At 46.0% G+C, this 231,712-nt stretch overlaps 4 protein-coding genes across 9 annotated transcripts; 3 read left to right on the top strand and 1 right to left on the bottom strand.

Annotated features, from left to right (window-relative positions):
• Positions 1-7,205: 7,205 nt before the first annotated feature.
• MBNL3 (muscleblind like splicing regulator 3) lies at positions 7,206-98,570 on the top strand. 6 transcript variants are annotated; one of them, XM_058814198.1, is made up of 9 exons: positions 39,479-40,262; positions 65,779-65,943; positions 74,178-74,378; positions 75,787-76,023; positions 83,460-83,610; positions 85,850-85,885; positions 87,967-88,061; positions 89,430-89,503; positions 91,346-98,570. In XM_058814198.1, exons 1-8 carry the CDS (start codon positions 40,089-40,091, stop codon positions 89,484-89,486), a joined length of 1,116 nt encoding a protein of 371 aa, XP_058670181.1. In that variant the 5' UTR covers positions 39,479-40,088; the 3' UTR covers positions 89,487-89,503; positions 91,346-98,570. The 6 variants fall into 6 exon arrangements, 4 of the variants coding, with proteins under 4 accessions (XP_058670180.1, XP_058670178.1, XP_058670181.1 ...); XM_058814197.1 differs by lacking the exons at positions 39,479-40,262; positions 85,850-85,885 and adding an exon at positions 7,206-7,272; XM_058814195.1 differs by lacking the exons at positions 39,479-40,262; positions 85,850-85,885 and adding an exon at positions 8,597-8,705.
• A 13,561-nt stretch (positions 98,571-112,131) lies between these two features.
• RAP2C (RAP2C, member of RAS oncogene family) lies at positions 112,132-121,667 on the top strand. Its single transcript, XM_058813915.1, has 3 exons — positions 112,132-112,404; positions 114,128-114,447; positions 119,191-121,667. Exons 1-2 carry the CDS (start codon positions 112,132-112,134, stop codon positions 114,404-114,406), a joined length of 552 nt encoding a protein of 183 aa, XP_058669898.1. The 3' UTR covers positions 114,407-114,447; positions 119,191-121,667.
• Positions 121,668-131,100: 9,433 nt separating this feature from the next.
• Positions 131,101-141,392, top strand: FRMD7 (FERM domain containing 7). The gene is made up of 12 exons (XM_058814301.1): positions 131,101-131,157; positions 134,967-135,071; positions 135,364-135,406; positions 136,626-136,704; positions 137,343-137,440; positions 137,565-137,679; positions 137,862-138,009; positions 139,281-139,376; positions 139,633-139,796; positions 140,013-140,081; positions 140,178-140,253; positions 140,358-141,392. Exons 1-12 carry the CDS (start codon positions 131,101-131,103, stop codon positions 141,390-141,392), a joined length of 2,085 nt encoding a protein of 694 aa, XP_058670284.1.
• A 3,917-nt stretch (positions 141,393-145,309) lies between these two features.
• Positions 145,310-174,879, bottom strand: STK26 (serine/threonine kinase 26). Its single transcript, XM_058813973.1, has 12 exons — positions 174,649-174,879; positions 174,422-174,543; positions 159,568-159,798; positions 153,632-153,688; positions 151,864-151,972; positions 151,616-151,773; positions 149,983-150,168; positions 149,196-149,344; positions 148,444-148,537; positions 147,899-147,961; positions 147,672-147,808; positions 145,310-147,245 (listed from the first exon to the last, which is right to left on the bottom strand). The coding sequence occupies exons 2-12, from the start codon at positions 174,461-174,463 to the stop codon at positions 147,221-147,223; spliced, it is 1,251 nt and encodes a 416-aa protein (XP_058669956.1). The 5' UTR covers positions 174,464-174,543; positions 174,649-174,879; the 3' UTR covers positions 145,310-147,220.
• Positions 174,880-231,712: the final 56,833 nt, after the last annotated feature.

The following is a 231,712-nucleotide window of genomic DNA, read 5'->3' as shown; positions in this document are numbered from 1 at the left end:
TTGTCGCTGATCCAAGTCAATTGATTGAAAGCCTGGGTGCCTGATGGCTGGGGTCTCGTTTCTGCATGCACCTGATGCTCGCAGCCACCCACAGCCCATTGCCTCCTTTGTGAGCCTTGTTCCCCTCCTGTGTTTCTGCCTTTGACGTTACCTTCTTTCTCTTGCAAGTTCAAAGAACAAAGCTGTCCTCCCCACGCGCTCAGGCACTCCTTCTTTTCCTAACTGAGCTCTGCAGTGCAGAGTTATTAATAAAAAATCACAACGTCATGTACAGCCCGCACCATCACATCTGTCAATGTCACCACCACGCAAGATTGTGTGTTTTTTCCACCTTTTAATGTTTCTTTGCTGCAGAGGTTGTTTAAAAGGAGGAGGAAAGCTGAGAATTCCCTCCCTACCTGCCAGAAGAAGTGAGTGATGATTTCAGTTAGGGGTGTGGCAGTTTGATGTCATCGTTTGTGGTTATTAAAAACTGTTATTTGAGAATATTCAGCTGCTAAAAAATAAAAGAATTCTAATACTCTACAATGATTTATCTTATCAAAGGTGTCAAAATGATCCTGGTTTGTCAACCTCTTATGTAAAATGTCAATTTCTAAGAGGTGCTCATGGCCTCTGTCTCTGCCTACTCCTTGGTAGCACATTTAAGGTTAATACTCAGCAGTGGCCATTAAAATCAGCTTCTGCTTGAGTGAGGTTAGGTTTTGAAGACTTATTTTCAGCATTTTCCATAGTCAGTAGAATCCATACAGAAGTGCAGGAATACAACGTCCCAGCAAATGCTGGGTTTCACTGCCATGAGGGTGAGTGATGTGTGAAGCAACTTGGGACCCAAGGCCCCTCTGTCCTGACACATTGAGGAATTCAGGGCAAAACCTTCTGAAGAAAACGCTGCAGCAAACAAACACAACACGGCAGAAGGCAGATTTTATGGTGGGGATCTTTCTGTGTTTTCCCTTTGCAGCACAGGGGGACCTCTAATGAGTAACCACACTCCCCATAGCAGTGTTTGGCTCACTCCATTGATCGTCTTGTAGCAAGAAAAGGAATTAATTTGTGGCTCTCCTAGTACCTCAGAGGATTCACAATGTGGAGCAGGGGAAGGTGTCACAACATCAGCCTGAAGCACCAAGTTCCTCCAGCATGGGCTGCAGAGACCATGGGTCTCGTGGCCCCACAAGGGGATCTGCAGGTGGCTGTGAGGGTGGCCCAGAGAGCCACTGAGCCTTCATCACCCCTTGGCACAAACACTTCTGGCGCAGTGCTGTTTTCTGTCTGCATGGCACTGCCACTGGGGTGCAGCTCTGCAATCTTTCTGCTCAGCACTGGGATTCCTTCCTGTTCCACTCCCCTGGGCAGCTGTGGGTACAGCAGTGGGGCTGTGGCAGAGCACAGGCAGGGCTCTTGCCATTGATGGCTCCTGGGGAGGTGGCACAGGACCTAAATGGGTTTGTTGAGAGCAAGCCAAAGCTGGAATTAGAGTGTGGCTGTTGTGTCCATGGGGAGAGTGAGAGCAGGCCCAGACCAATTCAGTGTGCAGGCAAACAGCTGCCAGGAGGGCTTGGTGGAGCCAAGGGGTGATGGAGAGAGGGCTGCTCTAGGACTGGAAAACCCATCAAGTCCTCCTTGTTCTCTGGTACATGAGGCTGCCTGGGAGTCTCATAATTTGCAGGTTTAAAATCTTGTGGACTTCAGGGAAGAAGGTGGAAACTGCTGTGGGCTAGGCAGGAGGTAGATCTCTTTGAGCTGTAAAAATCCCTGACTGCCTTGTGCCAGCTCGTGTGAGTGGCCATTTACTTCCCAGCTGGAGAGCTGCACAGTGAGGGAGGGGGCAGGAAATCCCACTCTGTGCTAGAATTGTTTTGGTGTAGAGTATCAGGGATATTTCTTCCTCTGTTGTTACAACTACCTCACGCCACGTGTCACTTTCTGCTGTTTTATTTTGCAATAAGAGCAAAATGTCACTTGCTTTTGCAACCTGTACGTGCCATGGGGCATAACATGAGAAGAACATTGAATATCCCTATTCCTTCTGCTGTTCCTTCTGCTATCCATGGGCTGTTCACAAAACCACATTAATATCCCTTCCCTCCAGACACCTGCCAGAGACATGAACTTCTCCTGCTTTGTAATTCCTGCCCAGGAGGTTTGGGACACAGATGAGAAGCCATAGGAGGCCCCAGTCTGGTCCTCTCTGGCTTCTTCCCCTTCCCTGGGGCAGTCCCCAGCAGAGAAGCTCGGGATATTCCTGTTTCTCCTCTCTGGGTCAGCTGGGCCTCTGACTGCTCACAGAGCTGAGTGCACAACCCAGCTGAGTACCCAGCACTGGATGCAGCCCCTCTGCATCCACCAGCTGAGCCACCTGCCCAAATGTTGCCTCTTAGTGCAAATTCCAGCCCAAGTTTCCCAAGCATGGATGCAGCCAGGCTGCCTGGAATGGATGCTGAGAGCAGATCTCACACTGGGCCAGTGTGCAAAGCACCACAAACCTGCCCTGTGCCGAATACGGGATGTGGCATGAGTCAAAGTGAGGGACACCAGGAAATAATAGACTTCACATGAAGGAGAGCAATAATTAGCAGCTGTAAATCACCTTTCATCTCCAGATCACAGAGGCGTCTCAAGCACTAATTAGCACAACCTTGCAGCATCCCTGCCCCATAACTAGCACGGGGCAATGGTTATTCCTCTGCTGGCACGCAGCCACGTGTCCTTGCAGGCACCAGCAAGAGGGAACTGGCTTGCAAGGTTGGTCCTGTTCCACTTCTCACAGCCGGGCTGGAGGTTCCTGGGCACCTGTGCCAAGGCTCTGCTGTGTGCCCCAAGCCAGGGCAGGTTTGGTGTCTGCTTCCACAGCAGGTAAGTGAAGATGGGCCAGGGGGAGCAGAGCACGCTTGGGATCCAACCCATTTCTGCTTTGGGTTCTATCTGATATTTTCTGTGTGGAAATCCCTGCTTAACTCAAAGAAAACAAGTGAGCAAGGTAAGCTCCTCCAGGAGCAAAAGTCCCCCTTAACAGCATTTTAAATAAGTATGGCAGGGAAGTTTACAATCTCCTAAAGTTTTCATAAATACACGTGTGTATATATTTAAATACGAATATTTACAAAATATTTAAAAAAAAATCTAGAGTTCTTTAACCTTGGTAGTTATCTCTGTAATGTTGGGAAGACACACCCAAAACACTTGTTAACTCGGGCATGAAGCAGAGAAGACAGGTTTGTAAGGATCTGTATGTAGAGTTGTTCATATTTTTTGGGAAGTACACAGAAGCCTGGCCAGCCCCAGCCTCAATCTCCTGCTTCTCTGAGTGGAGTCATCTTTTGTGGGTAAAATGAAATATGCTTTTCTTGGAAGAATTTAAATGTGAGAAAGCGGCACACTCAGGAAATTTCCCAGTTTGCTGTAGGTGAACCAGACCCGTCTTCCTTCCCCCTGGGCTGGTTACCTACAGCACACCAGCAGCACCCCAGTGCCTGAAGGATACAGCATGAGCCTCTGGGTTGCAAAACTTGTCTATTTTGAGTTTGCAGTGAGCAAAATGAAGCAGAAGTTACTGGGCTTCATGTGGGAATTGAAATGTAAGACTGTGAAATATGGGAGAGGGGAATCAGACTGGTTAGTCTCTCTCTGCATTTGAAATGCCTATGAATATTGTTGAAATAGTGCGTGTGATCGTTTTGCATGGCTGAAAATAGCTCTGCAAGGTGCCGGGTGGCAGTGCAAGCCAGCCCTTGGCATCACACAGCTCCCAGCAGCGCTTCATTGTCACACCAGGAGCTTTGCTGTACAAAGAAAGCACAACTGGAGTCTGCTGCATTGTCCATGCTACAAGGAGGTAAATTAAAGGCTAGAGAGATTTTAATTTGCTCCAGGACATAAAGAACGTTGGGGCAGAAGTGAGACCTGCGAGCCCTAGCTGAGAGTCCCTTGCCCTGACTTCTGAAAGATGTGGGATCCATTTCCTTCGTTAAAAATAACCTTGTTTATAACCTCTCTTTCATGATTCAGCTTTTCTGCAGTCATCAACTGATCGCCATCAAAGCAGGGCAGCATCAGATTTCAGGAGGAAGATGCAGTAGGCTGTTGCAGCTGAGGCGTGCTCCCTGCAAAGGGCAGTTTGATGGAGGAAATGAGGGATGCCTTGTCAAAGGGCTGCTCTTTTTGGAGAGGAGCTCTGCTCTCTGAAATCGCTGTGCCAAATCTGCCTGGAGCTCCTGCTGTGCAAATACCCACCCATGGCTTCTGCCCTGCCAGAAACACCAGTGCCTCATCACCATGAACTGGCCCCGTGCATGCCCAAAGCTACAGACAAACGTGGTTTTCCTGGTTCCTCTCCTCCTTCTTGCCTGTAGGTCAGAGCATCAGACATGCGCTGCTCTGCATGCGGCGACCTGCGGCCCTACCAGTGGCACAGCTACCAGTTCCACATTTAAAGCAAGACTCATTGCCAAGAAAAATCTCCTAGAAAGTCCCACACCCCCACTTTTTTATTCCTTGCACTCTGGTGTGACGTGTCTCTCAGGCAGCACAGCTCCCCAGGCTTCTAATGACCATGTTGTGAGGGTTTGCTAACTGCTGCATTATGTTGCCTGCAAAAATCAGGCTACACAGCTGCAGTCCTCATCCTGTTCAGCAGACTGGGAAGCAGAAGCACGGAATGGAAAGGACCATCCCTTTCCAAAACCTTCTGGTGGTTTTTGGCTAGCTCTGGATTAAGTTGCCATGCTCAGATGGGTCAGCGACTGCTGGCCCAAGTGGCGTGCCCATGGACACCCAAATAATCAGTAGCAAACACCCAAGCAGAAGCCAAACTCTTAAGACACATTGCTGTGGTACAAATTTGTGCTCATCCTTAATTTTTTTAGGAGCTAATCCTTTGTCCTTGAAGGAAGAGGAATTTTCTATAAATGTGGTATTTTTTTACACCTCATTGTGTGTTTAATGTTTAACAGTGGGATCATTATGGTTTTATTAGTGGCGTGTAACGCTTTGTCATCTTCAACTGACTTTGCAAACATTAACTAATTGATCTCAACTATGAATCAGTGGTGGTAACTAGGAAGGGAGGTGAAGTGGTCTGCTGGTGCTCGCTGGGGAAGTGGTTGTCAGAGCAGGGCACAGAAAGCAGGGCTCACGTTTTGCTGCTCAGACCACGAACACGACAGCTTTATTAGTGTTATTTCCATTAGTGCTGCTGTCAGGGAGGGCTACTCTGTGTGCAATAAACAACCCTCAGCTGCTTCTCTCTGCCTCTGGTTGAGTTCATGCTCGACAAAATGTCACCAACCCCCAAAAAATGCTGAATTAAGGAAAACACAACAAAAAAAGTGACTGACTTTGTTTTCCTCGGTGATCCAGTGGTTGCCGGGTGTTTTCCGCTCACCCTAACAAAATGCATAATTCAATTATCTATATTTGTGGGAATTAGATGCTAAAGTCAGAAAGGAGCAGGGCTGCTTGCAGCCAGAGCTTGAGAGGTTTTTAAGGGCCACATCGGCAGAGACTGGCTGGAAGCATCCTGAAGCCGGCTGCCGGGAAATTAGCTCCTCGTTTGCAGTATGCAGAACATGTACGGCGGCTTCATGATTTACTCGCTCATCTGCTTCACATTGCGCCTACTCTCCCTCGCGACTGTCCTGGTGTACGCAATCTTGTGTTGCAAAACAGGAGTGAAAATGAGCACTGCAGCGTGGAGGAGCCGCGCCGCTGCCCAGGTGAGGGTGGCCGAGCCCGGCAGGGACACGGCCCCTCGGGGGGATGGAGTGACAGCAGCTTCGGCGATGGGAGGCTGTGGTGGTGGCTTTGGGGGCAAATGAGATGTGTTTGGGGGATGTGGTGATTGCCTGGGGACAGCGGGGATATGGCCCCTCAGTGAGGGGGTGCAGTGATGGATTTGGACATAAGGATGGGGAGGTGCTGGTGGCTTTGGGGACAGCAGGAACAGAGAGGGAAGGTGTAGTAGTGGCCTTGGGAACAGCAGGGATATGGTGGGGACATGAAAGAGTGACTTTAGGGACAGAGGGTACAGAGTGGGAAGGCATGATGGTGACTTTGGGTACAGTGGGGACACCGTGGGGGCATATGATGCTGGCTTTGGGGACAGAGAAGGCGGAGCAGGATGGTGTAATGGTGGCTTTGGCAATAGAGGGGACACAGTGGGGGGTATGTGATGGTGACTTTGGGACAGCAGGGACACAATGGGGGGGATGATGGCTTTGTGAACCGTGGGGATGCAGCCCCTCAGCGGGTGGATGTGATGGTGACTTTGGGGACAGTGGGGACACACAAGAAGGTGTGATGGTGGCTTTGGGGGCAGAGAGGACACAGCAGGGATATGTGAAGGTGGTTTGGGGACAGTAGGGATTCAGCCCCTCACCAGGGGGCTGTGACAGTGGCTTTGGGGACTGAGGGTACACAGTGGGAAGGTATCATGGTGGCTTTGTGGACAGCGGGACTATAGCTCCTTAGAGGGTGGATGTGATGTTTCTGGGGACAGTGGGGACACAACAAGAAGGTGTGATGGCAGTTTTGAAGACAGCAGAGACACAGTGGGGACATGTGATAGTGACTTTGGGAACAGTGTGGATACAGTGGGAATGTATGATGATGGCTTTGGGGACAGAGGGGACACGGCAGGAATATATGATGACAATGTGGGGACAGTAGGGATGCAGCCTCTCAGTGAGGAGGGTGTCACAGTGGTTTTGGGGACAGCGGAGCCCCAGCAAGGAGGTGTGATGGTGGCTTCAGGGATGCAGGGGACATGCCAGGGAGGTGTGATGGTGGCCTTGGGGACGGCGTGGACGCGCCAGGGAGCTGTGATGACAGCTGGGGGTGGAGGAGACACGGGCGGGAGGTATGGCGGTGCCTTGGGGACAGTGGCGGTGCAGCCGCTCAGCAGGTGGCGGCGGCTTTGGGGACAGGTGGGCTCGGTGCGGGAGCGCGGTGGCTCCGTGCACAGCGGCCGGGCAGAGGTGCGGGTGCCGGGGGGTGGCGGGGCAGATGCGCGGACACCGCGGCGGGAGCGGCGGCCCCGGGCGCGTCCCGCGGGTCCCGGCGGGGCGGGGGTCGCGGGGCGGTTGCCATGGCAGCAGCCGGGCGGCGCGCGCGGCCGGCGGGGCGCGGCGCGGCGCGGCCCCGGAGCGTACCATGTGCGCCCGGCGGCGGGAGGCGGCGGCGGAGGGGCCACGACGGCGGCGGCTGCTGCTGCTGCCCTGCTGCTATAGCTCCGCCGCGGCGGGCCCGGCGACCAGGAGCCGCTGCGTCAATGTAACGGCGGGCACGGGGGCCGGAGGGGACGGGGAGGACGAGGGGGGACGCTGGGTGGCATTTCCACGCCGCGCGTGGCCGCGGGGAGAGGGGGGTGAGGGGGGCGGAGGGCGGGCGGGAGGCGTTAAAATGGCGGCGCGCAGGCGGCCCCCGCGCTAAACCGGCCCCCGTGGCTTGCCCCGCGCCGCCGCGCGTGGCACGGAGCGGCCGCCGCTGCCTGCGAGCGCCGCCGCCGCTGCGAGGTAAGGCCAGGGCGGCCGCGGGGCGCTCGGTGCCCCCCCGAGCCGTGTGTGCCCGGGGACGGGGGGCGCGCTCCGGGGAGGGGGCGCGGCGGCGGCTGGTTCTGGTCCCGGTCCCGCGGGCGGCTGTCCCGGGAGCAGCGCAGGCGGGCTGGCCGCGGGTGCTGGCGCGGCTCCGCATCGCTCCTTTGTCTGGCGGCGGCGGCGGGCCCGGGCTCCGCTCCGCTCCGGCGGGCGGCTGCGGAGGGCGGCTGGCGCGGTACGAGCGTGGCGGGGGCGGCGTTCTGTTCTTTAATAGGAAAAAAAAATTCACAAAGCCCACACCAGAACTAATTTTTGCAGCCGAAAGTGTTGCAGGCGCTGCCGTACCCCCGGACTCCTGGCAGCGTGGCAAAGCCCTGCTCGGAGTAGCGGGAAGCGGAGTTTTAGTTCTGGAAAAGCAGCCCAAACTCTCCGGAGGGCTCCGGCCGCCGCAGCGGCGAGAGAGAGGCCGGAGGGGAGGGGGGATTTTTTTTCTTTCCTTTTTTTTTTTTTTTTTTTTTTTTTTTTTTTTTTTTTTTTTTGACTCTTATGAAGACATGCGCATTTGTTCATTCTTGCCACCGCACTGGAATCTGCCTAGAAACAAAGAACACAGCCTGGCGAAGTTGATGCTGGCTCCCGAAGTGTCTGGCTTTTTTTTTTTTTTCCCCTTTCTTTTTCTTTTCTTTCATTTACTTGTGCCATCGGTAAAAGCCTCGAGATGTTTCCTTCAATTATTCCCATGTGCCTGCTGATGGAAACACACACCCTCCCCGCCTCTCCCCTTGGCCCCCCTCGCCCCTAGCAGGCCAGGTTACGCATTTTGAAAAGTGCAGCCATGATAGACAGAGCAAGTTCTCTCTCCCATTTTGCCCCGGCCCCGCGGTGTGACAGCTCGCAGGAGGTGTGCCTTCTCACCGGGAGCCACCCCCTTGCTGAATCATCGCCCAGCCATGGCCGGACAGCTCGTCCGCCCGGGCAGCGGAGCGTTCCCCGGCCGAGCATGAGGCGCTGGCGGAGCTGACGCGAGGCGCAGACCTGTTAACATTCGGCTCAGGCGCGGGCGAGCGAGGCACAAACCTTCCTGTTTCGTGGCAGCGGGAGCCGCGGATGCAGCTTTGAGCTCAAAGGCAAGACGTGCGCTGCTGTAAGGAATGTCCACTGCCTTTTGAGGTAGTGAAAGTCCGGCTGCCTGGTCCTGCAGCTTTTGCCTCTGAGAACTCCCCTCTTGCTTAGATAGGCTTCGTGTGCGATCAGCAGCGGGCTCGGGGAGTGATGTGCGAATTTGTGGTGTTGTGGCTCGTAGCTGTAATCCCGTATTGCGTTTGCATAGAGAAGTGTATGAACAGTAGTGTCGTGTCTGTGCTGTTTGCCTAAAACTTGTTTATTCTGCACTGATGGAAGTCATTGCCTTTGTTGCTGCAAGGAAATAATGACTTAATCTTTATGGGGCTTGGGGTGCGAGTGTGTTAGATGCTGAGGTGTTGCGAGGTATCCCTGCCTCCATTCAAAGGTTGCCAAAAAGTAAGAGAGTAAGAGGTGGGATGAGCAATTTTCAGCTGGGGTGTATCAGGCAAGACTAAATTGCAGCAGTTGTTGGACATGTAACATGATCCTGTAATTAGAGTGAGGTTATAGTCTATACCATGTTGAAACTCGGGTGTCTGTGCTGGATCAGTCTGAATTAAGCTAGTTATTCTGGGATTATACAGAAGCAGAAGTAATGCAGTTAAAGTTTCCACAGAGCAGCTTCCATGGGGTTGCAGAGATGTTTTCCCCCTATGGGTCCTCCTTGTGGGCGTTTTGCTCTTAAGGTAATTGTGGAGGCTGCAATGGTGCTGCTTTCTAGGTTGGAGAAAGGCCTTACATGGCACAGTTCTGCTCCTTGGAGCTTAATTTACTAAGGAGCATCCAAATCATGCATCTCGGTCTTGGGAGGGAGGAAAATCCTGAATGGGGGACTTGGGGGTTCAGCTTTGTGCAGAAGTGAAGGACTTAAAGGACTCTGTAATTTGGTCTTAAAACTTCCCTGCCCCCATTACTCTCCATACCCCAAGAAAGACGAGTGGTAGCAAGTCTGGTGGAGAGCCTGCAGACTGTGGTGTTTTCAGTGCTCCTGCCAGTGGGGCAGGATCTTCCTGGGGTGGCTTCAGGCTGCTCTGGTTTGCTGTGGGGTTGTTCTGGTGTGGAGCTGCACAGGCAGACCTGGGGGCTGTGCAGGGTACAGTGTGTGGGCACCAGCTCTGCTCACGGGTGCTGATTTCCCCTGGTATGTGTGTGTGTGTATATATAGACATGGCACATATTTAAACGAAGTCATTTTAAAGTAGAGATGGCCCAGAAAAGTTTTGAGAACTATTTCAGTGTTTTGAGTATTTCTTTTTCAAAGACAATGGACTGTGCTGAAGCTTCAGGTAATATGGGATGTGGTGACAGCAGGAGGAGCAGTCTACTTTGGGCTCACTTGGCCTTCCTAAGAGCAGCTGAATTTTATGTGTGCACCTGGTTCAGCTTGTTTACAGCTGTGTGGCTGCTGCAGATCTGGTGCTGCCTTATGGGCCTTTTGGGAAGTGTTGGCAGGGGCCCAAAGCAGACCTGGTGGTCAGCAAGGAAATTAGCTCCACAGTGCTGTAAATTGTCCTGCTCAGCCTCCTGCAGCATGTGGCCAGGTCAGCAGAACTCAGGGTGCCACATCCTTTCCACTGCTGTGAGGGAGTGAGGGACCCACATGGGGGAAGAGGGAGTGGATCTAAATCTGCCATTCCTCCCTCCAGTGCTGGACCATGTGCTGCAGGAAGGTTACTCACAGTAGGGGTGCTGGGCAGTTGTCCCTCTGAGATGTTGAATCCACACAGAGGATTTTATAGTGGTTTTTGTGCCCAATTCCACATCAATGGGGGCCTTCTCTGCCCTCTTATTCTGTGTTAGGGAATGACTGGCATAAGCCTTACACGTTATTCTTAGAATTTTACAGACCTAGAAATTTTCTCCTGGGCTTGTCCCATCTTGGCAAGAGGAATATGTGGAGCTTAGAATTTTGCACTTATGATGCCATCACATGTGAAGTTTTGAGGGGCTGTTCTGCTGTTCTGTTTAAGGGAATCTCAAAGGGCAACTCCAAAACTTGTGACTGCAGAGAGAGAGGATGGCTTTCTTGCTTTTTGCAGCATAGCTTGCAAATCAATTTTGAAGCTGGTGCTGTTGTACAAGTGGTCCTGCTTCTGGCCTTTTCCTCCAGCCTCTTTTGTCTGTGTAATTAAAGAATAGTCTTGCAGAATAGCAAGGAAAAAAGGATGCTCATTTTAGCCATCACTCAGCTTCTCCATGTGGCCACAGAAATGGTTGTGTTGGCACAAGGACTTGGGGGGCCCAGGCAGGACAGGAGGAGGCTGGGCCATGGCAGAACTGCATTGCTAATGTCTGGATTTTCCTAAAGGCACAAGTGAAACCACGGCTGGCCTGGTCACCAGTGCCTGCAGCTCAGTCAGCAGCCTGAAAGCAAATAAAAATTCTCTTTGTGGCTAATGCAGGCACACGTGAAGATGATGAATCTACAGCTGGGATTTGGTGACTGGTGCCCACAGCAGGACACCCCTCCTGTGCTGGGGGTTACAGCTTGGCTTTGTTGGTGGAGTGAACCATTGCATGACTCAGATGTGTTGGGAAAGAGTATGGAGCATTCATAGGAGCAAGCTTTTTGGACCATGACCATACTAGAAGTCACATGTGGAGACTGAGTATAAAAACATGAGGCTGCTCACTGAAGGGGAGGCTGAGCACTGCAAAGCACAGTTTGGTTAGATCTCAATATTCAAAGGTAGTCATAGGAGTGGTGGCTCTCTTGGTGGGCTTTGAGAACAGTGCAGACATCCAACCAAAGAACTGCCACGTCAGACAGACATGGCATCTTGCATTTCCATTGCCCAGCTCCAGCCTCCTAGCAGCCATCAGGAAAATGTGAGAAAAATCTTCTGCAAAATGCTAGAAAATCTTGGTTGGGGAGCGACTGCAGCCTGGAAGCAGGGATGTCTTTATTGAACAGTGTGTGTGTTTGCTCTTAAAATCCCTTAAAAGCTCTGAAGCTCAAGCTTGCTTGATTTTCTGTGTTTGCCATATGTAATATTTCAGTGAGAAGTTTCAATTCAGTGTGGCTGAGTTGATGCAGGAGTTCCTTTTTAGGTGGTAGGGATCCACTTACCCATGTGTAATGTACTGGTTTGCTTTTTAGACTGGTTTTTGGAGCGGGGGGGACTGTGAGCTTCTTTTTAGTTCCAGACCTCTGGGCAGTGCATACATCCATCTCTAGGGCAGTGCTCAGGTTCTAATTTGTCATATGATTTAGGCAGACTGGTCTCTTTGCTGAAATTTAGTCTTTAAGCTGGAGCATTTAGAATAACACATTTTGTAATTCTCTATTCACCTCTAATACAACACCACGGGTTTCCCAGGCTTTCCATCTGTGTCTGCTGCTGAAATGGGATTCCTTATTGTGCCCCCTAAGTATAGAAATTGTATAAATGGATCCTTTTAGTTTGTTTTCTCCAGATTTCCATGTGTGCAAAGTGCTGCCCCTGGATAGATGATTTACCTGAATTTGTGCTTGTGATGCTTTTGCAGTTCTTCACCTCTTCCCTGCTAAGCTGTGCAGTGCATGTTGTTCTTTTAAAAGGTGTGCATCCTCCCCTTTTTCCGTGCCATCTTCCAGGAAGGATTGTCTACCCAGAGCGATGTTATCGTCTCCCATTTTAAATGGTGTCAGCAGATATTTGTTTTTTCCCTTCTCTCATTTTGATGCTAAGTACTCACCATGGGAATGAGTCGTCTTGTATTATTCACATGGAGCAAATCTGTGGCTTGGCCTGAAAATTATAAGGCCCTGCTGAGTGAGGGTGAGGGCTTTGGGAGCCCAAGTAGAGGTGCCAGGATCTGTTTGCTTAGGGTTTTTTTTTTGTAAAAGCACGTAGGCCGATAGCAAGCTGAAAAAGCAGTGGCCTTCTGAGCCGGTTATTTTATGTCTGAGGGCTTCTGAATGCATAAAATCAGAGAGAATGTGTCTGTGTAATCCGATCTGCTCTTGAAAGCCTTGTGGAGGGCTGCATGCTGCAGACATAAGCTGTGTCAATAAGAACTCTATTCATCCTCGGAAAACAGCCTCGTGATCAGGTTTGATTGGCAGGCTTCCTAAGGGAGGGCCTTTTCTTGAGAAAGAGCTCTGATTTTTTGGCGGTACTTCTGACTGCCTTTTCGGACTCCCACTTATTGTTCTTTCCTCGGCATGATGAACTTGGATATTTTTGCTGGGGCAGAGGGAGGAGGATTTCATGTAGCACTGTAACAGGAGTGTGGGGTGAGTTTCCTTCCTTGCAGTGCAGTTCCTCTGCCAAAGCTGTATTTATGAGCATGAAGGTGAGGGATTTAAAAGAATACGAGGCAGGACTGGAGGTCACTGTGTGTAGGAGAGTGTGCCATACCCTTGTGCGTGCTCAGGGTACTGTCTTGCAGAACAGTGGCACAAAGCACCCATCCTTGTAAAAGTCTTGGATGGTAATGCACAAAATGTGTGGTTGTGCATGCTTATGTGTGTTTTTTCCCCCTTGGTTCTGCCGATGTCTGTGTTATGCAGAAATGTTGTTGGATAAAATTCTGCTTTTGGTCATGCTGTCATAAATCTGCCGTGAAGGCAGTGTTGTACTAATGGCTGTAATTTGCTGGTTGCTATTAAATATATATATATATATATTTTAAAAATCACGCAAGGCAAAAATCTAATTCTGCTTTATGAAGTATTCTACACCTGGCATGTAATCTTTTAAAATCTTGTAGGAAAAATCTTCTTGAGCTGATAAAAATTATACTTATGAGATTTGCTGAAAGCAGAATTTTAGTCAGAATACCAGGTTCTGAGCTGCTGTTCAGTGTGTAGTATTTGTGTAAATGGCATTTTCTGCTGCATTATGTATGTGATATTCAGTGTTTGCTCTGCTGAGGTCTTAAAGCCATTCTCTTTAGCACTGAGTTACTGGCTTTAACCAAAGAGATAATGGACTTTCAGTTTTGCATGTTTCTATTTTTTTTCCAAGTCCTTTGGTCTATGTGTCACTTTTTTTAAAGCTTCATGTCCTTTGTCAAGTGATGATTTGAAAATTAGCTCATCTGTATGTCTTTCTGGGTTATTCCTGTAGCTGCAAATGAAAGCTTTAAAATATAATTAGAATGTAATATGCACGAGCTCAAAAAAAAAAAAAAAAGAAATAATGCAAAGCTATTATTTAAGAGAAATGCAATTATGTTTTGAGCCAATTGAGGCTTGACTTAATTTCTCAGGGTTTGTTGGTGATGATGTAGTAAAACCAAAATTAACTCTTGAAATATGCCTGTCCTGAGTCAGGAATTTGTCAGGAAAATGGAGAGCCACTGAAAGAAGAGGAATCTCCTTGCAGAGGAGCCTGTTCCTGTGCAGTTTGCAAATGGATGCAGCATTTGGGGTGATTCCTGCAGTTCCATTTTCCTGGCTCTTGCCAGCTGAATCCCCTTCGGTAATGGCCTGATCTTGCCTACAACAGCTTTAGTAACAAACTGTTTGAGGGGGGATTGGCCCCTGAGCAAACAGTGTGCAGCTCTTGGCAGCCATGGGCAGGGCGAGGGTGGGCAGGAAGCACTGGCTGCTGCTCCTCTCAGTGTGGGGAGGCCACAGCTGGGTGATTTGTTTTTACTTCCTGTTCCCAATCTGTTTGGGTCAAAAGAAGCGGTGTTTTTCCATATTAAGATGTTTGGCTTCGTTCTGCTAGGCAGCAATAAATTTTACACCGTGCACAACGTGTTTCTTATATTTCAGAGGCACTTCATTGCTGCCTTTGACTTTTAATTTGGATGGTGGAACCTTTATTAGTGCTTGCTTTGTTGCACGACCTGCTTTTCAAGGAAAACAGAAAGCTTTTTCTTTTGTCTCCTTTCCCTCTGTTTTGGAAAGAGCCTTTGAAATATCTCACAGGTCTGTAGCTGAGCAGAGGGAGGGAGCTGGCAGGTCTGTCTGCCATGCCTGGTTCCTCAGCAGGCTTGCAGGGAGGTGGGTGCACCTCAGCCTGCTTCTCTGCTCCTGGAGTTAATTGGGATGTGCTTGGATTTAATTCATTAGTGCTCCTGAAGCGTTTGGTAATGTTTTGGTGGAAGGTTCTGGGGCTGTATGGTGGTGAGGTGTGGTTGTGCAATGCAGGTCTGTGATGCTGGGAGGAGCCTGTGTGGGTTGATGGACCAGTTGTTAAAGTGGTCCTAAAGGCTGGAATGGTGAGCTGTAAAACATCCCCGTGTCACTGATGGGAAATCCTGCCTGGTAAAGGACAAGCTCTGAGCCATGGCTGACTGCTGGGAGCTGTTCTTCAGAGCACCAGGTTAGTCCACAGCATGCAAAATGTCACCACAGGCCATAGGGTGCAAAACTGATGGAGAAGAAAGAATCAGGCTCTTTAGGCTCTTCCCTGGTTGGGCAGCAGAGTTGTTTGGGTTTCTCTCACCAAAATCTGGTTAAAACTCTTAATCAATGCTGGTCACTCTTCCTAAGTTGCTCAGTTGTAGGATCTCCTACTCTGGAGCAGCAAGTCAGGATGGATAAATCTTTTTATGGCCATACGAGGTGTCAGTGGGCTCCTTTATAGTCTGAACATTTTTATATAAATAGTAATAAGCAGTTCTGGCCCAGGGGGGCTTGTATTGCATTCAGATACTTTTCAGTGAAGTTATTTTTGAAATACAAAAAAGAAACAGTAGCACAGAAATGAAACAGTAGCAGGGTTACAGTGGTTTATCCTCCTTTCTCTTAAGCCTCCAGATGCTGGAGTTGTATCTGACTGAGGAAGTCAGAGTGCAGAGGTGTTTTGTGAAACCTCCGTGCCCTCAGACTGCCCAGGTTTTGGCACTGCCATCTCCACCATGTGTTTGCACTTGAATCCTGGATCCTCAAACATACACCGCCATTCCGTGTACTCTGCTTGTTCCAAGTCCATCACTGATGAATTTGCCTTGACTAATTACTCAGTGAAGCACTTGGTGTGACAGCCCCAGTGCCCTTCGTTAAGCAGAGCCTCGGTAACGAGCTCAGGCTGGCGCTGTCCCAAGTGCCCAGGCGTGGTCTGGCTAATGAAGCAGCACCTTTCACAAGGTGCCTGAGGAAGCTGCACTTCAGGTCATGTAAATAAGGAAACCAGAGTGGGCTGCTCTCCTGCAGGATGATCAGGGAGCCCCTTCCCTCCTGCATCTCCTCAGTGAGGTGACACCTCCCCTGCTGCCTCTGGGTGCAACCAGCCTCTCCCCCCTGCTCACAAGTGCAGGCCGGTTATCCCCACTCCTCCCCATGCCTGCCCTGCACGCTCCCTTGGACCGTCTGCCCAGGGCACCTCTCTTGGGTGGCTCTCTCATGGGATTGACCACCTTCATAATGATTCTCAGGGACATTTCAGGCAGAGCAGTGGGTTGAGTAGCTGTGATCCACATTTCTTCTGAGACTGTGGAGATGAATATGGCATGTAGGGCGGAATCTGCATGAGGTTTTATGAACCTTGCTGAAGGGGAAGACCTGCTGGGTTGGGGACTTTCCAGCTCTGGTGACTGTGTTGTAATATGACTCATTCAGTAGCTGATGCTCAGGTACCAAGGTTGGAATGAGGGTGCTGTTGCCAAATACCAAATTCATTCTGTGCCCTGTGTTAGATGGAAGGTTGTCCTTCTGACAAGACCTTGAGATCTATTAATAAGGTACAGGGAAGCTTCTCATGTGTTTAATAACAGATTTATTTATTTTCTGTGCAGTGCCACCCACTTGTTTTTCTGAAGATATTGGATTTCTAAATTCAGCCCAGGTGCAGAGACTGTCGTAGGTGCCCCTGGCTGGGTGGTGACACCATTTTGCATGCCAGCTTACATGATAAAGCTTTCCCCTAGGTCTTGGAACATCTTGTGGGGAATGTGTGGATTTGGGACCAGAGGGGGAAACCTCTTGACAATGGGACATGGCCAAGGCTTGAGCTCCCAGTGCTCTTGGCTTCATGGGTGCCACGAGGAGCTAAGCCTGCTCCTTCACACACTTCAGATGCTTTTTGGCACTGAAAGGTGTGTTCTTTCCTCACTGCTGCTCTCCTCTTTCCTCTGCTTTGCCATGCATGCTTTCATGGCTGAGGGAGAGGGCAGGAATGATACCTGGCCAATGCAGCCTGTGCTTGGGTCAGCTGGAAAAGGTGGTGAAAGCAGAGCTGGAGGATGCCCAGTGCTGCAGGACAGCATCTGCATGGGTGAGGTGAGTCAGTCTCTAGCAGCCTTTTGCAAGGTGCTGGGTTTTTTGGTTCAGTAAAACACTCTAATAATTATGTACTGATTTAATTAAAAAATGCTTAGAGCATCTATTGCATAAGGCCATGAGCTAAGGCAGGTGCCTTTTAGCAGCAGTAATTCCCTTTTTGAAACCAAAGGACTGGACAGTAGAGTTGGACTGATCCCATGCAGTGGCAGTTCACCATACACAACATTTCAGACAACTGCCCACTGATTCTGGTTTGTATTGGCTTGATTTCCCAATGTAGGGACCAGGAGAGCAAGTGGGGAATGCCACAATCCAGCCAAACGTGCCAGATTTGGGACTGACTGGCAGTGATTTGCAGGTTTTTACATGAGGTTTCCTTTCTCTCAGGAAAATTCAAACACTTGTGAGACGCGTTTTTAGCGCAGTCATTCGTGGTGTTCAGCAGCAAACACGTGACTGGTGGCTGGCTTGTCTGATGGCTTTCTCTTGAGCATCCTCAGATACTTCTGTCAGTGTCATGATGACTGGGGAGAGAGGGATTTTAGAGTTGAACTGGAACTTAAATTTCAAAAGGAGTTTTTTCTCATGAAAATAAATCTGTTTGCCTTTGCTGCTCTTATTGTGCTTCATCTTCAGTTTGCTGGTGCTGGCTGTAAAACCATTAAATTCTTAGTGGGGTGGTGCAGAGCAGTGTCTTCAGTTTGAATCTGAACATTAGTGAGGAGCAACTGGAATTTAAAGTCAAGTTTTGGTGACCAGCAACAGACACTTTTTTGTTGGTCCCATGTGCCTGTGACACGTGCTGGTGTTGGGGCATGTTCCACACTGGTGAGTGCCAGCTCCCTCTCCCTGGCACAGCCCAGGGCTGAGCACCACTTGTTCTGTCTGCAGGAGTGACACTGCTACAGCACAAGTGAGACTTTCCCCTTGCCTGTTGATAGGCAAAGAACCCATTAGGATTGCAGAAACATCTTCAGAGATTTATGCAGCAATTGTAAGCATCCTATCCTATTTTTTTTAGGTTGAAGTAATGCTACAAATACTGCTTTTTATAAAACTCCTAATACAACAAAACTGTCAAGGGGGAGAAGTCCACTGTGGTGATTATTGTCCAAATATAATAACTTTGTGATAGGCAGAATGTGAGTCTGACTACAAATGGGAGTGATTCTGGGAGGAAGGTAAAAAACCTTAATATTCTGAATGATAGAAGAATGAATTTAAATTCATTTAATGTCAGTAATCTTTGTATTATTAACCATAATCTGCTTCTGAGAAGCATACAGACATGGCTTCTTTTTTTTCCCCAGCTCTCTGTAGAACTGCATTAATAAGAACAGAGTGTTTCTCCTGACCTCTGCCTTTATACTTTGAGCTCCCAAGGGCACACATTTTTCTCCTGTATTTTTGGACAGCATCTGCAGGTAGTGAAAGCTGCCACAAATAAACAGCAAATCTGAGATTGTGTTACCATAGTCCCAGATCATTTAGCAAGGGGTTAATCCTGCAAGATGCTTACAGGAGAGTGAAACAAGGGCTGCAATCTGGTGTCCTTTCGTGGGTGGTTTTAGGATGGTCTTGAACCTGTGTGTTGCCAAAGAGGTTCTCAGGAGGGAACTGAAAGAATGAGAGGGTGCAGGCTGCTGTAGTTTTGAATACACAACTTTCTGGATGGTTACAAGAGAGGGGGTGCAAATGCAATGGTATTGATGAATTGGATGCAGTATTGTTAGCTGGATTGTGGAGGTGAGGAGGCAAGACTGGCTTTAGGATTGTTGTTTGGAGCTTTCAGTGTGGGGAAGGAGTGCTGTAGCACATCAGGCATCTTTGGGTGGGAGGTTATCATGATCAGCCTCGTGCATTCCCCTCCTCTGAGGGAGAGAGCTGCTGCACGCGAGCTCAGCTCTCTGTAGGAATGTGATGTTGCTCATCCTGGAGATCCAGGCAACCAAAACCAGAGAGAGAGAGAGAATTAAAACGTGAGATCTGCTTGCTTATGACCTGAATCCCCTAATCACAGCCCCATGTAAGTGAAGGTCTTAGGCTGGGTTGAGTAGAGGGCATCTCCACCCAAGGAAATGTACATCCACTCTCTACATCACAGAATTGGAGCTTACTCCTGATGCAATGCAGTTAAAGAACCTTAAACCTTGCCTTAAACCAGACCTGCTGTTTGTGACTTTGCCTCCCCTGTGGCAGGCACATAGTGAGGGCATGGTGAAGAGAGGTGTGTGCTACCTGAGCTCCCTGTCCTCAGGACACCTACCCTGGGTGCGAGGAAATGGATCCTGGTGAGTCCATGCCTTTGGAACTGGTCCTTCAGTTCATGGCCTGGATTAAAGCCTTAATTGTATATAAGTGTTGTGATGCTACTTACTGGGGAGTGCCATTGAGGCAGTTCATGCAACAGGGTGGCCACTTTCACTGACCCTGTAATTTCCTTTTGGCTGTGGCTTTTTCTCCTAGGGTATCCCACTAATGCCAAGCCCATGGTAATCCCATGGTGTTCAGTTTATTCCATGTTGTAACACTGCAGCCAGTGATGTAAGACTTGCTGGGGTTTTTTTCATGTATGTAGCTAAACTGAAAAATCAATTTAAAAATATAGGAAAGGAATTTCTTCCATTTTAAACGGCATCAGCAAAGAAAAATAAAAGAAAAAAGAATTGTCAGCACATTTTTGGCATAGAGGTGAAGAGAAGATCGTATTTTTATGGAAAGATACACAATTTGTTTATTTATTAGATGAGAGGTAGAGATGTTTCAGCTGAGAGATGGAGGAAAAAAGAAAAGGAAAAACAAGGAGGGAGGAAATCTAATACTCTTTGCCTTTTGTAAAGAAATGCTTCAGTTTTTTCTTTTGAAGCAGTCTGGAAATTCAGGTTAGTCACTGTAAAGCTGAATAAATAATTTGTCTGAAAAGCACTGCCTAGCTTGCACACATAGCAGGTAGAAAAATTAAAATATCTCATGAAAGGACTTGAAAAGCACCTTTGGCTCAAATCTGTGGTACTGTAAACTGAGGGAGAACTCTGATTTTTCTGTTACCTGAGGATCTGGCTTTTGGTTTTAATCTCTTCTTCTCTCCCTCCCCTCCTCCTCCCACAATATGAAAGGTGTGTTTGTATGGAGGATTTCTTGCAGTCAAGGACTGTTTCAGAGTTCAGACAATTTGATCCAAAGGCTCTTCCGAGCCTTGATGGAGTTTTGCTTTTACAGCTCCTGTGAATTAGGAGAGTATTGGTTCAGCACCGTGTCAGCTACAGATAATTGGGGTTTCGAGCATCGCCCACAAACACTTAACAAAGCACTGTGCAGATGTTTTTGAGACCTAACAAAAACTTGCCTTGTTGCCTGAAGGTGGAATCCACAGCTAGCTGCCTTCTTGGAATAAGCAGATAACAAATTAGCTACTAATACCTTATTTGTGGTTTGATATTCCCACTGCTGCTACTGATATTATGTGAGGGTTTTGGGTCGCCAGGTGGAGTGCAGGAGCTGGATCCCACTCAGTGCTGATACCCTGTTTGTGCGGTGTGTTTGGGCAAGACAGGACGAGCTGTTGTCCATCCATCTCTAGCCTGTGCCTCCTGCATGTTGGCCACATGGGGTGGGGACAGCAGGGACCAGGTGTCCCCACCTGCTCTTGGACTATAGCACTGCAGCAGGTCACTGAGCTGTGCCTGTAAGGTGCTGTGGTACCTGGCTGAAGTCCTTTGTGTTCAGCTGGTGTCCTGAGTTCTGTTTCTGACAAAGGATGAATAAGTGCTCAAGGCCAGGTTGGACAGGGCTTTGAGCAACCTGTTTTAGTGGAAGGTATTCCTGCCCATGACAGAGGCATTGGGAAGAAATGATTTTTTTTCATTATAACCTTTAGATGAAGCTGGATATACCAAACTTGGCAATGGTTTCAGTGTGAGGCCAGAGCTGCTTCTGAGGAAACTTTGGGGACCATTGATTTAAGGTTCATGTCCCATTGGGTGAGCTCTAGGGTAAGGATTCAGCTTTGAGAAAGTACTGTGTGTTTTGTTTTTGTAAGAAACAAAAACAACACAGAAAGTACTGTGTTGCTTTTTGGCTTTTGAACATGTGTGGTTTTAAGAACAATCAGTTCTGAGGGAGCCTCCTGTCAATAATGGTATTTGTGTAGGGTGATCAAAAGAGTCTCTGCAGGCTGAAGGGGAGAGAGCACAGACAGGCCCACGTTGGAGTCACTATGTGTTCCCTGTGCCCTTAAGGTGTAGGATTAAGTTTGCAGAAAAGGAACGAGGTCAGGTTTAGACCAAGAAGTAGACTCTGGAGCCCAGCCAGGAGTGTAAGGTTTTTTCCCTGTAACAGCATCCTAGATGTGGCAGTTGTGTTGACTTAGCCGAAATGAGGCTGACATCTGTAGGTCAGGGCTGATTAAAAGGGAAGGAGGGTGGAGAATAGCTCTGCAGAGTAAAGAGGATTTAAAGATAACAGTGGAGGGAGATGTGTGGCCCTTATTTGCAGAATTTGGGTTGGCCGTGGGAATCTGGCTGTGCCTGGGAGCAGGGACCTCCTGGTCCCTGAGTTCTCTGTGGCTGCTGCTCCAGTTCATGGGAGTCTTCTGACTGAGTCTGACTTTTTGGATACAAGTTTGACTTAAGCTTTCCTCTTCTGCTGTTCAAGGGAAGCCTCCCACACAAACCTTTGGCTTGGTGTAAAACCCTGCTGTGATGACAACACCCAGCCCTCACTTTGTTGTGTTGGAGGGTTAAGTGTCTGGGTCTCCTGCTTGGTGCAGATGAAAGGTGCTCTATTGCTGAGCTGTGCTGTATGCTGGAGCATTATGTGCTGGAAGCTGCTTCAGAAAATGTTTCTGTGCTCCTTTTGACCTCCATTGTGTCTTCCTGCCCAAATTCAGTTGTGCAGGTAGCTGAGGATGTTGGAGGCTGTCTCTTTTTTGAGAGAGGAGGAAAGAGGAAGGTGATGGCACTTCAGACGCACTAACCCCATACTTTGGTAGAACATATTGCATATTTTGTACAATATTGCATATTGCATATATTGTGCCCAAAATTCTGCTTCATGATCATTAGCTGCTGCTTACACATTAAGGATGTTGCTCTCACAAGTGCTCTGACACGAGGGATCTCTGTCCTTTGGGATGGGTGAGGTGACACAGCAAAAGTAGTATGAAGGAACATGCCACCTTCAGGGTCAGGAATGTGATTTATCTCTACTTCTTGCCCAGAGACCTTCAGGGGCTGGTCTGCTGTTCTCAATTTTTTCCACAATGATTCCTTTCAGAAAAAATGGCTGACTTGATTAGATGAACACTTCTGTGGTATAAATCAGAAAGGAAGAGGGTGCTTAGCTTCTTTCTGTAGCAGGATTTTAGTTTCCAAATGCAAAAACTTTCTTAGCATGGTAAAAATAGAGAATTACTTTATGGGGAAAGTACTTGCTTCCCTCCTGGCTCTGCTGGGCAGCCTTCAGCTGGGAGGAAGTGGGGAAATTACCCTCAGCTCCCTTGGACCACAACCAGTCCTAGTGGTTTTCCAGTGAAGTAACTAGAGTTACACCAGAGCTGTGCTTTAGTTCTTCAAAGTTAAGGGATAAATGACTCCCTTGAAAATGAAAACTGAATTTTAAATCCTGTCAGGCATGATGTCCCCTCCCTGTAGGACCTGCAAGCCATGTGGCACTGCACCATGAAGCACAGGCCATGTTGGATGGTGAGATTCATCATGTTGGGGTGCTCAGTCCAGCTAAGCAGCATGGGTAGCATGATCACCACTCACATCAGTCAGTTAGTAACTTTTATATTTGGAGAAATAACTGCATAAGCAGTAGTGGCCTCACTTAGAATTCTGGGCCTCTCTGTTGGGGTATAGGCACCTATTTGGTAATTTTGTAGAAAATAAATTATCTTGGCCTTTATTCTGGTCCCTAAATTCATTTTCAACTGTGACAAGAGCCAGGATTTAAGCCTGGGTTTCCCCAAGTAAAATGCAGTTAATTAGCCCACTCCATCATGCAGCCTTCTCAGTTAACAAAGGCAGTACACTCAGCCAGACAGCTCTTGCTCACAAGTGATGCTCACCTTTTGTGTGGCAGAGTGTGCTTGCTCAGAGCCTGGAGTCCTTGTTTGCATCCCTTTTCAGCAGTGCTTCTTAACCCCTCTGTGCAGCCCCATTGTAGTGCTGCCTGTCTCCAGTTGAGAGCCTGCTGGCACCAGGATGTGTTGAAGTTTGAAGGATGGTTTGTGTTACTGGTACTGGCTATGGGGCTTTACCGAGGTCAGAGACTGCTGCAGGGTAAAGGGGAAGAGGGTTTCTACCCCAAGGAGCTTGTAGCCCTCAGGGTGATGTGACATTAGTGTTATTAGCTGTAAATTGGGAATGGGGTTCAAACAAAATTGAGGGGCAAAGTGAGACAGTTAAACCAGCTTGGTTTCTGAGTTGGAAGAAGGATGTATGATCCATTGTCTGGGGTCCTGGCTTGCTGTTCTCACCAGAGCAGATCTCCTCACACTGATAAGCTGGAGCTCAGCACCAAATGCTGCTGTGGTGGATCAGGTGAGGGGAAATAAACCAGCAAGGTTGCTGGGGGACTCTGCTGCACTGCTTCTGGCAATCAGGGGATGTGTTAGAAATTTCTGTTTGTCATCTCCCCACTGATTTGGGTTCAGAGGCAGGGGTGAGGCAGGGTGCTTCCTGAGCACTGCAGGTTGTGCCAAGTTTTCTTAAATGGCCACTGACCTAAGGAAGATCACTTAATTCTGTTCTTCTGCAAAGGAGTTGCTTGGGCTAAATGTTAAGAACTTTGAGTTTTCAGTATCATGATATTGTACAGATAGTTTCAAAATACTATTTTTCTTCCTTGTGTGAATATCTAAATTTGACTGTTGTACCTGCAGTGTTACAGAATTTAGTAAACTGGGGAGAGGGACGGTCCTTAGTTTAGGTGTAACTATTGGCTGTAGTCTGTAAAAATGTGTCTGCAATTTAAAAAACATAGGGAATTATTTTCAGATCCTGTAATCTATTTAAATGCAGGCTCTTCAGTATTTGGCTGCTTCCTGAAGACTGCACTCACTGATATTGTAATCCAGAGCCTGTGTGTGCAGGCAGTGCCATGTGGTTGAATGCAATCCTTGCACAAAAAATCATCTGTATGTAGATACTAGAATGTGAACAGTGATGTCTGTGTGAGTGGATAGCAGGTCACGACCCCCTGAAAATAGAAACATATTGATGTTGTAAGCAAAAGCTGTGGAGCATGTTTTCCTTGAAAATTGTTATTCAATGTTGTTCTTGCTGTCTTTTGAATTAAACATACTGTAAGAGTTGGTTTGCTGGAATTTTGACTGTTCTGGAGCACTGGGTATTGGGTAGTTATTATTAACAGCCAGGGAAGGTAGCATGACCTACTGAACAGACAGCAAGATGCACAGACACTAGCAGCAGGGAAATCTAAGACAACGCATGGAAAAATATGTACAAGGTAAAAGTTGCGCAGGCAGCCCTTATGCAGCAAATAAAGCAAGGTCTCACTGACCTTGGCAGCTGTACAGGGCAGTCTTTGCATAAGAATGACTTGTGCTTAATATGCTAGAGAAATTATTCAGGGACAAATATTCCTGTTTTCTGCAGCACTGGGGACAATGTCATCTTCCATCTCCAGTCGCAACACAAACACAAATACATTGCAGATGGGGTACAAGGAGGACCTGGCCCTCCTCAGGCACAGCCAGTTCTGCTTCCCATGGCCTAGAGAAAGATATTTGGTGCTGTCCTCCTGGCAAAGCTGGATCCAGTGCCTTAGAGCAGCCACCTCTGAGACTGGCAGTGGCTGGACAGAAAGGCAGCATGATGGGTGTCTCCTTAATTAGTCTGTGCAGTTTGTGTCTGCTAATAAGAAATCTGCTGGATTTGGAGATCAGAGGGGCACTTTGCTCTTGCTGTTGTGCTGTGTGGAGGCAAACAGGGGGGCTAGACCTGCAGGCTGGTTAAATGCCAGGAGATCCTGAGCCAGGCAGGCATTTCCCATTTCCTGTGGCCCAGGGCTCACAGGCAGCTCTTGGACAGGCCAAGCCTGGCTTACCCACTGTTTGGAGTGAGCAGGAATTACAGTGGAGCCTGTACTTGGTGGGTCCCTGCTTCAGAGCTCTCCAGCCAAGGTGGGAGTGGGACAGGTGGATGTTGGAGCTGGCTGGAGTCTCTGCATCCCTACATCCAGTCCTTGTGCCACCACCATGGCCAAGTCTGTACCTGCACATCTCCAGTGGTGTTGCTTATTAAACTTGCTACTTACTCATTACTGCTGTTTCTCATGACTTTTCCCTTTTTCTTCCTCTTCCACTGGATGGATCAGCCCTGTAAATGTCCATGTTTAAGAGCAAAGCTGTCTTGAGTGTTTGGCAGAGCAGGGTCTCCAAGGTCTCTCTATCAGGAGAGGGTCAGGGATGGTGTTTGTTGATATCGATCATGGGAAATGTAATTAGTGCAGGTATAAAGTGTTAAATGTTAAATTAAAATGTGAGATTTAAAGGCAGTCAATAGATCAATTCTGAGGCTGGGATGAAATGCTCAGACTTTCAAACAATAATCAGATTTCCGATAAAATCTCGCTGTGTGTAATTAGAGGGGTTGAAATACTAAATCAGGTGTTAAGGGAGTGATATTTAGATTATGTTGAAAGAACAAAGATCCAGACAAAAAGAGCCCTCCTGTCTGCAGGCAGAGCTCAGGCTGGGCAGAAATAGTGTGGAGCTTGGGGGATGTGCTGATCTAGCAATTAAAACTGCCAAGAGAGGAGAATGATGGGAAAACTGCACAAATCTAGAATGCTGAACGTGTGCCTGGATGGAAACAAGACCATTTGGACCTCATAGTTCTCTTGTAGTCTGATAACATTTCTAAGACCTTGGTCCATCCACATGCACAGATGTTGACATCTGATGTGGTCTTGGTGAGCCTTCCAGAGGAGTGAGGACAGCATGTTAAAACCAACCCCAGCAGGAAGTACTGCCATAAAAAACACTTCCCAAGAGTTAAAAATACTAATTACCAACTGCCACCACATTTCAGTGGTATTCCAGCTGGTCAATAAGAGCAAAGGCATGCCGTTGATATTGTGTTAAGGGTAACAACTTAAGGAGAGGAGCAAATTTAGGCTTAGTGTCCTAGGGCACATGGCATTTCCAGGACATTTCTTTGAAATTTTTATTTTGCTCTGCAACCACAAAAAAGAAAGCAGAAAAGAGTCCAGAGTAACCAACTCCCTAGTTTAACTGGCTTATGAGTAATGATACCAAATAAGTTCTGCTTTAGCAGCAGCATCAGGCTTTGCTCTTCCAGTCATCTTAATTTCCTGATGCTGCAAGCTGTGCAGGAGCTGTGCAGGAAACATCCATTCCCTGAATATGTATCTTTGCTTTCCTCCCTAAAGGGATAATTCAGAATATGGGACAGACATAGTATTTACTGTGGGCACTGCACCTGTCAAGGTAACATTACTATGGAATGGAGGGTAAAAACCACTTCTCTGCTAGATAAAATGGATAAACTGGCTCATTAGCTCTGGGCACTTCCTTGCTAACCTTATCCTCTACCTGTGATGTGATTGTTTGTGAAGCTGTAGCTGTAAGGCTCTCCAGAGCATGTTTTAAGAGTATCTTCTCATTTTGTTTTATAATCCTGGTGCAGCCTCTGCTGTGCAGTTCCAGAGGTTGAGATGCTGGGCATGGATGTGATGTAACCCCACCCAGCTGGTCGTCGGTGCCTTGGAAATGCTTTGTGGTTGTTATTGCTTAACTGCAAGCCCTGCCTTAGCCATGGGTTGAGCCAGGCTCCTGCTCACCTTGCTCCTTGCAGAGCAGAGGCTGAAGAGCAAATAGGGTGGTTTCAGCAGTGGAGAACTCTTTTGAGCTTTTAAATAAAGGTCTCTAAAATTTCCACCGTGGTGAGGCTGGGCTGAGGTAACCTGATCTTTGGAAAAGTGCCTTTGTGCTGTAGTTTACAGAAGGGCTTCTTGATTCACAAAGACTGAATGCGGGTTAGTTAAACTGTAGCCATTGTATTCAAGGTCACTGTTAATTTTTTTAATTGCAAGCTTTCTCCCAAGTCTGGGGTCGGAAATGAGACTTGCTGTGTCAAGCTCCCAGAAAGGGTTGGAAATTGTGGCATTTCATCCTGCAATTACTCTGTTTCACTCTGCCCCTTCCCTTTATCTAACAGGAAAATAAAGCTCTGTACATAGATTTTAAGTTCATTGCTGCTACTAGAAGCCCCAAAAAGCATGTGTCTCTGGGAAGAGCCTGATGCTCAGTCTCTGGCATATCATAAAATATCATAAAGCCAGCCAGGGGAAGGGCAGGGACATCACAAGGGCATCCCTGTGGCTCGGGACTTACAGGAGGTCTTTCCCTTCACATGAGTCATGGTGGAGCTCTGGAGGTCCTTGCCAAAAGGGAGCCAGTGGCATGCTTGAGGAGTCCTCAGAAGGAGTGGGAGCACCAGGGTGGAGATTGTGCATGGCTGCTGTGCTGTTACTCCTGGGCATCTGTGGGGGCTGCTGGATGGTTTTCCCCAGCTGTAGCCCAGCTGGAAGGAGAATCATTCCTCCACACTCCTGCTGCTCCTGCCTTCTTTGCCCATGCCTGCCTGTGGACAGGAGCAGAGGAAGGACCCACAGACAGCACACCACTCTGAAACATGATGTTTGAGGGCTTGCATGATGGAGGGAAGTCCAGCCTCTCATGACTCCCTATCGAGGAGCATTTTCTTGTCCTTCCTGAACCATTCCTGGGCTTCTGATTCCAGTCTTCTGGATTGTTTCCACCTATGTATTCAGCACATGCACAAGTAGGAAGCCTGCAACACCTGACAGCACAGGAAAGGTGAAAGAGTGCTTTATGCCTGATCCTGGTCCACATTCCCCCTAAAGAGTTTTCCCTTACTCCTTTCCTAGACAGAATATCAGGAGGCAGAACAGAGATTCTAGTCTCTGGTCTTCTCAGATGCCTCACTGTTCCCTAAATAATACTCCCCTGGGTAAATGCTGTCCTTGCACGTTTTTAAGGTGAGGCTCCTCGCAGTCTCATTTCCAGCAGGCAGAGTTGGCTGCTCCTGCACTTGAGCTCTGGTGATCCTGGCAGAGCAGCGTCTGCATGGTGCGTGTGGCGAGTCCCAGTTCTGTTTTTTGTGACCTGGATGCATGGAACAGCTTGTTCTCTGCTGTCTGTTAACCCTTGCAAAGACACTTCCTCTTGTGCTCCTTCCTTCTGCATTGGCAGTGCTCAGCAGGGTCAGCTCTGCACTTCGGGTTTGAGGGCAGAGCCTGCGAGGGAGTTAATTGCTGAGTGATGATGGCTCTCTCCAGCTGAAGGTCTGCTCCCATGAGCTATTTAAGCCTCTGTTTCTTGTATCTCTGTGCCAATCAGATTAGCTGATGCCAGGAAACAGACCACAGCCTGCTTGCTCTTGAATGCACCCTTTTTCCTCCTTACCTGTTTATCCCAGTCAAGCCCCTTTCCGCTCTGCCTCGGTTCTTTAATTTAGCTTTGTTCCTTCCTTTTCATTTTCACAGCCTTACTCTGGCCCATCTTGTCTCCCTGAGGCTGCCTCTCTGGGTTTTGACATCCAGCCTTAACTACAGTCAGTCCTGTTTCCTGTCATAGTCATGACTGCTCTCTTTGCAGAGCCTTGTGCCCCCCTGCTCTTCTGCATTGAGCTTTTCTTGCACTTGATTCCCTCTGTGTTTACCCTGTTGTAGCTTGGATTTCCTTGGATTTCCTTTAAATTGCAGTAGAGAGATCCACAGCTCAGTGGGGCTGCTGAAGGGGCTCATTTTCCCAGGGAATCAGGTTGGGGAGGGGAGTGTGGCTGAGAACTGCCCCTCAGTCATTTCCCAGGGCTGCTGCCACCCCTCTGTCTGTGCACCCCCAGGCACCACTCTGCTCTTCTCCCAGCTGGACCCCTCCACTCAGTCACTCATTTTGGCAAGGGATTTGTTGTTGAAAAAAAAAAAGCTCTAAACCCCCTCAGGCTCACAGGACCAAGCGTTCCAGCCTGGCCCTCTGTGCCAAAACAGGCCCATCCCCTGCCTCTTGTGAGGCCCCACCTTTATCCTTCTTCTAAAAATAAAACGCAATGACATTCCTTCCTAGTTACTCTGTTCTCTTATTCTGACCTCATTAGACTTTCCCAATAGAAAATTTCATTGAACTCCTCTATTAGTGGTGAAAACAAACAAGACCATTGGACTTCCTCTGGAAAAAATGCATCTATATAACAGGGACTTGCAGGGAGCCAAATTTCCACTGCTGAGTTTGTGCTGTACACATATGTTCCCTCGTATGCGTTTAGTAAACAAAGTTGTCTTCGCACTAAGAAGAATTTAAAACAATTTATCCTTTATATCTGATTTTCCCCCCCTTGTTGGAAGAAGATTGCTTCTGTAATATTATAAGGAGCAAAGTACTGTTAGCTGGGGTTACAAGAAAAGCCTCTTTTTTCCAGACCCTCTGAGCTAAATGTATTTTGAGGCTTATGTATGTGCGTGGACATGGGAATGATAGCCAGGTGATGGATTGCTAAGCCACATCATAAATTCAGTTTGTTGGACATCTCTGATTACCTCCTCTGCACTCTGCCCATAATCATTCTCCTTCAAACATCCTTCTAATGTTCTTAACAGCAGCCAATTAAAGCAAAGACTTCACTTGCCATCTATCCCATCTTCCCTCTGCCATCACCCAAGCTCCTTCTCTTGGGTGAGGGGACAGGAGTACATTAATGGATAGTGGTTCAGTGTGTGTGCTCAAGGTTTAATGGAATATAACCCTACTTGGGATTTTTTTGCCAACTTTAAAATTCAGGTTGGACAGGCACCCATCCAGGCAGGGGTGGGTTCTTGTGTGTTTGCATGTGGCTGGGAGCTGCAGACTGCTGGCAGGAAGAGTGGGGCACATGGAAGACACTGTTCATCTGTACATCTGCCCACCTTCTTGGGCTCCTGGTTTTGATTCAGAGGTTTCATGCTGATTCAGATGCTTTCTAAAGAAAAGCATGCCCACAGGCATTAAGGGGGAAATTGAAAATAATTCAGGTCACTAAGACTTCCAGGGGGAGAGGAGTTACAGGTTGTGGTGTTACAGATGCAAGAGGGTAATGAGATAATTGAAGATCTGAGGATTTCAGTTGGTGTCAATGACTCAGGCATGTAAGGGAAAACAGAGGATATTCAGTCCCTGAAAAGTTGATTCATCCACCTGGCAGTGAGATGAAGAGTAATGAATAACAGATTTTGGGGTGCATGGAAGGAGGAGAGGCCAACACACTAACTCTGAATGGCTTGGGAAGTGCCTCAAGGGTGATTTTGACTTCCTCTTGCCTTTTTTAGGGCTTAACTGTGCTGGCTTCTCTCTGCATGCACCCCTAAGCCCTGTTTCCCACTGGGGCACTGGACAGAGAATAGAGTGAGTGGTGCTTGGTGCCAAAGTATGGTGCCAGAACTAGCCCTTAGACCTTGAGGTACCTTTTGGTTTGGCTGCTGCCCTGTAAGTATGACAGCAGTGCCTCCCTTGCATTCTGGGAGGGTGTTTGCTGCTGCGCAAGCAGGATTGGAATTGTTTGACGTGCCTTTCATCCTGTTGCAGCCTGCTGGATTAATGGGGCAGATCTCTGTGCATGTGCATGCTTTCTGCTCTCTCTCCTCTATCCTGCTTCATTCTGTAATGGCTGTGGGGTCTGAAACAGATCTGTTCATCTGCTGCTTGTGCAGCCTTTACCGCAGCAGTTTCTTTATGCCTGATTGCAGTTCCTGTGTTTTATCTGCCAGACATCACTGAGAGATGAGGAAGTAACAACCCCCCTTTGCAGAGGGATTAAGTGACTTGTCACTTGTGGCACCTCTGGCTGCAGCAGAGTTTGAGCCCCTGTTTCCAGGGTCCCAGTAGAGCATCTTTCCTGTCCAAATGATGACTACCTGTGCAATGATAATGCCTTTGGGGTTCGGGACTAGGCTGGTCTGGATTTTTACTGGTATATGGAAGTGGAAAATATACTCTCAGTTGCCACTATGTCTGGTTTTCCTGCTTTCCTACATGTTCTAACTTCTTTATTTTAATTCTGAAAGAAAATATTGTAAATACATTGGATGCTTTTGTTACCAGCCTTTCAGTCTCCTTCTGTCATTGCATATTTGATTTGCAGCCTGAGGATGCTGTTAGAGTTCTGAGTTGAGAAATAAGTCAAGGCTTTACTTCCTCAAGTCCTGAATTGTTTGAGAAATGTTTTGAGTACCTTTGTGCTCATGTATTCCTTTCCACGTAGCCCCTAAATGATAGGTGTTTTCCCTATTGTGCATGAGTCTCATTTTTAACACATCATGTAACTCAGATGGACTCGAATGTAGGAGCACAAAGACTTTGGAGCCCTGCCCTGTGAGAAGGGGAAAATTACTGTCTGGCCCAGAGCAGTGGCTTTGTGATGACTGCATTGTGTTCTGGTGTGCTGTGTTTGTACCAAACTGGTTCACTGCCAACTTACTTATGGCTTATCCAAGTGCTCAGTACAAAGAATGTTAAAAGAAAAACTTTTTTTGTTTTCTCTGAATTCTTCCAGCTGAGAAAGAATTCAAACCACAGTCCAAATGCTGTCTCCTCTTTCTGCAGGCCTGTGGTGACCAGGTAGGGCAGTTAACACTGAAGTGCCTTCAGCTGTAGTGTTTGTAGGAGCATATATGTACTTATAGAAGATATGATATGGAACCTGCAGGGAGTGTGCCTTTTTCTTGGAGAAAAACTGTCTCTTTGAGCAGAAGGCTCTGTGATTGAGAAGTCTGGAGTGGGAATTTTCCAAGCACAAGTATGTGGGCATGGGCAGAGGTACCTATGAAGCACCAGACCTGGGTTGGTCTCCTCTGTGTATAGAACACATCTCCTGAAAGTCCCAGGCTGCCTCTGCAGCACAGTAAATGGCTGGGCTGGGCTCCTGTTTCTGTTTTTCTCCTGCTTGACAGAGTATATTGCCTGTCTTGAGGGCTAGGATCATGCTTGGAGCTTAGGAGATACCTGTAGGTCGTTCCTGTCAGCAGAATCCTGGGAAGGGCAGTTGGGTAAAAGCATTCCCTCCCCTCAGCTGTCCCAAACACACGCAGACACTCACCTGATTGGCAAGGACCTTGGGGGTTTCTTGAACACTGAGTAGGATAATCAGATAGATTGTGGGATACATCTGCTTGATCCTATTTCTTACGATTACGTGGTGGGGAACAAGCCTTAATGAGCCTTGGCCTTTCCTGTCTCCTCTGCAAATTTGTTTGACTCAATTGAGCTCTCTTTGTATGAGACAGCTCTCTTTGTGCTTGGATATGGAAGCATCCACCTCTGAAGCTGGCTGTGCTTTGAGACAGGGTTTGGATTAGCTGACCTCCAGAGATCCCTGCCAACAATTTTTTTTTCCCTTTTCTTTTGTGTTTGCAGCTGGTGTAATTGTGGTCCTAACCCCTCCCAAGCGGTGCTGGCACTGGAGAGGATTTTAGCACTGTCTCACAGCAAGTGCAGTAGCTGCTTCTGCACTGCAGAGGAAATGCTCCTTTCGGGTCAGCCACCCGCTGTAGGGCGGGTCCCTGGCCCTCTGCACTGGGAAGTTCCCTCATGTAGGAGGCCAGAAGGGATTTGCCAGGCAGGTCCTAATAAAAGGGAGCATCCTTCTCCATATGTCTCTTACTGGTGATGGCTTTAGTCAAGCAAAACTCCCACTAGGCTGCCTGTGATCAGCAGAGCATCCCCCAGATCCCACAGGGGGGATGTCAGTGGATCACTATCAATGCTAGTAGAGAGCTGGAGTATGAAAGGGGTCTTGACCTCTCACTGGCTCCAAATAAGCTGATGGCAGAAAATCAAAAGCCCAAAAGAACAGAATTGTGCACGTGTGGTTATTCTAACAACAAATCTATTTAGTGAAAGAGGGGGAAGTTCCCTTTGAAGCACCGCAGTGCATGCTGCCCTGGAACACCCTATGGAAAGGTATTTGTTCTGCCAAGGCACGTGTGTGGGTCCAGCACAGCAGCTTCTGTGACTTTGTTCAAAGACAAACAAATAAACAAAAAAGCTCCTTAAACTACAATGTTTTTGTAGTGCGTTTTTGGCTTAGAAATCCCCAGCAGATAGTGAGAAATAACTCCCAGCCATTTGCCTGTGGAAGCATTTTGGAACTAATCCTGTAGGAGTGAAGGGGAGAGGAGTTCCCTGAACTTTGGTGGACAAGAACAGTTGAGGGTTCAGGAAGAAGGAAAACAGACCAAAGATTTCAGGTGGCTGAGAGAATAGGAGCACCATAGCGCACATTGAAGAATGGTAGATTTCAAAAACAAAGGAATTTTTTCCATACTTCCTTAAACTCAGCATTAATTTTTCCTGTGATTGTTTGCTTCAGGGTGTAAGTGTGGAGAATTGCATGTACACAAGGGAGGATAAAGTTCCCTGCATTTGTACATTCTTTTTCTCTGCAATGAAGGGCTTCCTTCCCTCATGCCACTTTATTTTGCATATTTTCCTTTCCTCCCCTCTTTGTTTTTTTCAGTTGCCCACCTCAGCATGTAAGAGAATGCTGAGGTTGTGTCAGGACAGCTCAGAGCAGTGGGAAGCACCCAGAGGCCAGTGATGCATGATCCATTTTCCCAAGGCCACTGCTGCCCTAAGCCAGCAGAATGAGTGTGAGGGAAGAAGGACAAGTGTTAGTGGTTCCTTCAGCACAGGTTTGTGTGGTACCTGCATGCCCAAACATCCACCCTGTCACTTCTGTAGTGAGTTTATGTCCTGAAAATGAGGCTTTTCCATTACAGCAGCATTGGGGGTTGTTTTGCTTGTGTGGGTTTATTATTTCTGTCTGGGTTCTGCCATCCTGTTCTGAACAGACGGCGCTTGGAGCTGAGTTGACTTTTTGGCACACGTTGTGACCCCTGGTGATTCACGGCCCCCAACATCTGTGATTAGACCTTGAACAGAAACTTTTCATGCATGCCCATGGTAGAGGAAACTTGCTCTTTTTCTGAGTAACTGGTAGAAGAACAAAAGGAGGTTTATTTTCTTTTAGCTGTAAAGGTCTACCTTAAATTAAGTAAACTGCTCCCTGAGGGAGAAAGTGTCCAGGTACAGAATGTTCACAAAGGAAATATTCAAAGTGTCTGCTGTGTCCCCGAAGTGTTTGTTTTAAAGTATGCGGGCCAGAGCAAAAAATAGAAGATTATTTTCTAATTTGAAAGCAAAAATACCTCTTGCAGGTGACAGAAAATAAATTGACCTTCTTTTGGTCCTGACACTGCAGCCCATTAAGGGCACAAGCGCTGAGGAGCCCTGAGAAGCTGCCATTGCTGGGATGGCTCCGGTGCCAGCGCTCAGCCCCGCTGTGTGCAAACTGTCACTGTTCCACCTGCAGAGGAGTCGTGTCTGTGGGAATCTGAGCACTGCTGTGCTTTATGTGAGGTAGGGAAAGAGCACTGCCATTGGTGCTTCAGCAAAGGAGGATCCATGCCTGGACTTTATGGGGGTTATTTTTGTGGTTTCTTTGGCTGTCATGAAGCTGCACTTCTGCATCAGTCCCAAGTAAAGCCTTGTGATCCAATGGTGATAGCACCTACCTTGTCATGGGCTTTTCTGAGGCCCAAAATGAACCTCTCTGATGTCAGCCAACTCAGCTAATGTCACTGTGTTCCTGGCTTGGTAGACCCTAGATGAAGATTTTTAAACTTTTTTGTTTCACCTCCTCACTAACTTGGAAATGTGCACTATCTTAACTCATGCATCACTGCCAATAAATGTAACACTAGAACAGTTTTCAGTAAAACCTTGCCTTTGACTATAACTTTTTGGTTCCTTTGATAAGCAAGGATATAGTTTCATGTGTTTTTTACTACTTGCTATGAAAGTGGAAGAGAAAGCAAGGCTGTTGAATGGGTGGTGGTATTCTCCACAGAGTTTTCTTTCTCTTTCAGAACAAAACAGTTCAGTGTGCTATTTTCATTCCTCCCATTTCTCTTTGCCTTGCAGTGTTTCCAAAAACACTGTGTTTATTTGGAGGATTGTTTGATAATGGAAACATCTCACTGCTGTTTGGGTGAGGAGTTCCTGTTCTGGCTTATCAAGGATGTGGTGGTAGGCACACCAAGTTACAGAATCATCTCAAAGGTGCAAGGACTGATGAGTGAGTGTGGCATTTGTACTGCCAGCTGAATTTAGTGCTTTGAGGAAAACCCATAGACTAAAGTATTTTTTGGGCTCTGACAGTATCTAGACACTCAGTGAACATTAATAGTAATATTTAGTTTTAGTGGAATTGGCATAAAATTGGACATCTTGATTTTACCAGCACAATTTCTCTATTGCTGTGCCCCGAGGGCATCCATCCATCCATCCATCCATCCATGATGGGTCTGAATTTTCATTTACCATAACTTGCAAAACCAGGTAAAGCACACTGCAGCCTGGCAGTGTAGGGCTGAGCTTGGACTCAGGAGAGCCAGTCCTCAGTTCCATGGTCACCTGCTGTGGTTTGAGTGGAAGAGGAGCATGGACAGCATTGCATATGACAAAAAATGGGCACGGCTGGAACTTACCTTGGAAAAACTCCAGTGTGTCTGCAGTATCCCTGTTCCTCTTCAGGCTGAGGGAATAGCTGCTGTTCTTACTGGACTATGAGTTAAGGCAACAGCATTTCTGTTTCCCAACTGAGCAGTTGTGACCCAGAAATCCTTGAAAAACAGTAAATGAGGAACCCACCTTGGCACTTCTACTGAGTCATTTTTTCTTAAAAAAAAAAAGGAGAAAAAAGAATAAAAAAATCTCTTTTAAATAGCATCATTTACACTTGGGAGCTGCTCGAATCCGTCCTGTCACATAAATTACCATTTCTGAACTCGGCTGTCAGGAAGTGTCCTCACAAGTTGACATCCATGGGGGCTGTCAGTGGAAGGGGATCAGTTTCGTGGCAAGCAGGAGGAATTCAAGCGTCAAGTGCAATACGCTCGTCCTCGTGTTACCTCGAGCAGTCAGGGCATCCTAGTCCCGCCAGAGGCAAGCCCTGCTGTGACCTTTGCTCCTCAGACTGCCCTTGTTCCCCTGCACTTTGGTGTGTGTAAGGCTGGGGCTGACATCTGGAGCAAGCCCCATCCTCCTGCAGCTCAGGCAATTAGAGCCTGACCCAGCAAGTGGCCCTGGAGCAGAGACTTCAGGGATATTGTAGTTTCTTTACAGGGATAAAGGCCACAGGCTTTTCTCTCAGCTCTGCTGCTTTCTCCAGCTTTGATGCGGTTGAAATGAGATTGGCTCATCTGGTAGTGGAGGAGCTGAGCCCTGCCAGACAGATCTGGCTTGCTGGGAAGGGTTCAAAAGGCAGCACCTACCCTTTGTTGTATTTCCTGCACACTAACAAAGCCCCTGATTTCTGGAGCTACTTTTTAATCCTTGTAGGTTGTATGTTGGTTTTGGCATGCATGCTTTTTTTAAAATTCCTTTTATTTGAAATGTACAGGAGAACAAAGGGAATAAAATGCCAGCCACCCCACATCCTCCATCCCCAAAAAAGTGTAATACAAGGGAATTGTAAGGGTGCATTCTGGTGAGAACAGTTGTTTGCTGCCAGGAGTTGGAACCTGGAGAGCTGGAGCTGTGTGCTGTCTGTGGCAGGTTCCTGGTGAGGTGTGCTGTCCTTGGGCTGTGCGTGGGAGCCTCGCTGCAGCAGAGTGCAGCGCTTGCTGTGATGTCAGCCCTGCATGCATGCGTTTGCAGCCTTCCCCGTGACCACACGGAGAGGGATTTGCAGCAATCCAAACACTGACAGAACTGTATTTGTTGACTTGCAGAAAAGCCTAACTCGTGCTCCTCTGGGCTGTGGTCATGTAAGCCGAAGCACGATGGCTGCTGCCTGTGCTTGCTGCCCTCCCAGTCCTGACAAACCTGTGAAGCAGATTCATTTGTTTAGGCCTTGATTCAGCAAAGCACTTAAGTACATGCTTCAGATTTTCTTTCCAGAAAGACTGTTGGCGTGCTTAGAGTTAAGCATGTGCTTAACTGCTCTCCTGAGTGCCCAGCAAACAAGTGATGGGGCAGTGTGTGTGCTGCTGCAGCGCTCTGCCAGGTGCTTTGCAGGCTGCAGAATTGCGGTATGAAAAATACATTCATTAATTTGGATCCTTCCAGTACAGGAGCTCTAGTGCCAGGGCCTGAGATGAGTCAATCCTTCTGCAGGGAGGTGGGGTTGTTTCCACGGCACAGAAAATTTCTTGTCTTTTGAATGTTGCACAGATGAGTGTGCCCTTCTGCAGGGTGTGGTGCAGGGGCAATTTCCATCAGTTGATTTGTTTCTTCCTCCAGGAGTTGTAAGGAAAAATATCCACCATGTTACATGTGTCTGAATGTTTTGATATTTGTAGTTTAATGTTTTGTAGAATTCATTTGATTTAGCTTTCATTAACGTGATGCCCTTCATTTTGAGGACTGAGCAGTTTAGTGCAGCCATGTACCTGTGTGTGATCCTGAGCTGCATGGCTTGAGAGCAAGATCAACATTTGGTTTGTTACACTGGGATTTCCTGAGGTTCAGGGGCTGGGAAGGGCAAATGTTACTACACTGAAATGTTACTACACTGTTTGGACATCTTGGTGTTTGGTGTAACTGTGTGTTAAGTCAGACCCATCATATTCTATCCCCAGCATTAAGAGACCCTCACTTCAATTGGGAGTCTGAAGCTGTGGAATAGGCACTTAATCCACAAGATGGTTGTATTTCAGTCTTCTCAGAACAACTTCTGAGAGCGCATTCTTTCTAATCCCCACCCATATCTGACCTGTTCTAGCTCGTTCTTAAGAGCTGCACCCAGCTAGTCCTTAGCTCCCTGCAGAAGGTTTCTGCCCATCTTTTCCTCTCTTTTGCTTTCTGAGCTCATATGAACAGGGAGCCCACATATCAGTGAATGGGATTCCTGTGTAAATTTGCCCTGTTTGCAAAATTGGAATTGATTTAGAGCAGCTCTTCTTTACAAAACCCAAAAGACACGAGCATGGTTAGGTGTGCCTTTTTTCCTTCTCTTTGAAGTTTAAAACACACTTAACAAATATGATGTTTGCAGTGTCTGTTCCCCACCTGATGTGCAAAAATGCAAAGGTCCCTCCAGAAGCATGGGTCAAACCAAGCTTCGTGATGATGCCTCAAGCTGGATTGCAGGGATCTGGGCAGGTTTTGTTATCAACTTGAGTCTAATTAAGCCTAGAAAGTACTTGCAGTGTAGGTTTAACGAGTGTTGTTTTTTCTAAATTGAAATTATTCGATCTGTGAATCAAACAGCCTCTGTGCCCCACCCCCTGCTGCCGATGACAGCCTCTTCCCACACTTCTTCCTTGGTAGCATTGTTTCCATTGTTTCCAGCTCCAGTAGGTTTCAGTTACTGATCAGTGTAATTGCAATAACACACCAATAATGAAAGAGGAATTTAAGCTTCCTTTTTTTGTACTTGAAGGCTCTTCTCCTACGAAAGCTCGAAATCTTAATAGCAGTCACACAGGCAACATCCCGCGCCTGTCAAATGTTGCAAAAGTGGACGCTCGTACTTTAGGAAGATAAAGGGCTGGATTTTGGGAACTTGGAAACAGCCCAATCCTATCAGGCGGCAATGGTACAGCTAATATTAGAATGAGGGACTCTAGAGACAGCTTAACATTTTGGTGGATGCCAAGGAAGCCTTCAACTGGAATGCATTGAAAGTTGTTTGTTGTATAACACGAGTTGCTGGAGTCAGAGTAATTCCGAGTTGCCTTTGGTCTGGTGGAAAACTACAGCTGTGAGCAATGAGTTAATTTTTTCCGTGTGTGTGTGTGTGTGGCTTAGGTTTCCCCGTCGGGTTTGCTCTTAGTTTTGTAGCTCTGAATCCATGGAGGAGCGGCTGCGAGCCAGCCGTTTGTCTCCAGAGCCATCGCAGGAGCAGCCCCGCGCTGGGCATGGTTTGATGGAACACCTCGGAAGGGCTGAGCAGGAGCCCGGCATGTAACACAGCCACCGGCTGCTCTTCCTGCCTCAACGTTTCCTACAAAAAAGGGGTGGGCTAGTTAATGTTAATTTAAAAATAATATTGTAGAGCAGAGTATTCCCCGGTATTCCGGGAGGGCTTGTGGGGCACAGCCCCCGCCGCTGTGGAGTCGGGGCTGGCCCTGAGGGTCCCGAGGCTGCGGCGCTCACCGTGGCGCTATGAAACGGGCTCTGCTATTGGTCGGCTGCCCGCGAGTGCTGCTGTAACGGCGAGCGCCATTGGCCGGCGCCGCCTCCCATGCGCCGCGCGGCGCGGGCAGTGCCCCCGTGCCCGCAATGGCCGCCGGCGCCGCCCCGCGCCCGCCCGCCCGCCCGAGCGGGGCTGCAGGCTCCTGGCTGATTCTATTTCTCTTTTTCCTGCAGGTTGCTGAAAAGTGCCTTTCCTGAAGCCACCGCTGCTTGGATTTCTGTCTAGGGCTGCCTCTCTCTGCCCCTCGCCCCCCTCTCTGTTTAATTCGGCGTTGCTTGCAGTCCGTGCCCTGACGGCGGCGGCTCCTCCAGCCTTGCCCTTTTTTTTTTTTTTTTTTTTTTTTTTTTTTTTTGCTCCCCATTTACACGCAGTTTGCTCAGCCATTTTATTTTTTTTCCTTCCCCCGACTATGTAGCAAATATTTAAAAGAAAAGAAAGAGGGAAAAAAAAAATCAGACATCCTTTTGCCTGTTTTGATGCTCGTGAACCATAATTTTTAGAAGCAAGAAATAGAAGGAAAAAAAAAATACAAACTCGAAGTTTTCTCCCCAAGGACCGAGACCATTCCACAAACTGAAGTGCTGCCAGCAGCATATGCTTTTTGCAAGAATAATTGAAACCATTAACTGGAGAGCACAGAATTCTTTTGAAAGTCTGCCAGTTATTTGCAAGTAACTTTGGCAGTGGCACAAAATATAACACTTGTATTTTAACTTCTACAATTGCACTTTTAGGAGCTGGCCTCTAATTTGATTTTCAGTTGTTCTGATAAGATTTCTATTTTATGATTGGCTTTATGTTTAATTCTTGTTTAAAGAAACACGATTTGACTTAAATGAAAACCTAAGTGCTGATGAATAGGAGTTTTACCAAAGCAACAAGTTAGTTATTTCTTCACGTTTAACTTGAATTCACTTTTTTACCCTTTTTTTAAAAAAAAAAAGAAGAAAAAAGAAGATCAGCAGTAAACATTTACCCTGAGGAAGGGTGCGATTGCTTGCATTTTAATTTTTGTTTTTTAATATGGCTGTAAACGTGTCCCTGGTTCGTGATACAAAATGGCTGACGTTAGAAGTGTGTCGAGAGTTTCAGAGAGGGACTTGTTCTCGGTCTGATGCAGAGTGCAAGTTCGCCCATCCGTCACGGAGTTGCCATGTGGAAAATGGTCGAGTTATTGCCTGCTTTGACTCCCTAAAGGTGAGGACTGGAACGCGTGCATTGCCTAAGCTGCCTTGTTTTTCTTTCCCTTCCCAGTGGCTCAGGCAGGGGTGTGGGATGTGCAGAAGCGCTTTTTGCTGCTCTGTGTCTGCAGGGAGGATGCTGCTCCTGAAATCTAGGCTGAGTCTGACTTGGGGTGCCATTGCCTGGAGTGCCAGGTATTGCAGGGAGAGAGGATTTTATCCAGGTCTTTTTGAGTGATAGCTCGGGTCTGATATAGCTGTCCCTGAAACAGAACACAGGTTGTGGGCAGCAAATGAAATAAGACGAGTAGAGAGAACTGAAATCCAGTTTTAAATGTCCGGATCACGTCAGCTGTGCATTTTGTGCAGGGATCTGAAATGTGTTTTTAATGAGCAAAAATGAAAGCAGCATTTTAAGATAATGAATCAGCTTTACATGTATTTCCTGGAGACAGAGTTGCAAATGCACTTTAAGGTTATCCTGTAGATGAGGACCAGCCAAAATATTTGGACAACAACATTTCCAGAAATGGTCATTGGGGAAGTGCTTTCGGCTTTGGATACACAAACTCAGTGGCTCTGCCAGGCCTGTTGGAGCTATGGCTGAGCCTTGAGGTTGGTGCTTAATCCTTGCAGAGTCAAATTTGGAGGCAGTAAATAGCTCTTGGTGGCTTGTCCCTGCTGGAGTTCCAGGGATGACTTTCAGAAATACCAAAGAGCTGGACTGTGAGTCAGGGAGGAGTGGAGGAGCTCACAGGAGGGGGATGTGGGCATCTCTTTCTGGCCTCACTTTACCATGGTTCTTGGGAAGGGAAGATCCACTTTTTTTCTTTTTTCCAAATGTATGACTCCTCAAAAGTATTTTTTACTCTGAGACCATATGGATAACTGATAGCAGATGAGAATTCTTGACATTGTGTTTAATGTTTTGACCAAAGTAATCAACCTGTTAAAATTTCTAGAAAGAGTCTGGAAAATTTTATAATCTTATAAGTTTTCTCTTGAACTTCAACTATTGCTTGAAAAGATTTGTGTTTATTTTTATGAGCATAATGAGTAACAGAACTGGTAGAGTTATATATGTAGAGGTTCAGACCAGGACTGGATCTGGACTAACACTGGTTTACCCATTTTGTTCCTGTTAGTGGCTTCTTCATGTTTTCATTTCTGTTCTCTTTTTCCAAGAAGCTCAAGTTTTCTGTTTGCATTCAGTTTTCTCTTTTTAATCTGATTATGTGAAATGACTCTTTACTTATACAGTGACTTTCAAATGTTCATTTACATTGCTGGTTTGCTGACAGTGAGAGACAAATATTTTTTTATTGAAAGGGGGAACAAATCTTGTTCTTTATGCCATTGAAACTTTTGAATTGTAGCCAGTGGCAGTGCAGATACTTTTAATGAAGAGATTATTATGTTCATATTTTATAGTGTATATTTGTGAATGGAAAGGAGGGCTGTGGAGGGTAGTTTTGTGCCCCTTGCTGGTGTTTGCAGCATCCTGGGGAGGTGCCCCTGTGCAGCCACTCAGCTTGGCTGGGCTCTGAGCTGTGCTGTCACCCCATGTGTGACACGTCCCCATGGGTGCTGTTGGCAGTGCAGTTCCTCAGCACACCCAGCTGTGCCAGCCCCTCTCTGCATAGCAGGACCGAGCCCATGGGCAGCTGGGTTCAAATCCCACCCACTGGAATGAGCAAACACTTCTCCCACTTCAGCAGTGGGGATGGGATGGGGAACCCCATGTTGAGAAAACAACAAGGACAAAAAACCCAGGGGAAGGAGTAGGGTGTGATCTCCTACAGCTCAGAGTGTTTCCTGTGTAACTGGCTGGTAAATGACGTTCTGGTTGCTGTTTCCTCATGACACAGTAGCAATGCCCAGTATGTGCTGGTTAAGTGGCCTGAATTTTCCAGAGAACAGGTTTTTTGGACTTAGGAAAGCCTCGTGGAGGGCTGACAGCTCTGTCTTTGGGAAGTACTTGAGGAGAGGTCTGACTGTGCAGAGCACTTTGGCCAGAGGTGATGGGGCAGGCAATACAGTGGGTCTTGGAGCACTTCCTTCAGCCCCATGGACCCAGCAGCTCCCAGGACAGAGCCCTGTTTCCCTGTGCCACGGAGGGCTGTGGTCAGAGTTTCCCTGTGCCACGGAGGGCTGTGGTCAGAGTTTCCCTGTGCCATGGAGGGCTGTGGTCCCCATGCTGCAGCCTGGGTGTGGGCATGTCTAAGGCCATGCATTCCCAGTGGAAATAACCCCCCTGGGGACCAAACCCTCGAACAATGGTCATTCTGTTCCTGGGCCAGAGCTGGGCTTGCAAAGCACTGTTTGCAGTGGTCTTGAGGAGCTCATGGCTATGAGTGTGGCCGCCCATACAGGTCACCAGAGAGGTGATACATTCTCAGACCCTGTAAAAGGCCTTTTGTGCCCATCCTGAGGATGTTTTTGTGCCCAACAGCTGTGGAACACCGACCCTCTCTCCCGTGGAGGGCTCAATGGCTGCTTAGTGCTCTCGTCTTTTCACACCCTGCATTAGCAGAACATCTGCGTTGCTTTATGGCAGGCAGGATATAGGATGCTTGTGGCTAATAAGTTTTCCCGTTGTCTTGCAGCCGCCCAGGGCTTTGTTCAGACGTTGCTTATCTGCATCCATTGTGTGCTGCTGTTGCTTGTTTTTTTTCTCTCACAGACCTCTTAAGCTTGAACAATGCCTTCATACAGGAACTTCTGATAACCCAGCAAACAATGGTTTCACCTCACTGGTCAGGTCATGTGCAGCATCCAGAGCTTACTGAATTGCCCTTTTCCCTCTTTTTTCTTAATCTCCTATAGCAGTTCCATGCCTGATGCAGTGGAAAAAGCAGTGATGCTTCCAGAAGCAGTCAGAGTGCCTCAGTGCCGGTTGTTTCACGGGTAACTAACTGTGTGCTACCTGTAATCTTGTGAAGAACACGCAGGACTCATTGAATGAATGGGGGCCCTCACTGATGCTCAGGTGGGGGTCACCAGAACATGCTCTGCAGGAACGTTGTGTGTTGTGCAATGCTTTGGTTGTGAAATACCTGGTCTTGATTAGGTTGAGAGTGCTAGGCTGGGTCTTGCTGTCCTGAGCTGTGTTTCTTCGAAGGGGGAGTTTGCACATTTGTAGGCAGCAGAAGGAACCTTTCTCAAGCAGATTGATACAAAACTTAAAAATAGTTCCTTGCAAGAAGCTGCTATTTGAATCAGATGCCAAGAGAGCTCTCACTCTACTCATGCACCCCTCCTTGTTATTCTGGAAGCAGTGTTCTCTGAATTAATTTGTGCGAATGGCAGGAGAGTCTGCACTGCTTGATTGCAGGGCAATCCAGAGGCCCAAGAGCTGGCTCTGCTGGGCCACCCTGCTTCCAGAAGGGACCACGGGGGCTGCTGGTCAGTGCCCAGTGCTCTCTGGTACCTCCTAGGCAGGTCCTGTGGCACCTCAGAGATGTTGTGAGCAAAGGAGAGGAATGTCATGTCATCCCTGTGAACTGGGGTGGCCTCTGGGTTCCTTCATTGCCTCTCTCCAGGCTCAGTGTGCACTGGCCATGCAGAGGCAGTGCTTTTTGTAAGGACTGGGACCTGCTTTGCTGGCTCATGGCAATTCCTACAAAGGTTTGTTTTGTCACTTTGGTGGGCTGCTCATCAAGTCATTAACTTTGCTATTCAGGCTGGATCGGGAGGGCTGGATATGAGCTTGTCTGACTCTTAGTTCCTGGCCAGCAAGTCATTGGCTGTGTTTTCAGTTTCTGGTGTTATCAGGAAGGAAAAAAAAGCATCATCTTTGGTCACTAATGGAGCAGAGAGCTGAGAGATGGGGCATTAGGAGATGGTGACCTGTTATATAAAAATGTGTAGGTAATGCACATCAGGTGTTCACAGAGGCTTTGATTTATACTGCTCACAGTTTGGGTATTGCACTGAGGACTTGAGGTTTAAAAAAATTTACAAATGTAGCTTTGTGAGGTGTGGGCTGGTGCTTTTTGCTGTTTAGGGGTTTTTGAATTTTCTTTTTGAATGTTAATGTGAATTGAAGCTTCAGGGAGCATTTTGAGATGGAAAACAGTGGGGTGAAAAATTTGAGTAATATGAATTTTGACTTTGGGAGGTGTAATGTGAAAAACACTGTTAAACTATTGCATGTTTCAAAGCAGTACTCTATAAAAAAAAGTGAAAAGTTTTCTCTGAACAGGCACAAAAAGAAGTTAAAAGTAATTTTGTCTAAATTGTCTATTTTCTAAAAGAAGTGTTATTCTCTCATAATAGTATTCAAAATCCCAAGGCAATCTGAAAAGTTCACACTGCTTGGGCAATGGATGTACTACATGATCTTGAAACTGATGTACCTGAGGCTGTTCCTCACAGTTTTCATGCTAATTTGTACCTGTTTTTTTGCTGACTTGACTAGAATTATTTCTGACTTACTGGTTGGCAATCAAATCTATTTTTTTTTAATTTAAATAAACTCCAAATTAAGAAACAACTAAAAACACCCACTAAACTTAGCATATGGTTACACTTCTAGAGAGGAAGAAGAAAGCAAACAAAGCCATAGTGATAATTTTGGAGACATTCCGACTCCATGTCTCAGCTCAGTGTAATGGAGATGTAAATATTCCACAAGAACAGTGTTGAGCCAAGTCACCTGTGTGACAAACATCCACTTTTCCTTGGTCATTAAGTCACTTACCTGTGTGGCAACAGCAGATTTGCAGCAGCAGTCTGGATGCTGATGTGTCTTATGGCATGCCATCAGTAGTTTTTAAAACTACTGTTTAAATCAAACAACTTAAAGTGGGGGAAAATGTATTTAGACTCAATTTTATGTATAAAAACTGTTAACACTATTTCTCTGTATTTTTCTGTTAATTTCTATATTTTTCTTTGTATTTCTCTCTGAAGTAAATTGGTATTTCAAGGAAAATAGGAGAGCTTGTGGGAGAAAATAATTTAGGCCTGATCCCTTCTCATTTGTAGGTTACAACAAGCTCCACGTTTTCACAGTTGAATTTAACTGGCACACTTGCTGTCTGTACTCTCTCCAGTGTCTTCAGAGGTTTTTGGCACATCTCTGGCATGGAGAGCACTGATGGAGAAGCTCACCTGGCTCTACCTGTGCTGAGCATCTCCCAGGCCTGCCCCACTGTCTGCACTGCAGATTCTCTCTGTGGGGTTAAGGCTGCTTGCCTGAAGATGATGTGTGACCTCCCTAGGTGTGTTCAGCTTTCCAGGGAAAGGATACACCTTCTTTCTTTAATCTGCCTAGCTGATCTTTCTGTGGGACAGATCTGTGCACAGCATGTATGGTTTGTTTAGTGTTATCCATTGCCTCCTCTGGTGGGTTTTGCAGTCATGGTTTAGAAGGTTGCTGCTCTGAGCTGTCCCCTTGCTTCTCTGTTGCAGCAGTGGTTGCTGCCACTGTGGCAGGGTTAGGAGGAGGACAGAGAGCCTTAGGCACTGAATACAAAATCCAGCAGCTGGAATTCCCATGGTCCTGCTCTCTGCAGAGCTGCTGGGTGATGAGCTCCTGTAACTGGAGCAGGCTGGTGTTACCTCTGACTGTGCTGCAAGGACAGCAATAGACAGGGAGGTCTTATTCATTGCCAGCCATTTGCAAAGGTGTAAGGCAGAGTCCTTGACAGGAATTCTTGTCTGTGCTCTAAAGCAAGGAGGTGATCTTTGAGGTGTGTTAAGGAGAGTGAAGATGTTGGCCATGTCCTTGTGCCTGCCAGGTCTTTCTGTGTCTGAGCAGCCTCAGCAGGGAACACTGCCTTGGCCTTTACATTTACAAGGACATGTGCTTTGTGAAACTTGGTGTTATCTATGGTAACATGGCAAGAAAGGTGAGATACCTGTAGGTTTCCTGGTGCACAGTCTAGTTCTGGTGCTACCCTGGGGCGATGCTCTCTTTCAGCTCATTGCTCATATTCCTGCAGAGGGTGGATATTTGGTGATTGTATATTTGCTGTGCAGTAGGTGGACAGCACCATCTGTGCCCCAGACCTCCTGACCCCACATTTCTCCTGGGGGCTTGCCCACACAGGAGCAGATGCCTTTGCTGTTGGCTGTGTGTGAGTGCCAGTCTCGTGTGGTGTTTCTGGGACAGGTTCAAGAGGCTGGCAGAGGTGTAGGCACAGGCTGGTAAGTTGGGAATCTCTCCCAGTGCAAGAGGCAGGGACAGGAACACCGTCCTTGTCCATCTTCTTGCAGCTGATTAATTGATTACAGCTTTTCCTTGTGCCTCAGACTGATGTGCTTTTCCCCTTGTACATGTTGGAAAGCAGAGCTGTGCCCACAAACTGGTCCTCAGACCACAATTTGGAGGCCAGCCTCTTCATGGAGATGGGCCAAGCAAATTCAGCAGTGGGGTTTTGCTGCCAGCCTCTCCTCTCCTCACCAGCCAGCCCTGGCAGTGCAGGGCCCCTGCTCCTGCCTGCAGCTCATGTTGCCTTGCTCTTCTCCCTGTGGTGTGAGCAAACCACCATCCTCAAAGGGTAAAGCCAGCAGCATTTACATTATTAATATTAGCCAAGAGTAACCTTGGCTTTCTGGTTGGGAAGATGATGGTAAAGTGCTGACTGCTGCTCACACTTGCCTAAAAAAGCAGGAGAGGAATTCTTTTGGGATGTTGACTCTAAACCATTCTGAGCTTCTGTGTGTGCTTAAGCAGATACATTTTGAAACCTTTTATGGGCATATTGCAATGTTCCACTGGCCCTGGCATGCCACCTCCTGCTCCTGAGGCTTGCTTTCCTGTTTGAAGGGCAAAGCCCTCCAGACCAAGATTCTGGTTCTGCAAAGTACTTAAGCCCGATTTTAAGTGCTGTAGAGTTCCTGTGGGCAGCAAAGAGCTCCTTGTGCTGGAGTGAGCTGTGGCATTGAGTTTTGAGCATGGGAAGTGGTCACCTCAGCCAGTCCATAAAGGGGGAGAGCTGTTTGCTCTGCCACCTTTGGCTTTTGGGAGTTTCTCTGCATGCACACCTTGAGTTTGCAGTCTTGGCAAGCCTGCTGGGATCTGCAAGCACAAGCTCCATTTCTGTGACCCAGCACAACTGCAGGGGGATGCTCTGTGAGCCCCAGGGGCTTCCTCTGCACAGGGAGGAGGGAGATGAGGTGCTGGGCCCAGATAGCAAATGGCTGGCTCTGCCTGCTGTGAGTCAGAAGTTGGCCAAGGGAGCACAAAAAGGGTGTGTGTGTGTGTACAGTGAGCTCTGGCACCTCAAATGGTGCCATGTTGCAAAATGTGGCACTGCCAAATTCTTCTAGGGAAGAAGTTCAAACATTACATCTTCCAGCCCTGATGTGTAGCAGTAGCTAACACTGGGATTGAAATAGGAGCACCAAACCTACAGGTCTCTGTGCCTGGACAGTCTGGGGCAAAGAGGATGCTTGGCTGTGAAACCACCTAGGGACTTCTCCTGCTCCTGATTGCATTAGGCCAGCAAAGTGAGCTGGAGAGAAGGTGGTGAAAGATGCCTTCAAGGGGAGTGACTGAACGAGCATGTGGAGTTGGCGGATTTCCTCGGTGGCATAGCATCAGTTTGATGTAATCCCTTAGCTGACAATAGCTTTCTGCCACTTGGTTCACCCTTCTGAAGGAGGGTGCAGTAACATGCTTTTATGTAATTGAGCTGTTTAGAAGCTTTAAAACAAATATAAACAAGATGTGCCAGGCTTTTTGGAGAGCCCATCGCCTGACATCTCCCACAGAGCATTTCAATAAGTGGTTAGATTTCCAAGTGAGGAGCTGAGCTCTTTGAAATTCTGCCCCTACAAATACTGTTTTGCTGGTATTAAAATAAATGCTTTGAAGACCTTGGGTGATTGTTGCCCCATACAGGCACAGTTTTACTTCTGGCTTATTAATACTGTTTTATTGCTGTTCATAAAACAGCAGGGACCCAGGCACTGACCCCCTTCCTCACCCCTTGCAGTCCTCGTGCCATGTCTGATGACAGTCTTTTGATTAGGGGAAAGACCAAGGATTTGGAAAACCACCTTTCAGAGCCTTGTGATGATGCAAACTGCTTCAAAGTGTTGTAATGTCGGTCTCTGTGCCTAATTGCACTTTTTGACCTCACATGAGCAGTACAAAAAAAATTTCTTTGAAGGCTGAATGTAGCTGAGCTGCTGTAATAGCAAGACTCTGGGTGTTTTAGACAGGTGTCCTAACTGAGTAAGCATTTCAAACCCTGGCTCCTTCCAAAGGAATAGCTATCAAACATGCTTAGTTCTGTAATCTTGCCTGCCTGTTAGGAAAGCCCCCTGTTCTGTAATGGCAGTGAAAATATTCAGCTTAACCATAGCTAATGTGTTAGGATAGTAAAATCTTTCTGCTGTCCACACAGCAGAAAGTACATGGCACAACAGTAATGCTGATCTCTTGGGAGCCCTGGCTTTTGCATCTGGCTCTCTGAACGTCTGGTTAGTGTTTGGCCTGGGTTTAGGATTGTAGTGACATGGTTACTTGATGTCTCCACTGTCAGAGGAGCTGGATGCTGGAGTCAGGGATTATTAAGCACTAACTCTGTGTTTTTACCTCCTCTGTCTGAAGCCAGCTCGTGGGAATGGCTCGGGGCTGTTCTCTGCGTGCTTCAGCTCCAAGCTGCAAAGCTGAGACCTGGAGGTGCCTTTCTGCAACGTTTAGCTTAAAGCTGTGAGGAAGAAACATATTCCTGAGAGAGCACAATTGGCTTGCTGGGACATGAGCATACTCAAATCAAGCAATTCCCCAAGTTTGTAGTGAAATGTTACGGCAGATGGCCTGCTTACAATGCGGGATATTATTAGAACCATGATCAGTGCTAATAAGGTCATTGGCGGTGGGGGAGGAGGTCAGTGTCTGACCTTGTTTGGAAGGTGGCAGCCTGTGCTCTGGGAAGTTTTCCTCTTGCAGCAGTGGAATGTGAATGTTTAAAACAAGCTACTTTGTTTATTAGTATGGCTGCGCAGTGGAGAGAGAGAGAGACCCACCACCCAGTCCGGCATAACTGCTGCAGGGGTGCTGCTGGCCCCCACCCCTTCTGAGGTATGTGCACAGAGCACCATTAAAAAGTGAGGCAAATTCTACTGAATTCTGGGAATGGGAACCAGGAGCAGTTTAGCTACTGCTCCAGAATGGGTGTGGTACCACAATGCATGCCCCGGTGACTGCTGAATGGTCTGTGTGTTTTATCTTGCCTCTGACTCTGCATTAACACAGCACTAACTTTCAGCTATTCTCCTACATTGGTGTCAGAAAAAGACCCAAAACAACCACTATAGATAAGTGTGTTGGAATCCAGTTTAGTTGCATGCGTGATGTCCACATCTCTGCCCAGCAGTACCCACACCAGGTTCTGATGGGGATTTATTCCAATAGCCTGAAACATGGTGGTGCTTTAACTCTTTCTCATCACTTCTCCTTTGCCTTAGGAACTCTGGGTGCATAGTGAGAGGAGACCCCTCTCAAACAGAGGGGCATTTGGGAAAGTCTGGAGTATCTGGGGGTTCAGAGGTGGCCAGGGCAGCACCAACACAGTGGAACTGCAGCCCGTGTGCCTGAGACCGTGGCTGTCATGATTCTGCTTCCCTAAGTCCCTGTTATCCACAGGGGCACGGCTGGTGCTGGGAACAGTCACACGGAGATTAGGTCCTTAAAGAGCCCTGCTTCAGCTGAGCATGGTTTGAATACAAAACCTCAGTGTGTAATCCCAATGGTATTGGCTGATCCCACTGGTCTGTGTTTCTTCCTCTTGCCGTCCATTCCTAAAGGATCAGAGCATGGGTAAGGCTTGCAGCCATTATGTGCTCTTGATCCCAACTGGTTGGTTTGTGCAGTGTTGTGCTGTGTGCAGTGCTTGGGCTCTGCTCCCAGAGTCCCTTCCACGTGATGCTGCAGATAGCAAACCCAGGATGAGTTGCCAGGAGAAAGCTAGAGCCTCATGGGGTTGGACATTTCAGCCCATGCTGTAGCACTTTAGTGCTCAGGGTTGGGGGGTTGAAAGCCAGACTTAGAAATGAGCCTTTAAGGAGGGCTTGGAAGATCATCCAGGCATGGCAGAGATAACGGTGTTTTAGATCAGCTGTATAAAGGAAAGCTCTTTCCTCCCTGTGAGGGAATTTTGTTTCATAAACCAGTGGACTTTCAAGACAGTTGTTTTTGGAGGAAATGTTGCCCCTTCCCAAACATTGTAGAGATGCTCCTGCTTATGCAGAAACCTCCCCAAATCTTGCTCTGATGGTCCAAGACTTGCAGCCTTATTCTAATGCCCTGCTTCTTCTTTCTGCTCTGTTTCCTCCTCCCCTCTGAGTTTATTTGTCCCAATGCCCTATGCAGCTCCCCTGTCCTCTTTGTCCCTGTTGTAGTGTCTGCAGGGATTGTACAAGGCAGCCTGAGAAGTCTCTTGCTCTCCTCTCCTGTTGCTTCAGCAGTCATTTTTATTTCTCAGTGCATCTGGTGCCCTTGCAGATGAAGATGTAATCATGGTTTCCTCCCTGCAGACTTTGACTCCCTGCTGTTTCAGTCCTGTTGCCTGTAAAACCTCAGCGATGTGCTGCAGGGTGGGAGCTGGAGCAAGGCAGGCAGGCTGAGTGACTCTGGTGCTGGAAGCTGGAAAGCCATCAGGGCTGATAAAAGCAAGGCAGGGATGTGTGAAACCTCTGAGCTGCGAGGGACGACTTCAAGGGAAGGAGGTGGGGGTGACTCTGGGGAGGAGCAGTGCAGCTCCCAAGCCACTTTCCCATAGGACTGGGGAGCTTGGGGATGTGGCAGGGACCTGGCCACCCATCACTGCCAGCTCTGTCAGCATCTCCTGGCTGGCATGTCACGGCAGGGCGTGGGTTTCCCCGCACAGCCCACGTCACTCCTGTCACCAGAGCCCACTCAAACTGCTCTGCACCATCCTCGGGAGAGCTGGGAGAGGAGAGGGGGAAATCCCTTGGGGGCTGGGAGACAAATGGACAGGTCACTTTTTGCTGGTAGTGCAGAGGTGGGATAAAGCAGGCTGCTGGGAGGAAGGAGCTTGGGAGGCATCAAAGGCATCACGGCTGCAGCAGCCCAGGACAGAGCAGCTGGAATGCAGTCTGGGTGTTGCTGAGGCTTCCCCTGGCTGCCTGGGGTTTTTCCACCAAGTCTGGTGTATTTAGACTGAAAACTCTTCAGGCTGGGACTGTCTCATTTTGTGTTTGGGTAGTAATTGGAGCAGGACCCTGAGCTGTAGCATTGATGAGTATTTGTATTCCCACAGCCAGAAATCCCCTGCTGCGGCCTTGTGCGATAAAGCATAGATTGAATTAAGAGGATTTTCATTGTTGTTTTGTGTTTCTCTGCATGGGTTTTTGAAGAGTCCACAGTAATATAAAATCTTTAGAAGTCTTTAGTTGGAATAGAGCTCACATTAGGTAGGCCAAAAACACTACTCAAAATTGGTTTTTTAAGCCTGTTTTGATCATTGGAGAATGATTTTAAGCATCCTTTCAGTCCTTAGCCCAATCAGGGGAGAAGTGTTAGCACTTTTCTTACTTTGTGGCCTGTATCAGAGGCACTTGAAGAGAAGTTTGTTCAGGGATTTCTGCCGGGGCCCTATCTGAAGTCCATCTATCTTTGTTTAAAGCAGTTTGAGCATTTTTTCAGCAGTGTTGGAGTGTTCCCTTACGTAGGCACTGGTCCTGCTGCATTCCAGACTTGCTAATGACCCTGGAGCTTCTTTGCAGCTACTCCTCTCACGTGGGGGAGACTGCAGATGTCCTCAAGAAAGGTCACTCTTCCTTGCAGAAAAAATCCCTCCAATCCCTCCCAGCCCCATCTATATGGGCCCATCCCACCTAAAAACAAATGAACATTTGCATTGCAGCTGACTCATCCTGACTGTGCCCGGTGAGGGCAGTGAAAGGTCTTTTTCTTGCTGCCCTTTTAGGAAGGGATTGTGCTGCATCTGAAGATATCTCTTGTCAGTAGCAAAAGCAAAATACATGAGATCAGGTGTCTGCTGCCTAAGGAAGTCGTGTTGTTTAAGATTGCTTTCTAATAGAAAACAGCCTTCAAAAGGTAAGCCTTGCGCACCTCCTCATCTATGGAAGGTTGAGCATCTCAGGCAGTCTGTACTTCACTTGGTGAGCAGGACAAGGATAAGCAGCTCAGGGCAGGAGTTTGAAAAGCAGAGCAGCAGTACAGGAAGGACAGAAAAACCCCATGGTAATTTGATCAGTTTGCTTTTGTGCCTCAAGTCTGAATAAGCAAGCACGTCCACATGGATATGCTTTAGTTGCTTCTGCCTCCCCCAGCTTTTCTCTTGTGCTCGCAAACCTAAGTGAGTGAATCTGGTGGTTATTACAAACATGAACTCCAAAGCACCAGGCAAATGGAAGGAAAGCCCTGATCAGTTCCATTCTTGTTGGTCAGCTGGGACAGATGGATGGACAGACACACATGTATGCCCACGCAGGGCACATTCCTTTCTTAGCTGTTCTGACTCTTACCCCAGTGCTGCAGAGGAGAATTTAGGTCAGACCAAAAGTTGCATCCCACAGGAGTAAATGGATACATCCACCTAACTAGGCATACAACCTTTTCAGTGTCCTGTCCTGCAGCTCTTGTTACGCAGAAGGGAACAGATCCCAGTGGCTACATGGAATTAACCTCTCAGCAGCTGAAATCATGGTTGCTGCAAAATGCATTATCAGTTAATACCCGTTCCTGGCATCACATGGAGAAAGCAGACCACTCTTGCTGGATTTTGGGGTCTTTGCACTGTATGTCAGTGTAGAGACCTACAGACCCCAAATTTTGGCCATCCAGGTCAGCATGGAATGCAGGGTGAGCAGAAAGCCCCCTTAAGCAGTGTGGTTTGCAGCATCTGTGTTGGCTTACTGTTCCTGGGAGGGCTTTGTTAGTTTGTAACATGGATCTGCTTTGGCTGACTGAGTTTGGGAGTGTGAATCTGCACAGACCTCACGAGACTGCAGAACAGACTGTGGGAGCCAGGATCTGAGAGCAGTGTTGTAATTAGAACAGGTAGAAGTTTTGCTCTGGCCAAGGTTGTTGTAATAAATCCATTGTATATTAGCAGGTTTTCAGATGTTGGCACAGAACTGGGCATCATCCTCATTAAAGCTGGCTGCTGGTGTGGCACTTGTTACTGGTGCATGGGAACTGCACCTAAATATGTCTCACTAATTGCAGTTTTATCCCAGAATTGTCATTGCCAAACTTTCCTTTTGCCCACAGAGATGTCAATGTATTATCTTTGGCATTGTGAGCCCATCATGTTTGCCTCTGTGGAAAAAGGTCTGTCCTGTTGCCACCACAGCTTGCTATGCTTCTCCATGGGCTGAGCTCCTAGCAAACATTTACAATGCCTTAACCTCCCTTTCACTAGAGATGGTAGCAAATACTGGTCACATATCTGCTTTCTAGTGCCAGGTGCTTTTTAAAGAGCACTTCTGAAGGTGTTTTTTAAGAGAAAAATCCCCTCTGTGACTTAAATGTGCATATGTTACTGGCTGTAATAAACAAATCACTAAATAGATCAGTCTGCAAAAGCTGACTGAGATGGAATACTTGCCTAGGGCAAGGCAGGCTTTCTTTTTATTTTTGCTTGTTTTTTTCCTTTTTTATCTTTATTCCTTTCTCTTGAAGCCTTGCTGCCTCCTGGATGGAGGGTTGTGATTCAATGTCACTTGGCCTGAATGTCCTCTTTGGAAGCCAAGGTCCATGTGAGTGAGATGTGTGGTCCTTGCCTGCTGTGCCTAGCAGGCTGCAGGACCTCTCTTAAAGGTACTTTTTGTATCTGCACCTTTATTCCTTTGACCAACAGCAAGTTCATTATACTGTGGGCATGAAATCTGAGGCCTGGCATGGATCAGAAAGCTTTGGGGTCCTTGCTTGGAGCTGTGTGGAGTTGGTGGCACACAGTCAGCCCTTTTCTGTGGCTTGGTAGCTTCTCTGCAAAGCCAGAGCAGAGGGGAAAGGTGCTGCTGGGCACAAATATGCCTGGCACATGTAGCTGAAACAGGAGCATGAGGACAAAGCTTGGTTATTGGTGAACTGAACCATAGCCTGAGAAAGCAGCTGGTGGCATCAGGGTGAGGAGCAGGGCAAGCTGGCTTTGCTCTGTGCCATGGGGCAAATGCTAGCCAAGAGCAGAAAGGTGTCCTGTGCCTTGGAACATCAGACCCCTGGCTCTGGCAGGTATCAGAGCAAATCCTGTGGTGGCAGCTGAGGCCATCACCCTCCTGTGCTGCTGCATCTGCTCTTGCCCTGCAGTCACCTCCTTGGTTGGCTTAAGCTGTTGCACGGAGGGACTCTCATGTCATGTTCTGACATATCTTGGTTTTTCCACCTGAAGTGTGGAAAGCCAGAGTGGCAGAGCCCAGCCACATCCTTTCCTGCTCAGGGAATGGTTGTATTCTGCCAAATTCTTAGAAAAACCCAACCAAACCTAGCCACCTCCATATCTTTTTATTTGCAATTTCATTTTGCTTTCTGAAACAGTGAGAATGAGGTTTTCTGAGCATGACTTTGCCCTCTGCAGGACAGGAGGGAGGGTTTGGGTCAGACATTTAGTTATCAATCTCTGCTCTTCCCTATTTGCCTTTTCCCTTGTGTAAACTTGAGCCATGAGGCTGCCAGAGGTGGTCACATGTCCAGTATTTGTATTCATGAACACAGTACTTTAACATTTATTCTCCTGGGCTTTGATGTACTTTACCTGGTTCTGTCTACGTGTGGTTTGCCTGCTGCAACTGTAATATTCAACAGACACTGTAGGTAGAGGAAGGTCAGAAGCATCAACTTTCCATATGACCTTGACAGATTCAGCTGGTGAAAGTTACAGAATTGGATTATGGGATTTACAATGAAAAGATGGTTTAAGGGACAAGAGAAACTGCACTTGCTGTTTTCAAATGCTGGCCTGGTGTAATAGCAATCAGGAGGGACACACCTGGGGATGGAAGGTAGAAGACATATGTGAAGTTTAATTTAGCTTGTTTTTCTTTGGGGTTTTGTGGTGTTTTTCTTTTTTAATACAGTACTTGTGCAGTATTGTTCCAGAGAGCTGGCGTGGGCTTTTTTTTGTAATTTATTATAGAAGAAAAATCAATGACTTGCCAGTGTTTCTATCTTCCAGGTAGAATTGATTTTTTTTTATTTTTTTTTTTTTTTACTTAGGAATAGTCCCACATTGAAACCCACAGGAATATTAACTTTGGTGGATGTCACCTCCTCCACATCCTCCTCTGTACCTGCAGTGATCCCAGGGCTAAACATGCTCCTAAGCATGCTCTCTTTACTGGACACTAAATGCCTTCTTTTGTAATTGTTATCTCTCATTTCCTTCAGCAGTTCTGTGACCAGGCAGGTCTGTAAAGTATTACTTGTCTTGGAGAGAGCCTGTTCTTGATACTGTATTTAAAAAGCCTATTTTATTGTGCTTTTAACATTCCTGAACATGGGAGAGTAGTGGAATAATACTTGGAAGACATTAAAAATGCTCAGTTCAGAACTCTAAATGATGATAATTCTACTCTGTTTAAACCTAATTTCAAATATGTGGTGGTAACAGACTGATATGTTTCACAAATGTAGCATAATCAAAATATATTGGTGGATACAAAAGAAAAGAGCTTGATCAAGTCTTTATTCCTGTCTTTTGTGACGTGAGATTGCTGTTATAATCTCTCAGATAAACATTTTTTTTCTGCTCTGTGGCTCTACAGCTCAAAAAACATACTTTGACAGTGCCATACTATTTTAATATATATTTCTTGGGCTTGGTAAACACTGTCCATTGCTTGGAGCAAGCTAAATGTTCCACAAACCAAAAACATTAAAATCAATACACTTTTTTCATTGAGCATAACAGAGCATGCCATTGGCCTCAAAGAAGAGAGCTTGGCAGGGGAACAGAGCTGGAAAGAGTTGTCAAGATGTAAAAATATAATGAAGGAGCTACAGGGCTTTTCCCCAACAAAATAACTGCTCTGAGTTTTTAAGAACCTTCAAGTATAACAAACAGCTTGGAATGAAAATCCTGCGTGAGAGCAGGAGGACAGCCATGACCTCTTTGTGCTGTCCTGGGGAAACTCAGTGGAACATTGCTGTATTCAGCAATGTGCAAAACTTCACTCACAGCAGCTCTCAGCTTCCCTAATTGCCAGGTGAATAAGGATTTGGGAATTTAGGCTAGTGCCTGTGGCTGCTTAGAATCTACTGGAATGCAGTAGTTGCATGTCCCCCCTGTTCCTAATTAAAATATATTTTTAAATGTCAGGGTGATAGTACTTGAGCTCTGTGGTAACAAGGCATCGTTTCTTTCTGGAGCTGGGCTTGCTTGCCGAGGTCAGTGGTTTGAAGTGATTGGCAATGGCTGTGAGTGGCTGTCACCAGTTAAGGTGCTACCAGAAAGGGAGATGAGGACATAGAAATGCTGCTTTCTGCTTTTTTTTTTGTCTCCTGCTCTGGTTTGAGCTGTGTAACAAAAACAAGCTTGACAAGCATTTTGAGGCTGCAGATTTTAAAGCGAGTCCCAGATAAGCGTGTTTGAGTTCCTGCAGAGCACATCTGATCTTGCAGACCCCCCTGCCCAAGTGCTTTGCACTTTTATACAGACTGTTTGAAAGGACTGGCATGTGCAGTAGGGCTTGGCCACGCTGTGCATCTGTTTGTTCCCAGCATTTGCACCTGATCACTCTCTTACCCTGGTGTGAGGGAGCACTGTGATGTGCTCAGGGTACATTTTTAATACCTGGTGAAATTGTTCAGCTCCTGAACTGTTTGTGCCATTGGTGGGAAGTGTGTCCCCTGCTCGGGCAAAGTGCTGCTGTCCCTTATGTGCCTTCAGGTGGTGACCTGTCCAACTCTGCAGTAAGTAGATGACTGCAGCCTGTCAGCTTGGCCACGTGCCACAGGGTTGATCATCGTGTGTTGGTGGCAAGAGGCAGCTTTCCAGTCCTGTGATGGGAGAGAGCCTTCAAGCACAGTACATCCCCTTGAGCCAGTGGCACACAACACAGCTCCTACAGCTTGGTTTGTGTCTGTGGTAGAGGTTGGCTTTCACAGACAAAGGCTGGATTGACAAAGAGATGGAAGTGTTACAGGTCTTTAGCAGTGTTTGTTCAGCAGTCTCCTCAGCTGCCTGTTGGCAGCTTTATTTCTGGACTTGAATACCTTTTGTAGAAATGATGCTGGATTTTTTTACCTTGTGTGTCCTTCTTTCCATCTTCCCTGCAAAGCAAAAATATCCCAGCAGAACAGTCACAGGGGGAGGCTGAAGAGCAGCATCAGTGTCTTAGAGCCAGGGATTGTTGTGTTTGCTTTTCATTCCTTGTGCATTTTTCTAACTCCCTGGACACAGAGCTAGAGCCTACCTGGACTGTGAAGTGATTGTGTTTCACTGAACTGTTCTTTTAAAGTTGCAGAGGGATATAATGTTTTAGGTTTTTTAAGCTCAAGCATTGATTGGCTTCCCAAGGCTCTGCCCCATGGCTGTAGGGAGAGGAAAACTGGGTAGACTGGGACTGTGCAAAGTGCACCAGCCTCCCTTCAGTGGGGTGAACACAGAATGCCTGCTTGGTGTGCTCTGAGGGTTTTCAAGCTGCCTTGCACTTGCATGTGCCACTGAGCTTTGCTTTGAGCTCTCAGTTCAGAAGGACCCAAACCTCTTGTTGTAGCTGCCAAATGTCACCTGCTTTCATTTGGAATCATGCAAAACATCAAGGTTCATTCATTTCAGTCAAGATCAAGTCCAGGCTTGCTCAGAAAGGGCTTGACCTAACATCCATTGAAGCCACAAAATTCAGTTGCTGTTTTAGTGACAAGCTCTGGGGCTGCCTTGAGAGTGCTGGGAGCATTGGTAGCCCTGGGAGCTTGTGATAACTATTCTGGTTTTGCCACTGAAGCTGTGTGGAAAGGCAGGTCTGACTCTTGTCCTCTGTACCCTGACAAAAGACATGTCCCTGTTCACCTCAGCAGCCCTGGGTCAGAGCTGACATGCTGCTGCTGCAGCTCAGAGCATCGTTCAGAACAGCACAAAATCTGCAAACCATTCTCCAGTGGCTGCAGGGGAGCTGAGCTGGGCCAAAATAACACCTGGGCAGTTTTTAGCATTTTTCTTCTATTTTTCTTTTTTCCCTGCGCAGGCTTGGAGTCGTGGCTCTTTATACTCAGAGGTGGGAATTTCAAAGTTAGGTAAAACTCGCCCTAGAGATATTGTAAAACTGTGGTTTGTGCTTTTTATGGGCTGTTGAATTCTATTTCCAGCAAATTCTGTATTCATGAACTGTACTCTTTCTTGGCTAGAACATGAATCTCACAGGGTCTGTATCATCCATAGCTGGAAACCACCAGATTAACCTTAACTCTAGCATTTTTATTCACACACATTGAAATTGAAACTTCTGTATGGTAGGAAGTCTTTGTTGCTTCCCTTGCCTTGGAGGCTGATTGCCATCTGGTAATGCTAACTAGAAGATAAATTTTGCTTTTTCTTTCCAGCTATGATCTGTTCACAGCAGGATCTTCACCATAACAGCAGTCTCTGGGCTCTCTGTAAATGGGTGTTACACCTGCATTTGAAAAATGTCAGCAGCCAGCTGTGCTGTATTTTTTATTGCTGTTACAAGTAACTTTGGACCACCAGCTCCTTTGTACCCAGTACTGTCTAAGCAGGGCTGCTGGTGTAGGAGGGATGCAGAGCACAGACTATCCAGAATCCCAACATCTGTCCCAAAAGGAGCAGAAAAAGCAGTAGAACTGGAAAGCCTTTGTGATGGGTTATTTCAGAGAGGGAGAATGAAGTGCTGGTGTTGTGTTTAGGAGTCTTTGATGCAGCACAAATCCACTTCCAAACAAGACAGGGAACAAAGACAGGATAAATTTTTATGTGGCTATCCACAACAGCTTGGAAAACTGAGTTCAGTGGTAGTCTGGAAGGATGTGCTTGGCAGGACTGTTCAGTTTTGTTTTGTTCTGATGGCTTGAATGATGGACTAGAGAGAGTATGCTTGTTAAATTGGTAGAGTGCTTTGAGCTGGGAGGAACTGCAGACACTCTTTAGAGAACCAGGTGTGGAGTTGCAGATAGTCTTGACAGGTTGGAAAAGTAATCCATAAAAAGGTGAGTGAGTTCAATAAAAGCAGTATGAAATACAGAGTTGGTGTGAATCAGCTGCCTCATACAGGGAGCAGCATAGCTGGGTCTGGAGTAGTTCTGGGAAAGGCTTGTTGAGAGTGAATCAAAGAGTGTTACATTGTTAGTAGGAAAGAAAATGCCATGCAGGGATGTAAAAGCAGCAGTGTCACCTGCAGGACTTGTGAAAAAAAATCTGTGTACCTGCATAGCACTGGTCAGGGGTTAGGTGGAGCACAGTGCAGGTGCCCACAGCAGCAGGGACTGGGGGAGTAGCCTCAGGAAAAGCTTGGAGACTGTGCAGGGAGAGTTGGAAGAGGATAGTTTGCATAGTCTGGAGCTGAGAGTAAGGAAGGGGGGGTAGATGTGACAACAGCCTTTAAGTATGGGCCCTTCCTCAGGGAGGAAAGGAATAATTCCTATTCTGGCCTAAACCAGAAGCTTTAAGTTTCTGTTGCAAGTGGAGCAAAACTGCAGTTGGAAATCAGCTGTGAGGAGACTGATGTGTTGGAGTCCTGTGTCTGGGAAATACACAGGTAATGGGAACAAAGCAAATAGGTGTTCTGTATGGGCAATTGGGAGATGTATCACTTCACTATATCCTTTGAGACCTGGATTTTAGGATGTTTGTAGGGGGGTCTGACAGCCTTCCATGAGAACATATTCAAGGAGTGCTTTCTACATAATTTCACTTTTAAACTGCTCTGTGAAAGTGAGCTGCTCCAGTACTGCTAGGAGGAAAGCATTGCTCTTCAGCAGAAGTTACCTGCTGTATTGGGCCAGGGTCAGTGTTCAAGGGAGGTTGTGAGGTTGCAGTTCTCAGTGACTCAGTTGGCAGCATAATTTCTGAAATTCCATTAGCCTGTAGAAAGGACTTGCAGATAAAGGTGTGTTCAGGGCTGGCTTTGAACTGCCGTGAGTGACAGCTGGGCTGCATGAACATCCATCTGAGACATAACACTCACTAATGATCAGACTGACTTGTCAGCTCCAGCCTCCTTTGTTTTCCAGTTGAAAACATGTTATTTCCATGCTATTTGATGTTTGCCAGTGGAAGGTGTTTGATCCAGCAGTGAGATGGACAGCTGTGGAAAGAGGAGCGTGGTACAGCATTGGAGGTGGCAGGATGAGCCACTCAATCCAGCCAGCATTCCACTTGCTCAGCCCTGGAGCAGATTGCTTAGGGACAAACTGCAGTGAGCAGTTGAGTAGAGGTGGTGCACTGGTGGTTTGCTGTCCTGGAAGGGTAACTTCAAAACTGAAAGTCCTTATAGGATGGGTGGAGGACTTAGAGCTTGGGCACCAGGTACCAACTCTGCCTTCCAGGACCTCTCCTTTCTTACAGAGCAGCTGGCAGTAGGGGTAGACCTAAAGCAGCACGTGCTGCTCAGTAGATGTTCTTAGTTGTGCTGCATGGACATGGGGATGCAACCCTGAGCTCCCCACTTTTTGCCTCCCACTGTTACAGGACAATTCATGCTCCATGGCATGAATTTGCAGCCTGCCCTGCAAATGTGGAGCAGACACCCAGACACCCTGGTGGTTGGGGTTGTATTGTGTATGAGAAAGCCATGCAAGGCTGTGGCAGGGGCAAGGATCCATGGCCAGGAGAGCCTCTGTGTGCATGTGGTGAGTGGGATGGAAAGCAGGGAGCATTTCATGCCTCAGCACTGGAGCGACAGGCACTGAGTAAGCAGGGCCAGCACATCTCTGAATGTGCCTCCCCACTGAGTTCCTCTTGGGGAGGTGGAAATCTGCTGCTTCATGCGGAGAGAAGTTATGTAGACAAGCTGTGTTTTGGTGCCTGGTTTTGTGCAAAACATGGAAATCCTTTCCTGCCTGGTCTCTTTTCATTCTTTTTGCTGTCAGTCATTGCACATGTCATCAGTATCTGTGGAAAAGACTGCACAGTCAGGGCACCAACCTACTGCAGCCTCCAGTGTGTGAAAAGCCGCATTAGCTTGAAGATTTTCACATGAGAACTGTTCGTGATTGATGGGATGTAGTGTGCAGTCATTAAAACCAGAAATGTGTGTCTGGAACCCCTCACTGGTGTCCAGGATTAAAGAGACCGTAACAAACTGCATTACTGGTGCACATGTGAGCAAGCCTTGGGGCTTGTGCTGGGAGCCTTGTTTCTGCAGCACAGAACTGCAGCACAGTTCCACTCACTTCAGCAGCCAGGGAGGAGAGAATTTGTGCAACATGCTTAGGGAAGGTTCATCCACCCTGGTGCAGTACCCAGAATGCTCTTACTTGCATCCCGCTGAGCTAGGATGCAGATGACAAGGTGCAAACTCCACACAACCAGGTATAATGGAGGTTTTTTACTGGGTTTCAGTGTGCTGCCTTCAGTGCTGCACTCCAAACAGCTGGCTTTGTTGCAGTGCAAGCTGCTGTCACGTTAGCTGGTGTCAGATGCCAGCCATTTACAGTATACGCCATCACAGCATGACTTAAGTTGGCAACACAGAGTCAATCACATGCCAGCAGCCTACTCTAAGGGTGGGGGAGTGTGTGGGAAGAAATGGGGAGAAGATACTCTTATAAAATCCTTTAATGATTTATTTTTAATATCCATTTTTCAAGCCTTGGAAAAGTGCAGTCCATATGCTTTTCCCTCCTGGTTGTAGTTGGCAAAGAAGCAGATGAACATGGTCCTTCAGACTCCTTCCATTTTGTGAGGAGCCAGAAAACAGAGCTATATTTAGCGTGTTGCCAAGGCCAGCAGCAGTCTGTTACTGGGTGGTGATTCCCTGGCTGCAGCCCTGTGTGCCACCCAGGACAGGGTGGGAATGTGCCTGTCCTGGACTCAATACTGAGCCTAAATTGACAGCAGCAAATTTCAAATTTCCAGTTGCAGGAAGATGTGCACTGGTGCCAGCAGGCTCTGTGTGCTGCTTGCCAGCACAGATCAGTTTTTGAGCACCAGCCCCCTGCCAACATGTGCAGTGGCCACTCCAGGTGCTGTAATGGTGCTTTTTGGTGCAACACTCAGCTTGGAGAATGCCTCAGTTGGTCTTCTGTGCACAGCTCTGGAACTGTCCTGTACCCTGTGCTGAGCTTTTGATCTGCTGGAGCCACAGCTAATCCCTGCAGGAAAGCTGTGCCTTCTAGCATAAATATGCTCTAAAATTGGAGGCCTAACTCCTTGTTGTATTTTCTCATGTTGTATTCCTAGGCCACTCAGGTATAAAATGGAGTTGTCCTTATTTATCCCCAGCCCAGTATCCACAGCAGATTTGCTACCAGTTCCCTGTTGCTTTCCCTGCTGTGTTGCAGCTGGTACTGAGGAGTTAAAAATGGCATCTCCTCTGTTCTGGCAGTTTTTGTAGAGCTGAAATTGGTCTTGAAGACTGTGTGTGTTTCTGGGAAGTACCAAGGACTGGGTGTTGTGATGGAAGGGTAGAAGAAGGGCTCACCCCTACCAGTGTTGGAGTTCAGGGGGTACTGGTGGTGCCCATCACTACTGAGCAAGCATCTTGAAAGTTCTTACAGAGCAAGATGTCTAAACTGGGAACATTTTGTGTCACTTTGTCACACCACCACTTCCTAAAATTCATTGTCTGAGAGATGAAGAACTTACTGTGGTGCTGTAGAGGGGAGCTCAACTCAGTGTGGCTTCCAGTATGGCCCAGTGAAACACAGTGGTTGGTGATGCCCAGGATCAAAATATTGGTGAGGAGGAGTTAGACCAAAGGCATGGGTTTGAATCTGAGTGTAGCAGTGATTTATTTAGTCTGAGCCCTCAAAGGCGTGACTGACAGCATTTCACAGCCTTTGCTCTGCAGCAGCACCTGCACAGCTCTGTTTCTTACAAATGCATGTCCTTGAAACCAGTAGCACGGTGTGGGCACTGGTTTCAGCTTACAGACTCGGTCTGCAAGACCAACGCCTTGTGCTGTATGGTGGTTTTTTATTGGTAGTAAAAATACTCTGTTTGTAGAACCCCCTGTTGGAATTAAGCAAACTGCTTTGAGGGAAAAAAAATAGAACAAAGCTTCACACCAAGCTGGGGTTGCTGGTATCAATGATATTCATAATTTCAGTTGAAATAGCAGAGTCCTTCTCAAGTTGAAGTCAACTGTGTAGGTATTGTTTACACAAAATAGTAGTTCTTTTTTTCTTCTTCTCCATTCCTGCAGTGTAGAAACATCTACACAGATTTATTCCAAATTTGGTAGAAATAAGTGTTTCCCCAACCCAAAGCACTTGTGCCAAGTTACAGTCAGGAGGAGTTTCTGAGGCTGGAGCTGCTGCCTGGCCATGGGCAGCCTGTGGTTCCATGGGGTCTGCTCCTGGTCAGCAGCAGCCCTGCAGGACATGTGCAGGTGGGACACTCAGAAATGCTCTGGGACTGAACCCTGGGCTCCTGCTGGGTCCCAGGTGATGTCTGTAGAGAGGGCTGGTCCAGTGCAGCATGAGAAGGATAACCCAAACCTGCCCGGTGTTCTCCTTGCAGGTTAGTGGAGTTATTTCCTTTGTAGTGGAGCTGGGTGTCTGAGCACCAGCCAGCTGCAGCGGAGCCATTTTACCCTGCTTCACACAGATGTGAGAAAGTGTCTGGTGATGAAGATTCGTGTCCTCAGGGCCTGTGAGCAATTAACTCACTGCTGGGGATCTGGGGCTGTTGGATTGCTGAGAAGCCAAAACAATAGCATTAAAAAGCCTCTTTCCTTTTGAGTTGGGTTGTGGGAGCCACTGGGCTCTTTTAGGAGCAGGGCAGAGTTTCATTCCAGGAAGCCAGGCTGCTAAAGTTTGGAAGTAGTTCTTTTTCCTGTCCCTCTGGCTTTAGCCCATCACTTCTTGCATTTAATTATTTGCCCTTTGTTTAACTCTGATCTCCCTGGAGCAGATAAGAGAGGAGCCTGTTCCCATGGCACATGTCAAACAGCCTCTTTTAAGCTGCAGTCAAGCTCTGCAGCCATCTCTCCGGTTAAGCTGTTACCCCACCAGGAAGGGAGGTGGAGTAAAGCTTGGAAGTTTCAGGCTGCTCTACAGCAGCCTGGCATGCTGGGGAGCCTGGCTGGGGATTCAAACCCAGCCCCTCAGTGGCTTATGGTGTTGGCTTTTTGCAGTGGTACTTGCATTGTCTGGTGATTTCACCTGAATGTTTGCAAAAGCCTTAAAGAATCCCCAGGGGAGAATCCTGGATGCATCAGGAGCTGATCCCAGGAGTTTCCACCTGAGCCTTGGGTGAGTGGTGTGTAACAGCTGTGTCCTTGTGGACCTGGTTATGGGGTTACAGCTCTGCTGACAGGGGCAGGTATATGGGGTCATCTGATGTGCCCCTTTTGGGAAGCAAATTTAATTACACTGAGACTGAGAACTCTGTGTCCAGCCCTTGATGACTGTGCCTGGGATAGGCTGGGTAATGGATGGTCTTGTGCCTTTGCTGGCTACAGGAGCTGTTATTAATTATCTGTCATGGAACAGCTCTGTGGCCTCTAGGTCTGGCCTTATTATAATAAGCTTTGAATAGCTCAAAGGAATTTGTTCCTCAAAAAAGTCACAATTTTTGCATAAAGTTAGATTAAGTATTTCATGTTTTCTGTATGCCTCTTGTTTCTTGAGGAAGAAATTCAAAAAGAAAGGAGAGGAGAGAGAAAACCTTATTTTTCAAGAACTGTTTTGTCTTAATGACAACATTTGTTACTAACTTTCTTATTTAGTGATATTTATCTTATGTCTACTTGCAAACACTATTAAATTAAGAGAGTTTATACATGTTTTTGAAGTGATGATCTCAGTTGATTTGCAGGGATAACATCAGTGATCTCTTGACTTTTAGGAGCCACATGTTTATTGCAGGAGGGAATGAGTCAGTGATGCAACACACTTCACTTTTGACAAATGAAAGTGTGAAGGGGGAAAATCATTCAGCATTTTGGGGTACCCGCCTGTTGTGGATCAGAGGTGCTGCCTTGCAGAGCTGTCCTCTTAAAGTTTTATCCAATGCAGCTGGGGAAGTGGTAGAGACAGTTTTGTTTCTTCTGTGTGGTTGTCAGGGCCAATTAAGTGGTCTGGTGTTGGGAAGGAGGGGAAAAGCAACCCACGCAAGGAAACAGGGAATTTTTGTTGTTGTTTCTGGAACTGTTGCCACTAGTTTCTGAAAGTCTTGGTGTTTGTGTTAGATTATTTGAGATTTTTTCTTACAACAATCATTTTAACATCAGGAAGCCTGACTTTTTGGTTTAGCTTGATAGTACTCAGTTAATGTTACTGCAGGAGAAGTCATGTTGCTCTTCTCTTCACCTACTATAGAAAAATCACAAAAGAGGCACAGTAGCTACCAAGCCGCCTCCGCCTCGATGATTGTGTTGTTCCAGTAACCCAAACAATCCTTAATTAAATTTCTCTGGCTGCCCTGGGTGTTACATTCACTGAAATGCTGTTCCATTATGTTTTTTAGGGCCGGTGTACCCGAGAGAACTGCAAATATCTCCACCCTCCCCCACATTTAAAAACACAACTTGAAATAAATGGACGCAACAACCTGATCCAGCAGAAGACGGCCGCAGCCATGTTTGCTCAGCAGATGCAGTTCATGCTCCCGGGCGCACAGCTACAGCCAATTGTGAGTCACAGCCCTGCTCCCTGTCCCTGCAGCAACTGGGAGTTACAGCCCTGCTCCCTGTCCCTGCAGCCAATTGTGAGTCACAGCCCTGCTCCCTGTCCCTGCAGCAACTGGGAGTTACAGCCCTGCTCCCTGTCCCTGCAGCCAATTGGGAGTCACAGCCCTGCTCCCTGTCCCTGCAGCAACTGGGAGTCACAGCCCTGCTCCCTGTCCCTGCAGCAACTGGGAGTTACAGCCCTGCTCCCTGTCCCTGCAGCAACTGGGAGTCACAGCCCTGCTCCCTGTCCCTGCAGCAACTGGGAGTTACAGCCCTGCTCCCTGTCCCTGCAGCAACTGGGAGTTACAGCCCTGCTCCCTGTCCCTGCAGCCAATTGTGAGTTATGGCCCTGCTCCCTGTCCCTGCAGCCAATTGGGAGTTACAGCCCTGGCCCATCAGGCTCACACTGCTCCCTGTCCCTCCCTGTTTGTTCACAGAGGTCCCAGCCCTGTGCCTGAGCTCAGGCCATTGTCTGTGCTGCACAGAACTGGGCAGGATCTTCCAGAGGGGTGTCTGATGCTACTTTTGCATCTCCTTGAAAGCTGTGTCTCTCTTTTCCTCTGATAACTGAGGAGTTGTGAGATTCAGGGCTTCAGGTGGAAGGGTCTTGCCACAGGTGCTTCTTTGACCAGCTGATTGATGTACATCCCAGGAGTTCTGAGTGGCTCAATTCCAGTGGATCCTGTTTTGGATTGTTGTTTTGGACGATGCTGACTCCCTTGGACTAGCTGTGTGGCACTGTTGGACTAAAACTAGGGAAGATGAATCCTACCTAGCCTTTAATCCTGTTTAATGTCTGGGAGTGGGACCATTTCACTGCAGTTGTCCCAGCAGAGAGTTGTACTAATGTCACAGCCCTGTCACTCGTTTCTCACAGTAATGCTGATTTAGAGTTAGAGCAGGAAGGATTTGCTTCTTTTCAGGTAGGAAGGGGAGCCTGTGGGAGATGGATGTTTGCAGAGCAGGTAGTTCAGAGAAGCCTTCACTGCCTGTCCCTGCTGTTGCCTGTCAGTTAAAACAGGTTTCAGGCTGGAGAGCCCTGTTACGCCAGGGAGAGAATGGCTTGTGTCTGCTGGTTGGTGTATCTGGGAGGGGATGACACTTGTCAGCTGAGTTTTAGTCTGTCACAATGTCTATTTTAAGAGCTGTCAGAGGTCTTGAAGTAGCTCTTCAATGCTGATGTGAATAAGCTGCACTGAGAGTTAATTAGGAGTTCTCAGTTTGAAGCTGGGACTGAGTGTCTTTCCTGGGGCAGTGTACACTGCTGTAGCTGGGTGAGGCTCCCTGTGCTATGCCACATGGAAGGACTGGCCAGATCCTTTGGGCAAGCTCTTCTAGCCTGAAGGGGTCAAGTCTGTGAACCAGCCTGAACTTGGCCTCCTGGTGTCCCACCTATAGTGCCTGGCCTCTCTGCCCATGTTGGACACAGCATCTGTCACCCCAGCTGAAAAGCTCAGGTGTTTCTGGTTTATTGTCACCAGAGAACAGTGAAGGATTCCTCCCCATTAGGGGCTGTTGTGATGTTTGATGTAAGAACTTGTGATGGAGGTTTCCCTGGTTCAGCAGGGAAAGCTGGTCAGTGTCCCTTCATGATGGTGGTCTGCCACCCAGCTGGGCTATTTCCTTAGTCTGGCATATTCCTCCTGTGTTTTGGGGGGGTTTTCCATGCTTACCATCGCTCTGATCATCTTGTGTGTCTGCTAGTAGCTTTATCCTGCCCTATAAGCTAATAAAATGCTGTTTATTCTTCCCATTTTGAAGATGGAAAGTTGATACAGAAGAGAAAATTTGCCACGGAGAGGGTCTTTACTTGTGCTGTACCTTAGACTCTTATCTGCTGCAGTCTTGCACTTCTTTTTTGTGGAGCTTTGAAAGTATGTCCAAATCAGAAGGAATCCTGAATTCCCTCAAAATAGTGACATTGGTTTCCAAACCCTGTACCAAAAGCAAACCCTTCCTCTTCTGTGAGGAATTCACAGTGGATGTTCTCTGGCTGGCTATTCAAAGCATCTTTGGGATTTCCTTTTTGGAAAGTTCCCATCTTCCCACTTTGCAATCTTGCAGGTCCAGTATGCTCCTGAATTTTACGCCTGCCTTTTAAATTGCCTCTGAGACTGAATATGTTGGTTTGTCTAGTTGGTGCTCTCATTTCAGAAGTAACCTTATCTGATGAGAAAGGCCCCTGGTTTCTAAATTGTGCCATGAGGGAGACATGGGCAAAGAAGAAAAATAAAAATTTGTTCTGCAGTGACTGCTCCCTTCATGCTTTCCCACACTTTACTCAGACTAAACAAGCTCTTGATCTGATTCCTGCTGCCCAACTTGCTCCACACCAATTTCAGGACAGACAAGACATTGCTCTTTCAACTGCCTTTGATTTCCCGAAGATGCTGTCAGTGGGAGCTGGCTTTGAGAATTTTTTTCTCTCTAAATTAGAAGGGTGGGGCCTCCTTCTGGGTACACATGAAATTCGCCAAAGCAGAAGGTATTGTATGTGATGCAGCAGCAGAACAAATCCCATGTGATCAGAAAGCTGATCAACAGGATGCCTGCTTAATTGGGATGCTTGCCAGAGATGAGATTTGAAACAGCACACTTAATAGCTCCAAACAGCAGCTGAATGCTTAGACATTTTAAAGTGCAGTTTCACCAGAAAAGCTACTGAGTTAAAAAAAAGAAAACACCACCAAAAAAACCCCACCAAATCTAAACCAAACCAGTGCTTGAGAGAGCAGTTTTTTTCACCAGGCTTCCTGAAATGGTGTCTGTCTGTGAGCTGGGCTCTGGCTTTGATAGGAAGAGCTGCTTTGGTCAATGTTGTTTATGTCTGGTTTCTCAGATATGGTCACTTTGTGTCCTGTGTGTGCCAGTGCTGCACCTTCTGCCTAGTGCCCACCCTCTCCATCCTGCTTTATCCCTTTGCAGCTGTGTGGGGCAGACTTTTGGAGCTGACCATGGAGGTGCTTCAGCCCAGGGTCCTGGTGACATGGTGGAGCAGGGCACTGGTTTGCCTGAACAAACTGTTGATGGAGCATGGCAGTGGTGACACACCTGCCACCACTCCTGCCCTGCAGCTGCATCTGCTGCTGCCTAGGGAAGCTGTTTCCTCTCTTTGTTTTCCAGCTCTTTGTCTTTTCTTCATGCCAAGGTCTTTGTAGACAGGACTATCTTGATAGTTCTGAGTCACCCAGGCCCCTGAAGACAGCCCAGACTTTAACCCAGCCCTTGGTCCCCTCCTGGGGCAGCAGGATCGTGCTGCCACTCCTTGGTGCTGTTGGAGTGGTTAAAGCAGAGAGTGAGCAACTTGCTTGGCCAGTGATGCTTGGAGCAAGTGCTGGAGCTGATTTCAACAGATGCTTTGCACAGGCATTTTTTCCATGCAGCAAAAACCTGATTTATATCTCAACTCTAGTCAAAGATAGGCTAGGAATGAATAAATGCAGGTATCCTGGCCTACCCAGGAGCTGGTATCTGCCAAGAGACAGTGCTGTGGGGTGTTAACACCTGTCTTTTACACTACAACAGCCCACAAATGAGATACTCTTTGAGCTAGGAGTGTGTCTTTGCAGTCTGGTTGGGGAAGTGAGCATCTGTGGTGGTAGATAGCTGGATGCTTTGGCCCATTGGATTCACTCCAGCATGCTCAGCCTTCATGTTGGAGGGTTGTTTTGCAGCCAGCCAGCCCCATGAAGTTACACTGGGGGGAAGGCAGATTTTTGGGTTTTCTGACAGCATCAAGTATGTTTTTAATATCAAGGTTTTCAGTCATGTCAGTACGAGATCTTCAGTTTCTAACACCAGACTGTAAGCTGCCATTGTTTTTTGTGTGCTTTCCATATATAGCTGCTTAGCAGTGACCTGTCTCCCCTCCTTCAGGCTATCAACACCTCTGTATTTACAGTGGGCCTCTCATTTTCAGGCTTTCCCTTTTTTAGGGTCTGAGGTAACTCAGAATCAACACTTCCTGGCTGAGACAGTGCTTGTGTTTGACAAAACACCAACCGCTCTTCTGCCTTCCTCTTCACACCCACTCTGTGTTTCTTCTCTAGCTTTAGCACAATTTCTGCTAGCCAAATCGAATGCAACTCCTAGATTGTTAACAAAATCAGCTGTTCCAGGTTCTGCTGTCACCAGTGGTGACAAATGCCCCTCCCTGGGACGGTTCCTTCTCTCTGCTCACACCTTCAACCCAACAGCTTCCATGCTTGAGGTCTGTGAGAAGCTCAGAGCTGTCCAAGTCCTTGGCGACCCTCACCCTGAGATGTGTTCTCACAACAGCCATTTCAGCTTTTTAAAATAATTACTATTCTTACAAGCATTTTAATACTCAGTAAACCAGTCTTGTGAGCTGCTACCAGCCTGAACCCTTTGCTGCTGCGCTGTAACCTGTTTCCCTCTGCACAGGAGTTACTGGTAGTGTCTCTGTGCTATGATTTGTAAAAGCTAATTTGCAAGGAATTAGCAAACCTGTCTCTGTATTTCCTGAATTAGCAAGAGCTTGAAGGAGGGCAGCAGGAGTAAGTTCTGATACTTTCTATCCCTCTGTTTTGCCCTAGAGCATATCAGCAATTAAATTGACAGTATGATTTTTTAGTGTACAGCCATAACATTGCTCTGTCAGGTCCCCTGTCCCTCCCTTCCTCTTCCTCCCAGTTTTATATCAGGACGATGATGCCATTTGATCTGGGATATCCCTTGGGTCAGTTGGGGTCAGCTGTCCTCTGTCCCCTCCTGACTCCTTGTGTTGCCCCCCATGGTCGCCTCACTGGTTGGGTGGGATGAGAGGCAGAAAAACCTTTGGCCCTGTGTAAGCATTGCTCAGAAACAGCAAAAGCATCCCTGAATTATCTACACTGTTTCCAGTACAAATCCAAAGCACAGCCCTATACCAGCTACTGTGGAGAAAATTAACTGTATCCCAGCCAAAAGCTGTCACAGGAGGTGGACAGGAGGCACGTTGAGGAGGGCAGTGCTGTTTGGAGTGAAAATTACATTTGGGTTCTGGCCGCAAGGAGGAAATTTGCTCACATTCCCTGAGGACATGGGGGACCTGCACAGACTTAGAGGGAAGCATTGGCTGGCAGCATCCCTATTACTGGTGCTGATGCATGAGCCAGACTGGATTTCCCAATCCAAGACAGGCAGCCGGGTCTGGCAGTGAGCACAGCCCATCTTTTCCCCTCATCAGCCACAATAAATACAGAGCTCCCTGGTGCCAGCTCACAAAGGCACAGTTCTCAGAGTGCTTCACACACTCCAGACTTAAAACCCCAGCTCTTGTAGGTTGAATCTGTTGAGTGAGGTCTGCTTGTTCCCTGGCTGTGCACCCGCTTGGCTGCGAGTGCAGCCCCAGCCTGCGGGCAGGGTGTGGAGCGCAACTGGCACTTCCCATCGGGGAGCAGGCACTCAGTGCAGGCAGGCAGAAGAAGCCTTGGGGAGGCAGCAGCAGATGTCAAGGCACAGAAAGGGGTGAACAAACAGCAGCAGCAATAAAAACTCCTCCTGCTCCTACGAGCATCCCTAGGTGGGTCTCCAGGACCGCAAGTGGATCGTGCTACTCAGTGATCAAGAGATCACTGATGTTATCCCTGCAAATCAGTTGTTCCTCGTGCACATCTTTCCTCCACTCACTTCAGCTTGGGTTTGGATCCATTAGCCCTTGCTGATTGCTCCCAGTGAGAAGAGGGACTGCTTTTGAGGGAGTTGGGGATTGTGTTTTGGTGAGCAGGTCCTGCTTCCACCTTTGTAGCAGCTTTGGTGAAGAGGCTGGTATACCATCTCTTAGTGAATGTTTCAGGTGAATTCACTCAGTGTGAGGTGTTGCAAACCCCCAGCATTCCCAGTCTGCACAAATCCTTCCTTCAGCAATGGGAGGAACCTCTTCCCTTTGTCTCAGAAACCAGCAAGGTCCACACTTAGCTGTGTTTGAACCCAGCCAAGCAGGAGAAGCTTGCTTTAAAGGATATCCTGGCATTTTGGAGCAGTGTTTGTGCCACACCTGGTCAGTCAGGATACTTCTGCTGTATTAGGTGCTGAAAAACATAGGGTAGGTTTGCCCACACATTTGTGCAAGCCACATGTACTGCAAGGTTTGGGTTACTATGGGTACATAAAACAAATGCTGACAACATGTCAGGCCCCACTATAACCTGTGCAGACTGGCCAGGCAGGAGAAGCTCCTTAAAACAGAATTTATGGTGCAAATAGTGATGGAAGTTCAGCAGATACCACTGTAATTTCTGGTACTTGCATAAAAGAAAACAGCCTAATGGATGCTGCTTCCTCACTAAAGTGTTCAGGGAGTCACAGATTTGAAAATCCTAAAGAGCCTTTTTAGCAGCAAAAGATGCAAAATATCTGGGAGCCACCAGAGAATTGAAAGAGACAAGAAAATTATTTAATAAAAGGCTGTGGATTGGAGGATCTCTGGCTTTAGTGGTTGAAGTCTCCCAACAGCTGAAGCAGTGCTTGACTAAGGCTCACAAGAAGGAAAATTGGAATTCCCTTCCAGAAAAAGAATTATTTGGTTCTGCTACACCTAAAGCATCCAGCACCATTGATGAGGAAGCTGTGTCTCCTCAGTGAGGAGGAGAAAATGGGATATATTCTGTCAATGATTCCCATGGGCTGGGGAGCTGCTGGCTGTCACTGACCTTAGGGAGGGACATTGTTGGGCTGAAGCTGGGTTAGGACAGTTGGCTGGTGTTACTGTGGGTAAACTTCTTCCACATTGCAACAAGCAAAGTATGGAAGTACCAAGGTGAAGGTGCTGTTGAGGAACACACTGTCCATATGTGGCTTCTTTTAGAAGTTCACAGGACTAAAAGTACCAAAATAAAAGAAAGGAGGGAATGATGTGTGTGGCCATAAAACTACCCCAGGCAATTGTGTAAGCACACTTGTATTTATTGCCAAATAGAGGCTGTAGCTTCCAAGGATGGTGTCATAGACACCTGCCAATATGAGCAGCTTTAACTGGAACCCAGAGTTCACAGTGGAGCAGGTGACAGGAGGGAAAATAAAAATGGTCCAGTTTTCAGGCTGCATTCCCTGGGGGGTTATCAAACCCCTGCTACAGGAGCAGGAGTGCTGCCATGCATGCTGCCATCTTCAGTGAGGTCAGGTGGAGATTTTCATCAAGCTGGAATTGGTTTCATTCCCAATAATACTTTGGATGTGGTGCTTTAAAACCTCCCTGGCTACAGGGGCTAGTCCCAGACTTTAAATTGAGCATCTGCTTAGGAGCTTTGTGCTCACCTGCCTGCCAGCACAGCAGCTCCTTTTCCACATGAGCACTGCTGGATCAGCTCAGGTCAGGGAAGAGCTTCTGGCCCTCAGCACTGAAGCTCTGCTGCACTCAGAGGACCTGCCTAACAGAGTGGAGGGTACTGAAGTGGTTGAGATCTTCATGGCCTGTTCTGTCCCAAAGAGAACATGGCTCCTTGTAGCGCAGGTAGGGTTTTGGACCTCACACTAGTCCACCTGAGCCCTCTCATCTATTGTGACATAATCATGTTGTGGTATTAATGAGTTTGGTGTCCTCTTGGTGCTGTTCACATGGAACACAGGCTTCTCCAAAATGGCTTTTGCCTGGACTCTGTTGGCACTCTAAAACCAACCCCAGATGTGCAGCATGGCAGATCAACTGAGTGTACTGCAGCAGAGCTCCTTACCTGACTGAATGGTGCCCATTGAGGCCCACTGGCCATGCCAACATGGAGCTCAGGGCAGGCTGATGGTGGTGCAGCAGTGCAGCTAATGGGGTTACCTGCTAATGGGGTTACCTGCTTCCAGGTCCTGAAGCTGCAGTGTACCTTGGAGTCTCTCTACAGCATTGCGGTGTAGGCATAAGGAAACTGAGATGTGTATTTGGGAATGAGAAGTCTGTTTAATTTGGGCCTGCCCTAATTGCTGGCATGAAATCCTTAATTGTGTCATTAAACTATAAAGATCATCAATATGCTTTGATCTGACAAATAAAGATGCCTTGTATTCAGGATGAGTCACAAATCTGTGAGTCAGGAGAAGCGAATGGATGGCAAATAAATGGCAATAAATGAATAGATTGGAGAGCACAGCATTTTGATGTGACTAATCAAATTGTCTAAAAGGATTGAAGTGTGATGCAAGGCTTTGATGGGAAATCCAAGACGGAGCTTTTTAACTAATACTTTGTTTTTCTTCTTTCTGTACACAGACAACGTTTCCTGTGACTCCATCGCTTGCAACAAGCCCCACAATGGCTTTTAGTCCCTACCTGAGTCATGTTTCTCCTGGGATGGGCTTAGTTCCTGCAGAGCTTTTACCAAATACTCCTGTCCTGGTTTCTGGAAATCCTACTGTTACAGTACCGGGAGGCTCTGCTGGGCAGAAACTGATGCGTACGGATAAACTGGAGGTATTTGGACATCTGATACAATACTGCTGACAGGCATGAACAGGACATGTGCTCCCAGCTGTTGCTCTCTGCTAAAATGACCTGATGCAGCACAGTACAGAGTTGAACTTGCAGCTTTGCTAGCACAGGGCTGCTGCTCTCTGCCAGAGCAGACGCTTTTGCGGGGCCTTTTCCTAAATCCATCCCAAATGGAAATCTGGGAAAACTCACTCCTCTGGTATCCGTGGGTTTTAGAGCAGGGTTAGGATTGTTTTTTGTATGTGATCTGCCATGCTTAAAAAAACCCCAAAAAGCCAACTAGATGGTCTGCTCTTAAATTCTGTTGGGTGGAAGATGTTTTGGAGATAATAGATGGGCTTATTGAGCTTTTACAGAAAACTTTAAGCATTACACTGGTGGGAGTGGAGAGTGTGTGGTGCTGGGAAGACATCTCTCCCTCCCCAGTTGGCTGGACATGCTGGGACTTAACAGTGGAGGAGTTGTAAATGTCTTTCAAAGCCTAAGCAGAGACTCTGCAGGAGATAAGGGCTGAGGACCTGAATTCAGAGGCCCCTGCAGGTGTAAATTATAACACAGGAAGATAGCAGAGAAGGGTGTAATTTCAAAACACATTGTTTTGTGTTATGTACTTTATCTTGCCCTGCTGATGTCTCACCTTTCCCCACACTCAGTCTGATTGCACATTGGTACGTGAGCTACGCCCCTTGCTGTATTATTCAACAACTTCTCTCAGACAAGAAACCTTGCAGTTTTTTTGTGAAACATTTTTGTCTGTCTCTGATGCTTCAGTGGTCATAACTTAGGAGGATCTGCGAGATCCTAGTACAACTAGTAATTTTGGCAGCACCTTCAAACACATTGCTGTGTAACCAAATGTGCTGTCACGTAATGCCAGGGTCGGGGATTTATTGTGAAGGGCAGGGAGGCTGTTTATGTGAAAGAGGCACTAAGAAAAAGTACTTGTTGCAAATAGCAGTAGCATGTAACATTTAAAATTAAATGTCTTGCCTAAGAGTAGGCTCCATAACAAATACATAATCCAGGTGAGACACAAATGGCAGAGTTATTAACATTTAAGCTTTAGAGGCAGGGGAGGAATACTGAGCTGCAAAAGTTTTGTCCAAATGGCATTGATTTTCTGGGGTCACTTTCCATTCTGCACAAATTCTGTACTTCACTTGCATTTGGTAATTGGCCTTATTAATGTTGTGGTTCTTTTCACCTCCTGAAGCAGTTGTGAGTAGAATCACTTGCCCCTGTGTGTGTTGATATATGTGCTACCCCAGATGAGCATGGATTTAGAATATACACATGGCTTAATGTGGCCAACTGAACTGATATTCTGTGTTGAAAATACTGAATGAAAAGTAACTTCATGTTCTGCTCAACAATGTGACTTTCTTTTAAGGTTTGTCGAGAGTTTCAGCGTGGAAATTGCACACGTGGTGAGAATGATTGCCGCTATGCTCACCCTATAGATATTGCAATGATAGACACAAATGAAAATACTGTTACAGTTTGCATGGATTACATCAAAGGTCGATGCTCTAGGGAGAAATGCAAGTACTTTCATCCCCCTGCACACCTGCAAGCCAAAATCAAGGCAGCTCAACACCAGGTGAACCAGACAGCTGCAGCTGCAATGGTAAGTAGAGCTCCTCTCAAGCTGCATTTCCATTGCTAAGGGATTCCACGTGTCATATGTGTCATTTGTGGAAAAGTAGAGAGCTTTGTAAATGGCTGACTAGAGAGCTGTGAGCATGTGCAAAATGCATTCCATCTCTTCATCCTGTCTCTGTGCTCACCACAGCATGAAGCCCTCAGTGGCACAGTACATCTCACCACGTAGGGACGTGGCGCCCAGCCCTGTGATCTGCTGACATGACATTGTGATGTGACATGAATGCAAGTGCAGCAGCACCCAACACCTTCCCTGGCTGAGTCATAGGGGTCAGTTCAGCTTCCTCAATACACAATATATCCTTTTCAGGGAGAACCTGGCCTGTTCTCTGCAAAAAGCAGATGGTATCAGTTGTCTGAGCTTAGCAAACTTGTGTCCACTACCTTTGCCAAGACTTAGTGAAATTACAAGACCCAAAACAAGGGTGACTTCCTGACCTGTTTAATGCTTTGGACCTTGTAGAGATGGTCCCACTTGCATTTTAAGTTGAATTGTGGCTACTTATATCTACATTTCTGAACATGAGTCAAGGAAGTCTCACCAGGTGGCTCCTAGGTCATATAAATGTTTGCCATTCTGTTGAGTTGGGTTTAATGGGACCTGTTAATTCCAGAGATAAGAGAGCTGGGGAGGGAAGAAGAGGCCCTTATCTTATCCATATGCATTAATTCCTGATGTGGGAGGTAAAGAAGGTGAAGGGAAGCTCTTCCCTGTGGTGCCCAATGAAAAGATAAGAAGCAATGGGTACAAATTGAAATTCAGGATATTCCATTTAAACATAAGGAAAAACTTATTTACCAAAGAAAGATCTAGCACTATGACAGGATTCTCCATCCTAGTAGATACTGAGAACCTGTATCTGAACCTGAATGGAGTCTCAATCAAGCTGCTGTAGTTGACCCTGCTTTGAGCAGGGTGTTAGTCTAGCTCATCTCTAGAGGTCCCTTCCATCTCTTCTATGATTTCTTAAAATTTTTCTAATTAATATTAAAAAGGCTCTTGTTTCCTCTTTGATTTAGAATTAAGGCCACTAAAATTTTTCTAAATACCTTTTTCTTTTTTAAAAATAGTAAAGGATGTTGCTTTTAATTCATAATGAAATTTAATGCAGAGCCAGGGCAGTTCTAGAAATTAAACAAGTGCCCTCCTTGTAGCATCAATATTACCTGGAATGTAATTTGAGCAATTAATTTATACTGCAGTATTTATTTGTCCTGCAGAGTTTATTTGTTTCCTTACTGTTTTTATTGTTGTTGAAATAAGAGTCCAGCTCTGTTGAAAAATAACCTTCTGAAATGAAACTCTTGTGTTCTTCACAATTGAATCTTTACTTTTTCACTAATTATCTAGGACACTGCTACTTAACCAAAGCCAATGCATGTTTTATTCATCCAGCTGGCTTCTCTTAAAAATGTAATTAACCCTATTTGTATGCTGTTAACGAGAACCTTTAAAATATTTATTGATGGCTTGTTGCATCACCCCTGCTACCAAAACAGCCTACATTATTCATTGACTCTTCAAGGTTTGATGCATTTACTGTACCTGTTGAGGTGTAAGACTTTATTAAAGGGAAGAAAGGTGCTCCATTTTCTTGGAGGGAAAAACAGATGCCAGGCTATGGGACTGTGTTGTAAAACAGATTTAGAATGACTTCAAATCTAAATTCAGCATTTCTGAGGGACCAGTCCTGCAGTTACTTGATGTGCACAAGTAGCAGCTTTACTCACTCCTGCTTGGCTGAAGTCAGTGCAGCACTGGATGAACTGGGTAAGGCTCTGTCCCCAGTTCAGAACAGCACTTAAGCATGTGCTTGAAGCTCCCTCCTTTTCCAGTGGTCCTTCCCCCTCCACGAGTGCTCTGCTGGCCTCTGCATGGTGTGTAGCTGCAGCATGAGGGCTGGAGCCCAGTCCCTGTGCAGGTGCTGATCCCTGAGCACTCCTGCCCTGCCGTGCCAGCTGATGTGACAAAGCTCCAAAGCACGTGTCCTGTGATGACATTTCTTTACTTTTAAACCTTACCGAGGCAAAATAACTGACTTGCCGCTAGGCCAGGTAATTACCCAGCCACCCCATGGTTGTGCATGCCTCGTCTTTTTAATAGATTGTATAACGCATTCACTTTTTAATTTTTTTTTTTCTCTTCGCCTTCCCAAATTGTTGCTCTCTCTTGACGCACCTCTGCTTGCTGTTTTTGTTACTGTGCTTGATCCCCCTCCCCGGCCCATGTCCATCATGTGCTCGCTGCCTGCTAATTAAGACTCAGCCAGCTGTCAGATCACTGAAGCGACCGCTCGAGGCAACCTTTGACCTGGTACTTGGACCTTTCACCTTCTCGCTTTGCACGTAACCATCTTAATCTGCATGAAAGCCTTCTGCTCTTGTCTGTGGTGTTAGTGCCTGGGGAGACTGCCCATCCCAGCCAGAAATGTTCAGTGTGCGTTCAGACATGCCAATCCTGTGCCCCACATACCATCCATTAACGCCTGAGCTTTGCCTCCCGAAGCCTAGATGTGTTTTGGAGACAGTGAATAATCTCAGGGGGAGGCAGCTCTGGCTTTTGAAGTGTTTTTCCAAACGCTGGCAGCTTTGGAAGTCACAAGATGCAATGTTTGAGGGAGAATTTAAGCATTGAGCTCATAAGGTCTGCAGTGTGCTCTGAATTCCAGAGGACTGGGTGGTTACAGGACAGATCCAGTTACTTTTCTTTGTATTCCCAAACATCACAGCCTTGGCTGGCAGTGCTGTGCTGGTTACTGCCCTGCAGAAGAGCATTCTGTGTAATGAGCACTACTGAGATTCAGGGGGAAGAGGGCTAAGTGGCATCCTTGGGGATCTGTGCTGGGAACTGAAGCAGGTGCAGTGTGGGACTTGGCTGTCCCTTCAGCTGGCTCTGTCTGTGGTTCATCCCCCATTCCCCACTGGGATAGTGTCACCAAAGGCACCTTGCTCTGGGTGCCTTTTGCTTCAATCTCAAGCATGGAATCTGCTCCCTGAGCTTCTGCCCGCAAGCTGTCCTCATATATGCTGGCCTTGGTTGTTTTATGACTCAAATAATATGCTTTACTTGGCTTTATGATGCTCATAGTGAGGCAAAAGCTATCCTCCTCACAGTGCTGTCAGTCCTGGCTCCATAGAAGACAACACCTTCCTGTTTTCCCAAAGAATAAGGGACACAATACATTTTAAAAGAAAGAGCTCCTGTTGCCCAGCTATAGCAGGGAGAGGGAAGAGTGAACACATAGGAGCTGTGAAACCATCAAGCTGATGTTGCTTCTCATTCCCAGAGCTAAGGAGGAGAAGCTGATCTTCGCCCCTTCCTCTCCAAAGACTTATTTTTGGGTTAAAGTAGTCAAGAGGCTTCCTTATCAGAGTTTTAGGCAGCAGCAGTAGGAAGCCCTGCTAGGGCCCAGATTCTGGCAGCAGTGGTGGAATGATGCTGTGAATGGCATCACAGCCTCTCACTTGCTCTGCTCACAGCTGACCTGCACAGCTGCCCTCTCCAAGGGCCACCACTCTGAGGAGACACAGTCTGGCAGAGAGTGGGAGAGCCCATAATTGCTCTCCCACTGAACAAACCCTCTGAGAGAAGCTGATTTGTATGAGCCTTCCTGCTCTGACCCATCCAAGGTTGGCAACCACTCGTTAGGATTTGTCACCTCCTCTGAACCCTTCATGGGTGATAAGAGCATGTTTGGTCTTCAGAGGAAACTGCTCACTTGGCTTCTGCTGCTTGCCAGGGAACGGGTGCTGCTTCTGCCCCCTCTCAGATAATTCTGTTTGTCATGCCTGGCAGCAGACCCAGCCCCTCCTTGCTGAGTGCAGAAAGGTGAAAGTGTGATCTGGTCCCAGGAGATAGAGATCTGAGGGGAACTTTGAGGTGCAATTAAATTGTTTGTTGCAAAGATTTAATCCAGTTCTTGTCTTGTAAAAAATAACGAGAGGTTTGTTAACCAGCACGTGGGAAATTCTGACTTTAGCATGAAGTGTGTTTTTATCTGTCAGTCTTGCTGAAGAATTGCTTTCCATGCCATGCAGAGCAGTGGCACAAGTCTCTTTGTTCAGATTCTCATTTGAGCAGGAATGTGGCTTTCCCAGCCTAAAAATGGGAGGCTGCCTGGCATTTAATTAGTGGAAATTGTTAGTTTGGATCGGTGCAGGACTATCACATGGATTCTGAACTGAATTAACCCTTTCACTGGTGCAGATGGCCAGATCCTGCTGCAAAGATTGTGTACCCATGTGTGCACACAAACACACAGGGAAAATAATAAAGTCAGGAAAAGTTACTGTCCAGGAGCTGCTGCTGTAGCTGTGGTGGTCAGAGCTTGTCCAGAGGGAAAGCACAAGCAGCTGGATGAGGTAAACTCATCAAGTTCTTTACTAGGAGGGTTTAGTCTAATTCCTCTGCTGGATTGTGACACTGGCTACAGAATTTGGTGGTGAGGAGTGTCTGTTGCCTTTTGTATATCCTGCTTGTAGGATTCCTTCAGAACTAGGACATGGTGCAAGAAAGAAATGTTGTATCCCCTGAAGCTGCTACAATTCCTGCTGGTCCTGGGTGATACAAAAATTGTAGCCTGTGTCAAATGAGACACATTTGTTTTGGGCTGTGTCCTGCCAACTTCCCATGCAGGAGCTGTATGGGCCCAGCTTCATCATGTGCAGTTTTAGATGCCTCTTCAAGGCATTATAGATGGATCTTTCAGTGAGCATGTTCCTGAGGCTCTTACCTCAGCACACAGGCTGGTAAAGGGCTGAAGCCGGATTGTTCTGTGTCCTTGGGCCCTCCTACACCTTGGTATCTAAAATAAGATTGGCTGGCAACAGGAGGAGCCCATGCATCTTCCTGTATCCTGTGGGAACACTCCTGCAGCTGCTGGGGTGGAGGGGATCTGCTTCAAACCAGCAGCAGATCAGGATGGGTTCCTCACTCCCCTGCCCACAGAGCCCACATGAGAGCTGGACATCCCATGGCACAGGAGCTGCTGCAGAGTGCTTGTTTCTTTAGAACACTCTGGAAATATTGCATTTATTTGTGTTTCTCCACCTGGCTGCTGTTGAGGGAGCAACAGTGAGGCTGCCATAATTCCGTTCTTTCCCTTGCTCCCAAGGGGCTGTAGCAGGTTAGGAGGGAGGGTGATAGGGTTGTCTGGTGTGTCTTGACATCCCTGGGGCCTGCTGTTATCTCCTCTGACTGCAGTGCTGTGCTTTGGAATTGTCCTGTGATATGCCAGGACAAGACAGCAAGGTCTCAAAGCCTTCAACTGTTCTGCTCTTGGCACTGCCATTGTGGGGTTGGGCTGGTGACAGCCTTTGGCCAAGAAGCAGGGAGTCAAAAGTCCATTATGTGCCTGGTGCAGTTGCTTTGCTATAATTAGTACATTCTTCTTCTGAGGCAGATTTTGGAAGTGTCTGAAAAGGGTTATTTAGCAATTGGGTACCATAAGGAGCATGAATTTAAGTAGCAAGTTCTTGAGTTGTTCTAAAGCTGTAAAACCTCTGTGATGTACATGAAACTACTCCAGACTGTGTAAGCTGCAGCTCTGTCCTGCGCCTGGAGGAACGTTCATGTAGCCATCATTAAATAGACAAGTTGTAGATAACAGGCAGATTTAACACAGATACCAATGAAAGCTTACCTAGAAATGAAAACTCATACATCATCCTAAAATATGGATCTTAAGTGGAAGATTTTGGTGTCTGTGTCTGAGAATATTGTCCCATCTTTGACTTCTGTCTTTTGGTAGCAGCCAGAAGAAATCTGGGAAAATTAAATCCTGGTGCTGAGAGTGGATGCCCACTAGCATAGGCAAAGGATGTGTGCATGTCTGAGGGCAGTTTTGCAAATGCAATTTCTTCTCATTTTCTTTTTTAATATTAAAACCACCCAAAAGCAACCATGTGAGTAGAGATAGGATGGAGTAATGTTTTGCCTGGAAGTATGTTGCTTAACATTTCTCAGATGAGCAGTCTCCTATAGCAAATTAAAGTGAAACCTGTTTCTAGATGGCGACAAACTGTTGCAAGCTTTCACTTACATTCTGTTGTGTGTTGAACTTCATAATGCTTTAAAATCTCTTTACTTGTGTCCTTCCTTCCGAGTACTGTGTGTTTGTAGCTTTAACCCTTCATTAGCCAAACCTTCTCCATTACCTACCATTCATTTGTGACCTGTTAAAATAACAGTAGGAGTGATAACCCTGTTTTTCAGCCATTGCTTTGCTACATGATACAGACTAACAACTAGTCAGAAATGACCTGATTCTGCATGACTTCCACGTGCGTAAATCTCATTGACGTCAGTGGGAGTGTTACGTGCAAAAGGACTGCGGGGCATAATTAAAAAGGACCCTTTTCTATCACAATGTGGAGAAAAAAGTGTGGTTTCTTACTTGGGTACAATGAAAAGCTGTAAATCATTAGAAACATTCCTGTCTCTTAAGAACCTGACATACTACTTTGCTGTTGAGACATGCTTGGATGAATGATGAGTAACTCACTGAGAAAAGTTCCTGAGTTGGGTTAATGCTTTTTACCAAGTCTGATCATGAAACAGGTTTGACGGGCTGGAAGAAGCCCGGTGGTGTGATAGAATGAAAAGAAGGGATTTGTCAATGGCTTTTTCCACTGTTAATAATGAGTGAGCAGTATTTGACTGATGGAGGCAACCTTCTATAAAGTGGGATCTGGTCCAAATCTGCTGGTGGTGGGCTGTGCCTCTGGTGTGAGCGGTGGAGAATCAGGCCTGGTCTTGACCATGTTGCTCAGCCTCTCTACTAACAAGTGGAAATGCATTTTACTGTGAATGTAAAGTTATGTGTGTAATTGGCAACAGCTACAGCTTTACCATCTGGACACATGGGTTGGCTGCACAGTGTGCATGCTTCCACACATGCACACATACATGTAGGCAGGTGTTGAACCAGAGGCAAGCATCCATTTTTTTTCCATGGTATTTGTTGCTTATGCTAATCTTCTTGGGTTTTCAATAGTCATCTACTATATTTTTCCTGTTTCTTTTGGGGTTTTTAATGCTTGTTGCCTGCAACTGCTCTTTGTAGCATCCTGTCCAGGTGACCACCTCTCCTCTTCCTTTTCCCAGTGCTTTTTTCTCCCTCTGTACCCAAGTCAGTCCTCCTGAAAAGATCCTTAGCATCCCTCCTCTTTCTAGACTCTGCCCCTCCTCCTGGTGCATTCACTAACTGCTTACCTAGTGAAGCTGTTGTTTCACCTCCTACTCGTACTGTGACTTAGCTGCTCTTCTCTTTCCTGTCTTGCTAAGTTGATAGAGTTGCAGGTGATTTGCAGCCAAGACCCCCTGTTATTTATTGCATGCTTGACCTACATCTGGGCCCCTTTATTTACTCCACTTGTTTTTAATGACTCCCTTATCCACAGGCCCTGCCGCCTGGTGCACTTCAACCTTTACCAAAGAGGCCAGCACTTGAAAAAAACAATGGTGCCACCACAGTCTTTAACCCAAGCGTTTTCCACTACCAACAGGCTCTAGCCAACATGCAGTTGCAACAGCCTGCATTCATCCCTACAGGTAAGTGTCTCCTTGCTTTCCCATCATCATGGTTGTTTATTTTATGACCTCGGTGTTCAGCTAATGAGCAGTTTTGTAAGAATCTTTAGCAAAAGAATATTGGTGTGTAGTTTCATGTTAAAAATGGATGAAAAATTAACATCTGTTGTTTGACTTTTTTCCCTTCACCTACCACAATTTAGAGCTTTTCACATGTAAAGATCCTTCTTAGCCCTTTTTGTGTGGTTTGGGGTTTTTTTTAAGCAGTCAAACTAAGAAAAATGTCTGCATGTTTCTTGAATTCATACTTCCTGTTTTTCCTCCTTATGGTTCAACTGGTTAATCCCAAATTAATTCTTTGACTCTTGTGTAGTGCTCTTTTGGACTCATGTTAAAATGTCTATAGACCTCTATGGCTGCTCTTTTGAGGCTGTAGGCACCTCCCTGAGCTTGTATCTCACTGACCTACATATTGCAGCAGCTGTGATGTTTATAGAGGGAATGGTTAGTCTTTAGTAAATACAAATTATATAATCCTCTTTAAAGGCATATATTTCCCTCTTCCTTGTCTTTTGACTAGTACAATACCCTAAGCTTTTTAAAAGCAATTTAACTCCCAGCTTTTATTGTACCTTTAAGGTCTCAGAGTTAAATTGAAAGATGCAGTTCAGTATTCTTATAGAACTGGAAATATTAATGTGGCAGATGTGACTGTCTTCTGACTGGCCAATTAACTGCAGCCAAATGGAAAACAAAACCTGCTTGGAGTGGAAAGTATTATAAGTGGCTGAATTAGGAATATTTCAGATAGCTCGTATTTTAGTATCATTATTATCATTCAGCGTCCCATAGGAAAATTAATGCCCTGTGTTTTTAATGTTTAATGCTGTATTTACTTGTCAGATGATGCTTACAAAAATACACAGAGTGTTTCTCTGGGCTGACCCCTGGAGGTGAACACACAGTGGACTTGCACCTTGGCACTGTTGTTCTTTGGGGTCAGGGGAAAAGCTTTAGAGACAATCTGGTCCTGAGAGCAAGGTGGACTGTGGGTCCAGGGGGCAGGGACCTAAACCCTGTGCTCATATAGCCTTTCTGTTATGAGAGCCCTTGGAAACACTCAGAACTCAGCAGCTACCAAGATGTTCTTCCAGGGAAGCAGAATCTCATGCAGAGAGATGGAGCAGTAGCCATTTACCTTGTGCTCTGCAAAACCTTGGAAAGGCTGGGCTGAGCTGACCTTAGCACAGCTCTGACAGGTGCCAAGTGAAATACTTCTTCAGGAAACAGGGACACCTTGGGGAATGCCAAGTCCCCAGCTGGCTACACACTGCTCCTCCTCAAGGTCACAGTTGCCAAACTTGACATTAGGACAGGAGTTTCTGATGGAGCACCATAAATCAGCTGTGCCCAGCCCTCGCTGCGCTGGTACTGAGATCATGGCAATGAAATTACACACAGGGCTGATGCATAACAGGGCTGCTTACTGGCAACTGCTCTGTCTGAAGACATTAATGCTGGGCAGAGCAGCAAATTTCCAGTCAGAGAACGGTCTGTGATGAATTTATGTTACACATCAGGCTCCAGCTCTGGGCTCAGCCTTGGCAGTGCTCAGGGAGCAAAGCAGAGGGGTGGCACGTCGCAGCTCTCGCTGTGGGGAGGGGAAGGGAGCAGTTGCTTTTCTTAGTATCTCCTGTTCAGTTGTTGAGAGATCAGCATCATGGGTTGCCATGGCAGGGGGGAGTCAGGCTGTCTCTTGAAAATTGCATCACCACTGCAATTTTTTCAAGTCCAGAAAAATAAGTGCCTCTTTCAGCTTAAACTAGAGACTTTGAATCACGATCCCTGGTTGCGGGAGTAAATTGCTTTTGGAAAGTCAATTTTAACATGAGTGTGACATTCTTCTAAGGGCAATTTGTTTTCTGTTGACACGATCAGAAAGAAATCATCATACCCAATACCCAAAAAATCCCAAACAACCCTGATTTCTGGGATCAATCATATCATTTAATACCAAGGTGGGAGGAGTTTTTTCGCTATTACGCAAGAATTAAAGAATTAATTTGGTTTGCTATGATCTCTTTAAACTGAGTTTAAACTATTGATATACCAATATGCAGAATCTGGTTGCATGTGCTTAAATATTGAATGCTGCAAAGAGAATACCTGCTTTTTAGTTAAAGTGATATCTAACACTGAAGCTTCACTAATGAAATATCCCTTTTGTTCATCTTTCCACGCTTCAATGCATGGTGTGCAGGGTCAGTTCTGTGCATGACACCCACTGCAAGCGTTGGTAGGTTTTTCTACACAAACTTCTCAACTTTTCCTAATCTGAAAGAGACTGCAAGTTAGTATGCATCAGTGAGAACCTGGGTGGCTGAATGGTGTGACTGTCTATCCACTGTCTTCTTTAAGGCTTAAATGGTTGTATCCCTTTTAATTTCTGTGCAGTGCAGTGTTTCATGTGACTTACAATAAGAGAATCCAAGGTGATGTGCTCCCACCCCTATTTAGTTCTGCTTCAGAGACAAGAATCTGTCACTTAAATGTCTTTACAACCCATTTAAGTCATCTGACACAAGGAAATAGAAGTGGGAGGATCCTGTTGGCTTATTTTTGTTTTATTTTGTATCAAGCAACAGGCGGACTTAAGTTTGGATTTTTAGTTGTCCTTCTGAGGATATTTTAGGAGACTGGTTTAACAAGGTGCTAAGGAGGAGCACATCTGGGGTCAGCCCCTCTGCCAGAGCAGGGTGCTGCCTGTACAGTGAGAGAAGCAGGGTTTGGACCATGGACTGGCTGGAGAGTCATCTCTGTAGGACAGTGTTAGGTGTGCAGGTACAGGAGAGCATAGGGAGGTACCACTGCAGGTGCATGTGGGATAAAGGGAGGCAGGATGTGCTCATTAGTGCTGCAGGGATCCACTCTGTTCAGGCTCAGCATCTGGGTCTTGATGAAACCTCTGCAGGCCTTTGAGAACCTTCCCCTCTTGTCTACAGCTGCTGGGCACAGGAGGGCAGGTGAAAGCTGAGCTTTCATCCTCTAGCCAAGGTTATGCAAGACTACCAGCATCCAGGTGTGTGCCTGCTTTAGCCAGAGGGAGAGAGGCAGGAGCCCTGGGGGGGTGCAAGGCTTTCCGAGAGCAGGTCTGGAAGCTCTGGCATGAATGGCTAAACACTCTGCTCTTGAACTTGCCTATCCCTGTAGTACAGGGAGGACACATTGCTTGCATGATGGGGAGCTGAGTCCCTCAAATGCACCTCTGCCTGTAGGAAACCCCAACCCACACGTTCCAACATCTCGTGGCCGGAGCGTTCCCAGCCACAGGCACACGCTCCTTCCCTGCTGGGGCTGGCCGTGCTGCTGGGGTGGAGGGGAAGGCAAGTCTGCTTCCCCACCGCATGTTTGTGGGGATGGCTGGGCCTTCCTCTGGGCTCCTCGACCCCACAAGTCCCCCTTGGGTGTGGGGGATGCCCGTGTGTGCACCAGAGCATCCCTTCCAGCACTGTGCTCTGCAGGACGTGCAGCTTCAGGAGGCTGCCAAGCTCCCTGCTGCCATGTTGTCCTTTCGGATGCTCTTCCTGCGAATTGTAGCTGTTCAGATGCATTTGTGTATTTTCCCCCTCTGTCCCTTCCCCTCTCCATCCCCCCACCCTGCAAGAGGGGAGTTTTGCCAAATCCTATAGAATTAGGGTGGAAAGGGAGCATGCTGAATTTGTACGGAGAGAGCTCAGTCTGCCAGCCGCTCGTTTGCCGTGCCTCCAGCTCTGTCCCGTGCCAAAACATTGTCCCTGCTAGAGAGAGGCGAGAAAACCTGGTGAAAGGGCTGCGGCAGCCGCTGCAAAGTGCATCATGTACCTCTGGTTGCTGGCGGGGACGGGGTGGGGAGGGAAGGGGACAAGCTTTCCCAGGCGGGCGGGAGGGTGCGCTTGCCAAAATGTCCCCACCCAAAGGAACGTGCACTGGCTGTGTCTAACTCCCCACGGGTGCGAGCTGACGTGGGCTTTTGCTAGCACACCCATCCTCTCCCCCCTTTGGAAATTTGGCCCTCGGAGTCTAATACATCATTGTTCTGCTTATAAATGTACTAAGTGTTGAGAATGTTTTGGTTTTTTCCTTAATTATAATTGTAATTGGCTTTTCCCCTTCTCTCTTGTTTATTTTTTTTCCCAACGCTGTCTTGCTTTGCACTGTGATTGCATGCTGCGCCCCGATGTGTCCTTCATGACGATGTCACATGGCTTGTTGCTGTGATTCCTGCCACGCCCCCAAATCCACCACATGTTGCCATGGTTACATAAAACCAACCAAACAAACAAAATATATATACGCTCCACCCTCCTGTATGTCGCTTCCATGGTTCCCTTCCGAAAGTGCCCATGATGCACGGTGCTACGCCCACCACTGTGTCTGCAGCAACAACTCCTGCCACCAGCGTCCCCTTCGCTGCAACAGCTACCGCCAATCAGGTTTGGCCCTTTCAATGGCTTTCTTTCACGTGTTCAGATCTTGAGGACCGGGCGAGGGCTGGATCCCGCGCGGGGTCCGTCCCGCAGAGGCAGCGTGTGCGTGTGTGCGAGCGTGAGGCCGGGGATGGAGAGGGGCCGCTCCCGCCTGCCCGGCCGGAGCGTAGGGATGGGCGATTGGCAGGGCCGCGGGCTCTCCTCCAAAACCACACCTCCCCCTGGCTCCTCCAAACACAACCTGCCGAGCGTGGAGTCACGCAAGACCTGCAGCGCTTCTGCTTTCAGTCTCAAGCAGAAATACCACCCCGAGCATCCTTCCCTGTGGTATTTTGGCTTGTTCTCTCTTGGCTGGAAAGTGGAAGTGGAAATATAAAGTGGCTTTCCCCCACCACCACAAAATTGGACTCTAAAAACTACCAAAAAATCCCCAAAAAACCAAAAATCGGGGGTGAGACTGTGAAAAGTTTTTTTTATGCCAATAGCATGTCACCCATCCCTACAGAGAGGACTCTGGATGTGCAGTACGTGCCATTGTAGCACTGCCATAAGTGTACAGGATTCCATGCATGTGTGCCAAGCCATAATTCTCTCCAAAACTTTCCTCTGAAGATACTGAGTGTGATGGCTGCTTCTGCACCAGTCCTGAACTGTATATGCACAACCTGTCCTAGTGATGCGTCCTGATAATTTGGTGTGACACAGCTTCTCCCAGTTAGACCAGAGACATTTCAAACACTTTTCAAAAAATTTTTCCCCCAGGACTAATTTTAGCATTTTTTATTTGTCATGCTCTCAGGTTTAGAGCTATTGCAAAGGAATTGGGATGTCACTTTGCTCTGTAGGAGGCTGTTATCCATGCTGAATACTAGTAATATCTCTGGGGTCATCCTCTAGGCTTTTGCTGGTGTGAGGTCATGAGGATTTCAGTAGGAGTTTTGCCTGCATAAGTCCTAGGCAGTGTTTTACTGCTCGCAGTAGGAATTGCCAGTCTTTTTCTGTGCTTTGTTGTTATTTTCAGGTAGAGCAGGTCTTACTCAGACTTGTATTGGTCATGAGAGGAAAGCAGAAATTGCTGTGCAGCGTTGCTCTGTGGCTGTGTGAGTCCTGTTTGAGCCAGATAGTTTCAGGGCATTTCTGTTTTACTTGTAGTCTATGGAGTTCAAATCCCAGTACAATCGCCAGGTACTCCACAAGGCATCAGTAGTGGTGCAGCTACATTGTTCTTTAAGTGTAGCAAAATAAAGACTTGGGAGTGGATCCTGTTTTATAAGACACTGATGTACATATTAATCTAATGCTGAAGACAGAATGAACAGCCTGATTTCAAGGCAATGTTTTAATGTGTTGTGTTCTTTATTTTTTTTGCTGTAGATATCCCAGTTATCAGTAGATGAACTGAGTAGCAGCATGTTTGTTTCACAGATGTAGAAGTTCCCGATAGAACAGTAAGTTCCTTTTTGGTATTTCTCTTTATGGTGAATTGATTTGTACATGGGCACTGCATCCCTTAAGCACAGGGCTGGCTCAGGCAGAGGGACTGAGCCCATGGGACCCCATTGGCTTCATGCTCTGCTGACTCAACAGGAATTCAGCTGCTGCAGCACAGACACAGACCAGCCCTGTGGTGTATAATGAGTTTCCTTTGTCTCGGGTACTTGTGTTGTGGTGGTCACAGCCTCCCTGTGCATCCCCCAGCCCCATGGCTCTGTTTACATGGCTCTGCACAGCTCCCAGCTGCCTGCAGATACCTCAGGGATTTGCAGTGCTGATGGCAGAGACTGCTCTGGTAATGAGTCAGCTGAAAAGGTGTAACTTCTCTTTTGCTGTTAGTGACATATTTTCTTTCCTGGGGTAAGCAGGATTGGGTCAGCAGCAGCTGCTGTGCATCTGCAAGGCTGGCTCAGTCTGGGCAGAACTCTGCTGGTCTGCTGCAGAGAGGGCCTGCCTCATGGTGGGTTGGAGACCAGAATGAATGTCATGAGCAACATAGTCTTCACCCCATCTGCAGATCCTGGGCTTCCCTAGGATGATAGTTTTCTCTGAGGGGAGTGATGGAGGAATTTGTCCTTGGAGTTACAGAGTACTATTTCACAGCCATAGCAGCAGTGTCATTTTTCCATTGCTTTTCTTTGTGAATTTTAGCTGATGTTCATGAGCTAAAATCTCTGGGTAGTTTCAGTTCTTGGCTGTGTTTTTTTACCTCAAGAGACTTCAGCCAATTTAACAAGAGGTCTTTCTCAAAGCAGCCATTTCGTATATGCAGATATGCAAACCCATTTCTTCCTTAGGTCACATATTACAGGCAATAAAATACTGGAAATTAATTTGGCAGTCAATTCAGTGATGATATCTATTAGCAATCAACAGAAGCTACTTTCTCAGTGGTGGCCCTTATCTCTGCTGACCTTAATTAAATACCATGTGTATACATGACCTGCTGACTGTGGCTGTGGACCCTGTTCATGAGGGGTGAAACCAAGCTTGTCCACATTAGTGAAAATGTTCAGCTTAGACTGTACTGCTGTTCCAAATGGCAGACGGACATGACATGTTAACCCATTTCCATAACATGTGTAAAACAGCCTGTACACCCAATAAGGAGATCATTTGATTGGAAGAGCTTCATCTTGAATGTTTTCAGCATTTTTTCAGGAGACTTTCCCTTAGTGGGGCTTTGGTAACTGAAGCCCTCGCTGCTCTGACAGTTGTTTTTCTTTCCCTCCATGGTTGAAGTAGTCCTGGTAGCCAGCCTGATTGGTCTAGCTCTGCAGGAGATAAGTTGTTGGGTTCTTCAGTGGAAGATTTTCATGAGTACATCACAAAGAGGCAATTTGCTCCCAGAAGAGGGGCCCTGAGCACAGGGTTTCTGTGTCAGTGTTTGATCTCTGGGCTCAGTCGCCTAAATCCTTAGGATCAGATTTAATGTGACTGTCTAAAGGAAACAAGAGCTAACACAGATCAGAGATTCCTTTGGCCCTCTCCTTAGCCACCCTCTACTTGGCATCCCATCCAAAAATCAAGACTATTATTTGTTCACTTCCCTCTTTCACTATTCGCCCTGTCATTGTGTGAAAAAGAGAGAAGTGCAGATTAAGAGGATGCCAAGTATGTTACTGACAATTTCTCCCTACATCAGAAAATTAATGGAATAAAATGTCTGTCTGCAACACACTAATGACAACTTCTTGGGCAACACATTGAGGATGTAAATGTATTAGAATGACTTTTAAAATATAGATGTATTAACTTCTCACTATTTCTTCGTTGTTTTTTTCTTTCCCCTGCAGCAGACCATGTTGAAATTCTGAACAGTAAAATTATGGAGCACCAGGACTTCTTGGTGGGAAGCTGCGCATGGCCTTTCTGTATATATTCCCCTCTTCCCTCTATCATTCTCCACCACCTCTACAGTAAGCCTGTTGCAGCCTACATGTTAACCAAAAACTGATCAATGGGAATGTCAAAAAAAAAAAAGAAAAAAAAAAGCACTATAGAAACAATTAACAAACAGCGCTCTGTTATATGAGATATACAAGTAGGAAATTATAATAGACTTTTATAACACATTACTTTAACACACTTAATCATTTTATGACTACCATCATGATAAGTGCATCTGCACAGCGGACTGTTGGTTTACTGTATACTATCGATGGATAAATGTTTGTCTTGTTTTTAAAGTGTTATCTTACTGTTTTGTTTACATCATAGTCTATTGATTTGTTTTAAAGTGTACATCATTATCAAGTATACTCAATACCATTTTTTCATTATTGTTATGTCTTAAGTTTTCATATACTGTAGGTTTTATGGGGTTTTGTTTGTTTTTTACTAAAAATGTTATTGTGGGAAACAGGAATTATGTGCTTGAAAAACACGACACAGAATGTTCTGCCCTTTGCTGGATTTTGCTGTTAATGTCAGCTAAAGTTGCTTATGTTAAATGCTCCTTTTATCATTTAAAACTTGCCTTCAGATAGTCTCCAAATTTTTAGTACAAGTGATGTGAAAAGACAGCTATCATTTTAGTCCAGTTCAGGGTTCTTCTTTCAATACAATGAGCTGATTCTGGAAACTTTTGGGGAAAAAAAACAAACACAAAAGCCCAGGCTCAGTAAGGGGACAGGAACAATTTGCTCAGACAGGGGTAAGCATCAAGGGATTTCTGCAGCTCTGTTGTCCATTGAAGTGCATTCTCAGCTGCAAACGGCGCACAATCTCTCTCGCTGTTCTCATGGTGCAGTTGAAGCAAACAACAAAAAAATGGTGGTGGAGTGAGACGGCTTCAGTTGGGCAAAAGCTCATTGCATTGGAGAGGAGCAGGTGCCAGCCCTTGGCTGGGGAGGGCCCAGGGCCGTAGCTCAGCACAGGCTGGGCAGCACCGAGCCCTGGGCTTGTCTCCACCAAGCATGCTGAAACATTTTGGCCTGAAATCTTATATGTGTCTCTTGTTGAAATTTTGTCAGCATGCCCCATTTATTTAATCACAATTTTCCGTAAGTGGGTGATTATTTCCCCCATCCCTGTGATCTGTGGCCCTTTAAAGCAAACACAGCAGTAACAAAGCAGCAAAAAGCTCAGCATAAGCTTTCTGCTGAAGATAAACATTTGTCTTAATGGAGTTCCTGTCGGTCAGTGGATTTATTTTGGCACCTTCTACTTGATCAAGAGCAATGTTTGTTGCACAACAAGGGCTAGTTCTCAATACCTCCTTTTCATACGCACGAATAAAACCATTTCAGCCCGTGCACCCTGGACAGCCCCGCCTGTCGTGATGCTGCGTTGCTGAACAATCTGGCTGCAGAAATGCATTTTGGTTGAGGATCCCACCAAATTCATCCCTATCATAGCTCTACAGTATCATTGGCATTGTGGAAGAGGTGGATTTGCTGCTGTAAATCCACAAACTCCATACAGAGAGAATCAAGCAAGAGGCCAGCTCACAGTGTCTGGAGGAGTGACCACCCTGAGCTCAGAGTGGTCCTGTAGAGTGCCAAATTCAGACACCAGATTTTCTTCTCTTTTCCCAGTTCCTTGGCCTTGGTTAGATATTCCTTGTTCTCCCTCCTGCAGTATGAGCACAGACAGTTTGCTGGATGTGTCTCCATGGGCCACGAGTGATGGTGGCACACCCAGGGCGCAGCCTGTGAGCCCAGGGCAGGCTCTGACCATCTGCCCGTGGAGACTCACTCATAGCATGAATCTTTGAGGAGCCCAGTTCATTAAGGCTTTGAGGAATCTTTTTGTTCAATTCAGCAGACTTTGAACCAAACTCTGATAGAAAGGGGAAAAAAACATCCCCCCAAGACCTCTTTTATGGACCCTGAGTTTTGACGGTCGCTTGTGTCCGTGGATGTTCCCCAGCCATCTGTGCTCACAAGCAGAGGGGTGAAATCAGTGACTCTCATTTGTATTGGTGACCACATACCTGTTCTTTTCACCACTGTGTTTCTGTTTCCCAAAACCATAACATTGTTAGTGGAAAAAGTGGATTTGAGTACTTCCTGTTTGAAATTATTTGTGTATCAAAAATGGGTTTTGCACAACCTGTGCCAGTGCCTCAACAAAGAACAGAGCTGATCTTCTTAAGCCAGAAAGGATGCATTCAAGCTTGTATGGCTTTATGAGTTCAAGGAGGTTGAAATTTTTTCAGTGCTAAATGGATTTTTGTATATCTTGAAACTTTGATGTAACCTCCTATTTTATTTATCGACTTAAACATCTGGCATAGATGTGCATAGAATGTAAACCTAGAATACAGCTGTTTTCATGTCACATTTAAAGCACTGAAAAAAAAAGGCGTTTAAGGATTATTTTTTATTAAAGAGGTCCAATGAGGGATGTTCAGGGTAGTTATATTAGGTGCCACAACAGTTTTTATATTGCTGGCAAATTTAGAGTTAATTTGTAAATGAGTTTAAGGAAAGAAAAGCTTGAAGCACTAAACTTCACCAAATTCAAAACAATCTCGGCAAAAATGCCATTTTGAGGTAGCACTATTTAAACTAGTTGTGCAATGACTTGCTCTAATTTTCTTTGTTCAAGAAAGAAAAGAAAAAAAAACAGTCGCCAGACTATAAATTTCCTAAATAGACTATTACAAAGTCACCGAGCTAGTTAGTGACTCTAAACAAATGTCATAAAAGCATGAATATCATCCTTTATTTGACAAGAGATGTATGTAAGTTTGTTTAAATCAATATAATTTTAGTGACATTTTTATAAGCTTCCCACTTTCCATGAACCTATATTTTTTATTTATCCAAAGTTATTTCTCTTTGTCCATTTCTCTCAGCCTTATGCAAACAATATGCAAGAAATGCTGAAACTTGGATAAAACGGGTCATGCAGAGGGAAAATGAAAGCTGAGATTGATCATTTTCACGAAAAAAGGTTGTTAGTAGTTTCAATAAAAAGTACTACTACTAAACTGTAACATAAGCAGACAATAAAAGAGGGATTTAAAATAAAATGGATTCGTAAAACTATTAAGATTATTTTTGTTAAATACAGTGTTTTTAGTAATTTGGAACATGATTTCACAATCAGCCGTGTTTTTTAGTTGGAAATTTTTAGCTGATGATTTTTGACTGTGTATTTTTGCATCGCAACGTTCTAGAAGCCGTTACCTCCCCGGGCAGCCCGCGCCGCTTCCCGACGCGCTCCTCCCGCGGCGCTGGGGCTGGGCTGGGGTCCCGCTGCTGCCGCTCCTGCTGCTCCTCCCGCTGTCCCCTGCAGCGGGGACCCCGCGGGGCCGGCACCGCAGCCGGGGGCACCTCGGTGGCGCAGGTGGCCGGAGCAGGACACGGTGACGTCCCCCGGCCCGGCCGGGGCTGGCGCTGGCACGCGGTAGGAGTAGCTCTAGGACACGCCGGGTACACAAGGATTGAGAAACTGGAGTCCTCGTTTTGTTTATCCCTTGTACATTTCACAGACATGAAAATTGAAAAAGGTGAAATTTATGAGGAAAATCTAATTTCCCATTCCTGTTGAATGGATTTAGTTTGATATTGACCTGATTTTACCATGTGCCTGTTGAAGGCCTTAGAGTATATACTGTATGTTAAAGACTGTAATAACTTTAAAAAAAAATAGTTGATAGCCTAATCCAAATGTAAATAGAGCTACAACTCATTGTTACTAGGCTACAACGCATTAATTCATGTCATATATTTTCATTTCTCTACCATTAGTTTTTAAGGTTTTCATTATTGCTTTTTTTGATATCTTTAGTAACTAATGAATTTAATTTTGAAGGAGAGTTAGAGAAAGTTTAAAATTTTTAATACATGTATTCAGCCCATTTAGTTATATTCTAAACCAACACTGAAGCATGGTAAGGTATAGAATACAGTCCATAACTAGTTTGTATAGTTTACAGTTTAAGAACAAAATTAACTTTGTATGTAACTCCTACAATGATAGATTCATTGTTAACTAATTATATTAAGTTGTTGTTGCTATGGCAACAAAACTACAACATGGCTACCTTTGTATACATTATTTGTGAAATTTTCACATGTAAATTAAAAGTGATGTGTAACAGTATGAGCTTGTTAAAGGTACAGTTCGATACTGTCAGATAAAGATATGATTGAATATTTTTAAAATCCCAAAGTCCCATGTGAACGCTGAATTTGTGTCTTTAAGGTCACTTTTTCAGTCAAGAAGTTTACAACACATGGATTTAGAGTCAGGTTTTATAGCTTGTAGAAATTGTTGTGTGGCAAGGGTTATTCCACAGTATTTTCACTTGGGGAACACAGCAGCCTGTATTTACAGCGTAGTGACCGGTCTTGCTTTCATTTCACATCCATTCACACAGTGGCAATTCAGAATTAATCAGTTTCAGTACTGTAGCTTTGCCTGCAATTTTCTTTTCTCCAGAAATTGAACACTCACACGATTACGTTACGATCAGGGCTAAATAATTAAGCATATAACTATTTTAATACTAATTTATATTAGCAAAAACTGTACATAAGAAAAAAAATATTGTGGAATGACCCCGTAACAGTGTTGAAGATACAAATATGCTGCAGTTAAACTGATTCAGTTAGTGTACGAATGTGTGAGACACACCTTTTTTGCACTTATGTACATAGTCCACGAAAGAAATCCTTGGAACTTATTTTGAATATAAAAAGTCTGTAATAATACAGGAAAAGTTTGTAAAAGAGATAGGTATTACTAAGGCTTTGAAAAGGAGGAGTTTTTTGCTATAAAACTTATCTGAAAGCATGATGTTGCTTTGCTGTTGTAAAAGCTTTGTAGTTTGCCATAGCTTATTATACAGCAGACTGATAACAGGTCAGCTCCAACCTGCAGCACAGAGAATGGGAAACGGTGTGGAATTAATTAGTAAGGTCACTAGCAAAGATTCAAATTACTTTTTTTAATCAGCCTACATTTTCAAACACACCCCAGGTCATGTTTCTGATAGGTTGTGTTCTCGGTGAATCCTATTAGGACTGGTAGGTCCGTGGCAGCACACACACATTTTTCCTAGCACCTAATCCTATTTCTGTCTTGAAGTGTTTATCTGTGGGAGGTGACTGTCATTGTGGTGAGTGTTTTAAATCCCAGAGTGAATTTGAAATGTCACAACTTCTTGATTTTTATTTTTTTTAACCTTTTGGGGCAAGGTAACAAAACAGAAGGAGCTGGTGAACCATAGATGGGCAGGGATGGGTTGGGATTGTCTGGGACCAGTTCTTTGTGCTGTGTGACAGCCATGGTGTGATTTGAGAGGCACAAGGTAGTGCTGCTGGGACAGGGAGGTGGAGGCTGGTGGCAGTGTGGCCGGCTGGGTGCTCCAGGCTGGGACTAACAAGCCCCTTTGAGTTGCCACCAAAGGAGAGCAAAGCTGTGGGTCCTCAGTGAGCAGCCTCTTGCTCCTGTTTGTGTTGGTACTGCTGGGACTCCGCAGTGCTGGGGGATTTTGGAGCAGCTCAAGTGCCTGTGTTGACCCATTTATTTTTGATTGGAACAAGCTTCAGTTTTTGTTGGATTTCATTTATGTTCTTTTTTTTTTTTTTTTTTTCTGCAAAACCCAAGCCCCAGTTTTGCTTCAGAAAAGTAACTGGTTTTGCCATGAGTCTGGTCCTGACTCGAGCAGTGAGGGGCAAGTCCCCCAGAGCAGAATGGTGGGAGGTGGCATCCAGTGTGACTGTCACCCTTTGGTGGATGCCCCAGGGCTGGGGGCTGAGCTGCTGCTGCCAAGCACAAGAGCTGTTCCTTGGCCAGCATTCCCAACCCCTGGCAATGCCAGCGTGTGCCCAGCCAGCCCACTCTGCACCACAGGGCTGTGCAAGTGGTGGTTTGCTGAATTGGAACAGCCCCAGGGTCTTTAAAATGAGGAAAAATCAGATGTTGCTTCTCTCCGTGGTGTTATGTAATAACCTAGATTTTAATACAAAATAATCAGCTAGTTCAAGCCACCACACGATTATGGCTTCCCTTTGCCATCATCAGTTTCTATAATCAAGTTCTTTCTCATTTCTAGGATTATGAGAGAAAAAAATATTTTGCACTATGTGAAATGAATCATAGCTGGTCAAACTTTGTCGGGGTATGAGCATGATCATGACAACACTGCTAAAATCTTTGCTAGTGATCTTTACTGACATCCTCTATCATCAAAAATAACTCTATATGCCTCTCAAAGGAGATATTTAAACATGCAAAATAACACAACTGTTAAATAAAATGAAGTTATTTTTCCAAACACACAACAGAGAGAATTACCTGACACCGAATTACAAGGTTCCAGTTCTTTATTACTGTACACAGATGCTATTTGATAGTGGTGGAAGCCAAATGATTTTGTTGCCATGGCTTTTGTATCCTAGCAGATGAGGGGATGATAAGACCATTCTTAGATTGGATTATGGGATTTTTTTTTTCTTTCCAATTAGCTTTGTTTTATTTTTTTTTTAGATCATGAAAATGAACCGACTCCTCACCCTTTATTACATCACCTGACAAAAGATCACTATTTTTTTTTATAAATAGAGAATTGTATTTTAGGCAATCACTAAAATCAAAGAGAGAATGTTCTCCTAAATTGTCAATTTTTAATTTAAATATATAAAAACATTTATACTGTACTGTGTAAAGTAGATCTTTGAAGCACATTCTTCTTTTCATAGGCATTTCTGGTAAAACAATGTAAGGGAAACATTAGATATCAATTTAATGGAATAGTTTAGAAAATATATACAAATGATTACACTTAGCCCTGTGGAATTGTAAGAAATTAAAATATCATTGGATCCAGACAGGCGTAGGTTAATGCAGTATTTCAGTTCCATAACAGGATAGTTCATTCCCTCAACTGCTACCAACAGGGTGTACGCTTTGAATTTATGTTTCTTTTTGCCACATTATATTGCTGTAGTGCTTGTACGTGCTTTAGAAATGTGCATAATGCTACTCATTTTAGTATGTTACTTCTATATTGTTATTGTTTATTTTTTGATCTTTTAATAAAGTGTATAAAATTCTTGGTTATGTTTTTTATGGATCCATATCTACACATTAATAGGAGTTTACTTTAAAAACTTTTCAAGTTCCAGTTTATTAGTCCCGAACTTCAAAGTTTCTGATGTAAAAATAATAACTAATGAATTTGAATCAATGTTATATCTGAAGTGTAGATCAACAGAATAAATTTCTTTCCAGAAAATACATTCAGTATTTTGAATTCTGTAGCCAGTGCCTCCTTTTTACTGGATGCATTTGGCCTATCATATTAAAGTTACTAACACAAGACAGACATTTGTATTTTAGAAAAATAAAAAGTAAAACTTTCCAGATGCTGCCTTTTGGTTTCTCTCGTGCCTTAGACCTTTGGAGACACATGTGATGTGGTCTGCTTGGCTTGTGTTTTTCCATGCTTCCTTTCTGACCCTGTGATGCGATTAGAGAGGAGATCAGAGCTGTGCATTTGAAGATAACTGTGAAGAATGAATCAACTCCCATTCGAAGGCTTTTGTAGAACAGTGGTGTGTGTATTAATTTTTCTCTTTCAGCATTTGTGTCAGATGCCATTTTGAATGTCCCAGTGCAATAATACAGCAGTGAGCTCCCCTTTGGCAGCAGCCTGGATTCCCCAGCTCTCTTCCAAGTGCCCAGCACGTCCCAGGCTGCCCGGCCAGCACAAACTGGGGCTGCCTCTCACCATGGTCTGGAGCCACCCTGGCTGAGCTGAGTCTGGGCTGCTGCTAGAGAAAATTGTTTCTTCTCTTGTTTGTGCTTTCTGTAACATTATGTAGATTTAGATGTAAGAAAAGTGCTCAGCAGTGAGGCCACCCTGGTCACCACCTTGTTGCCAATAGCGCTGCCTCAGAGGGGCTTTCACCCCTCGACTGCTTCATGGTCACCATGTGCTCCACCAAGGCTTAAAGCTGGAGGCACCGGGCCAGGACACATGGCTGTGCCAGCCTACAGTGTCACCTGGGCCAGGACACGTGGCTGTGCCAGGCCACAGCGTCACCTGGGCCAGGACACGTGGCTGTGCCAGGCCACAGTGTCACCTGGGCTAGGACACATGGCTGTGCCAGGCCACAGCGTCACCCGGGCCAGGACACATGGCTGTGCCAGGCCACAGCATGCCAGCCAGCAGCGTCACCCGGCTCACGGGCGGCAGAGAACAACGGCGGAGCCCCAAGGATGTGAGTAACTGCCTGGTGATGTAACTGCCCTGAGGATGTGAGTAACTGCCCTTGTGACGTAACTGCCCCGAGGATGTGAGTAACTGCCCTGGTGATGTGAGTAACTGCCCCGAGGATGTGATAACTGCCCTGGTGATGTGAGTAACTGCCCCAAGGATGTAACTGCTCTAAGGATGTGAGTAACTGCCCTTGTGATGTGAGTAACTGCCCCGAGGATGTGATGACTGCCCTGGTGATGTGAGTAACTGCCCCGAGGATGTAAGTGCCCCCAGATGTAACTGCCCCTGTGACATGCAGGTGTCAGTGGCGGTGCAGCCTCGGCACCCGGGTGGCCGTGACAGGACACGGCTGTGCCAGGTGAGCCTGGATGGTGCAGCCAGAGGGGTCTGGTACCAGCAGGAGGGAATTCCCTCTCAGTAGGGGAGGGATCTTTGGCTGTTTTCCCAAAGGAGTTTAAGAATCTGACTCCTGGCACTTGGGGGAGGGATTAGGATTGGGAGTTTGAGGGTGTGTTTCAGGGGATGTGGGGGCAGTAGAGCTGCTCGGGGCAGGAGTGGTGGCCAGGGGAGGCTGGGCAGACACTGCTCAGTAGGACAAGCTGCTGACTTTGATAACAGACAGACTGAGCCCAGGACAAATTATGTAACTGCTGCTTTTTCATCAGCCTGTTCCCCTGACTTCTCTTTGCAGGTTAATTGACTCTATTTGTGTGTCAAGGCCACTTAGAGCTTTCTTCTATAAATGACTCCTGCCTCATCTAATGGCACAGTTAAATGTCTGAATTGTTTCTAAGATCAAAAAAAAAGTGGAACTGAAACTTTTCTAGGCAGTTGATGTGGAAGCATGAATGGTTACTCATAATTTCTATTGCTATCTTTGGTCTGTCTTTCTTTCCATGCAGGATGGAGACAGGGGCTTTCAAGTGATGCATTTTATGGAGACGTGGGATGGGCTGGGCCTTGGCTGCCTGGAGACACCAGCTCTGCTCAGAAGCCTCCCCATGGAGGAGGTTGGGGCTCAGAGTCCCACACTAGCACTGAAAATTTAGGGTAGTCAATCAACAGGAGACTTTAAATTGTGTTTCAAGGCCAAACAGCATCCTTGGGCCAGGGATGTGGGATTTTACCTGGGGTCCACTTGCAGAAGTTACAGAAGGAGCTGCTGCAAACTGTTTTATAGGTGGAGATGGATGAAAGGATCTGACCAAAATTATTCATGATGCTCTATTTATAGCATGTGTCATTTTGAAGTCTTACAGCACCTGGCCCATCTACTTTTTCATTGGGGCTTGTTTGTGCAGGAAAGTCAAGTTTCAGACAAAAACATCTTTTAGCTCTTTGGCTGTTGAAGCTTCAGTGGGGAACATGGGAAAAATTCAATTTTTCAATACTTGCTCCATATTCAGATGGTCCAAAGCCAGTTTTTATTCCAGCTGGTCTTAGTGCTGGATAAATAGATCAATTTGATCTATTTATTATGAGAAATAAGAGAATGGAGAAAAATTTGGCTAATCCCCAATCAGTTGTTGATCTAAAATATGCTCTCCAACACAAGCAGCTCTTAACTCTCCCTAGCAGGGGTTGTGTCAGAGTGCAGAGCAGTGTGAGGAGCAGCCTGCACCCTCTCACCTGTGCCCTGAGCTGTTCTGCAGACAATGGACGCAGGTGCCTCCTCCAGTCCAGGTGAGACGTGCCTTGAGCACATCTCTGAGATGGCAGCACGTGCCAGCAAAGGATCCCTGTGAGTGGGCTGGGAGGCCTCTGAGCTCTCTGTGGACAGGGAGACAGAAAAAGCCACAGCCTGAAGGCCATGGGGACAGGCCCTGAAGGCCATGGGGACAGGCTTGGAGGAGCAGCCACCCAGCCCTGATGGGTCCCAGCAAGGCCTGGTTCAGTCAGAAGATGTTTGCTTTGCCCTTCCGTCTTCCTTTTGCCTTTTCAGGGTGGTGCTGCCAGTCTTTAGCAGCACATGCCCTGGCATCTGCCCTGCTGTTCCCACTGCCCTTCCCCTGGATCAGTGTGTAAATCCAGCCCCGAGGGGATGGCACTGTGACACCTCACCTCTCCCTGAGGCAGGAGGCCCTGGCACGGTGCTGCTGCACCGTTTCTCTCTTCACAGCCACAGCTGGGCTCCACAGAGGTATTTCTGCTTTGCTCCATGGTTGGTGTAAATGATTTGCTAGTAAATGTTATCAGAGCCTTCCCAAGGGAGCTGCTGCCTCCCACCCTCCACTCTGAGCCTGTGTCTGTAATCGATGCTGCTTCTGCTTTAGTGCTTCACAGCACCAACCCCAGCCCATCTCCATGGCAGTGCTTCTGCTGCAGTTCTGCATGTCCTGTGCTCCCCATGGCCCCACCTGCCCCACAGACCTGCCAGCCCCAGTTTTGCCCCCACACCTGCAGCACAGTGCACCTGAATGTCTCCAGGGCTCCCACTGGTGAACAGCTCCTGGTGATCACAGCAAGGGGCACTGGGGGTGTTTTGGGGCTGCATGTGGCTGCACCAAAGCAAAGGTGCTTTGTAAAGCTTCTGGAAAACTCTTATTGAAGAAAACTGTGTTTTGCTTTCCCCTACAGAAGCCTGAATCAAAGCCATCAGCCACTTGCCCTGTGGGCTGAGCCTGCCCGAGGGTCACACCCTGCTATTAAGGAGACACAGGATATTCCATCACTGCTCTCACAGCCATGTGTGGCTGTGCCAAGGCAGAGCAAATACAAAGGTAAGATTTGTATTCTCTGGGGTGCAAGGTGCTGGTGGCCACCCACACCCCTGATGCTGGGGTGTGCAGGAGCAGCGGGTGCTGGCTCAGCAGCTCCCCTGTCTGGAGCATCCCTTGTGCTTTGGAAGCTGGATGTGCCCAGTGCTGCTGGCCTGGCCCTGCTGTGACCCCCAGTGAGGTTTGGGACAGGCAGAGCCCCAGCAGTGCTGGCAGCAGCAGGACGGGTGACGCACAGGTCACACAGCACGATGCCACTTGTGCTATTGCATAAATCAAGGGGATTTGGGTGAGGGCAACGAGGGCAACTTGGGGCTCTGAGCTGGGGAGGATGAGGCCTTGGGAGATTTTAATTTTCTACACTGAACAGTCTGAGGGTGGGGGCTGTGGCCACACTTGGACCAGTGGGGATAGGCTGAGGGTAGCCCACGCTGAGGAGGGAGGTGGGCTGCAGTTCCCCCACCAGGCTCTCACCCCTCTGCCAGCTTTACTCAATTATGGGAAATCCTTTAAGCTTTTGCATTAGTGCTGTATTTAGGTCTGCACTGTATTAGGGCTTGGCATAGGGAGCACAGTGAGATTTCTCACTTAATAAAGAATGTTTTAAAGGCATTTGTCACCGTGCCTGCTGCTGGGAGCCAGCTCTCTGGGCAGGCAGGGAGGGTGCTGGGGGAGGTGAGGGAGCTGGGCTGGCTCCAAGGCCTGCTGTGCTTGGCCCTGGCCAGATCCCATCCCTGTGCCTGTGCTCCCACACTGAACATTGGGACAGAGGGTCCTGGTGTGCCCCATTACCCACCCAGCCAGGGGGTACCTCAGGCTGTGCATCCCAGGGCTGCAGCTGGTGAGCTCCCCACCCATGTGCATCAGCACAGCTGCTGGCAAAGCCCAGCCACCCTCCCTGAGGCTGCAGGGCTGCTGTGCTGGCAGGAGGCCCATCCCCTCCTGCTGGCAGTAAATGTGTCATCGTGGTGAGCAGGGATCATGAGTCACCAACGCCCACCCCAGCCAGCCTGGCCAGCCCTGGCACCGGGCTGCAGAGCAGGAGCTGGGACAGATCTGCCTCCTCCTCCTCCTCCTCTGCCTCTCCCACCTGCAGCCTCACCAGCCTGCATCTTCCACAGGGCACCAAATGATGGGGTGTCCCTCAGGCAGCGCTTACCTGGGGCTGAGGTGACAGTCAGCTCCCCTGCACCAGTGTGGGGATGTGTCCCCTGCTCACAGGGGTCTGACACTGCCACAGCTCTATCCCTGGATCTTGGACAGCTTGGCAAGGAGGGGGCTGAGGGGCTGCCTGAGGAAATGTGTGTCCCCTGGACTGTAAGTAGCTGAAGCTGGGGCTGGGCCAGCTCAGGGTGTGCTGCTGGGAGCCAGGAGGAGCCTCTGGACTCCCCTTTCAGTGTGGGTTTTTCTTTTAATGTGGTAATTGTTCAGCCAACAGAGTATTAGACAGAGATTGTGAGCCTCTGGTGATGGGCTGTGGCAAATGGCCCACACTCTTGTGGAGGGCAAAGCTCAACCCTTGGCTTGATAGCAAGTGAGGAGCCTCCTCTCCCTGCTCAGCCTCATGAGTGTCACTTCAGCACTTGGATCCTGAGTGTGGATCAATCCTGGCCCTGGAGAAAGCCAGGCTCCATGGCTGCTCATGAAGACAGGAGAGAAGCTGTGCTGTGGCTTAGGTGACATCCCTGGAAAGCCCAGTGTAGGTGCATGTGGCAGCCCCCTGTTGGGGGCTCAGCTGGGAGCCCTGGCAGCCTCTTCCCCTTTCCCTCTGAGCTGCTGTGTGAGCAGGAAAAGCAAAATTTTGTGGGATTGTTGTGGATCTGCTGCTGAACCAGGCCCCAGAGCAAAAGCCTCTCCCAAAACCACCACTGGGGTCCCCAGGGAGGGCCCCAGCCCCAGAGAGAACTCATCAGGCAGGGAAAGCTTTCATTTCCTTTCTGTCTTTGCCTTCTCCAGGGCCAGGCTTGATTACTCCTTTCAGCAACACAAAGTGCTAGAGAGGCTCAGCAGCCAGAGATCAATTTTCTCTGCTCTTGGTGCAATGTGTCTGTGCAGGGGGAAGCGGCTTTTTCCCTTCCCTTCCCATTGTGCTGAGGCTTGGTGGGTGGCACCAGGGGCAGTGGCAGCTGCATTGCCAGAGGGAGGGTGGCAGGGAACGTGTGCCAGCCCTCACCTGGTGCTCTGCTGATGGAGGGTGTCAAAGCCTTTCACTCACTGCCATTGAAGAGCAAAGACATTGCTGGGAAAGAAATCCCAGCTTGTCTCAGACATCAGTACCACTCTGAGGCAGGGTGGGACTCACCACTGCTGCCTCTGCTCCTGCTGTGACATCCCCTCTCATTCACCACTTGCTAGTGGAGGATGACTTTCCTTCTAGGGAACATGCAAAAATTTGTCTCCACGGGAATAATATGCAAAGATCTCATGTTTAAGTGATTGGAACATAGTGGCAGCACAAGCTATGAAGTCTGAACACAGATTCAAGATGGTTCTCAATTATGCAGACAAGATAAGGAAAGACAAATTTAGAGAATTTCAGAATTTTAAGAGGATGGGAAAGAATTTGGCATGGGATTAAATATTGGGGAAAAGATTAGACCAGCAAAAAACAGAGGAGAAAAGCGTGAGGGGTGAGGCAGATGGACCAGAGCATGGAAAGCTGTCAGCTCACAGGACAAGGACTGTGGATAAGGACTAACCAAGGGATGTGCCCTAGCACTGTCCCCACAGCATCCCAAATCCACATTCCCACACTGGAGCTGTGGCACAAGGCAGAGGGAAGAGAATCCTCTCCCTGGCACTGGCATGGCTGGGCTCGCTCAGGGGCTGCTGGCAGTGAGGTGCCCATGGCTGTGGATCAGTGAGGCAGTGAGCCCTCGGTGTGAGGGCTGGCTCAGCCCATGCAGGGCTGTCTGTTGGTCCATCTCTGCAGGGATGGGAGGTGCCTGCCTGCTCCTGGAGGCTGGGAGGGAGCACCAGCCTGGCAGAGCCACAGTTTGCTTCCACCAGCCACTGGTTTGATCCTCTCCAGACTGTGCAAATTAGGAAACTCTTTGAAACACCGAAGTGTCACACTGCAATGCCAGGCAGCAGCCCTTTGCTTCTTTAAGCAGAAATACAGCTGGGGTTTGGATCACCAGCTTTTATCCACAAAATGCTCAAGCAAGTTCATAAACTGCAGAACAAAATACTAAAGACTGCAGGTAATTATGGCAGAGACCTCTGGAGTCCTCTCAGCACGAGGAGCCCCAGCAAAGCTGTCGATTGCTCCCGCTGCTTCTGATCCTGGCTGGCAAATATTAATTTTGGTTTTTTTCAAGTCGAGAAATTAACTGCTTTGTAACCCCATCTAATTTGAATACTCTAATTAAGCAGTTTCGGTGCTTTTCTCCTCCCAGGACTTTCCTTGGCCAAGCACTTTAACCCCTTGGTTCCCAGGCTCCTGGAGCAGTCAGCCTCTGAGGTCTGCTGGTTTGGCTCCTTTGGACAACGATGATGATGATGGATGCCACGTCATCCAGGCTACAGCTCTCCAGGGTGTTATGAAGACTCTTGCTGGTGTCTGGATTGTCTCCAAGCAGCCAGGTGTTCTCTCCAGGAGAGCTGACAGGCTCTGGTGCGGAGGACACACAGCTTTGTCCCATCGGCCTCCCTTGACAGGGAAGCTGATCAAGTGTCTCATAATGAGCTCGCCGTGCTCCTGCTCTGCAATGCTTTGTTGGCTGCTGGCAAAGGCAGCCTGGGGGGAAGCTGTGCCTGGCTCCCACTGCCCATGGCTCTGCCACTGCACTGCCATGGAAAGCCTTTCCCTGTGCCCTCAGGCTGAGCTCTGGAGGCAGCACATCCAAGATGTGCAGGGTGGCCATTTGGGGACAAGTGCCAGGCACGGGGACTCTCTGCTGGTGTGTTTGTGTGGCTGGGGAAAAGAGCTGGATGGGAAAGTGAGTGTCCTCAGCATGGGGAACAGGGCCATGCCAGGGAGATGGCCTGTGATATTCTGATTTGATATTCCATGACTCTAAATCAAGTGGGATGTGCCACCCTGCAGCATTTGGTGACAGTGGCAGTGCCCACCTGGGAAGAATCTCCCACAGGCCATGAGTGCTGCCAGAGCTCAGATATCGTGCATCCCGTGCACAATAAGGAAAGGGTCACCAGTATTCCTACAGAAATGTCCCCGTGTCACCCACCCAAGGCACTGAGGAGCCACGAGGACGAGGTGCTCAGTGTCTCAGTGACACTGCCTGTCCAGGGCTGGGGACAGCACGAGGCAGGGGTGCTCTGGTCTCAGGTCACTGCACAACCTGGCAGTGCCCGCCCGGGGACTCGGCACGCTTTAATGAGCTCAGAGCCTGCATGGAGGAATTAATGACTCAGAATAATACTTGTCACTTTTCTGGGAGGAAATTGTCAAGTGAAAAGCAATTTACTAAAAAAGGAGGGAGGAAAGAAATGGTTTTGCTTATTAATATCAACATCATATTAAAGTATTTTCTCAATACCCCATTTGGGTTGAATTTTACATTTTCTCTCACTTGTTCTCACCAATGGGAGTAAAGCAGGAGGTTTCACTCTAATTAATTGTTGTCTGCTTCATTTGGCCAGCAAATTTCATGAGCAAGGTTACACATTTCTGTAGCATTTGAATTTTAAATGCTGCAGGAATATGACAAAAAAAGGAAAACACGTAAAATTCTAAAAGCAAATGGAAACCTTTCTGTAAGACATCAGTTTAAAATTGCTTTATACTTACAAATCTTAAAAATATATGTTGTCTGAGTATTTACGTTCCCCCTCCTTTATTTTCATTTGGAGTTTAAAGCAACAGGTTTAGTTTATGTATTCACTGTTGCCTTTTTCAGCCTTAAGGAGCTGTATTTTCAGCTTTACTCTGCTGTTGGCTAGAAATTTAAAAACATATATATATATATATATGTACGTATGTATGTCTGTATATGTATTTCTCTGAAGAGGCTGTCCCATGTGTTGGTGATTTAACAAAGGCAAATCTGAGGACAGCCCTGCTCCCTCAGCTTTGCAGAAATTTGGGGAAGGTGGTACCCAAGGAGAGGGTGCTGTGCTGGCATCGTGTTGGGTGTGTGCAGGGCAGGCCACTCTGAGAGCCAGGAGGTGCAGCTCAGTGTGAGCCCAACAGACCCGGAGAGCAAAAGCTGGAGGCGCTTCCAGGCACTGCAGAAAGGATTACAGCAGCTTGGACTGTGAAGGGCAACGAGGAGAGAGCTCAGCTCGACTGTCTGGAGAAAATAGGAAGAGGAATGACCCGTGAAAGCACATTGCCAGCTTCACCAGCACGGCCTGCTCACGTGGAGCTGTGACTCATCACCACCCAGAGACCAAGAGACGCTGATCCTGCGGGCAGGAGGTGCAGCATCAGAGGGGACAACCAGGGGAGAGGGCTGGTGGGGAGCTGAGGGGCTGCAGGCACTGAGTGTGGCTGCCTGTGGTGCTGATCAGCTCCTGGCCAAGCTCTTCTAAATGGCTGCTGATCTGGTACCACGTCTGTGATCCAGAGAAGATGCTTCTCCCAGAAATCCCAATAGTTTCCTTGTTGTATCAATTATATTTCAGTGCAGCCCTACTTCTGCTTTGGAATTGGTAATTGCTTTGGAAAATGTCCTTTACCTCTTTTAAAGCACCATCATCCTTTTGTTGCAACTAAAGTAATGGCTAAAAGCTGAGGGATGGTAGAAATCAGAAATTTCTGAGAAAGGTCCTCAGGATTTGCCTCTGAGTCATCTCTATATTGGCAGGAAAAGCTGGCAAAAAGGAAAAGCATCTCTGCAGGTTCTGAAACAGCCCCAGAATTAGGAGACTAGGCCAGGTGGACACATTCAACCCCTAAGACACATTTCACTGGAACCTGACAGGGCTGAGATCAAAAGCTGTCATTGCATTTATGTGACTGGTGTAACACAACCTCCCTGAATGAGCTGCATGTGAGAGCAGTCCCCAGTGCTCCAGCAGCCATTTGAGCCCTGAGGAGCTGGTCCTACCCTGCAGCTTCCCTGCTGAACACCATAAGGCACAATAAGTGGATTAGCAAAACCTCTGGAAGAGGCAAAGAAGAAAGGATGCTGGGCCTTAAGCTGGTTTTGCATGTATTTACACAAATGACGTCCCCAGCTAGATGGTAACTGAGGTGAAAGCTGGGCTAGCCCTGCTGCCCTGGCTCAGCAGCTGCTGCAGCCCTCCTGGCAGAGGAGAGCCTGGTTTGCAGCTCGAGCAGACACAGGCAGACAGAGCAGATCGATGATGGCAGCAGGGACAGCCCACAAGAGGTGGTGGCAGGCACACAGCACCCACACTGTGCCTGCAGTGGGGAGGCTTTGGCTGCTGGGGGGTGCTGCAGTCCCACCCTGGCATCCACAGGACACGTTCCAGACTCCTCACTCCATCCATGACTTGGAGAGGCTCCTTTGTCACCTCACAGGGTTCTGCTCCCAGTCCCACTTCCCTGCTGGGCACAGCACCGGGCAGGATTCATCTCTCACATTGGTGAGATGGGATTGCAATTATTCCTGGCCCTTGCTTGTGCCATCTGTCTGTTCCCTGAACATCCCTGCAGGATCTGTGTCTTAGCAGGTTAATTTAATAAGAGCCTGCTTTATTGTTGCTGGCTGCAGGCACAGCACAGAGCAGCTGAGTCCATCAACAGCACAGAGCTGCTCTGGCAGCAATCGAGCCCTGCCCGGATGCTCATTTGGGAAGGTTGTTCTGCTGAGAAAGGGCAAACCCTCCTGGGGCAGCAGCAAGGGCTGAGCCCTGCTCCTTTCTCCTTGGCAGGAGCTGTGGAGAAAGTGGCAGCAGAGATTAAATCAGGCCTTTGACCCGGGATGTGCCACACCTCAGGGGAGGGGATGGTGATAGTGAGGGAGTGGCAGAGGTGGTGTTGGCAGGAGGTGCCCGGCGTGGCTGGCTCAGGGCTTGGCCATTTATGGCAGAAGCAGCTCTTCCCATGCAGACTTTCAAAACCTTTTACATCACCAGCTATTTTTGTGGCTCGGGATATGTGGTAGGGCACAAGGTGGTGAAAGAACTGTGCAAACTGTTTAATGAAGGGAATGACTTGTCTTAAGGATAACAAACAACCTGGTGCACTTTGGGATCGGCCCTTTTTTTCAGCTATAGGCATCTGTGCCCAGGTATAAAGTCATGTGAGTTGGGAAATAAATCTTGGCAATCCAAATCAATACTGGAGGAGGGAAAAAAAATCCATTTTCCCAATCCTGTGTCCACCTGCTTGGACTTCCCCTCAGCCCACGAGTGAGGCATTGCTGGTTAAAGTCAATTGCACAAAAATATATTTGGCTTTTCTCCCACTGTGCTCTTTGCCCCTTCCTCTCCCGCAGCCATTCCTCCACCCATCACAAACATAATGGACCAGCAGTGCCACAAAGACGTGCACATAATGAACCTAAGTGACCGTGTAATCTTATTATTGTCACCCTCATCCTCCCTTGCCCCTTCTCTCCCTCCCCCCATTTGTCACTGTCGCCGATTGTGTCATGGTTAAAATTAGATGGGAAGCTCCTCTGGGAGCAACTGCGGCTTTCCTTTATCCCCAGCACCCTGAGTGCATTAAGGTACTTTGCAACAACTCGTGATTTCTAATGGGGTTAAAGTAGGAGGCAGCCTGTTTTAATGCTCACCTTTTTGCATTTTCGAGCTGATTCACCAGCCACATGAAAATCTTCCATCCAGGCACGTCTGCCTCCTGCCAGCAATTCACTTGACAACAATTCTGGAGGCAACAGTGAAGGAAGGAGAGGGCTTTTTACTTACATGTAATAAAGAAGAGTGAATCAAATTTGGTGTAACTTAAGTAAGATTTGTTCTGGAGGATAAAAATACTCATTGACCTTTTCCCATAATGGACATGTTCTCTTTATGGAAAGAAAGTGAAAAAAATAAAGCTGTTTGTGAAAACAGCCACAAGCAGAGTCACGTCCTCAGTACCTTTTGGATGGTTTTAGCCTTGACCAGGCACCTCTCCATGGCTGCTGGAAGCCCGGGATGGACACACCGCGGCAGCTGTGTCTGCCCTGGACTTGCAATCAAACAGGTGATGCAACGGGCATAGGGACAAATCCAGCACCTCACACGTGCCTGCTGAAATTCTGCAGTCCGCAGGCAACAGCAGAAACAAACGTGGTTATATTGGAGGGGACCTTCTCTACGGGTGGGAATCATCGAGTTGGATCTGAAGCGACGGGAGGATTTTTATTTTAGAGAGAAAACAGACGTTGATTCTTTTTAGTTGCTTCCTCTTAACAAGAGGGAGTTTCGCTGGCGGGGAAGCGGGGATGGCTCTGGTGCCGTGCTGACACCTGCTGTCAGCACTGCCGTGGGACTCCGAGCCCAGCCCAGCCCAGCCCAGCTCCCCGAGCCCAGCCCGGCCCAGCCGGGAATCTCCGGCCGTTTCTGGGGGGATTTTCACGGAACGGGGAAAAGCGTGGGGCAGCCGGGCAGGGAGGCTTGGGCAGCTGTGGGAGTGTAAAGGCACAGGAGGAATCTTGCAGATAGAGGTAACAACTTTCACAGAATCCCGGCGTGGTTCGGGTTGGGAAGGACCTTGAAGGCGATCTGGTTTCAGCCCTGCCATGGATGGCCTTGGACGCTCCAGGGATTGGGGCAGCTTCTCTGCACAGCCTGTGCTAGGGCCTCACCACCCCGACAGTAAAGATTTTGTTCCTAATATGGAATCTAAACCTGCACTCTCAGTCTAAGCCCATTCATTCCCCCTTTCCTGTCACTACATGTATTTGTGAACAGCCCCTCTCTGTCTATCCTGTAAATTCCCTTCAGGCACTGGAAGGGGCAATTAGGTCACACCGAAGCTTTCTCATCTCCAGGCTGAACAATGCAAATTCTCCCAGCCTTTCCTCATATTGGAGGTGCCCTATTCCTGTGATGAACTTGGTGACCCTCTTTGTCCCCAGCCCAGCGGGCTGCCAGGGATGAAGAACCGCGAAGCCGGTGTCCCACTCCGGACACCCGCCAGTGTCACAGCCCAGGACCCCTCCCCCGCAGGTCTCTTCCCGCAGGGGGCTGAGAGGAGTTTGTTATGGAGTTTGTTCAAGTTCGTTCAAGTTACCGAGTGCCGAGCAGGAGCTCGTGGAGGGACAACGCGGCGCTCACAGAGCCGCCCTCTGAGGGGCTGCGGCCGCCATAACAGAGCTGCCATGTTGAGGGGCCGGGCAGGGACCGTGCCTCGGTGCCTCACCCAAATCCGTCCCCCGCCACAGCGCGGGTGCCTCGGTGCCACACTCAAACCTGTCCCCCACCACAGCACGGGTGCCTCGGTGCCACACTCAAACCTGCCCCCCCGGGCGCAGCTGGGCCAGGCCGTGACGCAGCACGCCGGAAGTGAGCGGTGACGACGGGGCGGGGCCGCCTCCGGTGCCTCAGCAAAACCCTTCCGGGTGGGGGTGGCCCTGGCGGGCGGGTCCCGCGGCCGAGGCGGCGATGGCGGGAGCGCGGCGGTGAAGGAGCGCAGCGGGGCCGGGGCCGCGCCGGGCGCTGACGGGGATCTCGCTCCCCCCAGGACGGCGCGGGAGCAGTGGGGCCTCGCCCTTCACCTGAGGCGGGCCGGGGCTATGCGAGGGCCGCGGTGCCGCCTGCCCTAGGCCCGGGCCCGGCGGGGAGCGGCGAGCGGGGCCCGATGCGGGAGTACAAGGTGGTGGTGCTGGGCAGCGGGGGGGTGGGGAAGTCCGCCCTGACGGTGCAGTTCGTCACCGGGACCTTCATCGAGAAGTACGACCCCACCATTGAGGACTTCTACCGCAAGGAGATCGAGGTGGACTCGTCCCCCTCGGTGCTGGAGATCCTGGACACGGCGGGCACCGAGCAGTTCGCCTCCATGCGCGACCTCTACATCAAGAACGGGCAGGGATTCATCCTCGTCTACAGCCTGGTGAACCAGCAGTCCTTCCAGGTAACCTCGCCCGGGCTCCCGTCCTCGGCCGGGGCCGGCCCTGCCCCGGGGAAGGCGCTGGGCCGAGGAGGAAGTTTTAGGGGTAGCCACGTGTGCGTGGAAAGCGCTTTTTCTGCCCAGGGCCAAAAGTGTAAATGCCCGGCTTGGAAGCGCGTTTACCAGCCCTGCTTCCTGATGGAAAACTGCTTGCTTTGCAGGTACTTATCAGGGTGCCACCATTGTTAAATCCCACGCAGAGCTGGAGAACAATGACTAGCTCCCACTTCCCCAACAGAAATCTCTTGGCAATCCCCCTTTGTGAAGAAATCACTCGATATTAAACCCGAGACTTCCCCTTCCAACCCCCTCTCCTTCCTAAAAGGCATGTTTCTGCAGTTGCTCTTAAAGAGAGTCTCATTGTTCTGCAGTTGTGACTTGTTAAGTGAGCTGCTATTTTCCGCTCCCTGCCCCCAAAATATATTCCTGTCCAGCACGAGCTCCATGCTCTCACAGCGTAGGTGGAGTACTGGAGAGGAGAGCTAGCTATACACGATCATTTGTGGATCTGGATTTGATTTCTACTATTAAAACTCTCCAAAAAAAAAAAAAAAAAGGAAATGTCTCAGCTAGTAGTGGTCTAAGCTGCCTGTAGAAGCGGGGCTTTGTTTTTGGGCAATAAGTGAGTATAGCAGCGCTCCGTGCAGCGCGGGGATTTGCAGCTCCTGCCTTGGCTGGGCTGCTGAGCTGGGTGTGTTCCAGCTGCTTGGCAAGACCTTGCACACCCCCACTGTTTGCTTCTGCTGAAGGCTAAACCTTATCTCAGCAGAGGCCTCGAAACAACCCTGTGCAAGCTGAAGGCACGCTTATCTTTGGAAAACAACAGCAGTGGCATTGGGATGCTTCTGCTCTCATTTTCACGGATTTTTGGGTTCCAGCGAGCCCTCATTATTTGAGGAATGGATGTGCAGTAATCCACCTTGTTAATATTTAATTATTCCCGTCTGTCTGTAGTGTTTGCTCTGAAGGCTGTAGGTGTAAACCTCTCTGCAGTTCTTTGCACAGTGGTAACTTCAAACGCTGGGATTGCTTTGTCTCAGAACTATGCAAGAATTTGTAGTACTGATAGCAACTTAAAACACTCAGGGGGCAGAGGAGGCTGACTCAGACTTTCAAGTGTAAACGCCCCGTGTCGGCTCAGGCTTGAATAAATGCATCTCTAGGTAATAAAATCTCTTTACAACATCTAATTTGGTTACTTACATGTGGTTAAATGTGTTCACAATGAATTATTCTAAGCATTCCAGGACTGAGAAGGCTTTATTTAAATTGATGGCTTTCTCAAGCTGTAAACTAAGCGCAAACTTCCTAAATGGTTGTGTAATGGCATGCCCCTGCTAGGGTTACAGGTCCTTAGACTTGAGACAACTTCTTCAGAAAAATGAAACCTGCCTTCAGAGCAGCAGTGCCGTGTCCTGCTCTGGCTGAGACTGAGAGCACAGCAGTCACTTTCTGTTTGTTAAGGCATGTAAATTCTCTGAAGTGTGCATGCTTTTATAGAAAAGAAGAAGTAACTTAGTGGTAGGTAGTAAATTTTCTCTGAATTCTAGATTTGCGTGCCTATGAGTTTAAAAAGTCTTCTGATGTATTTTTAACGTTCAGCTGCCCGTGAGGGTTATTAAATGTGTTCTGTGTAGCAGTTCCATGTATCCCTTGCATGTACTAACCAGCTGGATTGTCTGACCAGGACATCAAGCCCATGAGGGACCAGATTGTCCGGGTGAAGAGATACGAGAAAGTTCCTCTGATCCTGGTGGGGAATAAAGTGGATCTGGAGTCGGAGAGGGAAGTCCCGTCTGCAGAAGGCAGAGCCCTGGCTCAGGAGTGGGGCTGTCCCTTCATGGAGACGTCAGCCAAGAGCAAAACGATGGTGGATGAACTGTTTGCTGAGATCGTCAGGCAAATGAACTATGCCTCCCTGCCTGAAAAACAAGATCAATGTTGTACAACTTGCATCGTCCAGTGAGAGAGATTATGAAAAACCTCAACCATGGCCATACAGAGCAGGTTGGTGGAATAGTCATAACTAACTGAGGTGCCTAAACGTGGTGTTTCAGTAAGAGATAAAGGGACAGGGAGTCTGAAGTGAGGCAGCCTTCCTCCAAAAGAGATGGGAACTTGTGCATATGGTTGAGTCAAATGGACTTCTTGTGTTACCTCAGCAGGGTTAGTCAGGGAATGCTGCATTTGCTTGCAGTAATTTTACAATGACACAAAGTGACTGATCTCATCTGCACCTATTTTGACTGTCAGTGCTGTATTTGATGCTGTGTTATTCTGCATAAGTGCTTTGTGATGTTGCAGTGGGTTTGTTCTTGTAGCTGGTATCTGAATTATTTTCTAGTAATGGGAGTTACCTTGGAGTTCAATGGGATTATTGTGACCAAGTTTCCCAGTAGTTTTGCTGAGAAGACTTTGAGCTTGTTTTAAAGAAATAAAGTTCTGTAGTACAGAAACTGACAGTACCTTCTGCCTTATCAGTGGGATAAGTTTCTCTTGCAAGAGAACCACCCTGAGTGGTGAGAAGTGGCTCAAAGCCCACATGTAATAGTCAAGGGCGTGCACCAAGTGCTCTTCATCTCAAATCTCCAGAGCAGAGAGCACACTGTAAAATGGCTTCCCAATGCACAACTCCTTTCCCAGTGACTCACAAGAGGTGTGATGAGAGTCCAGTGTTCAGAGGGCTCTCTGTAAGCCTTCCCCTGTGTCAGGTGTTGGTTTAAATTTTCATTTTTTTCCCTCCAGGACAGCTGCCTTTGGCCTTTCACATGTTTGGTCTTTTTCATCACCTTTTTCCTCCTCACTTTGCACAGGTCTGTCCCTCCCCAGTGTGCATTCCCATGGGGCGATTCTGAACCCTCCCCACTCCTGTTTCCCCTGTAGCTGTTGCAGGTCTTGTTTCACCTCTGGCTCAGATCCATGTGCCTGCAAAGCACCCTTGGTGTGCTCTGGGTGCAGCCAGCTGGGCCCTCAGACCTGCAGTTGTCTGTTGGACCTTCACAAACAACTCGTGATCTCTGAGAGCAAGTGCAGGAATGAGGGAGGATGTGGAAACTCAGGGGAAGGAACTGCCCCTCCTGACAGCTGCACTGCTGGAGGCTCACTCCACTGCCATGGTAGTAACTTGCTTAACTCAAAGGAGCTTTTTGTGTCTGAGTGACAAGAGGGGAAAATAGGTTATTACTGGAAGCTTTGGACCATGTATCCTCTTTAATCTTGAGTGCAAGGTCAGAGTGAAGTCTCAAAGCTTCTCTTTGAGATTGTTATCAAGTGCTTTGTAAATATCAAATTTTAGGTGCTCCTGGCCCTAGCACTGTCATGCTACAGATAATACATGATGTTTTTATCTCCAGTTCTGTGAAATTAGGAAGGGCGGCTGTCACTGTGTAAGAGGTGTGAGTTTGAGATTTGCTTGTTGAAAGGTGAGTGAGCTTGTTTTGGAGCAGAGGAAAATACAAATAAAGTCTTTCATTGTACATTAATCACAGAGTCCATGGAGTTCTAGGAAGAAATTAATCTAAGAAATTACTGCCTTTTTTTAAAATTGAGTGCTGCAGGGGTAATATCCTGAATTGTGTATAGTAATGCAATGTTGCAGCTATTTCTAAGGCAGCTTCACAAACAAGATTATGTGGACTAGAAGTATCATACCAAAGGATATGGCAATCCCCTGGGTTACTAATGGTTTTTTCTTTGCAGGTTACTGTCTTAAACTCTGACAAATTCAGGCCTTTCATCCTTGAAATTTAGAGTTCTGGAATTGATTGCTTCTTAGGAAGGCTTTGTAACTTGTCTGTTTCTGGATTTAGCACTAAGCACATTTAATCTTAAAGGTGAAATGGAATAAGGGGCAGGGCCACATGTTATTCCTTTGAATGATAACTTTTACCTAGATTTGGTGGCTTCCTAAACATGTTCTTCCTTCAGAAGAAACATCTGTATTCTTACGTCTTTGTGAGGTCTTGAGACAGGGGATCTAAGCTTTTGTGATAGAGATTTCCTCTCCTTCCTTTTGCCTGGCTTGGACAATCACCCCAAGCCTTTAGCAGCAAACTGCTTCCTTGCTTCTGGGGGCTGCTGTCTCTGCCTGGTGTAGTCTCATCACCTGTGCCAAACAAGTCTTTCCTTCCTGATCCATTTCCTCTTCACTCCAGTTCTCACCACGTCTGGAACTTTTATTACTCATTCTGGATTTTCACAGGCTTCATGCTCTGTATATTTCATTTCAGGCTAACACTTTTGGGGTACTTTCCTTTCCTGGCTCCCACTCTATCCTTGTTCTTTGAGTAGATGTAGGATCTCATTAACTTTATCATAAGCCTTTGCTGCTTGATAATTTCTGTCTGATGTGCTCTGGTAGGAGAGGTGCTGATGATGTCTGGTGATAGCTCTAATCAGCTTTGTAATCCTGCTTATCTGTGATCCAGAAAACAATTGCTACCTGTCAGACCTCTGCTTTAGGAGTGACCCCTCCTAGGTAAATTGCAACTGAGGTAGAACCACCTGTCTGAAAGAAAATCTGTGGGTTTCAACTACAGCTGTGTCCTGGGATCATCATCATCATCTCTGAGTTCTGCAACCTGGCTGTGTCCAGGAGGAGTTTTGGGTGTGTCAGCTCACAGAGCAGTACATACAAGAGTTTGTGTTCCTGCAGTTCTGGTGCCAGGAGGGCACCAGAGGGCTGGGCTGGGTTTATTTTCTGAGCCTAGCTTTGCCTGAGGCTGTTCCAGTGTCAGTTTTAACTCTCAGGTACCACTCACCCTGAGCCCTTTGTGGTGCTGATACTTCTGCCTGTCTGTCAGCTGTGATGTGTAGGTTCTTTCATGACACTTTTGAGAAACACTTGCTAAACTGTTGTTCCAGTCAGCTGCCTTGGCTGAGATGGAGGATGGAACATAACTGCCTAGTCAGGATAACCCTTAGTTCCTTTTAAAAATGTGTGTTATTCTCACATCCTGTTTCCCACCTCCTCTTTTGTGTTTCTGCAGTGGTCTTCTGTGGTTTTGCTCTTGTATTCAGAGATGGGAGAATTCCAGAACCTGCTTTGTGTTCCTTGCTCCTTGAGTTTTCAGTATAACACTGTTTTGTATTTTGAGTCTTCTGTGAAGTATGGTACCTGGTAGAGTGCTTGTGCACTGAAGTCTTTCTGATACTAATAGGATTGGTAACACCTTAAAGGTTGGGATGAAAGACTGATTCTGGTTTCTGTCCCCTGTGTTCATGAGTAACTGGTATGAGCAAGGCTGAAGGAAGAGGAATACTCTTGGAACAAAAACTGAAATTGTACTCTGTTCTGGTCTGTGTGGCTGTGCACAGACACATTTATGATACTATATTGTCTAACTTCCCCTTCTCTCCTGCCTGCTCACAGAATAGAGAGTGGTATAAAATATCACAGGCAAATGAAGCCAGATGAGGTATCCTGTAGTGTTAATTTTAGTAATTAAACACAAATGGAAAGGTGACAAATCTGAACTGGGATGTCCCTAACCTGCAAATGCAGGGATGCTGAAGGGCATGTGGATGAAAACACCATTCATTCATTTTTCTGTTCTTACTATTCCCAGCAATTCTTTGCTGGGTTTAGATGAAGTTTTTGGGGTGGATCTAACTCTGATAGGATGAGGAGCTACACTGTAAATGATTTGCCTCTTCTGTGCTCTAAGCAAAGATAAAAAAATCTATTAGGCAGGTCTAATCCATCCCCATTAGAAACTAAAGGTTGGTTTGCTGCTTCTGACACTGCAGGGACTCTGTCTGAAACTTGTGCACCAGCAACAGTGTGTGGGGTGGGAGTGATCTCCCAGATTGAGAGAGAATTGCTGTTAGTTGGAAAACTACAAACCAGCAAGAAAAACCTGACTGTTGGCTCCTGTCAGGGCAGCAGTGCTGCTCCTGAGTGCTGACCAGTTGTTAGGCAAGAAGGGGAGCCCTGGCCATGTCAGAGCACTCTGAGGTGGCAGGCTGTTAGCTGAGAGCAAACCAACAGCTGGAAAGAAATGGTGCAGTAGGAAACACAAGGTCCTGACTCATTTGGAGAAATTGAAGAATTGAGAAGTCTCTTCAAAATCCCTGAAAAGTCATAGATCACAAAGCTAGAGTGAAGTACATGCACATGCATATGACAGGTTTCTACAGACTTTAAGCTTCACCTGAGACTTCTAGGATATCTCTGCATATAAATCCTGGGAGTTACAAGCAAGTTATCTAAAATGCAAAGATGGTTTGATCACATTGATAACATGTTGGTGTACTTGATTGAGGATGGTGGTGTACAGCTCTGTCCCTGCTGAGGCTGTCTGAATGCTAAGGGGCTTTTTTTGGAGTCATTTAGAGGGTCTGATTGCTGAGAACACAGGTGTCAAAACTGACTTAGCTGGCTCATCTGCCTGTTCCCAGAACTTGTGCTAAGGCCCTTGCTGTGTGTTAGTGGGTATTACACATACACTGGGTCCTGCATTGGTGCATCTGTACACAAGAACTTAAATTTCCTGGCTTTTTCAGATCTTTAGGTGCAATTTCCTATCCCAGAGCAGCAGCTGTTAGAGAGTGAATAGCAATAGGTTGTTGCCTGCTTGCCTCTTGTATTACCAGAGTTAGTGGAGCATTTGGGAATGCTGCTGTGGAAAACAGTGCTTTGGAGCTCAGGATGGAAACTGGCCATTCCAGGCTGGGGAGGAGCCCTGTTCACTTTGGATATGTATTGAATCTGGCTTTCATTAGGTTTTTTTTTGTTTGTTTAAATTGCAGATAAAACTCAGAGGAAACTTGCACAGATGCTGCTTTGGAGAACTTTCAGCCCAGGTTGCAGAGCTGAGCCTTGGTAAACCTGTCTCTATTACAGCACATTGCCATACATCTAAGTGCATAAGGTTGGTGGCCTCCAGGATCCACACACCTTAATCAGAATGCTTAGCATGTTTACCATAAGTTTTAAAATCTGTTCTTTATCTATCAGTCCTTTTATAGCTTTCTAAGTTCATATAATGGCTAATATGCAAGAGTTCATTTTTAATATTTTAATTGATTTCTTTAATCAATTCTGAATTTGTATTTATTAAATACTTAAACTCAGTATTACCTACTCAATGCCTTTTAAAAGAAGAGAGTTTTAATGGAGAATAAGTTGAGCCTTAAACAAATGGTTACTTCTGTATATTACCTCGCATCAGTGCTTATTTCTATTTGCAAGGTTTTCTCCTACAATGTAGTTGGTCATTCTTTGAAACTTTTTGTTTACGTGTGACAGTGTCATGGAAAGATACTGAAGGCACCCTGTATGGATGTAGTATCCCTTTTCTTGGCAAATGCAGCTGTGACAATGTGTTTGGAACTGGTGTGGTTTGACAGTAGGGATTACTTGGAATGGCATAGAAAGTCTCCAGCTGATGTTTCTGGCAATCTCGGGTTTCTTAATTGAAAATGACAATTGTAGCATTGAAAAACAGCAGCACACTTTTCCTTCTACTGAGTTTCTAAACTTGTTTGTTTACAAATTGCTTCTCTATGCCTTTGAAAAGGGATAATGTATCCTTCAAAATGGGCTCTATGCCTACTCTGTCAGCTCAGCTTTGCCTGGCACAGTAAGAGACATCTAGTAGACCTCTGCATATGTAAATCTAATGCAAATAAGATCACTTTACATTTTATAGTTTCTAATATTTGTCTTTCTGAATAATATTTTAAAGCAATATTTGTTAAAATTTTTCTTGCACTGTCACAAATTGCTTTTTAGTTTGGTTTTTTTTCCCCAATAAACAAGTTTAATATTAGAGACAAGTTGGTGTAACAAGGGGAAAAGCACCAGGTTTCAGTGATACTAACTGCAAGCGTGCTTTAAACAGCCATTGCCTTCCTTATTGTTTACCTGATCAACATTTTCTCTGAATACTTGAAAATTTTAACAATAACACAGGTATAAAGAGCAGAATGAAAATGTACAAAGAACAGACGAAATCTTTTTGTTCACCTCTATTAACGTGTTGCATACATGAGAGCTTTTTCTAGCAGTGGTTTAAAATGTGTAATTTTTTTTTGCAGAAATTTAATAACTGCAGCTCACCTACTGCACCAAAGTTCTAGGTTTTTAGGAGCCCAGCTTTAGTCATTTGAACATGCTTCTAGAAATGTACATTCTTTCCCTGTAATAGTTAAATATCTATGAGAAAAGCTCCAGTAAAAGCAGTGATGGATATATGAGGTTAAGCAGTTGAAAACTCACAAATTGTATTGTGGATGATGGCATTTAAAACAATAAAAGATCACCGGTACAGTATCTCAATATTAATGTGTTTTATTGGTAATAATGCAGGCTGACTTGACAATATTAGCAGAAATAAAGATTGTGTCTACATTCAGTGTTGAATTTTAATCCTGGAAAGAAGAGGACAGGATTTCTGCCTGGTTATTAAAACACCTGAGTCTTTTTCTGTGGGGTTACTTGAAATTTTTTTTTCCTTTTTGTACAAACTTTATAAACAGGCTGAGGCTAATACTTAGGTTTGCACTTTAATATCAGAATTAAACCAAACCTTGTATTCAAGCTAGACTTTTTTTTAAGTGATGGTTGTTGATCATTTTGGTAGGTTGTAAGGAAGTAATAGGATATGGAAGTAATTCATAAAGATCCTAGTTTTCCTTTGTCTAAGAAGGAAAAAGTTGGTTGATATTGATCAGTGGTTCATTCCTATGGGTAGTTTTCAAAGCAGTGTTCATTTTCATTGACCTCAGCAAAAAAAGAAAAAAAGAAAAAAAAAACCACAAAAAGACAAACAAATGAAAAAAAACCTTAAACTTGAACTAGCTTAGAGTGACAGGACTGGGAAAATGAGAGATGGTTTCTTCAGCACACTTTGGGGGGAAAAAGGGACCAAAAGTTTATTTAGGCTTCCTCAATAGTTTGCATGTGAAGTTGCTTATTAGAGTAAGAGGCTAATAATAAATGCAATATGTATTGTCTTTACTATGGCATCTGTTTAGGAGTTGTTCAAATCACTGCAGTAGGGCTCTACAAATAAAAATGTAACCTAACATCTTGTATCTAATGTACTGTATCTTTATCAGTGATAGGTGAAATCTGGAATAACAAGTGCAAAAATGGAACAATTACCTATAATGCTTTGTAAAAAGTTTTTTCCAGTAGAATTCATTCTTGTCATTTTGTAAGACAACCCTACAGTCCACCTGTTTGTAACTTTTTTAATAAAATAGATACCTGTATTACCAAACTGGGGTGAGTAGTCTGTGTTCAGTTTCTTTTGGGGTGGGCTGAACTGACAAGCTGCTGCTGCTGCTTTTTATTTTGTGGGTTGTTTTTGAGGTCCTGGTTTTATTCTAAATGCAGTAACCACATCTGAATTGTCTTGAGTGAGTCCTGGTGTGGGGGAGCAGGGTGTACATCTGTGCCCCAGCTGGGTGTAAAGCTCAGAGGGGAGAGAAGGGGAGCAAGGGCTGTGCATCATCTTCCTGTGCAAGCCAGGCACTCCCTGAGCTGGGGGCCAGTTCAGAGCAGCTCCCTGACAGGCCAGTGTGGTGGAACTTTGGTCAAAAGAAATCTGTGTTTGTCTTGTGTGAGTCTGTAACCTTCTTGTTTCCATGCAGGCCTTATGTGTGTGAAGATGGCCACAAATCCTGACATCACCTTGCAGTGTCTGTAGCTGCCCTCCAGCCAGAGCTGACATCTTCCCACCACCCTGGCAGAGTGAGTGCTCCTGGAGCTCTGCCACAGGACAGGCACAAGATTTTTCCAGAAAACCAAAGTGCCCAAAGCTATTTGATAACAATTATCTTAAATGCTCAGTAAAAGCCCTGAATTTGCCAAGTCAATGATTGTCATCTGGGCCCTGTAACAAAAAGTGCATCTTCCTCAGGACATACAGTCTTGGCACTGACCTTTGGTACTGCATTTGTAACTAAAGCTGTGCATTAATGGAAAATGTGATTTCAAGTTGAGAAAAAGTTGATACCTTGGTACCTTCAGTCTTCAGCAGTGTGTCAGCAGGCAAAACCACGTAGCCTGCTCACCACCCCTCCTCCAGCTGAAGCAGCATTAGCCTTATCTTGTAGGTAGGTTTCTGTGCTGCTCTTCCTGCTCACACTTCCTCTGCTGCAGTAGAGAAGTAGTTTCCATCTTGAGAGGAAAACGATAAAGAAGAGCAGGCTGTGCTTCTAAGTGATTTTGGGTGAGATGTCTGCTTCCCTAAGCTAGCTGAGATGTGAGAGTGAAGCATGCCCTGTTCTCATTAGTGTCACTGAGGGTGGGAGCTGACACTTTAGGATCTGTCTGCTTTGAGGTGTTACTCTTGGGTTCATTGCTGTGTGAGTCTGACTTCTCATGTGGTTTAAAAGAATTTAGAATACAGCAAGAATACTCCCAATTCCTTATGGCACTCAGTGTGACTAAGGAAGCTGCTTCCTATTTCTACTTCTAGGTTGGGAAGTGATGTGAGTTAAACCCCTGTGATTTGCACCACTGGTTTGTTTCCAGGTGACAGTGTAATACAGGCTGGGTTGGGGATTTTAAGGAAGGACATGAGATTGTTATTTAAGCTATTATCTTTCAAAAGTCTTTGGTGCTGAGAATGAACTTGGTTGCTGCTGCACAGGCTTGTGTAGCATCCTTTGTTAAAAAGGTGTGGCAATGTCATGTTGCTCTGTCTGGTTTTGGGGCTGTTAGGTAGTGTTTCATGGCAGCTTTTTCTTTGGTCTACCAGGTCTTGCTCTACAGGTGCCTGCAGTGTCCTGTGCAGCCAGAGGACCGGGATGTCATCAGAGGGCAGGAGCCAACTGCAGCACCAGCCTGTCCCCACCCTGCTCCCCCAGCCAGCACGTGTGACACGTAACTGTGTCTGCCCAGGGCAGAGCTGGGCCCTGCAGCCCGGCTGGGTGTGCAGGGAGGAACTGAGCCACAGGAACCCCACAGCCACAGGAACCCCACACTGGCACAGAGACCCTGCCAGGGCAGAGGGTGAGCTCCGGCCACACCTCGTGTGGAGCTGCACGCTGGCATCTGCCCCGGGAGGCTGGGCTGTAATTACAGTGTGGAGCTAGGTGGAAGTGTCTAGCCTTAATTAAAATGAGATCTGGGTTCCAGAGCAGTACACAGTGACCTGTGAGTTATCTGTGCTGGAAGGCAGCAGCCCTGGCTGGTGACTCACAGCTCTCTGAGGAAACGCGAGCGGCTCCCGGCGCTGCGGGCGCTCTGTCAGGAGATGACGTGGCCCGATGTTCTGCTCTCTGAAAGTGAAATAATGTGGGTTTGGGGTGTTTTACATAGCCCCTTTTATCTCTGCCTGCCCCATGCAGCTGTGAGGGGCAGAGAAGGAGGGCTCTGAGCTCGGTGCAGGGGTGATGTCCTGCTGGCAGCAGGGTGCTGGTGCTGCTGAGGGCAGCGCTGAGCTGGGCTGGCAGTGACCCTGCTGATGGCAGGATTGTGGGGGATGAAACTTGTTCTCTGTGCAAACAATGCATTTAGTATGGAATCAGCTTCCTTGCTGCTGGTGCTCTCCTTCAAAAGAGTTTTCTTCAAGTCCCTCCCAAGGCTCTGGAGCAGTAACTGAAATAATTGATGGGAAAGAGTCTCTCATGTTGTAGGAAGCTGTGAAATATTCACTCACAGGGAGGTTTTAGTGCTTGTTTGGTATGAGGCATTTCTGTGCTCCTTGGTGTTCTGCTGGTTCAGTCTGAGTGTGCTGTGAGCTCTCTTAGCAGTGCCTTCTTCCTGAGCACATTTCCAATGATCAGGCTTGTGTGGGATTTGAGACTCAGTGACACTGCCAGTTGTGGGGTGACCTCAGTTGTTTTCCTGGGAAGAAAAATCATAACTGTGGCACTTCCCTCCTGGGGGCATATGGGCAAGGGCGTGTCAGAGATGTGGAGGTGCTTGGACTTGCTTGGAATCAGATGCACCAGCATTGTCGAATAATTTTGAAATTGGACTTCTTGCATGTAAATAAGTAAGTGGACTACAGCTTAAACTACAAAGTTGAAAAATTCTCAGACTTATGAAAAGGATTCATATTTCATACATTTGTGAGACTACAATGTAACTTGTTCTGTCTTAAGGCTCATGCTTCTACTAAAAGCTTTAATTGGTTTGTAAGTGTAACTCAGTAAAGCAAACAATCAGTTTTCTGGGAAATTTCTGGCTTTTCCAGAAATTGTTTTTCTCCTGTCTCTAGGCTGACTAGTTCATACAGTTTAATGTCCTTAGAAAATCTACCTTGACATAATGTTTAAATTATTTGGTCAGCCCAGAAAAGAGAAAATACACTTGCTGTGTGTGACGTTTCTGAAGGGCTACTTGTCTTTTTGGGAGCTGGCAAGATAAGATGAGCAGTTGTCAGCTTGGGATTCATCCTACTGCTGGGACAGATCTTATAACCCTTTTCTTCAAATTAATAATGATTTTGTAAACTCTAACAGCTTGGCTTCTGTGGGAAAACAAGAAGAATTTAACTGAATTTTCAGAAAGCTGATCTATGTTGGAAAAGAGAGAAAGCTGCTCACAGAGCCCATGTAAGTTGCAGCTCTGTGGGGTGGTGAGGGATTTTCTAAGATGATATTGGAATATATATCCTCTCTGCTGGAGGAAGGGGTGTGTGAGGTGAGTGCAGCTCCTGCCTCTGTGTGTTGGGCTGTCATGTGGGGGCTCTGAAGTCCCTTGCAGGGACCGCAGTCACATTACTGATCTTGTCATTATTTTCCATTTGTTGTTCCAGGAATTAGCACAGCCTTGCCAAATGCTCTGGGTCTAATCTCAGTAATGCAGATGTTTTAATAGGTTAGAAGAAAGATTTTAGCTGCAGGGCCTGCCCATTATCAGGCTGTGGTTAGAAGTGCTTGGGTGTCCAGCTGTATTCCTTTCCTTTCAGCTGTCTCTGAAGTAGTTGTCAGCACAGGATCATCCAAATGGCTCCCTCTTGGGGCCCACTTTAATAATCTGAAAGGTTTTGTGAATGTACCCCTGAGACCCTGGGACAGTCACAATGTAGGAATGTTTCCTGGTTTTGGAAATGTGTCTGTCTTGTAGCTGCCACCACCTGCCAGAAGGCCCTGGAAGAGAAGCCATGGAGTGGGGATCACCTTTGATCACTACAAAAGTACCAAGCTCCCAGCTTCAGGTGGATGCTGCTCTGTTCTCCTCTGCCTGCTGTGAAGAGTGGCTTTGACACCCTTCCCCTCTGCTGTGAGCTGTATTCCTGGAAACTGGTGTGCCCTGGTAGGACTGAAGTGTGATGAGGGTCTTTTGGGAAAGAATAAAAGGAAAAAAAGGAGTGGGGGTAGAGGGGCTACCTGGGAAGGAAGTGTTAATAAAATCCAGGATGAAGATCCATGTGGTGGAATGGATCTGATCCATTGGCCAGGAGGTACCTGGAGAACATGTGCATTTCTTTGTCTAGGTGCAATCAAGGCTTACTCAACCAGAGCCATTTGTCTTGAGCCAGAAGAAAACCACATCTGCCATGAAAATAAGCAGTACAGTTCCTTAGAACTCTGTCCTTCCCACTAGGATTCACCTGGTACTGCAGACTCCATTTGGCAGCTTCCTCACATGAGGCCATTGGCTGTAGGATCCTTCCTGATGCTCAGCAAGCGGCCCAGCAATGTGTGAAAAAATAAAGGACAGCAAAAAATAAAGGTACCAGCCCAGTGCTGTGCACTGCTCACAGGTGTGGGGAGGTGCCCCTCTCCTGCTGGAAATCACTGAATGCTGTGCAATGCCCAGGTCCTTGGAGGCACCAGTGCCCCTTTGAGTCAATACATTTAAGAGGCTTTCTCTTGCTGCATAAATTGCTTTCTCATGTCTTTGAAGTGACCTGTTTGAATTAAACATCACAGAGTGCTTTTTATATAGCTGTGCCAACAACAGTGCAACTGGCATATCAGAAATGAGATAAAGTGCTCTGGGTGTCACCAGAGTCAGGGCAGTATTTAGTTTCTTGCACAGCTTGTGCTGTCATTTGTATTTGCTTACAGCAAACTGCCTTCTGCAGTCCTGGTAATAGTTTTTACATAACATATAAAATCTGAAAAAGGAGGAAAGGTCAGCAATGGCCATGGGTGCACGCTGGAAAGTGTGATTGCAGGAGTGACCTGCTCATCCCTGCACACCGAGTTCTCTCTGTGTTTGTTGTGGGGCACCACCAACACCACGAGAGGGAGCGTGGAGGCAGCGAGTGGCTCCTCCTGGATGGTCCAGCTCAGAGCAGGGCGGTGCTCCGGCCCTGGCGGCCGAACACAGGCTGGAAACAGAACAGAAATGGAAATAAATTCAGGTTCCAGGGCCTCGGGACTCCAAAGAATGTTTTGCACCTAGGGTTAATTTGTCTCAGGTGTCTGGAGTTGCAGTTGTGCTTGGAGTTTTTATTGCATAATTTGGGATTTCCTGCACTGTTATTGCAGGTAGGTAAAAAGAGCCACTTACCTTAGCTGCTGAAGCTGAAATAAAAATATAATCATAAGAATAAGATTTGCTTTAACTCTATGATTCCTTTAGCATGAGATTATGCACTAATTTTGCCCTGAAACTGGGGCAAAATGCTGCTGCATAATGTCACCTTCTGATATCAAAATGCTGCTCAGAGAAGTCTCATCCTGCAGTTGGGAGGTTATGGGTGAACCCCACCTAAACACAAAATAAAAAATGCAATTATTTCCATTTTCCCAGCAATTACTCATGAGTAATGAGTTTTAGCACACTTGATGTCAGATTATTACCACCTGATGGTTGGTAAGCAAAATTTGATGAAAATGTAAATGTATAATTATATTTATTGAATTTAATAAACAACAGTTTTGAGGGAGAAGTTTTTAGAAGGGCAGGACATGGCAAGTCAGGTTTAACTGCTGAGATATGTTTAAGATACAATGTGGAGAAAATGTAAAACAATGATCACTGTTATAGGTTTAAAGGAAGGACCATGTACCTGGGCTGTTCCCTACAGATTTGTCTAAATCAACTCTGGTTTTTCCAGCCTGCTTCAGTGTTTTTTCTGCCTCACAATTTAAGGGTCTTTCCTAGGATGTAACTCAGATCTTCCCTGCAATTTCTAGCAAACTCTTCATTTTCTCTTTATCTTGGGAACACAGCTGATCCATTCTGGAGTGGATCTGCATCAATCAGGTGATTGTAATTCCTTTCTTCTCTTTTTAAGCTAAACAAACTCAATTTTTTCAGGCCCTGTGGTTTTTTTAAAAATACTTTTTAGGAGGTATATTTTATAAAAAGTTTAAAGCAACTGTGTGTATGCTGGGAGCCCAGCTGAGAGTGAAGCCATTGCTCCTGGAAGGGCAGCAGGAATGAGGTGGGTACCCCATTCTGGATAGAAGTGTCCCTGTTGGCAGTGCTGGTGCCATGCCTTGGGTTCATTACCCAGCTGGGATTGCCTGCTGTGGACCTGGAGCTGTTCAGAGGGATTTTGGCTGTGCCAGAGCCAAGGGCTGGGCTGCTCCCTGGCCCTGCAGCTGGGGGAGTCCTGGCTGGGTGAGGAGGGAACGTGGATGTTCTCCTTGCAGCTCCAGCTGAGGAAGGGGACGTGAAATGTGAGTGTATGAAAGGTCACAGCTGACCAAAGTCCACCTGGGTGAGTCCTGCCTGGCATTTCAAGTGTGCATTTCTGTCTGCTCAGCAACGAGCTGGGTGTGGGTTCTTGCCTCTTGGACTGTGGTGTTTGACATCTCCTGGCATGTCTCTATTCAATGACTTTATCTATACATCTCAATTTCCTTCCTCTAAACCATATTTGAAGATAAACATGACAAAGTCTAAGGGACAGCAATGCACGGTGATGCAGGGGCAGCATGTCATGTCCCTTCTCTGCCACAGTTTGTTCTCTCACAGCCTGCTGCTCTCTCAGGAGGCAGTGGGGAGGTTTGGGGCATTTCCTTGCCCATCCCCAGCCCCAAACCAGGACAGCAGCTCTGCCCTGGCTGGCTCAGTGCCCAGTGACCATGCTCACCCTTCAGGAGGCTCTGCAGGGTGTAGCTCAGTGCTCAGCTCTCTGCCCTGGCTCTGCCCTCGCTCCACCACTGACAGGGAACAAAGGAGAAACACCCAAAAATTTCTCCTTGGGAAAAGTGACAGCAGGGTTTGGGAGGAAGGAAACTTCTTGGTTCTTGCTCTGCTCAGTCCATCCCAGCAAGCTGCAGGGTATTTGAGAGGCTGAGGAAGACCCTGGCCAATGCATCCAGACTAATATGAAGTCAGAGGCACTCGGTGGAAGAAAATCCTTCCTGGGAGAAGTGGTGCAATGGAGGATGGTGCTAGCAGGGTCCAGAGTATTTAAAATCAAGGGCTGAGCAAGGAGCCCTGAAGCAGAACTCACTCCATCAGGCTGCTCCTCAGGGCCCTCAGTGCTCTGGTGCTGCTGCTTGGGGTCCCCTCCTCACCTGCCACTGTGGCTGTGCTTGCCCCTCATGGGTTCTGTGCTTTCCTGCACCATTTTCACATTTTCCCTGCCCCTGCAGATAAGGAGGACATACATACCAGGCTGGGCTGTGGCATTGGCTCAGGCCAGGAGCCAGAATTCCTCCTGGTGCTCCCCTTGTGTGCTGCTCCAGCTGGCCCCCCAGTCACCTCCAGAAGAAGGAGACAGGTGGGGGTAAAAAAAGTTTCTCTGCTCAGACAGCAACAATCTCCATGCCCCAAGCAATCCTTGCTTGTCCCACATCTCTTCTTGCTGTCCTTTAGTGTCCGATCCCAAAAAGCTCTTGTTAATGTAGTTTGATCCTGTTTGCTGCTGCTGGCTCCATGCTGTGTCTATGGATGGATTTGTAGGGTGGCCAGAGGTCCTGTCTGACCCAACACAGCCTTATCCTTTATATCAAGGTAGTGCAATAAACCCTTTTCTTCTGCCCACAGCCTGACTGGCCGGTGCCCAGCTTCCAACAGCATCTGTGGAGTCCAGGGTCAGTGCCCTGCCTTGCTAGGAGAGCCTGTAGCAGGGAGACTTGGCTTCTTCTGGGCTTTGGGGCTCCTCTGTTGCACCCCATACATCCCTCCTGCCAGCCCAGAGTCCCCACTGTGCTCCCAGTGCAGAGCTGTGACATGAGAGCCACTCACAGGAGAGCTGCTCCTCTCCTTGTGCTCTCAATATTTGACAGCACAAACATTTTAAGCCTCAGAGGGAGGGTGCACTGAGCCCCCCTGGATGGTTTGTACGTGCTGCTGCCCTTCTCCTGTGACACAAAGAGCTCAGAGCCCAGGGCCACGAGCAGAGCTGGCTTTGTCTTTCACTTGGGGCTGGTACAGGGGCACAGCCATCCCCTTCTGGAGCACAATGGACTCAGCTGATCTGTGGAGCAGCTTCATGGGGAAAAGCGGGTTGGCTTTGATTTTTGGGCTCCTTTTTGTCTTGGTTAGCAGAAGATTTACACATTTTTCTGTGGATAAAAAGCTCTATGGTCTTTCTCTCTGCACCAGAGATGACAAGGTATTATGCTGCCCTGATGGCCTCTGACTTGATATCCTCAGGAATGTTTGGGAAGTGTAAGAGAGGCCAGGGAAAATGGTCTGGAGTGACTTACAGTGGGAGTTTCTGTAAGGGAGCACCAAGCAAAATCTCTGCAGCACTAAATATGTTTTTTTGTTTGCTGAGCCATGTTTCTATTACTCTGGGTCCCACAGGATCTTGTGTGGTTGTGACTTTTTCCAGCAGCAGTAAGGATCCCCTGTGCCAGTCCAGTGCTTGCCTTTGGCACTGCTCAGTGCATTTATTTCTGAAAGGGAGGGCTCCTGCCCAAAGGTGCATTCCCCCAGAAGCTCAGTGGGGTGGTCTCTGATGGGTGAGAGGAACCAGAGGGGTCAGAGAGCTCCTCATGGCCCTGCCCACCTGGGGCAGAGGAGCAGCACAGGCACCCCCAGCACCCAGCACGGAGCAGCCTGGGCTGAGCTGGGCTCTGGCACTCCCAGGAGCAGCTGATAACTGGGGACATGGGCTGTTCAGGTTTGAACTGGGAACCAGGCTGTCTCAAAGGCTTGTGAGACTTCACTAAGCTACTCAGCCAGGGTGTGAGCTGGGAATTAGGAGCAGGTTCTCCTCTGCCTCTCCAGGAAGGACTCACAACTGGTTTTGAGTCCAGCTGGAAACATTTTCCAGTCTCTGGTGAAGTACCTCAGCCCATCCACACATCACCCAGTGGACAGGACATGATCTGCCCAGCCCATGGAGCCAGCCCAGCTGCCAGCCAGCTGCTCTGCCAGGGCACCTTGAGCAGAGCAGGCAAGGATGACACTCACTGCTGGGTGACTTTGGCAGGGGGGATGCTCAGCTCTTCTCCCCTGACCCATGGCACCCAGCATGGGCTGGCTTTGCCCTCTCATTGCTCACCACCAGCTGCAAGAGCTGAGCATTTATCTCAGCCCCATTACTGCCAATCTCCCCCCTGTTAATACACCCATAATTCACAGGCAGAAAACATCTTTTATTGCAGAGGTGACATTTGAACCAGGGGAGGTATTGTTTTTTTTTTTTTTTTTTAATTAGTTTTTAGTCAGTTAGCTCGTTTGCTCCAGCCTCTGCTCCACATCTGTGAGTGCAGCCTTCTCCATCCAGCTGAGAGGGAATTATGTGTGCAAGAGGAGTCAGGGCTCCCTTCCCAGCTCCCAGCTCACACTGCTAGCACTGCGTGCCTGCTGCACACCCAGCTGCCTGCCCGAGGATGCTGCACCTCAAAGTCCAGTTCCTGGATGATTCCCAGAAGATCTTTGTAGTTGATGTAAGTGGGTATCCTATTCTTACTGATTTTTTGGTGATAATTATTAAATCATTGCTGTTCTGAAGGATTGAATGGTTTCTGATAGCTTCTGGTTTTTAGCTTTAAAAAAACCCAGCAAGCAAACAAGAAAACCAATCTCAAATTCAAAATGAAGCTTTCTAGAACTAATTGGTAAGTGTTTTTTGGTATCAATATAGTCCTGTGCTCCCCTGTTATTGGCATTATTTATGAAAAAGGAGGAATGGCTTTTCCTTACCTGATATGATCTTTAGTAAATCAGTTAATATTAAGTGATGGTCTTGACAAGTGTCGAGTTCACTCATTTGTCTTGCTGCCAGTGTAAACATTCAGCAAGGAAGAAAAGTCTGGGAACAGAATAAAAATAGCATATTTATCCAAGTTATCCCTGTTGAGAAACATCTGCACACATCTTCTGGGCATTCAGCTGAAAAAGAAAACGGTGTGGTTTTGTGAATAGCTGAGGAAAAAAACTCACTCTGTCTTATTTTCTTCATGGCAGTGTCCCACAACACATTGTGATAAATAAGTCACATTTTAAAAAATGCTAGCTCTGAACTAGGTTTAAAATATTAAGTATTAATATCTATGGTGTTAAGTTTATGCATATGTGTGTACATAATTGAAAGCAGGTATGTCTTGTCTGTGTGTTAGAAGCATCTTTTTACAAGTGTGATTGCACATTTACTGTTGGTTAGTGTTTAATAATCACAGTAGCTAATTGAATTAGCTAATTCAAGTGGATTTGTTCTGGTACTTACCTGCATCTACTGTGGGAGCAGAGTGTTTAATATAAAGTGGGTTTTTTCAAGTTCTGTTGCTTTTCTTCCGTTCTCTTCTGTGGTTTATAGCACAGCCAGAGAACTGCTCTCTCAGATGCCCAGCTCCATTTCTTTGTGACAGTATTTTACACAAAAGAGGATTATAAAGCAATTCCATGCCTTGACACAGTATAGAAGTTGTTTGATTTAGTTTAATTAATCTATCCTAGTCCAGGAGTCTGCTTAAAAATGAGACTGGTCATTTTAAAATGCCTTTTCCTCCTCCCCCCTTTGATTAAATAAGTCATAGTGAGACACAATTCAAAAGATGCTTCTGCTACAATGTTGCTGCATTTTTTTCCATCTCTGTTTTCTTATTTGCTCAAAAGGCAGCAGTATAGCTCTGCACGACATGTTATTGCAGCAAATAGCTTCCATTAGAGGAACTCCTGGTCATTTCCTTTTTTAGCATGGAATGGTATTGGAAACCCCTTTTAGGCATTTCATGCATTTGCTGCTCTGTGTGGGTACAATAAATGAGTGGCTGAATTAGTGACTTCTCCAGTATAAAAGGAGTGCTTTGGGCTAAGTTTTGAGCAGATATTTTAAGCAACTCTTCCTAAACCCCTCCTGACTTTGGAAAGCTCTTTTGAATGAGGAGTACTTCAGTATAATGGGAGGGAAAGGACAAAAGAGACAAAACACAGAGGGCTGAGTGCCCCTGCACCTCACACTCAGTGTAAACATCTCTACCTGCCTCACATGGGTGTCACAGCTGCTGGCATGTGCAGCAGGGTCTCCTTTCCTGCTTGCATGAGAACAAGTTCCTCTGCTGGTGCTGGATGCTGACCCAGGAAGGCTTCTGCCTCCATTTGCATCAGTTGGGACCACTGAGTTCCCAGGGTTTCCTTCAGCTGAGCTCTGGTTCCTGGGATAACAGGTCTGAGCCCTCAGAGCAGGGCAGAGAGGGGCTTGGCACATCTCTAAGTGTCCCCACTGTGCCCTCCCTGCTGAACACCCCATGGCTGGGCCTGGGATGCTGTGGGCAAACCAAACATGCCCAGAAAAACTCGCTGCTGAGGTTGGGTGAAGGACAGGGTCTCCTGTGGTCGTGTGTTCCCTGTAAAGCTGGGAATTCCTTGTAGGAGGTGTGTGGGCCTGGTGGCAGAGGAGTGAGGGCACGGGGAGGCTGGTGGCTTTAGGTGCAGGACACCTGTGCTGTGGGAATGCTGCAGAAATGGGCTTTTCCTTTGGGCTGCAGGTGCTGCCAGAGTCCCTGTGGGGACATGGGGGGGTGTGTGTGTCCCGTGTGCTGCACGTGCTGCTGTCTGTCCCTGGAAGTGCCTCTGGCTTTCTGACTCTGCTCAAGTCCCAGATGCTTTCACTGAGGAGTGAGGGGCAAGTGCAGCCTTCCCTCTTCACCTCCTGCTCTGGGGTTTCTGCCTGTGGGTGCTCACCCGGCCCTGCCTCATTCCCAGAGGCACCTGTGGGCTGGGACACGGCACAAACAGCCCCACATGCCATGGTTGTACCTTGCACTGTGCTCCCCAGCACAGACCCCACTCCCCTCACTCGGTGCAGGGCAGGTCTGATGCTCTGAGCCCCTCTGTACCCCAGGGCTGAGGAAGCACTGGCCTCAGCACCCCAAAACCCAGGACAGGACACCAGCAGGAGAAAGGCTGTGTTCCTAAAGAGCCCCTGCAGCAGCAGCAGGGCTGTGTCTCCCAGCAGGTTTTCCTGGGTTTGGGGCTGCTCCTGTCCCTGGGCACTGCTGCCCTTGGAGCACAGTGGGTTGCTCCCAGCAGAAATATGGTAGGTAATAACCCAGTCAGAAATGCTTGTCTTTCCTGGCTGCCTGACAAAGGCCAAGGCCTTTCATGCTAGAAAATTCTAGCTTGGAAAAAAAAACATTTATAATTTTTTTAATTACCCTTGTGATCCAGTAATTTTGAGGAGAGCTGGGAGCGCTGCAGAGTGAATGCTGTTATTATGCTATCACTTTTCTGCAGCCTTTCAGCACAGAGCCAGCAATTTCATCCCAGAAGAAGCCCTGAAAGGTGGTTATTAGTGTGCATCACCAGCAGCAGCCAGGTCCCTCCCATCCCTTCTGGGGACAGCCACTGCCACAGGGAGCTGCAGCCTGTCTTCCCCTCCATCACCCCACATGTGATCATTTAGCAGCTGTCTAACCTGGCCTCTGCTCCAGCCTGCTTTTGCAATAACCATTACTTCTTTTTGCTCTGCTTTTCATAAGCTGATGAAGGCATTTCAGAGTTTTGTTGGGGTGGTTTGCTGCCATTTTAATTTTTGGTGCTTTCTGGAGCAATTTCCAGAGTCGGGGGCCTCCTGGTTTGTTCTCCATCCAGGTCCAACAGCATGGCAACAAGCCAAGAAAACACCCGCCAAGTGTTTCTGTTTACTGGGAATAACTACAGCCTGGCCTCTCTTATCAGCATGCAGCACCACTTAATTCCTATTGCCAAAGCCCAGGGATGACTCAGAGCCCTGGGCACAGGATCTCTGGCCCTGTTGCTGTTAATTACCATGAACCATAATGGCAGCTCAGCCCCAGCTGTTGGGACACCCAGGCTCCCTGCACAGGTTTGAGGCTGCTCCCGTTGGCTCTGGATGAAGCACGTTGGCCATGGCTGGCCCTGGCTCAGGCGGGTGCCTGTCCTGGGATCACTCACTGCTTTGCCAGGGACAGAACTGCCCACACAGTGATAGTTGTGAGTCAAAACATGGTTTGTTTTCTCTTGCTCTCCTTTCTGGTTTAAGTTCCTTAATAAAGAAGAGAAGTGATGGGGAAGGAATTTGATTTCCAAAAATCAAATCAGGGAGCACAGCATGCAGCTGTCCTGTTGTACATGCTGAAGCCAAGAGCATTTATTGAGTAAGATTTTGCTGCTGCATGGTCAGGAAAGGGGTGCAGGAAGGGAGCTGAAACTTCTCCCCAGCTCTCTGAAATCCCATCACTGCTGCTGCCAGCATTGCCTAATCTGCTGCTTCTGTGCTGTGTTTGCTTGCTAGCAAAAATCCTGTGGGAAAGGGCTCTTCAACCTCACCTGCAGCCACCTGAACCTCGTGGAGAAGGAGTACTTTGGGCTGGAGTTTCACAGCCAGGCTGGGAACCAGGTGAGTGCAGCTGCCAGCTGGGGATTGTCAGCACCTCCCTGGAATTCCAAATGGAAAATTAAATAGAAAGCTTTGCCATGATGGCAGGAAAACCCTGAGAATGGGAGTCAGGAGGGGAGCCACAAGCCCCAGTGGTATGTGCAGCTCATGGTCTGTCCATGGCCAGCAGGACACTTGTCACAGCAGCCAAGCTGGTCAGCATTTTCATGCTGCATTCTACCATGCTGCTGCTGCTTTTATTCCCCATCTCTTGTGCTGTTTATTTAGCCAGCTCTTACTTGCCTCATTTCAGGTCTGGTTGGAACCACTAAAACCCATAACAAAGCAAGTGAAAAGTAAGTATTTCAAGAATGGAATTCTTATAAATCATTACCTGTGAGAATCTAGCACAGACACATTCATGCAGTGTTGTTTCTGAGGGACAGGATCTCTGGCTTCCAGCACTTATCCAGGCTCATTTTAGAGGGTGAGGCTGGGCAGGATTGTTTGCAAGGACACCTCAGTCCCTACAAAATCCCACAGGAACGCCACTGCCTTTGCAATCTGCTATCTGCACCATTTTAGGCTGAGTGTTAATAACCTGACAGCTTGGCAGAGGAGCAGGGTGGCTGAGTGCCTGTGTGGCCGTGCTGGCAGCGTGACAGGCTCTGCTCCTGCCTGTCCTCCTTTTCCCTCTGCAGCTCAGAGTGGCCCAGGCACCTGCATGTGGCAGGGTCCCCCCGTGCCCTCAGCTCCTCCCCAGCCCCAGAGATGCTGCAGAGCCTGATCTGAGTTCAGGCCCAGCCTCTGGTGCCATGGCCAAGAGCAGGGTTAGCTCAGTGCTGCTTTCAGGCCTCTCTCCATCCCCATGGTATTTTCCCCAAGTACACGAGGACTGGGAGGTGATTGAGAGCCTGGGGCCATGACCCCAGCTTTGCCAAGGGGAGGCTGCAGAGCAGGGTTTGCATGAATTTCCCTGAAAGGGGAAAGCCTGATAAGGATCCTTCCCTTTCTGGGTGCAGCACAAATGGAATTGTTGCAGGCACATCTTTCCTTCACCTTCTGGCCTGGCCCTCTGAGCCATCCCAGGGTGTTCTGTGACAGTCTGTGCTTACATAATTGCCTCCCTCCCTCCACACATTTTGCCTTGGCTGCTTGTTCTCACTCATCCCACAAAAAAACCCTTTGCCCAGGCAGCCTCCTATGGAGCTGCTGCATCCCAAGTGCTTGGAGGGCTGGGTTTAACACACAGCCCCAGTGATGGCAATTACACCAAGGCTCTGGCCAGGCTTCCTGGCACCATTTCATGGAAACCCCCTCCAACAGGGATTTTTGCAATTTAAAGAATTGCTGGGGCATTTTTCTCTTTAGTATTCTTTAGGTATCCAAATCTCTGTTTGTATTCATTGGTGATACTGGGGCCTGGGCAGGCTGGTTTTGGGGGGGCAGGCTGTAGTCCCTGATTCGTAAGGGTCCAGATAATTTACCCTGTAAGGAGGCAGCATGTGTGAAGAGAGTTGTAAATGTTCTCAATAGACATGTAAAAGAAAACTTATGAAGATGTTGTGTTTTAAGATCCTAAGGAGGTTCTTTTCAAATTTATGGTGAAATTTTTCCCAGTGGACCCTGGCCACCTGAGAGAAGAACTGACCAGGTACAGTGCTTGTTTTATTACTTTCTTACCACACAGTTCTGTGTTTTTGCAGTGTGTTAATTCTTTATCTTCATCCACCCCAGCCTGTCTGTGTGCAGTGGTTATCCTAAATATCCTAAGTATTACTCTTTACAGAATAAAAACAGAGAACATATTTTCTTGATCCTCTGTTTTAAAACACAATCCACTGTCTTATGAGGCTGCAATTTGTTTACTGCCAAAGAGTTTAACAGTTGGGTACAGAGTCTGACTGCTCAGTCTAGCTCCTGCCTCAAGCAGTGTTCTGAGAGAACAACTTTAGTTTTATTTTTAAAAATGACTTTGTTATCTTCTACAATTTTAGAGAAAGCACTGCAAACAGGGACTAAGAATAAAATCAAGACAGTGCTTATGCAGAACGTCAGCCCCAAGAGAGGCAAATGCCCTCCAAAACGGAAAGGAATGTTAATTTTGAAATCTACTAATGTGCATTTCACTGACAGGGACGTGCTGGTCCTACTGGTGCCCAGCTGCAGGGGCTGCACGCTCATCCTGTGACCCTGAGGATGTGCATCCCATGAGATTTGGGAACAGGCACAGCCCTCGTGGCTCAGCCCAGCACCCAGTTCCCCCAGGGATGCTCCTGTCCCCCTCCACAGGTACCTCTTCACCCTCCAGATCAAGAAGGACCTGGCCCAGGGGCGGCTGCCCTGCAGCGACAAGAGCGCGGCGCTGCTCGTCTCCCACCTGCTGCAGTGTAAGGGCAAGAGAGCACTGCAGGGCCAGGCCCCTTCCCTGGGGATGGGCTTTGGCCATGCAGCCAGGGCTCCCCTCTGCCTCGACCCCTCACAGCCTAATCCACGCTCTCCCTGTCCCCAAAGCTGAGCTGGGCGACTTCCACGAGGAGACAGACCAGCAGCACCTGGCCACGCACCGGTACCTGCCCAACCAGGAGTACCTGGACAACAAGATCATGCACTACCACCGGAGACACAGGTAAGGGCTGCTCCACACCACAAACCCCCTATGGACCTCTGCTGGCACAGTGCTGTCCTCAGCAGGCAGGGCTGGCAGTGGGGTGGGTGTGATGCCAACCTGTGCACCTACAAAATGGCTTTTTCAGCCCATTTCAGCATCTCCCTTCTCACTCCTGTCCCTCCTGTGCCTTGTGTCTGCAGAGGGAAGACGCCGGCCGAGTCTGACTCTCAGCTGCTGGACGTGGCCAGGAAGCTGGAGATGTACGGGATCCGCCCCCACCCCGCCAGCGACGGCGAGGGGACACAGATCAACCTGGCTGTGACACACATGGGGGTGCTGGTGCTGAGGGTGAGGGGACACAGATCAACCTGTGACACACATGGGGGTGCTGGTGCTGAGGGTGAGGGGACACAGATCAACCTGTGACACACATGGGGGTGCTGGTGCTGAGGGTGAGGGGACACAGATCAACCTGTGACACACATGGGGGTGCTGGTGCTGAGGGTGAGGGGACACAGATCAACCTGTGACACACATGGGGGTGCTGGTGCTGAGGGTGAGCCCAGGGCTCAGGGGTGGCCTCTCCAGCTGCAGGTGACCCTTCTCCCCTTTGAGCACCTCAAACTCTCCCTTCCACAGGCCATGGGGGTGAAGGGGATGCTGTAGGCCTCAGCCCCACCAGCCCTGCGTGCCACTGAAGGTGCCCCAGCCCTGCTGGCCCCTGTCCCACGAGTGTGGTGGCCGTGTGAGCAGCACAGGTTCCACGGCTCTGTCACATGTGCTCACTGTGTAATCTTCCAGTGAAAATAGCCCCCCACGTCTGTGCAATTACATAAGGCGGTAATCATGGCAGAGCTGGGCAGTAAATACAGACTTCCTCTCTGCTCCCACAGCAGCTGATTTCAACCTGGGAACATCTTGTCACAGCAAAAAAAAAAAAAAACAAACCAACAAACCCAAACATAAAACCTAGCTTTGGTCTGGTATTGGTAGTTAGTCTGCTGTTGGTAATTAGTGCCGCCAGACCTGGTTATTTATTCAGAGCCATAAACACCCCTCACGCATGATTAGAGTATCTGTGAGCCCATTAAAGTCTGCGCTCTTGCAGAAAGCTGAGAGGGTCCTGGTGCCACAGAGTGGGGTAACGTGATTTTTCCTGGTTCTGCCATGTGGCTGCATCTAACCTTGTGCAAAATGATAACAGAGTAATTAATGTGTGCTTGCAGCCTGCTTAAAGCAGGTCTAAAGGTGTGGAGGTGAGCTGAGCACTGCTACACTTCCCAGCAAAGGAGGGGAGAATATTATTTATTTGGGGCACTGATTTTGCCTTAACTCACCTGATACTTGAGCTGGCACAGATAGGACTCCCTGCCTTAACCTCTCTGAGGTTTGTCTGGGAGTCCTGGATTTTACAAAGAGCTTCAGCAGACAGAGTTAAGCCCTGAACCTCAATTTCTACTTGTAGAACCAGCTGATGCAGTCAAACACCAAACCCCAGCAGCTCCAGGAGCTGCATTGGAATTTGATGCAGTGTCCTGTGAGCTCAGGCCTTGGCCCACTGCATTTCTGTATTGACAGGTTGCCCCATCCAGCTGTAATTGCTGTGTTTGTCCTTGCAGGGCAATACAAAGATCAACACCTTCAACTGGTCCAAAATCCGCAAACTGAGTTTCAAGAGGAAGCATTTTCTCATCAAGCTCCATGCAAACATCTCTGTAAGTACCACAGGCACTGCTGGGCTCAGGAGCAGACAGCTGTGGATGGAAGGTCAGCCACATAAAGTCCCCAGTTTTGAGCAAAATCCATTCCTGTTGCTTATGATGGTGCTCCTTCCTGAGGGCTTCTCCTGTGTCCCCAGCCAGGTGACAGTGCAGTGCCTGGAGCCACTGGCAGCCCATATGGCCCCTGGGGGATCAGGAGGGCACATGGCAGAGCTTGTGCCGTGCTCCTGACCCCATCTCTGGCACACAGGCGCTGTGCAAGGACACGCTGGAGTTCACCATGGCCAGCCGGGACACCTGCAAGGCCTTCTGGAAGACGTGTGTGGAGTACCACGCCTTCTTCAGGCTCTCTGAGGAGCCCAAGTCAAAGCCCAAAGCCCTTCTGTGCAGCAAAGGTTCCAGCTTCCGCTACAGGTAAACTCCCAGGGGAAACCCAAGCTGCTGGGGCTGGGAAGGGCCTGGGGAGGGCTCCGAGCCTCACTTTTATGTCAGCCCTGTCTGAACCTGAGGGGGTGAGAACATCTACTTCTCCTGGAGAGCCCCCCTACCTTAGTTCTGCTTCATCCCCTCACAAGGGGCACAAGGGCTGGGGCTGATGGTGGTGCTCACGTTTCTCCCTCCATGCTGCAGTGGCAGGACTCAGCGGCAGCTGCTGGAGCACGGCAGGAAGGCTAAGATGAAGAGCCTGCCCTTCGAGAGGTACCAGGGGCATGGAGGGGGAGAGGTTCCTGAGGGGACTGGGGAGAGGGGAAGGGCCCTCCCGGCCATACACCTACCCTTGTTCTTGTCCTGCAGGAAACACTACACGTCCCGCTACGATGAGAGGCAGTGCCGCTCCTCCCCGGACCTCCTGACGGATGTATCAAAGCAGGTGAGTCCCCATGGCATCAGCAGCTCTGCGCCAGGGCCTTGGCATTGCGGGGTCAGACCCTCAGCTCTGGGTGCTCCCTCCCACCCTCTCTGTGCCCTGCCCAGGTGGAGGAGCTGCGCCTGGCCTACGGCAGCCGGGGCTCCTACCACGCCAACGGTGTGCATGGCTCCGAGCCCACCCTGGACAGCCGGCGCCGCAGCTCCACCATGGAGGTGACCTTTGCTGCTGAGCTGGAGCGCTCCAAGCCCGAAGCATCCACCACCTTCCTGCCCCACTCCAAGAGCTCCTCTGCCTTCCCCCTGCTCTACGCCGAGCTGGAGATGGAGCGGGCGTGGGAGCCCATCGACCTCTTCGGAGCCAGGAATCCCTTGACATCCTTCCGGCCCCACCACCAGTTTGCTGGGAACAGCAAAAGCACCTCTGTGGGCAACATGCGGGAGGTGAGCACCCGGCAGCTGGTGTACACGGATGTGCCCTGTCCCCTGCCCCTGGTGGCCCCCGCGCCCCCTGTGCTCTTCTATCTGGACAGGGCCCTGCAGCCCCCATGCCCTGCACCGGCCCCCGGTGAGGACACAGCAGGACTGGCGGGTGCAAGCGGCCCTGTGGCAACAAAACCCCCCCGGCAGAGTCCGAGCGGGGCCCAGGCTGGGCAGCTCCGTGGTGAGGCTGCAGGCACGGCCGTGGGCACCAGCATGGCGGGGGACAGCGGGTCCCTGGCTCGCTCCTTCGCTTACGGCCTGCAGGAGCAGCCTCCCAAGCGCTCCTGGAGCCAGTCGGACATGAAAACCATCCGCTTCCCCTACGGCTCGGAGTTCAGGCCCCTGGGGCCGTGCCCTGCTCTCAGCAGTCGCAGAGGGGGGGTTTTTTGGCACGTCCCAGCCCAGCAAGTGCTGGCACCGGGGCTGCGGCGCTGCCCCGAGCGGTACCTGGGCAGCAGCACCGAGTCCAGCGACTCGGACCCGGAGCTGCTGGGGGCTGAGCACGGCTCCCGCTACGGCCGCGTGCTGCACTCGCCCATGGCCCGCGTGCGGCTCTCCTCGGGCAGCCTCCAGCTGGATGAGGAGGATGAGGAGGTGTCCTTTGCCACCAGTGCTGCTGAGGAGAGGATTTCCAGAGGGGCCTCCAAGTATTTCACCTAGGTGCCTGACACCGGCCAGAGGGAGCGGAGGTGGCTGGTGCTGACCCAGGGTCAGAGAATGGTGACACTCTTGGTGTGCAGGTCTGCTTACAGCTTATGAAACATTGATGGGATTGTTGTGTGAGTGCTCTTAGCTATAGAGGACGTGTTAATGGACATCAGGGGTGTGCTCAGAAGTATTCAACCCCTGCACCACACTTGGAAGCTGGTTTGCCTCTGCCACCACAGTTTGAGGGGGGATTCTTGTTTCAGTCAGAAGCCAGAGATCTCCTAAAGCCCTGCTAAGCTTCTATGTCCTGCCCAAACTGATGCTTGGAGCTCAGCTGCTGGAGTCTTCATTGAAGGGGAGGTAGAGAAAGAGACTTCTCACAGAATACCTTCAGCTGCTTTTCCCAGCTGCAGGGTGGCACACGGGAGGGAAGGGTGTGGCAGGACGTTTTGGGAAGGAGCAAGATCTTCATGGCGGGCTGCTCCTGGAGCTGATGTCATGTGGACAGGACAAAACCCCAGCATACAGCCTGTGTCCTCCACCTGCCTCACCTCCCTCCAGTGCTGCAGGGAGCACCTGGCGCTCAAAGGCAAGGCTCTGTGTGTGGCTGTCTTCTCCCTGACCAGTTTAGAGGGTTATCCTCCAGAAATATCTCAGGAGTGCTTGTCAAGCTTTTGGAGCACCTCATGGTGAGCACTGGGAAGGGGGTTCACACTCTGTAACTGTGCTTTGCTTAGGCACATCAGCCATCACCTCCTGGCAGCCCCAGTACCTCAGTGCTCTGCTTAAATCTGAGGGAGAGAGACGTGTAAGGAGGTTCTTTGGGGTCCTTTTCTTCCTCAATTCTGTCCTCAGTTAAGCAGCATGGGAAAAAAGATATCAGGAGCAGGTAGGAATGGAACAAGCAGCTTCTTGGAAGTACTTTTATTTTAAAAACTTACTGTTACCCTAAATCTACACGAAATCTACTCGGAAATCTTGAGAATTATGACACCTTCATAAGATTTTAGGGGGAGATCTTTGTAATCTTCTTCAAGAACAACCCTGTAAGTCTTTGTAGGACATGACTCTGAGCAGGGAGACAGCCCAGAAAATCCGTGGTGGAGAAACCACTCCAGCCTGCTAGAAGGATTTCAGAAACATGGAAATTGGGACAAAAAAGATAGATTAAAATGTAGAAAGAACTGGGCTTATGGGTCCTGCTCACTCTGCATGTTGCTGTCCTTTGTTTTAGAAGGTGGACAATAAAAAATAATTGTTCACACTGGAGTTTTGAGTTCCTCTTTCTGCCCTGTGAAATCTGCACCCCAGTCCTGCAGGCACCCCCCCCAGCACACCTTGCCCTGTGCCTCCCACCTCAGGAGCTTCCCTCAGTGCTCCCAGGAGGTGGTTTCCTTCTCCTGCTCTGCTGCCTGGCCTCCTCTGTGCCTTTGCTGTCCCAGCAACTGGGGACACTTGTGGAGATCCCTGAAGGCTGCTGCAAACAGCCACATTCTTGGTTGGTTGCCCAAAGAAATGCATTAGCCCAACAAGTGAGTACATTGTAAGGTTTGCTTCTGCTCCTGGTTACCCTGTGCTGAAGTTGGGAGCTGCAGTGATCCCTCATGCTGCTCTGGCACATGTTTTACTGAAAAAAGGGATAATTCTGCCTAGAGGGCTGTTTCTACCCCATTCCCAAAGCTCTGCAGCTTGGAAAGAGCAAGAATCACCACTCAGTACAACATTTAAGAATGGCAGTCTGTGGGCACAGTTTGGTAGAGGGTTAAAAAAAGCAGCAGCATTTCAAACACAGGCTGCAATCACAGCCCTGGGATACTCCACAATCACTGTTAGCTCCTCAAAGCACGTGGAGACACACCTTGAGCATGTCCCACCACGAGAGATCATTGTACAAACAGCCTGCCCAAATCCTCAGGAACTGCCAGGGCTGGTCTTCAAGGCTGTGCTGGGAAAACAGCATTGAGAGGGAGAAACAAGGGCTTGGGAACTATTTTTGGATTTTTCCATGGACTAGGGAGCATTGGGGCAGTGTGGGCACTGTGCCTCAGCACATCCTACACATGGTCAACAATAGCAGAGGAACAAAGCAGCTCGTCAGCAAGTGACACAAATCAACATCTCTGAGCTAAATTCATTGCTTAAACCACTTTACTGACTGATTAAAATTAAAGAACAATCCCAGTAAGCAGTGGCTGACTTGTCAAGGAACAATTGAAACAACCCTTGCCTAAGTCCTTCCCCTCACTCCCTGCTCAGCGCTATTCACCCTCGAGACCTCGAGATAAGGACAACTATTTAAGTGATTTCGTTCCCCTAGGAAAGAAAACAAAGATGGAGAGAGGACGTGGAAAGATTTGGTTTGCTGGTGGTGAAAGACAAACAGCAGAACCTGGAAAATGTAAACTGTTACAGTCCTTACACAAAGGATTATTGAGGGGGGGAGAGGCACTGCAGCATCACAGTGGGAAAACATTAAGCTACTCAGTGCATTCAGATAGAAGTGAGTGGTTTATATAAAACAGATAAAGGTTTAGACAAAATAGATAAAGCTGTGAAATAAGCCAACATACACACCACTAAAACTTTGCCAAGAGGAAAAGAATCTTATTCCAGTGTTAAGTCATAAAACAGTGCAATAAAAATCAGACTTTTAACAAACTTTGTGCAAACACATTAAAACCTACACACTCTCCTATTCAGCTGTCGAAATTGCAAGGCTAGAGCAGGTGTGATGACACTACAGTGCACAGAAATTAACAGAGTGGTCAGAGACCAAGGGCTTAAAGAATGGTTACATTGATAAAGGACTCATCTAGAACAAATACATTTCTCCACTCTGCAATTCAGATTACTTTGATAAGATTACTTCAGCAACAATTCTTCTCAACCTACAGCAGGAAGCCTGGCACACCAAAAGAGCAAGAGATGGTTCCTGCATGAATATTTGGATCTATCTTTCCATTAGTTACCTGCCAGCAACAGAATACTGCTGATTAAGTTACACAGTTCATCAATAACTAAAATGTGGGAAAAAGACAGCTCATTTCTGGAATCAGCAATACAGATGTCCCTTCTTAGGAGCTAATTAAAGTCTTACTATGCACAGAGACTTTAGGCATATGCAGCATAAAAAAACCACCCTTATTGAATGAACTGTAATACAAGAGAATGTCTGTTTTGTACACATGTGAGGGAGTTTTTCCCATGCTGTCCCATGAGGTAGGTATACATCCCACCCATTCCACAGGAAAAGAAGAGGCACTATAGTTCAGCAACTCATTACAGTTTTATCTCAAACATGTCAGGTTCCAATTTCCCATGTCATTTGCTAACCCCACCTACCCAGAACTGTCTGTGAAGCTGCACAGATTAAAGATTCTGTGTCAACAGGGCAGAGCCATCAGTTACAAAACTCAGGAGAAATGCCCATCAGTGCTTCCCTCAGACTGCCACAGGAAAAGAACACCTTAAGGGAAGTGACATGGAGGGAAAAACACATCTTTAATTCTGAAAAATTTAAATGGATCTCCTTAAAGTGAGATTTGTGTTGAGGCTGCTGAAAGTTGAGGGAGCTGTGGCATAGGCCTTTGTGTCCCTTCACTGCCCTGTGCTGAGGCCAAAGGCCGGCAGAGCTGTGACAAAGCCATGACAGAGCCATGACACCGCTGCACTGCCCAGAGTCCCACACATCCCAGAGTCTCCTCCCTAGGAAAGGAACCAAAGTGACCCCTGGGGCTGCTCCATCCATTCCTGGGGCACAGCAGCTGGGAGGTGTCCCCTGGCCAAGGACAGCGTGGGGCACCCAGAGCTTTGCAACACACCCAGGCAGGGAACACCTTTCTCCCAACACGAGTTTGTGCCTGACATGTCCACACCTCTGCACAGCTGCTGAAATCCAGAACAGAATGATACACAAGAGAACAAGCTCATGAAAGTTTACAGAACTTAAATATTTATTTTTAAACCATTTAAAACCCCCCAAAACATTGAAATAAGCTTCATCTATAAACAGATTTACAAGACTAACAACTACAGAAGCTAGAGGAGCACTACAATTTGTTTCTGTGATGCAGTTATTTTGTAAAGCTTCAGATCAACTGTATTTACAACTTTTGCTGCTTTTACATTTATAAAAATATTTATTTAATCCATAACATTATTGTTTTCAAAAACTATTTCCAGACTTTTTTCTCAGATATAAATTCTAATTGAATTTCAGTTATATAGCAGATGAAAGTTTTAAACAGAAACATTTTTTTAAAATTAAAACAAGGAGTTAAAAGTAATTTTTTTTACAGTGTAGGCACCATTGAAAATAATTGTCCTTGGCATATCTAACCACCATCTCTCACAAGTGTCCTTTATATAAAAACGATGTAATGGCAACATTTGACGAAAAATGCAGTATTTACTTGCACACCATTACTTTTTCAATATTTGGCAGATATATTTCAGATTCTTTAAAATGACTTTTGTGCAAAAACAAAATGTGCAGGTCTGAACCATAAAATAAACACACCCAGCCTTTATCAAAAATAAATTTACACCAACAGTTCCACAGCTAAGTACTGAAAAACAATCCCAGTTCAAAACTTCAGCATAATATACATACTGGGTTGAAAAAGGGAAAAAAACCAAATCAAAACAAAACAACAGAAGAGATTACCCATCTAGCAGTACCATAAATATATAACTGAAAGCAACTTTATAGTCTTACCTACTTTTTATGAAAAAAATCACTCCGTACTGCACAGTACTACCTTTTTTGTGAAAGAATATCTATAACTCAGTTATTTGCATATTAACTGGTAAATACATATTTAAAATACACTTTCAGAAAATTATAAACAAATGATGTTGATGTACTGTATTTAATGTATTTCAGAACAAAAATGTGTATAAATATCTTACAGGAGAAACAACACCACCACACAGAACGCTGGTGTTACACCCATCGACACCTGCGGGTGAGGTATGTAACATGCGACGCTCGGCTTCTCTGGCTCCCTTCCACCCAGGCATGTAGACTCAGAGGAAAAAAAATTAAATTAAGTTAAACTGGACTTCAGGTTTTGTCCATTATTGCCGAAAGCCCCACCCCCTCAACTGTATTGCTCTAAATTTTTCCTACCATGATGATATAAGATTGAGTTACTACTTCAAAACCTGTTCTAAAAGGTAATACACAGACTGTACATCAGGATAGACCTGTTGCTACATATCACCTGCAAACTATTGCCATATTGCTCTCAAATATATTTAATCATAGAGCTGCCTAAAATACTGTACCAATTTAGAATTAAAATAGATACTGTTGCAGGTTTGTTTTTCAGGGCACGATAACTATATGCTGGTTGAAGCAGGTGCTACAGCAATACCCTTGCCACTACATTACATGTCTTGAATATGCTTGTGAAAAAGCTATTTTTCTCTGAAGCTCATTAGTGATTTACAAAAGTTTAACTCATGAATATAAAAGACCTGTACAACTCCATGTACAGGAACAAAATAGCATCAAAACATACTGTACTTGCACATTTTATTAACTAAAGTAATGGTTATTTCTAAAAGCAAAACTGCACCTCAACATTTATCAGATTAAACAGGTGAAACTACAATATTAAAAGTTGTTCTTTACAAAATAATTTCCTGAAAATATAAAACCATGTGCACTGCCACAAAATAGTTGAGTAGGTGCTTCAAATCCTCAATCACCATCAATATGTTGCAAAGATCCAAAAGGCACAAGGAGCTCATGAGCTAAGCACTGCCAAGCTTGAAGTAGTTTTGGTGGGTTTCACTGGGTCCATACGAAACAGCAGTCAATTGTGTGAAGTTTCTTAGGATGAGTCATTAACAGAAAATCTACAGATAAAAAATGCAAGTTAAAAAATGTATTAATTATATTGTTTCAGCTAGGCAAACAGCACATAAATGTTTCTGCATCACTAAAGTAGTACATGCCTTCATCTCAATGGTTTATAGTACAAAACCCACCAGAAGTGACATTTTTAAGAAAACATTACTAAAAGAGGTAAGAAAAAGATTCTCTGTCTCCCCTCTTGCCTGTAAATATGTTTAAGACAAACGTGCAGGCTAAACTAAAGAAGCAAGATGGAGCAACTACAGTAAAGCTGTAGCACTTCAGGAGCAGATACAGTAATTGTTAGTATTAGTTTTAGTCTCAAACAGAAGTGTTACCTGTAACTATTGGAATCACACTGCAACATGTAACTACAAAGCTAAAGCACTGGACATAGCAGATATCTCTCTTATCACTAAACTACTTACTTCTGAAATTTCTCCATAAGTTTCTTCACCATCTTATCTGTGATCCCTGGACATGTTGCTTCTGCCACATTGATGCTTTTCTCAAGTTCCTCAATTGCTTTCTTTCTGTTAGCATTATTTGTGTCCTGCTGCTTGAGCTGAGGAGCAAACCAAAGAATTTAAAACTCAGAAAAGTTATTAGACACTTGGCTAACACTTTCAAAGAAGATTTTTAAGCCAACACTTACCTCAGCAAACACAGGGGTGATTATCATAGTTAAACAACTCAGGGTTTTAACAAGATCCTGATCCTAGAAGTTAACAAATATACACTACATCAGCATATTACAACTTATATCAGCACATATACAACATACACACTGCCACATGTGATTTTGGGAGTTGAATTAAATTTAACAAAGTGTTTAAAATACATTACAAAACCCACAAAGACACACTACATCAACAAATGTTATGGGATATTGAAACAGATGCATGATGAGACATCTCAAACAATGTCATTCAGCATCAGAAAAACAGTTCAGTTTTCCCTCACTAGTAAGAGACTTTAAAATTCCCATCTCTATGAAAGGATACTAGAGTACATCTGCAGTATATTTTGATTTAAGGCTGACAGGGCATAGGAAATATCTCTAACATGCATTATTCTCTTGAACTGCAAAAAAACCAGTCAGTTCTCATGAAAAGTGAAGTTACTAAGTTTTATCACTGTCCTCCTTAAAGTGGCTTCAGAAGCAACAGTTAAAAGAAGAACTCCTCTGTCTGTACGCACCGTCCCGTTCTGGAGCTTCTTCGCGTCCGGCTTCTTCCGAACTGTAGTGAAGCTCCACTCAGGGTGAGAATTATTCTCTTTGTTGCTGGACTCCCTGAAACAAAAAGGACATGATGTACATAATACCAGCCACAACAGCACACCCAGCAAGCACAGGTAACCCAAATACATCACAAGACTATCAGGATTAGTTCCGTATTTCTTGAAATAATAAGGAAAACACATATTAAAACATTAACTGAACTTGAAAAGAGGCTGAATAAATTGAAATGTGATCAAAAGCAAACAGAAGATGGTATCTGCCTACAAGGCTTACCTTCTCCCATGGCATCCCATTTAAGAGTTATCTGATAGCCAGAAAAACAAGACACTTACAGAAAGCATGTTATTCCCCAGGCACTATGCAAACTTCTTCATGCACCTCAGCTTTGCTCTGCAATATCTCTAACTGTGACTCAGTGGTTTTGGTATAACCACTGGCCTCAGACTAGGAAATAGATAGCACTTAAACAGAACTGAAATTAAGTTTAAAGAAAGAAAATTTACAGATGTAACAAGCACACAGATTGAATTATGTGTTACTCTTTAGGGCCATACAGGGAGTTTTCTTGGAAGAAGACAATAAAAAAAAAGGACCAGAGACAGATGTACAGAAATGGTGTTATTACACAGAAAAGCTGCGGTAAACCCACTTTAAAAACATTATTGAAACCAAAAAACCACACCCAAAAAAGACTACAAATTAAACTTACGAATCTGAACCATCTGAATCACTTTCATCACTACTGTGTCCCTCTGCTTTCCATCTCTTAAACCTATCAATCAGTTCTGTCAGATAGGAAGTCTTCTTGGCATTTTTCATAATGAATTTGTGCTTCAGAAGTTCTTTTGCAGTGGGGCGCTGTAAGAAACACATTAAATATTTAATGTCATGCTAACATTTCATGATTTTAAATGCTAATAGGGGAGACTTAGTAAGACAACAGACTTCTAGAGCTAACTTGTATAATATCAGGAAATTAGTGAAACAGGAAGTCAGAGAAGCCAGTAATTCACATTTACGAGCACGCTAAAAATACGATCAAGTCACCCATAGACTATAGAGCTTATCCTTCCACGTTAGAAGGTCACACCCAGGAAAATGACTAATGAAAACTCTCCAGTGCAACATTTCCTTGTAAGCTGAATTCAGACACCAAAAGCTGTGCTGAAGCAAAGGACTTCAGATGTTTCTCTCCTCTGTTAAGGCTTCTCTTCTGACATTATCCTAGTTCAGAGTGCATTTTAGGAATCTGCCTCTGCCACTGTAATTTATTTCAGCATTCTCCCTCCTCCTTTTGAGTATTTTAAACAAAACAAACTAGGAGAGAGCAGAGACATTAAAAAGCACCACTAAAATTCACAGTGCAAAGTATAGTCCCTAAAATGATTTCAACCACTGAAGATGCACAGTGTTAGCAAAATACTTCACAAGCACAGGAGAGCAGAAAACAAAACTGAAACATCTACACACACATGCACACACATTTATCTACTCACAAATGTTGGGTCCTTATTCAGACATGCATCAATGAATTCTTTAAAAGGTTTACTGAAGTCTCCTAATAAAGTGGGAGGATTGTTTTTCGGAATGAGGAACAGAACTCTCATTGGATGCATATCTGAGTTGGGAGGCTCCCCCTTGGCCAGTTCAATTGCAGTGATGCCCAGTGACCAAATGTCAGCCTGAGAGAGGGAAAAGTGACTGTTAGTACAAAATTATGGGCTGTCATGACTAAGTATTCAATAACTGACATCTTCACAGATAATGCATCTATATTATAAAATTAATGTTAGTCTAAGTAGATAATGCAAACATTCCCTTCTAACACTTCAGGAACACCTGACACACAAAGGCCTGGCTGACTTAATCAGGGTTTAATGACAAACATCACAGATCATCATTTTTGTTGCAGTTGGTGTTTTAACACTACCAGCAAGTTAAATGGACACCTAAATTTACACATTTTTGAAAAAGCTTCAGAGATATTGATCTTCCTTTGATATCTTCCATATGTTAATGACTAATTGCCACAAATTTCCTATGTCTAATTCAGAGTTTGTTTAGGTATCCAACCTTGTTTGACAGCTCACTCTAAATGAACAAGGTAGAAAGCTGAATCAAATCCAGCAGGAGATCACTTAATCTCTTTCCTAACAGACTGCTTGATGAATTTAGCTGGAGAATTATTGACAACTAGTTAGACTTGAAACACCAAGGTCACAGTGTAAGTCACAGCAGAATAATTAAGTACTACTTATTTTAGCTAAAAGCATCACTATAAACAAATTCTGACTTTGTATCAATACACAGTATGATATTTTGATATCATATATAAAATACTAGTATTCTAAATTTTTTTCTGATGTTGATTTCTTTTCCCAAGTGAAATACATTATTACTTGCATCTTTTCAGATGAGCTCCAATAGCTACTTAGATCACTAAAGGTGTTTCTCATTAAAAAAGTGTTTGGCAGTAGATGACTACACTTGGCCCAGAAACATAAACCAAAACTGCCCATAGAGTAAACAAGGATTACAATTTGCATCTCTCCAATATTCCTTTTTGCTCACAAGACCTAAAATAGCTGTACTTTATAGCAAAGAATTAAACTCACTGCTTATTACTGAAATACCATAACCAACAATTGTGTATTGGAGCAAAATTATTTTAAAGAAGAGATGGGGCTTACAAATTTCTGGAAGTACTAAAATGTATGAATTTCTAGTTTACTTTCCAGCTTTTGGAGTAGAGAGTCCACCATCTTGGCTTTAAATGAACTGCCATGTTCTGGTGGCATTTTACCTTGTGAGTATTTTATTACTGTTTGAATTAAATGCAAAACATTGAACTGAAACCAAACCAACCAACCACCCCCAATTCAGGGAGTTGCTCTGAAAGAGACATGACATCACCATTTTACTTGGTGACTTTGTACCTGAGTACAATGACAGGTAACTACTGTATAAAACAAATTCAATCCTACTTTTAATTTTATTATTTGAAACCCTGTAATTTCAAATCTACTTTTTTTACCTCTCCATACTCATAGAGCTAAAAGCAAAAAAAAAATCAAAACAAATGCTGTTGGATAACCAGATACAAAAAAAAAAAAAAAAAGTTTTACTTACTTTTGAATCGTATGCTGACTGCTGAATAACTTCAGGGGCCATCCAAAACGGGGTTCCAACAAAGGTATTTCTCTTAATTTGTGTGTCTGTTAGCTGCCCAGCAACTCCAAAATCAGCAAGCTTAACATCACCTTGTTCTGATAACAAGACATTGGCAGCTGCCAAGGGGAAATAACATAGTAACTAATTAGAATACTGTTTAATGGTTTTTAAAGTTTTGTTAAAGTAACATTCAAAATGTTGCACACCTTTTATATCCCTGTGAATTTTCTTCTCTGAGTGTAGGTAGTCAAGACCTTTCAAGATTTCCTTTAGCATAGTAGCAATCTGGAACTCATCAAATGGGCCAGCACGCAGCTTTGGAAAAAAGACACATTAAAATCGTTTTAGTCTTTTATCTAATTTTTGCCTTGTTTTGATTCAATTAAATCTTAAACCTGAAACATTTTTCAAAATTAAAGAACTAACCAAATTAATGCAATATTCAATGCAATATGTCAGTATTCTAATTGAAATAGGTGCCACTGGAATGATCACCTTCACATCTCTACTGCCAATATACTGAAAACGCTCTTACTCCTCAAACACACTGTCTGTGCTCCCCTCAGCATGCAAAGCATAAGAAAAGTAACAACTAACTTTCCACAAATTTGTATTTCCCTACAAGCAGCAAACACAGCAAACTGAATTTTGCAATTTAGATTAATTAAATTAAGAAATCCAGTTCATTTCAAAATAGATTTATCTGTTGATTGTGGGTTTTAAATTTAAAGATGCAGTTTTCACTTGTCCCAGTATTTTTGATTCCATGCTTGGTTTTGTATCAGGAACATAACATACTACTATAAAGCTGCTAATGTATTAAGTGTAAACATTGCACATTAAAAAGCTATGCAAATAAAACAAAAAAAAATTAAAGTGAGCAATCAAAAAAATACTAACACCACAGCACCAAAACAGTGAACACCATGAAATTATGGTAAAGCAAAGCGAGGCAAAACTGAAATTTTATTCTTCTAAAATTTTATTCCTCTACAGGTTCAGTGATTTAAATTGGCACTAGTAATAGCTATTTCCCTGTTTCTGACACTCCACAGAATACAATCAATTACTCAAAAGTTTTAGAGTATCTCACAGCCCCTTCCTCAAAAGGGCCAAGTTCTAGAGCTACAAACTACCACAAGCTACACCTAATTACTGTGCTTTTGATGAGCTGATGTGATGTAATTTGATAAAGAAGTTTAAATAGATTTGTGAAGTCAAGCACATACTTCAACTCTCACAGACAGGACTCCTGTTAGTGAAAACATAATTATTACCATTCTGTAATAGTGAGGACATGGTATTTTCCCTTCAGAATCACACAAAGACTGAGCTATATAATCTCACAGGAAAGGGTGGGTCTGTAGCACTGCAGCTGAGGCAGAGCTGCCCTGAAACCATAGGGAAACCACATTGACACTCAGCAGACTGTGCTTGTGCACTCTCCAGCCTACACCCTCCATGAATGCCACACTATCTGAACTAAAAGGCACTTTCATGCTTAACTGAAAATACCTGAACATGGAAAACCCAACATCCTTTAACCAGTTCAAATTAACTGTCTGTGGACACACTCCTCATTCATTCCCAAGATCCAAACCTAAAGGAAACATTTTTTACTGAACTGTAATGAATTCTACTTGGAGGAGGTGAGAAGTGATGGACAGAGGACCCCAAACCTCCAGCAAACATACAGCAAGAAAAGGACTTCTCAAACTAAAAAAAAAAACCCTGAGAACTGAAAACAAATGGATGCTTCCTAATGCTTACAGCCCAAAGAGCAATACAGAAAAATTAACACAATTCAATGTGACAGGACTACCATTCAAATTCACACTTTTTAGACCATTACCACATAGCAGTGATGTAGTATCAGCTGCCTCCAGGTACTTATTTTTATAAAGTGATATAAAACCACAATGAAATAAAGTTCACTGATATTTATAATGCAAAAAAAAGAAATCATATACTTACAAGATCCAAAGCTGACCCTCCACCCAAGTATTCCATTATTATCCATAGTTTTGTGCCCTGTAAAGGAAGGCATTGTCAAAAGGAAGGAGTTGTCAAAAGTCCAAGGCTGCCATAAAAAATTTATATATATATTTCAATAGACCACTAGCACAGTCTTAGGAAAAGTAAATAGAGAGTTGTTAATCACCTAGTTGTATGCAATTACTTCTTGTAGAATGATCACACAGCTCCTGCGAAGTCTTAATATATTAATTAATAAGTTTGACTTCTGTATTTAAAAAAAACAATGAAAAAACACCATCAGTACTAACCAATTTCTGCTACATAGTGTCTAAAATTATTTCACTTAAAGGAACAGAACTTAGAGGGAAACAAGTGATTAGGCAGTGGTTTAAGTTTTAATTAAATACAAATAATTGTTCTGAGGACTTTGAGAATATGTGTTTCTGCACTTCCTCTGTGGAGATGTCTCATCCTCTAGAACTGACAAATTATTCTAACAGTGATTTCTAGGTACTGACTTTGTCCTTGGCTTGTCACTGCAAAAGGTGGCTGGTTCACAGAAACAAAAATGGAAGCACTTAGCAAATCTACAGACTACTTCTTGCTAGAGACCCCTCAAGAAACAAAACTCAAATATGAATCTATGTGGTACTAGTCAAGAAAATTTCGTGAATAAATATATTGATTTAAAATAAAACCCAGCTATTAAAATACTCAACTGAATCGTAGCTGGTGAAGTACCACACACACTGTATAAGTTTCCAGCAAATATTTACCAGTACTAGTTTCTCATTACAGAGCACAAGCTTAGGGCAGGAGCACTCTTTAAAGCCTCTTGCATTCTCCATTGTATACTTTCCCACCCTATGGCCTGCCCAGGGATGGAAATCTAAAGAAAACTCAGCAAGCAAATAAAGGTGCAGTTTCTGAAAGCACCACATCCAATCATCCTAACAAAGTGTGCTCTATTAGATTTATACTAAATTTAAAAACCACACCATTTATGAGAGTCTATTCCAATATTATGATCTCAGCAGGGAAGGGCTGGCTAATTTTAGCAGTTTTTATAAAGCCCAACTTTGTCAGCTCAGAAGACCTGCAAGGAACTCCTGTTCAAGGCAAACATTGTGGTTAGCAGACATGTTTGGAGAATTTGACTTTTACTTGAAAACAGTACAGGGTGAAAATGAGTAAGTACTGTTTCTCAAACAATGTCTCAAAGAAATTGCTGCTATCCACTGCACTCGGGTGTGGGCATTTTCTAGCCAGGCATGAACAACCTTTTTCCTGGCTATTTTCTGTCAGCCAAGTATAAATAGGGCAGAACAACCGGAATCTTTAGATTGTCTCAAAGTTTTGCTGCACAAAGTGCTGCACAATTCTGATGGAAGTCTCTGGATGTCACTGTAGGATTTCTCCATATTTAAATCTGAAAAGCTGAGAATAACTTCAAGTTTGTTTCAATTGCAAAAGAAAAGAGCAAGCTCAGGTGGCTGTAATAATTACAAAGCTAGAGACTGAAAACCTTGGTCTAAATGGCACAAATAAGGAAAAGAATCATGGAATTCCAGTCATCAAGAGATTTATCTCTATGGTACTGCTGGAAAGTCCACCTGAAGCACTTCATCAAGTGCACTTTCCAAATTTGTGCAACCAGAACATGCCAGAACTATAGTAACTTTTAATACTTTTAATCTTTTTCTTGCCTGAACTGGTAGGGGACTAATGCATTTTGACAAGCCATTAAGCTGGAGGAAAACACTCATTTCAGCTATCTAACCTAACTTATCAAGGGGACCCTGCACACCCAATGGTTTATTAATTAAGATGTTAATTGCAATCCAAGTGCAATAGGGGATGAGGAGACAAATTTAGATCCTGATCTTCTACAAATATGAAATAGCTACAAATACCTCCATCAGGACTTAAATTATCTTACAACCACAAAAGCTGCAATACAGCTGAAGCTCATATGATTTTACCCACATTAGTGAAAGCCAGGGTACAAAGGTAAAACATTTTATTATTGTACACAAATGTGTTTATTAAGGTGCATTCTCTGACTGTATATATGCTTGCACATCACCTACCAGTATGTTTATAAAACACTATTGATCTTGCCAGACACCCAAGGAAAATTCAGGAAAAAATTACTAATACCTAAACTTTAAGGTTAATTCAATGGGAAACTCCCATTTGAACTTCAAGATGTCCCACACTACCATGACATGGGGCTTTTGTACCTTTTTGTGTCACAATAACTGGCATCAACTTCATCACAAGAACCTCAAGGAAGCTGACCTTGCCATCTTGTACCAATGATAAGGTTTCTCGAGACTAAAATACCTGATAACAGACAAGTAACATTGCACTGCTAGGAAAACTCTTAAAGGACTGTCCATAGTTTTAAAATCACATTTACAGGTGGGATATACAAGCTGTAGCTAATGAACAGCTAGGCTGCAGAATGTCACAAGTTAGAAAGTCAAGTAATTGAAATAAAGACACTCTAAGTCAAGTAATTGAAATAAAGACACTCTTCAGTCAAGTAAGTGAAATAAAGACACTCTTCCTTTCTGCCTTTCAGCAGCAGGGGCATCTGGGAGAGCCTGCATGCAGCTGGCAAGCCCCAGGCTCCCTGGGACTGGGTTGCTTCTGCATCCTGAAGTGCAAAGAATATGTAGAACAGACCTTATCATTGGAACAAAAAAACGCCCTCTCATCTGAAATGTTTGCAATTAGAACCCCCTCACAATTACATCTCTTCTGCCATGTTTTAGTTGTAACAATTTTTAGTTATCAACTATCTTGCTGGAGGGAAAACTCAAAAATTACAAAATTATGACAAGAACAATCTGCTTACTCGAAGTTTAGTTAGAATTGGTTAAAAAAGAGTAAGTTACAACAGAAGATGTTCCATTACAGTTCAAGTGGATGACCTGTGGCTTACATGATAAACCTGAAATCAACACATGGTCTCAGTGATGACTTCTTCAAAATAGAAACCATAAAATTTAAACATTTAAGACAGATCTAGATTACCGAACTAGAGAAATATCAGTAGGTGCTGTAGGCAACCTGAATGCTTTTGCACTGAGGGTTTGCTTTAGTATTTAGTCAGGAAAATACTAAGACTCTTTGAACAGTGTAAAACTGCAAACACTTCTAATGGCATTTCTACAGCTTCAGAGAGAGCTACATGTATGATTTAGTAAACTATTTCTAGTTTACTAGAACACTTTAGTAAACTATTTCTAGTTCATAAAGCATGATCTGAAACATAGCACACTGGCTCAACTGTTTTGTTTGCCTGTAGATGCCAAAGAAAAAGTAACCTATCTTCAATTTTGAAATACCTTCTATTTACTTTATGCTCTTTTTAACCATTATCTTAAAAAATATTTCTAGGAATTTTTCAGTGATATTTATAAATAAATTGAAGTATCCAGGAATAAACATATTGGGACCATTATGAATGTGAGCTTCACATTACTTATATCCATGGCAAACTGTGTCTGATCTCTGCAGTCTAGGACTTGGCTTTGTAAAAAATGTCTTATTTTTCAGAATTTAACCTCAGTATTCTTTAACCTTTAATTATACAGTCTTTTGGTACCAACTGTACCCATTTCATTGTTTTAAAGAGAAACTCTCAAAATACCTATTACTAAAATGAAAAGGCAGAATAAAAGATTCTTTGCACACTGAACAAAGCCAATACCCTCTTTCCCCTGAGGAATCTCAAGCTGAAAGATCTTGAACTAGCAACCTAGTCTAAGAACAATTTAGATAGAAGATACTACTTAAAAAGTTGCTTTATTTATTTTTAATTACAGAATTAAAGGTATTAATTTATTTGTGGACATTTTATTCATTTTATGTGGGGAATAGCAAGCAGCAGAACTACCTCTCATGCTACTCTGGGATGCAAAACATTCCTGTGAACAATTTTTTACTTTTTGTTGTTGTTGTTTTGTTGGATTTTTTTTCCAAGAGGAATTTCTTAAAGGAATGAGAAAGTAACCAAAGTCCACAAACACCTCCCCAAACTCCATGCACAGAAATTTTCCTTCCCCCAAAACTTTCCAAGTGTGAAAAGTAAACAAAAGATCAGCATTAATCTTTCAGAATGTATCCATTTAGAACAGAAATGGAAAGAACTTACAGAGTGGTTAGGAGAGTACTGCTGCATTAACATGATCCTACATTTGCCAAGAATTTTTTTAAATAAAAACCTAAGCAGAATTTAATAGCTGAATAGCACTGACAGAATAGCTAGACTTTACTTTCCACATCTATATTGCTGTAAATAGTGATAAGACTATTTTCTTTCCCTATCCAATCCATAACTTATAAAGCTTTTTCCACCCCCCACCTCTGAGAAAACAAAGAACAAACAAAATAAATCCCCACCCAAAGTTTAATTCCTCCATTCATAGCTGCTGAAATCACTGTTCAGTTCTGAGATTTCACAAAACACTTTTCCAAGCAAAACCACTGACAAGTAAGAACACTTTCCATGACTTACTTTGACCTGTTTGTACTTCAGGGCAAACAACTGGGCTTTTACAGCACAAAGCTGAAATGATGGATATGCAGGAGAATAGAATTTAGGGCTTAGCTCATCACAGAAAATAAAGGACTGTAAAAAAGACTGATCATGTCTGGATCTGCAGCACCATTTGTACACTGCTGCAGGGGAACCTTACTAGATGAACTCAAAGTTATCTCGAGATGAACCTGCTTGTTCTAATATGCTGTGATGGTAGAAAGTAAATCCCACTTCTCAGACCTTTATTACTTATTCACAAACACAACAAAAATCCCACCAACTGAGCCCAATAAAGATTAGCAAAAATGGGTTATCAATGGCAATTTGTATGTGTAGTCAGGTGTGAAGAAAACACAGTAAACAGCAAAGCTACTACAGCTGTCTTGCATTAGCCAAAATGAAAAGTAAGTATTTGGAGTATACTAAATATACTGGAAATATTGGAAAAATAACTTGCCCACTTAGTATTAAAATATAAAAGATTGAATATTTTTGCAATTTAAATGGAAAAAAGCAAAATATACAAAGAATATTACTAAAATTCTTCAAATACAAGTGTGAGACAGAGAATGCTTATCAGAAATCTGTCTCTAAAATGTACAAAACCCCACTACACCTTAAGAAAGCAGAAATGCTGAGAGGGAGACCAAGCACCAAAAAACAGAACCAACCAGAAAAACCTCCCAAAGTGAAGCAAACAAACCAAAACCAACAAAAAAACCAAACACAAGCAAATAACCCCTCCCAGATACTTAATATATTTGAACTATCACTAAAACTTTAGCTTTCATTAAATGTTTTCAGGGATTTTTTAAAAGTCACTTAAAATATTTCAGCAGTGCAAAACATTTAAGCAGTACTTAAGGTGAAAAGTTTTACTCAACATTTTGGTTTTCTGTAGGTTTTATTTTGCTTGTTTGTTAAATTATGCCTTAGATAATATTTCACACAGTGGTTACATAACTGCTGATGTCAGTGTTACTTTGTCTCAGGCCTGCTAAGCTGCATAACTGCCAACACATTTTACATGATACAGGGTTTCTTTCCACACAGGAACAGCTTTTGCTTCTGTAAGTATGAAGGTGTATTTCTTTTGCTCAGAAAGGCCACAAAACTGTGCTAGGGGATTGTGGAGGGAGGAGAGAAAACCAAGGCCCAAAAGCAATGGCAAAAAGAATCCTTTATCAACTCTGTTCATTCTTTAGCCATTTTGTGCAAATCCCAGGCCTGAAGAGCAAACAGCAAAAAGAGAAAAATGAAGTGAAAAACTCTGTTCAAAGAAAAATAAAAACCTACTAAAAATGCCAAGTTGGCATAATAAATCTTCCTTAATTTTACATGATTTTCGTAGCAGCATTTTCTGCGCAATATTATACATTACCTTTAAATATGATCCATAGTATTTTGTTACATAAGGACTATCACACTGACTTAAAACAGTTATCTCTTGCTGTATATCTTCTATTTCATCTTCTGCTTCCTCAAGGTCTATGATTTTTATGGCAACCACTTGCTGTGTCCGGTTATCAATTCCTTTGAAGACCTCACCAAAGGAGCCCTTCCCAATGCGTTCCAATTTTGTGAAGAGTTCTTCTGGGTCTGCTCTGTGGTTCTAGAAATAGGAAAAAAAAGGGAAAAAAGACACATGAATTGCCTAATTTACTTCCAAGTTATTAGGCCTCATTACTCCCCAAGAAGCACATCATCCAGATTCATCACCACCAGAAGGGTTGCATCAGGTTAATTTATTTCCTACACACTAACTCCCAATTCAGCTATTAGTTACAGAACATACATTATGCAATTCTGTCAAAGGTAAGTGAGCCTTACCAGGGAGGGAGTCAGGTACAAACGTCATTTCACTTCCTCACATAACCACCCTTTAAAGAACAGAGCTGTTCTTAACATTAATCCTGTCTGTGCAGGAATTCAGAAGGCTGGGAAATGCAATTACTGGCACAGGACCACCACCACCATCATGGGCTTCCCACCTGGCCACGAGCCTGGGGCAGGCACAGCTCCCTGTCATGGAACACAGCGAGGGGTGCCCAGGAGAGGATGGCACAACTGCCAGAGCCTGAGATCAGGTGAGACCAGGTGTCTTTGGGGCAGTTAAAAGGGCTGACAGAAAGATGAGCCAAACGGACAGAGGAGCTCAGCAAGGAATGAGAAGCTGTCACGGAGTGCTGGACCTGTGGCACTGCTCAGAACTGTCAGGTATCTCACCACACGTGCCTTAGAGAGGGGAGCAGAGCACTGCTGAGGACACTGCTGGTTTGGAATCTCTGCTGACCAACTACTCTTAAAATCACCAGACTGGTTCTTATAAAAATATTTTACATTTCTTAGTAGTCAAGTAGATTTTTTAGTAGACAAGTAAGTAAATTTCTTAGTAGCCAAGTAGTTGGGAGGGCAACAAAAAGGAAGCAAATTCTCATTTTCCCTTCAAGATAAAGCATGCTATGTAGCTTAGAGAACTTTGCATATCCCAACATCAGAGCACTGGCTTTTGAAGGACATGGATGACACATTCCACAGTTTAACAACACAGAACTTGTGATCAGAGTACAAAAGTTTACAGAGAAATGTTTTGAAGAGGTCAGACACACCAAAAGAACAGAACAGCCCATGCTTTGCAGAGCAACAGAATTAAACACCTTACTGCTATCAGAACTGGGCAACTGACTGCACAAATCAGTGTTGAATAAAGAAACATCCCTGCCTGAAAAAAGCCCTCTAACTCAGTAAGAAGTTCTGAAAATATGAAAGAAATGCTTTGCTCTGCTGCACCTCTCTCACATTCCAAAAGTCAGAACCACCGAAGAAGTGGCAGGTTTGGCAAAAGCAGATATTTAACCTAAACCAAATACTCAAGTATCAACATGAAACTCCAGAAAATTACATTGGTGTTCTTGCAAATTCCTGAGAAAAATTTTACTGGAAAAAAAATGCATTAGTACTTTAAGCTAGTCCAAAAGGGACAGTTCCATTTTCTTACATCTGGGCCCTTACTGCTGCTTCTTCCCTTTGACCAGAACCAGAATAGATTCCACAATATGGTGAAATGAATCTGGAAACAGATTTAGCTAAGAGTTAACCATATGATTTTCCAGGTTTATTTTCAGCTGAATCAGTTCACTGCTCATATATACCAGGCTGTTATTTCTATTATCACAAGAGGAAGGAAGATAAATTAGTACAGCAGATTCATACTGATCTGGGGAGGTAAGATTTTGCAAACAGACAAGACACACTGCTGCTCCTGAGCAGCACATTACAACTGTGGAATGAGGAATTTCTCTTTTGTCTATAATGAACTCATTGCTACTCTACTCCATTAAAAACAATTCTTAGAAATAGTTAAACAAAAAAAATTGTATTTTCTTCTGTTGATAGAGACAGTGAAAGACCTAAAAGATGAACAAATACACAATCAAAGCAAATGAAAAGAAAAAAAAAAAAAGAAGAACCTATTTGGTCTGAAACCTGGAGGAACTAATTCTGTTATACTAGGAAAGAAAATGACTGAAGGCTTCAGGTGCTCATAAAGCTTTTAGTTAAAATGGTGACAGAAGAGAAGTAAATCTTGAGACTGTCAGAAGACAGACACGTTGCTGCGCACTGCTGCACCAGTCCTGCCATCATTTCATCGCTAAGAGTAAAAAAAAAAAATTTTAAAAATATCTGAATTTAAAATCTATTTTCAGGCGTGCTCTAAAAAATGATTGTAGGGACAGGCATGCAAAAGCAGCAGTGACTGCCACCCAGCCTTTCCCTACTGCCAGGTAAGATGCCAAACTGTCCTCTAGACAGGAATAATTTCTCAACTGCATTAGTTACAATATGGAATAATCAACTGATAGCTCTCAATTTACAATAAACAAAGACACACACTTCCAAGAAACAAGAGAGATGACTGGAAAAACTTTTTATTGATGCTTAAATACTCATCTTCACAAGACCTAGCTTCAATTTAAGACATACTTGGAATCTGGGATTTCAGGAGTCATTCATACTAATTTGAAATTAAACCTGCTAAGCACTTCCAGTCAGATAAAAGAAAAGCAATTTAATAACAGACATGCTCAGCTAATCCAGCCCTTCATAAATGTCTGACCACCTCAAAGGGCAACACTTGGATTTTGCTGGGGGAGAAATGTTAAGCAGAAAACTCCTCTGGGCTCCTCAGTAGAAAAGACATCAGTCCATCCTATACACCTACTTAACCACCATCAACAGAACAAACCAGGCCTACAAATTCCCTCCCCCAAGCTACTTCAGGTGAATCAGAGCTTTAAAGGCTATTTTATCTTCCAACAACTCCTGCTGCCATTATGTGTGAGTGCTGGAGTACAGGGAGATCAGTCATGGCTGGACTTCCCAGTGCTGCAGAACTCCATGTACAAATCCCTGGGAGGAGGAGGTGGAACAGAGGGGCATCAGAGGAGAACAAACCGTGCAGGACTACTTGAGGAAACAGTCACATCTTTCTATTCTCAGAAAATCCTCTCACAGCAAGCAAAGTCAGCTTTACAGCTTCTGTTACTCACCGAGGCTGACAAGGGACTGTAGGACACTCCAGGATAAGGACAAATATTTCCGACCAGCTACAGCTAATATTGAGATAATGTCCTTTGGAAAGACTTCAAACTTGTAACACTACATAACTTAAAACATGGCCTGAGAACAAAGACTGCATTTTGAAACAGATTTGCTTTTACCATTCTTAATTTCCTTGACTTTAAGCCTACTGTTCTACAGGAATGTTTTCCTGTAACTAACGAAAACAAAACAAAACTTTAAAAGACTGCTACATAAACAAATGTATAGAAAAGGATGGAGATATATTTTATATAAATAGAAGTGTATATGGGTGTATACATACAATAAATAGCAGTAAATTTCTGCAACACAGCTGCCAGCTAAACTTCTAATATGGTAGAAATTACGATTTTTAACACTATTTATGCTACTGAGCAAAATCACCCATTGTTACTCCTTGTTTTTTCACAGATTTATCACTGAAATGGCAAAAAGCTTTGAAACATGCCTGCATGAATAACCAGTATTCTTTTTTTAAAATATATACTGGTTTCCATGGGAAGCCATGTCTGCTGGGCAGCAGATGGTAACAACACAATAAACACTACATGGATTCCATCATCACCTCTCCAAAGAGAATACCTATAAGTGGACAAATCAGGCGGGGAATGCCTTGCTCTTTCCCTCCCTAAGCCCAGACAAAAGCAGCAGCAAGTCTGACAAGCACAGGCACATCCCCTTGCCCGCTGCAGTGACTAAAGCAGCAGCACGAGCGTGACACCACAAGCCGTCTCTGCACCCCTTCCAAGAGCACCACTCCAGCAGCCCAGCTCAGCACACAGCCTGGGGCCTTCAGGAAATCTCTCCTCCTCTCTTATTCAACCTTGCACCATCACTGTGTGTGTTTATACACATCTGTATGTGCACACAAAGTCACACAATCTGGCTCCAAAAGGACCTCAGGATGTCATCCACTCTGACCACCTGCTCAAAAGCCCCAAATAAAAAACACTATAGCATCATTTTTGCCAGCATACTTTTTTTTAAACATAATTTTTGCCAGTTGTTGTGTCAAGCATTCTGCCAATCTGGCTTATATAACCTCTTTCCTTTGATTCCAATAAACACATGTTTCTGAAGCAATGTCCTGGCTGTGTTCTGCTACAAGACTGACTTGCTGACTCACCTTTTCACCTCTGACCCTCTCATGTACCTGTTCTTCAAATTCTGAATTTTTCCTTTAAAACAAGGTTAAAACATACTGAATATGAAACTTCCAAGATTATAGAGAAATCTAATGACATAGACCAAATTAGAAGAAACAGTATGTCAGGCTGTGTCCAGATCTGTCAGTTCAGGACAGCTCTTTTACAGAAACAGGTCTTCTGAAAATGCTCATTGATGAATTTCATTCAAAGGTACTGAATGAATGAAAAAAACAAAACTTCAAAGAATCTCAGACAGAGACTGAACTAACACCTTGATTCTAACAAAATCAAGCATCCAACATCCTCTAGGACTCCTAAAGCAACAATTTCAACAGTCCTGTGAGATTTCTTCTAAGCAGTCTGTCAGTGTGAGAACATATATCCTCTTGTCTTAACAGTATTTCTAAAACCTGAACAAGAAATGCTGTTATACTATGAGGACTTCCAAGTGTCTCCCAGGCTTTATCTGGAACAGAAGTTCCCTTAGAATTGCAGCACTGCTACAGAGCAGCTCACCTACACTTACACCTACATTACCCAAATATGCATTGAATAAAGATATAATAATTAGTTCAGAGGATTTTATATAAGGTTGGTAAGAGAAGCCCATAGAGTATTTACTCATGTTTTTAAGCACCCACTACTATGGCAGCCTAACAGGTCCTGGTATCTTTGGAAGGCATTAGAATTACCTGTGTTTAAAAGACTGTAATTTCAAGCAATTCCACTTGCAGGCATTTACCTGCTCTCAGATAATAAAGTAACCCTTGAATTTTTATTCTGTTCAGACCCCCCAAAAATAAAATTAAGAGGGAGTAAGATTGACAAACCTGATAGGCGACAGTACTTCTTAAGAGTAATGTCTTAATCAACATTATTAATCATCTTTATCTTTTGCCATACACTATCTGCATGGAATTTCAGATATTTTATATATATATATACACACACACACTAATTATACCCCATGCATATTAAAATATGTAACAATATTTATTCAAATAAATTATATATTTTTTCATATTTAACTTGCATAAGGAAGTTACAGAAACTGTGCCATAGGCATGTGTGTGTGTATACATAAAAATTTAAATAGTTTGAAGTTAATGAAGGCACAAGTGCAGATCCATTATTACTTAAAAAGAATAAGAAAAAATGAACCTGCTGACATTCAAGACAAGGGTAGAACCTGTAGATATCTATTTTTCTTCATCTTGAACCTATACACACTTTTTGGCATGTAAATAAACTCAGCTATTTTGGCATGTAAATAAACTCTAATGTTGCCCTGTAGTCCTGTTCAAGACTAAGATATCAGAATTTGATTATATTTAGTGGAACTGTATGATACATATGCAGAGAATATTACTTTAACAACAAAACAATTTGATTTTATCAAAATTTTACATTATCTACAAGTTTTTCTACTCAGTGAGTAATAAAAACTAGATCTGGGTTTTGCTGTCCTTAAATGGGACCTGACCTGAGTTACACCCTTTATGAAACACCTCTCTTATCTGACAAGGCCAAGAACTCATTGCCATTTTTAGTGAGAACCTAGGGAACTTCATATAAAAGCAAAAACAGCAAGCAAAAACATTTGTGGCCTTATTTTCATCAAGTTAGCCAGGTGAGCTGCTTGAGAATTTCCATGACTATCAAATCTCTAAAATCAGCATTCAAATCCCCCTATTGTCAGATTTTGAAGGAAAGAATTACCTTCATATTCAAAGCACCTCTGAGCCGTGGCAGATGCGAGCCGTCAATTGTACGTTATGCTGGAAATGGAAACCACTGAACTCACTTCCTCTATTCTTAGCTTTTCTTTCACACACCATAAAGCAGTTAGGAAAAAGCATAAATAAGCACAAAAAAAGACTAATACCATATGTTGCAAAGATTAGCTCTTTGACACAAGGCAATTTAAAAAAATTACACCAATTATTTATAAAGAGCACTCTGCATGGAGGAAAGGAAACAAAGAGAAATTTGAAAGTGAGTTTCTCTATAACTGATATCCTACAGTTCAAATGGAGTCCCACTTGGCTTCTATTCTATGTATCAGTATCTTTTAACTACCTAGTATATTTTTTAAATGTCCTCAAACCACTGCATACAGCTGCATAACCTCCAATTTGTTCACATCTCTGAGGAGCACAGCCTATTAAAAAAATCAGAGAAATTAAGGTGGGGGGGACACAAAAATTACATGATTGAGTCTTTACTACAATTTGAAAAAGATGTGAGTGGCTGAATGTTTTCTAGCTAGAAGCATGGACATCCTGAAATGGAGACAGAAATCAGTTCAAGACATCAACAGGTTCTGATGTCCCAGTGTATCAACTAACTGTTCTGCATTTATTAAGAGTTCCACAAACTGATCTTTCACAACAAGTTTCATCTTCTTTGTTGAACAGTGCAGGAAAAGTGACTGCTGAATGAGTAACTTGCCCACCTCAATGAACTAACCTGAATCAGAAGTCAGAACATAAAGGACTACTGCAATTTCTCCTTGCTTAAGAACACTTGTAACCTCTCCATTTTAAGAACTGCTTTGAAAAATGTACTCTGCAGAGAGACTTCAAAGGCCACATCTAACAGGAATATGGAAAACTAGCCATTTATGGGCTGCAGCCTACTTTTAGCAGTGTGCCTTTCCTTTCAGCACCAGCCTGCTTATCAGTACACAAACAATTTTTTTTTGCCACACCCATTTAAAGGAATAACCGTGTCAGAACTCTGCCAGCAATAACCTATATCACTACAGCATTTCAACCATTTTCCTAACATTTAAATACAGCCAAGTGGCAACTGTTACATCAATCTGACAGGCCTTCTCACTCTAGAAGCCATTTTAGTGTTTCCTGTGTAAATCAGGACTTGATACACAGACCTTCCTCCTGTAAATAAGATTAGAATTATACTATAAGCCAGACAGAACACAAATAACAACAAAATCCAGGTTTTTAACTTGCCAGTTCATAAACTAAAAAGTAGTAGAAAGACCTCAAGTATGACACACATTAGTACTTTTGCTAAATCTCTCCACTGAAGAAGTCATTACTTATTTTCAGGCCAAACAAAATTAAAGTGAGGCACAAACATGCTAGTTGAAAAAGGATGGCTCCAAACCACAGTGTGGGTGGGTTGAAGAGCAGGCCACAAGTTTAGTTACCACAGATAAGGCTCCAGGCACAGTGACTGCCTGCAATGCACCCTAAGTGGGACCCCATACTTACAGGGTATCACCCTTCCTCTAATTTGGGGGGGACCATTTGGAGAAAGGAAGGCAAACAGCATTCTACCAGAATCCTACAGCTTCTGTCCTCTCCCCTAAGGCTAGAGGACCACAAGCTTGAAAGCTGTACTTTCTTCTTGAACATTGGCCCTTGATCATATCAATGATACTGGACCTGAAGCTACAAAAAGCACACAAAGAAAAACCAGAAATACAACTCCAAAATGAGCTGCAAAGAAAGAAACCTCTGCTGCCAGAACCAACCTGCCCGTTTCATGAAACTCCTTTTTCAATTACTTTGCAGCTCATTCATAGCATGGCAAAGCATCTCATTACATAAAAGGCAAGGGGAAGGGGGAGGGGAGGAAAAGAAACACCCTGGAGAAAAAAAAAATAATCAGATTCTTCTTGCCAACTAGGCTAGAATAAAGCTGTGCAGGAATGTGAAAATGTTCTTGCTATGACCAGCTGCCAGATGACACCTTCCTAGGTGACAGATCAACAGCAAGAACATTTTGCTCCCCTCATAATTCTCTATGTTTTAGCTGATCTACATCAGTAGAAATTCAATCTTTTTACTCGGTGTTTTACATTTAGGCATGCTACAACACTCATGGTCGCTTCAAGCTGTACACTGTTTTTATTATTCTGCATTCAGCTCCCAACACAGAAGCTTCCACTGATACACAACTCGACGTCTAGCAAAGCATAGGCATCCTCTGATCCTCCCCCAGTCAACATTATTCAGATATTCAAAACATATAACAGTACCCAGTTGAGAGGAAAGCCTGCAAAGGACTGGGGAGCAGGAGGAAACAGGAAAAAACCCTCCATTCTCCAGGACTGAACACATGGTTCTTGAATTCTGGTTCATGTAAACAGTGAAGCCACTCTGGGCTCTCAGACTCTCCCTTCCAAGGCTCAAGTGTGAAACCTGCAGATTTCTGCACATTTCTCATTCCTTTTTTTCCTTCACTGATGCACAGAGAATTTATGCAGAACCATGACAGACCTTGTCAAAAAGCTTTTTCAGATATGCTGCCTCAATCAAGACCATTCAAAGCCAGATTTCGGCAACACAAACTTGGATAGACACTTCCAAAACCTGCAAATTTTTGCAATTCTTTGAAGTTTTCCTTATGAAGAAGGAACTAAGTCAGAGCCATGCTCTCTCCTGAGCTATGGACCTAATCAATATAGCCCATCTCTGCAAAAACACATGCACAAAGTATGATGAAGAATGAGACCAGCAAGATACTGCTACCTTGTCAGTACCTGTATTAATTTCTCTGATTCAGTTCTTTTTGCCAAATCTCTTTGACTTGCAATCCTGTGGCAAAGGAGATTTCAGTGAGTATCACCAGGTGGGCACCCTTCCCAGGAGATTTAAGGAGTGTGCTCAGTGATCCTCACCTAATCAGCAGAACAAACATGTTCCAGAAGAGCTGCAAGAAGTTTAAATTTAAAGAACAAATGACAGTTCTTTAAATAAATGCTGGTGAGGCAGTATTAGGAAGGAATTTTCTTTCCAATTATTGTAAGAAAGAAATAGCAGGATTTGGAACACTGACTCCTGATGCAATAGATACCTCACCAACTATTTCTTTGAAGACACCATACAAGCAGACAGTACAGCATGACAAAAAATATTTATCACATAAACATTTCAAAACCAACTTTGTACCATTCATCTCCAATATCATCTTCCCAAAACCCATTTCTGAATGCTATTGTCAATTATTAAATTCAGTCCCTAAGAATAAATGAAAGGCACAACAACGTCTTATAATTTTCCAAATTTCACGACTCCTAAATCTGAAGAAGTCACTAAAGAGAAAACAAGTACTACTTTTACTACTGGTTTTAAAATTCAGCCTTTCACTTTTATAGATGACTGAAAGCTGAGGCTACTACTCTTGTCCATCTTCACCAGCACATTTCACAGGTATCATAGGACAAATGCTGCAGCAGAGGCACATTCACATATAGACACCTCCTGGTCTACCACTGAATTTCTATATAGAAAGAAACATTCCTCTCCTCAAAATATGTACCTAAATAAAAAATTGTAATATATTACTGAACTATTGCTTGCTATACATTCTACTTCTGGAGAAAAAGGAGAAAAGTAAGACAAAGCTTTCATAAGGACTTGTAAAGCTGAGACACTGGAGTTCAAAAACAGCCAGTGTAAATATATTCAATGTTAAAATCAGAATAAAATAGCAATTATATTCTTTTAAAAGTTAGAACTTTATTTTCAGATGCAATGTTTTTACCTTTGGGGGAATATTATTCTCTGCCCAAAACTGACAGAGTATGATGGTGCAGAACAGTAAAGAGATTAAGATGAGCTGGTTTATGTGCTCTCAGCAGCTTCTGCTGGTTTGCCTCTGAATTCCAAGTCAAAGCACTCAATGTGTCTATAAAACTGTAAAATATGCACAGCAAATACTACTACAGGACTGGACTTTTTCTTTTAACCTTGACAAAAGCATCTGCTGAATTCCAGGTGATTATAGCTGCACAGCTCCCATGCACTGAATACTGTTCAGAGCTCTGTCTACTCTCCTCCTTTGACACCAGTAAGACATTACAAGGATAACTGAGCCATACTTTTCTTGCCACCAGATGTTAGGACATTACCACAAGGCATAAGAGGGAAGAAACAAGTTCAGCTAATACAGCCTGAGCTGATTCATGAATCTGCTCTTAGATACAATAGAGCTTGTAGGCCCTGCAGAACCAGGAAAGGAACAACTACAGTGCTGAATTCCACAAATATTTTGTGCTTCAAGCAGAAAAGAGGCTTGTTCTCCATAAGGCTTAAAGTACTGTCTTCCTGCAGCCTACCTGCACCACAGCTCAAAGCAGCAATCAAGGAACTGAAACTGGAAAAAACAACACAGTCCACATCAACTTAATCATAAGACATCAGTTTTCTAGGCACTGTGGAAGTCTCCTGGTGTCCAACAAGTGCTAGACTTTCCAGTTTCCCTTAAGACACGTTTCTAAATAGTAAAAGTTAAAAGCCTTTTCAAATTTGCTGTAGAAGCATCTGGATACAGCTCAGTTCCTAGGAGGAATAAATTAAAAGAACTTTGAATGCATCTTTCTTTGAAGGTTTAAGTTTCTCCAACATGCACTTTCTAAACATTGAAGTATTTTACAATAACAGACTGGTTACTCTTGAGAAGCCATATCCTTTCACCTTCAGTGCATAAGGTTTACTAGAAATCTAACACACTTCCAGACTAGCTTTAGGTACTACACATTTCTAGATGTGCACTAAGTTAAGAGAAAATGTGGGTTTTTTTCTAGGGCTACGAAAAAGACCACTTACAAAATTAAACACTACCTCTCATCTTTCTCTACTCACCCAAGCAGGCATTTGGTGATCTGCCCTGAGCAGCCTGCAGGGAGGGGCTCTCCAGCTGCTCTCAGCCCTTCAGTGAGCAGCTCTGTTAACTGGCAGCACAGAGAGCAAAGCTCACCTTGACATCCCAGATTTCACTTAATCAAGCAATCCTTCAGTTGTGAATCAGAGTACACTGCCTGACAGGTCACATGCTCCTGGCTGCTACACTTTTAGAGGAAGTTAGGTTCTTTATTGCAAGACAGCCTGAATGCCAACAAAACCAGATGGAGAGCACCTCTAAACAACCTTTCTGGCTGTGCTCAAAACTACTGTCATACAGCATCAGGAGATATCAAAGCCAGGAGAAAGGAAACAGAAAATGTTTAGATGAATAGGATAGCAGAGATAATGGGACATAAAGCCCCAAACCAGGTTCCAAAGACATAGATACTAACAAAAAATATAAATGAGAATAATCAATATTTCCATCACTTAATAAACTACTATTTCACAGATAAATTAGAATAGGAAAATGGTAAGTTTATACATTAAAACTCCACCAGCTAAAAAAAGCATTTATTACTGGAGTGATGCTCCAGCAAATTTACAGACTACTTTAGAAAATTTAAATGCTGACATATTGAAAAGTAGCCTCCCTGTTCACCTTAGAAAGGTTAATTGTTAGTCACTTGCAAGTGAACAGATTCCAACCTCTTTTATTTGTGAAGGGTTTTGGAGCATTGTGTGAGATGCTGCCAAGAACATAAGTTCATCAGAAACACATCAATCTCAAATGACACCCTTGAAATGTTCCCATCACTGGAAACAAACAACTCTAACTGTGTACTCTGTCTGCTGGGCAATACCAGAGCACTTAGGACTAATAATAAAGGATCCAACACCTTCTTCACTCCAGCTGCTTTCAGCACCTGGGCTGGCAAAGACAGGCAAAATGTCTCCTTCAAGCTGTATCCACAAATGTTCTGTAGGAGTTCAACTGGATTCCTTGAAGACAGTGCTGGTGAACAGGTTTCTCACTTTGAGATCTCAAAGCATTCCTGACTAAGAACTAGTTTGAATATTTTTATCCCAAGGAACAAAGTTACTGTGACATTACTGAATAAAACCTCAAACCTGACAATCAAGCTCACTGCAAACTGTGCTTCCTGTAACCAGGACACCTTAACTGTGCTCACCATCCTTTCCATTTTCCATCTCATCTTGGATTCTGTGTAAATGCCATAATTTGGGTATCATGTTCAGCTTCAGACCACTCATGTTATACACACACTGAGTACTTGAGTTTTACTGAATGGGCTCAGAAGTTTGGCAGCTGGCTGAGTTAACTCTGTACAACTGCATCAAGTGAGCCTTTCCAAAGGAGCAAGGAAACTGGATGTGTTTAGGAAGTTGTTTGCAGAGGCAAGAATTGTTAGGTATAAAATTTGGGTTTGTAAGGGACACAAGACAGGTTAAAAGAATGCAACCACTACATAAACAAATGGCTCTGTAACTACTCATAAGGGCAGCAGATAATACCACCTCTGGGTCTGCCATTGCTGCCAGGGGACTAAAGTCAGACTCCAAGTCCACCAAAATAACTCTGTGAGATTTTCTGTAATTTTCCATGTTTGAGGTGTTTTTAAAGGGGACGTGACTCTTCATAAGATGAAAAAATCTTTAGAGAGTCAAAAAAGCTTCTGATATACTTTGGTGATAAACTGTCCTCAGCCTTGTTTTTGGAGTATGTGAATTACATAACATGTTTATTTCTGGATTTTTCTTGATAGTTTTTGTATCATTAAATGTAAGGAAAAGCATAAGATGACAATAAAGCTGAAAACTTCAAGCTTGTGACATTCTCTGACAAATTCAGTTTCCAACTGTTATATTCAATAAAACCTTTCCTCAACAGATTACAAAACAAGAGGTTTGACATTACACTTTCCCACGGTGATAGTTTAAACATAACTATTATATCTTGCATCACAGAGGAACCTGTTTATTCCTTCTTCAATCAATCACCACACATTTACTTTAACACTGAGCAGAAGCAGGCACAATTTTACCATCACTCAGATGATCCTGCATGAACAGTCCAGATAGGTTAAAAAACCGCAAAGGAAACAACTCTTCTACCTCAGGCTGCCATGCAGTTGTTGTGTTGGTTTTAGTTTATTTTTTTAAATTAAAACACTCTGTATTATGACTCTTCTAGAAGAAGGATGAGCAGACTAACATCACACCAGTCTATTTTTTTGTATTCTGAGGGTTTCAGGACTTGTGTAATAATCTTCATTAAAAAAAACACCAAGGAAAAAAATGTGGTTTAATTCTATGCATCTGGATTTATCTCATAGTCTAAAAAATGTTTTTAACATACTGATATATGTTAAGGGCTGTGGGTAACACTAATAACAATACTAGTGGGGATAAGGATGCTATTAGGACAAAGTTTATTGGTATAACAATGAAAAAACAGAACCTTAAATAAATTCAAGGTCCTTTTGTGTTGGCAGTTACAGTTGGAAAATAGGACAGCAATACATTAAGCAGATATAAAAATAGGAAATTGACAAACTAGAATGTTGAAACGGAAGTTTCCCAAATAGAAAGCCCAGAGGCTGTAATTAAAGAAGCTCATACTAAAGCCTTTAAATCTTTTATCACAAAATTTCTTCAGGATGTTCTAATGCAACAGTTATTCTGACACAATGGAACAAGTAGGCTGAGAAGATGTGGCTTGTGTCCTCTTATAGAAACAGAAAGTGAATAACCATAATTTAACAGATTTCAGAAAGCCTAGAAACTATTAGAAAGGAGAAAGGTAAACTAAACCATAGCACTGGTAAACCATAGTAACTGGCATAAATATACAAACACCATACATCAACTCTACACTTTTTAGTCATAAAGTTACCTGACCAAGAGATATATTAATTTTTTGTTCTGAAGCCTTCTGAACTCTACTGTATCTCTCACATACACAGAGATGTATCATAAATGTTTCTGTATTATTTGAAGTGAAAAAAACCTCTGATGTTGTACAGGTACGACTACCCCAGAAGTTAAGAGAATGCTCAAAACACTGACTGGGCAGCCAGGGTCTGACAAGCAAAAATCAGCACTGAAATGAGCTGATCTTTACATTGATAAAGATCTCTGGCTAAATTTGTATCAGATTATCCAATGGAGTAAAAGAGTCATAGGTATTCTACCGTTCTGATGAAAGTCAGTAACATACCAATTTGTTGGTTTTCTAAGCAGGTAACACAAACATACAGAAACGACACTAGGCCTCATTCCCAGGAGAGGAGAGGTGCAGGTTTCTGACAGACTGTGTTCCCCGGAGCTCTGTCCCCACCAGACCTGACAGATACCACCTTTCCATGAACGCCAGGGTCCTCCGGGAAGCTGCACTACAGGCCCAGCGCCAGGCTGCTGGGGAAGTCCTGCAGCAGGTCGGCCTGCCAGAGCGCCTAGTATGTCATTTACAGCGCACCCACACACCCTGCGATTAACTTCACTTCGCCTTTAATCAGTTTTAGAGGCTCTTACGTGCTCCTGGATGCGGCGCGGCCACCCCTGAACAAAGGGAGGCAGGGAGGGAGAGCAATCCCTTCTCCTCCGCCGGGGCGCAGGTACGCGGCCCCCGCAGCCTCCCGTTAGCTCGGAGCAGGTTCCCTCCCTGCCTTCCTCGCTCCCCGGCTCGGCGGCCGGCCCGGCCTCCCCCCAGGCCAACGCGGCCTCCCCGCGGCCCCGCTCGGCTTCGCCCACCCGCGGCCCCCCGCGCCCCGGCGGCGGCTCCGCCCGGTGCGGGCCGCAAGCGCCGCTTCCGGAGCCGGGGCCGGGCCCGACGCCTCCATTTTGGGCCCGGTGCGGAGCTCACCTGCATGCCGGGCACTTGCACCGCCACGGGCGAGTGGGCCATGGCGGGCTGCGGCGGCCGGGCGGGCGCCGCCCGCTGCTCCCCGATCTCGGCCTCTTTCTCCTGGGCGGCGGCGGCGGGGCCTGGAAGGACAAAGCGGCGGGGAGGCGGCGGCTTCAGCGCGGGCCGCGCTCCCTCCTTCCCTCCCCGCCCTGCCCGCCGGCCCCCGCCCGCCGCCGGCTCCTCACCTCGCGGCCGCGGGGCTGCGCTGCGCGAAGGGCGGGCGGGGGTCGCTAGCGCCGCTGTCCCCTGCCCGCCGGGCTCCCCGCAGCGGCCCTGCCCATGCCCCGCTCCCCGGACCCGGCGCGGGGGCGGCTGCTCGGGGCCCCCCGGGGTGGCGGCTCTCGGCGCGGCCGGGGCTGGCTCAGAGCGCCATGTCGGGCTCCGGCTGCAGGCGGCGGCTGCTGTGCGGCGGCTGCTTCCGTCTCGGCTCCGGCCTCGCGGGGCGGAGCCGCCGCACGGCCCTGGCGTCACGGCGCCCGCCTCCCCGGGCGGGCCGGCACCGGGGCACGGCGGACGGAGGGAGGGCGCGGGGACCCCTCGGCGTCAGCGCGCCCCGGGCTGGGGAGTGCGGCCGCCCGCGCTGTCACAGAGTGACCGACAAATAGATTGGAAAAGACCTCTGAGGTCATCGAGTCCAACCGAGGGCCCAGCACCACTTTGTCAGCCAGACCATGGCACCGAGTGCCACGTTCAGCCTTTCCTTAAACACCTCCAGGAACGGTGACTCCACCACCTCCCCGGGCTGCCTGTTCCAATGTCTAATCACCCTTTCTGTGAAGAAATTCTCTCTAATGTCCAACCTAAACCTCCCCTGGCACAGCTAAGATCTGATCCCCTTGTCCTGTCGTGGTTCTCCGGGAGATGAGCCCGACCCCTGCCTGGCTAAAGCCCATGTCGGGGCGTTGTGCAGAGCAGTCAGGTCCTCCCTATGCGTCCAAACACCCCCAGCTCCCTCGAGAGCTCCCATCGGACCTGTGCTGTTCCAGGGGTTTCACCCACTTCTGTTGTCCTTCTCTGGACCCGGTCCAGCACCTCAATGTCCTTCCTGAGCTAAGGGGCCCAGAACTGGACACAGCACTGAAGGTGCAGCCTCACCAGCGGCAGTGCCGACCCCTCGGGTGCTGCCCTGGGGTCCCTCCTGCACAGTCACAGCACTGCTCCTTGGCCCCACTGTCCCCAACACCCCATCACCCCTGTAACGCTGGCTCCTGCACCCCAGAGACACAGGGTACAAATAACCAAGGGAATATTTAATGGGGTTTACTTGCTTTTTTGACAAAAGTGATGTCTTGTCTCAGGGATGCTCCTGGCAGCTGTGGCAGAGGTGGTGAGGGCAGGTCCAGTTGGTCTGTGGAGGTTCAGCTCCCAGTTCAGGGTGGTTGGCTCTTTCTTGGCTCACCAGGGGGGTTCCCCCTTCCTTGGCCAGCTTTCCCCACCCTGCACTGGCTGCTGCAGGGCTGTCCCAGCACATACCTCTGTCCTTCACCTGCTTTCCTGTCCCTCACCACCACCTGCTTTCCTGGTGAGGTGGGCTGCCCCAACATTCTACCAGGGCCTGGAGAGGAGAAAATAACAGTGCTTTTGAAGTGACTTTTTTCCCATTCATGCATGAGTCACACATTAGTGTGTGTGATTCACGTTCCTACACATGTAAGTTTTGCCAGATACTGAAGCAAAGCTCAAACTGACACCTTTTATGGCACTGGTCTTCCCCAGCAGCCCTCTGAGCAAGAGTATAGAAATCACATAGATGCATGTGATAATATCCTCATGGGTATGTGAGGGCTTCCCTCAAATTCATAGGTTTCTAGGTCTAAAAGCCAAGAAAAAGTAAGGTAAGCTGGAGGTGTTGGATTGCGGGCTGTAGTAGAGCTGTCCTGCTGAGAGGGTGGGTCCCTTCAGAAAGGATGTGACAGCAGGCAGTCTCCCTCCCTTAGGACTCAGAGGAATGTTGCACTGGGCAAGGAACACAAAACACCTCTGTTTAAGGTAAGGTTGTGTTAAAACAGGCTGAAGACAAGAATTTCAAAGTTAGGCAGTCTTTCCATCCTTAACTCACTGTGGTTTGAACCAAAAAACAAACAGTAATGTTTGTTAAACACGGGCTTGTGGATCATGGTGAAATATTTTTTTCCAACTTGCCAGTTTGTTAAGCCATTACTGTTACTAAAATATTTACTTTCTTCTGCACCTTTTTAAAAAAATAGCATGACTTAAAAAGGCTTCTGTGTGATAGTTATACATCTAAGATACTTATGAGCCTACCCGGAGTTCATTTTAATGCGTGGAATGTTTAAGGTAAGTATTTGCTGAAAGTTGATACCATATACTTAAATTCAATAATGTTTTCCATTAATAAACCTCTGGAAAGAAATGGGGATTTCTACTGACAAAAATCTTTCTTAATTATGTACAGTGGTTCAGCAAATAAATGAATGACTATTCACTCATGGTACTTCTGAATCCTGCCTGATTCATTCTACTCAAATATACTTAAATCACTTCTCCTGCTACCTTTTAATAATCTTTAGAACATAAGCCCTGAAAAAATCCTGACAAATGAAATAGGATGATTTTTATTTCATGCTGCTGCTGCATTGCAGACCTGCTGCTCCTCTTCTGGTTCTGAGGCTTTGCTTTTCTCTTTCTATCCATATATTACCTTTTCTTTCCAGATTCCTGCTAACTGTTTATATCAGCCTTGTCTTGATGTTATACATATTTTCTCTCTGTTTACTTTATTCCAGAGAATATTAATTGCCAATCCATTCTTCCTATTTTGGGGCCATATACTGAGACTTTTGGCCTTTTACATATTTCTGACTTGCATGCAGCTTACTATAATATGAAAGGGACTGTAGCAGATATATTTAAGAGAGTTCTACTTCTGCACTTGCAGGACAACTGTGAAGCATGTGATAAGGTACTCTCCCCAGCAATTATATCTGTAGCTGTCTCCTGTGCATGGCAGGTTGACCAAAGGAACTGCAAAGTGACAAAAATACAAAAGAAAAACATCCTGTGAAAGGCAGGACAGAAAGCCCAGGAATGACATGGTGAGCAAAGCCAGGGAGGAAAACCTGCCAGGGAATCTTAAGTAATCAGCTGCTCATGCAATGACTGAATCATTGAGCCAGGCTGTGAAGTGAGGTAGACTGGCACCATAACATCTAAGAAAAGGGCTGTAATATTGTATTCCCCTCTGTAATTAGCAAATTCTAGTTTGTGCATTAAGAAAGACAGGTGGTCAGTTGCTGATATTGCTCTATGAAAGACCTTCCCTGCTCCCTCCCAGCCTGCCCTTTAAATACCTGGTGCTGCTGTTTTCCAAGACTTAAAATGTGTCTATAATTCACTTAGGACAGCTCCCAGGGCCTCACAGTAGCGATGTGACCCAAGTCAGACCTTCAACTGTTTCATGTTTTTTAACTACTATTTTTGTGTTGCTGGTGTGAAAATATAATTATTTTTACATCAGAAGACTGCAGGGAGCTATCAAAACCACAGAACTTTTGGAGAGTGCCTGCACCATGTTAGTTGCTTTAGACCTACCACAAAATGTGGTAATGTCTCTTAAACTTTCAAACATAAATGAATAAAATTATATTAATTAGAGTGCTAAGCAGAAAAATACTGTATTTTACAGACTCCAAAGACTCCTCACAGTGGTATGCTGGGGGGAGGGAGGGAACAGGTATCTGATCTGATTCTAGCAGAGCTGATGCAAACTCATACATCTCTCTAAAAATATGATGCCCAATTTCTATGTATCAGGATGGATCTGGGTTTTGCAAACCCTTCAGTGCCTTTGCCAAGCTCATCTGGCTGGTGCTGCACTGACCTGGGCTTGTGGTGACAATCCCATGCAATGCATTTAGAGGCACCCACAATTCTCCTGCCTGGCACCCTTCTATTAAAACAACCAGCCCAGCTAAAGGGTTGCCCCATAAAAGTGGAATTCAGCATCCCAAACAAGTAGCTTCAAATGCCTTTCATGATTTTAAGTCTGAAACACCTTGCCAAAGATGTTGTGGGAGTTAAAAGTTGATTGGAATTGGGGGAAAAAGAACCACATATTTATTTTATTAATGAGAACATCAGGGATGTCAAAGGAAGAATTAAAATGTTTTTGTAAGAACATAATTTTTCAATCCTTTGACATAAATCAGTCTCTGATTCACAGGCATTAGGGAAATCACTTTGTCTTCAAGGCAACTTATTTAGACCTTCAGAATTTCCAGCACTAGAAGCTGCTGATACTCACTAAATTCATGGGGGACAAATGTAGACCTTGCAATCCCATAGTACAACTTTGACATCTCTGTATCCAATAAATAATTTAAAATTTTAGAGCCTTGCAGCTGGACTAGAACCCTGACCATGGTATATTCACTTCTGCTCACCACCTTCATTCCCATGCCCAGGACACATCTTGTTTCATTCTCCAGTATTCTCAGTTTCCCACCTTCCTTGTAGCCTCTGCAGCTCTCAGTTCCTCCAGAGGAGGCAGCTCAGTTGTTCTGTAGGACACCAGGTGCATGGAGCTCCTCCAGCTCAAATGGATTATTTAAATAATTCAGCTGCCAAAGTCTGCCACTGCCAACTAAGTGTTTAAAAATTGAGACTTTCATGTAACATAGCAAAACCATGCATTTTCCCCCGGAGACAACAATGGCACATGCTTGACACAGGGATGATGCTCCACATCCTCCCTCAGAAGCAAAGGGAACAAAATGATATTTCCTAGCAGGGCAAAATGATACATCTTCTTGCAATCTTCCTCTTAGAAATGCCTGAACTATTTTTTAATTGACACTTCCTGTACTTTTAAGGAAAATAATCAGGCTGAGGTAAATGCCTAGGATGGAAGAGGTGGGTGAAGGATGCTGGTTCACCATCTCCTTCAGTGTAAAGACTGAAGATCATTAAATCAAACAAGCAGATGCCAAGTTAAAAACAAACAAAAGAAGGCACTTCTTCACACAGGGTATAGTTAAGCTGGTGAACTATTTGCTACAGGCCAAAAGTGACTGGACAATTTCTTGGAAGGAAAAAAAAAACTTAACACTGGGAAATACTGTTTATAAAACTGGCACCTTTGACTGAGGAATCAGGTGAGCTGCAAATCCTGTCAGGGGAGTGCAGGCACTGTCCCTGCTCACTTCATTCTCACCCACTTCCCTGCCACTGGCTCCAGACAGAGATGAGGTGCTGTGGTGGATGGGCTTTGTCCTTGCATGATTGGCCTGTTCCATGCAGAAGTTTCAGCCTGAAGGGTTAAAATTTTGCCAAAGTACTCAGCTGAGATGGGAGGAACTGCCCTGCAATGGTAGGCAGAGCTACTTGTTAACAGGACCAGGAGACACGGTGCCCATGGTACTAGATGAATCTGTGGCACAGGAATTTTGTGCTGACCCAATCTTTAATTTTCCATAACACGGAAAAAAAAATCAGTGAGTTGTCTTTATGAGGGTACTAAGCTGATAGTGCACATGTATTGTACCAGTCTGGTGAATGGTGAGTCACTGTGTTCCTAAGGATTATGATAAATTGAATGGACTGTTCACAAGTTCAAGGTCAGTATTTCCACCTTCAACAAAAAAGATCCTTGAGCCAGTTAACTTTTTATTTCAATGCATTATTTGGCTTAAAGAAGATGATCTTCTGTAGGATAGTTCTGTTCTTCCAAGATTGCAACATAATTGAGATGAAATTACTGTTTTGTTTCTGACCTCTTTATTACAAATATACTCTATTTACACTTCCATCTCTAAAATAATCCACACATCTCTAAATACACACATGGAGACACACATGTATGTATTTACAGGTAATTGTATCCAATTCAGTAGTTTAATATCACAGAACATTGTTCTCAAATTATTGTTCTCATCTATTCTTCTCCCTGTTTGCAAATATATTTTGTAATTTTAAATAACTCTTCCCTGCTCTAAAGCAGGAAACCAGAATTTCAGCAAAGCTTGTGCTCTTGGAATACCAAAAATAGTTTGCTCACAGCAGTGGAAAGGGTGAAGGAAGTGAGAGGCCCTGCCAGTGGGCAAACAAAACTCCAGCCCCAACAGCACAGTGTCTTTACATAGCTAGTCCAACCTTTTTTTTCCCTAATTTTTTTTTAGTAAAATGCATACAGTATTTATAGAATTAAAAACATTTCTATATAAGGGAACAGCAAGAAGCTGGTTCTAGTGGAATTCTTACACTAGCAAAGCACCCCTTCCAAAGAGGCTGATAGCCCTGGGCAGAACTCTGGGCTGGGTATTTGTGAGAGCATGTTGCTCTGCCAGCACCAAGAAAAGGGTGGAGAGAAAGACAAACAAGATGAGCTAAAGAAGAGAGAGGAAAGAGGAAAAAAAGAGGTATTTTTTTAAACATACCAACCGAAAAGGAAGGAACAGAAAGGGTAAAGGAGAAGGAAAAAAAAAATCAGAAAGAAGTCATTATCTTGTCTTGATAATTCTCACATGGAATTACTGTACTAAAGGAAGGGATCTCCTTACCTTTCCTACCATATCTTCAATATTTTTGGTGCCTGGTTTCTGTTGTTCTCAAGATGATCTCTTCACCTCAGCCTCCAGCTAAGCTGGTCCATGTGTGCAGCAAGGCAGCGATGACCTGATGGAGGCAACTGGGTGGGGGAAATAAGGACAATGAAGTGCTAGGAAGCACTAGCTGTGAGAAGGAGACTGCTTTTTCCCAGCCTTGCCAGGCTGCCAGCACCAAAACAGAGCCACAGAAACACACAGAGGTGTGCATAAACACACACATGTGTGCACAAACACATGGATGCAGACACACACACATCCTCAGTCCCTGTCCCCAGAGCTTCAGCCATCCTTCCAGAGAGGCCAGGGCCATCAGCTTGCTTTGTGCTGCTCTGGCACTTCCCTCTCAGCCTTGTCCCCTCCTCACTGGCTGCAGCCTCAAGGCCTCCCTGTTGGGCCCTGACAGCACGCTTGGCTCCTGGGAAGAAGTATTCACACACGATGGCAGCTCGAGCGAAAAGTTGAAAAGGATTCAAAGCCATCTCTATTGAAATAAACATCTGCTCTGCGTTCAGTATCGTGGCAACAGGGCTCACAAAATGCATGGGCAGCCCTCCAAGGGCTCCTGGCACATCACAGCTATCAGTACCTGCTGAAAACAGGCTGATGGAGCGGTCACAGCACAGTGGGGAGCACAGACGGGGACACTCAGCAGAGAAAACTTTGGTCAAAGCTAGAAATAACTTCATGGTTCCCTTGGAGGAACAGAGCTCAGAAATCCACTGCCCCTGCAGTGATGCTGGCAGTAGGAAGAAGTGATGGCACCACAGTCCCTTCCATGTGCTTGAGACATGTGCTCATCACCTCAGCCCACGGTTTGTTCCCAGTTGCCCCAGTGCAGGCAGAGGAAGAAAGCAGTGGGACGTGGCTGTGGAAAAACATTTGTCGCTGGAAACCACTCAGGGAGAAATGTGTTTGATGGTTCTCACTTTACATTCAGTTCCCTGAGGAGTGGTCAGAATAGGCAGAGACACATTGCCTTTGCCTCTACCCACAAGTTCTTGGACAAACTGGGACATTAGATGCAATCCTCTCTTTTTTGCTTTCCATTCCCATATCCCTGCAGAGACAGGACTATGACAGAACATCGAGCTGAGTCCAAACAAGGCAGTGACAGTCACAGCCAGCGCACCCAAGTGCTGCATTTGTCATGTATTTATTTTCTAGGATGGTGTCCTAGCAGGGGAAAGACCACAGCTTGGGTCACGGAGACTCACCTGAACCTCCAGTTGGAACTTAGTAATGATGGCAAGAGGTCTTTTTAATGAGTGTATTGTGTGTGGTTGAGCCAGGAATCAATGTGAAGAGACATGATAATACCACAATGTGAAGAGTCTGATAATACCACTTTACTGAGTTTCTTAGAGAAGAAATGCACATAAAATGAAGGAATCTGATATGTTCCTGGGAGAGGCAACAGAGGTATTTTTGTCTCCAGTCCAATTTACCCAAATTCCCCTCAGAGCACTAAGTGACATGGCCTTCACTGAGAGCTTCAAAAGGAAATTGAAATTTTATGTTTGCATAAAAAACATACTCAGTTGAGTTGGTTATTAAAAGGGAGCTTGAACATGAGGAGAGAATGGAACAAATATCTTGGAAAAATGTCCAAAAGCCACTGGATTGTGGGAAATGAGACTCAACATCTGTGTCCCAGTTGGGCTGTCACTCATGAACAGCAAGCACAGAGCTTTGTGTGAACTGCTAGATGTCACAGATGGTGGCTTTTGGGTGAAAAAAATCAGGAGATGCTCAAGATTTCAGCAAGGACAGTAAGGAGAAGGGGAGCAGTCTGAGGCTGAGATGAGGGCTTGAGAGCTTCATCAGTTTTACAGCAAGACAGGGTAAAAGGATGACAGAGAGGAAAAAGAAGCACAGGGCTAGCAGGAAACCCAGCTAGGTTTTAATCTCTGTTTGAATATGTAAATAGGGTGATCTGAAAATTTTCCTGGCTTCACAATTCTTGTTTCCAGGAAATCAACCCTCAAGCAATGCTGCAAACCAACCCAGCTGCCATCACAGCTGCGACTAGCCAGGGGGCAAATGGGGTGACGATAGGGTGACAGTTCTTAGTCCCAAACCTGTAGTCAGACCAGTACAGGCAGAGCCTGGTAGGTAAAATAAACCCCCAGGCAAGGGCCAGGGTTTCTCTGCCTGAATGGGTGAGATCAGGGCACCAGCATGGTGAGTGTGTGGATCTAAGAGCAGTGTGTTCAATGACAGAGGCTGCAGCACGGAAGGGAAATTTCCACAACAGAGTCACTTTTCTGCCAGCTAAGAGCAACCAAAGAGCTGATGACTCATGAGGACACATCTCCCCTGGCTGCTTTTGGAACTCTCCTCTATCTGGTCCAACTGCTACGTACACTTATCCCGTGTGCTAATGAGGAAGTCAGATTTAAATATGTGGATCAAGGTCAGCAAGTCTACTGGTGACACTGTAAATGCTTGGATGGTGACAATGTGACCTGTGTGCTAAAAGGCTGCATCTATAAAACACTCAATAGGTGGTTAGTCCTTCATGTGTGCTAGTGCTTGGCCACCTTTGCACCCAGGAAAGTGGGTGTGTTTTTCATAGAAACACAAATAATCGTGAGACCTAGTTAAATACCACCCTCTGCTACCAGACGTTGATCCGCATACTCAGCCCAGGAAACTGCCACTACAAATGTAAAAGTAGAGGGAGGATATGAGTGAGAAGGGGATGAAGGGAAGAGGAAGCTCACAGACCCTTTTACCTTTCACTGCTAACGAGCTGCTGAATGCTTGGGCCCTTGGTTCCCCCTTGCTCAATGTGTGAATGAGGAACGATAGCGAAATAACCTACCAGAAAGTGCAAAAGGATCCATCCCCAGGAAATGTGTCAAGAGTGTGCTCCAGAGCCTGATCCTCCTGCTGGGTTTGACGAGGCTGCCACGGGGCAAAACATTTACCAGAGTGACTGAGATACTGATGGGATAAATGGGAGAAGAGGGAAACAAAGAAGTCAGAGCAGCAGGGGAGAGACGACCTTTCATAAGAGGGAAGTGAGGAAAGCTTGTTTATGAGCTCTGCCAGGAAGTCCTGTGACTAACCTTATTTCACACACCGATTTTATGGACTAAAGTTATATTTGTAGGAGGCAGGATAAAATGCATAACCAAGCTGTGAAAAGGTGGGCTCACCCTTCCTTTGGAGGGTTACAGCACTCTGAAACCTCTCCTGCCGTGAGAGCATCCCACCAGAGCAAGGCTTTGCCTTTGCAGCAGAGACTTTTGCCTGGAGGCCCGGGAGCAGATTTTGTAACTCTAGTGAGGAAAAAAACCGCAACAAAGCTGTATATTCTTGCAAAAAGATCTGTTCTTTTTGCAATTCAGAGAGAGCAAATTTGACATGCTGTAGTTTTGCACTGTGCTGGTCTGATTGCTCCTGAGCAGATGACAGGGCATCTCTTTCCATTTCCTCTCTCCTGTACCTGTCCTCTCCTCTTTGCACTCATAGAAAAGCAATACTTTGTGTTTCTACAGCTTCAGTGACAACTTATGGATTATATGTAAAAAGCAGAGAATGCACAGGAGTGTTCTTTAATAGAACTTTCCACTTTCAACCCATACTGCAACATGGACAGAAGACCAGAGGTGATCTAGAAGTTTGTGCAAGTCAAACAGGACACAAAGCATAGCATCACCATAAAATGCCTGTGCTCGTGGTAGGGAAAGTTCAGGAGGATGATGACAGACTTTTCAAAAACATCAGGAGGAGAGGGAAGGCTCAAGGGCAACAGTGCCAATGCTGAAAGATTGTAACAAAATAATGCTTGACTTGGTTAAACATCAACTCACAGATAAGAGGAATAAGCTCCTGAAAGGGCTTGCACAAGCCAAAAGGATGAACTGTTTGGCTAGGCCAGATAGGCACTTGTAGCAAGAGCAAACAAACAAGTGAAGTGATTTTGCACAAACAGGCTAAATAAGAGGAGAAACGCTGCAGTGCCAGGAGGTACAAGCCTGGGCAAGAGGGTCCTGTGAGTGGAGCAAGGTGTAAGTGGTGTCAGCTCTGTCACTGCTGGGTGCCCATGCTGCCTGCCCCTGTGCATCTGACAAGGGGGTGCTGCCTGGCAGGGTGAGCCAGCACCCTCAAATGTCCCCTCTGCCCCACATCCAGCCACCAAGGAGAGAAAACCCTGCAAAGTGCTCTTCCTCCTCTGCCAGCTCCTGAGGCAAGATGGGTCACAAATCTGAAAATGTAAGGTCAGAAGGGCAAGTAACACACCCAGACTGGCCCAAGGTGGTGCCAGTCTGCAGAGGTTTGTGCTTCAGCTGATTCCCAGAGCCCATGAGCTGCTCAGAGGCAGCACCAAGCCCTGAGAAACAAGCCCAGCCACCAGATACTTGGCCTCCTGCCCCTATGGATTAGGTAGGTCCCACCTGACCAGTTTATTACCCTACATGCCTTCTCTGGCATTTCTTCCAGCCATGCAGTTTGGTGATTTATGGCTGCTCAGAGGGATGTATTGCTGGCTGCTGGCTGCCTTGTCCCACCCAATGAGCAGATTTTGAACTTCCTGCTGTTGGCAGGTCATACTGCCTCAGGGATGGACAACCACCATGGCTGTTTTGAGCTGCAGTGGTTTCCTTCCACTTCTCCCTGATGTGATGGCAAAGGCAGTGGGGGATGGCTGTGGAGGGAGCAGGGACACAGCCAGCAGCAGTGGATGGCCCCTGGCAGAGATGCCCACCATGACATTGTCCTGCAGGAACTGCAGGGTTTGCACTTGCCAGAGCACTGGGCTCCCTCATGCCAAGTCCCAGTGGCCCCTGTGCCCATATCCCTCTCAGCCTTTCTGTTCCTGGCACAGCCAGTGTCACCAGGACCTCGTCACATCCAGGTTACACAGAGCTCCTGCAGCCTTGTTTGTATGGCTGCATTACCTCCTGGCTAATTATAGCTGGGGAAGCCTCCCCTGGTGCCTCCCCACCTGGCCGAGCATGTTCTGGTGAGCAGGTAAGGCCCTGGCAGTGCATCCTGCTTCTCACCCACCTCCCTGTTCCCACCATGGCTCTGCACAGCCCTGACCATGCTGTGCTGGCATGTTGCAGCGGGGTTGGTGCAGAACCTCACCTGCAGCTGCAGTGCTTTCCCTGGATTTCCCCAGGGGTTCTGCAGGTGGTTTCTGTAGGTGCTTTGCTGTGCTCCAGAGGTGCCTGTATAAATAGATCTCATTTAACCCACATGCTTTTGCTCTCTCCACCTGCCCATGCTGGTACTCCTGTGGCATGCAAGTACCTGAATTTTGGAGCAATTTATTCCAGCTGGATATCACTGCTGTGGTTCTACATCAAAATGAAACAACGATGCTCTCTCACACATATACAAATATTTGTGTGCATGGCCTGCAGACCCTTCTTTACATTACCATGATAAACACCCTGTTGTGTCCTACAGCACAGCTTCCTCAGCCTTTTGGTTTTGTCCCAGTCACTCCCCCAGCCTGGAGTTTTTCCACAGGAGGGCTCTGAAGAGCAGGCCACAGCACAGAAAGACCCCATGTGGTTTTTCTGGGGTCCAACATAGGTGACCCTTTGTCCTGGACTGGTTTTTGAGAGCAGCCTCCATGGCTGTTTGGTGCAAACCTGGATGCACATCTCCTTGCCAGGGACAGAGGTGACACCCAGCTGGTCCTTGGCTCAGTGCATGCCCCTGGCACATCCAGTGGGGAGGACAACAGCTTCCTTCCCTCCACAGATCCCTGAAACTCTCTGGGTGTTTAAGAGTGGGGGCCTTTGTGAGGAGCTCTATTCAACCTGCTCCTATTTTCTCACACCAGCGAGATGGCAGGGATGAGGAGGTGGATTGTCCCAGTTGCTGCCAAGGCAAGAGCTCAGCACCTCCCACCTGCCTCCAAGTTTATACTGTGTCTCCAACGTGGTGAGGGAAAATACAGCCTGGCAGCGTGCCCATCCAGCAATCTGCAGGGTGGAGGAGGGTGAGGATCAGAGTCAAACTTATTGGGTCAGGTAAGGTGAAGATGGGAGCCTCAGCCTCTGGGTCAGCCCCCATCCAGGAAGCCACTTCCATGGACACCTGCCCTTCTCACTACAAAAACCACTCTGAGGAATGGTGCCATGTCCCTGCTGAGGTCCTATTCCCTGGAAGGCCATTCCACATTGGCCCTTGCTGCCCAAAAGTCCCCACTTTCCTCTGCTTTGGGGGATAAAGGAAAAGAGGGAAGGTGAGCAACAACTGGTGTTCTTTCCCAGCAGTGAATCTCACCCCAGTGAGTGGGGAGAGGCAGCAAAACTGTGACCAGATCAGCCAGAGGCAGAGAGCACCTGGTGAAGCAAGGCCTCTCCCCAGTTATTTGGTAGATATGTATCACATAACACCTGGGCCAGCACCGCCTTTGAAGCTGCTCTGTTTGTATGAAACAAAAATGAGAGACAATAACCAAGGCAGCCAAGGTGTTTGAGCACAAAAAGGAAGCTCAAGTCAATTAGCTTCCCTCTGATGCCTGAAGTGGAAGGGGATTTGGGAGTGGAGGAGGAGTGATAAAGCAGCAGATTAGCTGACTTTCATGCATTTGCCAGTCTGGCCGGTTCCACGGGATTTCTGGCTGCTGACATCACAGTGCTCCTCCAGGAACCAGCCAACCTATGGTAGTTTTCAGGAAATGCCAAAGAGGTGGTCATTAGTGGTTTGCTAATAGAATGTCACCCTTCCCTGGTCATCTGAGGCTTTCAAGCAGGGCCTGGGCACTCCACTCTGCCCTCTGCCCTGAGGGACTCTTCTCATGAGCTTTGCTACTTCAGGCTATCCTGGCAGAGCAGCCCTGAGTCCCTTCCTATTTATTTGTCCCGTTGAACATTTATTTGTTCCTCTTGATCTGTCAAGAGCATAAAGCATGTTTGTATTGTGTTGACAAATGGTCCTCCAGGCACCAGCACTGGATGTCCACAATGCCATGGGAAAGCAGTGGTGCAGAGGTAACCTGCTGACCACAGCACCCATCTTCTGCTACTGGGACCCCTAAAGCAGAGTGTGGCACATTGTCAAACATCCCAGAGTGGCTGGTCACAGGTCACAGGGTGCTTGCTCCTCCTTCCTAGAAAACAGTGTCAGTTAAAGCAAAAAAACCAGATTTTGTGGAAGTATCAGAGAGTGGCTGTTCCCAGGGAGCAGGGGTCAAAGGTGACTGCAAGTGCCCTCTATGCAAAAGGGAACATGAGATTTGCTGCTGACACTGGGTGACTATTGGGCAATACAGACATGGGCAGCTCTCATCCACTGAATTTGCTTTAAAAAAAATTAAATTTCAGGATGTGGATGTGTAGGCAGCTGCCTGTAGGTTCATGTCACTAGAGCCCAAACCACTCCCTTCCCACCCTTGGGCTACATTTGACACCTCGACCAAAGCCCCTTATTGTCCCTCCGGGTGCTCCTTGGGTCAAGGATTGTGCATCCACAGTGGAGAAGCAGGAATAGCAGGAAGACACACACAACAGCAGGAGGTTTGGTGGGAGGCTGCACTTCAGGGACATTCTCACATGCAAGGTCCCTGTGCTCTGAGAGCTGTTAATCCCCCATGGGCAGACATCCCCCAATTTATACAAACAGCGGGAGGGATGCGCTCCCTCTGCTCATCCGCTAAGCCGGGCCGGAGCATTGATCCGAGTGACCCTGGAATGTGCATGCAGTCCTCGGAGCACACCTTGCACACCCGTGAGCACACCTTGCACACCCGTGAGCACACCGGCACACCCTGCCCTGGCTGTGCGATGGGGCCGCAGGGTGCCCGGGTATCAGTGGGGTGGGGGGCTGTGTGCACTTGGGGGCCAGACGGGCACAAGGAGGTCCTGGATTAGCCCAGGGGGTGCACAGAGCAGCCTGTGCTGGCAGTGATGGGCTGGGAAGGGACGAACGAGCCGGACGAAGCCGTTTGCGGGAGCCTCCTGCCACCCAGCGTCGGCTCCAGCCAGCGCCGCTCTCCGGGGCTAGCGGGGGTTCTGCGGCTTTTCAAACATCAGTTCAACAAAAGCAAACCCAGATCAACATTCAACATTAGAAAAACGCCAGAAAATCAAACAAGTCCTCAAGACACACTCTTCTTCCAAACCCCCTCAAAAAACGAACAAACCCACGGACACAGAAGCGTCCCGAAGGTGTGCAGGACACGACCAAGTTCCCCACCCTGACCATGCTGTCTCAGGGCTGATGCCAGTGTCACCCCCAGGCCTGTCCGGTCGCTCTCAGGTCATTGGTCACCTGTGCATTCCAATGTGACATTTCCCCTTGTGCACAGCTGGTTTGATGGATGGGCAGAGGGCTTAGTGTTTTCCCTCCGCTCCAGAGCAACTTTGGACATTCCGGCCACTTTCGGCTGACTTGGTCACGTCCCCAGCAGCTGCCCCACCCGGTGCCTTCCCCTTCCCGGGGTCCGGGCCGGGCTTTCCCATCTGGAGCGGGCACCGAGCGGCGGAGCTCGGGCCGGGGAAGCCGCAGAGGAGGCGGCGGCAGCGGCCGGGGCCGGGCCAGGCGGAGCCACCGCCGGAAGGGCGAGAACCGGGCGGGGGAGAGACCGCGGGGACCGCCCCGAGCCGGGGGGAAGCGGCTCCGGGAGGAGCGGGGACAGGGGGGACACAGGAGGGCGAGAGACGGGAACGGGAGAGGAGGGGGACGAGCAAAGAGGTAACGGGTCGGTAGAGTCGCTGCTGCTGCCCTCAGTCCCTTTGTCCTCGAGAGGGATGTCTTTACAAACTATTCGATGGGTGAAGATATGGATGTTAACAGCTTTGAAATGGCTCTTAATGGCTCTACTGCTTTTGGGCAGCGGATTTATCGCAGAGCCCAGACAATCTGGCTCCTGACACAGCCACGGGTCTGTACGAGCTCGAGTTTCTGAGCAGGTTCAAGGGGGGAATACGCGGTAGGCGGATCGGGAAGGCTGTGCCTTCCTGGTACCTCGGCCAATGGGGAAAGGAACGGGGCAAGGAGGGCCGGGAGTTCAGGATAGAAGGAGGCTGCGCCCTCCGAAACCTGGGGAAGAAAGATCTTGCGGGCGTGTGGCTTCAGTGGACGCTCTTTTTTTATCTAATAAAGCTGTAGGACTCCTCTGTCTCCTTTTCGGACATAAGCCTTTGGCGTTTGTGGATTAATTTTGCTGACATCCCTTTTTCTGTCTGTCCGTTTGCTCCTTCGCCCGCGCGCGGCCCGGGGGCAGCAGCGGCCGCTCGGGGCACGGGGCTCAGGGCGATGTGGGACACACAGCATCCCCGGAGAAGCGGGACAAGCTCTGCTCTGGGCACAGGGCTCAGGGCGATGTGGGACACACAGCATCCCCGGAGAAGCGGGACAAGCTCTGCTCTGGGCACGGGGCTCAGGGCGATGTGGGACACACAGCATCCCCGGAGAAGCGGGGCAAGGTCTGCTCTGGGCACAGGGCTCAGGGCGATGTGGGACACACAGCATCCCCGGAGAAGCGGGACAAGCTCTGCTCTGGGCACAGGGCTCAGGGCGATGGGGGACACACAGCATCCCCGGAGAAGCGGGGCAAGCTCTGCTCTGGGCACGGGGCTCAGGGCGATGGGGGACACACAGCATCCCCGGAGAAGCGGGGCAAGCTCTGCTCTGGGCACAGGGCTCAGGGCGATGGGGGACACACAGCATCCCCGGAGAAGCGGGGCAAGCTCTGCTCTGGGCACAGGGCTCAGGGCGATGTGGGACACACAGCATCCCCGGAGAAGCGGGACAAGCTCTGCTCTGGGCACAGGGCTCAGGGCGATGGGGGACACACAGCATCCCCGGAGAAGCGGGGCAAGGTCTGCTCCGGGCACAGGGCTCAGGGCGATGTGGGACACACAGCATCCCCGGAGAAGCGGGGCCAGCTCTGCTCCGGGCACGGGGCTCAGGGCGATGGGGGACACACAGCATCCCCGGAGAAGCGGGACAAGCTCTGGGCTCAGGGCGATGTGGGACACACAGCATCCCCGGAGAAGCGGGACAAGGTCTGCTCTGGGCACAGGGCGATGGGGGACACACAGCATCCCCGGAGAAGCGGGGCCAGCTCTGCTCCGGGCACGGGGCTCAGGGCGATGGGGGACACACAGCATCCCCGGAGAAGCGGGACAAGCTCCATCCCTGCAATCGTTCAAGGGCGGGGTGGATGTGCCTTTGAGCAGTCCGGTCTAGCGGAAGGTGTCGCTGCCCACAGCGGGGGGATTGCAACAAGGTGTTGTTTCTTCTTTGTGTTTCAGCTGAAATTACAGGTGTCGTGTATTGTAGACTTTCAAAAATGGGGGTTAAACACAAATCACTATGTCCAGTTATTCACTGACCTGGCACTTGGACCAGGGATTTTTGATTTTTTTTACAGCATTCATGATTTCTGTGGTTAGTGCAAGGCATCATTATCCCATTTCCACAGTAGTTGTGTATGCCCTGGAAATTCTTTCCACATTGCCTAATTTCTGAGCTATAAATCAACATTCTCTTTTAATTTACAAGTACTGTAATGATATTCTGCATGTCTGTGAGTATTTTCTAATGTCTTTACTATTTAGTGAGAAATTCTCTATGCTCACTTCAGTGTCATGGCATTTCAAGGTGGGATCACTGCAACTGTTTACAGGAAGTGAATGTTTTTGGGATTGCAGTTGTAGTAATTTTGGCTTCTTTTACACAGCTGACAAACTTTGAGTGCATGCCTGATGACATAGATTAAGGACATTCTAGAGAGGGTTTCGTTCCAGTGCCTGTGATATACCTGTCTTGAACATAAGTAATATATATATAAACACACATTTAAAAAGAAAGTTGACATTGAAGCCTTGTGCTAGAAAGATGCTTTCAGGGAGGGAATCGCAGCTTAACTTTGGTTACATGAACAGAGAAGAACCTGCAGTAGATACACTAACTTTTGAAGTAAAATTTATCAAATTAGAATAAGAAAATGTTAGGAATGGTCATTATCCTTGTGATTGTCGAATCAGTCCGGACTACATAGATAAATGTTAATGTTAGTGCCAGAAATTGCTGTAGTCTGTGTTTGTTTGGTGCAGCTTTGTCACCCTCTAGTGCCCGTATCCAAGAAGTTGGTGAGGCTGCTGTTACACCCAATAAATTTTTAGCTGTATAGACTGGTTCAGTGTTTTTTAAAGAGGAATAATTTTTAGAAAAGAAGCTGATTTCTGGCAAGTCATTTGCCAGCAGTAGCATAAGAAATTTTTAACTGATCGAAACCAGGAACTCCTCGTTCCTAGGCTACAGTTCTAATCTCTGAACCAGTCTTTCATCATGATTTAACTTCTTGAACTGAGTCTTTGAAACTTGATACACTAAGTACTGAAGAAACAATGAGATTTGTCATGGTACAATTTCTTTTTGTGAAACACCCCAGAAGGATGGCATTTCTTCTTTCTTTAATTTTATACTTTATAGTAGTTTTGATAACAGTTTTCCTTTGTTTAATTTAAGATACTAGGTTCCTTTATTAATTATGTATTTATTAGGATATTATTTGCAGTGAACTTCATGTTCTTCCCCAGCAAATAGAACAATTGCAGTCATTTAGAGAATTAAGCATAAGAAGAAATAATCTCCATGTGCTGCCAGATGGTAAGTTACTAGTCTTCATTTATTTGATGTAAGAAATGAGGAAAACTGTTTAAAAATAATGGATTATTTATTGTTGCTGTTGCTTCCCATCAGTCAGGACGTGGTTTCTAGCTGTTTGGGTTGAGCACTGGGAAGCAGGTGCTGCACTGGTTCTCCAAAGGAGCTCTGAGAGGGGTCAGTACTGAGACATTTTTTCTGCAACCTGCTGGTGGTGACAAACCTTCAGTTTTACCAGCCTTTCCCCACTTCTATCTTTGCTTCCAAAGGTAGCTGGGAGAAATTAATGACTTGAACAGTCTATATATTGCTAGGGAAGTATTTGCAGGACAGGCCAGTTTTAATGGCAAGTAAGTAAATTAAAATCTGGGCAGGCGATAAAAAAATAACCTTGCAACTTATACAGCAACATGAGCAGGGCTGTGTGCTCTGCACTCCCTATATTCTCATTCCCAACTGTTTTGCTTTTGCAACTTCTGCAGTTCTGCAGCAGAACTCTGCAAGGGCCATTTGGGTCCCTCTTCCTCTTCCTCTTCCTCTTCCTCTTCCTCTTCCTCTTCCTCTTCCTCTTCCTCTTCCTCTTCCTCTTCCTCTTCCTCTTCCTCTTCCTCTTCCTCTTCCTCTCCCTCTCCCTCTCCCTCTCCCTTTCTCTCTATATTTTCTTGTTGGGAAACTGATCCCTCACTAAATCTATTAAAACCTGGTCCCTTCCATGGACTTTTTTATCTACAGCTGGGGTGTTTCCACCAAGCAATCCTGCTGTAATCTCAGCACTTGGCTTAGCTTACACTGCTGTTAGCAATCAGTGTGTGTGCATCGATCCCTGGGCATGAAGGTGCCAGTTCCAGGAAGGAAAAAACCTGATATTACAGCTTTGCTCAGGTTTCTTTTTGCTGTCCAAGCCCTGAAGCATGAAGCACACCAGAGCAGCCCTCAGCAGTGTCTGTCCTCCTGCAGCTCCTTGCACAAGGTGCTGCAGGCTCCAGCCTGTTTGTTTCTCTGGGACAGCCACCATCACTTGCTACCCACTAACTGAGCTGTGCCCCATGTTCAATCCCTTGGTTTACTGAGTGGAAGCTACTGTAGAATTATGCCTCCCAGCAACTGCTTATTACTCCCTTAATACCCAGCCACACTCAATACCTGAGTCATGCCAGTCTTTATTTTCAGGAATAACCACACTCCATGCACATGCGTGATCAGTTCAGGGCTCTCTTATTTGTGCCTCCAGGACAGAGCCACTGAATGTGCCATCATGCTCACCACTTTGATGGGGGTTTTTAAAGCTTACAGAGCACACATGACCTGCTAATTGAATAGATTTTCATCCGTGCAGAAAATAATAACCACCTCTCACAGAGGCCCATCTACCCGCTGGATTTCCACCTTCTACACCAAGCCAGTCTAATATTAGCAACACTTGGAGCAAAGCCCTAAGAATTACTTTAATAGTGAACACATACATCCTTTCCCATCTCTCCCCACTTAAACATAACTCAAGAAGTTATTTTCAAAGGAAAATATTTCAAACTTTTATTTTTAATGTGTTACTGAGCAGAGACACGACCTAAGCATTTGAACTTGAAAAAGGGAAAGCCATGAATGAAAAAGAAAAGGCATTTTACACTGAAGAGCAAGAACAATCTGCCACATGGCTGTCACAATACTGGGAATCAGTGTCTCTGGTGTGAGGTATCCACTTGCTACTGAAAAGTGTGTCTCTGAGCCACAGCCCTCTGACAAGTCACCAAAAGTCTTTTTTTTTACTTCACTGAACCTTGGGAAATGCTCTGGGTGAAGGACAAATAGTGGTGAGTTTTAACATGCCTCCTCTAAATGGTAATAGTAAGGTGAGATGACATGGAATTTGTTTTTAAGGAAATAGTTTAAAATCTTTTATGAACACATTTCATAAAGATATTTTTTTGTAAAACCCCACAGGAGCCAATTCAGTAAAACTATGCCAAATCTGAAGCTTATAAAAGCAACTGGGAAAATGCTATTCCATATGTATGTGTGCCTGTACTCACATGTGCATACAAATCCTGTGCAAAGGCATACAAAGGATGGTGTTTGTACAATTTTTATGTAGATGGTTCTTTGAGGTGATCAAAGATCATAAAATTCAGCAGAATTCTATATGACATTTGGGAACATCTGTGCCTTCCTTATCCCTCCACCTCTTGAGCTGATACCTGGGCTCACTCCACCAAATGTGGCAGCTGCTCTTCTCTTACAACCAGGATCAGTATTCCTGAATTGTTTCCAAATTTATTGTTGTTTTCCAAACCTTCATTAAAACAGTTATGTCCTACAAAAATAAACCCCTATTTTAGCATTCTTCAAAACTTATGATTACAGTATTGTAAGTTGATTACAAGGTTAACTAAATATAAGAATATTTATATACATAGTGACACAAGAATCGCATTAATTTTTTCCAGAAAAGGAAATTATTTTTTTCATAATACTAAATGATTTATCTTCCCAATGTCTCACTAGCATTCTTATTCTGTGTAAGATTGACAAACACATTATTTGCTTTGAAATAATATAGAAGAGAAAAGCCTTCCACCAGTGTGATTCTTTACAAAGGCAGGAACACTCCCATCAGGAAACCTGTCAATCTGAGCTCACATTGCTGTGAATTGACTGTGAAATGGGAGAAGCCTTTTGATACAGACACGCAAATGACTCAAATATCTGTAAGCCAACCCCACAGCAAACTGGAACAACTCTAAGTGTCCACATTCTAGCACTTGGCAAGCAAGGACTGGACCATCATTTTAATTTTTTTATTTGTTCACTAATTCATTTTTAGTTTGACATATCCTAACTCACTGCCTATACTGAAGAGGGCACAGGGCATTCCTGCATGAAGCAGCTCCCAAGCAGCACCTTGGGGTGCTTCACTCCTTGCACCTGGAAATGCTGCCTGGGAAATGCACAGAAATGCAATGCAGCTCACAGGCTCTGTGGGCCAGCAGTTGTTTTCCTTGCAAACCATGTCCCTTCACCGCAGAAGTGCGGTTGTGCAAATGTTCCTCTCTTGACAAACACTGCATTTGGCAAATTGTTTCTTTTTACGGTCTCACTGTGTTTAATGGCACTTTGTTTTTTATTCCTACGTCTGTCCCCTTAAGTTGCTTTTTCTCTGTCTTGCTCCCTTCAGCCAGCATCCCGGGCCTGCCCCTGTCTCCTGCCTGCTTGCCAGAGCAGTCTCTGGTAGGTCACCAGGCTCTGCAGCCCGGTTCTCCTGCACCCTGGGGAGGGCATCTCTGCAGGGAGAGCTGAGCTCAGCTCCCTGTTCTGGCTCTCCACCAGGGCAATGGGAGAGACTGATGCAAAAGCAGCCCTGACTAGAAATGGTGCCCGTGTCAGTCTGTCCCTGCTAGAGAGGCTCTGCTCAGCCCTCAGCCAACACAAATCGCTGATGACAGAGCCATCAGCCTCCCGGGGGAACCCCTGTCACCCACCAGCTGCGGACCAAGGCTGCTTCTGACTCTCTGTGCCTCCAAAACGCAGTGTTACCAGTTCTTTCCTTTAAGCCCCTGGCAATTTACAGATGCATGCTGTGCTGTCCTTTGCTCACCTCTGTTCTGGAAGAGCCTCTGTTATCTCTTTGTCCACTGCCTGGAAGCTGATCCAGCCCTCTCATCACCTCTGCAGCTCTGCCTGAGACAGCAGGGCTGCAGCAGACACGATAATTGGGACAGATTTATAGGCAGGCTCTGCTTTGTTTTCTGTTCCTCTCCTAACAATTCCTAACATTCCAGTTACTTTATAACCCAGAATAGCTGCCTGGAGTAGGAAATGGAAAGGCACAGTTCTATTGGTTTCATGCAACAAGTTTCCAGGGAACATTTTCTGCAGGAGGCCACTATTGGTGGGAGAGAGGACTCCTAGGAGGGCTGGCTGCAAGGGATGTGCCCAAGGGTCTGCTTCCCCAGATAAGATGACATTTGGTGTTTTCTTTGCTTTTCATGGGATGTCTGGTTTGATGCTGAAAGCCACCTTTACTGAGCTTCACAGATGGGAAAGAATGCCAGTTCTCCCTTCAAATTTCTCTGTTTGTCAATTCTGGATTATTTTAGTGTCATATAAGCAGTGAAAGAAGTGCATTACTTCCCAGAATTTTGGGGCACTTCCATTGCCAGGATAGCACAGGGCAGGATCCCAAATGGTGTCCTTGGAGGATCAGGGTGGCAGGAGGGGCCTCAAGAATAACAGGTATGGTTTGGAGCAGACCCATCAGTGAACTCCAGCTTGGAACCAGAGCAGGGGCCAGGGAATCCCTCCCAGGGGCTGGAATTCTGTTCCCTGGTGCTGGTGTCTGTCAGGCTGGCTGCAAAGCAGAGTCAGGCAGGGCAGGAGCTCATGGCCCAGCTCAAAGGTGCAAAGTGTCCGTGGAGCCTGCTGGCAGCAGCAGGAGTTTTTGGTGTTTAGGGGTCCTTGGAGGCATTCAGAAAGCCACAAACCACAGGCATGTATTAAACAGAAACCTGAGACCCAAACAGCATCTCAGGCACTGCAGTTCCTTCCCTCTGGAGCAGGGATAGGCTGAGCCACAAGGAGAGTGCTCTGCTGGGAGCACAAGCACACAGTGCCACCAGCCAAAGCAGCAATATTTAACACCAGCCTCTTCTGCACCTCCCTAAGTCAGCCTTGCCAAGGGGGAATCTGCAGGAGCTCATGGATTTCACAAGTCCTCTGGGCCTGCAGAGAGCATGCATCCTAAACACAGATTTCTCCCTTCCCCAGACCTGGCACAATGATTCATCTGTGCATTTGCTTAAAGGATTTCAGTGTCGACCAATCCGAGGTTTCTTTGTTGACCACAGTTAATTTTGGTATGCAGAAAATGCCTGGGCAAGGACAGGGATCTGAGCTGCATTTTCAGTGTCTGTGGGCTGCCTGCTGTATATTAACAACAGACTAAACAGCTCTCACAGCTGAGGCTCAGCTTCCATCCCTACAGTTGTGTAGTTACAACACTTCTGTGATATGAAAGATAACTTGTGAAAAACCTCACCTGAGGCAGGGCTGAACTGAAACATCTTCAGAGGTCTGGTCTATGGATATGTGGGATCCTGTGGGTTTCTTAGCCTGCATGGACTGAGGCTAGGGAAGAAAATATGGTCTGACATGAGGCCAGCCTTGGCTGTAGGACACATGGCATTGCTGAGGGTTTTCTCCCTGTAGGAAAGATTGAGGCCAAATATCTTTATTAGCATATTACTGGTGATGGAAGTTGCTTGTGCGCAATGAAAAGAGAGCACAGTCCAAACAGCTAGAGACTGATTTACTCTTTTTTTGCATAAGCCTATAAATTGTCCAGAACTTGCTCTGTTTTTTCTGAGAAACTGCTGTCATTTGCAAAAAATGTGACTAATTCCACCTCAACACAAGAAAGAGCAAGGGAGGCAGATTCCTCAGGAATCTCAGTTCTTAGAGAAGAAAACAGGCTTTTAAGAGTTCACCAGCTCTACACCACAGGAAAAATCACACATTTGTTTATTTTGCTGATAGTGATGGAAAGGGGAAGGATCATAGGGAATGTGCCCTGCTTGGATATTGGCACCAAACAGCTGAAAAGGGCTGGGGAAGGTGGAGAGACTGCAAGAGGAAGGGAAAAAGAGACAAAACCCTGTTGGAGATGCAGAGGGTTTTTTTTTTTTTTTTTTTTTTTTTTTTTTGCTCAAGGCACAAAGCTTGCCTGTGTTTTGTATCTGTGCTCCCTGATCACCTCCTCCCAGGCCAGGAAACCCTGGCAGCAGAAGGGAAGCTGGTGAGACAGAGGCACTTGGCACCCCTCCATGGCCATGAAATGCTGGAGGGTGCATCTGAGTGTTAGCAAGCACCAGAGACAGCCTTGTCCCCAGGGTCTCCCCAGGCAGGGGATGGATCCCCAGCCCTGCCCAGGTGCTTGGATGACCCTGCTGGCTGCAGTTTGTGCCTGCAAGCCCTGCTAGGCAACCCCAGTGGTGGAAAGAGGAGCATTTTGGGTTGTGTTTCTACAGCAATCCAGAAACCAACAGGCCCAGGTACAGCTACACCTGGGCTGCTCCTGGAGATGCTCTGGATTTTACAATGGATCTAACATTGCATTAGAAGCACTTTGATCCATCCTGCTTGTGTGCCTGGTCATGGACCTATAATGCAGATGAACCCTACAGCACTTCTGAAGGGAAAAGGGACACTGCTGAGAATAAAGGAAATAAACATTTCTATGGGGGTTATTTATTGCAAAGAAGTGTTCTGGCAAGATAGAGGATATTTAGTCTTCTTTCAGATTTTTTTGTATTCATTAAATCAAGTCTCAGACTCATTCCACAATTTATGGTTCCTTTCCACATCCTATCAGTCTCTGCAGGTGCCATTATAACAGGTCTCTCTTGCAAGAGCTGCTGTTGTCTGCATCCATCTGTCCTCTCCTTCCCAACAGCTCCTGGGAACTGTAAGCTGCAACTCCAGACACAGTGAAAGAAAATCTTTAAAAGGTTTTCAAAGAATAGTCAACAAATTATAGAGTTAACATGACCTGTTTGTCAGGGTCAGATGGGTTGAGAGAGGCCCTGCTCAGAGGTGCTGCATCATTTTGCAGCAGCCACAAATTCCATCCTGCCCAAGCTTGGGTGAACATCTTGAGAAGCCCAAGCATGGCTGCTGTTTCTGCCCCCAGCCATGTGAGCTTTGCCTTTTCCACCCTCCAGCCCCAAACCTGCACTGCTGAGTGGTGCCTGCACCTGGGCTGAGCTGCTGCAGGGCCACACCGCAGCAGTGAGGGGCTGCCCTGAGCAGGGGGAGGATTGGGGGCACAACTTAAGGTAGAAAGTGAGTGACACATCACATTTACAGCAGCACAGCCGCCTGTCCCTGTGCCTGCTGCTCCCCAGGGTCACTTGTACCCCTTGCTGATGGATGAGGAGCACACAGCTCCTGTCTCTCGTGGCAGGTGAAGTGACACCTGGGGGGATCCGTCCTTCATCCTGCCAGCAGCAGATCTGCCAGGGACTGTGCCATTACACAGATGAGCAGGCAAAAGGGCACCTGCAGAACATATTTTAGAGACTTTAATTTCAGACTCGTTCTTGCTCTGCATTCCTTTAAGCCCTGCAAAAGCTGTGATGACTCTCTGGTTGCCTAACAGCACCAGTGTTGTTTTTTTTTTAAAGACATTAAAATAGATCTGACCATAAGCCCAGATGTACAGACAACAAGAACTTTGCATGTGTCAGGGTTTCAGGAATAGATCTAATTTTCGTGTCATTTTAAACCATATTTAAACAAAGATGTTTCTGAATATCAACTGGTCAATGAAAGCTCTTTGGTTCAGTCTTGCTGAGTCAGATTAATCATCTTTACTAAGCTACAGAAATGCTTGATAAGTTTTTTTCTGTCCCCTTTCCCCTCCCCCTCAATTTTTTTTTAAACTCAGCATTCCCAGAAATTGCTGGTTGCTTTTTAAAACAACTGACGAAGTAAAACCCACACAATGCAAGAGCACTAAAAGACAGTTCCATGTGTTATTTTGCTCAATTTGCTTCAATCACATTAGCATTGTCAATGAATTCTACTCCCCGCCCTAAAAAGTTACAACACCTCAGCCTTTGTGTTGTTCACTTGAGCTTTTTCTGCAACATGGGCTCCACCTCGAAACTGATTGTGCCCAGTGCTGCCCTTTGCTGGGCTTTGTGCTGCCTTAGCACTGAAAGGCTCAACAAGTGTGTGCTAAATGTTATCACAAGAGCTGGATTGTAAAGTGGTGAAATCATCTGAAAGTGCAACAGGCCTTGGAGGCACAGCACAGCTCGTGTTCATTAGAGCAAGCTCAGTCACAAATATCCTCTTGATATTTGCCAAGAAAATCTGTTATTTTCCAGCAAACACAAAAAGCTGAACGCAAAGGGTATTTTTCATCATTAGCTCCTGGCCTTTGTGTTGCATGTTCTCTGTTCCAACCAGGCAGTGCAGAGTGAAAACTCCACAGAAGAATTAAAGCAAATGGGTTGAAAATATTTGTTCAGGCTTTTAAAACAGAAATACCCATTAAGGGCAGAGACCTCTTAGCTTCTGCAGAGGTCCAGGGCATGGAGACAGCAGGAGGGGATCACTGGGTGCTTGGGTGACCTGTTTGTCCCCAGAGCCACTCAGAGCCACATTCAGCAGTCAGCTTTGCTGCTCAGTCTCGTCTTGCTCAGGAGTGCAATTCACTGTCCAGGCAGGGCAGATAAACCCCCTTGTGTGCAGCCAAATAATTTGTAATTCCTTTTGAAATAATTTTCTACCTTCAGCTGCCACTGTGAGCTCTATTGGCAAATGCAATGCATTCATTCATGATATCCTGATTAACATGTCAGCAGATTTGGGAAAGCAAATTTGTTTTTTCTCTGCCAAAGCCAACCAGTGCATGCCTGTGTTTTCTTTTTGACACAGAAGTGTGGTTTGCTGGGATTTACAAACAGTTACTGAGCAGGATTTCGGTCCCCATTCAAATTCTGTCTATTTCTGGCTCTAGAATTTCACGGTAACAGTTGGTCAGCTTTGAATGCCTGATTTTAGCTAAGAAATTCCTTGTGTTGTCAATTAGAAGCTTCATTTCTCGTGGCTACCTCCCCTAACCAACACGTTGTACATTATTCACATTATAATTTACTGTATATCAAAGTTTTAAGTTCTACACTGTATCTCTAACAGATACACAAAACTGCCTTTATATCTGTATCTGATCTGGTCTACTTTATATCTACATCTGAGCTACCACAGCTAATTCGAATAAAACCTGCAGCTCTCAGTATTGCACCGATTGCAGACTGAGAGCTCTTCTCCTGCCCTCCCCTGTCACTGACAGCTTTTATGAAAAATCCTTTCCTTAGGATTTTTTTCTCGTGAGAAGCTGAGAGGCCTCAGGAACAAAATGTAAACAATGGTTATCTGCTGCTGTGGAATGCAACAGGTGCATCTGTGATTGGTCTCATGTGGTTGTTTCTAATTAATGGCCAATCACAGTCAGCTGGCTGGGACTCTGTATCCGAGCCACAAACCTTTGTTATTCATTCTTCCTTTTTTGCTGTTCTTAGCTAGCCTTCTAGATGAAGAAGGCTAGGTAAGAATAGCAAAAAAGAGTAGATTAAATCCTTTCTTCTATTCTTTTAGTATAGTTTTAATATAATATATATAATAAAATAATAAACCAAGCCTTCTGAAACATGGAGTCAGATGCTCGTCTCTTCCCCCATCCTCAGACCCCTGTGAACACCATCACAGTCCCCTGCAGCACAAACCTCCCTGACAGAGCTGTGTCCAGGGCTGTGAGAGCAAGAACAGGTCTCTCCCCAGGTGTGTCCTGGCAATGTACCCCAGCAGCCCTGCCCCTGCTGCCCTGCACCAGCCCCAGCCCCAGACAGATCAGCATCCCACACTGTAACACCCAGCCAGACATCCTCTGCTCTGCTCTGTAACCGGAGGCACCCAAGGGACTAATTAGGCATTGTTTGGACACTAATTGCTTGGCAGCCCTGTTTGCCTTCACATACCTCATTACAGCAGTTGCTTGGGTTTATTTGTTTCATCTAATCCATGGGAGGCACTTGGGCAGCAGCCAGGTCTGCCCTGAGGTGTTTCACTGCCCCTGTAGCATCCAGGACAGAAAATAATGCCCAAGCTGCAGGTCCCTGTGTACAAATCATTTCTGTGGCTTGCCAAAGGCATTTGGGATCCATGGAGCTACAGCTTATGGCATGGGAAGTGCCAGGCAGGGCTGGTCCCTGGCCACAGGAAGGTGATGAGGCAGAGAGAGCCTTGGAAGAGCCTAAGGTGGCATGAACAGCAAGGAAACTCTGCCTGAGTGGAGATGCACAGCATTAACTGCATCATTAGTGTGGAAACTGCTTAAAGCCAGCAAGTCTTCCTCTAAACAGGAAGACTGGGAAGGCTGAAAGCCAATTCCTGTGGGAGAGAAGCTGTAACCTTTCTGACTCTGCTGTTATCTCTGTGTGAGTGGCACCATGCAAAGCTTTGTGTTCCCAACACGTGGATTGTGGTGTTTGAGGTTGCAGGGCCAGAGCAATTTGGGCTTTCTGCTCTGCCTTGTGATCAACACAGAATACAGCAGGCTCAGTGCAGTGCTCCAGACACTGTGTTCCTGCTGAAATCGTGGGTCAAGCTTATTAAGGATTAATAAACCATTTAACCATTTAAAAACCCATTAAACCCAGGCATCCAATCACTTGGGATCAGACAGGGGCTTCTGGGCATCACCAAACAAAGACCACTGCTTAAACTCTACACCAGCAGCTGCATCTATGTCAGCACCTTGAAGATTTTGGCTGTGCCCTGTGTGTCTCTATGTGCTTAGATCCGCTTATCATTTTTCTGCTGCAGCAAACTACAGAATAAATTTTAGCTGCCATGTGCTGCAGAAGCCAAACAGGAAAGGGTAAATTTCCTGTGGCAATTACTTCTAATCAGAGATTTATGCCAGCATCCTCAAGAATTATCTGAAATAATATTTTGAGGGACTTTAATGATGGGAACTGAGTTGCTCAGAATATTTTCCTCAGGGAAATCAAAGTGTCTCATAGCAACAGACCCTACCACCATTCATGCCCAAGCTTCCTGACCCCCTGCTCCTCCAAGACCTGCATCTGCCATCCAGCCCCACTCACCTGGTGCAGAGAGATACACATGGTCAGGCCTTGGAAGCAAATTGCTGGAACTGAATGAGTTTAAGGAATTCAGGGTAATAAATAAGAAATCACAGAGGCTGTATGTTATGCTGGGTCAGGGACAGTTGAAGCTGGTTTATCATATACACTACCAATTTCCAAATAAATAATAATTCTTAGTGGATTTGTCACTTTCTTGGCTAAACAGTGAATAATTGGACAAAGTCCAAATATTGATCCAAAACATTATTTGCTTCTATTGAACAAACAAAAAAACCCATGTTTTTTTAACTGAATTATCCTGTTACTTTTCTTACAAAATCTTTTTACCCAGGCTTGGCTGGCATTTGTTTTCAAAAAGAAGCCAAAATAATTATTCTAAATAATAGACTTGTTAAACGTAATCTTAGTATAGGAGTTTGAGATTCAAATTTTGTTGCTGAACTTTCTGGCCAAGCCAGGCTTACTATTCTCGAACAAAACTGTCACTTCTAGATTTTTGTTTTGCTTTTTTTCCACTTGTGAATATGAAATTCTTCCACTTATCTGCACAGGAAAATACAAGCTTTTCCCTAGCTGGTAAAAAAAAAAAGTTTTTTCTGTGTGTAACAGTATTTTCCAATTCTGCCATCAGGAAAGATAGATTCATAAAATGGTTTATGTTGGAAGAGGCCTTAAAGCTCCTCTGGTTGCAGTGCCCCTTCCATGGGTGGGGACAACTTCCACTGTCCCAGGTTGCTCCAAGTCCTGTCCAGCCTGGCCTGGGGCATTTCCAGGGATGTGTGCATGGGCAGCAGCTGCAAGGACAGAGCTCAGCTGCTCCCAGAGCAGTTTATCTGCTTAAGATTGTACAAACACAGCTCTGCTCTGGAACTAGGTTTAGATGTTTCCAAGGCCAAGATATTCCTCATGATTTTTTGTTCTTATACACATGAGATTTCTCAGAGAATAGTCTCATCAAAGAGTTGTTAATGAAACCTCTGAGCCATAACATCCCAAAAGTGCAGGAAATGCTGGAATGGTAAACAATAACTATTTTCATAAAACTGGCTGTGTGTTGTGTTCTCCCTCTGTCATTGACTACACCCCTCACCTACCAGGTCTCTTAACAGCCTCTGTGACACTTTGTTGTCTGGCAGGTGTAGCCAAAAATCTGCAAGCAAAGGCAAAATCTGAGGAGCAAGAGCCTGGGCTGTCCCAGCCCCAGCAGCTGGGCTGGGTGCCTGTGCCTGCTGGGATGAATAAATACAGGAGAATAACCCATAACCTCAACAGCCTGGAAGGGAGCAGAGAATTGAGGGAGGAACAAGAAAAAGAGAGTCAACACTAGCCTGTTCTGCTTTATAATGAAGTGTCTGGGGATGCAAACCAGGAGCAGGTTCTGGAACTGAGAGCCACAGGTACAGCTCCAGTGCCAGGCAGCTCTTTGTGGCTCCTCCTGCTTTGTGCCACTGCCTGCAGTGAGGGACAGAGTGGGGAGCTCAGCCAAGGGCTGCTCTGGAGCTCTGGAGCTCTCCCATCTGGACCCAGAGCTCCCTGCAGAGCTGGGGAGGCAGATGAGGAGAGCTGGCTGGAGGGCTCTGCCCTGCCCCTCACACGGTGGGTGGGTCAGGAATGTCCTGCAGGTCTCTGTGCTGCCTGGGCTCTGATGCAAAGCACCTCTCCTGGCTTGCAAATGGCACCTGGGAGAGGTTCAGCTCTATATAGAAGATGAAAAAACTGCTTTCAAAGAGGAAATGTGCAAATTAGAGCTGTAACAGGATTTGGCTGTGAGTACAACTTGCATTTGGATTATTTATGTCCCATGTGCTTTGTCTTGATCATACTCATTACAGCAAGTACAGCCCAGGACTGTTTAAACTTGGAGCCAGGGCAGAACAACAGCAGCCCCTGGGCAGGGGGGTCTGGTGGCTGCTGTCAGCAGGTTGGAGGGAGGTGGCAGTGGCTGCTTCTGAATCACAGATGCTATTTCAGGATGATCACAGAACAAAAAGTCACACTTTTGTATTTTTTTTTTTTGTATTTTTAATGCATCCTTGCCTGATATGTTGTGTTGCCTCTTCATGTCTCCTCCTTGCTTTGAGTGGAAGATCCACAGAGACTCTCAGAGCTTTTGCCAGGGAAAAGATTGTTGTTTTTGCCTGGCCCAGCCACAGACAGATCCCTGTCCCTTCTTCTCCAGAGCAGCTGCTGGGTGCATCTCTGCTGACAAGGATGATGGAACAGCAGCTGATCTTGTTTGGAGCCTGTCCCTAGAGCTGCCCTCAGCACCAAGGGGAAATAACCAGAGGGTTTGACCCATCCTGACTGAGGTGGGCTCCTGTTTATGGGCACATGCCCTTTATGTATCCAGATGAAAATACTTGGACACATCTGTGACTCCTTGAGATTCTGCAGGTCTGTGGAGTTACAGCAAGGAACTGTGTGCAGCCCTCAGCAAATGCAAGTGAAAGCTCATGGTGGTGCTTTGCTTGGCTGCTGATTTGAGCATTCACAACTTGGTACTGAGCCCTTCCTTGGCTACACTGGCACCATCAGCACTTTGGGTTCTGTTTGCTCAGGAGCCTTGGGGAGGGCAGTGAGCCCTGCTGAGAGCTCTCCACCTCCCAGGGCAGAATCCTTGCCCAGTGCTCTAAATAAAATGAGATTTGGACTGGGGAGATAATTTCAATTTGTGGGGAAGCAGTTTGCACAGTAAACAAAGAAAGAGAGTAGCTTTAGACTTGGTGAAGACATGGAAACTATAGATTACTATTCTGCTGTCTCTCTGCTTGAAATGAGAGACTTTGGGTTTTTTTTACATGAGTGAGGATCCATTTTTAACAACAAGCACTTTTAAAATTGACCTGCATTTCAAGCAGATTCAAATGTAGGCTCCTGATTCTGTATTTGGATATTTACTCGAGTTCTGGGAGTACCCAACACCCAGAATGTCCCAATGATGTAAGGCAGGATGTTTCTGGAGTGAGGAGAGGACCAAGGTGCTCAGTCTTTTTTTATGAACAGACTAACTATAGAAGAGAATTCTAACTTTTGGCTTGCTAATTTTTTTAGCTACAGGCTGGAAACAGCTTCCTTTTCTGAGCTGACCTTGGAAAATGTGTTAGGAGTGTTTTCTGCTTTCCATATCAGGAAATGTTATTTGCATCTTAGACTCTTTTTTCTTTTTAAAAAGAGCAGAAAAAAACCTTTTCATGTGGCTACAAACTGCAAGTTAAGATCTTTTTTCCCTATTTTAAAACTAACCAAAAATTTTTATATCTGAACTGTCTTTTTCATGGTGGAGACACTGTGTCCTACTGTCCTACTGGTTCAGGGTTAACTTCTATAATTTGGTTATTTTAAGTCTCTGTAATGCATAATACTAATATCCTCTTTGTGCCCTGGCTATTGCACATACCAAGACTGAAAATGTTAAAATCCTTCTGGATATTTTCAGGAGCGGTCCCTCAGTGCTCTGGGAAGGTGTCTCAGGGATCAGTGAGTGGGAATGAGCTGGCTGGCAGAGAAGCCAGTGCCTTTGGACTGGCACTTGGAGTTTGGAGCTTGGACTGCCACATCAGCAGTGGCAGCTCTGAGAGGAAAAGCTGTGCTGTGGAGGAAGAGCAGTGCCAGGAGGTGCTGCTGAGCCTGCAGCTCAGGGTGGTGGCTCTCAGGGATGGCCATGGCTGTGACACACAGCTGAATACACCTGGAGCCATATCCAGAGCACCTTCAGCTCGAGGAGCCCGGGGGAGCAGGGCTGAGCCTGCCTGGCACTGACCTGGCAGTGTTGCTGTGGATATCCACAGTGGGGATGAGGAATCCCACAGGGGATCCCACCAAGAGCTCCCTGTGCCTCATCCCAGCCCTGGTGCTGCCCAGGCTCCTCTGGGTGCTGGGATAAAGGGGGATCTGTACCCTGGCTGCCTTCTCCTGGCGCCACAAATGCCTCTGTGAGGCCTGAGCTGCCTCCAAGGCCAGCCAGACAGCAGAGTGCTGTCCTGAATTCCTTGGGGCACCATCACCCATCCCACGTGCTGCTTCAGAAAACCCAGTTCAAAGAAGCTGGATTCAATAAAGGAGAATCACATTAGCAAAATCTGAGATAGTCACCAATTCCTGACATGTGCTCCATCTTTGCCAAGACAGAGCAGATCCTGCAAATAATGTCACCACAAACTAATATGTTTTAATAGAGAGATTTGTCAGATAATGTGGGGTGGAGAAGCAGCTCAGGGCTGCATGGCAAGAGCACAGGGCAGCATTGACAGAGGTGCTGCATCATTTTGCAAGAGGACATGAACTTCTTTCTCCTGCTTGTATAATTTCATCACAGAATTGCTGTGTCACTACCACACAGGTTCCAGGCCCTAGGAATTCTGAGGATAAAGAAAAATGCAGCTGACAACCATCTTGGAAAGATTGCTGGAATAAAAACTCTTTCTCTAATAGCCTATCACTACCAACCTCCCTGTGATGACCGGGCTCCTAAGAAGTCCTGTAGAGAAAAATCTGTCATCAGTGCTGCAGAAACCAGACAAGCACAGGAGATCTTCATTGCTCTTTGAGGCATATGAACAAAAGTCTCATTACTGTTAATAGTAATAAATGATTCAAGACTTGCTGCTATTTAAAGCCAAATAGATGGCATCACTCACATCTGGGAATTCTACATGTGGCTACATTCCAAGCAAAAATAAAAGATATGGGATGACATCTGTTGGAAGACAGACTTTTGGACTTTACATTCTCATTGAGCATCTCCTGCATTCAGCCTGTCACTGCTGGTTGTACTGCAATATATTTTGTACAAGGTGAACAGCCCCTCTGTTGCTATTAATGTGATGGGAAAATTTACCTTCTTTCTATCTTAATAATTACTCAGCTTCATTACTAGCTATTTGCACCTTAATTTCAATGTTACCCTTTTAGGTCAATTTTAAAAGTGCTTTTTGTTAAAAATGCATCCTCATGTAGGCAGGCTGTGATGGAGCCACCCTCCTTTCTGGACAGACTGCTCAGCTCCATGCTCTCATGCTGAAGGCATGTTTCTGGATTGCAAGCAATTTTTGTGCTCTCTCTTGAGCTTCTTCTAAGCATTGAGCATCCTGGGATATATTTACATCAGAATGGAAGGTGCTGAGTTTTGTTTGCCTCTTTTCCCCTCTTCCACTCCCTTGACCAGTAGAGCCAACTTCTGCTTCATATGCAGAAGTACCAGTCCTGCATGGATCTCAGGTTCAAGGTACCATGAATTATATCTGTGAGAAAAGCTGCCTAGCAGGGAACCATTATGTATTCTAAGGAATTTCCACTGAAAAAGGGGAAGAGCGTTTTAAAGCAGGACCTGAGGCTCACAGTGAGGTTTCAAGCTGTGCCAGCACAAGGTCTGAGTTTGCATTAGTCTAGACAGTGGCCACCACATCTTGCAAGGGTGGCAACCAGTGCCCTCAAACCAGAGCAACTCACCAGCAGCCAACAATGTGACTGGGTTTTGGTTGGTTTTTTTTCTTCTTTTTATTTTTTATTTTTATTTTTTATTTTTGGTCCCATTATCCAAGAAAAAAAATTTGCAACAATGAAAATGACCCAGGTCTAACAAATCACCTGCCTTGAGCATAATTTGTCAGCTCCTCTGTCATTCTCCTACTTTACTAATAATCTGTTCTCAGCCATGCATGTGATGGATGCTCAGGGATGGGGAGAGCTCAGCTGCTCCAGTCTCAGGACACCTGGTGGCCAGGACAGGGGGAAATTGCCCCAAGCTGCACAGGGCTGATGAGTCCATGTCCTCTGTTATTACATTCCCGAATTTCAGGAGTTAGAAATGCTGATGGAGTAGTTTGTTACTCTCCTTGTACTGCTTTTTTTTGCATTGCTGCCTAGCACAGGCAGATGTAGAGGGTAAACTAAGACAGCTCTGGGTGTTTCCAGCAGCCCATGCTTTTGAGGGAGAGTGAAACTAGACAAGAAGTTGATAAGTTTTCAGAAAAGGGGCTCCACTTAGACAATTAAAAAACTGCCAAAACTTAGCTACTTGACAAGCTATTTTAAAGCTTTCCATCTTATTGGTGAGAAGATGACTGCACTGGCATATGCAGGATTAGTTAATACTGATCTTCCATTACTTTAAAATCTCATTTCATTATACTTTTAATAAAAAAAAACATGAAAATTACTTGCAGTGGTATTATTACATTTCTTTCCTATGGCATTTTCACAGTAATCTCCATTTTTGAGGATACTTCATTTTGATTTCAGGATGAATTCCAGTATGACAGCATTTCTTCCTTTGCACTGTTGAGGTAACAGAGATGAAACTTCAGGAATTCAGCAGTCTAATTTCAACCCTTGTCAGACCTGTTCACGGAGTAAATGAGGAGATTTTTCTTCAGAGAAAGTCTTTGTGTGGGCAGGAAACTGTGAGCGTGCAGTGATGGACAGAGCTATGAGTGAATGTACATTCAAAGCTCACACTCATCTTGCTGCACAACAATGATTTTTTTCCCCCCCACCTGCAGAAATTTAATTAATTTTTGAATACAAGCTGGATTTGTGGGAAAAAAAAAAAAAAAATTAATGTCTGGCTGAATTTACAGCCCCAGAGCAGAATTAGTAAGGTTGCAAAGTCTGAAGTGTAGGCAATGGAACCTTGTATCTCCTTCTCTCTCTGCATCAAAATTTTTTATAAGTGAAAAGTGTACAAAGACTTCTGCAAGGTTAAAAACTGTGTGATTTCAAAAATCTGGTAAGAATAGGAAGAACTGGAACACATTCATGACAGTAAGCTAAACCAAAACAGAATATTTGTATTGCAAATAGCACCTCTTTTAATACATTCTTTTTTTTTTATTCAACAGCATGACATAGGTCACAGAGGCACCCTTGATGGTTTCTGGTTGTTTCCAGTGATACAGGTGGATCTGGCAGCCACCAGGCTGTATTTTCTTTATCTCCTGGAGCACAATAACCTCTTTGATGGGAAATGCTCTTTACAGTAGACCATATTCCAGCAACCAAGACTTATGATGGGTCCATAAAAGAAACATAAAAGAAGCTGGATGATATTGTGATATATACTGGAAATGTTTCCCTGGTGTAAACTGGTGCTGCTTCACTGCTTCAAACAAAGTTCTTTTCTTTTACAATGGACAAATACAGAATTGCTTGTACTTCTATAATACCAAGCTCCAGACCCAATGACATGGTTAAATTTTACCCAACCAGCACTGAAACTCATGTTAAAAATAAAAAATGCCCCACTAGATGGGTAAACTGCTAGAAAAATGTGACTCTTGGAGAAAATCTAGATTATTTGGTAAGGAAAGGACTGTTCAAACTCATGCAAGGTCTTAGCTCTGCCTTCACAGAATGACTGTGAATATTGTACAATGAATCTGGGATTTTCATTTGACAGAAATCTCTCCTACAGCATAAATTGATGGTGGATGAGCAATTGACCTGACCTAGTGCTGCAAAATGTTCACTTGAGACGATATGTTCAACTATGTGTCACCTTTTCTTGTCCCATTTGTGCAAACCTGGGTGGGTGCAGGGCTTTGCCTGTGATAATATTCACAGTGGCTGCTGCTCTGACAAATCAGGGCACTTGTGAGACAGAAGGGACCATGGTTACTCCACAGCTTCCCGTGTAAATGGGGTCAGACTGCTCCATGCCTGTCTGCTCCCTTCTCTCACCCAGAGGCAGCTCAGCCCAACCCCACAGCAGCTCACAAACAGCTCTCCATCCCAAGCACTCACAGCCTCTTCACTGAGCAGCTACAGACAGCAAATACATCCATAAAATGCACCTGTTCATTTGAGGATAACACAGGAAGAGAAAAGCTTCCTTTATGTGGCCTGGTAAATTATTTGCATGAATCATTCAAGCAGTCAAAGTGCATTTACTAATAAAAGAGAAGGGGAGAGGAGATGTGCTAGGGGCAGCAATGTGTTGTCAAGGCAGGATGAAAATGAAAGCAAGAAGTAGGGCACTTTGCTGCCTTCCCTCTCTCCCCTGCATTAGTACACAAGGAAGTTTAGACCTTTGGAAAGCCTGAGAGCTTTGCACTCCAGCAGGAAATCCAGAAATAAAAGAGAGGGCACTGTGTCACAGGGTTCCTTCCTTGGGCTTCTGGAGTGTGCACAAACACATCATTTCTGTTTGTACATTTCCACTGAGATGCTGCCCAGAGGCTCCAGTGGGGTTGAGCAGCATTTCTCCTCTCAAGGGGCTGAGGGTGACCAATGACCATGACAGTAGCAACTGGTGAGCCCTGTCCTCTCTGCAGCTGCCAAGCAGCAGGGCTGTGCAAACAGTAGCTAATTTTCAAACCTGCCACAGAGAAATTCAGGAGCAGCTGGTGATTAAGGGATGGAATTATCACAACAGGTTTCTTGCTGCTCTGTGTGACATGATCAGCTGGATGCAGCACGCTGCCCACCAGCTGAACTGGCCATCAGGGATGCTGCAGGTTTTTGTGCTGGTCAAGATGGTGCTTCCATTTGGAAATGTTGCTTCCATTTAGAAATGAAATATTAGCAAAACTGGCTGAGCATCTGCAGGACAGCATGCCTGGCCTGTGAAGAAGACAGAGTGAAGAGCCAACAGTTTTACAGAAAAAATTCCAGGCTTTTCTTTTCCCTCTTCCCCTTTCACTTGAGCTGTAGAATTTAGGATGATCACATGACTCAGGGGATGTTTCAGATAAATCATAAATCATAAGAGACATTTCTGGGTGCATGACACATCTCAAGCTCAAAAGCTGGGAAGAATAATCTCTGTGCATTCAATGTGCTGCACTGTCACCTTCCTGGTGTCACAGCTCATGGTGCATGGGGTGGTGGCAGCCAGGCTGTGGGAGCATCAGGAACATGGACCTGAGGAATGTTGCCATTTCCATCACACTTTGGGTCATGTGTGTTGAGAAGCAGGATTTTGCCACACAGCTCTGCACTGGGGAGTGTGGGGGCAGAACTTGGTGTGGGACAGGAGCTCTCTGTGGCTGATAGCTGGATGGTTTTGCCCAGCTGAGCCTCAGTGTTCTTATCTGTTTTTTGAGCATAAAGGGTATTAAACTCATTGGTAAAGTGTTTGAGACACACTGGGGAAATCCCCTTGATAATGTTGTTATTAAAACATTTTAAATTCCTCCAGTTTTCACAGACTGTTTTCAGTGCTTGCTTTGTCAATGTAGTGGGAAAAAAATATTTATTAATACCTTTTTCTTCTCTTAGCTGCTGTGCTGCAGCCTTGTGTCCTTGCTTTAACACTCTGTCCCTCATGCTCCAGCCTCCTTCTGTAGCCCAGCACCACAGTTCACTGTTATCTACACAATCCGTGGTTCACCTAACCATAGGGATCATTTTTCCTAGATGATCCTTGCTCCTGGGGCCACCAGAACTAAATATTGCTTAGGAAAAGACCTCATCTCCTGCAGTTCTCATCCTGATGCCTGCAATGGTAGGAGCCTTCCCCAGGGCAGCAATCCTTTGCTGAGTTCTCAGTGCCCCACTCCCCAGGGCTGCAGCTCCTGGTGTGACCTCAGCTGGGTACCAATATTGACTACTGAGGATGTAATATGTTTGCAATATTCCCTGTGTGCACATCAGGGTGCATTAATTCTTTATTTTATGAGAGCTGCCAGTGTTTGCTGACTTCCTCTGTGGAGGAGATGAGAGTGGAAGCAGTGTGCCTCCTCACCAGAGCCAGTCTGACCATGACTGCTGTTTGTTATTCACACACCAGAGACCACAGCTAACCCTGGCCATTACATACATTATTCAAGGCAAGGAGACAGCAATTGCATTAAACAGAGCGTGATGAAACAGTTCAGCAAAGGGCAGCTTTCCTCAAATGCATCTTAAACGTCTTAGTGCACTGCTGGGACACCTAAAATGCTTCTGAATTTACTGGATGTGTTTCTTTCTTACGGGAGACACTGGTTTTCCTAGCAAGGCACACAGATTGAAAGCACTTAAGAGCAACTAAAGGAGGCCAGCTCACTCGATGACTGAATACAGGTTGCTCCTGTGAGAATCAGAAATAAAAAACCACTTTTGAAATGGCATTGCAGTCAGGGGCAAGGAAAGGGACATCGACTCTGTATGCTACACAAGGCTGTCAGTTCAGCTGCCCCCAGGACAGGGGAGCAGCTCCTGGCTCCTGATGCTTCCATCATCCCCATTTGGGGTCACCTTGCTGTACAGGACATGGTACCCAGCCCACAGGACTCCCTCCAGCCCTGGCACCCCATTTCCCCAGCTGCTTTTCTGCACTGCTGCTGCTCCTTGCAGACAGAGGGGGGTCAAGGTGATCTGCCAGAGTAAAATTTCAAACCTTATTACGGTGTGCACTTGTTCCCAGTCAGGATTTACGTGCCCAGCATGCTCCCTGCTTGGCCTCTGCTGTCTCTGTAGCCATTAAAATTAAAGGACCTCTGAGGGTGACAGCAAAGAAGAGATCATGCAGCATTTAGGGCTATGGGAGAAAGCTGTGCCAGGACAGCCATATATCACCTCCATGCCTGCAAGTTATCTCTCCTCGCTTTTGGGAGAGCCCAAGGAAGGAAACACTTCTAAGTGTGAAAAATTGCCCTGAACTGATATTTCAGAAGCTGCTGGCCTGAGCCTGTTCCCCAAGCTAAGCCTGAGGGTGAGGCTGCTGTGTTCCTTGCTTTGCCCCAGGAACCAGCGACCCAGTGCAGCACCCCCACATCCAGGGCAGTGCTCCTGTGGGCAGTGAGGGCTGAGGGGCTGATATCCCTCGGGCAGGGGCAGGCTGTGCCAGGGTAAGCCTGACACAGCCACGCTGTGCCAGCTCTGCCTGCAAGGACACCGTGTTCCAAGACACCACCTCTGCTCGGCTATTTCCTTCAACTGACCCCACGGCAATTTCCCAGCTGGAAGCAGCTCCCTCACACCCAGTCCTGATAAAGTTATCACCGAGTTCAGGGCCATTAGCACCTGATTTTTTTCCGTCTGAGCCTTCACAGCTTTGTAGCTGATCAAATCTGAACAGGATGCATTTTGCAGAGATGCCCCCATTGCCCCGTCCCCAGGAGCTGCCCTGGCCCGGGCTGCAGAGGGACAGAGCCCTTTGGGGGAGTGCATGGCACCGGAGGGCTTATGAGCTGCATGGAAAAAATGTTGAGCTGTGGGAAGCAATGATCTTTCAATAAGCATTGAAAAGTGTACAGTCAGACATTTAAGAGCAGCCCTGGCAGAAAAACAAAGAGAAACTCTGGGTGAGCTAATCCAAAAACAACAAAAGAAATTTTCCTTTGCCCCTCCTGGGTTTGAGCTCTGCCTTTCCATAACTTCAGCCTCTATTGCTGTGTCTCACACGCACCCATCTACCCCTGCCCAAAAAGGCACCAGAGAGGAAAGAGCTCTGCTGAGGGAGCACTGATTTGCAGATTTTGCAAGATTTGCAAATTTTACAAGTGGAGAAAGAGGTGGGGAGGAAAGACATGAGATGGCACCCAGCAGGGTGGGTCAGCTGTGAGAGCTGGGGCCGCCTGCCTCTTGCTCTCCACCTTGAACACCTCTGGCAGTGTGGAGGGAAAGGCTGGGCAGGGATGGGGGAAGGAAAGGGATCTGGGGAACTGTTGGTCAAGCCTAGTTTAGTCAGTTGAGCTCAGTTTAGTAACCTGTAATCATAACACATCATGAAAGACACAGGGCATTGCCTCATGGGCAGCTTGGCTTGTGTTCCACCCCAGACTGGACAGGCTTTGGTCTCCTAAATATATATATTTGGTGAGGAAGGAAAGCTCATGTCGTGCTTCACAGAGGCCTGAAAATGAGGATCCTATTTGCTTTTGGGATATGAAAGGCTTTCCAGAGCAAGTCCCAGGAGGGCTGTGATGACTCCATCCCTAAGCAAGGCTCCACAGTTGGACCCTGAGCCTGCACCCTGGGTCTGGGAGTTGTTGTCAAATGCTTCCTATCAGGGCATTTCCAGGCAAACTCTGCCTGACTTGGAAAGTTCCTGCCTGCCTGGAGGTTATTATTTGCAGCAGCACTGGATGTGAAAGGCAATGCCCCAGGGAGCATCCTTCCTCCAGGCAGCTGCTTTCTGCTCCAGGCTACACAACATCACCACAGCCACGCACCAGGGAACAGCCTGGGAGATGTCTGGAGATACCTGCATGGAAATGCCCTGTTCCCTTTGCAGTTAGGTGCCTGAATGCAGCAGCCAGAGCTGCTTTTGGGCTCACAAAGTGACACACAGCTCATATAGTGACACCATTCCCAGGGCTGTTCTGATTCCCTTCCACATATACCTGCATCCCTCTGCTCCCAGTTTAGCAGGTCATCTATAGCCTGCTGCCTGGCACAGGCAGGACACAGGAGCACAGTCTGCCTCTCAGCTTATCCCTCATTTGTCTGGCAGAGAATAAGAAAAAAAATTTTGTGGTTTAAACAGACAAAATTCACAAGAAATGCAGGATTAGGGAAATATTTTGATGTCTGGTAAAATGAGAATGGTTGTGTTTGAGCGAATCTGAGGATTTAGAGAAAATAGACAGACATTTTCAACATCATTTGCAATTTTGCTTCTGATTTTGAAAAATAATTACCATTTTCATCACATTTTTAAAAATAAAAAAAATATTATGTACGAAAGAATAACTTTCCTGGAATATTTCAAGTCACTGTGGAAGATGACATTTTAGTTCCAAGAGCTATGAAAGAGACAAATTCCTTTGCCCTTCACAGCAGCAAGTGAGTGTGACTCATGGCTGGGGAGCTGCAGCCAGAGCAGAAGCTGAACTGCACAGTTCCTCTAGGACAGCTGAACTCCACAGCCAGGGGTGCATGGAGCTTCTTGGCTCAACAGCAGATCCATAACCAATGAATAATTATTTCTGCATTAGTATATGATGGCTATTCTAATGTTTTCATTGTACATTTTTCTCTTTTGCAGTCAGCAATGCTGACATATAAATGAAAATTTCTCTTCTGTTGGAGACAGGATGGTGGTGTCCAGTGCCTCTGCACATTTGTCTGCCCCTGCCCCTTCCCCAGCTTCTTCCCTGGTCGTTATTTCTGTGAGTTATCTGCCTGTGCCATTTGTCAGCAGGAAAGGTTTCCCTGCTGGGTGGGACCGTGTGTGGGCTCCTGCAAACCCTTCCCTGGTGTCCTTGTGGCTCATATCTCATGAAGTAGTACAGAAATAGTCAGCAGACAATTCTTAAAACACACTGGTCTCTCTTCATAAAAACTCAAGATGTGTTTGAGATCCTCCTGTGAACCTCCTCCCTTCTCAAAAACTGCTCCTTTGAATGACTTCCTGAAGCATCCACGAGGCTCCAGGGAAAGTTCCATAATTCTGAATTAGAGACACTTTGCTCTGCAATCAAGTCTTCAAACATTGTCATTTAGCAGCCTTCTGAAATAGAGCATTTCATTGTCTTTTGCTCTTCTCACAATAGCAGTAATGTGAGGAAATCTCACCAGCACAGCTGCTCTAAATAGTGACGTGTACGAAATAAAACAGACTTCTTGGGCCTGGTACATACATCCTGCTGCTCTAGATGGTTTCTAAACACAGGACACAAAGAGCATGGATTGACAGCTCATAAACTATAGAAAAGGGATGCTGGGCTATTTCTGTATCCCGGGAGTGTGCACTGTCTGAAGAAAATGAGAAAGAATAGTTTTGGTTTTGAGTTTACATCTAGCAAAAGGATGACAGTTAAAAACATTTAGACAGTTAAATACATTTAAAAATACATTGTAGGTATTTTCTTTTCTTTTTCTGGAATACCTGCTTAGTAACAATTTAACCCTGTGTTAATGCAAACAGACAAACAGCCCAAGCTCAGAAAGGCTCAGTGAATTCTTTAAGTGGGAGAAAAAGGAGACAATCTATGGCTGTGAATCTGGGGGAGGGTTCACTTTCTGCTCTTTTTCCCCCTCCATGGACCCCCTTCCCTGGGCAGTGGCTGTAGATGGCTGCAGAGTCTGCAGAGCCAGACTGTGTGTGCTCCAGGCCCTGGCCTCCTGCGTGCCCCATATGCATAACCCCTAGAAATGGGAACATTAAACCCGGGGGATCAGCCCTGAGCCATTTCTGACAGGAGTTAATAAATGGCACAAGATCTGCTGAGGGACAGAGGGTAACAGGCTCATTTGTCAGCCTGTCCGAAGCAGTTGTCGTCTTTGTCTTCGGGATATATTTCAGCATTTCAAATATTTTGCAAGTTGCTAGCCCAGGCAACAGCACTAAATTCTTGCAGACACCACTGTGGTGGCTTCACTCTGGGTCAAGAGGACACACTGGAACCACACTGGCACTGGGGCACACACTGAAGGGTTTTGTTCACATAAGCAAGAGCAATATTAGATATTCATTGATCTACTGAAACCAACAGAGCTGCTGATACATTGGATACTGTAGGTGGGAAATCAGCTATTTGTTTTTAGAAAGATAGGATCCGTCAAAAAATAGAAGAAACTGTGGAAGTCTCTGATAAAGAAGAAACCCTTGTTATAGAGGCAAAGTCCTGGTTAGAAGATGCATCTGCATCCAGATACCACGATCAGCAAAACTGAAGAGAATATTGGAACAGCATTTAATGATACTTTTCTATTTAAGGATTCAAAAAGACAGCACAGTGGAAAAATATGCATTTCCTTGAGATGTGCCAAGAAAACACTGTGCAAATTCCTGGTGTGAGTGTGCCAAGCACGTGGTGTGGGTACCTGCCTTGGGCACAGAGAGTCCTGGCAAGCCAGGGCACCTTCAGTGATCAAATTGTCGGGAAGAGATTTCTCCATTCGGAGCAAGAGTTCACTGACTGCTTTCAACATTTTGCCTTTCACCAGAATATTCCTGGCAGCAAACTTGTTTGTTTGGATATTTGTATAAGGTGAATCATAACAAAGGAATCACAGACACAGCTGAAACAGGCTGCTGCTTAGTCCTTGTTCTGCAGCTCATTTTTAAAGAATGTCACTGATTTACTGTGATTGACATCCAAAATACTACAGATGAATCAGGCCTTTGCTTCTTGGGTACAGGAGTTTGATTTTTCTGGCTGTGCTGAGTAATGGGAAGGTTATTATTTAAATGGAAACAGTAAGTACAAAGTAAAGAAAAGAAAGACTTTACTGCTGTGAGACCTTCAGCATTGGCAGCATGAAGCTTGTGTGGCCTTTCTGCAGAGTATTGGGCCAAGCAGTGCTGCTGGACCTCCAGCTTTCTCTGTGGTGCTGTGCGAGACCTTTGCAGGGTTAGAGAGGAGAAGGCAGCACTCACCAGCTCTCACCCCCAGCCCAGGGTGGTCCCTGTTGGGCTATAAGACTGATGCTGGCTGCTGGTGATGCTCTGTGCAGGTTCTTGGTACTGTGGCCCATGTCCAAAGAACACAATAGCATCAGGCTACAATTCCCTTGAATGTGATATCTACACTTACTGTCTGGCAGCATCAGGGCTGTGACACAGCAAAGAGCTCATCTGTTCTGGTGCTATGAGGGGTGATGCTCTCCTCTATTTCTAGTCCAAAACTCAACCTGCATTACCAGGAAGATCCACCTTAAACAGCACAGATGTTATTTATCTGCAGATGCATATTGTTTGGGGATCAGATGCTTTGGTTACAAGAGAAGCCACGGTGATCACAGGGTGCCTTCTGCAGAGTGAGGGAGGGACACGGCAGGAAAAGCCTCTCAGGCTGCCCTGGGGGAGGCTGGGTGGCCGTGCCTGGGCTGTGACACAGGTTTGAGCATGTTCTGGGTGTTGGGGCCAGCTGTCCTGCAGCAGCACAGGGCTGTGGGAGCCCCCCAGTGCATGGGAGCTGGCCTGTGGGTTGTGCTCCAGGATTGCTGTGTCTGACAGAGAGGATGGACAGAGGTGATTTCTCCTCTCTGTCACCTCTGGTCTGCAGGAGTTTGCCCTCCCATGGGATGGTGTTGTTGAAACTGAAGGATAATGGTTCAAGGAACTTCAGGCATTTAGCACATGGTAACTTAAAATCTTATCAGGATCAAAACGCCTCTGATATAAAAAGCCATTACAAAGTTGTTTTTAAGGTTTAATTTCCTTTGCCCTGCAGGGGATACAGTCCAAGGTAAAGTCCAAACTGAGGCTAGTTGAGGGACACATTTTTCCTAGTGCTGACACTGCTTTTCTGACATACCTGAAGGTTTGCTGTGGGGGTAGATGCTATCTCTGAATGCTGCCAGTGCAGGGTGAGACTTTCCTGAGTGCTCCCCACCAGGCACCACCATCCTTGGGATGAATGGCTCTCAGGGGTGATGTCCTTGGGAAGGGAAGGAGAAAAATCCTGTTTGTACCAGGATCTGCTGTGCTGGAGCCCTGTACACACTCATGCTAGTCCTTCTCATCCATACTCCACGTAATCAACTCATGAACCTAAAACTGCTCTCCCAAACTCTTAATTACCAAAGGTCCCTCTTAATTCGGTTTGCTTCATGGTTTAGTTGTTGAAAAAATTATGTCTTTTTTCAGAACAGAGGGCAAAGTCCTATACAATGAGTTCCAAGTGCTCCCAACAAGGGATCTGAAAAACATTTCTACAAAGTCTGCAGGCTGGGGGGTGTCCTGTCAGGGAGAAGGGAAGGAAAGGTGCCCCATGTCACACCTTTGTCCCTCACCAGCTCCCTCAGGCTGAGCTGCCCCTCACTTTGCAAGTGCTAAAGGGCAAGTCCTACCTAAACACCCACAGGGAGATTTGCCCCCAGGTGTGTCTGGCACCATTCTACCCTAAAAAACACAGAAACCAAAATCCCCAGGCTCCCTTGCTTGGCACATCCTTGGCTCCTCCTGGTACCAAGAGCCCCTGTGCTGCTGAGCCTATCTTGCTCCATGGCAGAGGCTCTGCTTTCTCATCCCTGCTATCCCTGGATAGCCCAAAAGCTGAGCCAGAGGGGGTTATTGGGTATGAGCCCTTGGCAGATGCAAGGGTTAATGAACTCTGGCACCCACTGCTATTTGCAGGTGGGTGATTATATGTTCATAATAAATATGCCATTAGTTCAGGGCAGTCAGGAACCTGTTTCACTGTGTGCACACTCAGGCACAGGCACAGGCTTGAGCTGCCTCCTTCCTTTTAAAATCTTTAGCGATTTTTTTCTTCTCCTGGGTAGTCTCAGAGCTGCTGCCCATGGGAAGTTCTCACATCTCCCCTTCACAAAATGAGTGCACAAAGGCATTTGGGGAGAACAAAAAGCACTCAAGATTTTGAATACAGCTAGAGCTGAAAAACATGTTTGATTCAACATCTTCTGTTTTCCCCTTTGTTTCACCTGAGGACCTCTGTAACTATTTGAATTTCCAATGAAAGATTTTAAAATGCATTTTTTCCATTACAAGTAACCTTAAGTATAAGGGGAGTTAAATATAGAGTTAGGAAACACAGGAATGTTCAGGTTCAACGAAATGCTTCTGATTGCTCAAGATTAAATATTTTTCTCCTCCCTGTCTTGCTAACCCAGACATGTTCTCTTTCTGGTTTGTTTTGACCTCTGAGCTGACAAATGCTCCCTCCCCTGTGCCTGCTCGAGAGTACAGTAGGTGCACCTTGAGTGAGATTCTTGTTTTTCCCCCGGTGTTCTCGTTTGCCTTGAGCTCTTTGAATTTACAACCTTTATCTCTGCTTTCCAGCACATTTTCTCCCCTGCCAGCTGAGAAAAGGCATGCTCAGCACTGTGATGGTGGAGCCAGCCACGCTGGGCCTTGTGGGCAAGCTGGGCTGTGGCAGAGCAGGCTGATGGAGCTGTGGAAACCCTTGGTCTCCCTGAGTGCCAGCACTGAGGTTTCTGTTAGGAGAAAAGGAGCACACTCCTCATAGTTTCCCTTCATGGATTTTTTTTTTTTTCTTTGTAAAAGAGCCAACTTGACCTTAGCAGGTCTTCTTGCACCTTGGGCAGAGCCAAGGCCATGGACCTGCATTACCCTTTATACCTTTCTTGTAAGTACTCGCATGGCAGATGGGGTCACAGTCCTCACTTATCATGAGTTTTATATCACCTACCAATTTGCAAGGTCAGAGAATCTATTCTGTCAGCCTGACTGGGCGGGCAGCTGTAATGGTGTTCACAGGGGTCTGAGGATGAGGGAAGAGATGAGAATGTTGACTCCATGTTTCAGAAAGGTTGATTTTTTTTTTAATATATATTATATTAAAACTATACTAAAAGAATAGAAGAAAGGATTTTATCAGAAGGTTGGCTAAGAATAGAAAAGGAATGACAACAAAGGCTTGTGACTGACTGAGACAGTCCGGACAGCTGGACTGTGACTGGGCATTAATTAGAAACAATGATGTGCGGAAATTTTAACATCTGCATCAGTGGCTTGTGTAATTCTTCTTCTCAATCTCTCATCATGGAGTACTGCCATCCCTGATCCTCCTGCCATCCCTGATCCTCCTGCAATGTCCTGGAAGAGTCCTCATTGACAAAAACACGTGGGCATAAACACGGGCAGTTTTACAGGAGAGCTGGTGTATGGCACATTCAGCAGATAATTGTGCTGCCAGGACAGAGATAGCACAGGCAATAAAAAGTAAACAGAGATGTTTGCCCAGCAGCCTGTGGACCCACAGCAGGCTGCTGGAGGAAGCAGGGAGCAGCTCAGATCAACTAATTCATGGTCAAGGCCAGAGAAGCAGTAAAGGAGATCCTGGGGAGGATCTGCTGATGGCTGGGTTGATCTGTGTTTGTGTTTGTGGTCCCTTACAGAGAGCTGCAGGCTCTGGTCTCAACCATCCTGCTATAACAGGCTGTGGTCTGACTATGTGGGACTTCTCTCACTGCCTGTTTTCTTCCACACTGTGTGAGGAAAAGGGGACAGAAGACAAGAAGCAGTGTTATGGACTGTCCCCAGCTGAATCATGATTTTCATACAGCAAGTGAGGAAGTACCACACTCCTGCATGAATAAATTCTGCTTTTAATAATAAATGAAAAATCAGTTTTGCATACATGTGGGTGTGCAAGAGGGCTGAGAGGAGCAGCCCCCCATACAACAGGTGATCCTGCAAGCCACCCTGGCTGGCCACAGCACAGGCAGCTGCTTTACCCAGGGCCAACCCAGCCAGCTGCTGTCCCAGCAGTTGTGCCACCCTAATCCCCTACCAGGTGTCAGCATTCCCTTGGCATGCCCACAACTGCCAGCCATGGCTGCAGCTCTGCTTGGCCACAGCCGCTGGGGAAGGGCGGCCTCCAAGAAATCTTGATTTTCATGCTGATAAAGATCAAAGTTCTCCTCTCCAGCGTTTCACAGCAGTTCCCACTGTGGAGGAGGGCTCAGCTGGGAACTGAGTGGTCTGCTCTGGGCTGGGGGCAGTGGCCACACAACAAACCAGAGCTGCAGGTGATGCCAAGGGCAAATCTCAAAGGGCACTTTGGGACAGAGGCACTGTCAGCCCCTGGCAAATCCATGGCCAGAAGGAAAAGCTGCCATTAAAGGCACCCAGATCACAGCAAACCTGTCACCCAGGGGCTTGGGTGTCTGCAGAAAACATGGATTTGTGTTGCCATGACCCTTCACAGCCCATCACTCTCCTGTGATGCCACCACTGCCTCCATATTCAGGTTCTGAGCATCCTCGCGTTGGATCAGCACCCACCCTGCTGGATGGCCATGGCCAGGGGAAAGGATCATCATTATCCCAAATCATCTAAATACTCTGAATAAAGAGTGAAAGGCAGGCAGACACACAGTGGTGGATTCAAGGAGGTGGCACTGTTCAAGAAGAGTTCAAATTTTTAAAAATCATGGAAAATATTGCAAGTCAACAAAAAATGTTCGGCTGTGCCAAGAAGGATACCCAACCCAGAGGTTGTAAGGACTAAGAAGCTGGGTGGCTTTAGCTAGGGTGGGACTTGATAAGAGAAGAATTAATAATTCTGTTTTGCTCACTTGGTGATTACTATCATGATGAGAAGAAGATGCCAGGGTCTCAAGCTGGCATTTAAACCTGAGGAACTGTGAATGCACCAGAAAGCTGCATGGATGTGGAAAAACCTTCCTCACAGCTGGGGATGTAAAACCATTACAGGCTTGTTTGAACTGCAGGGCAAAGGTTTTATTTAGTGTGTGCTACACAGCACATCTTCCAGTTCCCAGGACTGTGAGGCTGGTCCCCAGTGGGGAAGTTAGATTTTTTTTCCCAGTTACAAAATAGGAAAATCACAGCTTGGCTGGCAAAAAACAGAAAAAACCAAAAACCAAAACAAACAAAACAAACAAAAAAATCCCCAAAAAACAAAAAACCAAAAAAAACCCCCAAACACCCAAAAAAACCCCCACCAAAAAATAACAAGAAAAACTAAAACAGGAGAAGGATAAGTTGTAGCTGGAGTGAAAATAAAGAACTCATCTTGCATGAACTTGAAAGTTTTCAACACCTGTGGCCTCCTTTAAGTGTTTAACCTCACATTCAAAAAAAAAAAAAAGATTGTGTTTTGAGATATTGCACTTGGATCTGTGGTTGGAATTTGTATTCCCCAGGATTTGGGGTGATTTGCTGAGCTTGACCTGATTCCACACTTTCTGTCGTTCACCTGGAGCAGCCTCTTCCTGAAGGACTGACCCCACGGAAGGGACCCATCATGGAGCAGGTTTTGATGAGCTGTAATCCATCAGGACCTCTCATAATGTGCGATTTCCACCTCTTTTTCTTTCAAGACAATCCATAAGTAGTTGCATTAATACAGAATTAAATCCACAGGGAACACAGATCTTTACAATCACTTGTAAACAAGGTCAGGTTTTTTGAGCTGCCTTTGTGGCCTGACAAAGCCATCAGACAGTGTTGATATCATCACCACCAAAAATGGTGTGTTTCAAAAGATAAAGCAAATATCAGCCACTTAGCAGCTATGTGACAGAAAAAGCTACCTCAGATTTTCTTCCAGCACCAATTTGATGGACCATCAGCATATAATGATTGGAAAAAACTCTTTTCACAGATCAGGAGGGGATATTTAGTGGCTGGAAAATGCTTTTGTGTGTTAATGCATTTGGCAGTGCTTCATTCTCAAGTTTCTTATGAGATACACGTGTGAACACAAAAACTAAGTCAATTGTAAAAATGTTTGGGATAAAATCAAAACTAAAGCCAAATGTTGCTTGCCCTACTTCTAGAAGAAAGCTTTTTACTCATAGCTGTCACAGCAGTTGATGTTGGTCTGGGTGGAACATCAAAAATATGAAAAGTGAAGACAGATAATGCTAAAACAACAACAACAAAAAGCAGGAAGAAATCAAAACTCTTCCCATTGCCAAGCCAAAAATGAAATGAGATCTCTGTGGGACAGACACATGTTGCTGCGTCCATCAGAGGAGTGCCCTGCTCTCTCTGGGCACCTGGTGCTGGCAGCTCCTAACCCTGGTTTGTCTCCATGTGCAGCACAGGAGGTGCTGAGGGTGGAGCTGGGCTGCTCATGGCCACCTCTCCTGCAATGTGGCCCTTGGAGAAGGCTTGGACCACATGTCAAAAAGCTGCATTTCTAAAGAAACAGAGCTTTGGGCTCTTCTGCTGGAGTGGCTGCTGGGGCAGGGACCCAAAGTGCTCCCCTTAAACACTGAGGGGATAAAATGCCTGGGGCAGAGGGTCTGGGGAATATCCTTGGCTTGGTGTGGCTGAGAGCAGGGCACAGCGCCCTTCTAAGAACCAGTTTGTCCTTCCTGTACAGGTCAGTATGGCCAGGGCCTGGTCATTTCAGGTACCCTCCACACATGGGCGTTGAGAGCCTCTCACTGTTCTTGAAAAGACTGTCAGTACCTGCTGCAGAAGCAGGAGGACATGGAATGCCCTTGCCTGAGGACAACACAGCCTGTTTTCTAATTCTGCCTGTTCCCAGCCCACTAGAGAGCCTTTTTTCTCCCACCAGAGTATTATTGTCTTCTGTTTTTAAGCCACGTCGCAGCTCTGAATTCCCTTTGATCCAGCACGTCCCTATCAGCTCTAACAAAGTGAGCAGGAGAGGCTCCTGGGAGGAATTCCTGTCTGCAGCTGATGGTGAGAAACTCTTTTTATAAGCTGTTTACTGTCCTTTTCCAGTAAATTACTTTTTTTATAGAGCACGTTGGTCAAAACCTGGGGACTGTTGTTGGGCTGGAATGTGAAATGCCAGGACAGTGTCCACTTAAAAGTCCTGTGATGCAAATTATATGAATGCAGAAAAAGAAGTGTGTTCTCACCCATCTCATTTGGCACAAATGTCCTTCAATGCTGTGAAAGAAAATATCCATGCAAAATACATTTTGTTGTGACTTCAGAAAAAATTACATCCAAGTGAATTTTTAACTTTATGCATCTTCTTCATTGCTGAGCCGTCTCCCCTCAGCCAGGATGAGGTACAATGCTGCTCTGGCCAAAGAGGATTTTTTGGGACACAGAAGGTTTCTGTGAGCTCCTTTTACAGACTGTCCCAAACTGCACACTCCTCAGAGGGGCTGAAGCACTCCCTGCAGGGCTGGGCTTGCTTTCAGAGGTGGGGACTGCTTTTGGAGAAAGGTTTTGTGTTTTCCACAGTTGTTGTCAGCATAGTAGAGCTGTTGGTTTGTCCTCATCTCCTCCTGCCTAGGAGACATTAAACACAAGCTACAGACTACTGGCTGAAGTGGAGGCATGTGGAAAAGGCTTTCTGCGCTACTGGAAATAAATGTGGCAACGATTCCAGAATGCAGAGCAGAGGGAAATTGAGCTGGGCTCTTGACACATGGAGGCCAATCATTTTACAACATGGAATTGCATTTTCTTGTTCTCTTTGAATAAAACACTCCTTGTTTTTAAAATGAAGCTTGCAGGAGTTTTGATGCTGGTTAGTCACCAAAGGTGGGTATTTAGTGGGTTACCAGCCCACAGCCCAAAGCAAATGATTTCAGCAGCTGACAGTCACAGACTGCAGTGACCCAGCTATCTAATAACCTTGCCTAGAGTCAGGCACCAAGAGAAAAATTAATTTTAACACGTCTAGATCAGCAAAAACTAGAACAGCAAGAGCTAAGCACAGGGAGTACAGTGGTGGGGTCAGGAAGGTGAAAGCATCGCTGCCAGCTGGATGTAACACTCCCCATGCTGCTGCCTGCAGGAATGATCCGTGCTCCTGTGCCAGGGGGATGGAGCTGAGCACCACTTATGGGGCTGGAAATGAGGTTAACTCCATTGTACACCCAGCCTGCAGCTGCTGCATGCTCTGTGGCTGCACCCTCTCTGCTGCCTGGGATCCTGCACAGATGGATGGGAAAGGAAAGAAATCCCAGTGTGACTAGCACTGAAATTTGTTTTCCTGCAACAAACAGGAGTGGCAATAGCAAGAGATAAGGCTGGAAGTGCCCTGGGGAGGGTAACTAGCCATATCCTAGAGCAGTAGACACGAACCTGACCCACCCCAGGCTGACTTTTGTTTTCCCTGTCTCTGCAATTCCTTATGTTCTTCTTTTCTATCACAAGGAGTTCCTTTGCTTTCTGCCCCATCCCACACACAATTAGCACAGAAGTCACATTGCTTTCCAGCAGTTCTCTCTTTCCTGCTGTGTCTTTGGCGATAAAGTTTAGGGAATGCAGAGCACGGATATATAAATGTGAGCACCAGTCCATCAGTCCATGCACCCACATATCCTGAGGAAGCTGGTACCGTCCGGAGCCTTCTGGTTTTGGTCAGCAGGACCTTGAGATGCAGCTCAGGGCAGAGCAGCTTCCTTGGATCTGCTCAGATCAGGGCACCTGGCCTGATCTCTGCTCTGCAGAGCACAGGAGGAGCCAACAAAGCCTTGCAGCTGCTGGACCTGTTAAAGAAGCTGCTCCACTGAGTTTGTCCCAGCCACTGCACTGGGCCCGAGTGGAGCTCCATGGGGTGTTTGGTTTGGCAGGTGTGGTGCAGCCTGGCCTCAGAGCTGGGAACAGCCACAGCCTGGGTTGTGAGACTGCAGAGGAACTTCTGGGGTGAGAGGAGTGAGTGTGTCACAGCCACACCTGCACACAGGGTCCTGCTCCTGTCACACATAGCACAGCTCCTGCACAAACACACATACAGCTGGACATAGAGCATTGCTTTTAAGGAAAACTTTATATTTTTTTTTCCCCTGGGTAAATATCCTTATCCAAAACCAGCGTAAGAGAATTCTGTGAGTCTTATCTTGTTCTGCAATTTTCCTGCCTTGCACAGTCACTAATAGCTCCCTATTTATTAGCACTGGCACACATCCACACCATCTCCCAGGCCCTGGGCCTGCAGGAATGTAGACAGCCCTGCTTTCCTTCCGCTCACCATAGATTTTGGAAGCCGTGGGATGACTGAGTTTTGTAGGAGCTGAAGGAACTCAGTGCTAGCATGAGGAAAAGGAAGGAGGAGGCAAAAGTTAAAGTGGCAAAACAGTAAGAAAAATCAAGGAGAAAGTCCAAGAAAATGAGAACAAAATATTCATTCACATATGTTACAGACTAGAAGGACTAAAAAGCCCAAATTAAAAATCACAGAATAATTTAGTTTGTAAAAGACTTTTAAAATCATCAGTGTTAACCCAGCACTGCCAAGCCCACAACTAAACCATGTCCCTCAGTGCTACATCTACAAGACTTTTAAATCTCTTCAGGGATAGTGACTCAACCATTTCCCTGGGCAGCCTGTTTGAATGCTTGACAACTCTCCTGGTGAATATATGGACAAATTAGTAAGTATTAGGAACATAAGAAAAAGTGTCCTTGAGCAGCAAGAACCCTTCCTCAGTTATCAAGAACAGCCTCCAGCTCTCAGCCTGCAGGTGAATATAATCCATCAGCTGCCATGCAATCTCTGTGTACCTCATTTTAACCTGAGTTAAGCCAAAGGAAGGCAGAGTGGAGAGAAAAATGAAAGCAAGACCATTGCTGCAAGCCTGACCAGCACGAAGGTCAGCACTGTGCACTCAAGACTCCTCCTTGGAGGCCCTGTCCATGTCCCTGTTCATCCCTCCCAAGCTCTTTACACCATGCAGAATTGCCTGCATAAGCAGTGTTGTGCTTCCTGCCTCCAGTCTTGCCCCAGTGCAAAACCAAAAAAATACTGCATGAAGGTTTGACCCCCAGTGTTGGCCTATCTTGCCAAACCACCAGGCTTTTCCTCCTTTCAAGCCCCTCTTTACCCCAGGGTAAAATTGTCCAGCTCTGAGCACATTGCCAGGATTTAATAAAAAGAAGCTGAATGCAGAACATCAGGCCTAGGTAATAACCAGGTTACTGCACAGTAGATTGTCACCCGAGATAAAAAATGACCAATTGCCAGCTACATGGCAGAGACTGTATTTTCCAAAATTTGCAACTAACTCTGCTTGGTTCTTCCGCCCTAAACTACCTGCATCTGACCTCCTGCATCTCATGTTCTCTGGAAACATGATTTTCTTTATAAGCAGCTGCTTGTACCCTAGCTACAAGGAAAGAAATGTGGATTCAGTAACTCCTCGGGATCTGATCTTGATGGGTTGATAAATCAAGTAAAGAGAAGAGACAACACCACTTTTTCATTGTCATGCTTTTCTTGGTTTTTGGTCCACAGTGGTGAAGGAGGGGTGTTCACCCTGTTGATATGAACTGCAAATAAAATCTTAAGTCACACATTGTCCCATGTGCTTCGAAGGTCAGTGAGTCCTCTATAAGCTCAGCACACAAAAAAACCCTGTAATTGAGGGCTGTACAAAGGCATCACATGTGTAACTGGCTTGCCACTGATGAGTTGGAACTGAGGAGCTCTTGGAATGCTTCATGGGCAATCCCTGAAAAACCCTCCTTGACAAGAAAGAATACAATTTTAAACAAATAAAACATGCACTGCTGGATAGAGACAACACAAGAGCCTGGAGAGCTCCTTTGCCAAAGCAAGAGCAGATTAAATACGAGGCACTGGTGGTTTCAAACACAATCCAGAATCCATGAGGTGATACGTTATCTGGCAGCCAGGACAGTGAGAGCAAGGCAGCCTGCCCACAGCCTGGCAGGCTGTTACCTTTGGTGGGTAATCTGCACTCATGTGAGGACTCTCAGAGACTTCTGCAGATTTTGAATATGGGTCCCCTGTGCTGTACAAACTTAAGGGATAAACTTACTGATACTTATCTCACAAAAGTTGTTTATAAGGAAAGAAGTGCCCAGAATTATTTGAGTAAATGTTTCTAGTGGGAGTTAAATTCAATTTTCTGTAGCTCAAAATATTATGCAGATTCCCATCTGCTTTCTTGCAATGGAAAAAAATAGTTCCAGATTATTAATCTACTCACAATACCACTCAGTTGTTCTCTTTGCTTGATGACAAGTGTTTTTGACATTAATATCCTAGTTCTTATATTCTGTTAATGTTGTGGGTAAGTATTTGTAGAAAACAAAACAAAAGTCTAGTTGAGAACAGATGCCCTAATTCTAATGGAAGAATTTCACACCAACTCCTTAAAGGCCTCCTCTGAACCCACATGAACTCCTACAATGTGTTGTGCAGTTTCTCTCTGTTTCTCTCTCTCCCTGGCATTCTGTGCATCACAACACAAGTTTTTAGTTGCCCTGCCAGGCTTCCTTTCCCCCTCCTGATTGCCACCACCCTCACTCACAGCCTGTGATGATCTTTATCTCAGGACAGCTATCTCAGCCATGGGTATCAGCATTGCTCAATAACCAGCCAAGAGCAATGAATTAACTTTCATACAATGGAAAAGCAGTACAGGAGAAGCATTGCTAAGCTGCCAGATAAGAAGCTTACATTTCAACAGAGATAGTAAAAATTCATTTCAGTTCCCCAAGCACGGAGTCACACTAACATTAACCTGGCAGTGGCAAAGTCTCTTAAGGGCCCATCCAGCTTCCACTGGAATCAGCAACAAAGTCACACTGGACTCAGGGCTAACCCTCCATCTGCCTGCTGATTATTATGGCAATAAATTGCATTTATAGAAATCTATATCCTTACAAATTAAAAAAATCCAACAGGCAGTCTCCTTCCATTGTGGCTCTGTAGCCAGGACATTTTCTAACACCTGTTGAATTCACTGTACTCTGCTGAAGAAGAGAATTAATGTTAAACTGTTGAACTGTTTAAACAGTTTAAACAAGTCCTCAAAAAGTATGGCCTATTTCCTTCCTCTTAAGTTCCTATGTGCTAGTAGTTGGTGAAGTCAGAATCCTCTGTCTACATATTTTCTACAAGAATATTTCACTATAACTTCATTAAAAAGTCATATCAAATAACACTAGTCCTGTTGTAAGTCAGGATGTAAATATCTGCCTCCTGTCTGGCCCCAAGTTCTCTGTTCTCGTGGCACTGTGTGGAAAGTCCCTCTGTGCAAACAGTGCTCTTTGTCATTGTCTAAATATTTAATTTCTATTTTAAATTTCTAACTTTTAAATTTTTAAAAATGTCCCAAATACAATTTCAGGAATTGGCCAACACAAATATTCCAGATCCACCCTGTGCTTCAGTCTCTGTTTAAAATCTCCATGGGACATTTCCTAAGGGGACTGGTTTTCCCCTGTAACCTTTGCCAAAATTTCACCTTTCACCAGTTACATCACCTGTGGATACAGTGAAATAAGAATCCAACTGCCTGCTGTCAGGTGATCTTGAAAAAGTCTGTCCACTCTTTCACAAAGCCCTGAGAAAGGGAAACCAATATCTGTGTTAGGGTGTTTTTAACCAGAAATAATCACCCAAGAACGTGCAGTTGTGTGCTTTGGCAAAGAAGATGTTCACTAATTATGTGTCAATGAAACTCCACATTTTGACATCTCACTCAGATTATGGTATTTACATTGAGTACATAATAAAAATATTAAACTAAGCTTGATGACTTTATCAGGGTACTAAGCAGTGGTAGCTGAATGAATGGATGTGTCTACTATAGCTCAGCTTTCTTTGTGCAAGGAGACATGGGGAAATCCTAAGAGAGGCAACTGGTAAATGTTCAATATGTTTAATACTTTACTCCCTCATTTAGAGAACAAAGAGTTGCTTGTTTCACACTACTGGTTTGGACAAAAGCAGGGCATGGAAATGTGTAATCTGCATTTTCTGAATAGTCAAGATTCACAAAGATGATTTCATGTCTCCCCTTGTTTTATGTTGGCATACTGGCAGAAGGGGACAAGAAGAAAACCAATGTATAACTTTTTTTGCTAAAATCCAGAATCAGAAATATTCCCAGCTCTGTTGTGTTTGTAATGCAGTGTGAAGCACTGGTCTAATCTAAACAGGACTACCACCACAGAGCGTAAAATTGAACTAATCTTTTAAATCAGTCTAAAATTACCACTCCTATCTCCAAGACCCAGCCTAACAAACTGATGAATATGTAAGAGTTTCTGATATCCAATGAGAAATCCAACTGTATAAAAAGAATAAAAGAATGATGGGAAGAGAGTCTGATTTTTCTCAGGAAGCTGCTCCTGCTAATGTGATGAGGAAACTCCCACTGTGAGCCATGTAGCTTCCATCATGTGGGACAACTTTA

This window comes from Ammospiza caudacuta, chromosome 14, assembly GCF_027887145.1.
Source record: "Ammospiza caudacuta isolate bAmmCau1 chromosome 14, bAmmCau1.pri, whole genome shotgun sequence".
NCBI classification, from domain to species: Eukaryota; Metazoa; Chordata; class Aves; order Passeriformes; family Passerellidae; genus Ammospiza; species Ammospiza caudacuta.
Note: the sequence above shows the minus strand (reverse complement) of the source record. Positions and strands in the feature narration are given on the sequence as shown.

Coding starts and splice junctions, on each gene's coding strand:
- MBNL3 (XM_058814198.1), top strand. CDS start 40,089: ATGGCTGTAAACGTGTCCCTGGTTCGTGATACAAAATGGCTGACGTTA. Junction 65,944..74,177: donor GCGCACAGCTACAGCCAATT/GTGAGTCACAGC, acceptor TTCTGTACACAG/ACAACGTTTCCTGTGACTCC. Junction 88,062..89,429: donor CAACAGCTACCGCCAATCAG/GTTTGGCCCTTT, acceptor TTTTTGCTGTAG/ATATCCCAGTTATCAGTAGA.
- RAP2C (XM_058813915.1), top strand. CDS start 112,132: ATGCGGGAGTACAAGGTGGTGGTGCTGGGCAGCGGGGGGGTGGGGAAG. Junction 112,405..114,127: donor TGAACCAGCAGTCCTTCCAG/GTAACCTCGCCC, acceptor TTGTCTGACCAG/GACATCAAGCCCATGAGGGA.
- FRMD7 (XM_058814301.1), top strand. CDS start 131,101: ATGCTGCACCTCAAAGTCCAGTTCCTGGATGATTCCCAGAAGATCTTT. Junction 138,010..139,280: donor TGGGGGTGCTGGTGCTGAGG/GTGAGGGGACAC, acceptor TTGTCCTTGCAG/GGCAATACAAAGATCAACAC. Junction 140,254..140,357: donor TGACGGATGTATCAAAGCAG/GTGAGTCCCCAT, acceptor TGCCCTGCCCAG/GTGGAGGAGCTGCGCCTGGC.
- STK26 (XM_058813973.1), bottom strand. CDS start 174,463: ATGGCCCACTCGCCCGTGGCGGTGCAAGTGCCCGGCATGCAG. Junction 149,345..149,982: donor TGAATAAGGACCCAACATTT/GTGAGTAGATAA, acceptor TGTTTCTTACAG/CGCCCCACTGCAAAAGAACT. Junction 147,809..147,898: donor TCACCCCTGTGTTTGCTGAG/GTAAGTGTTGGC, acceptor TTTGCTCCTCAG/CTCAAGCAGCAGGACACAAA.